Source organism: Sorex fumeus, unplaced genomic scaffold (assembly GCF_029834395.1).
Source record: "Sorex fumeus unplaced genomic scaffold, SorFum_2.1 ptg000063l, whole genome shotgun sequence".
NCBI lineage: Eukaryota > Metazoa > Chordata > Mammalia > Eulipotyphla > Soricidae > Sorex > Sorex fumeus.
In genome coordinates this window covers 72314533-72597108 of record NW_026606120.1, presented here as the reverse complement: position 1 = coordinate 72597108, position 282576 = coordinate 72314533, and the positions used below count along the sequence as shown (strand labels likewise).

Here is a 282576-nt window from a genome sequence, read left to right as displayed (position 1 = left end):
CTTGTCCATTCTTTCACTGACTCTTGTCAAGCTCTCATACAGGTACTCCGCCTGTGGTTTCAGTTGGCCAAGGCATGTAATTGTGACATGAATGTCAGTTGATGTTTTCCTCAAAGCCTGGCAAGCTACCCATGACATATTCAATATACCAAACACAGTAGCAACAAGTCTCACAATGGAGACGTTACTGGGCCCGCTCGAACAAATCGATGAACAACGGGAGGACAGTGCTACAGTGCTACAGTTTTCCTCTATCAATATAAAAGGAAAGCAGATAAACGAAGACAGTCATTTATTTCTAATTTATTTTTGATTTGGGAACCACAACCAGCGGTGCACAGGTGCTGCTCCTAGCTTGGTGCTCTGTAATCATTCATTCCTAGGTATAAGGGAGATCAATGTGATGCAAGGGGTCAAACCTGGGCCTCCTTTGTGCAAAGCAGGCCCTGAGCTCATTGAGCTCTTTTTCTCTCTATTGAGCTCTTTTCTCTCTCTCTCTCTCTCTCTCTCTCTCTCTCTCTCTCTCTGGAGAGGATCAGCTCCAGATGTGCTGAGTACTTACTCTGGCTTTGTGCTCACGGCCAATCTGGTATTGTTTAGGGGACCATATGGGGTGCCAGGGAACAAATCTGGGTTTACCGTGTGCAAGGCAAGTGCCTTACCTGCTGTAGTGCCTTATCTGCTGTACTATCTTTACATCTCCACTTTTTCAGTTTTTTGTGCTATTAATGATGTAATGACTATATACAATATACTCATCTGTTTTTATTTTACTTAGCTTTTGTCTCCAGGGGCTGGGGGGGGGGGGGGTTGGAGGAGTAGGGTGTTAGTGTGGTGCTTGGGATCAAACTCAGGTTTGAGTTTGCAAGACCTGTGCTCTAGCACTGGGCAACATCCCTAGCCCAAAAACATTACATTTAATCTTAATTATTATCTTTTTCTCCATCACTTTCTTAGATCTAGGTTATCACCAAAACAACAAAGCCCTAAGTTGTATCATTTTCCTATAATTATGCTGTAAATATATCCACTGTGGTTGATTTCAGGTTACCTAGTTAATTACAATGAGCATTTAGGAAGAGATTAGTGTCAGATACTATTGTGGATTTTCATCATGCAGCTAGAATAACAACTTAAGGAATACAGGCTGGAGTGATAGTATGTCAGGTTAAGATGCTTGCCCCACATGTGACCAACCTGGGTTTGATCCCAGGCATCAGTTATAGTTCCCCTGAACATGGCCAGGAGTAATTCCTGAGTGCAGAGCCAGGAGTAACCCCTGAGTATTACCAGGTGTAGCCTCAAAACAAATTAAATGGCACAGATATGGGGCTGGAGCAATAGCACAGTGGGTAGGGTGTTTGCCTTGCACTCGGCCAACCCTGGTTCGATTCCCAGCATCCCATATGGTCTCCTGAGCACCGCGAGGGATAATTCCTGAGTGCAGAGCCAGGAGTAACCCCTGTGCATTGCCAGGTGTGACCCAAAAAAAAAAAATGGCACAGATAGGCTCCATAGCTCAGGGGTTAGAGCTCTGGTGTTTTAAAGAACATAGGTAAAAGTAAAATAAATTGATGAGAAAAATTCGCTATCTTTGTTTTTAATATACTTATTTCAATGATTACTTCTTTGTAGAATGGTGAGATCCTGGTAGTGAATCCGTAATACAGTTCACGGAGGATCTTGATGTATTGAACTTGAATGCCCTGATTGGCTAGGGCTTCAATGACCTCTTCCATCTCAACAGAATCAAAGGCCTTCTTTGAATCAATGAACGTTAGACAGAGCGGCATTTTGAACTCCTGAGAAACCTCAATGAGCTTGGTTATTGTGTGGATATGGTCGATGGTGCTGAATCCTTTGCGGAACCCGGCTTGTTTGCATGGTTGTCCTTCATCTAGTGTTCTGCCAATCCTATTTAGGATGACTCGAGTGAACAACTTGTAGATGACAGACAATAGGCAGATCGGGCGATAGTTGCCAATGTCATGGATGTCTCCCTTCTTGAATAGTAGTACAGTCCTGCTGGTTTTCCATTGGGACGAAAACTTGCATTCAGACAGGTACCGTGTGAAGAGCCGAGCCAGCCGAACCACCATCCCATTCCAGTCATCGCATGATGTTCTCGAGGGTGGCACTGAAGAGTTTCAGTGAAATGGTATCACCCTGCCGAACCCCATCAATTTCCTCAAGTAGGTGCCAGTAACGTCTCCATTCGTCCCTGTCACATGCTAGTGTAGCCCAACGGCATCTGCTCGCTCCAGGAACATGAAGAGCCTCAAACTGATCATCCAGGGTCTTGATGAAAAAGTCTGACCATCTCGTAGGTGGGTGGCCACATGATCTTTTGACATCCCGTGGAATCCAGTCGGTAATGGCTCTAGTCTAGCGGTCGTCTCCAAATCGCATTACGTGTCCAGCCCATCTGATTTTCATTGCCTTGGCAAATGAGACAGTGTTCCTGATTCTTGATCGTCGACGGAGGTCAGAACTCCTGATTCTTTCTCTCACTTGAGTGATGCATGATACTCCAAGCATAGCTCTTTCGATTTCTCTTTGGAGACTTGAATAGCGTTCTCATCCTGTTTTCGTTAGGGCCCAGGTCTCTGAGGTGTATGTTAATGCAGGAAGAACAGTGGAACTGAAGAGATGTGCCCGGAACTGGAGGTTCTTTGTCCTCTTAGCTATTTCTTCGACGCTCTTGAAGGCATTCCAAGTTGCTCTCTTCCTCCTGCGCAACTCAGGTGCCAGGTCATTTGTCATGTTGACTTCTCGACCTAGGTACACATAACTGTTGCATTTGGAGATGTTCGTTCCCTTGAGAGGGAATGGAACGCCAGGAACGAGTCCATTTCTCATAAACATTGTCTTTGTGAGATTCAGCTGCACTCTGACCTTTCCACACTCACGGTCGAAGTAAGCCAGCATTTGTGTCACTTGGCTAATGTTTGGTGTTATTAGAGCAATGTCATCAGCAAAGCGGAGGTGGTGTAGTTGCAGACTATCTATCTTCACTCCCATTCCTTCTCATTCCAGTCATCGCGTGATGTTCTCATTATAGATCACTGTCACTGTCCTCCCATTGTTCATCGATTTGCTTGAGCGGGCATCAATAACGTCTCACAACAAATTGTGAGAATTGTTGTTACTGTGTTTGGCATATCCAATATGTCACAGGGAGCTTGCCAGGCTCTGCCGTGCGGGTGAGATACTCTCGGTAGCTGGCCGGGCTCTCTGAGAGGGGCGGAGGAATCGAACTCGGGTCGGCCATGTTGGCTGTGTACAAGGCAAACACCCTACCTGCTATGCTATCGCTCCAGCCCTTCATTATAGATATACATTATATATTTAATTTGGGGGTTACACCTACCTGTGCTTAGGAATCCTTCTTGGTGGGGCTTAGGGAAGCATATTTAGTATTGGGGATCAAACCTGGGTTGACTGCATGCAAGGCAAATGTCTTCCCCACTGTATCATCTCTCTGGGCCCACAAATTGAGAAGGAATTTACTTCCATTCGTGGAGACTGTTGTGATAACCGGCATGGGTGTGTGCCTGCTGGGTTATGGTGTTCACGGGGGTCCCACATCTGCCTGCAGAGCTCACACACACTTGACCACTATGTGGCCAGAAACTGCTGACACCCACGATCAGCCACAGGCAAGAGAGCCGCGGGCTCTAGCCGCCCAGCTGCCAGACTGTGACTCAACATCACACAGCACCGTGGATGGAACTCGCACCCTCAGTTTTGCAAGGCGGGAGCTCAACCACTGAACGATCTCCTGGCCTTTTCATTTAATTTTTAATAGTCAGTGTTAATTGCAAAATTCCTGAAATGTTCACAGTTGACTTTCACAAGTCTGCATGAGCCAGCAACTCAACCCCGTAGAGCTCCGTTTTCTCATCTGTACAGATAAGAAGTGTTGCTTTGCTTACTCGCAGGAGTGTTGAGAAGATCAAATCAGAGCAAGCTTCTTAGGGCCCGAGGCTCAGTGGCAAAATCACCAGCTGGACAAGCCAGAGTTAGATCCCTGGCACAGTTCCACTAGTGCCTCATAATCTGTTCACACTGCCATCAGCCAAAGAGTGCAACCCTCACGGAGCACCTGTGCAAGTACTGGACCGTCACCTTCACCCCATGAGCACTGCAACAAAATGTGGGTGACACACACACAAAAATGGGGGTGCAGAGAGATAAAATAGCAGGCAGAGATCAGCCAACCCAGGTATAATTACCTGTTACCCCAGATAATACCCATCAAGCCCTGCCAAGAGTCATTCCTGAGCATCAAACCAGGAATAAGTCCTGAGCACAGCTGGATATGGCCCAAAAGTCCGAAAAAAAAAAAAAGAAAAGGAAGGGTGAAAATTTAGTGAGTAAGGCGCTTGCCTTTCATGCACCTTATTTTTATCCCTGGCAATGTATATGGTTCCCAGAGCACCACAGGGTTACTCCCTGAGCACAGAACCAGGAAAAATCCTAGTATAGAGGATGTGAGACTGCAGGCTGAGCCACGAGGGTGAGACCACGGTGTGCTCAGTGAGAGTCAGGGGCACAAGGGCTGGCCCACAGAATGTGGCAGTTTAATACCCAAGAGGACATTGAGGGAAGAGAGTAGAGAGTCTGCTTTGAGTCCTGTAGTCAGACCTTTTTCATGTTTTTTCCTTTTTTTTTTTTTTTTTTGGTTTTGGTGCCACACTCAACAATGCTCAGGGCTTACTCCTGACTCTGTGCTTCGGGATCACTCCTAGTGGTGCTCAGAGGATCACCATACGGGATGCTGAGGATCAAAAATGATTTGACATCCTCACCAAGCTCTAAGCAAAGACCCGTTTGCTTTCCTCCACTGCAGAGGTGCAATCTTTTTCCTTCTTTGTGGGTTACTGGATAAAGTCTGTCTTCCCTACTAAGCTCTAACCTCCATGAGAACAGGGGCACGCTTGATCGTTGCCCATCTTTGCCCACATTTTGTCCAGTGTCAAGGACTGTCCCTGGCACTCAGGTGGCCCTTGTCAAGCATGGAATGGTTTATCCAACCTCAGACCTTTGAAAAGCTGCTGGTACAAGTTCATTTCTTTTTGGAGGGGTCACATCCGTTGATGTTCAGGGGTTACTCATGGCTCTGCACTTAGGAATTACTCTTGGCTTTGCTGAGGGGACTATATGGGATGCTGGGACTCAAACCCAGGTTGGTCACATGCAAGGCAAATACCCTACTCATTGTACTATCACTCTGGCCCCACCAAGTTCAATTCTAATCCTTCATCAAAAAGTCTAGCATCTTGGTCCAGAGAGAGAGAGAGAGAGAGAGAGAGAGAGAGAGAGGTGGGTAAAGCACTTGCCTTGCAATGTAGGCAGTTGGGTTAAATCTCTGCACAGCATATGATCACCCAAGCCCCACCAGGAGCCAGGAGTAAGCCTTGAGCACAGCCAGGTGTGCCCCCCACCCCCCAAAAAACATAGCACTCGCTGAAGCTCAGGGAATTGTTTAGCTAAGGTTACCCCCTTCCTCACGGTGCAGTGGAGGGCAGGGGCAGGGGCTCAGGAGATAGAGCTGCCCCTCCTACCCCTCACCCCTGCCCCAGTACTGCCTACTATACATCCAGCCCCTCAAAAACAGAGTGCAGCAGAATTCAAAATAACCCCTGCCGGACTCCAAAGACTTCCCCTCAGGTTCTGGAAGAAAGAAGATATTTGCTATGAGATCAATGAACTCCTGGAGGCCTAAAAATCCCCCCAAAATCCTGATTTGTCTCTGCAAACTGAACTAGAGCTAATTTCCCAGCAAAGGATCAGTCAGCAGCGTTGCAGCCCTACTGCGCCCTCTGCTGTCCAGCCACTTTCTTGGCACAGCGAGAGACTCCCCCTAACCCCACCCGCTGTACCGGGGTATCTCTACCTGCCCAGTGCACAGGGACAGAGGACAACACAACACACAGGGACAACCTCTGAAGCAGGGTGAGTCATGCAGACTCTCCCTTATTTCTTTGAACAGCCATCCGTGCAGCAGCGACCCTGGAAATAACACTTCGAAAATTAAGCTCCCAATAGCAATACTCCTACATAAAATAATAATAATAATAATAATAATAATAATAATAATAATAATAATAAATTTAAAATAATAATAACAAAAGAAAAGAAAAGAAAATTAAGCTCCCAGCAGAGCTTGGGGGTTTTTTTGGTAGGACTTGGGCCTGTGCATGTAGAGCTGATGACAGGTCTACACGTCCTCTTTCACAGGGGGCTATGAAAGGGGTCCCTCGGGGCAGGACAATGGGTTTAAAGACAGTCCAGAAGTCTAACGCTGTCCAAAGAAATCACTTGGTCTTTCCTCAAAGGGCTGCAGTGATGGAGAGAGGGGCACAGTCCTCCAGTCTGCATGTAAATCCTGTCTCTGGTTGACCAATAAACTTCCCTGAGAGATGATTCTGGGCTTTAGGTGCTTGCCTTGCATGCGACCAACCTGCATTTGATCCCTGGTGCCCCTGAGCACAGCTAGGTGTGGCTCACAAACCAAAAAATGGAAGAGAAACCTTGGTGACCCTGTGTTAACTTTGTAAATATGGGCTCATGGACATATCTGGATCAGTTGGTTGTGGGGATGAGATAAGAGGTTGCATGTCAAAGGGCTTGACCTGATGCTAATGTCAGTGTGAAAAGCTTCTGGGAGTGGGTGCGTCTCCTCCCAGGGTGATCTGCTGGCCCTCAACTCTCAGTAACCAGCAATACTGAGAAAGTGGACTGGTCTACCTGCAGTCCCCGTCCCTCTCTGTCAGTATTTGGGGTCCTAAGACTCAGAGAGTAGGCCATCCATGTACTGAGCCATCCATCACCAGTGACCCCTGTCCTGGCTTTGCAAGCATTCAGGTCATTATTTTTTTATTTTTTAATTTTCCTTCTCTTCGGGAGCAGAGCTGGACTGTGGGCTTTTCTAGATCTGACATCACAGGGACCCTGCTGGGACTTAGCTCCTTTTTCTCCCTCTTTCCCTCCCGTCTGACCCCCATGTACAGATCCGAAGTGGAATGGTTTGCAGAGGGCAGGAAGGCAAGATTTTTTTTTTTTGTCTTTTTGGGTCACACTGGTGATGCTCAGGGGTTACTTCTGGCTCTGCACTCAGGAATTACTCCTGACAGTGCTCAGGGGATAATATGGGATGCCGGGGACTGAACACAGGTCGGCCACGTGCAAGGCAAACGCCCTTCCCGCTGTGCTATTGCTTTAGCCCTGCAAGGTGAAATTTTAACCTGCCCATCCCAGGCCTCCCACATTCACCAAGTGATTTGGGACTCCCAAGATTTCAAAGATGTGGGGTGTCGAGATAGAAAGGGGAAGAAACCAAGAGTACATGCACGTGGGCCCAGATCAAGTATGTGGATGGTCCCCTAGGTCACTCCCATGGGCTCTGTCCTGACATGAGTGGGTTCCACTATCCTGCCCCGGAAAGCGCTGGAGGGCGGTGGGGCTCTGAGAAGAACCCCCTGGACCCCAGACACTGTTCAACCTGGCCCCACTCACAATTCTTATACCCAAGGAGGGAAGGATTTGAGGGATAAGAAAACCAAGAAGAGGGGCTGGAGCGATAATACAGCGGGTAGGGCTTGGCCGATCCGGGTTCGATTCCCAGAATCCCATAAGGTCCCCCCGAGGACCGCCAGAAGTAACCCCTGTGCATTACCGGGTGTGACCCCCCCAAAAAAAACAAAAAGAGGGCTGAAGCTGAAGTTGCCTTGCATGCAGCCAACCTGCGTTTGATCCCCGGTATACCGTATGGTCCCCTGCACCACTAGGAATAATTCCTGAGTGCAGAGCCAGGAGTGCACACCCTGAGCATCACTGGGTGTGGCCCTCAAACCAAAATAAAATTTAAAACTAAATAAAATAAAACAAAGAACAGAATGAGACCCAGGAGACAGGATAGCAGGTAGGACCCTTGCCTTATATGTGACCGACCTGGGCTCCACTCCCAGCACCCCATCTGATTGCCCAAGACCACTGGAAGTGTTCCCTGAGTACAGAGTCAGGAGTAACCCCTGAGTATTACCCTCCCCCCAAAATAAAAAGAACAAAAAATAAAAGTAAATCAAGAAGAGGGCTCCAAGGGCTAGAGTACATGTTGTGCCTGCGGGAGCCCCAGGTGTGACCCCCCCAGACCCCTGTACCACAGGATCTGAGCACTGCTGGGGGCGACCCCTGAAAACACCAAACCTAAAAAGAAGCAGGAAGAACATAAGAGGCAGAAACAGAAGGAGGGGGCTCGGGGCCACAGTGAAGGGGGAGAAACAGAGGCACCGCATCTTCTCTGTGCCTTCTCCCCCAGTGATGCTGGCCCTGTGGAGGACAGTCCCCTGGGCTAGGGTGGCAGGGACTCCTGGGAAGCCTGGTTGGGGGTCTCAGGTGTAGGACAGTCTCTTGTCCCTTGGGGCCTTGATGGACTTGGCTATCCTGAGCCTTTCTCAGGGTCCCTGAGGGGTGACAGGGTGCTGGTAGTGGTTGGCTGGGGCAGAGCAGGGGAGTCTCAACTGTACTGCTCCGTGCTGTGGCTGAGTGCATCTGTGAAATGGGCTCATAGTCCCATTCATGGTGGTGGGGGAAGACTCAAGGGGACAATGCATAGGAAAAGCACAGTCCATGCTGCCGGGATCCGTTCACAGGGAGTCTGGCTCTCTCTGGGTCTCTCTCCCACCCTTCCATTGCTAACCTCAGGTCCCAGCCCGAGAGACCTCCAGGAGGTGGTGTGACCTTTGTCAGCCTTGTGGCAACCACTACCAGGGCGGGGACTGGGGTGGGGAGGTTGCAGAGAGGCGGGCATGAGCTCATATCCAGTTGCCATGGCACCCTGTCTTGGATTTGCCCATCACTCCACATGGAGCAGAGGACAGCCGGTGGGGGTCAGGGGAGGAGGCTGATCCCTTACTCCTCTCTCCATCTCTCTGGAGCAGATGTGGATGGGGGTAGGGCCTCACTGGGCAGAGGGGGGAAGAGGGGAGGGTGGAAGTGGGGGGTTCCCAGGGGGGGCATGTGGGGAGCACACTGAGAGAAGAGGACCAAAGCCAGCTGACGAGGAGAAAAAAGCAGGCGAGAGGATGCCAGAGAGAGAGAGAGAGAGAGAGAGAGAGAGAGAGAGAGAGAGCACACACACACACACACACACACACACACACACACACACTCACACACAGAAGGGAGGGAGGGAGGGGAGCTGTGAAGAGAAGCGGTGGCCCCAGGCTTTAGCCAGCTGCACTCTCCTAAGCCTTCATGTTCCTCAGGCAGCCTGGACTGGACTCCACGATACCTAGAACTGCCCTGGGGATGGGCACCACAGCTGTGGTCTTGCCCGCTCCTGTGTGGGGGCTGCTGAGCTGCTGTTTCCTCTGCAGTTGGGCATGGAGGGGTCCACGGCCGCTGAGCTCTCTGCCTGCTCCGGCCCCCCAAGTCCAGCCAGGATCTGTGCCCAGTTGGGGGGCCCCGGAGAGGGCAGAGGCAGCCCTAGCTTTTCTCTACTCTGGAGATGCCCAGCAGCTGCTGGGGGCTAATTGCAGTCAACGCTATGTCGCCTGGAGGGCAGGAGGGAGTCCAGGGCTCCCCCCACTCCTCCAGAGGGCAGCGGGCATCCTGGCCCAGGCCGCCAATTTCCTCAACATGCTGCTGCAGGCCAACGACATCCGTGAGTCCAGCGTGGAGGAGGACGTGGAATGGTACCAGGCATTGGTCCGAAGCTTGGCCGAGGGAGACCCAAGGACATACCGAGTTCTTCTGACCTTTAACCCTCCTCCAGGGGCCAGCCACCTGACACTGGCCCTGCAGGCCACCCGGAGCGGGGATGAGACCATCCTTGAGGACTTATCTCAGACCAGGATGCAGGAGAGGGTTCCCGCTGGAGCCCCAGACAGCCCTGCCCTTCGGAAGCGGGTTCTCACCAATGACCTGGGGAGTCTGGGCAGTCCCAAGTGGCCCCGGGGGGATGGTTATGTGGGTGACGTGCAGCACGTGAGGCTGACCGCTCCCTTCCTGGAATGCCAGGGGGGCCAGCTCCGTCCTGGCTGGCTGGTCACACTCTCGGCCACCTTCTACGGACTGAAGCCAGACCTCAGCCCGGAGGCGAGGTGAGTGGGTTTGTGTAGAATTGGATGCACTGGGGTGGGGATACATAAGTCCAGCTGGGGGCACATAAGTCCTGCTGGCTGTGCATGGGCCATGAGTGCTGGCTGGGGCGCAGCCACGTGTATTTGCTTACTCCGGGGCTCTGTGACTGTTAACAGATTCAGTGGGGCTGGACACACGTAAAGACTCAATCTGCTTACATGTATGTATATGAACATCTGTGTGTGTGCGGAGGAGCAGGTGCAGGTGAGCGTGGACCTCGGGCTCTAAGACCTGAGATGTGGGTGTCAGGCCGAGAGGGCTGGCAGGGTAAGCGCCAAGCCACCCCTGCCCCAGCGTCTTGGGGAATCGGGGTGGCCACTGCTCTGGGGCACACTGGAGCAGGGATATTCTCGGGTGGGGCATGGCCCACAGCTCTTCTGTGCAGAAGCTGGCTGGAGCCCCCGGTCCTAGTGGCGATATTTCTGCCTCACTCTTGCTCTGTTCTGCTTCTGCAGATGTTGGGACCCTGAGGCACTCCTCAAACTCTCAACAGGTGGGGGAGGGAGGCGGCTGCAGGTTCCAGGCCTGTGAGGCACAAGCAACCTTGTTCCTCAGCAGGTCCCCAAGCATTGTCCCCATGCATTGTCCCCAGAGGCCTCCCCTTCTGCCCCCAGGAAGCTCTGGCTCGGCTCTGTTCCATACCTGCCCTGTGATCATCTCAGATCTGATTTGGGCAGATTGAGGGGGTGGTTAATAGCTGAGCTGCATGTGTGTGTGTGTGTATTTCGGTGCGAATGTGTATGTCCAAGTGTGTGTGAGAGTGTATCTATATGTATGTGTGTAGGTGCAAGTCTGTATATGCATGAGAGTGTGTGATAAATGTGTGTCTGTGTATGTATATGGGTATATGTGTATGTATATGAGTATATGTGTATGTTTATGTGTATGTGTCCATGTGCATCTGTGTGTGTAGGTTCGTGTCTGTGTGTATTTGTGTGAGTGTGTAAATATGGTAAATATGCGTATCTGTGATGAATGTTCATCTATGTGTGTCTGAGGTTGTCTGTGTAGGTGTATGTGTGTGAATGTGTAAGTGTGTCTGTCTGCGTGTATGATTTCCACTGTGTGTGTGTAAGTATGGTTGTGCATGGGTACATGTCTCTGTGTGTATATGTATGAGTGTCTGGGTGCATGTTTCTGTGTACATGTGTATTCTGTGTATATGTGAGTGTCTGTGATGAATGTGTGTCTGTGTGTTAGTGCATGTATGTGAGTGTGTATATGTTGTGTTTATGTGTATGTGTCCGTGTGTGTCTGTGTGTAGGTGTGTGTGCATAGATGTATGTCTGTGTGAGTATGTATACGAGTATATGTGTGTGTGAGTGATAAGTGCATGTCCACATATGTCTGTGTATATGTGTATATGCATGTGTACATGCAATGGGGATGTTTGAAAATTCAGATCATTCATCAGTGCTCTAGTCCCACCAGTCTTGACATGCGCCCTCCCTCTTGCCATGAGCAGAAGCTGGGCAAAGGGAGTTTGAAAATCTCGGGGATGCAGGGGTCGCTGCAGGCGGGGATGTGACTGTGAGGGTCAGTCAGGGTGAAAGTCTGGAGAAACGGAATCTCCTACCTTCTCTCCAGCCACAGGGCAGTGGGCAAAGCCTGTGTTGCCCCATGGTATGGGGCCCATGGACACACGTCCCCTTCACAGTGCCTCTCACTGCTGATTGCTTAGGGGGCAGGTGCAGATGGACCTAGACCTCCAGAGCGTGGACATCAATCAGTGCTCCCGCGGCCCAGGCTGGTTCTCTGACACACACCTGTGTGATCTCAATAGCACGCAGGTGAGGAGACAGCGCAGGCCCAAGGCTTCTGCTCCTTCCCCCTCTCCTGTCCCTCTCGGGGTTGGGGGGGTGGGTGGGGCTGAGATATGATGAGGATGTGATACTAGCCTTTGGTTTGTCAGTTTGTTTGGCTTTGTGCCACATCTGGCAGTGTTCGGGGATTACTCCTGGCAGGGCTCAGAGTGCCAGGGATCAAATCCAGGCCAGCCGCACCAAGGCAAGTGCTGTACCCACTCTGGACTGGGTCTCCTGTTGGGCAAACATCAAGGAGCAAAGGTAGAATTAAGAGCTGACCTTGATGGGGCTGGAACAGCTGGGAAGGAGCTTGCCTTACATGCGACTGACCCTGGTTTGATCCCTGGTACCCCAAATGGCCTCTTGAGCACCTCCAGAAGCGATTCCTGAGCACAGAGCCAGGAGTAACCCCTGGAGCATTGCTGGGTGTGGCCCCCAAACCAAAACAAAGACCTGGCCTTGACACCCCACCAGCCTGGTCTTAGCCTGGCCTTAGCATGGGTGATGCAGCCCTATGCCAAAGCCAGATGGTCCCTGAGGTGACTGGCAGCTGCTCCCCCATGGGGGCCTATTCAACCCATCTGTGTGTGGAAGACAGAGGCTGATGGGGCCTCGTGAAGGAGGATGGAGGTGCCCAGGTGTGATTGGTCTCCCTCCCACCCCCTGGATCCCCGCTCCAGTGACACCTGGATCCTGGGACCCCTGAACTGCTGGGCACTGGCCATGAGTATGATGGAGTCTCCCACAGGGCCTGGGGTGTTTGAGCAGGGGGGCAGTGGTGGTGTGTAGGGCAGGGTTTCCACATCTCTCAGTACCAGTGGGAGCGTCTGGGGAGGCTCCTGAGGGTGGACCTGGAGCCATGACAGGAATGCAGATCCCTCCCCTACCCCTCGCCCACATGATCTCTCCCTGCATGTCGTCCACAGTGCGTCCCCCTCAAGATGCAGGGCTTCGTCCTCAGCCGCTACCTCTGCCGCTGCCGACCTGGCTTCTATGGGGTGAATCTCTCTGCGGGTATGTGATCAGCGATTGGGAGGGCGAAGGGTGGGCTGGGCTGACCGTGGGGAAAGGAGGGAAGCACCTGGGGAGGAAAAGCTAATTGGGGGGAGACCCAGAGAGGAAACTTCTGGGGGTAAGGAGAGATGTTGAGAGAATGGCAGAGTTCACTTTGGGGGTGACTGTGCGTGCTGAGGACAAACCCCGGCCCTGACTCTGCTGAGCTGATGAGAGTGGATGCCTGGGAGCCCTGAAAGGGTCTCACCTCCTCTTACTTTCCCCTGGGGGTACCCGCTTCCTCCTCCCTCCCTGCCCCCCTCCACTGACCTGTCATGTCACATCAAAGCAGGTGGGAGAGGATGTAGGGACCCTGGGGATGGGGACAGTACTCTGGGACTGATCCCAGGATGCCCAGCCACACCCTCTCCCACCCCCATCTCATTCCCTACAGGCCTAGAGGAACCTGTTGTGCAGGTCGCATCCCCCCCAGACAACTCCGGGCAGCTGCTGCGGTGTCTGCCGTGTGCCCAGGACTGTGCCAGCTGCCTGGATGCTGCCCCGTGCCTGGAGGAGGAGGCCTCAGCACTGCGGGCTGCCGTACTGGCCTGCCAGGCCTGCTGCATGCTGGCTGTCTTTCTGGGCATGGTGGTATCCTACCGTGGCCGCCGGAGCAAGGCAAGGCAGGCCCCCTCAGGGCCCCGCTTCAACTGGAGACCACAAAGGATCTCAGACTAGAACTGGGGAGAGGGCTGGAGCAGTAGCAGAGTGGGTAGGGCATTTGCCTTGCATGCGGCTGACCCAGGCTCAATTCCCAGCATCCCATATGGTCCGCTGAGCACCGCCAGGAGTAATTCCTGAGTGAAGAGCCAGGAGTAACCCCTGTGCATCACCAGGTGTGACCCCCCCCCCAAAAAAAACAGTAGAACTGGGGAGAAATGGTTTGGATCTTGGTTCTGATGCTGATGCATGGTGGGGTCTCAGGCAAGTGGCCTGATGACCTTAGAACGGTCTTCTTGTCTGTAAGATGAAGGCTGTGGACTTAACCCCCTGCCTGTGGCCCGGGGGAGATGGCTCAGTGGAAGAGGGATGCAGGATCTGCTGGGAGGGGTTTGAATCTGGGCACATGGTCTCGTCCTGGCAAAACTGGCTCTGGTGGTCCCTGGCACCACAAGGCCTGAGCAGCCCTACATCCTCACATTGAACTTCCCAGCCTGGTTGGTCAGAGACCACTAGGAGTCACCTCAAGCCCCTTCCCACTACTGGCAAGCACAAACCCCCAAACCAAAGCAAAACAGACACTGCATAGACACCAGGGCCGTGACCTGGGCCTCAGGAAGCTCCTAATCCAGCAGGGGCAAGGACGGAGGGTACCAGAGGCTGTGACGGCCAGAGAAGGCTCAGGGACAGCTCTGCAGCAGGTGTCTGAGCTAGCAGGGTGCTATTGGGCAGGGACGTGCTGGGGGCTGGCAGACTCAGAGTGTGGAGCAGTGATTGAATAGATTCTCTTTTTGCTCTGGTGACCTGCTCTGGGCTCAGGTCCCCTACAAGGCCCAGGTGGGGACTGGAAGGGGCAGGCAGCCAGCTGGCAAGGGATCACGAGAAACCAAGCTGAGCGTCAGTGGAGCGTGGAGGGGGGCAGACTGTGGACAGAGATGGGGTGCTGACTTCAGAGGCTGAAGCCTTAGGCCAAGCTGCTGGGTGATCCCGAGCACAAACTTCAGAGCCCAGCCCAGGCCCTGTTCCCCACCCACCCCACCCCACCCACACGCCTCTCTTTGCAGAAGGTCCGTGCAGCTGGGCTGGTCCTGCTGGAAGCTGTTCTTTTCGGATCCTTACTGCTCTATTTCCCTGTGAGTCAGTGACCAGAGGTGGACCTACCCGCCAGGATCCCCCTGCCACCCCACCCGGACACCCTTCCGAGCCCCAGACCCCTGCTCTGCCCTCTTGGTGGGGAGAAACCCCAGGCTCCCCGTCTTGAAAGCCAGGCTCCAGCCCAATAGTCCCGGCCTCTGAGCTGCGCGGATGCCCCACTGCATCCCAGAGCCGTGGGCAGCCCTCTGTGCCTTCCACAGGTTTTCATCCTGTACTTCCGGCCCAGCGTGTTCCGCTGCATCGCCCTCCGCTGGGTGCGGCTGCTCGGCTTCGTCACCGTCTACGGCTCCATCACACTCCGGCTTCACAGGTCGGGTGCACGGTGCTTCCCTGCCCTCGCCCAGGGCCCCCCCATCCCCGGCTCGTGGAGGGGACGGTTTGGCTCAGAGCCAGCTCCACGCCCCAGGGCCCCTCCAGTCTTGCCCCATCACTACGGTCCTCCATACCATCGCCACACTGGGCGATGTTCCTGCGGCAGGGTCAGGCGGGAGTAGCTCTGCCCCCCTCGGCGCCCCCACACTCCTCACTGTACCCCTCGTAGAGTGCTCCAGCTGTTTCTGTCTCCAACGGCCCAGCGGGGCCCCGTCCTGAGCCGCGGACGGCTGGTTTGGCGCCTGGCGCTGCTGCTGCTGGTGGCACTGACCTTCCTGGCGGTGTGGACAGCGGGGGTCCTGGAGCCAGGCAGCCAGCACACGGCCCTGATCACCCGAGGCCACACGCCTGCTGGCCGCCACTTCTATCTCTGTCACCACGACCGCTGGGACTACATCATGGTGGTGGGTGAGTGAAGTCCAGGGCTCAGGGCTTGTCCTCCTGCGGTCAGGGGTGGTGCCCCCGCAGGGTACGGCGTGGGCAGCTGAGCTGCTTCCTGCTGCCCCTCTCGCCCTGCAGCTGAGGTTTTGCTCCTGTGCTGGGGCAGCTTCCTCTGCTACGCCACCCGGGCGGTGCCCTCGGCTTTCCACGAGCCGCGCTACCTGGGCATTGCCCTTCACAATGAGCTGCTGCTCTCCACTGCCTTCCACGCCACCAGGTGAGCCCAGACGCCTAGCACGGGACACGCACCCCAACTCCCGCCATGAGCCTCTTTAATGCCCCACTGGGCCTCTGCCCGCTGAGGAAGGTCCCCCCAGCTTTCCCCCAGCAGGGCACCCCTTCTGTATGGAACAAGCCCTGTGCTCACTCTGTTCCCCTCCCTAGCACCCCGTCAGGCTCCTGAGCACACATGCTCTGCTCTCCCTGTCTTCTTCCTGCGCTCACCTCAGCTGGCCCAGAGGCGCTGAGGATAGAGCCTCCAGTGGGGCCAGAATCAATCCGGACAAAACAGGAATCCGGATTGATTGTAGGAAGTCAATGGAGGCAGAGTCCAGGAGGGCTTCCCATAGGTGGAGGTTCGCATGTCCTTGGAGTGGGACCTGCATCCTCGAGCAAGCAGGTAGAAGGAAAGGGGCCTTCCTCCCTGCAGCCAGCACCCCCAACTCCATAGAAATCAGAGCAGGGGGGCCACCCATGGCTCCAGAGCTGCCCGGCTGCCCCCAGGTTTGTGCTGGGTCCCTCTCTGCATCCGGACTGGACGCTGCTTCTCTTCTTCCTGCACACCCATGGCACAGTCACTGCCACGCTGGCCCTGATCTTCATCCCCAAGGTGCGTGAGGGCCCCCCCAGCCCGTGGCTGACCCACACAGGCTCTAGGTGGGCATGAAGGTGGGAGCATTGGCAGGGGAGGCTGAGCGAGCACCTTCTCAGGGTAACGCTCCAGGGAGGACTCTAAGAGGCAGCCTGCAGTGTTTCTTTGTTTTGTTTTTATTTTTGTTTTTATTTATTTATTTTGACAGGGGGGCACTCTTGGCAGTTCTCAGGACAGTGTTAGCTCTAGGAATAGATCCAGGGGCCAAAGTCCATATTTTTTGCGGGGGGGAGTTGGGTTTTTTTTTTTTTTTACTTTTTGGCTTTTTGGGTCACACCAGGCAATGCTCAGGGGTTACTCCTGGTTCCACACTCAGGAATTACTCCTGGAGATGTTACTCCTTGGGGGATCATGTGGGATGCTGGGAATGGAACCCAGGTTGGTCTCATACAAGGCGAACACTCAACCCGCTGTACTATCACTTTGGCCATCTACCTGACTTTTTGCATTGCTGCTGGGGCTCGAACCCAGGCTCACTGGTGAAGGGTGACCTGCTCTGAACATAGGCTCAGACAGTTACCAAGGTAGGTGGGGGAGCTGCAGGATGCAGTTAGGAATTGTGAGGCCTGCTAGTTGTGACTGTCTGAACTAGAGAAGATGAAAGGGAGTTCTCTGGAGCCCCCAAATTCCAAATTGGACAGAGGGGTGGAGAACCCCCAGGCTGACCCCACAGAGAGGACACCGGGGGCCAAGGCAGGTCTCTCTCCAGCTCCGAAGGCCTGGCGCCCCTTCCCGAGAGGAGATGGTGGACGAAGAGTTGGAGGATGAACTGGACCTGCAGCACTCAGGCTCCTACCTGGACAGCAGCCTCGCCTCGGCCTGGAGTGAGCGCAGCCTGGACCCCGGGGATATCCGGGTATGTGGGGGCAGGGATTTCCGCCCCTGGCTCCTCCACTGGCTCTCTACACTGCCTCCCCTCATTGTTCCAAGGAGGCCCCACCCCACTCCACTCCCCGCAAGTGGAAAGACCAACCCCTCAGACCACTGAACCCAGATCCCAGAGACCTAAGCCATGAGCCACAGTTGCCGTGCTAATCCTGGTGGCTGCCACTTCCACTCAGGGCCGGCAGGAATTCTCTGCCCGCTCCCCCAACATACATACACCGGGCAGTGGCAGAGGGACACTACTGTCTGTTGGACCTGCAGTTCAGGTTGTGAGGGAATGCCAGGGATTTCCACCCCAGAGTTCCTTCTCTGGCACCTGGTAGATCTTGGAGGAAGGAACTTTTCCTGAGTGTCTTCTGGAACCTTCCTTACTCATTTTCTGCCAGGGGTCAGATCACAGTCAACGAGGGTCCCTTACAGACAAGGGGGTGCTCAGGGTAGGAACTATGGGTGTTTTATGTTCTAAGACTGTCATTTGGAGTAACCGGAGGTTTCAGGGCCATCCATGTCTCTCCCGGGTCCCAACTCCCTCTTCGTCCCACCCGCCTCTGCCTTCCCCTCTTCTCTGCTGACCCTCACTGCTTGTGGCCAGCCAGGCCCACCTGGAGGAGACTCTTGGGCAGACAAAGGAGCCAGAGGAGAAAGAGTGCAGAGAGGACCTGGAAATTCCCTCCATCCTCGGAATTCTCAGACACTGGGCTGGCGGGTCAACACAAGGCCCAGAATACTGTGCTGTGTGTGTGTGTGTGTGTGTGCGTGTGTGTGTGTGGTGAGGGGATACAGTGCTGGAGACTTGCAGGGCCACCCCAGTAGTGCTCGGGGGATCATATGCAGCACAAGGGATTAAACCCAGCAAAGGCCCTACCCGCTGTATTCTCTCTCTGGCCCCTGATTCTTTTAGAGGGCCCCAGTGGTGCTTGGGAAGGGAACAGGCAGTGCTAGGGATACTGGACAAAGGAAATGGTTTGCAGGAGCTGGAGCAATAGAACAGCGGGTTGGCCTTGCACCTGGCCAATCTGGGTTTGATCCCCAGCATCCCGTATGGTCCCAAGCACTGCCAGGTGTGATCCCTGAGTACAGAGCCAGGAGTAACTGCTGAGCACTACTGGGTGTTGTCCCAAGATAATATATATATATATATATATGTATGTATATTAAATGGTTTACAGGGCTGGAGCAACAGCACAGCGGGTAGGGCATTTGCCTTGCACGCGGCTGACCCGTGTTCGATTCCCAGCATCCCATATGGTCCACTGAGCACCACCAGGGGTAATTCCTGAGTGCAAAGCCAGGAGTAACCCCTGTGCATTGCCGGGTGTGATCCAAAAAGCAAAAAAAAAAAAGGTTTACAAAGGGCTGGAGGGAGGTGTGCGACCCGGGATGGAGCGAACACTGCCCCACCCTGCCACAGCTCTGCTTCCCTCATTCTCACCCCCTCCAGGACGAGCTGAAGAAGCTCTATGCACAGCTAGAGGTGCACAAGACCAAGGAGATGGCCACCAACAACCCTCACCTGCCCAAGACGCGGGACAGCTCTCGCCAGGGCCTGGGCCGCTCCTTCATGCGGTGCCTGGCCGAGTTCCCTGAGGTCCTGGCCCGGCAGCACTCACGGTCCTCAGGCCGCGGCAGCCTGCCCAACTCGTCCCGCCGCCGCCTCCTCAGTGAGGGCCTCCAGGAGACTCAGGGCTCCCCGGCCTTGCGCAGGTCCCGTGGCACCCACGAGCAGGAGCCGGGCGGGGAGCAGGGGCCGCCTCTGCTGGATTCGCTGCTGCGGAGGAAGCTGGCCATGAAGGACTCGAGACGGAGCAGGGCGTCGGCAGAGGGACCCCCAGCACTGGGCTTCCGGTCAGCCAGTGCCCACAACCTGACAGTGAGCGAGAGGTCCCCCAGGGCCCGGCCCGCGTCCCTGCAGAAGTCGCTCAGCGTGGTGACGGGAACTCAGGAGAAGGAGCTGCTGGTGGCCAGCCAGGCCCAGCTGGAGGAAATGTACCAGCAGGCAAAGGAGCAGGAGGAGCGGAGGAGGGCAGAGGGGGCCGGGGCCAGCCCAGCACGGAGGCCATCGACAAGGAGGCCGGAACCAGCTCGAAGGGCTCCCCTTTCTGCCCCGCCGACCCCTGCCAAGAACTGGAGTGTGGACTGTCTGCAGGGGACATGTCGAGAGGACCCTGGGAAAAGGCCTCCTCACCCCCTCATCCGGCCCCAGGTATCCATGCCCAGCCGAGGAGAGCCACAGTGGCTGTCCCCCACGGCCACTTGGGCACCCGCTCCCATGCTGGCCCCCGGGCCCCCCGAGAGCCCCAGCTTACTCACCTACATCTGTCCCTGGGAGAACGCAGAGCTGCCGATTAAGAAAGAGAAGACATCCCCAGAAGACCCCCTTGAAGTGGCCCGACACACCCTGTCCCCTGCCCCGGCCCGCGCCCGGCTCTGGCGGGCACTCTCTGTGGCTGCAGAGAGAAAGGCAGCCGCCGAGAGCAGGCCAAACCCCGAGGATGGGCTGCTCCAGGGGGATAGCGAGGACGGGGACGAGGAAAGACCCAAGATCTTCTCGAAGTCCCACAGCCTCAGGAGTCCCGCTCAGCCGGGCTCTGTGCGGGGCCTGGGCCTGGCCCTCAGAGTGCTGACCCGGTCCCGGAGCACATACCGAGAGAAGGAGAGTGGGCCCGAGAGGCCTGAGCAGGAGGAGGGGGTCAGAGCCTCGGGAGAGGGGGCGCGGGCAGGGCCCAGGTCTCCCAGGCAGGGTCGGCCCAAAGCCGTGAGCAAGCAGGCGGCTGTGGTCCCCACCGATGAGGAATCCCTGCAGAACCAGCAGAATGCTCACACCAGCCGGCGGCTCCGGCAGTACCAGCGGGCCAGTGGGGACCGGGATGGAGGCGGGGGCCCGGGCCAAGGTGTCTGGAGAGGGGTCATCACGGGGCCTGCAGGCTCCAGTCTTGAACGAGCAGCAGGCCCTGGAGGGTGGCAGGAAGTGCCTAGGGCTGGCCTCCAGCCCCAGGGCAGTGCCCAGCACAGCCTGGCAGAGGTCTGTCCCTGGGAAGTTCCGGAGGTGGCAGAGCCGAGGCAGCCCCAGGGTGAGAGCAGGGCTGATATCTGCCCCTGGGAGGGGCAGGAAGGGGGCCCAGAGGGGGACCCGGGCAGTCAAGCTTGGAAAGATGCTCAGGAGGCAGAAGAAGGGGCCTCAGGAAAGCCAGAACCCCACCGTGATGTGGGTGCCCCTGCACCAAAGGGGCTCATGGGACAGGGGACAGTGTGTCCCTGGGACCACGTGGATCCTGGGGGCCTGTCCCCCCGGTTCGCCCCCGACAGAAGCCAGGGTCGGTGTGTGGCGGTGGGCAGAGGGGAGACCAGGCAAGCGGGGAGGGGCGGGCGTGAAGCTTGGATCCCTGATCTCCCTGTAGCAGAGCACTGGGTCTGGGGGGCCGGAACAGGAGAAGAGGGGGGCCGGTCGCCCCAGGAAGGTGTGAAAGAGCTTTCCCAGGAGAAGCAGGAACCTTCCCAGTCAGTGTCCTCCTGGAAAGGGCGGAGTCAGCGGGGAGACACAGAGCCCCCTTATCCACAGGAGACGACAGACTTCCGGGGTCCATCTGCAGTATCCCCCGGCGGGTGCTCGGGGAGCCCGGCTGTGGGCGCCTCCGAGCTGTGCCCCTGGGAGCTGACAGACAAGGTAGTGGCGAGGGGAAGGCCAAGTCGGGGGGCAGGGGGAGGCTGTATTCTGGAGACAGAGGGCTTTGGTGAGATGGGGTTGCAAGTTGGGGAGCCAGCGCAGGAACCACTTCTACAGCAGGAGTCGGGGTGTCCCCGGGAGACCACAGTCCCGGGGAGTGCCGGTCCACGTCTAGACAGTGCCTGGTCCAAAGCGGAGGCCTTTGGGAAGTTGACCGGCGAGACGGCCCAGGTGGCCGCGTCCATGCCTGGCGAGGCAGAGGCGGCCATGGGGGCTGTTCCCGAGAAGCCGGGCGAAGGAGGACCAAAAGCTCATTTGGGGGAGCTGGATCATGAGGGCTGCAGGCCCGCTGGGATGTGTCCCTGGGCAGAGGGGGACGCACCTACTGGTGGGAACGCCCAGCTCTGTCCCTGGGAGCTGGCTGAGAGCATCCCTGGGAAGGGTGGGCCCAGGGAAGGTGGAAACTGGGAATCGGGGAAAGCACCAGAAGAGCCAGAGCCCAGAGTTCAGGAGGAGCCAGAGAGGGTGGTGCGGGAGCAGGAGGCCATGGGGGCCCGAAAGAGTCAGGACTGGGGGCGTCTGTCCCCCCCCACAGCACTCACATATGCTTCTGAGGCTGTAGGCAGTGTGGGGGCCTGCACGGCACGAGCGTGCCCCTGGGAAGCAGAAGGGGTCCCCTTCGCCAAGAAGGCAGAAGTGGGACCTCAGGAGGGGAGGGGAGGAGCAGAGAGTGGCAGGATGGAAGAAGAGGGAGGCACAGCGTCCCCAGGAGGGACATCCCTGTACAAGGTGGCAGCAACTGCAGAGGCTGGAGAACACTTCGCAGAAGCAGCAGCGAAACCCAGCGGAGGGCAGCAGGCTGCCTACCCCTGGGAAGGCGCAGGTTTCAGGGGACCCTTGCAGGAGCCAGATGCTCAGGGCACTGACCAACAGGAAGTCGGCCCTTACAGAGCCAGGGGCCTGGGGAGCAAGATGGCAGAGCTGTGTCGATGGGAGATCACTGACCCAGAAGGAAACTCAGTAAGGGGCAGCATGGTAGACATCTGTTTTTGGGAAGGAGCTGGACCCTCCCAGGAGGAACCTGACCTCCTGGCCTCTGCAGCAAGTCAGACAGAAATATTGCCCCTGCCGGCCTCTGAAAAACCACTCTGCCTCCTGGCCCACCGGCCTCCAGCCAGTGCTTTTCCAGAAAGCAAGAGCTCCTTCCCTGCAGTGAGCAAGCCAGCCAGTCCCATGACTGTGCAAGTTGAGAGGGAACACCCAGGCCCTCCAGAACTGGAGCCAAAGACCAGCTTAGCCCCCCAGCTAACTCTCCAAGACGCTCAGGCTCGCCAGGCTCCACCCTTACCTGAAGACCAAGGACAAGTGGCTTCTAAATCTCAACACAAAGAATCCGAGTCTCCTTGTGAGTGACAGCTCCATCAGTGGAGGGGGACAGAGTCAATGTCCCAGGTGTTCCCACGAGCTGGGTAAAGGACACATGACCACTTCCTGTTCCCAGGAAGGGAACTCACCCAAAGAAAAATTGTATGAATATTAGATAGCACAGTGGGTAGGGCGTTTGCCTTGCATGCAGCTGACCCGGGTTCGATTCCTCCGTCCCTCTCGGAGAGCCCGGCAAGCTACCGAGAGTATCTCGCCCGCACGGCAGAGCCTGGCAAGTTACCCATGGCGTATTCAATATGCCAAAAACAGTAACAACAAGTCTCACAATTTGTTGTGAGACATTACTGGTGCCCACTTGAGCAAATTGATGAACAACGGGAGGACAGTGCTACAGTGCTACAATATAATGTTTAAAAACTGTATCTGCAAGACTACCGAATATTTGGGGTTCAAAGTGATAGTACAGTGTGTAGGGCATTTGCCTTGCACGTGGCCAATCCAAGCTCGATCCCCGGGATCACAACTTTTTTGGGTCACACCCGGCGGTGCAAAGGGGTGCAAAGGGGTTACTCCTGGCTCTGCGCTCAGGAATTACCCCTGGCGGTGCTCAGGGGACCATATGGGATGCTGGGAATTGAACCCAGGTCGACCGCGTGCAAGGCAAATGCCCTACCCGCTGTGCTATTGCTCCAGCCCTACACGTACTTATCTTTAACTTTCCCAAGACAACTTTCCTGATATCCTCCTATACTACATGGGACCAAAACCCAAATAAACATGCAGAACAATGCCTGAATCTTGTTGCTTTTGATTTTGGGCCGCACCTGAGGGTGCTCAGAACTTACTCTTGGCTCTGTGCTCAGGGAATGTTTGTTCCTGGTAGGGCTTGGAGGAACGACTATATGTGGTGTTGGACATTAAATGTATTCTGTCGTGTGCAAGGTGAATGTCTTAACCTCTGTATTATCCAACACTGAACCCCCTGGTTTAATTTCTGGCAGTGCACAGGCCTTTGTGAGGGTGCCCCCACCCTCTGAAAAAAAGAAAGACTAAACCACACAAGGCGTTGGTAATAAAGGAATTGAGAATTACAGAAGACTGGAAAAATCTCCAAGGAAACTGAAGAAGCAGAGCTGGGGGGCTGGAGGAATAGCATAGTGGGTAGGGCATTTGCCTTGCACGTGGCTGACCCGGGTTCGATTCCCAGCGTCCCATATGGTCCCCTGAGCACTGCCAGGAGTAATTCCTGAGTGCAGAGCCAGGAGTAACCCCTGTGCATCGCTGGGTGTGACCCAAAAAGGGAAAAAAAATAAAGCAGAACTGGGGCTGGAGCAAAAACACAGCAGGCAGGGCACTTGCTCCCAATAAAAACACAAAACAAACAACAAAAAGTGCAGGACCTAGGGCTTAAATGGCTCAAAGAAGAGCCTAAGATGCCTTTACGACTGGCATTTTGACTTTTTCTTTTTTGGCTGGGGGGGTGGGGGCTGGCTCATCCTCAGGGATCCTAGGGAACATGTAACAGACAGGGTAGATCCTGGGCTCTGGCACGCACAGCCTGTGCTTGGGTTCTGAGTGCCGTCTCCCATTGGCCAGTGTCCTCCTCCTTCCTGGAATCTATTCCATGACCCTATTACCTTCGGTAGATGCTGAGCTCATCTGAGTGAGTAGCCACAGCTGAGAATGAGCAGAAACTCCGGAAGGAAAAAGCCTTTGCATTTCCACCCTCACCTTCCCTGGCCCTCTCACCTGCCCATGGCACTGTTTCTGGAGTCAGGTTTTGGGCAGGTGTTCTTGGTCTTCTCTGGAAGAAGGAACCGCTGTGGCCTCTGGTCACTGAGTAAGTGACCTGGAGATTCCTCTGGTTCTAGGGGTGTTGGCCATGAAGGGGATTCCCTTTGGTGACAGCACTGCAGGGTGGGGAGGGGAATAAGCCAAGGAGATGAGCTATGGAGAGTGGAAAACAGATGGGCCCGGAGGGGCCAGAGAGAGAGAGTCCAGTGGCTATGGCGCTCGCCCAGCATGTGGCCACCCCAGGTTTGTTTCCCCGCACTCTGTATGGTTCCGAGCACTTCTAGGAGTGATCTCCCCCCCTGCTGTCTCGGAGGTGGTACCGGGGCTGGGATGTGGGCTGGGAGGTGAGTGACCTGGACTGCTCCAGCTGAGCACTCAGGTGGACAGGTGTGAAGATCAGTCAAACAGGGGCGGTTGGTCGGGGGGCGGGGGGCAGACTCAGGGCAGGAGCAGGGAGAGCTGGCAGGCTGACGTGGAGAGGTGGGCAGGGTCTGGAGGAGGCCAGAAGTTGACCGTCGTGGGCACTTGCCTGGCATGATGCCCATCCAGGTTCGGTCTCTGGCTCTTATATGGCCCCTTGAGCCCACCAGGAGTGATCTCTGATCACCACCTGGTGTGCCTCCCACCCCACCTCCACCTCCCCTGAAAAAACAAAAGCCAATCCTGAAGGATATGGATACTGATACATCCCCAGGGGGGAAATAAATGCACAGTGTGTGTGTGGGGGGGGAAGGGGGAGGGCGGAGATGAGCCTGCTTGTGTATATTCAGAGCAACTAAAGAACTTCACTGGAAAATAGCAAGTGCTCCAAATTCCAGAGAACAGTGGACCCCACCCTTGCAGAGGCCTGCATCTTGATGCCCCACTTAGGCCGTCCCGGGTGTGGCTTCTGGAGGTCACCGCCCAGGGCCTCCAGAGCAGTGACAGAAGCATCTCTGTTCTGGGCTTTGCCTGGTGAACCCACCGCTTCTGACCCACTGCAAATCACCTTGCACGTGCTGCTGGCTCGGTGCCGCCATCTGTTCTGGTGGGCACAGAGAAAGCTCCATGTACCCACCGCTGCGAAACAGGTCTTGGGAGAAGTTGACCACTGCAGTTGGTTGTGGCTTATCCGGGTGGTGACTTCTTTTTCTACCTTGTGGTTGGGCGACGCCTGGCAGTGCTCAGGCTTCCTTCTGGCTCTGCACTTGGGGATCACTCTTGGCGGGCTTGGGGGGATCACAGGCGGTGATGGAGACTGAACCAGGGTCAGCTGCATACAAAGCACAAAGCAAGTTCCTTCCCTGCCGCGTTTTCTCTCACTGGCCCTGGTGAGGTCATTGCATCTTTTTTTTTTTTTTGGAGGGGGGGCGCATCGTGTTTGGGAGGTGTATCCATTGGTGCTCAGGGCTAGTCCTAGGTCTGTGCTCAGTGGCTACTTCCAGTGGTACTGAAGTATGAACCGGGGTTGGCTGCATCCAAGACAAGTGCTTTCACCCCTGGACTATCTCAGGTCCCCTTTTAGCAACTTTCTTTGGGGGAACAATGGCTACTCCACAGGGCAGCTGTCAGGATGCAGATGGCCTGGCCGACCTGGAGAGTGCCTCTGCAGGACCTGCTAGGGGCTCCTCCACATCTGGGCCACTCGCACGGCAGGACTTGATCCCCCAGAGGAATGGAAATCGCGCTGATCCCCTGAGCTATTGCTTAGCTGCTATTTAGGATTATCCTGAGACAGATGGTGGTTGGGTGGGGGTGGAGGGCATGGAGTGAAACAGCTTTGTCTAAAGTCCTGCTTTTCTATATTCAGAGAAATGAATGTCTTGTCAACCCAGCAAATGTGCTTTTTTGGGGGTGTGGGGAGGTGGCTGTTTCTCCCTGGGTTGCCTCCCTGTACTCCTTCCAGCTGTGGATCCAGCACCAAGCCCTCCCCTTCTCATTTTGCCTTAATCAGGGCTTAGGCAAACAGGATATTACCAAGCTTCACTCGGGCAGTACTGCTCCATTTTCAGCCAAAGGGTGGATGCTGAGTGGCATGAGGAGAATTTGACCCGCTGGTGCTGTCCCCTCCCACACATGCGTCCGGTTCCTGTCTTCTGTGCTCGGTGGCTGTTTTGAAAACATGACCTTTCTCCAGCAAGGCCCGCTCCGACCGCAGCTTTGCTGTGATGGTAGTTTTAATTACTTTGGTTTTGGGGTGGTGCTCAGGGCGTACTCCGGTTCTGCACCCAGAAATCATTCCCAGTGGTGCTTGGGGTGGGAGGATTGTGGGGGGACCATATGAAATGCCGGGGACGGAACCCGGTCAGCTGCGTGCAAGGCATGTGACGTACTCGCTATGCTATCACTCCGGCCCCTGTGATGGTCATTTCAGAGATGCTCAGGAGTGAGGCTTTCCTCACCTGGTTTAGTTTCTTTGGATTTCACTGTCCTCAGAGGACAACGTCAGAGTAGATCATTCCTCACCTTAAGTGACAGATTATTACTGAAGAAAATTCTGTGGCGAGAGAGGTAGTCCAGGATGTAAGGCACTTACTTTGCACAGAGACAACCCAGGTCCTAATCCTGGCACCACATGTAACACCCCCAGCACTACCAGAGATCACTCCTGAGCACAGTTAGAAGTAACGGAGCACGCTGGGTGTAGCCCAGACTAAAAAATAAACGAAAGAAAATTCTAGGGGCTGCTGGAGCAATAGCACAGTGGGTAGGGTGTTTGGGTTGCACCTGCCCACTGGGTTCAATTCCCAGCATCCCATATGGTATACCCCCGAGCACCGCCAGGACTAATTCCTGAGTGCATGAGCCAGGAGTAACCCCGGTGCATCACTGGGTGTGACCCAAAAAGAAAAAAAAAATTTCTAGGCTTGAAAGCAGCAAACATGAGAATTAAGGCCTTGTTTTTCTTTTCTCCTTTGGTTATGCCAGGGACTGAACCCAGAGTCTCACACACCAAGTCAAGTGCTGTACTGCTAAGCAGCAAACCCCACCCAAAGTGCAGTTTTTTGTTTTTTTTTTTTTCCCCGCTGTTGGTTTGTTTTTGTGTCCAGGTCACACCCAGGGGGGCTCAGGGATTACTCCCAGCTCCGTGCTCCTGGTGGTCACTCTTGCTGGTGCTCAGAGAACCATGTGGTACAGGGGCTAGAACCTGGACCTCCTACATGCACAGGTCACACTCCAGCCCACCGAACTCAGGCCCAGAGTCATGCCCACACTGGGTTCTTGGAGCTAAGACGCTATATGCCCTAATGCTGCTGGTACAGCAACTTCCCACATCCCCCCGCCCCCACTTCCCCTAGAGCCCTATCCTCCTCCTGGCAGCCTAGGTGGCACTCTACAGGGAGGGCTCTCAGTCCATGCAGTTCATATGCTCACTGCAGTGCAAGGCCGAGAAGAAAACCAACTCGTCAAAAGGTGCCAGAAACCAGGGAACCAAGCCGTATAGATGAGGGCCAGGGAGAGAGTTTAGTGGGCAGGGTTCTTGCCTTGCCCACAACCGACCCAGGTTTGATCCCTGGCATCACAAGGCCAGCCAGGAGTGATCCCTAAGCACAGCCAGGAGAGAGCCCAAGCACCACTAAGTGTTGCCCACAAAACAAAATAATAAAAAATGAAAAAAACAAAACAAAAATTTACAAATGAATTTTCTAAATGTATCCATGACTGTTTTCTCTTGTGGATGCTTCCTGGGATCACAACAGAATGCAGCTACTAAACACACAACCTGGGCTGGAATGACAGCACAGAAACTTGCCTGGCACACGGCTGACCCACGTCTGATCCCTGGAACCACATCTGGTCCCTGAGCCCCACCAGAAATAATCCCTTCTAGTGAACATCATTGGATGTTTCCCAAAACACAAACAACAGAAAGCCCCAGAACACGTACACAAAAAGACCAAGGAGACAGGTCAAAGAGCGGGAGCACATGCTTTGCATGCCAGAGCCCCAGATTTGATCCTAGCACCACATGGTCCCCTGAGCTCTGCTATATGTGGCCCCAAACCAAAAGCAAAACCACAATCCAAATACTTACAGATAAATGGTTTATTTGGATTGCCTTCTTCTACAAAAAGCAAATGTTGTGTAAGAAAATTCTAAAATGGAGTATATATGTGTGTGTGTGTGTGTGTGTGTATACCCCTCCCATTTGTTTGTTTTTGGGTCAAACACACCTGGTTACGTTGTTCGGGGCTTACCCTGGGAGTTGGCTGCTGTTCGGGACTTACCCTGGGAGTTGGCTGTGTGCAGGGCAAGCGCCCTCCCAGCTGTACTGTCTCTCCTGCCACACCCTAGCCCCACCGTAGCATATTCTAACATAACTTTCCCTTTCGATTTCCTGAAAGTCACATTCCCTCATAATTAGACTTACTTCTCCACTGCTGCCCTATGAAGACTGATAGACTTTCCATTTCCATTCCAAATCACGAGAAACCTGCACAAGCCACCACAAAGGGCCTCATCCTGACAGTATTTTATTTCAAACTCAGATCCCTGCCTGCCCTTGGATTAGAAAGAAAATTCCCTTGGCTCCTGAGGCAGGGATCAGTTGTTCTCTGAAACAGTCTGGAGTTAAAGGTGCTGGATGGAAACCAGACATGGGGGGCGGGGGACCCGTAGCTGCTCTGGCAGGCCCTACCCGCTCTCAGCTGCTGCAAAGGCCCAGGTGAGTGGGGAAGAATAGGGGGTGGCATGGGGCAGGCTGGAGCACAGGCTCTGTGCACACGAGGGCCCATCCCTTCCCCTGCACCCCTGGGTGCAACCCCGAGCACCATCAGGTGTAGCCCAAAATTTTAGAAAGGAAAAAGGAGGAAGGAGAAGGGGCAGGGTGGACGCTGCTCTCCAGCTGGGTGGAGACGTCTGCAGGTACCCCATCAGCCAAGTGCCAGATCAGGCGTCAATTTTGCCGTCTGCTGAGGCGCACTGGCCTCTCCCTGGGGCTCCTCATAGTCTTCCGAGGGCTTCAGCTGGGGGCCAGGGATCATCACCGTCTGAAAGAATGGGAACCTGCGTTACCCACCACCAGGCTGACCCGGGAGAGTGGCCACTCACCTCCAGCCCCACCAGAGCCCCCTTCCGGCATGGGGGAGCTGCATTACCCCCTTTGTCCACTAAGTGGAGCCAGAGTGAAGCGGTTGCTCAGCCTTACCTTGATGATGGGCTGCTTTGGGGGTGCCCAGGCGGGGATAATCTTGCCGTGCATCCTCCAGTTCCCGTAGGGGTTTGTCAGGTGCTTTTCAAACACGATATACTCCAGGACATCCTTGGGCACATCCTCCTGCCCATACATCAGCCGGCCAAACCGGTCATAGATGGCCAGAGTCTGTGGGGAAGACAGCAAATCAGGCCTGGGGGACCCCTGAAGCCCTTTGGGAATGGGTTCCACCATCGTGTGTTAAGTGAACGCCAACAATTCATGGGAGGAAAGAGATTCTAGAAATAAATTTGAAACTCCACAAACCGACACATCAGCGGTGAACAGGGTATGAAAGGAGGGAGGAGCCGAGACAGAAAACCCTTAGGCTGGAGTTGGGAGACAGCCTGGAAAAGCGCACTCGGGCGCGTGCCCAGGCCTGCCAGGCCTACCTGTCGGGTGTGCATGCGGACGGTGACTTGGCCAAACTGGTTGCCCTGGTGCAGCAGATGCGAGGTGCGGACCTGAACCACTTGGGGGGGCTCGAGAGATTCCACGAAGCTCCAGCGAACAGTCTTATATTTGAGGTCCCACACCATGTCCTGTGGGCAGAGGAGACCAGCTCAGCTGGCCCGAGCCACTTCTGGGGGGAAGGGGGTGCTTCCCTGTCACTTCTCACAAAGTCCCAGACCCACAGGCCTCTGCCCTCACCCCACCTTGCATCCCCTCAGGCCCCTCTCTCTCACCCACGCTCAAACTCACCTCAGAGTTCCCCCTTCCTTGAAATCATAACTAAGACCCACCGGATCTCCTGAGGAACCTTCTCCAGATCAATCACTTTCCCAAGGGCAGGTTCCCCCAACGTGCGGCCATCCCTCCCTTCTTGGTGCTATTCTGGAGGGAGGCAAGGCCATTTCGTGGCCAAGCACCTGCCGTTCAGCTGGGAAGGGAACGGTGCTCCAAGGGTGCTAAGGGTGAAGCTGTCCGGCCAAGGTTAGCCAAGAATGTCCATGGAGAGGCAGACGAGCTGGAGCTGCCCCGAAATTGGAGTTCCTATCCCTGACCCTGTCACTGGCCACAGAACGCCCAGCAGGCTGGGGGCCACGACACCTGTGCCTCAGGAAAGATATTAAGTCCTCTGTAAGGGGGGTGGAGGGGCACATGTGTGTGGCCTATTGGGGCCCACAGCCAGGCCTCAGCGTCCGTCCACTGCTTACTGAGGGACTGTTGCTTTTCTCCTCAGTTTAACCCTGGATAGTGTCTACACCGTGATGACTGTTCAGCAAAAATGATGGAGCTTTAGCTTATGCCTTATACTTCCCTGGGTCGTCCCTGAGTGCCAGAAATGCTGCTTAGAACCCACCACCCGCTCGGGCATCCTCCCTGCTTGTGAGGAAGATAAGAACCTACCGGGAAACAGTTTTCAGTTGCCAACGTGTGAAGTCGGTCATGGTCTGAGCTAGACAAACACAAAAGAAACAAACACCGTTATTCTGCCGATTGCTGCTTTTGTGACACCTGCACAGAGTGGGAAATGACCCTGTTGGGCTGGGGTGCGGCCTGTGGGAAAGCACTTCCTTAGCCGACACCACAGGACCCCCAAGCGTGGCTGGAAGTGGCTCCCACCTACTACATGGCCAGAGAAATGGTCAAACAATTTGTTGACTTCTGAAACACCACAACAAGCCAGGCAATGTGTTGAGACACAAGGATGATCAGTAATACGATTTACAGAAACCCCTGAGTTGCATCTTGCAAAGTTAGGCTTGAACCTTAGAAGCTGAAATAAATTCTGCTCTGATGAGGCCAGAGCAATAGTACGAGGGTACAATGCTTGCTGTGCACATAGCCAACACGGATTCAATCCCCAGCACCCATATGATCCTTCAAACCCGTCCAGGAGTAATCCCTGAGCACCAGTGGGTATGGCAGAAAGGAAGGGAGGGGGGGAAGGAAGGCATGAAGGAGGGAGGTGGGCGGGCAGGCTGGAGGCCCCTGAAACTACTACACACCTCTCTGTGAGAGGGGAGAGACGCCCACTGGGACAAGGGGCCCAGTTTCGCTCTACCTTAGTTGCTGGCCAGAGAGAAAATACAGTGGGTAGGGCACTTGCCCTGCATGCGGCCAATCCCCAAGCACCACCAGGAGTCATTCCTGAGTGCAGAGTCAGGAGTCTGGTCACCGCTGGGTATGGCTCCAAAACCAAAACCAAAAATCTAAGCTACTATGGGGAACAAAATCCAACACAAATAAAATAAAAGCTCTTATCTTCCCTTCCTGCAGACTTGCCTATAGGAGACTGACTGTGTACAGACAGGCTCATCTGTGAACCTCATTAACCTCACTAAAAGAGCATGATCTGACTTTTTTGGAACTTTCCCCGTGCCTATGTTTTTTTTTTTTCCCCTTTTTTGGTCACACCTGGAAATGCTCAGGGGTTACTCCTGGCTCTACACTCAGGAATTACCCCTGGCGGTGCTCAGGGAACCATACAGGATGCTGGGAATCGAACCCAGGTTGGCCGTGTGCAAGGCAAATGCCCTACACGCTGTGCTATTGCTCTAGCCGCCCCCCCCCCCCCCCATGTTTCTATGGCTGCCAGAGTGATATAGTCAGGCTGACTCTCCAGCGACAGTAAAAAAAGAGGGAGCAAGGGCCGGAGAGATAGTACGTCGGGTAAAGCTCTTGCCTCACACGCAAATTGACTCAGGTTTGATCCCCAGCATTCTATATGGTCCCCCGAGCCTGCCAGGAGTGATCCCTGAGCAATGCCAGGTGTGGCCCCCAAACAAACCAAACAAACAAAATTTAATTTATTTTAAATACACATCCTTATCTTTCCCCCAGCTTAATACTGTGCACAGCTTATGTCCTTGTCCCTATGAAAAAAATCTTGTCTTGAATCCCTGAGAGGGTAAGGGAGTAATTCTAGCTGCTTCATGAACCTCAGATTTCAAGTTGTTTCCTCTACAGTAGCCCTGGGTGACAGCTACTGGACACCATGTGGCACTTTGGCAAAATGCTTCCTCCTCGCTACCCTGGCCTAGAAATTGTCAATAGAAATACATTCTCTTTTCTATGTGTTCACTTGCTATTGTGCAATGGAACTCACACTGAAAAGCAAAAGGAAAACATCTGTTTCTACTTCACGGTGGGCTGAGCTAATGACAAACTGCTACAACAGACATTTAGAAATCTGGAGGAAATATAATAGATACAGACACAATTTTTAAAAATTCCTCCCTGTATTATTCTCACTAGGAGGTTCTTCATCTTCTTCTATTTTTATTTTTCCTTTTTTGTTTTTTTAGATAGGGTTGGAGTGATAGCACAGTGGGTAGGGTGTTTGCCTTGCACATGGCTGACATGGCTGACCCGAGTTCGTTTCCTCTGCCCCTCTCGGAGAGCCTGGCAAGCTACCAAGAGTATCTCGCCCACACGGCAAGCCTGGCAAGCTCCCTGTGACGTATTCAATATGCCAAACACAGTAACAATTCTCACAATGTTACTAGGTCTGAGCAAATCGATGAACAATGGGAGGGCAGTGACAGTGACAGCAGTTTTTAGGTAGGTCACATTTGGTGATGCACAAGGGTTACTAATGGCTCATGAACTCAAGAATTACTCCTGGTGGTACCATATGGGATGCTGGGGATCTAACCTGGTTGGCTGTGTGCAAGGCAAACGTCCTACCTCTCCAGCCCCTAGATTCTTTTGTTTAAGACATAAAATTTTACCTAAAATATATAATTTAAAAAACAAATCTAGAAATGTTACAAATGGGGTAAATTTTATATCAAAAATACTGACGGGGGGGCTGGAGCAATAGCACAGCGGGTAGGGTGTTTGCCTTGCATGCGGCTGACCCGGGTTCAATTCCCAGCATCCCATATGGTCCCCCAAGCACCGCCACAGCTGAGCATCGCCGGGTGTGACCCAAAAAGCAAAAACAAAAAAACAAAACAAAACAAACCAATTTACTGACAGAGGATCAATGTATAAGGAGGAATAACAAGACTGATTACTTTTAATCAAGAAAGGGTTTTTGTTTTGGGATTTTTTTTTTCTTTTTTGAGGACTGGGCCATACTCAGTGGTGCTGAGAGCATTGGGGCTCCCAGCGGTGTTGGGGGATCATGCGGTACCGGAGAGCAAACCCAGCGTCCAGCACACAAACCATGTATTCCAGCCTACTGAGCTGTCTTTTCAGCCAAAAATATTTTTTAAAAAACCTAAATTAGTGTACAGGCCAGAGCAATAGTATAGTGGGGAGTGCAATGGCCTTGCACACAGCTGACCTTCAATACCCTGCATACCACATGGTCCCTTAAACCCTGTCAGGAGTGATCCCTGAAAGAAGAGCTAGAAGGAATCCCTGAGAACCTCTGGGTATGACCCCCAAACCAAAACCAACCAAACAAACAAAAAATCAAAATTAGGGTCAGAGAGATAGTACAGTAGGGAGGGGGCTTGCCTTACATGCAGTTAACCTGGGTTTGATTCCTGGTATCGCATATGGAGTTCCCCCATACCAACCAGAAGTGATTCCTGAGCACAGAGTCAGGAGTAAGCCCTGAGCACAGCCAGGTGTGGCCCCCAAGCAATAAATAACATAAAATAATGGGATGCACAGGGGCTGGAGTGATAGCACAGCGATTAGGGCATTTGCATTGCATGTGGCTCACCCAGGTTCAATGTCCAGCATCCCATATGGTCCCCTGAGCACTGCCAGGGGTAATTTCTGAGTGCATGAGCCAGGAGTAACCCCTGTGCATTGCTGGGTGTGACCCCCCCCGCAAAAAAAAATAAAGGATATAGATAGGCGGTGTGGGCTGAAGGGTGTAAAATAAAATGGGGTTGGGGGCCACACAAAAACTCTGAATACTCATTCCCCAAAGGAGGCACACAAATGACCAACAGGTACATGAGGAGATGCTCAGCATCACTAATCACAAGTGAACTACAAATTAAAACTGTTAGATTATTATCTCATAACTGCCAGAATAGCTATTATCAAAAAGGTAAGAATAAACAAGGACTCGGGAGGGTGTGGTGACAAGGGATCCCCTTGCACCAAGGGCAGAAATGCAGATTGGAGCAGCCCCTGTGAAAAACTGTATGGAAGTTCCACAGGAAATGAAAATTAGAGGGGCTGGAGTTATAGGACAGCAGTAAGGGCACTTGCCTTGCACACGGCCAACCTGAGTTGATCCCTGGTACCACATATGGTCCCCTGAGCCCTGCCAGAAGTGATCCCTGAGCAAAGAGTCAAGAGTAAGCCCTGAGGGGCCGGAGCAATAGTACAGCGGAGAGGGCATTTGCCCTGCATGGGGCTGACCTGGGTTCGATGCCCAGCATCCTATATGGCCCCCTGAGCACCACCAGGAATAATTCCTGAGTGCAGAGTCAGGAGTAACCCCTGAGCATCGCTGGGTATGACCCAAAAAGAAAAAAAAAAAGAGTAAGCTTTGAGTACTGCTGGGTGTGACCCAAAAACCAAAACGCCCTACCCATTGTGCTATCACTCCAGCTCCTTAGAAACTTTTTTTTTTCTTTTTGGGTCACACCTGGCAATGCACAGGGGTTACTCCTGGCTCTGCACTCAGGAGTTACTCCTGGCGGTGCTCAGGGGACCATATTTGGGTCAAACCTGGTGATGCACAGGGGTTACTCCTGGCTCTGCACTCAGGAGTTACTCCTGGCGGTGCTCACGGGACCATATGGGATGCTGGGAATCGAACCCGGGTCAACCGCGTGCAAGGTAAATGACCTACCCACTGTGCTATCTCTCCAGTCCCCCCCCCTTAGAAACTTTTTAAAAGAAACTTATTCTACTAAGGAAAGGGAACTCGACAAACGCACAAAAGGCTCGGGATGAATTAGGAAATAAGGGGGTAAAGATGGCCACCGTTCTGGAGAAAGTCCCAGCACTGGGTGACGCTGAGTCGGAACAGAAGGGAGAAGAGAGGGCATCAGCTCAGATGCCAAGAGTTTCTCACCTGTGAAGCTGCCTCACTCTAGCACTGGTACTTGAAAAGATCCCTGTCTGGAGTTACAGCTTTTGTTATTCTATCCTGAGAACATGGGACAGTAAGAGAGGGGTTCACAGAAGAGCCAGCTCAAAGGGTTAGTGGCATGCTTTGCACACAGCAGGCCCAGGCCCGACCCCCTGCACTGCATGGTCCTCAGAGCACTTGGCACCTAGAGTGGCCCCCCAAGTCCTGATTCTCTCTCTCTCTCTCTCTCTCTCTCTCTCTCTCTCTCTCTCTCTCGGGAATTACTTACTTGTTTAGACAAAGGTGAGCTTCAATGAAGATATCCATAGCTTTTTCAGGAAAGTCCTTTATCTTAAAACCAGCTTCATGTTCTTTTATCTTCTGGATTCTATAAAATTAAGCATGGTAGAAGACTTTTCATTTGCTTTAGTTTTGGGGCCACAGATGACATTGCTTGGGGGCTACTCCCAACCCTGGTGGGAGGGGGGTCACCCCTGATAGTGCTCAGGGAACTAGGCAAATCCATGTCTCCTGCATGACATGTATACGTGCCTCTGAGCTATCTCTCCAGCTTGACTAGTTGTTTTTTCTTTGTCTTTTTATTTATTGCTTCTTTAAGATAGTTAATTCCTGGGACCAGACAGAGAATACAGCAGGTTGGATGCTTGCTTCATACACAGCTGATCTAAATTCAATCCCGGCATCACAATGGTCCCCTGAGACCAACCAGGAGCAGATCCCTGAGTGCAGAGTCAGGAGTAAGTTCTAAGCACCCAGGTGTGGCCCCCAAACAAACAAAACAACAACAAACTTTAACTCCTAGGACTGGGAAATTCCAAAGAAGGGAGCAAATGCTTGATACATGGGAATCTCAGTTTTGATTCCACGCACTACTCAGTCCCTGAGGGCCACTGCGAACAACTCCTGACCCCAGAGCCAGAGTTAGCCCTTGAGCATCACCAGGTGTGGCCCAACCCCTGCCCTCCCCCACAAAAAATTATGCAGGAACATACTGGAATTAAGCAGAAATATACTGGATGACTCAGTTGTCAACAGCATTTCCACAGTTATAAGAATATGAATATAGGGGGTCCTCTGAGCACCGCCAAGAGTAACTCCTGAGTGCAGAGCCAGGAGTAATCCCTGTGCATCGCCAGGTGTGACCCAAAAAGCAAAAAAAAAAAAAAAAAAGAATATGAATATAATAGGAAAGCAGGAAATTCTGGTTTACTTTACTTATTAATATAAAGACATTAAAAGGATGTGGGACACCATAATGGCATTCATCCCAGGAATGCAAGGTTGGTTTAACATTCAAAATCAACTAACACAATATGCAGTTATCAACAGACTAAAACAACAAATAAAGTAAGTAAAGTAAAGTAAAGGCCCTCCCGTTGATCGTCGATTTGCTCGAGCGGGCCCAGTAACGTCTCCATTGGAGACTTTGTTGTTACTGTGTCTGGCATATCGAATACTCTCGGTAGCTTGCCGGGCTCTCCGAGAGGGGCGGAGGAATCGAACTCGGGTCGGCCATGTTGGCCGCTTGTAAGGCGAACGCCCTACCCGCTGTGCTATCGCTCCAGCCCTGTAAAGGCCCTCCTGTTGATTGTCGATTTGCTCGAGCAGGCCCAGTAACGTCTCCATTTGGAGACTTTTGTTGTTACTGTGTCTGGCATATCGAATACTCTCGGTAGCTTGCCGGGCTCTCCAAGAGGGGTGGAGGAATCGAACTCGGGTCGGCCATGTTGGCCACTTGTAAGGCGAACGCCCTACCTGCTGTGCTATCGAATAGCGCATGATAAACACAGAAAAAGCATATGAAAAAAATCCAAGACTCTCTTCATTTTTTTTTTGCAGTGCTGGGGACTGAATTTGGGTCTCACACATAGAACAAAGTACTCTAGCACTGAGTTACATCCCCTACACGGAGCTTCATTTTCTTTGCACTTCACAACCTATTAAACTATTTGTGGGAGGACGGAGGTTGGGAAAGAGGGCTGACTCCTGGCTCTGTGCTCAGGGATCACTCCTGGCAGTGCTTGGGGGACCATGTGCAGTGCCAGGGATTGAATTGGGGTCAGCCACATGCAAAACAAAGAACTTACTCCCTTATCTTATCTCCAGCCCATGCTTAAATTATTTTGTCTCCCTACAAAGATAGTCTTCATTAAACTTCTCTACTCAACTAAACTTCAGGTTCTTATCTGGAATGTCATTTCCTCAGGGAAGACTTCCCTAAACTACCAGACCAAGTTATCTTTCTCAGTCATAAGTTCCCAGAGCACTAATTCTTCATCATAGCTATAATTACTTAATTGTGTGCAATCAGGATTTAATAACTATTTCCCTCCCCTTGATGATAACTCCATGATAAATCCACGTGTTTCTTTGCTCACCACCTTCATGAGCCCTGCCATCAAAAAGCTCAAAGTCCAGGATATACATAAAAGAAAATCACTGCAATAAAGAGTTAGCAGAAGTAATATGCCAAAGTGTATCGCAGTTAGAGTGAACACAATCTCAAATGAATCAGGGAGACTGAACACTGGCTCAATGGGTTCTTGCGGAATGAGCTGGAAATACCAGACAAAGGAGAGGGGAAAAGACATTTTTGGATAATAGAAAGAATGTGCAAAGACAAAGCAACAGCAGCACAATAACTGTCAAGGAATTAAAAATTAGCTTGAATGGGGGGAGAGCGCTGCTAGTACAGCAGTAGTGTATTTGCCTTGCACACGGCTGACCTGAGTTCAATTCCCAGCACATTTGATGCCCCAAGTCCTTCAGGAGTCATCCTATAGCACAGAGCCAGGAGTAAAACCCTGAGTACCATCGGGTGTGGCCCCAAAACAAAGACAAAAACAACTTGGAAAGGCTGAAATTAAAAATGAGCAAATGGTAAAAAAATAAATAAAAAATAAAAATGAGCAAATGGGGGGAAAAAAAAGAGCAAATGGGCCAAGGAGATGTGGAGAGGAAGGCAAAAGTCAAACTATAAAAAGCACTACCACACACTAAAGAAATTATAGGGGTGTCTTTTCCCCTCTTCTTTACCTGGTATTTCCAGTTCATTCCTCAATTATAAAGAAATCTGACAGATAGTAAAACTGGTAAGGCTCTAGCCTTGTACACAGCTGACCCAGGTTTGATTCTATATGGTCCCCAGAGTCCCACCAGGAGTGATCCCTGAGCCCAGAGCCAGGAGTAAGCACTGAGTACCACTGGGTGTGCCCCACCCGTCTCTAAAAAAAAGAAAAAAAAATCTAGATTTTGGGCTTCAGGTTCTAGGCAGTCACAAAAATAAATTTGGTTTACTTTTTTTTTTTTTTTTTTGGCTTTTGGATCACACCAGCATACTCAAAGCTTACTCCTGGCTCTGAGCTCAAGGTAGGCCATATGAGCTACCAGGTTGGGCATGTTCAAAGCAAGCACCAGGGGAGCCACAAGTGCTCAAGAGACCATATAGTGTGCTGGGGATTGGCTGTCTATAAGGTAAGTGTTTTACCTGCTGTATTACCTCTGCTGGAGCTATAGCACAGCGGTAGGGCGTTTGCCTTGCACGCAGCCAACATGGCTGACCCGAGTTCGATTCTTCTGCCCCTCTCCGAGAGCCCGGCAAGCTACCAAGAGTATCTCACCCGCACGGCAGAGCCTGGCAAGCTACCCGTGATGTATTTGATATGCCAAACACAGTAACAACAAAGTCTCCAATGGAGACGTTACTGGGCCTGCTCGGGCAAATCGATGAACAACAGGAGGACAGTGACAGTGATTACCTCTCCAGCCACCAGTGAGAAAAGTTTTAAGATGAAAAGATGATACATTAAGATCTATAGAGAAATACTGTGGCCACACGAAGAACTGACACTCTCTTAAAGAACTTGTGCACATAAATCTATATGTGACCCTAAAGAACCTACCTTTCAGGGCTGGAGAGACGGTACAAGGTGTAAAGGACTTGCCTTGTAAACAGCTAACCTGGGTCCAATCCCTTGCACCCCATATGATCCCCAGAGCCTGCCAATGATCCTTCAGGGGCCAGAGTGATAGTGTAGTGGGTAGGGTGTTTCCCTTGCACTTGACCAAACTGACTTTGATCCTTGGCATCTCACATGGTTCCTAGATCCAAGCTAGGAGTGATCCCTGAGTACAGAGGAAGGAGGAAGCCCTGAGCACTGCTGGGTGTGCCTTCCCCCCAAAAAAATCAAATGTAGACCAAAAAAAAAAAAATTCTAGACAACAAAAAAGAAAAAAAATCAAGACTGTTCATATTATTGTACATTAATTACAAACTCTATTACAGAGAGAAATAAAATGCTAAATTATCAAAGAATTATAGGCAAGCCTTAAAAGAAGCCTAGATGATCTCTGAATAAAGTAACAACAAATGATTCTATTCAACATTAGGCTAAACACATTAGACACTTACGATAATTTTGATGCCACATTCTTCTTCAATCGCTCAGTTCTTTGTGCCAGCCCTTCTTTTGAAAGAGATGATACTCGAGCATCACCCTCAGGAGGAACATAAGCATCAAAGATACCAGCTGCAATAGCAAGCAGAAAACTTAAAAAGTCACCCCGAGGTCACATAAAGTTGGGAGGGTTCCTAAATGTAAAACAGATGAATGAAATAGATTTAAGTAGAGGAAGTCAGGTTTCATTAGAAAAAAGTTAGGGGCTTCCTAGAGAAATACTATAGCAGGTAGGGTACTGGCCTTGCACATGGCCACCCAGGGTTTGATCCCTGACACTCCATATACTCCCTGAGCACTGCCAGGAGTGATCCCTGAGTACAGCACCAGGACTGAGCACCGCCAGGTGTGGCCCCAAACAAGCAAAAGCATAAACAGAGCGAAAAAATTCGATAAGTTGATTTTTGTCTTCTTTCAGAAGCTGTTTCTTCTTGTGCAAAATGGAAGAATCTAGGGGCTGGAGAGAAAGTACAGCGGCTGACCCGGGTTTGATCCCCAGCATCCCATATGGTCCCCGAGCAACAGGAGGAGTGATTCCTGAGTGCAGAGCCAGGAGAAAGACCTGAGCATCTCAGTGTATGACCCAAAATGCCAAAGGAAAAAAAAAAAAAGGGATGGAGTAAGCCCTGAGCACTGCTGATGTGACTCTAAAACAAAAACAAAAGGAAAAAGTCCAATCCTTGCCTTGTAGAGGAAAACAAGAAAGACAAAGATGACTCCATAAAACATAATGTACATGAAGTAAATCGTTATTGAGTCTGAATTGATTTTGTGGCTAAGTGTTGCCAACCACAATACAAATTATTCCACTTTCCAGATGTCTGGTAGAAGGGCCTCACCTGTGCAGGCTAGATGGATGGGACGTTCCAAACGTTCAGGAGGAATGACCAGTCCTGCTTTCCGGGCATATTCTAAAAACTCTTTTTCTGATTTGTATTTTGGTTCATAAGTAGGAGGTGTGAAACGTTTTTTAGTTCTTACTGGAACTACAGTTGTGGTCTGAGTCACCAGGACAGACTGGAAGGAAGAAAAAGGTTGGGTAACATGAAAAAACAAAAACAAACCTGTACTATCTTTAATAAACACTAAATAAAGATGGAAAGAATACAGCTCAAGGATGACTTAGGGACCATTACAAAGCCACCTATTTAAATGGTTGAATAAATAGCAATACTCCTACATTAAAAGAAAAAAAAGCTACCTCTCCAGAGGTTTGAGGGATGCATTATATTGAAATTTACAGGATCAGTAAACAACCTTTACAAACACCCCTCAACATTTACTAGAGGTTTCCTTTAGAACTTTATGTGGTAGAGGAATTATTCAGGACTTATGCCAACTTCTCAGGAAGCACGGCTGATTGATTAAAGCAAGGTTTCTCCTTTCACAAGACCTTCAGTCTGATGAGGAACTTACAAACCAGCAGGAAAATGAATGAAGTGAAATGCTACCAGAAAAGCGTAAGTCTTCTTCAATCTGCTTATTCTATGTGGAGCTTTATTGTAAACTTTATTTTGTCGTCCTAGCTCCCAACTGAACAAAAGTCTCACTAAAGACCAGTTCTCTCTCCAGTTGACCCAGAGTTTGGTTCAAGTCTGCAGACTGTCTGCTTGTCAGTAACTTTCCATCTACCGTTCAATTCAGGACATGCTAGCATCAAAAGGATGCCACACAATTTCCCAAACTTTCTCCCTCTCCGAGCACCTCCCCGTCGGGGATCAAACTGAAAAAAATCATAGGGATCTTGCTCCCCCGTCAACCCTACTCAGGTGCTTCCTATTCTGCAGCTTAGCGCAGGAGCTGGGTTCTGTCCACCTTAAACTCTTCCCTAACCTAGTTTTGACTTGCATCCGCCCAGGACGACAGTGAAGCGTGTATTTCCTTCCTCCTCCAGCTCCTCGATTCGCCCCGTCCTTACCCACCTGCCGAGACCACCATCCTACTGTCCTGTACAAGTGAGACAAGCCCCGCGACATGGGGGCCGCCATTTTGTTCTCGCAAAGGCCGCTGGGACGCGGACGAGGCGTGCGAGAGAGCCGGGGGCAGAGGAGAGACGCAGAGGGCGGAGCTAGTCGGGGTGTGGAATTTTCCAGGGCGCGCGCTCTCCGCCGAAGTGTGAGCGGCGCGAACGCGCACGTGCGCGTGGGCGGGGCCAGGGGCGGAGCCTGGGCCGCGCGTGCGCAGGGAGCCCGCCGCGGGCTAGGGTGGAATGCACGGCTGTCACGCGCCCCGCGGAGCGAGCAGCCGCGTGAGCCGCGCCTGCGCAGCGGGCGTCCAGCCGGCTAGGTGTTGCTGCATTCTTTGGAACCCCCGGACCTTGCGACACCTTATTTCCAATCCCGTCAAATATGAAAGGTTCACTTAAGGAGCAAGTGTTCTTCAGCGGCTACTTGGATGCCGGAAAGAACTGTAATGAGTCGTTTGGAGACTGTAGCTGGCCATATAATCTTGAACCTGAGTCCTTATCTGGACACTGTGTAGCAAATTCTTTCCTACCGCCAAATGAAGGGAATTAAAGACTATTCTGGGGGCTGGAGAGATAGCATAGCACATCACATATGGTTCCCTGAGCACTGCCAGGAGTAACTCCTGGGTGCAGAGCCAGGAGTGGCCCCTGTGCATCGCCAGGTGTGACCCAAAAAGCAAAAAATAAAATAAAATAAAAAAAGACTATTCCGTGTTCTTGATAGTACAGAGGTTAAGGCATTTGCTTGCCTTGCACGAGACCGACCCAATTAGATCCCCAGCACCACAAAACACCCTCCATCATCACAGAACCAGGAATAAAGCCTGAACACCGCCAAAACCAAAAATTAATAAAATATCGGGGACATTTAAATATTTATGTTATTTTAAGGTTCACACAGATGGCAACTGGTAGTATTGAATTCATATCCAAGCAGTCTATTCCGGAACCCGTGCACTTACTGCTATATTGCTTCACATTCCATTGGTAAGGGGTCGTCCTGAAAAAATCCAATGCTATATCTTTTTTTCTTTTGGGGGAGGGGCGGGGAACCTACTGGGATAAGGAGTGGGAGACTGAAAAGATTGTGACCACTTGACAGGCAAGTGGTCGCATGCCTGTCAAGTGATCTACCTCTGAGCAAAATGCCCAGCCCCAAATCGAGGGCTATATGTTATTGCTGAATGGCAGTCATTTTCACTTATCCACAGGTTAATATCTCTGTGGTTATTCTGTTAGTTTTTTGGTTTGGGGACCACACTCTCAGGGTTTACTCCTGACTCGGGTCAGTGATCCCTACTGGTGGGACACCAGAAACCATCTACCATCTGGCATTTGGGGTGCCAGGGTTCAAATCTGCGGTTACTCTATGCAGGCAAGTGCGTTACCCTCTTATTATCTCTCCAGCCCCTTCTCAGTTTGTTTGTTTGTTTTGTATTTTTTTTTTTTTGGTGGGGGAGCTACAACCTGCAGTGCTCAGGGACTATTCCGGGCTCTGCACTTGGGCATCATTCCTGACAGGTTCAGGGGACCATATAGGATGTTGGAGATCAAACCTGGATTGGCCATATGCAAGGCAAACACCTTACCCACTGTACTATCACTCCAGCCTACCGACTCAGTCTTAACTTCAATATTTTGCTGCGAGAGAGGTTGTGCCACGCTACAGGAGTTAAAAGACTGTAAGAAAATATAGTCTTAGGTTCAGATGGACTACAAAGGTTCAGATAATGCTAGGGACTGGCAAAGGAAAGAGAAATTACTTCAAAGTTAGGAATCACATGTATAGTCTTGAATCTTGCCTGTAAATACATATTATAAATACTTTAAGGATATAAATTCCCCAGTAAATACTAGCCACACTAATAAATAGTATATATTGATCCTTGCTATGCACCTCACCCTGACAGTGATGTGAAATTAGGTGCTGTGTGTATGCATTAATGACATATACTATTGGGCAACAGAGATAGTACAGGCAAACATTCTACTACTGAGGCACGTCCCCAGCCACCAGCGGTATCTTAACAATATGGTCTGTGTCCCAGAAAATAAAAATATAAGTTCATTTTAAAAATATAATTCCGGGGGCTGGAGTGATAGCACAGCGGGTAGGGCGTTTGCCTTGCACGCAGCCAACATGACTGACACAGGTTCGATTCCCAGCACCCCATATGGTCCCCTGAGCACCGCCAGGAGCAATTCCTGAGTGCACGAGCCAGGAGTAACCCCTGAGCATCGCCAGGTGTGACCCAAAAAGCAAAAAAAAAAAAAAAAAAAAAAAAAAGTAAAAATATAATTCCATTTTGGGGCTGGAGCGATAGCACAACTGGTCAGGCGTTTGCCTTGCACACGGCTGACCCGGGTGCGATTCCCAGCATCCCATATGGTCCCCTGAGCATCGCCAGGAGTAATTCCTGAGTGTAGAGCCAGGAGTAACCCCTGTGCATCGCTGGGTCTGACCCAAAAAGCAAAAAAAAAGTCCATTTTATTGGTCTCCCCACCCAAGTGAAGAACCCCCACTTCATTCTGAGTGGTTATTGATTAATATAGAACATTCGTATAGTCTGTCTGGGATTATCTGCTCACTGTTGAATTTTACTGGCCTCTTTTTACATTAGCTAATATCCCAGGTCATTTCTGCCTGCTTCTGATCAGCATCTTAAGGAATGCAAATGTGGTCCATATCAGCCTGGATGAAGTAATTAAAGAAGTCACTTGAATTTTATTTTATTTTTTATTTTTTTTGGGCCACACCTAGCGGTGCTCAGGGATCTCTCCTGGCAATGCTCAGGGAACCATATATTGTGTTAGGGGATCAAACCCAGGTTGACTACTTGCAAGGCAAACGCCCAACCCACTGTACTATCTGTCTGGTCCACCGTTGTAACTTATTATGAGATGAGTTATAAATGGACATTTAAAATAATTTTCTCCTTTGGAAAATTCTTTTTATTGTCCTAACTTTTTAACTCCAGGGAAAAATGGGAGCTGTTTGCTGGACAAGTAATTCCCAAAGGATACATCTATATCTATATCTATATCTATATCTATATCTATATCTACATCTATATATTTTTTGAGGGGGTTGGCACACCTGGCTATTCCTGTTTCTGTGCTTGGGGTTCACTCCTAGCAGTGCTTAGGGACCCATGCTGTGCCAAGGTCCAAATGCATGCCTCCCACACATTGGCTCAAGTTGATCGCTTGACCCAGTAAGCAATCTCCGATCTCCCAAAAGGATATTTCTTTACTCTTACAACTCTATGAGTTCACAAAAGCAAAACAAGAGCAAGAGAAGAAACTCTTCATGCAATTAGAGAAAGGAATAAGTAATTAGGGATTCAGTTTTGGGAAGAACAGTCATGCACATAGTAAGCACCCAGATATTTATTAAATAAGCACATAGCAGGACCCCATAGAGTGAGACAGAGGGACAAAGTTGATTACTGGTCTTTCCAAACACTCAAGGTCCCAGAAGCCCTTGTTATCCTTTTGAACTTGCTAGAGTCAAAGAGAATGGCATGTCCTGTGAGCAGGGACCATGGGCTTGCCTTTCCCTCCACTCCCAGAGTCAGATGATATCAAAGATTGGAACTTCTGAAATTTTGCCTAGTAATCTAGGTGAAGTGCTATTGATTGGAACAAGGAGTCCTTTTGGAGAACGGAAAGAATGGGTTTACAATCTATTTATAGATTACAATAAACAATATGATACTTGGATTGAAGTAATGGTAGGCTTGTCACATGGTTATATTGCCCCTCCCTCCCCTGGGGTGAGAACATAAAGAGCAAAAGAAGTGGTTTGTCCAAGATAAGATGACCTAGAAGATGGGGACGCAGCGATAGTATAGCAGGTAGTTAGGACATGTGTCTTGCATGTGGCTGACCTAGATTCATTTCCCGGCAACTCATATAGCCTCCATGCTCCACCAGCAATAATTCCTGAGTGCAGATCCAGGAGTAATCCCTGAGCACTGCCCCCAAAACAAAAACAAATTAAAAAAGATGACATAGAGGAAACCAATAATTCTGCCTTTCTAAGAAATGTTTTCAACTTGTCTTGAGGTAGCAATGCTAACAGTCTCTTTGCCACTCCAAGAGTTGATTGTCTGTCTCCCACTTAGTGCCCTAGTGCCATTTGAAAGGGTGGTAATGAAGTACCTAACTCACAGAATTGTTTTTAACTCCTAATTTTATTTTTTGAAGAGTGGGCCATAACTGGAAGTGCTCAGGGCTAACTCCTGGCAGTGTTGGGAGACTATATATGATCTGAGATGGAACTGCATCCAGCTGTATGCAGGCAAGCGTCTTAACCCTCTGTACTATCTCCCTGGCCCAGTTCAATCAATTACTACATAGATTCCCACTGTGTCTCAGAATAACCCTGTGAGGCATAACAAGACACTACCAGATTTGTGATCAGTGCAACCCTTTGTGCTGGACACAGATTGTATCCTGATCTCAGGGTACCCCCTACCAGAATGTTTGTAAGATAAGAGACCAGGGGGATGGAGTGATAGAACAGTGGGTAGGGAGCTTACCTAGCATGCAGCTGACCCCTGGCATCCCACATTGTCCCTCAAACCCTGCCAAGAGTAATCCCTGAGCATAGAGCCAGGAGTAAGCACTTAGCACAGCAAGGTATGCCCCCTTAAAAAAAAAGTCTTTTCCCTGAGCACAGAAAAGAAACCTCTCTCCTGAACATGAACTGTAAATCCTCGGGAAGTCTTTTGCAGCTTTCTTCCCTAGAGAGCAGTTCTTTCTGCTGCAGTAGCTGTGGTCCTTACTCCTATGGCACAGATTCCTTCTCTTTTTTTCTTTTCTTTTCTTTTCTTTTTTTATAGTGAGGTGGGGGCACATGATATTCAGGGGTTACTCCTGGCTCTGAGCTCATAAATTACTCCTGACAGGCTTTGGGACCATTTGGGGTGCTGGGGGTTGAACCTGGGTTGGCCACATGCAAGGCAAGTGCTTATACCTGCTGTACTCTCTTTTCAGCCCCTTTTCTCTCCAAACTGCTTTTCTTTATCATTTGTTCCTTTGGTCATCTCTGCTGCTGACAACAAAGGCATTTGCCTCTACCTCTCACCTTCTGCCTCAACTTTTTTCTTTTTCTTTCTTCCTTATCTCTCTCTCCTCTATTTCTCTTTCTCTCTATATATATATGTGTGTGTGTGTGTGTGTGTGTATATATATATATATGTTCACACCTGTTGATGCTCAAGGGTTTACTCCTGGATCTGAACTCAGGAATTACTCTTGGAGGTGGTCAGGGGACCATATTGAATGACGGGGATTGAACCACATGGTTGGTCACCTGCAAGGCAAACAAACACCCTATCCACTTTACTGTTGCTCTGGTTCCCTTTATTTATTTATTTATAATTAATTAATTTTTTTTCTGGCCCCCTTTAAATATATTTTGGTTCTTTGGCCACACTTAGCAGTACTGAGGGCTTACTTCTAGCTCTTTGCTCAGAGATATATATGTGTGCTGGGTATCTAACCTGGGCTGACTGTGTGCAAGGCAAGTGTCTCATCCACTCTGCTATCTCTCTAACCCATCAATCTCTTTATTTCTCAGGGTGCCTCGGGAGATCTATCGCTTGTTCTGGCTCATTCAGAAAAGAAGCCCAAGCAGCCCACTGTTGAAGTTAGGTTGAGAATTAATCCCTCCTCTCTCCTTCCACTTTCACGCCCAGATGTCTACCCCAGGCAGTAATCTGAAAAGGGAATGTCAGGCTATTTGTGACTACCCCTGTCCTGTCCCCACCCCAGCTGCTTTTAGGAAGGAGAGAGCAAAGCCCCTGGATCAGAGTAATCTGTGTCTAACCCACTTTCGTTCCCAGGGATTAATGCTGCAGGAGGAGCGAGACAGAAGGAAACTCTGGTGCTGGCAATGGGGAAGGATGCAGGAGCAGCCAAGAGCACAGAGGGTCCTGCTCCCTCTCCAGCACTGTACATGGTCCCACGAGCACTCCCAGGAGTAATCAATGAGCAGAGCCAGGAGTTAACCCTGAGCACTGCTGGGTGTGGTTCAAAACTGGAAAACAAAACCAAAAATAAAGTCTGTTCTCATATTCTGGGATATATAAGGGTCTGTAAACTTGTAGAGCAGGGAGCAGTAGGAAGTCAATAAATGCCTGCAATAAAGAGTTTATGGATGTAGACAGATGAAGGGAAATTGTCTGATTATACCTACAACCTTGTGTCTTCATATGCAGATAAACTTTTGGTGGAAATGAATCAGCCCACAGATAGGGAAGTGTGACACACAGGGAAGTGGCAGAAGCTGTTGATTGGAAGGCAGGAGACGGGGGTCCAGTCCCACTACTGTTGACACTGACTTACTCTGGGATTTTAGGCAAGACATTTCTCATTTTCTATCAGTAATTTTTTTTCTACAAAAAAGAAAGTCACCCTCTAGGGGGCTGAAGAGATAGTACAATGGGTAAGGCCCTTGCCTTATATATGACTGACTTGGGTTCGACCTCTGGCATCCCATATGGTCCCCCTGAACTCTCCAGGAATGATTCCTGAGTACAGAGCCAGAAGTAATCCCCGAGCATCACCAAGTGTGGCCTCAAAACAAACAAAATAGTTATACTCTAAAGAGAATACCCAATATCTACTGTTCTATGTGACATATGCTGAGATTTTAATTTTTTTATTTTTTGCTTTTTGGGTCACACCCGACAATGCACAGGGATTACTCCTGGCTCATGCACTCAGGAATTACTCCTGGCGGTGCTTGGGGAACCATACGGGATGCTGGGAATTGAACCCGTTTTGGCCACGTGCAAGGCAAACTCCCTACCAGCTGTGCCATTGCTTCAGCCTCTGAGATTTTTATTAATAAGACACAAAGTCCTGGGCCCCTGGAGGGCTTCTTGTGAGTCAGTGCTTATTACACCTACTCTCTTGTCTATAGTCCTTTTCCCCCTCTGAACCCTAGCATAAAAACAGTTATTTCCCAGCTGAACCCCTCCCTCCCTCCCTCCCTCCCTCCCTTCCTTCCTTCCTTCCTTCCTTCCTTCCTTCCTTCCTCCCTCCCTCCCTCCCTTCCTCCCTCTCTCCCTCCTTCCCTCCCTCCCTCCCTCTCTCCTTCCTTCCTTCCTTCCTTCCTTCCTTCCTTCCTTCCTTCCTTCCTCCCTCCCTTCCTCCCTCTCTCCCTCCTTCCTTCCCTCCCTCCCTCCCTCCCTCCCTCTCTCCTTCCTTCCTTCCTTCCTTCCTTCCTTCCTTCCTTCCTTCCTTCCTCCTTCCCTCTCTCCCTCCCTCCCCCCTCTCCTTCCTTCCTTCCTTCCTTCCTTCCTTCCTTCCTCCCTCCCTCCCTTCCTCCCTCTCTCCCTCCTTCTCTCCCTCCCTCCCTCTCTCCTTCCCTCCTTCCTTCCTTCCTTCCTTCCTTCCTTCCTTCCTCCCTCCCTCCCTCCCTCTCTCCCTCCCTCCCCCCTCTCCTTCCTTCCTTCCTTCCTTCCTTCCTTCCTTCCTTCCTTCCTTCCTTCCTTCCTCCTGCCTTCCTGCCTTCCTTCTTCCTTCTTTCCTTCTTTTCTTTCTTCCTTCCTTCTTTCCTTCTTTCTTGTGCAGAGGTTTGAGCCCAGGGCTTCCCACATACAAGGCATGTGCCTTAGCACTGAGCCACATCCCTGGCCCCTAGCCAATTGTCTTTTGAGATGCTCTCTAGTGGCTCAGTGCATCTTCCCTCCCAGCTCTTTGGGGTTGAAACTGTGTGCATGCAGAAAACTTCCACTAGAGGGTACCAAGGCTGCACTAGCATCTGAGACTGGAGGTTTCTGCAAACCCAACAATTCCTGAATTTTAAAGTTTCTACATTCAGAGATTTAGAGCTCTCCATTCATTGTTCCTTCACTGGTCTGCTCCTTCCTGTACTTTGAGAAGGTTAAGTACTTGACATCATTTTATTTTATTTGACTTCAAATGAAAGGCAGTTTAGGAAAGGGGGTATGGCTCAGAGATAGCACACAAGCTTTGCACGTAGGAGACCAGACTTGTAGCAACCACTTCCTACCCCAGAAAAAAAAAAAAACAACCAAACAACCAAACAACCAACCAACTGAAGCAGTTTGATAGGGTAGAACCTATGAGCTCTGATATTTGGACCTAACTCCACTAGTTCCAATGGACAAATTGCTTCAATCCTCTGAATTTCAATGTGCCCATCTGTGAAATGGGGATAAAGTTTACCTGTTGTTGTAGCCTTTACTATGAAGTCATATATAGAAACCTGTGACAGAAGGTGCCTTAACAGGGCTTAGCAGTGGAGGAAGTTCTAAGAATTGCCACACATAGGGCCTGGTGTTGAAGAAAGAGCTGGATTGACTAACGCTGAAAAGTCAGCTGGATAGATAGCAGAGTAGGTCCAAACTTTCCTTGCACGTGGCTGACACAGTTCGATTCCCAGAGCCCCATATACCCCTGAGTTTGCTAGGAGAGATCCTAAGAACAGAGCCAGGAGGAAGTCCTGAGCACAGCCAGGTGAAACCCCCAACACAAAAAGAAAAAAAGAATTGTGACTCTTTTGAAAGTGGGAGGTGTGGATTTCCAAGCAATGCTCAGGAGACTCAGCACTACTCCCAGTGATATTTGGTCAACCAGACTGAACAGACCCATACTCTGGCCCTGCCATGGGTGCTGGGGTCCACCCGGGCCACCCTGGAAGTGCTCAGGGGATCCTGTTGTGTCAGGGTTCAAATCTGGTTTGCAGTGAATGTATTTGTCATTTTGTCCTGGAGCATTGCGGGTTTCTTAGCTCTCTGAGGTGCTCCTCAGCTTAGCCCTCAGTCTTGCCCTCATGCCCTCAGCCCAGCCATACCCTCTCTTCCTTTTCTTTTTCCGTTCGTGCCAGGATCGAACCCAGGGCCTCACACCTGAAGTGCACACACATCCACCTCTGCTCTTTTCTTATCTTGGTTTCCTTGGAGCTGAGTTTCGTTTATGCTTCCTACTCACCTCCCTAGACAAAAGGTCCCTTGTCCTTTGCTCCTATTTTCTCTAGTGTCGCCACCGCGCCGCCACCTGGGTGTCCCCTTCCCGTCCCCTCTCAGCTCTCCATGCACTTCTGGGGTGGAATGTGCTCTCTGCTTCTGAGACAGGGCTGAGGTTGGGGAGAGGGGGAGGGCAAGCATGTTGGGGCCTGTGTGTCAGCAGACACGTTACAGCTGCAGGGCAAACCAGGGTGAAACCGCAGCCAGAGGCCCCAGGGCAGGCGGTGTGAGGCCTCCCCACCCCTCTGCGCCTCTCTCATCTCTGTGTCACCCCAGAGGTTTCCAGGCAGGAGTGGGAGAGGTTGGTATCGAGTCCTTGAGCCTGACTCATTCCCCTGACCTAGTTGGGTGTTACCCAGTTATCACCCAAATATCCCTCCAGAGGCTTTTGTTAGCAGCACACAGTGTCATCCCAGAAAACAGAAGAGGATCAGAACAGAGACTACCAATTTATGCCATTCCCCGCCTTGGAGCTCCCCCCTCACCCCCACCCTGCAGTGTCCCACCCAAACCAAAGTTGACAGTCTTGGTCACGCTAGTTATGACCTGAACCAAATCATCTCATATTGCGACCCTAAGAGATGGTCTCTTTCCAGCTGGCCTTTTAGACACTGTGGTGACTGATTCTCAGGAAAGAATCAGACCTTGAATGGATTAGATTTATGCAAAGGAAGGGGCTGGGGAGAGAAGGCTGGAGGCTGGGACCGGGAGCCAGGAAGTGCCCGGCCATTATCCCAGGGTGAGTCAGGGCCCTATCGTGGCAGAAGTCAGGTTTCCTCGCCCCACCCCAGATTCCATTACCCTCAGCCCAGTTATTTATGGACAGTACTTGCAGTCTGGGTTTTCTGGACTCGAACCAACTTCTTCTAGTCCCATATTCCTGAGGGTACTGCAGGAAATGGACAGTATTATCCTTTTGGGCTTATATATGTCCTTCTTATACATGTCCTTCTCACTATTTTTGGCTTTTTTTGAGGGGGCAATACCCAGCGATACTCAGGGGTTATTTATGTATCTGCATTTCAGAATTACTCCTGGTGGTGCATGGGGGATCATATGGATGCTGAGGATGGAACCCAGGTCGATTGCGAGCAAGGAAAGCATCCTACCCACTGCACTCTCTCCAGCTGCTCATTTTTTATCCTGTGGAAATGTGGGCTATATGTTTCCACAGGAAATTGTTAAAAACCCTAGAGTCACATAGATTCAAAGAAGACCAATAAAGGAGTCCATGATCCTGAGTTTGGGTCTAACTTAAACACAGATTCCATTTTCATTTTTATTTATTTATTTGCTTATTTAAAGCCACACCCAGGGCTGGAGCAATAGCACAGCGGGTAGGGCATTTGCCTTGCACAGCCAACCCGGGTTTGATTCCTAGCATCCCATATGGTCCCCTGAGCACCGCCAGGAGTGATTCCTGAGTGCAGAGCCAGAAGTAACCCCTGAGCACCGTCGGGTTGTGACCCAAAAAGCCAAAAAAAAAAAAAGCCCCAGCAGTGCTCAGGGCTTGCTCCTGATTGTGCTCAGGGATCTCTCCTGGCAGTGCTTAAGGAACCATATGAGGTACCATAGATTAAATGGAACCACACGTAAGGCAAATATCTTAGCCCTTTTACTATCTCTAAGGCCCCAGTATTTGTTATTTATTTATTTATTTATCTATTCATTTATTTTTGGTTTTGTGCCAGTGGTGCTCAGGACTTAATTCTGGCTTTTCACTCAGAAATTACTCCTGGTGTGCTCAGGGAGACTATATGGGACGCTGAGGATTGAACCTGGGTTCCCTGCATGCAAGGCAAATGTCCTACCCGTTGTACTATTGCTTTGGCTTGTATTTATTTTTAAAATGAAGCAAAATAGTTTTTCTCTCTGTTTTTTTTTTTTAATTTTTGGGTCACAACTGGCAATGCTCAGTTCCTGGCTCTGCACTTAGGAATTGCTGCTGTTCTTGCTTGGGATAAAATATGGAATGCCAGGAACTGAACCTGGGTTGGCCGAGTGCAAAGCAAGTGCCTTACCCACAATACTCTCTCCAGCTGCCTGCACCCAGCACCCCCCCAAAAGACTGACTGAAAGAAATTTAAAAAGATGTGAGGGAAGAGAAAAAGAGAGAGATATGTGTTTGAGAGAGAACAAGGGTTTCTTCAGAGTGGAAAAAGCCGAAAAGAGAAAGCAAGAAATACATGTTCAAGAGAGAACACATACTTTTCCAGAGTGGAAAAAGCCTGGCTTCCTATTTTATTTTATTTTCACTCTTTTGGTTTCAGGGCCATGTGTGTCTGTGCTCGGTGGCTACTCCTAACTCAGTACTCACTGGACCACGCAGTGCCAGCAATCAAACCCAGGACAAGCGCACAAAAAACAGAAGCCCTTGGCCCTTGAGCGAGGTCCCCTACCCCAAAATTTTATTTTTAAGTTATCTGCTGATATTTAGGCCCACGTACCCTTGTGAGTCACTGTACCGGTGAATGCTGAAGACTATTTTCTTAACCCCCTTCCTTGATTCAAAGGTCCAAATCTCTCCCTAATTCGGGTCGGGCTTCCTGAAGACATTAACTGGTTTCCAACAAAGCAGAATGGAGCTTTATCCCTTGGAAAGGAGAATGGAGTCACTGCACACAAACCAGAACATTCCTTCTGCCAGCGCTCCCCATCTGGAAGAAAAGAAACAAGTTTCAGAGTTTCCATAAGGGCTGCTTAAAGGGAGGGAAAAAGAGTGGGCCTGTCAGGGGTGGGGACAGAGAGGAGACAGTTACATGGCTGGAACCCCAAGTTCTGAAGTTGAGAGAGGATCGAATGAAGAAGCCTGGCCCAGCCTCCTAATGCACTGCCAGGATTGATTTTGGGCCCCAGCTCTTTCCAAGTGTGTGTGTGTGTGTGTGTGTGTGTGTGTGTGTGTGTGTATAGGCATCTCTCTTGCCTGTCACAACCAGAATTCTCACTCTCTGCTCTGTATGTGCCTCCCTTCCAATTGTGAGCTCTTCCTCTGTTAGATGACACTTGGATACTCCTAGATGACTTTTCTTGTTCTTTTTTTTTTTCAGTGTCAGAGACTGAACTCAGATCTCCTGTATGCAAAAAAAAAAAAAGTGTCTTTATTACTATTTGTTTTGTTCTGTTTGGTGCTACACCAGACAGTGCTTGGAGTACCACACAGCGCTGAGGGGGAATTGAACTGCCCAAGGCAAGTGGATGCTATAGTCCATAAGCTATGTCCCTGGTCCTTGGTGGGCAGGCAGTTAGAAAAAAACTCTTCCTCCCACCACAACCCTCCGCCCTACACACATACATCCAGCAGTGCTCAGGGCCTATTCCTGGCTCTGTACTCAGGGGACCCTATGGGGTGCCAGGGATTGAACCAAGGCTAGCTGCATGCAACTCACGTGCTTAACTCGCTATATTTGGTCCCCTAGAAGGAACTCTCTTATACCTATGCTGTACAGAAAGACTTAGTGAGTCCAGAGAGCCTCTAGAATTTAATGTCAATTTAGGACATAACCTTTGTAGCATATTTGTAGCTTCTATCAGCTTCTTTCTTGTCTTTTCACTTATTTTCTTTCCTGTTTTGAGGAGGGACACACCCAGCTTTGCTCAGGGGTTACTCCTGATTGCATTCTGCATTAAAGGATCACTATTTTTTTTTAGCTTTTTGAGTCACACCTGGCAATGCTCAGGGGTTACTCCTGGCTCTGCACTCAGGAATTACTCCTGGTGGTGCTCGGGGGACCATATGGGATGTTGGGAATTGAACCCGGGTCTGCCACTTGCAAGGCAAGCACCCTACCCACTGTGCTATCACTCTAGCCCCTAGGGATCACTTCTGATGGGGCTCAGGGGACCATGTGGGATGTCAGAGATCGAATCTGGGTCAGATACATGCAAGAATCCTAACTGCTGTACTATTACTCCTGGCCCTTGCCTTGCCTTGCCTTCCCTTCCCTTCCCTTCCCTTCCCTTCCCTTTTCTTATTTTTGGATCATACCCATACTCAGTGGTGCTCAGGGGCTATCTGGCTCGATACTTGGGAAAATCTTTCAGCAATTCAGGGTTGGGGCTGGAGTGATAGTACAGCGTGAGTAAGGTGCTTGCCTTATATGCAGGTGACTAGGTTCAATCCGCAGCACCTCATATATATGGTCCTCCAACCACCGCCAGGAGTAAGTCCTGAGTGCAGAGTCAGGAATGGGCCCTGAGCACAGCTGGGAGTGCCCCCTCCCCACACACAACACACACACACACACACAACCCCAGCAATTCAGGGGCCATCCATGTTGGAGATTGAATCTAGCTCTCCCACATGCAGAGCATACATTCAGCCCATTGCCCTATCTCTCCAGTCCTATAATAACGTAAAAATTTTACATGTCTCTTCAAAGCATCCAACCTCATTGATTTAATAAATATTTATTGAGCATTTACAGGCATTGCTTTAATCACTGGGATCTAAGGATGAAAGAGATGTGTTTCTTTCTGGTTCGCAAGCAGCTCATAAGTACATCCAAAAATATTGCAAAAGGATAATAAATGACTCTGTAGAAGTACGACTATGGAGGAAAGTGGAGAGGTCAGTGTGGCAGCCACTTGGGCTGAGTCTGGGGAGATGAGCGGGAATTTGCAGGGTACAGAGTCAAGAGTTGTGGAAACCCCCGACAAGAGGGTTAACTTGCACAGACACCTGTAAAAATAGTACGGAAAAATAGTACGGGGAGGCGGCCACTGGCTACACTCAGTGTACCCAGGAGTAATCGTGGGTACTGCATAGGGCCCCCTGAGTACTGCCAGGGGTCACTCCTAGGCACAGAGTCAGAAATAGCCCCTGAAACCCACCTGGGGAAGACATCAAACAAAAAAAGAAAGAAAACAGATAGGAAACACTGGCTGGCTGGACATTCATGATGGTGCGTCAGGCTGTCCCTTGAAGGCAGAGCTTGGTTGGCAAAGTTGGAAACGTAGGGTGGATCTCAGGGAGTCTGCCACTGAAAGTACAAAGTTTTGAATATTCCCATCACTGTCAGCCAATGCTGCCTGGGCTCTTCTACACATAGGATATATAGAACTGGTCTGCTCAGAACAGTGAAGCTATAATCTCTGGATCTAACATCGTGTACTTTATGAAACTGCGGCAGCCTTGGGTTTGATGAGCCCTAAGCCATTTTCACATAAAATGCTGTCAAACCAGTCTTACTCTTCCCCGTACAATTATTTTTTAATTTATTTTTACTTAAACATAGGTATTCACCACATCCCTGTCAAATTTGGACACTGTGAATGGTTGGCACAGAGCAATAGTAGGGCGTTTGCCTTGCATGCAGCTGAACCAGATTCAGACCCCTGCATTCTGTATGGTCCTCTGAATATCACCAGGAGAAATTCTTGAACTTAGAAACAGGAGCAAACTCTGAGCTTCGCTGGGTGTAGCCCCAAAACAAAACAAACAGAAAAATGATTTTTAATGGGATTCAGGGACAACTCAGTTTTGTTTCGTCTTATTTTTTTTTTTTTTTAACTTTTAGGCCACTTTTAGGCCATTTTTTAACCCCTGCCTGTGTTCAGAGGTTACTCCTGGATCTGTGCTCAGAAATTACTCTCGGTAAGCTTGGAAGACCCTATCAAGTGATGGGACTAGAACCAAGGTCAGCTGAGTGCACTATCACTCCAACCCTGAAGCTTTGAGTTTAGTCCTTAGAATCATCACACATGCCCTAAGCACAATCTTAGCCACACTGTGATTTGGGATCCTCACCTGGCACCATAACAAAGTGTGAAAACCACAACTATAGTGTGGAACCCCTACAGTACATCATAACTGAAGTATGTGATCACCTTAATCTAATATGTGTAGATCCACTCCATCACCAAAGCAGCATAAAAAGAGAGAGTTTTTAAAAAAATCTTTGGGCTATACTTAATGATGCTCACAGCTTATCCTGGCTCTGCTCTCAGGAATCACTCCTGATGGGGCTTGGGGACCTTATGGGGTCTTGGGGATTGAACCCAGGTTGGTAACGTGCAAGGCAAGTCCCCTACCTGCTGTACCATCACTCCAGTCCTGGGAAGTAAAATTAAAAGAATTAAAAAAAATCATATTTCTATCATCTAATCCATTAATTAGCTTTCCCAGATAGACCATCATCTAAGCTACTGTGTTTGTTTGTTTGGTTGGTTTGGCAAAAAGCAGTACCTAGGGGTGGCTTCCACCTGTGCTCAGGGAACTAGGTGGTTCTGGGGGTTGAACCAGGGACTCCACAACATTCACACACGCTTCAATTCTTTGAGTTGTCTCTCCAGCCCTATGCTACTGATTTTTAAAAAATGACGCTACTTCATTGGAATAATTTTTTTTTTTTTTTTTTTTTGGTTTCCTGCCTCTGTGTCCAGGGATTGCTCCTGGCGGTGCTCAGGGCATCAGGTGCCTAAGATAAAATCTGAGGCTGGGGTTAGGTTTTTTTTTTTTGGGGGCCACTCCTGGCTGTGCTCAGGGCTTACTCTTGAATTTGTACTCAGGAATCATTCTTGGAGGGCCTCTGGGGGCCATATGTGGTTCCAGGGATTGAATCCGGATCAGCTGTATGCAAAGCAAGTGACCTACCCACTATACTATCTCTTCAGTTCCTGATACAGTTCCTTTATCAATATCATTTGAGTTTAGTGGAAAAGCTAGTTTAAATATACATAGCTGGGCTGAGAGATTTGGGACCTAATGTAAATCAGTCCATAAATTCTTTCAACAGCCTTATGACATAGGTAACATTATCCCTACTCCCTGGGTCAAGAAAGTTGAGAGAAGAGGGATTTTAGTAATTTGTCCAAGGTCAGGCAGTTTAAAAATTGTACAAGGAGCTAGAGAGATAGTTCAGAGGGAAGAGCACTTGCCTTACATGCGGCCCACCCAGTTCTGGTTCCCAGCATCCAATATGGTCCCCCGACCACCCCCAGGAGTAATTCCTGAGTGTAGGGCCAGGAGTAACCCTACACTCAGGAATTACTGAGCATAACCAGGTGTGGTCCCAAAACACACACATACAATTTGGGGGGTGGGGAGGAGGGTTGGCTCACAGCCAACAGTGTTCAGGGGCTACTCCTGTGCATGCAAGGCAAGTACTCTACCTGCTGTATTATCTTTTTGGCCAGCAGGTAAGATAGAGCAAAAACGAACCCACTATACTATCTCTCTGGCCCCCATAAACAAAATTTAATAAATAAATAAAATAGGAATCACACAAATACTATTTGAACCTCTTAGCCTCTCCTAGCCAGACACTTCTTTGGGGAGGTTACTATATTTAGGTGTCAATCAAATGCTAATCTAAGTCTTTTAGGGATTCTGAAGAATACAGTTCAGACACTGTTCTCTATCCTTATTCGTAACCAGTCCAAAGCCCATTCTTTTAGGCACTCTGCCCACGAAAGTGTCTTTTGGGAGAAAGTTTTATGATTGCCTTAACAAGAAGCAGAAGACAAAGAATGGGGCAAGATTGCAGGGGGGTGTGGGGGAGTTGCTGTGAGCCAAGCCTTCCCCCTGCAGAGGCGTGGCCTCCGCCTCCGGGTCTCTGGGTGGGTTTCCGCACACAGGAAGGCCACTGTGGGCTTAGTCAGCCTCGTTTTCCCCTGGAACCCAGAATACTGTGAAACTGAGGAGGTGCTGAGGCCAGTGGAGGCTCATTAAGTCTCAACAATGGGCCTGGCAGTGCGCTAGGTTAGTCACATAGTTTAGAAACGAAGATAAGCCCTCCCATTGCCTGCTATTGACATCGGGATTAGGGCCACCCTAGCTAGAGATCTGAGTGTCTGGAGTAAGAGAGGACAAGAGGAGGGAGGGGAAAAGAGAAAGGAAGGATGATAAGGTGCTTAAGGGGGAGGCATAGATTTGAAGGAACAGATCCAGGTTCGGGAAAGAAAGGATAACTTCAGTTAGTACTTTTGGCTGAAGTGTGATCCCTGAAGTCCCAGTGTTCTTCAGTTGCCATGAGGTCAAATACCTTGCTTGTTTATCTAGAATGGGGGTGGGTGGAGGTGGGGGGATGGGGTTAGGGAGGCCTGAGGACAAGAGCAGTCAGGAAAAGTTCCAAAATCCATAAATGTGTGATGGGGTTGTCTGTGAAATTCCTGCTCTGCTTTGGCATCTTTTCTGGAAATTGTGATGACAGCTGATGGGAGAAGAGACGGAAGCCTCAGTGGCGCCTCATTGCCAGCCCCACTGTGCCAGTCCCAGTGGTGGCCACTCTGGTATCCTCTGCTATTGCTTCTCTCTCTCTCTCTCTCTTAATTTTATTTTGTTTTTGGATCACATCCTGTGGTATTCATTGCTTGCTCCCGGCTCTGCACTGAGGAATCACTCCTGGCAGTGCTTAGGGGACCATATGGGATGTCAGGGATTGAACCCAGGTCGGCTGCATGAAAAGCAAGCACCCTACCCACTGTACTATCCCTCCAGCCCTTGCTGCTTTTCTTCTTGCTCATGGTATTACTATTTTTTCTTTGGTTTTTATTTTAGTTTTTGGAGGTGGAAGGTGGAGACAAAGGCAGAGAGAGGTTCACTTTCCAAGAACAATGAATATAAGTAAGCTGTATCCTCTGCATTTTTGTCCCGAGCACAGCCAGGTGTGGCCCCCAAACAAAACAAAAACAACCCCCAAACAAAACTCTGGCTGAGACACTCCGCAGAGAAATCCAGTTTCTGATTTCTGATCTGATCTAACTTCTTGTGAGCTTTGGAAATTCACAATCTCCCTCTATACCCACTTTTTTATTGTGCTGTGGGAATAAAAAAAAAATCTTGTGTCTCAATGTTGCTGTGAAAAAAGAAAAGTCATACTTCTCTTTTTTTTTTTGTTTTGTTTTGTTTTGTCTTGTTTTGGGGCCACACTTCGGTAGTCAGGCTCTCAAACATTTTTTGTTATTGGGCCACACTCCATGGTTTGCTAAGGGCTTACTCTTGGCTCTATGCTCAGCTGTTGCTCCTGGCAGAACTCAGGGGACCACGTGGGGTGTCAGGGACTATAATCTGGGTTGGTTGCATGCAAGGCAAGTACCCTACCCGCTGTACTATTGTTCTGACCCCTCAAACATTTTAAGACCTCAAGAAGGACTGGGAGATGGTTCAAAGTGCGGAATGCCTGACTCGCATGAATGAGACCCCAAGTTTGATCCCAGAACCGGGTGATCTCCCAGATATTGCCAGGTGTGACCTTGGTAACTGGAAAAACAACACTGTCAGGAATTGAGGTCCAGTACCACCAAGAGTCATCCCCAGGTTGCCAACACTGGAGAGCAATCCCAGATCCCAGAGCCAAGAGTAGCACCCAGCACTTCCAGGTGTGGCCTTTCCCCAAAAACGAAAAAAAAAACAAATAAAAAGAATAAATGTTCACAGAAATTTAATTAAGCAGTATACCAACCTGGGGCTGGAGCAATAGTACAGGGAGTAGGAGGCTCTTGCCTTACGCACAGCCAACCTGGATTCGATCTCCATCACCCCATATGAATCCCCAAACCCCTTAGGAGTGACCCCTGGACACAGCCAGGAGTAAGCCCTGAGCACTGCTGGATGTGGTCCCCAAACAAAAACAAAAGCAAAAACAAAGAAACTTAAATGTGTTCATTCTTTTGATTAAGGGTTTTACTTCTATATATTTAGACAAAGGAAATAAGGAAATGAGAGAGAGAGAGAGAGAGAGAGAGAGAGAGAGAGAGAGAGCATGTCTGTGTGACCATCTCTAAGTTTGTTCATATAGATTCATTATATGAAGAGTAAAAACAGTAAACAGGAATTTTCTCAATCTTACTCTCCCCAGGTGACAAAAGCAGTACTTTGCTGCTTGATAGTAAAATGAGAGAATTGGGTTCTGGGGGGGAAAAAGTAAGGTATTTAAGGGATTTATTGAATAAATTTATTCAATAAATAATTTATTGACTCGCCATGATATACAATTACAAAGCTTTTATGTTTGAGATTCAGCCATAAAATTATCAAACACCCTTCCCCCACCAGTGCACATTTTCTACCATTAATGTACCCAGTATCTCCCCCATCCCAGTCCTCCCCCTGCCTCTATGACAAACAATTTCCCCAATACTCTATCTCTACTACTTTTGGGCATTATGTTTTACCCAAATTTTCCACCACCATTCAAACCTGCCTGCCTGAGGCAGACGCTAGATAATTTATTTTCCATTGCTCATTTTGGATATCATGAGAGTTCGCGCAGCTGCTTTGCGGCCATGCGCTTCTGGGATCCTAGATTGTAGATGGTTGGGTTCCAGAGACATCTCTCTAAGGCACTAATCCATTTTGGTATTCAATTAGGAGCCTCTGGACCAGGGTTGTTTGTGCATCAAGATGGCGCCCAGTGGAAGCTTGTGGGAGTGACAGCTAGGCCACAGAGTGGGTGGAGAGCTGAGTCTGTGTCTCCGCTTTCACGCGGCCTGGAGATTTAGTCCTGGTACCAGCGTACCTGGGCCTTGCTCCCGGACACCGGGAATCCATCTGGATACTGCACCTGCTCCATCTGGGGTGCCCTAGCAAAACTGGCTCAGTATGGGGTCAGGAGGGATCGCCGGTGCTGTGGTGCCACCCGGGACTGGTCACTGTGTCTACAAAACTCAAATTACCAAGCAAGAGGGTTCAAGATGGGGAAGAAAAAGATGGAGTAGAGACAGATCACAGCATATTGGTGGTGATGAGGGGTGGTAACTGTATTGCAAAACGTAAGTGTTGACACTATTGTAAATATGTTACTTAAGCTATAGCAATATTTTTTTTTAAAGATTCAGCTGTCCATTTTCTGCATAGTTGAATTTTTAATATGGCATTGCAAACACAAGCCACTAAGAACATACCTGCACTTAATTAACATTGATAATAATCTAAAATATTAGTACAACATAAAAATAAAAATACATTTTTTTTTGTTTTGCTTTTTGGATCACATCAGGGAATACTCCTTGTACTGTACTCTGGAATTACACCTGGCAGTGCTCAGAAGACCATACGGGATGCCAGGGATCAAACCTGGTTCAGCTGTGTGCAAGGCAAACACCCTACCCACTCTACTATCTCTCTGGCCCCCATAAACAAATATTTGACAATCTAATATTTTCAGATAAAATGAAGAATAATTGAAACACATAAGATTTCAAAAAAATTTCACCTTGGGGTGGAGTCACAGACAGTTATGGTAAAGGACCCAGGATGTATCCCATTGGTTGTACAAGCCAATAAAAATGAATGAGCTTTATCTAACATAGGGCTGGAGTGATAGCACAGCGATAGCACATTTGCCTTGCACATGGCTTACCCGGCGGACCCATTTCGATTCCTCTGCCCTTCTCAGAGAGCCTGGCAAGCTACCGAGAGTATCTTGCCTGCATGGCAAAGCCTACCCATGACGTATTCGATATGCCAAACATAGTAACAACAAGTCTCACAATGGAGACGTTACTGGGCCTGCTCGAGCAAATCGATGAACAATGGGAGGACAGTGCTATAGTGCTATTTAAGGGAAAGAGAAAAAAGACACATTCTTTTTGTTCTATTTTTGTTTTGGGGTTCATACCTGTCAATGCTCAGGGCTTACTCCTGGCTCTGCCCTCAAGAATCACACATATATGATGCTGGGGATCAAACCTGACTCAGCCTCATGAAAGACATATGCCTTATCTGCTGTACTATCTCTCTGCCTCCATGAGATGCATTCTTTCTTTCTTTTTTGTTTATTTATTTTTCATTTATTAATTTTCATTTTTGGGCCACACCTGGCAGTGCTCAGGGTTTGCTCCTGTATGAAAGGCTGGGGATCGGACCCAGGTCAGTTGCTTGCAAGGCAAGGCCTTTTCTACTGTGCTATCTCTCCATTCCAAAGAGAGATATAGTGGCTGGCGTGATTGCACAGCGAGTAGGGCGGTTTGTCTTGTACGCGGCCAACCCGGGTTTGATTCCCAGCATCCCATATGGTGCCCTGAGCACCACTGGGAGTAATTCCTGAGTGCATGAGCCAGGAGTAACCCCTGAGCATTGCAAAAAAATTCAAAGAGAGATACATTCTATGGGGGTAGAGCTGGGGGAGAAGATAGGGGGATCAGACAAGAGGTTAGCTGGGAGAAACGTTTCAAAACATTGTCCTACGTAGGGTAGGTGGATAGCTGGAAGGGCTGGCAGTCGTGCTTTGCATGCAGGAACCCTAAGTCTGATGTCCCGCACCACTGGGAAGAAGCCCCTGAGCACTGATCCTTGAGTAGCCCCTGAGCACTGCAGGTGTGGCCCCCAAATCCACTCCTCCCTCCCCAAAAGACCTAATTATGAAGTACTAGAGAGAAAAGAAAAGGGATGAGGTCAATAAGATTTACTCTATATTTTGTTAATGTTAGCTCCTTTGGTTTTTATCTTAGGAGACTTAATCCAAGATTTTTTTTTTCTTTTTGGATCATACCTTGCAATGCTTAGGGAATACTGCACTCAGGAATCACTCCTGGTGGTACTCAGGGGACCATATGGGATGCTGGAGATCAAACCTGGGTTGGCTGCGTGCAAGGCAAATGCCCTCACCACTGTACTATTGCGCTGGCCCCAAGATTTTATCTTTGGTTTTTGGGGTCATACCCAGAAGTTCTCAGGTCTCACTCCTAGCTCAGAAATCACTCTTTGCAAGGGCCTTGGGGGACCCAACAGGGTGCTGTGGATTGAACCCAGGCAAGCATCCTACCTGTTCTACTAGCTCTCCAGGTCCAATATTTAATTTTGGGGATACAGGCTGTGCCTGTGGGCTGCTATGACTCCTGTTCAGGATGACCGTGAGGGTCCCAGCCCAGGAAGCTCCAGGACACACACAGGTGAAGCAAGTGCTTTGCTACTTACTGAGCCATGCTCTGCTCTTGAAGAGTAAAAGTTTCTTCATTTTATCTTTCTCTTCCATACTTTTTTTTCTTCTGTTAATATTTGCCTCCTCTCCTCCCAGTAGGGGGAGGGGCCCACACCCAGCAATGCTCAGGATTTACTTGTCACTCAGGGCTTAGGGATCACTTCTGGTTGGATTACAGCAACCACAGGTGTGGCGAGGGATCAAACCCGGGTCAGTTCTGTGCAAGGTAAGCACCCTGTCTGCTGGACTTCTTGTACTATCTTTTTCCACCCCACTTCTTTTTTCTCAAATATTGGACTTTTTTTTGTTTGTTTGTTTTTGGGTCACACTGGCAACACTCAGGGATTACTCCTGACTCGATGCTCAGGAATCCTGGCATTGCTCAGGGAACTATATGGGATACCAGGGATTAAACCTTGTTCGGCAGTGTGCAGGCAAATGCCTTCCCTGCTGTACTATTGCTCTGGCCCCTGACCTATCCATCAGTTTGTTCTATGTGCATTATATTTAAAATAGCAAAAATAACTAGAAGCATTCTAGTTAAGTAGGAAATTGGTAAGTAAGTTAGTTTGTAAGTTAACTAAGGTAATATTCATTTAAGATATTAAACCGTACTGCAGAATATGTAATGACAAGAAGACTTGAATAATGTATTATGCAAGAGAATATACTTACAACAGGGTGTGTGTGTGTGTGTATGTGTGTGAGTGTGTCTGCCTAGAGAAAAAGACAGGAAGGAAGAATACCAAATGGAAATAGGGATATTTCTGGAATAAGTGAGTATTCTAGGTTTCTTCTTGTCCTTCCTTCCCCTCTCTTCTTCCCTTCATTGCTGGCGGTGTTGTGATGGCCAGGAATTGCACCTGTCTGGCAGTGGTGCTCACATTGAACTGTGGTACTTGCTGGGGTCGCTCTGCCTCAGGTAGCAGTGCTGGTACATATGACCAAGGGGGTGTTCTCTCCTGGAGGAACTCAGGCGCTAGTTGAGGTGGTCCCTGGAGATCACTGAGGTGCTCACACTTGTGTTTACCAGACACCTTCCTTCTTCCCTCCCTTCCCTTCCTCTTTCCCTTCCCCTCCTCCTTCCCCTCCCTTCCTTCCTTCCTTCCTTCCTTCCTTCCTTCCTTCCTTCCTTCCTTCCTTCCCTCCGACTCCCTCCCTCCCTCCCTCCCTTCCTTCCTTCCTTCCTTCCTTCCTTCCTTCCTTTCTTCCTTTTCCTTCCTTTTTTCCTTCCCCCTCCCTTTCTCTATGCTAGGAATCGAACTCAGATCTCAGACATGCAAGGTAAATACCATTGAGTTGTGTCCCAGTCCCTTTAATCTTTTTGTTTGTTTGTTTGTTGTTTGTTTTGTTTTCGGGCCACACTGAGGGGTGCTCCTAGCTCTGCACGCAGGGATTACTACTAGAGGAGCTTGGGGAACCATACGGGATGCTGAGGATCCAACCTGGGTCAGCCATGTGCAAGGCGGATGCCCTACCTGCTGTATCATTGCTCTGGTAATTTTTTATTTGTTTGTTTGGTTTTGGTTTTTGACCCAGATCCAGCAATGCTCAAGGCTTATCCTGGATCTGTGCTCAGGAATCACTCCTAGCAGTGCTCAAGGAACAATATGTGATGCTGCAGTTTGAACCCATGTTGGCTGCATGCAAGGCAAGTGCCCTACCCATTGTACTATCACTCTGGCCCCTTTTGTTTATTTTAATGCTCATCTAAATGTTTTGGATTCCCTACATTGAATAAAAACAGAAACTTCACAATAAACTTACTTTAGGCCCAGAGAGAGAGTAGAGGGAGATGCTTTGGCTGACCCCACTTCAATCCCCAACATGTATATGGTACCCTGAGCATCACCAAGGGTCCCAGCCCAGGGAGCGCCAGGACACACACAAGTGAGGCAAGTGCTCTGCTACTTACTGAGCCTGTGCTCTGTTCCTGGAGAGTAAAGATTTCTTCATTTTGTCTTCCTCTTCCATTCTCTTCTTTCATTAACATTTACTTCCTCCTCTCCCATTGGGGGTTGGGGTAGCGGCCCACACAGGCATGCACGTGGTGCAACCTCTGAGCACAAAGCTTAGAGTAGCCCTTGACCACTGTCACCAGGTGTCCCCCCAAACACCAAAATCCAAAACATCATGTAGTCTCAAATAATCTCCCCAGCCACACACACACACACACACACACACACACACACACACGCTGAATGACTCCATTGTTATGAGATAAGAGGACGAACAAATCTATAGAAATCAGAAAGTAATTGCTTGGGCGAAGTGGAGCATGGTGGAGATTGACTGAAAACCTCCTTCCTCCCCTACCCCCTCTCCTTCCCCTGTCCCTCCCTCCCTCCCTCCCTCCCTTCCTTCCTTCTTTCCTTCCTTTTTCTTTTTGGGCCCCACAACGCAGTGCTCAGGCTTACTCCTAGTTCTGTGCTCAAGGATTACTCCTAGCGGGATCATGAGACCATATGGCGTCCTGGGGATCAAACCCAGCCCATGCCCATGCAAAGCAAAGGCCTTACCCACTATACTATCGCTCCATCTCCCATCACCAGCCTCTTTTGAGCATGAGAATTTAATCTCAGAAAAAAAAATTTAAGGTATTTGAAGTAGTTGAAGAGAAAGTTGAAGGTCTGGAGACATAGTACAGATAGTGCTAAGTACAGAGCCGGGGTAAGCTCTGAGCACCACCTGGTGTGGCCCGAAAAGAACAAGACAAAGGAAGTTGATTTCATGGAACTGATTAATATGAGCCTATCAGCTATTTTCTACTAAGGTTAAGACCCTGAGATATACAAAAATTGGGAGAGGGACCAGAGAGATAGAGAATGCAAGGCAAGTACAGGAGTTAAGGTACTTGTCTTGGGGCCAGAGCGATAGTGCAGCAGGGAGGGTGTTTGCCTTGCACGCAGCCAACCCACGTTCGGGTCTTGGCATCCCATATGGTCACTCAAGCAGTGCCAGGAGTGATTCCTGAGTGCAGAGCCAGGAGTAACCCCCTGAACATCACTGGGTGTAACCCAAAAAGACAAAAAAAAACCCCAAAAACCAAAACACAAAACGGTACTTGCATGCATATGGTATCCTGACATGCTCAAGTACCCCCAGGAGTGATCCCTGAATGAGAGCTAGGAGTAGTAGCCAAGCAGCAGGCCGTGAAACAGCCCTACCCATGCCCCTCCCCCTCAAAGAAATTAGTAGAGTCAGAGAATCCTTCTAGAGGTTTCATTACTAAAACACTAAACATGACATAATCCTAACCGCCACTCAAGGCAAAGATTTTTTGCAAACATACAAAAACTATTTTAAGATTCCCTTTTATAGCAGTATCAATTCAAAGACCATTTTCTGTCATCTTCGCACTGGTAGGCTTGCCAGATTTAGAAAATAAAAACACAGGACATTCAGTTAAGTTTGCGTCTCAGATAAACAATGGGTAGTTTCTAGTATAAATAGTTTTCCCCAAATATTGCATATTTTTAGCATGAGCATGCCCCATGAAATATTCGAGGCATACTTATACTAAAAACAATTGTTTATTTGAATATCAAATTTAACTGCACGTCCTGTACTTTGTCTGGCAAGCCTGGGACTGGGAAGAGTTCCTTGGCTTGCTCTGCAGAATAAGGGGCCCCACCTGGTGATGAGAATGTGCCTGAAGGGTTATTTCACAGAGCTGCCAGGTTAACAATGGTCGTGGGAAAAGGAGAAGAATTAAACCTTTCTTCTGCTCTGTGGCTTTCTGCTCTTACTTTTGCCCTGGAAAAGACTGTGAAAAGCACTGAAGTGCACTTGCAATTATTTAGAGTGGCCTTGGATTAGTTGTACTAAGCAAAGACTCTACATCACTTGGCTCTCCAGGGTTTGTTTGTATTGGGGCTAAGAAACTGGGATTAACCATACGGATTTAAGAACCTAGAGAACTTGTTTTCCTTTTTGCAAGGTTTGCTATTCCCAGGAGGAATGTACAGACCTGGTTTTGGACAGCAGTTGCGGACTTCAAAAATGTCGTATGATGGGCTGGGGAGAGGCTCCCCCGTGCTGAGCGTGCGCTTTGCATGCAGGGAGCCCTGGGTTAGATCTTGGCACTGCGTAGTCCCCAAGCACTACAAGGAGTGATCCCAGAGCACCACTGGGTGTACCCTCAAAATTAAAACAAAAACTCAAAATCCAAAAATGTTGCATGAAAATGTGTTTTTCCCACTGAAAATTATCCTGCCTCCTTTCACTAAAGCAACACTCCCATTGTTCTTTCTTTTCTTTTTTCTCCTTTCCTCCTTCCTTTCCTCCTTTCTTTTTCTTTCTCCCTCTCTCTTTCTCCCTCTTTTCCTTTCTTTCTTTTTGTTTGCTTTTTAGGTTATACCAATCGGTGCTCAGCGATTACTCCTGGCTTTGCAACTCAGGAATTACTCCGGGTGGTGCTCAGGGGACTATATAAGATGGTCCAGGAATTGGGTCGGACACTTGCAAGGCAAACACTCTACCTGCTCTACTATTGGTATGGCCCCCTGCTTGATCACTTTCTTTCTTCCCTTCTTCCTTTCTTTCTTTCTTTCTTTCTTTCTTTCTTTCTTTCTTTCTTTCTTCCCTCCCTCCCTCCCTCTCTTCTTTTCTCGTTCTTTTTCTTTCTTCCTTTCTTTCTTCCTCATTTTCTTGCTCTCTCTCTCTTTCTTTTGTTTATTAGGTCATACCTGGAGGTTCTCAGTGCTTGCTCCTGACTCTGCTCAGGGATCATATACAGTGTAAGGGATTTGAACCAGGACCAACCCCAATGCAAGACAAGTGCCTTAATCCCTGTACTTGCTCTCTGACACTCCCCTTGTTCTTCTTACAGGACTTGTGCTGAATCAGTTCTCCTGACGCTATGGGAGGCTGGAGACCAGATCAGTCCTGCAGAGGTGGGATGAAAGTAGACGGTTGCTCTGAGTTGTTTTCAGGCTCTCATGGAGAGGCATTTTTTCAGCATCAGCTGATCGCTGCAGCCGGGATTCGATTACCCTCACTTGAGCTGCCTGGTTATTCTCACAATCAGATTTTTCTGTCTCCTTCCTGTTGCCTGCCTTGGCACCAGCTATCCTGTACCCTCGATGCCTTGTCTCCCAGGCAGTCATTCTTCTTTCATTTTCTTTAAGCTCAAATGTCAGAATATTGGAGTTTTGAGGCCATTAGTCTATGACAACAGTGAATTCAGGACTGTCTTGTAAAATCTCGGTCACATGGTTCCCCTAATATTTCGACACTGTTCACTAACAGTTAACCTACAACAGTAAGACTATTTGGAAAGGAGGCAGGGCTAGGAGTCAGAAATTCTCATCAGGGCTACGGTCACTCTGTGGTTACTGCTTTGCAGTTAGCTCTGGGAACATTATTCTACTGATCCCTGTCACTTTCTGACTCCATCTTGGCTGAATTCCTCTATCTCAATAATGATAATAAAAAGACAATAGAAACATCTTGCACCTTGATATTTTCACTTTAGGGGCCAGAAAGATGATTCAATGGGTTGAGCACAGGCTGTATGTGCAACACTGTGAAAGGAGTCCCCTGGATACAAAAACCCATGCAAGGCACAACACTGACAATAGCAAAAGATGTTGCTTTTTTATTTTAGCATTTTTGTCCAGTCTGAGAAGTGCTTGGAAACTGTTCCCAGCTCTGGGTTCAGGGGTCAATCCTGCCAGTGTGGGCAGGAACCATTCGGTGTTGGGGACCCAGTGAGGGTCAGCCACACTCAAGCAAGTGTCTTTGACCCTATACTATCTTTCTGTCCCACTCCCAGCCCGTAGCCATTTTAATTTCTTCCTTATGAGGATAAGACATTTCAACTTTTAGGACTGTGATTTGTAAAATTCTAGTCTGAACCCAAACATGCATAAAACAATAGTGTCCTAATATCTGGAAACAATAAAAGAGGCTTGTGAACCAAAGTCTAACCCCTACACAGGAAGAATAGTGCTTTCTAGGGGCAGGAAAGATGGCTTAAAGACCTGGAGCACGTGGTTTGCACGCAGAAGGTCCAAGTTCAGGCCCCCAGGAGTGACCTCTAAGGCTGTAACCCCTGAGTACCACTGGGTAAGGCCAAAAATTTAAAACAAAACAGAACAAAACAGAAAAACCAAGCATAGCACTTTCTACTATGTTTTATCCTTCTCCCTCCTCAGTCCTATGGTTCTGTCCCCTGCCCACCACATTCTGATATCCTCACTCCTTGAGATAGGACAGTAACTTACTCTGTGAGCAAACGTACATAAGACACAAGGAAAATGCTATATTTTGGCATCTTTGGGTGTTCTCACTACATAGATTACACCTGTGCAACACATCAGGGTTTCCTGAGACAAATGTGGCTTCAGTTCATAGTTGATATCTGTTTGGACCACAAGAAAATATACTGGGGATAGGAGAGATAGTTCAATGGGTAAGGCACGCAGCCGACCCAGTTTTGGTCCCCAGCACACCATATAGTCCCCTTGAGCCCCACTAGGAGTGATCCTCAAGCACAGCCCCAAACCAAACGATGACAAATACAAGTATCTATATCTCTCTATGCATGTATATGTAAATTTCTTTTGCTCTTTTGAATGTTTGAATTATACCTTTTTGGCTAAAAAATTTTGGTTTTTTTGGCCTGCCCTATTTCCTGATGTCAGGTCCCTAGGAAACCCGCCCTGACTATTTCTCAGTGAATGTATATTTTCTACAGTGTGATTGCACTTTGAACTAAAATAGACCATATCTAGAAATTTGTTGGGGGCAGCTTCCTGGGATGAAAAGTTTAGAGTGGTTTAAATTGCTTCTGTCTTTTGGATTTCTCCTTCCTTTTTAATTTTTGGACCACACCCATTTATGCTCAAGGCTTACTCCTGACTCTGACTCAGGGATCGCTCTGCTGGTTCTGGTTCTGGAGACCACACGTGGTACTAGGGATTGAATCTGGCTTTGCCATATGCAAAGCAAGGACCTTACCAGCTGTACTATCTCTCCAGCCCTTTTGGGTTTCTTAAGTCAATTCGCCATATGGAGATGTTACCATCTCTGTTTTTTTGTTTTGTTTTGCTTTTGGGCCACACTCGGCTGTGCTCAGGACTTACTCCTGGTTCTGTGATTATTCCTCAAAGTATAAAGTGCTGCCTTATAAGGTGTTGAGGATTGAACCTAGGTTGGCCGTTTGCAAGGCAAGTTCCCTCCCACCTGTACTATCACTCTGACCCCTACCATCTCTGTTAAATTTGAAAAAAGAGACAGAGAAAATGAAAAGGCACCAGATTGGGACCGGAGCAATAGTACAGTAGGTAAGGTGTTTGCCTTTCATGTGGCCAACCCAAGTTCGATCCCCAGCATTCCATATGGTCCCTTGAGCACTGCCAGGAGTAATTCCTGAGTGCAGAGCCAGGAGTAACCCCTGAGCATCGCCAGTTGTGACCCAAAAAGCCAAAAAAAAAAAAGGCACCAAATCTCAAAGGTTTACCTCCATTAAGAGACAATTTTCCTAGAAAATTTGGAAGTGGGACGGTCTAGGATATTTCACTTATGGTCACTCTACTGCTCCTACATTATTTGTTTATTGGGGGCAAGATGACTTTCACTTCAATCCTGTGAATAAGCAAGTCATAAGTCAATTTCTTACATTTTGTAAGTGTTTATTGATCTTGGCTTCTATGCAAATTCTGCAGGGAGATGGCAGTTGCAGAATTTTCATCCTCAGTTATTTCAGATACATGGTGAAAGCACCCAAGCAAATTGCTTTCACCAGATATGATTCTATTAGGTTGGCAGACAAACTTCATGCCTTTTGTCTGGCTTTTTAAAAAATTTTATTTATTTATTTATTTATTTGGTGATGCTCAGGGTTTATTCCTGGCTCTGCACTCAGGAATACTCCTGGTGGTGCTGGGGGACCATATGGGATATTAGGGATGGAAACTGGGTTGGTTCTGCACGTGGCAAACACCCAACCTGCTGTACTATCGCTCCGCCCCCTGGTCTCTTTTCTTGATCTCACCTTTTGTGTTTTATTTGTTCTCTTTTTGGTCACACCCAGCAGTGCTCTGAGGCAGTTTGTGGTTCAGTGCTTGGGGACAACTCTGTGTTTCGAAGACCATTTGGTATTAGGAATCAAACCCAGAACTGCATGCAAAGCAGGTGCTCCAGCCCTTTGAGCTACCTCCCTGATCCTCTTCGCCCCCTACCCCTCCATTGGCTGGAGCGATAGCACAGCGGGTAGGGCATTTGCCTTGCATGCAGCTGACCTGAGTTCTATTCCTCCGCCCCTCTCGGAGAGCCCAGCAAGCTACCGAAGAGTATCTTGCCCGAACGGCAAAGCCTGGCAAGCTCCCCATGACATATTCGATATGCCAAACACAGTAACAAGTCTCACAATGTTACTGGGTTCACTCGAGGAAATCGATGAACAATGGGAGGACAGGACAGTGACAGTGACAGTGATGGTCCTCGACCCCACTTTGAACACTAGGGTTGAAAAGAGGTCAAGATTATGCTCTTTGCAAGCCATGGAATCAGCTATTAAATAAGGACTAATTTGCATGAAAATTGTTCTTGTTCGGGATTTAAAAAGTAAACAAGAAATAGAGCCAAGTTTGGGGAAACAGAGGTTCTGGCTGTTGTAAAGTAGCTGAGACCTCTAATCCTCTGGGCTACTTTACCAGTCTGGTGGAACCCCAGCCCGCACTTAGTTTTTCTGGAGCTGCAATCAAGGCAAAGTGTTATGGCTGAGTTCATTTTGGCGTGCCAGCTCCAGAACACTGCCAGTTTTAAGGACTTGGGGTTCTATGAGAAGTACTGATGACACATTCCAGAGACCCACACCTTAGCACCAGACACAGACCTTGTCTGCAGCTGGGCACTGACACTCACTCCGTGGGCTGGCCCATCCTCGAGGACATGGGCAGATACACTCCTGCCAACCTGGAGATTACTAACAAAAGGCTTGGGTTTAGTCATGTAGCTGCCCATCACTCAGGATTGACAAATAATCCTGGAGTAATCGTTGTGAAAAAGGAAGCAGAAGTAGTGAGAAAAAAAAATGAAAAGAGGAGGAAGGTCTGGAAAGGAAGTAAGACAGGTGGAAACTTGACTTTTTCAACTTCCTGGTGGAAAGATACCAAGAGAAAATAAATAACACTTCAAGTTCTGAGGTACATTTTGGACATGTTTGTATATATGTATATATTGTCACAGTGCCCCTCTCACACATTTATATATATATTATATATACACACAATTTATTTATTTATTTTTTTATTTTTGGGTCACACCCAGCGATGCAAAGGGGTTACTCCTGGCTCATGCACTCAGGAATTACTCCTGGCGGTGCTCGGGGGACCATATGGGATGCTGGGAATCGAACCCGGGTCGGCCGCGTACAAGGCCAACGCCCTACCCACTGCGCTATAGCTCCAGACTCACAAAATATATTTAAACATACATACATACATGCACATATGTATTATTAACTGTTATATCAAGTACAGTTGTTAGCCATTGATACTGTGTGTGTGTGTGTGTGTGTGTGTGTGTGTGTTTTCAAATTGAGGCCATTCCAACAGTTTTGGAGGGGTGGGTGAATGGGAGACCTTGGGTACTGGGAATTGAACTCAGGAATTCAAACATACTAAGCATGTGCTCTGACATCATTTCCTTGGCCAGAGTATGCATTTCAAAGCCTGTGAAATTGCTGGGATGTAGCTCATGGTAGAGCTAATGCTTTGCATATATGAGGTTCCAGAACCAAACCAAACCAAACCAAAATAAAATAAAGTAAAATGAAAAATAAAAACAAACCAGAGCCTGTGAAATGGACCCAATGCCCTTCTTGATGTTTGTCCTTTCTGTACAGAGTACAGAGCAGGAAGGTAACATTCTATCTGCTCCCCACATTCCCAACCGACACTCCAACAGTCATTTTAAGTTCCCAAAGATTCAAGGCTGGGATCTCATGGCAGTACTCCCTATGGATTGCTCTCCAAGTTTTTGTACCCCATCTTTTTGGAATCCCTTGATCATCTTTCACAGGTAAGATTCATTTTTGTGGAAGAGAGTTCTAATTTCAGCGCTCGACATTGAAGGCTATCATTTCTGGGTCATGGAGGACAAATGGTCAGCGCTAGGTCTTGTTTGGTACCTTTGGGATGGGTTTTTTACCCATATCTTCCTCTTCCCCTTTCAAAGCTCTCTAGCCAGTGCTGTTCTCTCTTCTGCATGAATATTTTGGTCCCTTGATATTCTCTTTGCTTTGATACATTTCTTGCAATGACATATTTGCTCTTCATCTCTCACTTTTGCTACGAAGACCATTCTGATATTAAGAACATGACAGACGTTTTGTTTGTTCGTTTGTTTTGTATTCAGTGCTTGCTCCTGGCTCTGGCTCTGTGTTCAGGCAGGGTTGGGGGGACCATATGGGTTGCTGGGAATTGAATTTAGGTTGGCTATGTTCAAGGCAAGTACCCTACCCATGCTCTACTCACTGTACTATAGGTGTGGTCTGACATTTGAATTTTTTTTTTTTTAGAAATTTCCAAGTCAAAATTAAAATAAGAATTTTCTAAGGCTGTAGAGATAGTACAGTGGGCAGGGCAGCTTCAGTAAACAGAGCCATGAGCAAGCCCTGAGCACTGCTGGGTGTGGCCGAACTCTCCCATCCCCACCAAAACAAAAAAAAATTGAAAATTAATAAAGATAGCTAAGCCCAGAGAGATATAGTTTAGTAAGCTAAATACATGCTTTGCATGCAGGAGGCCTGAGTTGATCTGCATTTTTTTTTCTAGCTTTTGGGGTCACACTCGGCAATACTGTATGGTGCTCCAAGCACTGCTGGAAGCAACTCCTACACACCCCTGAATATAACACTAAAACTAAAAATAAACAATAAACTAATTAAGATAATTTTCATCATAGACACTTTGTTTTTAGTTTTCAACTCTAGATAGTCTGAGGATGTAGAAACAGTCCCACTTTTTATAACTAACAGTATCTGTGACGTAGAACAAGACTTACAATTTCCTTGATTTAATTTCCTCGGTTGTAGATACATGAATTATGAATTACAGTACAGAGGGTTGGGTGCTTGCCTTGCACACCCTGACCCAAGTTTGATCCCTGGCATTTCATATGGTCCCCTGAGCACCTCTAGGAGTAATTCCTGAATGCAGAGACAGGAGTGACCACTGTGCATTGCCTAGTGTGACCCAACAACTAAAAAAATGTTTTTTTTTTCCTTTGGGGCAGGGCTATAGCACAGTCAGTCAGTAACAATTGAGGTGTACCTTGTGAAGGCCTCAGTGATTGCAGTTATAAAAAATTTAGAAGTCAAGCTCTTGCTAGTAGTGTATCTTGCAAAAACATCCATATAAACAAACTGAAAAACAGAATTATAGAACAATAGAAAAAGTCCTTGGGAGTTAATGGAAAAGGGGCTGGGGTTAGGTGAAGCCAGTCAATGATGACTTTCTAGAAGAGTTGAATTTTCAGGAAAGGGAGGGTGGGGCATGGGTTTGCCAATAAGGATGAGCTCTTTCCAGCAATAATGTATGAGCAATAGCCAAAAAAAAAAAAAATAGGGCAAGTTGCTAAAGGTCAAATAGTAAACATGTTTGCTAGAAATGGAGAATCTATTTTAAAGAACAAGATGAAACAAGTCTGTGAAAATGGTATGGGCATTCAAGGAGGGTCTTAAATGGTTTTATGGGTTCTTGTATAACACAAGTAACTTTTTTTTTTTGAGGTGGGGCGGGGGGTGTTGAGTCATACCTGGCGATGCTCAGGGATTACTCCTGGCTCTGCACTCAGGAATTACTCCTGGTGGTGCTAAGGGTACCATATGGGATGCCAGGGATCGAACCCGGGTCAGCTGTGTGCAAGGCAAATGCCCTACTTGCTGTACTATCGCTCCAGTCCCACACAAGTAACTTTTTAAATGATGAGGCAGATGGGGCTGGAGTGATTGTATAGCATGCTTGCTTGCCTTCAGGAGTGATCCCTGAATGCAGTCAGGAGTAAGCCCAGAGTACCACTGGTGTGGCCCCCCCCAAACAAAAACAAACTAAAAAAGATGAAGCAGAGATGATTAGAATGATTAGAATAAAACAAAAGAGGGGCCAGAGAGAGAGAGAGAAAGAGAGAGAGAGAGAGAGAGAGAGAGAGAGAGAACAGGGGTTAAGGTGTTTGGCTTTCACGCAGCTGACCCTAGTTCTCTGCATTGCATATGGTACCCCACCAGGAGTGATCCTGAGCACAGAGCCAGGAGCAGACTCTGAGCACTGTTGTACATGGTCTCAAGAACTCAACGCCCCAGAAAAGAATCAGAAAAATATGAGCTGAAAAGATGGTACAGGAGTTAAAACACTTGCCTTGCATGAAGTTGACCCCGATTCAATCCCTGGCACCACAGATGGTCCCCTGAGAAACTCTCAGAAGTGACCCTTGAGCATAGAGCAAAATGTAGTCCTTGAGCATCACCAGGTTAGGCCCTAATTATACTACCCCTCCCCCCCCACGGAAATATAGGAATGTCACTGCAAAATTTTCCAGGAGAAAAAATATCTGGGTCCTAATGCCAGCTCTGCTGTCGATTCATTGTGTGACCTTGGGCAAGTGACTGAATCTCTGTGTCCGCTTCCTCACTTGTAAAATAGGAATGACTAGTCCTCTCACAGACGTGACAGAATTGAGTGAAGTAATAATGCTAGAAAAAGTTTAGTGAGAACTTATTGCATGATTATTTGATTAATGTGTTCTCATTTCTATGACCAAAAGATGTCATAAATTGTATTGATGTAACAAAGGACCTCACCATATATCTTAGAAAAGATCGGGCTGGAGAGAGAGTTCAATAGGCTGAGTGTATGATTGCAGATGGGAGGCCCACAATTGATTCCTGGTATCCCATGGTTCCCCAAGCACTAGCCTCTGTGCACCACTGGGTATGGCCCCAAGACCAAAAAAAAAAAAAAAAAAGATACAACTTTTGCTTTGGGGCCACAGTTGGACTTACGACTTACTTACTTATTCCTGGCTCTGTGCTCAGGAATTACTACTGATGGGGCTTGGGGCTTAGGGAACCATCAGACCATCAAAGCTAGGGACTGTGTGCAAGCAAGTACCTTCTCCACTGTATTACCTCTCCAGCCCCAAAGATTGTAGCCTTCCAGTCTGTCCTTCGCGGTCTATAGGATTCATAGGCAACGAGGGCAGACCCAGTGTCCAAGACCATGTGGTGGTTTGACAGAAGGCCTCTTGCCACATCAGGGGCTACAGGGCCTCTGAAATAGGCCTGGGGAGAACAGAGATCTGCTGTACCTATAAAATACACATTAAGGGGCTGAAGCAAGAGCACAGTGGGTAAGGTGTTTGCCCTGTACGCGACCAACCTGGGTTTGATCCCGGCATCTCTTATGGTCCCCCAAGCACCGCCAGGAATAATTCCTGAGTACAGAGGCAGGAGTAACCCCAGAGCATCACTGGGTGTGACCCAAAAAGCAAAAAAAAAAAAAATACACATTAAGTCTTTGAAACCTGTCAAATCTCAATATTTTTATATTGCATGTTGAAATGATAATGTTTGCAAATGCTGAGTAAAGAAAATGCCACATTTCACCTGTTTCTTTTTTTTTTTTTGCGGGGAGGGGGGCAACACCCAACAATGCTCAGGGTGTACTTCTGGCTCTGCACTCTTGGCAGTTCTTGGGGCAACAGTTGGGGTGCTGGAGATTAACCACATACCAAAAAGGCATCTTACCTGCTGTACTCTCTCTCAAGTGCCACCCCCACAGGTGCCTTTTTAATATTTATTTATTTATTTATCTTGGAAGGGTACTAGAAGATTTAAAGCGACTCAGTTGGCTTGCATTATATTTCTATTGGGCAGTGCTGCTCATGTACAAGATTCAACATAGACTTTTAGAAATTAAGGAGCGCTACATGAGACAGTTCAATAAGGGAATATGGGGATATGGAGATTAGGGACAAATCTGCTTGTTCTTGAGAATATATAAATACATACATACATACATATATATCTCCATGTATATAGACAGAACTCGTAACTACGGGGAATCACAGCTAAGTTTACCATTACTGAGGCCACAGTTGGCAAAGGGACTTTTAGTCAAGAAAAGCAGAAACACGAAAAGGTGGGGGGTGGGGAGGTGGAGGAGACGTGGGGGGAGGGAGCGCGATGAAATACATCTTTCCAACATTAAGTCACGGAAACAGAAACTTAACTTTAAAAATCACTCCCTCCTTGGCTCAAATAACATTGGTTTAAATAACCTAGATTATGAAAGGTTTCTGACAAAACTTTTCTAATCACCCGTGGAACGTGCTCCTTGAATAATTATGGCCCAGAACTCCCTCAGGTCAGGAATTTCCCGCTGATGTGCAGGTTAAAACAAAACAAAAAAAAACCCACTGGTGGTGCTGGTGGGAGGTGGTGGGGGTGGGGTGGGGGAGTTGGCCCGGATGGGTATTTCTTTCCTCACTCGCAGCCCAGACTCGACCGACCCACGCGCAGGCATCAGGGAGCGCAGAGGGCAGGGGGGCCCTCTCACGCCCCGGCCCCCAAAGCGAGCTCCCGCTCGGGCCCGCCCCGACCCGCCGCCGCGCCGCCCTCCGACAGGTGCAGCGCCGCCCCGCGCCGCCCGCGCCCCCGCGCCCCGCGGGGCCGGCCGCGCCCTCGCCGCGCCGCGCCCGCCCCGCCGCCCGGGCGCGCGCGCGCGCTCCCCCTCCCGGCGGGGCCGCGCACGCAGCCGCCGCCGCCCGCCTCCCTCCGCCCCTCCCTCGCGGCCGGCCCTCCTCCCTCCCCTCCCCTCCGCCCCCTTCCCCGTAGGCAGCTCGCCCGCCGCCCGCCGCCCGCACAGCCGCCCGCCGGCCCCTGGCGCTCGCGCGGGGTCTCGCCCCCTCCTCCCCCGGCGCCCCCGGAGGCTCCCGCGGCGCTCGGAGGCCCGCGCGCTCGGTGGATGTGGCTGGCCGCCGCCGCCCCCTCCCTCGCTCGCCGCCTGCTCGCCCTCGGCCCTCCGCCTCCTCCCCTCCTCCTTCTCCTCCTCAGCCTCTCCGCTCGCCGCCGCCGCCGCCTGCACAGCCTGGGCCGCGCCGAGATGCCGGAGAAGAGGCCCTTCGAGCGGCTGCCCGCCGACGTGTCCCCCATCAACTACAGCCTCTGCCTCAAGCCCGACCTGCTGGACTTCACCTTCGAGGGCAAGCTGGAGGCCGCCGCCCAGGTACGGCCACCCGGGGCGCCGGGGGCAGGCTGCGGGGGCCCGCGGTTAGGCCGCGCCCGCGGGCAGGGCGGGCGGAGGGCCCCGGGCTGCGGGGTGCGGGGCGGGGAGGCCGGCTCGCGGGGCGCGGCGTGCGCCCCTGGGCGGGCGGGGGAGGGGCGCCGGCGCGGAGTGCGGGGCTGCGGGGCGGGGCGGGGGCCCCCCGCACCCCCCGCTCCGCTCGGCGGGAGCCGGCGGACCCGGGCCGGCCGCCGCGCACACCTGTGTCGGGGGGCTGCGCCCCGCTCCCCGGCCCCTTCCGGGCGGAGTGCGAGACGCGGGGGGTGGGGAGCCAGCGGGGGGGCGGTCACGGGAGTCCACGCTCGCTCTGCACCTCGGGACTCGCCTCTTCGCTCGGCTTCTGGCTCTCGGGCCGCAGAGGACACTTGGGATGGGGTGGGTCATCGGGGACTCCGGGCGCCGCGCTCCCGCGAGGAGGGGCGCGTGTGCGGGGGGCGGGGGCAGAGGGGCCGACGGGGAATGTTAATCCCGGGCCGCCTCGCCGAGTTCTCCCCGCCTGCTCCGGCCCAGGGGCTGGGTTTCCGCGGCGGTCCGCCCCCTCCCCCTTCCCTTTCCCCTCGAGTGACTGTGCCGCGGTGACTTTGTTCTCTCCTAACCTCTAGAGGAGCTGAAGGAGGACCCCCCCGCCCCCCTCCCCCGTCCCCGCGTCTCCTCCTTTGCAGCTTTGCAGCCTTTGAAGCAGGTGGATTTATTGCTACAGCGATGGTTGCTTAGCACTGCCCTCCTCTGAAAGAAGCTGTTGGTTTTAGCATGCCACTGGTGAAAATATTCCATTGCTCTTCAGGGCGGTTTTTGGCGAATCATGCCGCTCCCCCTCCCCCTCCCAGCGTTATTCGAAGTATTATTTGATTTGGGGGACCCTCCGTGAGAGAGCCCCGGCCAAGATCCCGAACAATAGACATTTACCGATACTCTTCAATGTCATGCATTCGATGAAGTCCGCGATGAAAATTGAGAAGTGTTTAGTTGTTTCAAAAGAATGCTGGTCGATATATTTCTCATTTCTCTTCTGGCCGCGGTGGGGGCAGGGATCGACCCAGGGGCACTCAGTCAGGCCTCGATATTTAAAAAAACCCGGGGTGTAGGTTGTAAGGAAGCTTGTGATGAAAGAAATGTGGACTCTTTGAGTGAATTAGAAGTTGGAAGTCGACTTCGAAAGCCAGGAATACATGGAGTGCGAATATGTACGAAAAGTGTAGAATTTAAAAGTGTGCGTTGGATGAGGGGTGCTTGTACCAGAAAGCATGGGAACCGTGGGTCAGGCAGCATCCAAAAGCAGAACTTCTCTCGCATCAGAGCGAGTGCATCCTGGGTTTAACTTAGAATTTGAGAGGGTAATTTGGGAGGCTGTGTGTAAGCCAAGTGACTGAGTGTTTGATATATATTGGCAGGGGCAGATGGGAGGGATTGTAAACAGTAGAGTGTCTTGTGACTTGGCAAACCTCCGGGAAGAAGCAGCTAGCAATGAATGAGTTCGCATTATATGAGAAGACTTTTAAAAAATCTTTTGTTTCTGTACCCCATTAGTTGCCATAATGGGTTCATCATTTTGAGAGGTGTGATTACTTGGGGGAAGTTTTCCAGAAGAAAATTGTTATAAGGGTTTTTAGATGATTATTAAGAAGTGACAGTTACACTTAAGTGTGAGGCTAGAACAACAGGCAGTGACATGCTTCTCTACTTTTCTCAAGAGAACTTTGTGAAAGAAAGAGAGAGAGAACTTTGTGGAACACTGTTTTGGCCATTCAGGGAGTACATGGTAATGTACTAGATATATACAGGGACTTGTTAATTCGATACAAGGAAATAATCTTCTACAGTACAGTAACATGAACTGTTCAAAGCATTTCGTTCTAGGCTAGCTGGCAGCATTCATGGCCAGTGGCCTGATGCTGAAATTTGGGGGGTGGATTGGGCCATACCCAGTGGTGGTCAGGTCATTCCTGATGGTGTTTGGGGGACCGTATATGGTGCTGGGGATCTAACCCAGTCAGCCTTACACAAGGCACGCTCGTTAAACTGCGCTATCTCTCTGGTTCCATGATAGTGATTTGTAACGCATTTTGAAAGAGGTTTAATTGTGGCCAGTCTTCTTGTGAAAACCTAAAGATGTGGGCTAATCTTATCTCTAGAAATCTAGATTTATAGCTTCTTTTGGGTCAGATTCCTAAGAGTTGGAATCACATTACAAAGTATGCAAGTTGCTTGGTTGCTTTAGTTGCAAAATTTTATGATAAGCCCAGAGTATTTGTACAGGTTACATATTAGAAACTTAGTGGATTTTTAACCACTCTGGGTGTGGGCTCCTCGAGAAGGTGATGAAATTAGTCGGACTGCACTGATTCAAAAAGTACTTGTCTTTACATAAGTGAATGTGTTCTGATTTGGCAGGTTTAAAAAGTGTTCTATCATGTGCCAAGAGAAATGGGGACATTCCCTTTCTTTTCTCACCTTACATTAGGATATTTGAGAGTGAATGACTTTTGGTGCTATTTCAGATTCCAGTGCACTTGCTTTATGGATATTTAAAAAATAGATGGCAAGTCTGTATGAATGACTAATTCCTTATTCTGAGTGTACACTGGTTTATAAGGTGATTGGACTTTCTCTTATGGAAGTATTCTTATCTGTGCCAAAGAAATTAACTTCATCCTTCAAGGTCAGAAGTCAGGTTATCCTAGACAATCCCTGGCCTTCACCAACAATATACTCAAATTGGTGATGACTAAATTGGCACTAAGAAGAGAGTTACAGATAGAGTAGTTTGGCAGGCTCAAAACTTGGCACCTGGGTGGATATTACTGTCAAAACCCGTGTTCGGAATTTTCTGCTGAAATTTTGCATATTTTCTGTCTAGTCATCTGGTGGTTTCTAAAATACTCTAAAGATGATGAAATTAATAACTTCCTAGTGTTGTGCTAGATCATTACATGGTTTTTGGAAATTAAGTGGGAAAGATGTATGATAAGGAATAGAGTTGGTTTAGGTTTTCTGTTATTTCATAAGACATATTAACTAGGAAATGCCTAAGTATAAAAATTTTCATATATGAAACCTGACCTAATAAAAATGCAGTAACAGTTCCAGGTAAATGAAATTTGTGCTTTGAGGCATTTACACTTTATTCTTTTCCTTTTTTGTTGTTTTTGAGCACACTCAGCAGTGCTCAGTGCTAACTTCTGGCTCTAGGCTTAAGGGTCACTTCCTGGCAGGGCTTGGGGGACCATATGGATGCTGGGGATCAAACCCAGGTTAGCCAGGTGCAAGGCAAGTGCTGTCTCTCTGGCCCTGACACTTAACTTTTTAAACAGGCTTACTCTGCTTGGGATAGAAATACTCTTAAAACGCATTTTTAAAAAAAATTTGAATTCCTTTTAATATATTTTTTTTCTCTTCCCCCCATTTAAAAGATTACTAAAAAAATTTTGGAGGGCCTCCTCAGTGGTGCTAGGGGCCAGCAGGCCACACCCAGCCCCAGCCTGCTGTGCTGGGCCCCGGGCAAGCTGAGGCCCCGCACATACCAGGCTGCTCTCCAGCCCTTGAGCTGTCTCCAGGCCCTTTCTACAAATACTGGCCATTATTCTGAATACCTATCATTGGTATTTATAACCCTAGATTACCCAAAACTGTATGTTGTACTTTAGTACTTTCATGTTTGTTCTTTAAAGTTTTTGTTTGTTTTCCTTACTTTCAGATTATTACTTCTTGCTTCCCACTGTGTCTTGTTGCTGCTTATTGTGCAATTTCTTCCCTGTTCAGTTTTATTGAACTTGATCTGAAGAGGTCTTGGTGATGAGATATACACAACTTGTTTGAGGGTTTTTTTTTTTTTCTTGATAGGCCAGGAGGGAAATGAATAGAGAAATATCTTCTACCCAATCTTCTCTCCTAGCCTGTGTCCTTAATGCCCCAAAGTTTAATTACCAGAACAGGGAAGCAGCCCAGAACTAGGCTCAACACTTTGGTTGTTTGAGTTTATTTTTACTTATTTTGATATTTAAAATTTTATTTTAGGCATCATGATTTACAATACTGTTAATGGTATGATCTCTTGCGTAAAGCATTCCAGCACTATGCCACTCCACCAGAGTCTACTGTCCTTCACCATTATCCTGGTATTTATTTATTTTTATTTTTTGGCTCACACCTGGTGCTGCCTAAGGCTTTTCTTGGCTTGGTGCTTAGGGGTTGCTCCCAGAGGTGCTTATGGGACCATGAAGCATGGGGGAATCATCTCAAGCCTCCTACAATATGAAGCGTGTGTTCAGCCTGTTGAGCTATCTCTTTGGAACTTGGGGGGGAGGGGAGAGAGAGAGGGTGGGGAGAGAGAGAGGGAGGAGAGAGAGAGAGAGAGAGAGAGAGAGAGAGAGAGAGAGAGAGAGAACTTCCTACCTTGTGGTGTTTAGGCCTAGTCTTAGGCCTGCCAGTGATGCTCAGTGGATCATGCTATCCCAAAGCTTGTGCTTCAGTCCTTTGAGCTGTCTCTCTCTGTCCTTCCCCGGCCCCAGCCCCTCAACATTTCTAAGTTGGGATTTGATGGATTCTCATGACCTATACCTGATGTTGTTCAGGGCTTACTCCTGACTCTATAGTCAAAATTATTTCTGGCAGGGCTTGGAGGACTATATGGGGTGCCAGGAATCAAACCCAGGTCAGCCATGTGACAGGCAGATGCCCTACCCACTGTACTATCTCTTCAGCTCCTTTGATGGATTCTCTTTTTCATGAAGGGTTTGAGCTTTAGTGTATGGACTTTGTGTCATCTATTCTGGCTTTTTGTATTTTTTTTTTTTTGGTAACTTCCTGGTTCTGCATAATTAATATTGTCTAATACAATCTGGATAAATGTGGTCTCAAGTAGTAAATTATCTATGAAAGTTCTCTGAACTTTGCTACATAAATGAGCTTGTTCTTATTGTAAAGTAAATCTTACTCTAATCTGTGAGTCAGTGCAAAGGACTGAGTCTTCTGATAGTTGTTTTGTTCTCTAGATCTTAGGGATGCCATTTTCTTTCTTTCTTTTTTTTTTGGGGGGGGGTCGGGAAATGCCGTTTTCAATACCATGCAAATATACTTGGCCATTTTAATAACTTTAAAATGGCATTTTAATGGGGCTGGAGCAATAGCACAGCGGGTAGGGCGTTTGCCTTGCAGCGGCCAACCCGGGTTCAATTCCCAGCATCCCATATGGTCCCCTGAGCACTGCCAGGGGTGATTCCTGAGCACAGAGCCAGGAGTAACCCCTGTGCATTGCCAGGTGTGACCCAAAAAGCAAAATAAATAAATAAATAAAAGAAAAGAAACAATTCATTTAAAAAATAAAAATAAAATGTCGTTTTAAATTAGATTTTAAATTCCATATTATAGAAATATGGAAAAGTAACCCACCATTCAAATTTAGCAGATAGTAATATCTGCTCCATTTGCCACAGACTGCCAGTGCTCAGGGCTACTGGCTCTGTACTCAGGGGACCTTATTTGGTTCAGTGGATCAAACTTGGGTCAGGTACATGCAAGGCAAGGGCCCTAATTGCCATGCAGTCTCTTCCAGCCACCAGCATAATTTATTTTCATGAAATAAAAGGTCTTGGATATTGCCAAAGTCTATTTCCATTTCTTCCCACCTCCATACCCTAGAAGTTACTCAAAGGTAGTCTGGTTGATGAGTGCTATTCTTATAGTTTTTAAAGTTTTACTGCATGTTTAAGTGATTTCTGGGCAGTCAGTGTTCAGGCTTAGTCCTGGCTCTGTGCCCAGGGATCAATCCTGGCAGTGTTCAGGGACCATATGGGGTGCTGGGGCTCAAACCTGGGTAGGGTATATTCAAGGCAAGTACCTTAACCTTTTTTCAATACCATGCACATATACTTGGCCACTTTAAATAACCTTAAAGTCTTATTTTAATTAGGAAATATTATAGAAATATGGAAAAATAACCCACCATTCAAATTTAGCAGATAGTAATATCTGCTGCATTTGCCACAACCTGCTAGTGCTGTATCTCTCTGGTCCCCCATCAGACCTTTAATGATACTTAATGTTTGACTTTCTATAATTTGCCCTTTTCAGTGTCTCTTTTGTTAGAAAACTTGGCTCGTTTTATATTTACTAATTATTGTTCCTTATTGTCTTTAGAAATTATAGCCCTTTCCACAAAGTCAACAATTATTACAAAATTTAAACGATGGACTTGCTTGTTAGGCAAAGTGACTCAGGCCTCAAAGATCGACTGGAATTTGCAATTGTCACACTGGAGATTTCCTTTCAGTAAAATCTCAGAACTTTGGCAATCAAAAAAAAAATCCTTTCAAGCCTCACTGTAATACATTTAAGGTGTATTTTCTGAATGACTCTACTAAGGACTCACTGAAGGGGAAAAAAAAGGACTCAGACAGCTGCCTTCCTAGTTCATAGGAAACTTCCATTCTAAAATTACTGATTGCCTGCCTGCCTGCCTCTTCAGTTGAGCTGTTCCTGAGAGTTTGACTTGATTCTGTTAGAACTCCCAGAAAGAAGCCTTAACCCTGGGTTTGAAACAAATAAAGGATACACTAACATTCCGTTCTCTAATGGCATCAAATGGAAAAGTTGAAAATGAACTTATTGTCAGCACAATTTATATGCCAACTTTAACGTTTTGCTTCTATTTTAAGCTTGGAAACTGAAATTTTATTTTGTTTTCTCTGGCCACACCCGGAAGTGCTTAGGGAACTACTCCCGGTGTGGTGCTCAGGACTGTGTGGTTCTGGGGACCAAATCCCGGCCTCTGGCATGTAAAGCATGTGCACTAGCCCATTGAGTTATTTCCTAGGTCATAGATGATCTTGATGCTGACATTTCTTTCAGTTGTTGCCTGTATAAATACATCTCTAGCATACTATGTCTGTCTGTGTTTTGGGGGCCATGTCCAGCAGTTGTCAGGGGCTACTTCCTGGTGCTTGAGGGCCCTTCCTGGCAGTGCTTAGGGGACCATGTAGTGCTGGGGATTGACTCCAGGCCTCCTTGGTGTAAAGCATGTACTCTTGCCGGCTGTGTTCTCATCTCTGGTCTTTTATTTATTTCATTTTGGTTTTGTGGTCATAGCTGGCTGTGTCCAGGGCTTACGCCTGACTGTGCTCAGGGATCACTCCCAGTGGCATGGGGGTGTGGGGTTATATGTGGTATTGGGATTGAACCTGGACTGGCTGAGTGCAAGGCAAGTGCTTAAATTACTTAACCTCTTGGCTCCTGGTTACCTGTATTTTGTTTTGTTTTGGGGTCGTACTTGGCAGTGCTCAAGGCTTACTACTAGCTGTGTATTGGGGGGTCACTCCTGGTGGACTTGGGAGGACCATATAGGGTTCCAGGGATTGAACCTGGGGCTGTTGTGTGCAAAACAGGTGCCTTACCCGCTATACTCTCTGGTCCTGTAGTTACCTTTATTTTTGATGGTAAAATAGAGGTAGTATTTAAATAACATGATGGTGTTAATATGTGAGAAATGACATGACTGAAACATCAGCTCAGTACTATTGTTGGGTGCATGGTTTGCATGCTACAACTCTGGGTTTGATCCCCAATACCTCTTGGTCCACAAGTGTTGCTGAGTGTGGACCTGTACCCTCCACCTCTTTCCTCCCCCTTTCCCCCCGAAAAAAAGCAGTGTAATATTGTAGGGACACACATATATTGTAGGGATCATGTGGATATTTTAGTTTTAGCCTTTTTAATTGTTAAATTTTGCACTGGATGCTCCTAGGGTGGCCCCTGATACTGCTCAGTGTGTGCCACGTGGTGCTGGGAATCGAACTGGGGCCTCCACCCCATTGTGCTCTTTGGCTCTTATGGTGTTTTATTTATTTTATTTTGATAAAGTTGTTCAGAATTATTTATTACATTCAATATTCCAACCAACACACCACCCTTATACTTTCCCACCACCTCTTATGGTAATTTTTTTTTTTCCCTTTTTGGATCACACCTGACGGTGCACAGGGGTTACTCCTGGCTTTGCACTCAGGAATTACTCCTGGCGGTGCTTGGTGGACTATATGGGATGCTGGGAATCGAACTGGGTCGGCCGCATGCAAGGCAAACACCCTACCCACTGTACTATTGCTCCAGCCCCTTTTTATGGTATTTTTATTTGTTTTGTTTTATTTTTTAAAAATTTTTATTAGTGAGACACCATGAGATACAGTTGTACACTTACAAATTTTGTGCTTGGGTTTCAATTATACAATGATCAAATACCCATCCTTCCACCAGTGCCCATTTCCCACCACCACAGATCCCAGTATCCCTCCCATCCCCCATCCCCCCCATCCCACCCTGCCTCTGTGGCAGGGCATTCCCCTCTGTTCTGTCTCTCCTTTCGGGTGTTGTGGTTTGCAAAAGAGGCATTGAGTGGCAATCATGTTTGGTCTGTAGTCTACTTTCAGCATGCTTCTCCCATCCTGGGAGGATCCTTCCAACATCTTATGGTATTTTAAATTGCCTTCCCTGGGTAGCATATGTGTGCTAATATCCAAAAATCCCCAGCAATGCTCAGGGCCTCTTCCTGGTCTGTGCTTGGTAGTTGCTCCTGTGGTACTTGGAGGAATAAAGCATTTTGGGGATGGAACTAGACCTCCTGCATGAAACGCATGCACTTGGCCCATGGAGTTCTCACACCTGCTCAATTTTATGCCATCGGATAGATACTTGATAAATGGTTAGGGTAAAAGCAGCATAGTATCTTTATGATTAGAGCATGTTTTAGCTTGTTCTCCATTGCATATGTCTTAATACTAGCAGCATCTTTAAGTGATAAACATTTTTTTGGTGGCTTATCCTACTATTTATTTATTTTTGGTTTTGGGGGCCAAACTTATCAATGCTCAGGGGTTACTCCTGGCTCTCTGCTCAGGAATCACTCCTGACAGTGCTTGGGGCGGCTGTGTGGAGTACTGGGGATTGAACCTGGTCAGCCACGTGCAAGACAAGCGACTTTCCCACTGTACTATCTCTCAGCCCCTATCCTACTGTTTAAAGTTCACCCATATCCTTAGAGCTAGAGAGATAGGCCAATGAGCTGAGCACATGTTTTTGCGTGCTTTGAGGCCCAGGTTTGATCCTTGTCATCTCATGGTCCCCTGAGCACCTTCAGGTATAGCCCCAAACCAAAAACAACAAAGATGTCATCTCTCATATGAGACAGAGTATGTTGCCTGACTTTTGAAATTTGAGCGGGGCTCTGTTATTAAGTAGTTTGCTCTTTGGTACCTTACCCACACTTCCAGCAATGGCAGGATGCTGAAACAAACAAAAAGCCCCGAAAGTGTAACTGTGGGGAAAAAAGCAGCTTATTTAATTAGCAGAACCAGGTTTATTTTCCTTAACTCAGGAGGAACTGTCATGTATGCGTAACTTGGTGTTGTGCACTTTGCCTTCCAAAATATAGAAACATTTCCCTAAGAAATGTTAGAATAGCAGTGGAAAAAAAGTGTCATTTGGACAGATTGTGTTGTACAGGTCTCTTTGGTAAATTAACTGCTTGGCTACCATTAAATTCAGTGTAGGTGTTGATGGATGAAAATATGTTTCCGTAGATAAAGATTAGATCTGTAACTAAACCATGATTATTATTCATTTGGCAAAAACATCAATCTCTGGGAGATTTTCATTCACTCTCCCTTTTGGGGCACATCCTGGTTTTCTGGTTGTTGTTTCTTTCCCTTTTCTGTTTTAAAGATTTTGGGGCCACACCCAGTGGTGATAAGGGGCTACTCCCCATCCTGCGTGAGGGAACTTATGGTTCCAGGGATTGAACCTGGGCTTGAATTTACATGCAAAGTATATGTGCTCTGACCTGTTAAACTCTCTCCATCTCCCATTTATGTTTTGTAAAGTCATTTTATCAATAGGCAAAGTATTATTTTTTTTTTAAAAAACTGTAGTGCTTTAAATGGGATATAAAGGTTTTTAGTTCTTTTTGGTTGTTTGGATGAAATAGTTTGATGGAAAAATGCCACTTAAAAAATAGAATAACTCAATTGTGTGTGTGTGTGTGTGTGTGTGTGTGGTGCTCTGGGGCTACTTCTGGCTTGGTGATCAGGGGTCATTCCTGATAGTGTTCAGGAAATTATGTGGTGCCAAGAATTGAACCAAGGCCTCCCATATACAAAGCATGCACTCAGCCTGTTGTGCTCTTTTTCTTCCTGCCCTTTGATTTTGGTGGGGTAAAGGATCCCCTCTCTTCTTTTTTTTTTTTTTTTTTTTTTGCTTTTTTGGGTCACACCCGGCAATGCACAGGGGGTTACTCCTGGCTCTGCGCTCAGGAATTACCCCTGGCAGTGCTCAGGGGACCAGATGGGATGCTGGGAATCGAACCCGGGTCGTCCGCATGCAAAGCAAACACCCTACCCGCTGTGCTATCGCTCCAGCCCCGCCTCTCTTCTATTTTTGGTATTTGGGCCATGCCCAGTGTATCAGGGACCATATGTGGTGTCAGGGATTGAACCAGGTTATCCCATAGAAGGCAGGCACTTCTTTTTTTTTTTTTTTAAAGTTAGAATTTTTGTTTGGCCACACCTGGCATAATCCTGTCTCTGCACTCAGAAATTAGTCCTGTCAGTTTTTAAGGGACCATATAGGATGCTGAGGATCAAACCTGGGTCAGCTACATGCTCACACATACCTGGTTGTGGTGCATATACTGTAGTGGCCATGCTCATGCACACTTGGTCATGGTGCATACACTGTAGTGGCTGTGCTCATGCACACTTGGTTGTGGTGCACGTATGCTGTAGTGGCTGTGCTCACACACACGTGGTTGTGGTGCATACTCTGTAGTGACTATGCTCATGCACACTTGGTTGTGGTGCATGTATGTTGTAGTGGCTGTGCTCACATACACTTGGTTGCAACCTACCAGAGACTGCAAACTTTGTAGATTTATTGTAGGTTTATAGGTTTATTGTTGTTGTTGTTATTAGTTTGGGGCCACACCTGGCTCTGAACTGAATGATTACTCCTGGTGGCGCTCAGGGGATCATATTGAGTGCTGTGGATTGAACCCATGTCAGCCACATGCAAGGCAAACACCCTACCCACTGTATTATTCATCTTGCTCCAATCAGTCTTTTTTTTAAAAAAATTGTATTTTCAACACCAAGATTGTTTTTCAGTATACAAATAATTTGTGTCTCCAAGAAATGGCTGCTTCTCCCTTCTTCTATGGTTTGAAGGAAGGCCTACCCAGCCTGCTCACCTGCTTGGCTAATCTCAATACTCATTTGTTATTACGGGGTGTGTGTGTGTGTGTGTGTGTGTGTGTGTGTGTGTGTGTGTGTGAGAGAGAGAGAGAGAAAGAGAGAGAGAGAGAGAGAGAAAGAGAGAGAGAGGGAGAGGGAGAGAGACTAGATTATTGTATGTTTGTTATTTAATTTCTTTTGTGTTTTGAATTGAACTGGGACCTTAGCACATACAAGGCATACTCTTTACAACTGAGCCACATGCCTTATCAGGCATTCCTATTTTTGTTATTTTAATTTTAAGGCTATTTCAAAGATCTGAAGACAAAATCAGAGGTTTTATTTGCAGCAACAAAATATAGAAACAAAATTACAATCAAATTGGAAATAAAAGGACAAATGTCATGAACAAGCAATTTGCAAAAGAAAAACTTAATGACAAAAGAGGAAAAAATGATACTAAGTAGCCAGCATGTTGTTACTGGGAAATTCTAAGTAAAACCATCATGGAGGTCCGGTAGATAGTGTCAAAGGGCTAGGGCGTATGCTCTGCATGCTGGAACCCTTATGCTTGATCTCTAGGACCAATTGCTCCACCTTGGTCCCCACTCCTCCTACCCAATTGCTGCCAGAGTGATAGCACCATGGCAGACCTTACCTTCTGTACTGTCTCTCCAGCCCCCAGAATGCTCTTTAATAGTCAATTTATCTTCAACAGTTTTTAGTTTCCTTTGTTTGGGGGCCACATCCAGCGATGCTCAGGGCATATTTCTGGCTCTGTGCCCAGGGAACACTCCTGGCTCGGTTTGAGGGGGATCATGTGGGGTTCTGGGAGTCAAAACTGGACTAGCTGCATGCAAGGCAAGTATCCTACCTTCTGCACCATCACTCCGCTCCCAAGTTTTAGTTTGTTTGGGAGGATACTTGCTCACTGGATTGTCAACTGAAACTATTTTAGAGAGTAATTTGGTGATTATTGAGCAGGAATAGGATCAAGATGTTTATTTTTATTTGTTTGTTTTTGGGCAAATCCCAGCAGTGCTTCGGGGCTTCTCCCTGCTTGTTGCTCAGGGGTTACTTCTTGTGATGTGCAGAAGGCCATGTGGTGCCAGGGATCGAACCCAGGCTTTGAGAATGCACAGCATGTATCCCAACCCTTTCTGCCATCATCCCAACCCGGTATGCTTAATTTATTTGCTTTGGTTTTTGGGCCACGCCTGGCTGTGCTTAAGACTTGCTCCTGCCATGGTGCTTAGGGGTCATTTCTGATGGTACTCAGGACCGTAGGCACCAGGGATTGAACCTGTGTTGGGTTTGTGCGGGGCTTGTTCCTTACTTGGTATACTATCTCTCCACCCCTATGTTTATTTTGTATTTTAAAATTTTTCTTTTCTTTTTCTTTTTCTTTTTTGGTCTTTGGGGGCATACCCAGTGGTGCACAGGGCTTATTCCTGGCTCTGTGCTCAAGGATCATTCCTGTGGGGCTGGGAGTAGGTGCCAGGGATTAAACCTGGGTCAGCAATGTTCAAGTCAACTGTCTGTCTCTCTGGCTCCCCATATTCTCTGCCCCTAACTTCTTTTTTTTTTGTTTTTGGGCCATGCTCAGTGGTACTTAGGATTTTGCCTGGTTCTGTGCTCTGGATCATGTATGCAGTGCTGGGGTCTAATCCGGAGTTGACTGCATGCAAAGCTAACACCTTAACCCCTCTACTATCTAGTACTCTTAAGTTGTTTTAGGTCAAGGTTTAAGTGGGAAAAATAGCTTTTAATTGGTTAGATGTTTAAATTCTGTGAAATGATTTAATTTAGAAAATGTGAATTGCTTTGGAGTACAAAACTACTCATTTTGGGGGACTCCATTGGTGCATTATGCTCAGTCTAGGAGTTTAGTGACTTCTGGATTCTAAGAAATTGCATATGACAATTGCCCAGACCTAATATTAGGGTCAGATGAGAATGTACATATATTTATCTGTGCTGTTTCTGACACTGCAGGGTTTTTTTTTTCCCCCTCCTTAGGTGAGGCAAGCAACTAATCAGATTGTGATGAATTGTGCAGATATTGACATTATAACAGCTTCATATGCACCAGAGGGAGATGAAGGTAAGCCCTGCTTTTTCTGTGTTAATTTGTGGACTCTGTGTGTAATAGCATTTTCAGTGGAAGTTTAGTGTTATTTTAGAAATAGGAAAAATCTTTAAATGTCTAAGGAAAGTATTCAAAGTATGATCTGACTTCTGTGAAATAAAGGAGATATCATTGTAATATTCCTTCAAATATTAACTTGTTTTATGACCTTGGATTCCATGGAATTTAGCCACGTATATAAAGCTGAAGAGTTATTTTAAAGAGTTGTTGTATGTACTTTGAACATGGAAAGTTCGTCAAGAGAGTTTAGTGCATATGAGTTTGTTTTTTGTTTTATTTTTAGGGCTGGGAGGAGAGTTTTGGGCCATTTCCAGCAGAGCTCAGAGACTGTTCCTGGCTCTCTGGGGGTCACTCCCAACAGTGCTAGAGATCCTCCAGAGTGCCAGGGATTGAATCTGGGCCTCTAGATTTGGCTTAAGCTTTGGTTTAGCCTTTTGGGCTATCTCTTCAGCCCCTCTATGGTTGTTCTCCCTACTCTCCCCCCTCTTGAACTGCAGGTTAAAATTAGATAATAATGGTAAAGAGCAAATGGGGAAGTGGTTGCTTTATGAAACTGGATATGGTTATTAAGCTGTATTATGGAATTCGTTACATGGAAAGAGTATGTCAAAAAGGAACAAAATATACAATATACGAAAACTCACTGTCTTTAAAATGAGAACTCTTTTAGGTACCAGAATAGTTTAGGGGTTAAGGCACTTTCCTTGCACCCCAATGATTTCTGTTTGGAACCCTGGCACCACTTACCTGAGCACTGCCAGTCATCAGTCTTGAGTGTAGAGTCAGGAGTAGCCCCTGAGCACAGCTGGGTGTGGCCTAGAAGTACCTCCATCACCCTCCCTCCCCCTGCCATAAAAAGAGCTATTTTAGGCCCTATAATTATAAAGATGATTAAAATGAGTAATCAGTTTGGGTCTTAAATCTCCTTAAGTCATAAACTTTTATTTGACTTTATCCCCAGTACACACCATGTGTGGTATTAGGGATTGAGCCTATGGCCTCACACATGTAATTCTCGCCTTTGAGCCAACCTTTTCAAGGACATTTCATTTTTTGGTTTTGTTTTGGGCTATATCCTATAGAGCTAAGGGGCTGCTCCCAGTTTAGTGCCAGGGGGATCAATCATTGCCAGGGATCTTACCCCAGCCTTCTGCATGCAAAGGATGCACTTAACTCACTGAGTACTTAGCACTCCAGCCCTGATATACAGTATGTTTAAAGTTAAGAAATTTGGGACCGGAGAGATAGTATAGTGGGTAGGGTGGCTGCCTTGCTCATGGCTGACCTAGATTGGATCCCTGGCACCCCATATGGCCTTTGAGCACCGCCAGCTATGCCCCCTCCCCTCCAAAAAGTAAAAAATTTAGACATACCCAATGGGTCTCAGGACTTACCCCTGGCTCTGTGCTCAGGGATCGCTCATAAGTATATTAGAATTGAGTCTAAAACACTTTTTTTTTTCTTTTTGGGTCACACCTGGCCATTGCACAGGGGTTACTCCTGGCTCATGTACTCAGGAATTACTTCTGGTGGTGCTCTGGTTGGGATGCTGGGAATCAAACCCAGGTCAGCTGTGTGCAAGGCAAACGCCCTACCCATTATGCTATTGCTCCAGTCCCTTAAAATACTTTTTATTTTCACTTAACTTTGGTATTCTTTCTCAGAATTACTTACTGGTTGGAGATTTAGATGGTTGTAAGTCAAATGAGAAAGTTTCATTCTAACAAGGTATGTTAGAAATTTGAATTTTCATCAATGCATTTCGTAACTCCCTTATTTTGCCTATACTCTGGAGGTACTTTAAACTGTGTGTTTGGGGGGTCACTCCTGGTGTTGTTCTGAAATGGATCCTCTGCCTTCTGATTGCTGACCATGTGCTTAAACCCATTGAACTATGTCTCTAGTTCCTTTGTTCTGAAAAGAAATCTACAGGTAACTTTTGTTTATTTTTTAAATTTTGACTCACTCCCAGTGATGCTTCGAGGTTATTTTGCCTTGGTGCCCAGGAATTACTCCTGGCGAGCTCAGGGAATCATATGGGATGCGGTGGATCAAACCGGGGTTGGCCATGTGCAAGGCAAATGCCCTACTCACTGTACTATTATTCTGGTCCTTGTTTGATTGATTTGAGGTCAAACCTGGCAGTGCTTAGGTGCTGGGTACTAGATTGAACCCAGAGTTCCCCCATGTAAAATATGCACTCCAGCTCTTTGAGCTATCTTGTCATACTTATAAATAATATTTTAAGACTTGACAATATTTATTTCCATGAGTTTTCTTAAGTTATTTGTTTTTAGAAAAAAGTTTTCTTGCTTATTACTTATTCTTATTCTATAATTACTTGTTCTTAGAAGAAAATAAGTAGTGAAGAGTGTTACCTAGAACTACTTACATTAAAATCTTCCTCTACTAAAATGTCAGAAGAGAGATCAGGGAACTTGATATTTCAAATGTGCATTAATTAAATGGTGCTAAATTTCGTGTGTGTGTTGGGGGGGGGTTGTTTTGGGGCTATTCTCCACTTTGCATGCTCCGCTATCTCTAAAACCTCTTAGTAATCTGTATTTTTATTTAAAAAAAAATTTTTTTTGGTCACACCCAAATGTGCTCAAAGTTTGGGGAACCATATGTGGTGCCAGAGATTGAACCTGGGTCCACTGCAACAAAGCAAGTGCCTTACCTGCTGTACTGTATCTCTGGTTCCTGATCTGTATCTCAGGGGAAAGAAAGAGGATTGGGAGAGAAATTAAAAGCAGAAAGTAAGGAGGGTCTAAGAGAATTCTCGATAAGATGTTAATTCTTTTTGGGAGCTGCCCAGTTCGTGCTCAGGGGGCCTTGAGACCACTCCTGCTGACTCACAGACAACCAGACCAGATGGTTGAGTGCTTGGGCACAAGGTTGTGGTGCTGCTCAGGCCCTAGAGTCCTAGGGGCCACCAGGGCCACATCCAGTGGTGCTCAGGGACTTTAGGACTCTCTCTAGCAATGCTCAGGGTGGCCAAATGGTGCTGGGAATCAAATTGGGGGCCCGTGCATGCCTTGCATTGGCTCCCTGATTCCTGGGCTCTCTCCCTGGCCTTAAGTTGTTTTAGGCCCATGAAGTTGTTCCTTTAGAACTAGCTAAGATACATTTCTCAGCTCTTTGCTACAGCAGCAGGAACAACCTGGAGTTCTGTGTAAGCCGATTTAATTTTAGAGTTTAAGAGAATGAGAAGTTGCATTAAATTGACCTTTTTTTTTTTTTTTTTTTTTGCTTTTTGGGTTACACCTGGCGATGCACAGGGGTTACTCTTGGCTCTGCACTCAGGAGTTACTCCTGGCAGTGCTCAGGGAACCATATGGGATGCTGGGAATCGAACCTGGGTTGGCCGCGTGCAAGGCAAACGCCCTACCCGCTGTGCTATCTCTCCAGCCCCTAAATTGACTTTTAGAGATTTGGTCATCAATAGGGATGGATTTGGCCTTCTGAATATAAACGTAGCTTTATGGATGAATAAAGTTTTGTGCTTGCATACTTGAGTTATTTATTTTTGTGTTGGGGCCATACCTGGTTGTGCTCAGGGCATACTCCTGGTTCTGCGCAGGGAAGCATATGTGGTGCCAGCTCTCAAACCCAAATCAGACACATACAAGAGCAACGGCCGTAACCACTGTAAAATCTCTCCACTCCTAATTCTTGCTTTATGGGAGAATGTAACATATTTCTTTCTCTTTTTTTTTCCTTTTTTTTGGGCAGGGGTGGAGGGTTATACCCACCTGTGCTCTCAGGGATCACTCTGGCAGGACCATATGAGGTGCCAGGGATCAAATGGGCTAGCCACATGCAAGCAAGTGCCCTTCACGCTGTACTTTTTTTTTTTTTTTAAAGGAAGCAGTAGTGAATTTTACTGCCAGCTCCTTCTAGGGTTATATGCTGCGCCAGGGAAATAGGTATCAGCTCTACTAGTACTTTGTGTGTGTGTGTGTATTGCTACTATGTGTTTGGGAGGTCACACAGTGCCCAGGATTGAACTGAGGCTCCTGCATGCAAATCAAATCCAGGGCCTCACAAGGAAGACAGATTGCATACTGCTGAGCTACATCCCCTTAAGGGGAGATAGCTTTGTTTCCATTCATTCACTCTTCCCTCCCTTCCTCCCTTCCCCTGCCCCTGTCCCTCCCTCTCCCTTCTCCCCCTTTCTCTCTCTATATTTGCTGGGTATAGGAAATGCCATTTATTTGTAAACCTAGACAATACTATCTAGTGCCTATAATACATATGATTGCTTTCAGCAAGACTGATTTATGTTTTAATTGCCACTGAATCTTGGTGTTTTCAGGTAAATCAGAAAATTATTGGAAGATGTGAAATTGTTGTTACTTTGTGTCTGTTTGGGGAAAAGGTGTCTTGTCCTGTTGGCCTGTGTCTCTTTAAATTAAGGTGCTGTCTTTTCATCAGAGAATTTATTGAAAAGTCCATTTGAGACCCTCTAATACTAATAAATGGAGAATTAGTAAGAAAAGCAGCTGAGGACTTTTTTTTCTTTTTTCCCTTAATTGTTCCGCATTTCAAGGGTTGGTGAAATTACGAGCATTTAAGCCAGTGCAAGGAATGCATCTCCCTACATAGTGCAGGGATTAACATTGTTGTCAGCCTCTGCAGGAGAAATGTGGAAAGTCTCAGGTTCTGACAGGTAAAGAGTATTTATCGTTACTAGTTGGTGTGGCCATAACCACATAGAAAATGAAAATTAATAATTTTATTTGGTGGGCCACACTCAGAAGAGTTGAGGGGCCTCTTCCTGATTATGTGCTTGGAAGTGACCCTTGCCACTGTTTGAGGAATCCTATGTAGAACCCTGGATTTGGCATTCAAACCAGGGCTCCTGAGATCAGATGCCTTAAGCACTGTATTATCTCTCCTGCCTTGCAGTGAAAGTCTTTTGTTTGTTTGCTTGTTTTGTTTTGGGGTTACACCTGGCAGTACTCAGGGCTTATTTCTGGCTCTGTGCTTAGGGTTCACTCCTAGAGGTGCTCAAGGGACCACATGCAGTTCCCGTGATTGAACCAGACTCAGCCATGTGTAAGACAAGCTCCTAAACTCCTATATTGTCTTTCTGGCCTGAGGATGAAAGTTTCTTACCCACTCTTCCCTAAATATATCCTGCCAGATTTAGCAGTGTGAGAAGCAGTTTTTCCCATTGGTGGCATCTTAATATTTTATACAAAGTTTGGAAATACAGATTCAGATCTGCTAGCACCTCTTTGGTTTATCCACATAAGGCTTGTAAGTTTTAACATGTTAATTCTTGAAGTAGGATTTTTGGTTTCTGGGCCATACTCACCTTGCTCCTGGCTCTGCACTTCGATCACTCCTGGTGGTGCTCAGAGAACTCAGGATTGAACCTGGGTCAGCCTCATGCAAAGCAAGCTCCTTACCCATTGTAGTATATATCCAGCCCTGTATGTGTGCTTAATGAAGATGATATGGCCTCAAGAAACACCACCAAATAGTAAATTTGGAGCAAAGCTCTTTACTTGAAAAAGAACATTTTCTTATGCTTAATTACAAAACTTTAACTGTTACTCTATCACAGTTATGTACAGGAGCAATATTAAACATTACTAAGTTCTCTGTAATAGAGTTGTCAATCTTTCTGAAAATATATATATACAGAATTAAGTCCTAGTCTTCTAACAGAAAGGTGTTTTATATAATGTAGAATTTTATAAAGAAAAAATTCAAATGACAGGACTCCAAGAATAGTTTTAGTTACACAAATGACACTTTATGATAAGGGACTCAACAAGTTACTGCTGGAGTTAAGCAAATAAACAATAATGAAATGATCTAGTTATAGGAGAATAAGTATAATATGGTAGGCCAGATTAAATAGAAAAATATGTGTCACATAAGTATCTTCAGGTGTTTTTTGTTTTTTGCCTCACAGTGCTCAGGGCTTAATCCTGGCTTTGCACTAGAAAATCATCTGCCAGCAGACTTAGGGAACTATATGGGATGCTGGGGATTGAACCCAGATCATTCACGAGCAAGGCAAGCATCCGACCTGCTGTACTGTCTCTCCACACTCCAAGTATTCAGATTTTAAAGAAAGTTTTCTGGCCAAACAGTAGTTTCATGTGCACCATACTGAGTTCTGTTGAATTTGCACCCTCTGAAGAGATACTCCAGGGTACTGTGGTTTGTTAGGAATACTCTCTATCATATGGACATGACGATAAGACAAGCATAGTTATCACATTGAGAAGAGGAAAGGGGGGCTGCAGATATATCTCAGTGGGCCAGAGCACATGCTTTTCGTGTAGGAGGTCCATTTTGATCCCCGGCACTGCATGGTTCACGGTACTAAACCGAAGGGGGTTGGGAGAGGATAGACGAGCATTGTGGGTATAGCTTAAAAACGACAACAGAACTAATATAGAGGAAATGGCTCGAGAAAAACCTCTGTGGGCTGAGAGCATGTCCAGGAGCCAAAAGAGGGGGTGGGGGAAGAACAGAAAAACCAGGGCCAAGGACATGCCTTGCGTGAGGCTCTGAATTTGATCTCTGATGCTGGAAAGAGAAAGAGGGAAAGTCCACATGAGATTCTTACCATTGTTCTTCTTTTCTTTTCAAGTTTGTTGTTGTTGTTGTTTGGGGGCCACAGCCAGTGATGCTCAAAGCTTGTTCCAGGCTCTGTGCTCAGGGATCACTCCTGGTGGGGGCTCATGGATCCATGGGATGCTGGGGATTGAACCCGGGTTGGCCATGTGCGAGGGCACTGTACTGTGCCCTACCCACTGTACTGTCTTTCCAGCCCTGTCTTAACCATTTCTTTATTAAAACTGATAACAGTGTATTATCTATCATATTGCTATATTAAATAGCTTAAAATTTGCTCGATGTGTTCTTGTGGGGTGTGTAAGCATGTGTGTATTATCTTTTTTGGTGCTAGAAATAGGGCTGGAGCGATAGCACAGTGGTAGGGTGTTTGCCTTGTGCACAGCCAACTTGGCTGAGCCAGGTTCGATTCCTCCGCCCCTCTTGGAGAACTCGGCAAGCTACCGAGAGTATCTTGCCCACACGGCAAAGCCAGGCAACCTACCTGTTACATACTCAATATGCCAAACACAGTAACAACAAGTCTCAAAATGGAGACATTACTGAGCCTGCTTGAGCAAATCGATGAACAACGGGAGGACAGGTGCTAGGAATAGATCCCAAGGCCTCATACGTGCAAAAGCATGCATACATGTCACAGATGTGTATCTGACCCATTCACATTTGTTTGCAGGGTGGGTGTTACTGAGAGCTACTACCTGGTGACTGTGTATGCTCCCGTTTGGTGCTCCCAGGAGGCTGCATGGCAGGCTCAGTGTTCTTTCTTCTCCAGGCTTGCACATGTGCTGGCAGGTGTCCCTGTCCTTAGCGGGGGGTCTCACACACATTCTTGTTGTAGTGCTCACTGGGCATTGCCCACCGGGAGTCATACTCTCTGGCCATCGTGTTTGCATATTGTGCTCATTGCGTGGTCACACTCTCATTGTACTTACACACTGGTCTCTGGTACAGTTAGAAATTGCAGCTGAGATCACAGACAGCAGAGGCATCAGGCTCAGACAATAAAGTTGCCAAGATCACACTTGGTACGTGTGTGGCTCTAAATTTCCCCCCCTTCTCCCAAATGGGAGTAGCACTGCACCGTAGCACTGTCCTCCCATTGTTCATCTATTTGCTCGAGCGGGCACCAGTAACATCTCCATTGTGAGACTTGTTACTGTTTTTGACATATCAAATACGCCACGGGGAGCTTGCCAGGCTCTGCCGTGCGGGCGGGATACTCTCTGTAGCTTGCTGGGCTCTCTGAGAGGGACGGAGGAATCGAACCCAGGTTGGCCGCATGTAAGTAAGGCAAATGCCCTACCCTCTGTACTATCGCTCCAGCCCCCCAAATGGGTATACTCAATAAAAATCAAGAAGATACAAAGTGTTTCAGGTGCTAGAGCATATGCTGAGGTTCTTAGTTTAGTACAATCTGCAGGGTTCCATGTCTCTTCCAGCACTGCCAGGTGTGGGCTTGGTGGTCTACTCCTGGCCCTGAGCACCACCAGGGTTGGACCCCTCCACCCCCACCTCCTTTTTTATTTCTAAACTTGTAAGAGTCTGGAGGGATAATACAGGGGTTAAGACACTTGCATTGCTGTCCTTGTTTCAATCTCACTCCCCACTTATGGTTCTCCAAGCCACCACCTGGCATGGTCCTTGAGCACAGAGCCAGGAATAAGCCACGAGTACTGTCAGGGATGGCCCCCAAGCCAAAACAATAGTAATAGTAATAAAAATAAAGACAGTCTCAAAGATTTCAGTGTTTAAATTGATGATTTGCTTTTCAGTGCCAGGTATTACTGTTAGAAAACTTTTTCGAGTATTTGCAGTATAAACAGAGGGTCAGAGAGATGGCTTGGTGGGCTGGAGTGTAGTCTTTGCATGCAGGAGGCCCACGTTTCATCCTGGGCACTGCTCGGTCTTCTAGGCACTGCCAGGATTGATCCCCGAGCACAGAGCCTGGACTAGCCCCAGAGCACCATCCAGTAGGGCAAAAATAAGGGTTAAGTGGAGTGAAGAAGATGCTGTTGTTCTAAATTTAAGACTTCGGGGGGCTGGAGAGATAGTAGAGTGGGTGAGGTGGTTGGCCTGCGTGTGGTTGATCTGGGTTTGATCCCCAGCACTCTATGTGATTCCCACCCCCCTGCCCCAAAGCCCCCCTCCCCCAGGCCCTTCAAGGAGGAATTCCTAAGTGCAGAGCCAGGAGTGAACCCTGAGCACTGTCAGATGTGGCCCCAAAATAAAAACCAAAAAAACCTTCTGCCAAATTATCCTCTTATATATCAGATTTAATTGTAAACTTCCTTTGACTCTAAATGTAGCATCTTCTGAAATGCTGTTCTGTACTTTGCTTATCTTGTAGCATGTTATAAATCAGTATATAAAGAGCCTCTTCATTTTTTTTATGGTTAAATAGCATTTCCTGGAATACATTTATCATAAATCATTGAAGTCAGCACTTTACCGAAGAACGCTTTACCGAAGGACACTTATTTATTTTTATTCTTTTGTGGTGCTGGGTCTCATACTTGTGAAGCAATTGTTTTTGGTTTCCCTAAGATTTTGTAGCCTATTTTATTGAGTTACTTCTAGTTTTTAATAATTTCTTCATTGGTTCTCTTAGATTTTCCTGATACACAGACTCATCACTTGCAAACGCGGACCTTTCATCAGTACTATTGAGAGTTTCTGTCCAGAGTGATGAGCTTGCATGGTCTCTTCGGAGCTCTGGATCTAATTGTTTTTGTTTCAGTTAGTTTCACTGACTTGGCCTGTTTTCCAGTGCACTGTAAGAAATATTTGGGGACTGGGATAAAAGATACCCACCCATTTTACTATGACTCCTTGCTCCTTAAATCTTTGGACCTTTTCACTGTGCAAACTCTGTACACAGAAAAGCACAGCTAGCAAGTGTGACTTGGTGCTGCAGCCTGCTCCCACACACCCTTTCTGCTCACATTCCTTCCCTGCCTGAGAGATGCTGTGCATAGCTGGGAGTTGTTCTTTTAGTGTGTTTGATGCTAGGGATGGAATCCAAGGCCTCCCGCTTGTGAAGCATTCCCCTTGCCACAGAGCCACATCCTCATCCCTCACATGTTTTTGCACTGTTCTTTATTCTCCTGTAGATATATATCCAAATGGATGGACCTCTGGAGTTTTATCAGTCTGGGACTCTTATGAATAGCACTACATACTCAGATGTTCATCCTGGTGCACATAAATCATTTTTCCATGTGATATGTGCATAGGAGTAGAGTAACTACTGAAGAAAACTTTTTAAAAATTTTAATAAAAGAGATTTTAGGCGCTGGAGCAATAGAACAGTGTGTAGGGTGCTTGCCTTGCCCACAGCTTACTTGGGTTTGATTCCCAGCATCCATATGATTTCTGAGCAAAGCCAGATGTGGCCCCAAACCAAAAAATTAATTTTTATGAATATTAATATTTAAACTTGAGAAAAGTGATATTCCTTGATTTTTAGTATACTATGTTCTCTGCTTCTGTTGTTAATGTTAGAGATCAGAGAATCAGACCTTCAAGGTAGACATTTGTTTGGGAAGGAGCCTGTTGTTTTTGTTTATATTTATTGATTCGTGTTGACAGTACTGATTCAGTAAGATTAAACTGATAAAATTGAGAGCACTGGTGGATATATATGGCCCATTTTCATTGAGGAGAAATTGATCTAGATTTTAGTAACGGAAGCGGGGCTAACTTTGTAATTACTGACTGTGTTACTCATTGATAATACAAATCAGTTTAGCAGTTGGCTCCCACATGGTAGTATGTACTTACTAAAGAAAAGGCCTGGAGTCCATTCAAGGCTTGTTATGGCAAGAGAGCCAGAATTAACTGATTAAATGACAAAGTAGTAAAGGGCAGCAGCGAGGGTGATGATTAATGTGAGCTAAGTGAATTATATCCATGAATGGGCCATAGAATCTGTTTCCTGAGGATCTGGTAGTCTTTGTGGAAATGAGGAGGGTAATTTAAAGGAAACCTGCTGGACCAAATAGCCTAGTGCATGAATGTTGAGCACAGCATTAACCATGTGAATGTAAATTATTGCAGCCTCCTTGGAAAATGGTATGGAAATTACTTATAAATATCCACATAGGGGCCGGAGCAATAGTACATCAGGTGAGGCACTTGCCCTGCATGTTGCTGACCTGGGTTCAACCCCCCAGCATGCCATGTGGTCCCCTGAGCAACACCAGGAATGATCCCTGAGCTCAGGATTAAGCCCCTGAGCACAGCTGGTTGTAGCCCAACGTGCTCCCACTCCCGTATTCGATATGCCAGACACAGTAACAACAAAGTCTCCAATGGAGACGTTACTGGGCCCGCTCGAGCAAATCGATGATCAACGGGAGGGCCAGTATGTGTATATATATATATATATTTTAATAGATATATTTAAAAAGAGATAGTATAACAATACAGCAGGCTGGCTGCTTGTTTTGCATTTGGCCAATCCCCATTCCCAGAATCCCATGGTGCCTGAGCACTCCTAGGGTGAACCAAAAACCAAAAAAAGAGGGGAGAGGGAAGCTGGGGCAGTGTTGCTGGGTGTGCCCAAACGCTGGAGTGCCCAACACTACTGGGATGGTCCGGGTAACTCTGGCACAGCATGCCCAGGCCCTTGCCAGAAGCACCAGCCTGGTCAGCTGAGAATTGCTGTGGGGACCTCAGGTTCCTGAATATCATCTGGAATTCCTAAAAAAATATATAAAAGCAAATGAATTTTCATAAAACACATCTGGGCATATCTAGAACAGTAGCACTGTAGCACTGTCCTCCCGTAGTTCATTGATTTGCTCGAGCGGGCACCAGTAACGTCTCACAACAAATTGTGAGACTTGTTGTTACTGTTTTTGCCATATTGAATACATCACGAGGAGCTTGCCAGGCTTTGCCGTGCGGGCGAGATACTCTCGGTACCTTGCTGGGCTCTCTGAGAAGGGTGGAGGAATAAAACCCAGGTTAGCCTCATGCAAGGCAAACGCCTTACCCACTGTGCTATCGCTCCAGCCCGGACATATCTAAAAAAAAAAAAAAAAAGAAAAACTCCCATATGACCCATTGATACCAGCTTCTTGGCATCTGTTCCCAAAATATAGAAAGGATCTATGCGTATCTGTTTATTGCAGTACTTAGTATAGCACTGTATAGTGCTGTCTTCCCGTTGTTCATCTCTTTGCTTGAGTGGGTTCAGTAACATCTCCATTGTGAGACTTGTTGTTACTGTGATTGACATATTGAATACGTCACGAGCAGCTACCCAGGCTTTGTCGTGTGGGTGAGATACTCTCAGTAGCTTGCCGGGCTCTCTGAGAGGGGCGGAGGAATCAAACCCGGGTAGGCCATGCCGGCCGCGCGCAAGGCAAATGCCCTACCGCTGTGCTATCACTCCAGCCCTTAGTATAGTAGCCACAATATGGGAACAACACAGTTGCCCAGCTCTGGATGAAGGGATCAAAAGTTGTGGGATAGGTCCGATAGTATAGTGGGTAGGCACTTGGCTTTCATGTGGCCAACCTAGGTTTGATGCCCAGTTACCATATGGTCCCATGAGCCTGATGGGAATGATTCCTGAGATTCCTGAGTGTAGAGACAGGTGTAAGCCCTGAGTGCTGCTGGGTGTGACCCGCCCTCAACAAGAAAAGAAAAGAAGTTGTGGTGTGTATGTATAGGCTGGAGAGATAGAATAGTAGGAAGGGTGGCTAACCTGGGTTTGATCCCCTCGCGTTGCATCATAGATTCTCCTGAGCATTTCCAGGAGTGATTTCTGAGTGCAGAGCCAGGAGTAAACTCTGAGCACAGCCAGGTGTGGCTCCAAAACAAAACCAGCCAACCAAAGAAGTTGTACGTGTGTGTGTGTTGTGTATAAATATATCACATATGTGAGATACATATATAAATATATACACATATTCCACTTATATCTCTCATATGTGGGACTTTAAGATACACAGCAAGACAGCGCCAAAGTGCCAAAGGCAACGCAACAAAAGAACTGATCCACACAACTGAGTTGGTGGGAGGAGTTGTAAAGAGAGGGGCATTGTGGTGCTTGGGGAAGGAGGTGAGGACATTGGGAAGGTCGTGGTGTTGGAACTATGTGCAGAGGAACCATCACTAGAAGTATTGTAAATCATAGAATCTTAATTTTAAAATGTCATTTTATAAAAGAAATTAAAAATCATGGACTGGAGTGGCAGTGCAGTGGGTAAGATGATTGCCTTGCAGATGACCAACCTGGTTCAGTCCCTGGCACCCCATATGATGTTTCTCCTAGCTCTGCCAGGAGGGATCCCTGAGCACAGAGCTCTTGAGCGTAACTGGATATGGCCCCCAAAAAACAAAATGAAAGAATAAGAAGCTACCGAGAGTATCTTGCCCACATGGCAAAGCCTGGCAAGCTAGCCGTGACGTATTCAATAACAGCAAGTCTCATAATGGAGATGTTACTGGGCCCGCTCGAGCGAATCGATGAACAACGGCAGCACAATGCTACAGTGCTACAGATAAGTGTTTAATGACAAAATAAAATGCTAGAGAATAGTGCAGCAGGTAGGATGCTTTGCATTTATACTGCTGACCTGAGTTTTTACATATAGTCTCCTGAGCACCCCCCAGGAGTGATTCTTGAGCACAGAGCCAGGACTAACCCCTGAGCATCACTGGGGTGGCCCAAAAAAACGAAACAAAAAAATGAGCTTGAGAAAAGTTTTTTTTTTTTTTTTTTGCTTTTCTTGGGGATCACACCCAGCGATGCACAGGAGTCACTCCTGGTTCATGCACTCAGGAATTACTCCTGGCGGTGCTCGGGGGACCATATGGGATGTTGGGAATCGAACCTAGGTCGGCTGCATGCAAGGCAAACACCCTACCCTTTGTGCCATTGCTCCAGCCCCAAGAAAAGTTTTTTTTTAAAAGGCATTTTGGGGGCTGGAGAGATTACAGTGGGCAGGGCACTTTCCTTGCATGCAGTTGACCTGGATTCTATCCCCAATACAACATATGGTCCCTCAAGCCTGCCAGGAATGATCCCTAAGCACAGAGCAAGGAATAAGTCCTGAGCACCACTGGTTGTGGCCCAAAAACAAAAACAAAAGGAATTTTTGTATGATCTAGTAGAATTAGTCAAAATTAATTAAAAGACTATTTACACCTTTGTTTCACATTAGCCAACACAACGTGAAAAATAATTATTGGATGTTTTCATCCACGTGGAATATGAATTACTAAGGCACATGTATTGGCAAGAAAAAGCAAAATTAACTCTGAGACTCCGTGAAAACTCTGGTGGCTACTAGAGGGAAAGGGTGATGGAAAGAATGAGCAAAGGCGGCCAGAGACGATCTGTGAGCTGAGCTCATACTCTGCAGTGGGAGGCCCAGGTTCAATCCCGGACACCACATGGTCTCCCAACCACAGAACTGGGAGTAGCCCCTGAGTACTGTGGTGTGCTCCTCTCACCCTGCCACCCCCTGAAAGAATTTAGTAGAGAGGAATTTTTGGTGTTGGGATGGCACTGGGATGTTGGTGGTAAGAGTGGTGACATACACATATAGAAGCATTAAACTAAACTCTTAAAATTTCATAATATTATGAACCAACAATAAATCAGTGGAAAAAAGTTTTATTTTGGGGTCACAGTGGTGCTTAGGGGGATTCTAGCTCTGCACTCAGTACTCCTGGGTGGGCTCAGGAGATCATATGCAATGCTGGGGATTGAACCTGGGCCAGCTGCATGTAAGGCAAGCCCCCTATCCTCTGTACTATCTCTCAGGGCCCTCCAAAAAAATATATATATATATATATTTTTTCGCTTTTTGGGTCACACCCAGCGACGCACAGGGGTTACTCCTGGCTCTGCACTCAGGAGTCACCCCTGGCGGTGCTCGGGGGACCATATGGGATGCTGGGAATCGAACCCGGGTCGGGCGCATGCAAGGCAAATGCCCTACCCGCTGTGCTATCGCTCCAGTCCCTCCAAAAATATTTTTAAGGAAAAAAAATTGGTCAGAGAGAAAATACTGGGGCTAAGGCGCTTGCCTTGCACGCGGCCAACCCTGGTTTGATCCCTGGCACTACCTATGTTTCCTCTGAGCTACATCAGGAATGATTTCTGAGCACAAAATCAGGAGTAGGCCCTGAGCACCGCCGGGTGTGGTCTAAAAAGAGGAAAAGAAACATATTATGAAAGAGTTAATACAAGTGAGATCCTGAGATTTTTGGCAGATTAAGCAGAACAGTGAATGGAAGCTTGTCTTCTTTTAGTTATATTAGCGCCTTCTGCATGTGGAGGGCTGCTGGCCTTCTGGAAAGACTGTGCTGCACCCCAGCTGGGCCACTTGCCCTCTGTTCTCTAAGGATAGGATGCTTTCTAATTTATGGTTGAATCGAATCTTAAAGACATAGGCAAGGAGTGCTTCCTTATGAATAGGCCATAATTGGAAAACCCAGAACGGAACACAGATTCAGTGATTTGCTTGCTAAATGGTCCTGCTACAAAAACTTGATCAGGGTGCTAGGGATGTGGTCTGAATGCCCATTGCCCTGCATTTGGTTCCTGGCACCACTAAACTAAAGAAATAAAATGAACTTAAACACGTCAAATTTTTCTTATAGCTACTATGTATACTTGATCCCAGAAGGCATAAATGGTATAAAATACAGCATAAACCTTACTTTCCCTACCTTTCTTCCCAGGCTCCATGGAGACAAAGTTACCATTTTGTACCTGGCCTCCTCCTTGCTGCTTTCCAGTTCAGACACATATGTGCTCATGTGCTTGCTCGCAGGCATCCATCCATCTTTTCTTCTGGAAATGGTTTTCTGCTCTCTGAATAATCTTCACAAGTTCAGAGCAGATATTTTTCTCCTTAAATACTTGAAATAGATTTGAAATAGATATTTGAAATAGCAGTGTTTTTGAGTCCATGTATTTTGTTGTAACTGGAACATTTTAATCCCTAGTTATCCATTTCCATTTATATAACATTAGCCAAAAGATGATGTCATTAATAAATCTAGTATTGAAGATATCCATGACATAATCTCTTGATCTACTGATTTTTATTTATTTATTTATTTATTTATTTTGCTTTTTGGGTCGCACCCGGCGATGCTCAGGGGTTAACTCCTGGCTTTGAACTCAGGAATCACTCCTGGTGGTGCTCGGGGGACCATATGGGATGCTAGGAATCAAACTCAGGTCAGCCGCATGCAAGGCAAATGCCTTACCCGCTGTGCTATTGCTCCAGCCCCCTGTTTTTTTTTTTTTTTAGAGGGGGCTCATACCCAGCAGTGCTCAAGGCTTACTCCTGGCAGCGTGCTCAGGAATCACTCCTGTCAGTGCTCAAGGGACCATGTACAGTACCTGGGATTGACCTTGGCTTGGCCATGTGCAAGGCAAGTTCCTTACCCACTGTACTATCTCTCTAGCCCTTGATCTATTGATTTTTTTTTTTTTTTGGCTTTTTTGAGTCACACCTGGCCATGCACAGGAGTTACTCCTGCTTCATGCACTCAGGAATCACTCCTGGCGGTGCTCGGGGGACCATATGAGAATCGAACCTGGGTCGGCCGCGTGCAAGGCAAATGCCCTACCCGCTGTGCTTTTGCTCCAGCTCCGATCTATTGATTTTTGAAGTGATTAATTCATTCTGTTAATATTTATTGAACCCAAGGTATGCCAGGAACTCTTAAAGCACTGGAGCAGTGTTTAAAATCAAGAATCAACATTCCAGATACATTGATTTGATTTAGAAATGTAACAAATGAAAAAGCAAAATTTATATAGAGATAAACTCTCAACAACCACAGTAAGGTCATGTAGAAAAGAAGGATTGTTCTTTGATTTTGTTTTGTATTTGGGCCACCCCTGACAGCTCAGGGATCACTCCTGGCCTGACTATATGTGGTGCAGAGGATTCAGATTGGTGCCAAGTACAAGCAAGACATGTGTCTTAACCTCTATACTCTCTTTGGACTTAGACTTATTCTTTGAAATGAATAAATAAATGACTTGATCAGTGACCCAAATGATAGAAAATTTGTAGATAGTTGTAGAAACTATTTCCAGCTGCAGAAACTCTGAAGTTGAAAAATGCTTGCAGTCTTGAGGAATAATAAAGAGGCAACAATAGCAGCATTTAAATTATTGCCCTTCATACTCAACATGTTTATGACCAGTATTGTGTATTTCACCTTTCCCCTGGGTATGTAGTAACATGTCATTGCGGGTTTTAATTTGCATTTCTCTAATGAAGTGGGTTTTTGAGGGGGGAGGTTTGGGCCACACCCAGCAGTGCTCATTATAGATTACTCAGCATAGTTACTCCTGGCTCTATGCTCAGAGATCACTTCTGAGGGGGCTGGAACAATAGCACAGGGGGTAGGGCATTTGTCTTGCACGCGGCCGACCAGGGTTCGATTCTCAGCATCCCATATGGTCCCCTGAGTACCGCCTGGGATAATTCCTGAGTGCAGAGCCAGGAGTAACCCCTGTGCATCGCCGGGTGTGACCCTTAAAGCAAAAAGCAAAAAACAAAACACAAAAAAATCACACCTGTGTGGGCTTGGGGGACCATATGGGGTTCTGGGGATCAAACCGGATCTGCCATGTGAAAGGCAAATGTCCTACCTTTTATACTATCACTTTGGCCCCGAATGAAGTATTGAATATTGCCCTTTCTGTTCCAGCACTGGGGGTTCCAGCTCTGCTCCCACTGAGAAGAGCTGCTGGACCCATATTGTCAGATATGGTCGGAACTGATGCTCAAACACATGGCTGCATGCTTGCAAAGCAGGTTTCCCTCGTCACCCCAACTTCTGCCCATTTCAAAAATTGAATTGTCTTTTTGTCATTGAGCTCCAGAAGTCTATATGTGTATTTTGTTATTTAAGTTCTTTTTCATGTTTATACACACATACATATGCACAGGCACATACACAATTTTTCCTGGTCTGTGAATTGGCTACTCATTTTCTGTGTCTTTTGATAATCTATTTTAAATATTGATGAAATTTGACCTATTAGTTTCTTCCCTTTTATGGTTCGTGTTAATTTTGTCTTCTCTAAGAAATATTTGCATACTTCAAACAGACTTAACTTTCATTCCGAACATTTTGGGACTCCAGGCTTTGATTTCACTGATCAGCCAGGCTCCCTGTGAATAGTCTGTAGGACAGTAAGTGGAAAAATTTTCAGTCAAGAGGTTGCTTTGCTTATCTACCAGAGCAATAATGGTGCATTGGATGGATTGTAGTGGTGGAAGCATTGAAAAGTCTGGGATTAAAGGTGTGCATGTGATTGAATTTGCTTATTGTTGTATGATTTAAGAGACAAGACAGATGGGCCAGAGAAATAGTACAGGATCTTGCGTGTGGCCAAACCCCACACGTAAGTTTGATCCCGGGCAGGGTATGCTCCCCTGACACATACCCTTCCACCTTCCACCTACCCCCTCTGACTCCTCCAAGAACGACAGAGGGCTGAGGATGGCTCAGAGGACTGGAGTTCATGCTTTGATTCCCAGCACCAAGTACTTGAGCACTGTGCTGGTGTGGCCCCAAACAAAAAATGGAGTGAGGAGGGACAGACAAACGGATGTGGTGAAGACTATTACGATGATGCCATATTTTTATCTTGAGCCTTGGATAAATGTTGATACTGTTTACAGATTATCCAAAGTGACAACTGATCATGGTTGTCTTAGGCTTTAACATGTTTGCCATGCGGCATGTTGTTTAATAGAAAGTTTTTAGAAGAGTTCCCATAATGTAAGAAACTTTAAAGAATTCAAATATGGCTGGACTGGAATGATAGTACAGCCTGTAGGATGTTTGCCTTGCATGCAGCCAACCTGAGTTCAATCTCTGGCATTCTATATGGTTCCCCAAGCACCACTGGGAGTAGTTCCTGAGCACAGAGCCGGGAGTACTCCCTGAGCATCGCCAGGTATGATCCAACCCCCTCTCCCTAAGTGAATTTAAATATGGCTGTTTCTTTTTTTCCCTTCTGTTTGGCTCATACCTGAGAATGCTTGGGGCTACCTCCAGATCTGTGCTGAGAGAGGAGAGAGGCCGTTCGTGGTGTGCTCTGGGGACCATGTGTTGCTGGGACCCAGAACAGACTTCCTGCATGCAAAGTATATGTCCAGTCTGTTGAACTATCTCTCTGGCTCCTATTTCCTCTTATCTAAGAGATATTTTTGGACACTTTTGTTCTTTTTTATACATATCTAATAGAATTGATAAGTGTATTATTTGGAATCATATATTTGCAGAATGAATGTAGCAGTATTGGTTCATTCAGTCTTAAAACTTTAGTTTTGCCATCATAATTTCTTACATTAGAATCATATATATTTTAACATACATATGTATATATTATATATTTATAGAATATATATATATATATAAAAGAGCTTGGCTTTAGAGACTGGGGCTGTGGCTCAGGTGGAAGAGCACTTAACATGCCTTGTCGTGGTCTGAATCTCAGCACATCCTAGACCCTAGAACACTGCTGGGTGTGACTCTGAGCATCCCCCTCTATCACTTCTGGGCATGGCTCTGGGCCACCCTCCACCCCAGCACTGCCAGGAGCATCCTCCAAAACAATAGGGAGACACGCACAGCTTCGACTCTAATAGAGGTGGTTTTTCCACAGTTCTGTTTTATATCTTAGGCAAGCATTGAGGTGATTCTTGCCATCACTATTGGGTATGATTCTATTCTTGGGAATATGTGAGAGTAAATCTCAAGTTCTTGCCAGGAAAAACATTGTTTTAGTGAAGATTTCATCAGTGCTGTGTAGAGGCCAAGTCTTTCTGTTCAGATATAGGAGCTAACTCATGAGAGAAAAAGAAGCTAGTCAGCTGTGGGTAGGAGTTTAGGAGTCTAGTGTAGCTATTTGACCATTAATTCTGTGTACCCCATTTTCTTCATGTATAGTATGAGGGAGGACTGAAGCAGTTTTTTAAAAATTAATGCAAAATTACACTTTTTAGTGGTTTTATGAAGACATGTTTAAACCATAATGAGATTGGAAGCTTTGGAGACTTGCTCGGTGGTGATTCATTAGGAATGAATGCACTGCGGGCATCTTGCTATTAAAGCTGAGTAACTCTTACCCATATCAAACTTAAGCCTGTGACTGACAAGGTTACTTCACCTGTAAAGTGTGCAGTTCTGGGTTTCAGCATTTTGCAGAGTTGTACAGACATCAACAGAATCAATCCTAGAACATTTTCATCATCCCCAAGAGAAAGGTCCCAGGAGCAGTGACTTTCCACATCCCTATCACTTTCCAGCCCCAGGCAACCATTGTTTGGCTTTCTGTCTCTGTAGATTGGCCTGTTCTGGTCATATCCTGTAAATAAGTGACCTTTTGTGTCTGGTTCCCCAAGTCTTAATGTTTTCAAGGTTTATCCATTCTGTATTGTATATCAGCACTTCATTTCTTTTTGTTGTCAGATATTTCATTATATCCACCACATTTTAGCAGTTCTTCAGTTTATGGACATGCATCTGGGTTGTTTCCACTTTGGGGCTATTAATAACAATGCTGCTGTAATCACTTGAGTGTAAGTTTTTGTATGGACATGTTTTATTTCTCTTGGATATATACCTAGAAGTAGGATTACAGGGTCATATGTTAACTCTATGTTTAATCTTTTGAACTGCCAGACTGCTTTCCAAAGCAGCTGCAATATTTTGCATTCCTACCAGTAAAGTAAGAGGGTTCTAATTTCTCCACATTCTTCCTTATACTTATTATCATCAGTCTTTTTAATTATAGTCATCCTAGTGGGTGTGAGGTGGTGCCTCATTGTGGTTTTGATCTGTATTCCCTGATGATTGATGATGCAGAGCATCTTTCCATGTGCTTATTATGACTATCTCTTTTTGACTGACCCAGCTTCATTTGGGACGGGGATGTGATGTGGTTGCAATTTGATCTACTTAGTTCTTTTCTTAAAGTGTCAATTAAGTATTCTAAAGTATCTGTCAAATAAGCAGTCTAGTCTCACTCCTGGTGGAGAGTTAATTGAAGCCTTAATTGATTCAACTGTTTCACATTCTTTATTTCTGTAAAATGCAACAACAAAGAGTTTTACTGTAAGTAAGTATAATTTTTTAAAAATTTTGGTTGGTATTGTTATCTTTAGGTGAGTTTGTGGAACTTTTATTGATCTATGTCTATACCAAAAAGTTTTGAGAAAATATTTACTCAGTCTTTCAAAAGGTTTTGAGTAAGACTGCAACATAGAAAGCAGTATCATGATCACATAGTGACAAGAATGAGCAAGGCTTGGAATTTGGTAGAAAACCTTCATATTTATATAGTAAAAGTTCTGTGAATTAGCATAAATGTAATTGTTTTTAGAAACATACTGAACTTAGGTCATGTATGTAGCATAAAATAGGTGGGTTTGTTTTGTTAATTTATTAAGAAAGTTGGGGCTGTAGAGACAGCTCCAAGGGCTGAGTGTTTGGCTTTGAATGAGAAGGTCTGGGGTTGGATTACCAGCAACTCATGGTCCCCTGAGCATCCCAATGAGCCAGCCAAAATAATAGAACTGAAATAGTCCGCAAACTCTGTCAGGCATGGTCCAAACAACAAAAATAAGCAAACAAAACAGTGTTTTGTGTTTTAAGAAGAACATTTGTTTGGCACACCACATCTCAACACAGGATGCATGGTTTTTTTCCTCTATGGGGTCCTCTGTTCTCTTCACTCCTCTCTCAGATTTCCTACATAAATTTTATTTTGCTTCACTGTCAGAGAAAGACCAGTCTTAGTAAAACTTTACCCTTGAAAATATTAGTTGCTGCAGCCTGGATATAGTTTTATCAGTCCAGTTAGATTTATGAAGTAATGTTTTTTTCCGTTCCAGAAATACATGCTACAGGATTTAACTATCAGAACGAAGATGAAAAAGTCACCTTGTCTTTTCCTAGTACTCTCCAAACAGGTAAGAGATCTGGCTTTTGAATTTGTAAAATTCTATGTTGATTACTGATATCTTACTCCAAAGAAATTTGTTGTATGTTGCCCCCTAGTTTTATAGAAAGTAAGACAGCTTTTGAAAGAGTTCAACTTTTGGCCACCAAGGGGGGGAAAATGACCAAAAATGATTAATCATTCTATCCTAGAACATTGTTTTTAATCTTGTCACATTCAGGGATTTTTGTTTTGTGTTCTGTGGGGACCGCACTTAGCAGTACTCAGGGGCTACTCATGGCTAGGTTCTTGGTGCTTGTTCCCTGTCTGGGTCTCCTGCATGCAGAGCATGTATCCCGAGCCTTTAAGCCATCTCCCTTATTAACAACACATATACAGAACCGGAAGATAGTAGAGCGGTTAAGGTCCTTGCATCCCGCTGACTCCAGGTAGAATCCCCAGCATCACGTGTGATCCCCTGAGCACAGAGCCAGGAATAGCTCCTGAACCCCACAGGGGATGGCTCAAAAGCCAAACTACACATACCTAGCTCCATTTTATACTAAGTGCATCCAGATAGCTCAGATTAATGTCCCAGAGATGATTTTGCTGTACAGCCACAAGCTAGGTATTTATTTATTCATGCCTGATAGGGCACGGAAGGAAAGATTAGTTTTTTATGTTGCTACTACTATTAGGTGGGCTGGAGCATAGTACAGCGGCTAGGGTGTTTGCCTTGTATGCGGCTGACCCGGGTTCAGCCCTCTGTCCCTCTCAGAGAGCCCAGCAAGCTACTGAGAGTATCCCGCCTGCACGGCAGAGCCTGGCAAGCTCCCCGTGGTGTATTTGATATGCCAAAAAACAGTAACAAGTCTCACAATGGAGATGTTACTGGTGCCCGCTCAAGCAAATCAGTGAACAACAGGAGGATAGTGCTACAGTGTTACTATTATTAGGTATAAGAGCACAACGAGTAGAAACCTTTCTGAGTAAAATATGTGGAAGAAACTATGAATTGTTAAAGCATTAAGATTTTAATAAGCAAATAAAAGGTAATAAGTAATTTATATTAAAGAAAATGTGGGGGCTTAGGGATCGATAATGTGCTTGCCTTGCATATAGCTGATCCTGGTACTGCAGATGTTCCCGAAAGCTGCCAGGAGTGATCCCTGAGCACAGCCAGGAATAGTTAATGAGCACTGCTGAGTGTGTTTCAAGCCCCTCACCTTCACCCCCCCCAAAAAAAGTGAATTCTTGATAAATAAAACAAAAATATGCTGCCTCCTGGTAATGGGAAAAACTGAAATAGCAGTTCCTGATACACCAGTTTATACTTGCCGTGTAGTTTTATATTTTAAAGATTCTGGTTATGACTACCTTAACTTTACTGTTGAGAATGTAAATCTAAGTCGTTAATTTGAGAGCAGTATGGCATTCTAGAGCCTAAACATGTTTATGTCTTTTGACCCAATAATTCCGATAATAGATTCATATCCTAGAGAAAAGTGATAAGTATAGATAATGCTTTATACCTAGAAATGTCTGTTAAGACATTAAACTTGGGACTGGGAACACAGCTCAGTGTTAAAATACATGCCTTACATGCATGAGACCTGGGCACACAAAGAAAAAGGAAAAAACAAAAAGGAAAAACAGAAGGTAATATTAAAATAGTTAAAAACTAAGAATGACTAGATTTGTCCAACACTAAACATTATCATGACATATTTGTATGATGAAAAATATATAGCAATTAAAAGTGAAGTTTTGATCACAGGGCTAGTACGCTTTTTAAGGCACTTGCCTTATATATTGCCCACCCTGGTTCAATCCCCAGCATGGCAAGGGTTCCCCAAGCAGCTCAGGCATCACTCCAGAGCACAGAGCCAGGAATAACCCTTGAGCACAGCCAGGTATTGCACAAAAGACCAAATTTTTTATTTTTAAATTAAAATAAAAAGCACAGCCGGAGCGATTGTACAGTAGATAGGGTGTTTGCCTTGCATGCAGCCAACCTGGGTTCGATCTCGGCATCCCATATGGTCCCTTAGCACCACCAGGAATAATTCCTGAGTACAGAGCCAGGAGTAATCCCTGGGCATCGCCAGGTGTGACCCAAAAAGACAAAAAAAAAATAAATAAAAACTAGATTTATGAGTCCTTAATTCTGTATAGAACCTATTATGAAAATTGAAAGGCAGAATATAGAATACAAGATTACAGACATAGAGTCCCCAGACCCTTATTAACAGCTTTGTAAATCACAGTGACTTAAAAAAAAATTACAGATGCAGGGTAATGAATCATGACTGGAAAACAGTTTCCCCAAATACTGTCAGGTATTGACATAATGATTTTCATTATTTTTGTTTGTCTTGGGACCACACCTCCAGATTTATTCCTATCTCTGAACTCCAGGATTACTCCTGGCAGCCTTGGGGGACTGTATGGGGTGCCGGGATCAAACCTGGGTTGACCAGGTGCAAGGCAAAAACCCTATCCACTATACTATCATTCTGGCCCATGATTTTTATTCTTATTTGGCTTTTCTCTGGTTTCCAGAATTTTTTAAAGAAACATTTATGTCTTAATATGAAAAAGTATGTATTTTGAGAAAAAAATGAAATAGGGGAACGATTGTCTTTTATTTGATGTTCTTTTGGGGAGGGTAGCTACACCTGACGATGCTCAGGGGTAACTTCTTGCTCTGCATTTAAGAATTACTCCTGATGATGCTCAGAGGACTACGTGGGATACTGGGGATTGAACCCAGGTCAGCCATGTGCAAGGCAAGTGCCTTACCCACTGTACTATCTCTCCAGACCCTTATTTTGGTGCCCAGAGGGAGAAATCTTTAAATTTCCTTTTTCTGACTAGGGTTTGTTTTTTTTTTTTTTTGCTTGAATTATTATCAAAAGAAATTATTATAAAAGTTATTTTTTACCATGAGTCACTGTCACTGTCACTGTCCTCCCGTTCATCGATTTGCTCGAGCGGGCCCAGTAACGTCTCCATTGGAGACTTTGTTGTTACTGTGTTTACCATGAGTAGAAATACATATATATGTATGTGGATTTTTCCCCCCTTTCTTTCTTTCTTTTTGGTTTTGGGGCCACACCTGGCAATGCTCAGGGGTTACTCCTGGCTCTGCACTCAGGATTCACTCTTGGAAAAGTGCCCAGGGGACCATTTGGGATGCCAAGGATTGAACCAAGCTGGCCACATTTAAGGCAGGCACAGTACCCGCTGCTCTATTGCTCCAGTCTCTGTATGCATTTTAACCCACAAAAGGGAACACAAATCTGAGTGACTCAGTAATAATTCTTGCTTGCATGTGACACTAAGGACTTCTGGCCATTTCCCGTCATCTCACCAATCATTCGACTCCACTCAGCTCACTGCTCTCCCATCTGTTAGACAGCACCTCTGTTTGTAGCATGCTGTTCTCTCTCAGGGTGCAGGGCAGAAACCCAGGGGCTGAGGTAGAACAAGCCATAGTCTGAGACACACTCTATATAGATGAACAAATTTTCATTTCGTTGACTACAGCAAATGGAATGGCAAAGTTCAAAGTCATTTGGGTAACAGTTACCAGATTGTTGACGAAACTTCAAATGTAAACAAGCAAAGAGCAAAGCAGGTAGTTTAATAGAAATATGGAAACTTGGAAAAAGTGAAGATGAATCTAAAGTCTGTGTCAGCATAGACCATTAATGATATATTCATTAAAGGAAAAAAACACCATATAGAAAAAAGTGTTAGAAATTATAATACAGTAGAAAATTTAAAAAACCACTGAAAGTTTTAGAAGATAAAATATAGGAATCTTTAAAACAGTAGGAAGACTTGAGGACCAGCTTAGCTGACGTAGAATCTATCTAGAGAGGACAGAGAGGGGATGGAGAGATAGCATAGCAGTTATTACAGGGTTTACATATGGCCAACCAGTTTGACCCCCAGCACTGCGTAAAGTGCCCTGAACACTGACAAGTGTAGAATCCCCAAACACAAAAAAGTAACAGAAAAGTTGATTTCGTTTTTCATCATTTTATTTCGGTTGTTCTTGATGTGTATAATGAAGGCCCTATTTCACTGGGTAGGACTTTCAGTAGGAAACTGAGACCCTTACACTGCAAGGATATGGAAGAAAACAGGTGTCCTTGCCTTGTTAGTGGGAAAACACTGAGCATGACAATAGCTCTAAGGTTGATTTTGGATTTTGGAAGGAGTCTACCAAGCAGTTCTCAGGGGGTCAGAGATTGTTCTCTCAGTGATTCACTGCAAGGATGCAGTGGTGCTTGGGCCTGCAGTGTGAGAAATTATTTGGACGATTCTCAGGTCACCACACAATGTCAGGATTGAACTTGAGTCATCTGCATGCAAGGCAGACATCTTAATTTTTTTTTTCCATTTTGGTTTTGGGGACCCCCCCCATGATGCTCAGGTTTTACTCCTGGCTCTGTGCTCAAGGATCACTCTTGGTAGGGCTCAAAGAACCATATGAGGTGCCGGGATCAAACTTGCATGCAAGGCAAGTGCCCTGCCCGCTATACTATCTCTTCAGTTCCAAGCTATGTTTTTAATGACTATTAAATTATTCCATAGAAATACTGATTTAAAAGTCATCTTCCAGAGATTCTAATGGGCTTGCAGAGTTTTTTTAAATTTGTTTTTGGGCCATGCCAAAAACAAAACAGTGGTGCTTTGGGAGCTACTCCCAGTGAGTTGGTCCTGGCAGTGCTTGAAGAACCACGCGGTACCAGGGACCAAACTTAGCCTCCTCCTGTGTTCCAAGCATGTGCCATAGGCCTTTGAGCTCTCTCTCCTGCCCCATCTCTAGTTCAGAGTTAACTCAGTTTTTCTTTGCTTTAAGCATAAATCCTTATCTTTCTAAACTTGAATAGATTCTGCAAATGGTTTGTCAGTTTATCATCATAATGGGATAAATATTTCGAGCACACCATCATAACTTTTCTATTTTACTTCATCAACTGAATAGTCACGCAAACTAGCTATCATATAGCTAAGTAAACATCTTTACTGAAATTGACACTATTCTAGGATCAGTGTAAAGCCTAACAACTTCAGTCAGTGGTTTAGGATCCTGCAGCATAACTATTATTTAGAATTTAGAGAAATACTAGAAAATACTAGTATTTTGAAGCATGAAAAATAGGAACATAAGAAACTGTGCTACAAAAGAAGGACATTTAGTCCCTTTTTATGTAAGTTAATCTGTCTTTTATGTGTAGCATTTTATGAACTCATTAAAAAAATTTTAGAGTATTTTAAGATCTACTTCAGATTTGAAAAGTGTCCTCTCCTTTAGGCAGTAAGACTTTTGGTGGCAATTCCAATTTTTCATCCATTAAATTTGTAAATGAGCTTTGTGTACATTTTTCAAGATTTAATATCCCTAGAAAATAAATATTGTATATTAAAGTATGATATCTGATTTGAGGAAGCAATTTAAATTGTGGGAAAAAGGGGACAAAAATAGGCAGCCTTATAATCTGTTCTTTAATGTGGTATAAATTTGATAAGTGAAATTTATTAAATCCATTTTGTCTTGTTCTTTCCCTAAATTTTATTATATTAATAGTAAATATTTTGTAATGAATATGTGACAAATTTATTAATGATTTTTTAAAAAATACTTTAACTTGTGTTTTGTTTGAATTTCAGGTAATAACCCTTCCCAATACTTTGTATTTTGTTTAGTATGCCACTTTTGGAAGTGGCCACTATCAATATCTTGTTATGGTTTGATGGCCTTGGAGATTTAAAACCAAGTAAAAGTGTAAGCAGCCTTTCTTATTTAGTTATGAGTTTTAAATCCACTTTATTCCAAATAGGAAAAGTCAAAAGTAGATTTTCCATGAAGTATGAACTACATAAAAACATCTTAACAATTGACTTAGTGCAAATAGACTGGCCAGTTCCATTCAAGAATTGTAACAAAATCTCACCTAACAGTTGTCTTTAAAGGTAGTTGATTTTTATAATCTCTGAGCTAGTCATTGTAACTTTATTATACGAATACGTCTTTTTTTGGGGAGTGTTTGGGGGCCACACCCTGTGTTTCTTGGGAAGCCAGTGTGGTGCCAGGGATAGAACCTGGGCCTACTGCATGTAAAGCATGTGCCCTTGAGTCATCTACCCACCACACACATCTGATGCTTTTTAAATACCAGGAAATTCCAAAAGAAAGCAAAACTAAAATTATATGTAGTTATATTCCTTAATGTCAATAATTGAGTTATTTTAGACTTTTTATTGTATTCACATTTACTATTCCAGAAATCTTTCTCTAAAAAATTTAAAAAAGAGGGGGAGTTTTGTTTTGTTTTGGTACCACACCTGGTGGTACTCAGGGCTTACTCTTGGCTCTGTGCTCAGAGAACCATGCAGGGTGCCAGGGATCAGACTTATGTTGGCCGCATGCAAGGCAAATGGCCTACCTGCTATACTACCTGCTCCAGCCCCCAGAATTTCTGACTTTTTAAGTTTTGTTTTGGTTTGGTTTTTGTGCCACACCTAGCAGTGATCAGGCATTACTCCTGACTGTGTTTGGTGGATAAAATAGAATGCCAGGATTAAACCCAGGTACAAGACAAGTGCCCTACCTGCTGTACTATCACTTTGGCTGAGAATTTCTGACTTTGTGAAAATACAATCTCAAACATCTATTGAACTTTCGTTTTTTGCTCTAACCATGGTGATTTAAGAATGTAATTCTTAAGGACCCGAGATGTAGTATAGCAGGTTCAGTGCTTGCCTTGCTGCCACTCACTGGGGTTTCATCCTCCATGCTCCCTATGAACTCCTGAACACTACTGCCAGGTATGGCACTAAATAAAAAAGACCTTCAATGATGACTTTGCTCTAATAGTCCAAAATTTTCATTTATTTTAAGAACCAATTTGAAGCTCATCAGAAAATTAGTTTTAATTATTTCATATATTATAGTGCTTTATCTAGAAACAATTTCCATTTGTTTTTCTGTAGGCTTGATCTCTGACTTATTATTTATTTGTTGCTTTTTGGGTCACACCCGGCGATGCACAGGGGTTACTCCTGGCTCTGCACTCAGGTATTACTCCTGGCGGGGCTCAGGGGACCATATGGGATGCTGGGAATCAAATGTGGGTCAACTGCGTACAAGGCAAACGCCCTACCCACTGTGCTATCACTCCAGCCCCTGAACTCTGACTTTGAGACCTTTGCAAAGAGCAAGTTCAGTTTTGAAAATTGAAGATCTAAATATGAGAACATTTTAAAGGAGATGTCAGTGAGTTGAGAATATTTTACGTATCGTCATTATCTTTGCAGCATACCAAAACGACACTTTAAAATATTAAGAATATAAAAGTTTTTGTATGATTGGCTACTTTATAGCATTGCCATATTTTTGATTTGTTAGACTTACATGCTTTGCATCCTGTTATAAACAGGCATTTTCAAAGTCAACATTTTTCTGGGAATTTTTAATGACTTGATTTATAAAATACAGAATAGGTTATTGTTTTCTCATACATCTGAGTTTAGTGGTTTTAGGAGATAATAATTATAGCCTCTTTTCTGTGTTACAAATGTTTAATATATGTATACTCACAAGAGCTTCCATTTTTGAAAAGGCAGATAGACAACTCAAAGGACAGGAGCTCTTGCTTTGCATGTGGGAGACCTGGGTTTGATCTCTATGCTTTAAGCTTCCCCAGGCATCTCCAGGAGCTACCATTGAGTACAGAGCAGAGAGTAGCCCTCTGAACATTGCTGTGTGTGGCCTCCCAAACCAACCAACCAACCAACCAACCAACCAACCAACCAAAAAATCTTCAATTTACCTAGGTTGGTTTTGTTCTTTTCCAACAATAAAGTATGTATTCAGCTTGCATTTTTATTTGAATTTAATAATTCCTAAATGTTTTCATGTTATCAAATTTGAAATGATTAGTGGCTGTAAGAGTTTGTTTTATGCCCTTTTGCTCACCAGATCATTGGTCTTATCTAATTCCTTACTAAAGTATGGAATTTGTGTTCTTTTGGATTAAACACCTAAGTGACAATGATTTTCTTTATTTCTCTTTCTGGGCATGAAATAAATGGTCTCAGAGGACCAGTGTACATGTCTTACTTGGGAGGAAGATTGGAATTTAAATTAAACAGCTTGAAATGTTTATCCCATTCTTGCTACTTATTAGCTGTGTGAACTTGGAGAAGTTAATTTAACTTTATGGTCTTAGTTTCCTCATCTAAAAAAAAATGGGAGTGATGCCTTCTTAATATTTTTGAAGTATTGTGTACAATAGCAAGTACCAATAAATAGATGATTGTTTTTCTTACTTATAATCGTTCTGTATTGGTAATTTGAGAATAAGGTAATGAAATTTTAAAGAACTTTTTAAAAGTAGCCTCCCGCCAAATGACTTTAAGGTTTTGGGTGGGAGATGCTCTAAGGGCAGGAGGGCTTGCCTACATCCACAGAGCCCTCAGTTCCATCCTCTGGCTCTGTCCTGAGCACTGCCAGGGGCAGGCCTGGAGGACTCCAGGGGTTCTGAGGAGGCCCCCACAGCAAACAAATATGACTTTGAATTTTACTTTAGGATTAGTTTGCCATACTTTAGTAAATGCTGTATTCTCTCCATTGCCAGGAGGAGTATTTGAGAGAGGAAGGAATGCTTTGAATATTGTAAACAGCCAGCAGAAATTACTGTCTTAAAGACATATTTGTGATAAACAGGATCTTCATAAAAGTGGTTTTCATTGATCTTCTGTCACAGGTACTGGAACCTTAAAGATAGATTTTGTTGGAGAGCTGAATGACAAAATGAAAGGTTTCTATAGAAGTAAATACACCACCCCTTCTGGAGAGGTGCGCTATGCTGCTGTCACACAGTTTGAGGTATGGGTCCTTTTGTCTCCAATACTCCGGTCGGGGCAGGCTGTAGGACAGCAGTGTGGGTGTATGATTTGTATGTGCCAGACCAGGTTTGATCCCACATGATACCCCAAGTGTGTCTCAATGCAATCCTGAAGACCCGTTCCCCTCACCACGGGATGGTGTGGCTATTCCTGGCACCACAGTGCCTGAGTGGCACCACATCCTTGGGCCCTTGCATTGAGCCACAGGTCCCTTTGGCTCAGAATTGCTGGTGGGGGTCCCAGTCCTCCTAAAGCATAATTGTCAAGGGCCAAAAAAAATTTTTTTAATTGCTGTGATCATGGACTAGACATTCTGACAAAGTCTGAATTAATGGCATGGTTATTTCAGTGGCATGATTATTTGTGAGTAGATGCCTTTAGCCATAATTATGTTAATTAACTTGGAACTCTGTATTTTATAGTTGGGTAGTTACCTCTATCATAGAAAGGAGGCAATTAGGATTGTAGACTGGGAAATGATTATGTATATTTGTACATAAAATTTTGTTGTCTTGTGTATTGTATATAGATTAAATCTACAAAACATACAAATAACAAAATTTCAATAACTATATTGTTATTTAAATGATTCTTCTAGGACCACCTTTGCTTTTCTTACTAAGTTGTAAAGTAATATTATTGTGCAACATTTTTTGGATCCTTTGGCATATTCCTTAGTTATCTTACATGTTTTATTTGAATTTTACCATGTTTACAAGTGACATAGCTAGTTTTGAATCAGCTAGTGGTGTTTTTAAATGTTAAGTCTAAATTTTTGCTATAAATTTTAGTATAAACAATGAAAGAACTGGTTATATCTATTTGTAATGTTCTATCCATACATCTATAGGTTTTGTTTTGCCTAATTAAAGTTTAAGGTTCAGTTTTCTACTGATTTACCTGGTATATCTTTTCTTTCAAGAATTGCTGCCTTTTTAGACATTTGTCATAACATTTGTCACAGCTATTTAGACTTGCTTCTTTGTTTCAATTCCAATGCTTGTCTTTAGTTCTTTTGAGCATTTCATCCTAGAAATAAAGGCTCTGGAGTATGTCTCCAAGAAATTTCTCTAAGGTAGGGAATGTGGGTGGTATACTTCCCAACCTTTCGTTTCTGAGAACCTTTTATGTGCCATGAGCAGTTTCGTTGAGTGTGTTAGAGCTGTTGGTGGGGGAGTAGGAAGGAAGAAAGGTAAGTCAGAGACATTGCTCAGCGGCAAAATATGCATTGCATACAGGAGATCCGGGTTCATTCTACATGTAAGGCAATTTCCTTAGAGTTTCCTCAGTATAATTTCCTCTAAGCACAGGTGAAAAGGGCACTGTACTGTCACAAATTAGCAACTCTTGGGGGCCAAAGAGATAGTATAGCTGGTAGGGCACTTGCCTTGCATGTGGCTGACCCGTGTTCAAATCCTGGCACCCAGTTTCCCAAGCCTGCCAGGAGTGATCCCTGAGCACCATTGGGTTTAACCTACCCCTCAACCCCCACAAATTAGCAACTCTTTCCTTCCTGGCTAAAATAAATCAATACTTGTTTGTTTTTTCTGTCAGTTACAGTTATGAGGGCTGGAGCAATAGCACAGCGGGTAGGGCGTTTACCTTGCATGCGGCTGACCCGGTCGGCCCAGGTTCGATTCCTCCGCCCCTCTCTGAGAGCCCGGCAAGCTACCGAGAGTATCTCGTCCGCACAGCAAAGCCTGGCAAGCTCCCCATGACATATTCGATATGCCAAACACAGTAACAAGAAGTCTCACAATGGAGACGTTCGTTACTGGGCCCGCTCGAGAGATCAATGAACAACGGGAGGACAGTACTATACAGTACTATACACTTATGAGAATGTTCTACTTGGCCCTCTCCATAGATAGATTTATTGGGATACCAACTCATAGAATGCACCCCAATCTTCTTTCATAGGCCCTCTCTTAAATTACCTAGTCAAATCTCAAATCATTTAGTGGATTCTTAATATTCTTCCTGAGAAGGCTTGTGGTTCTTTTTGGTGTGAGTTTTCCCTTGCCACAATGTATAGTAATGACTTAGCTTTTTCAACTATAAGATAGGGTGTAATGGGTTTATAGTTCTCCCCCTTCAGAAGTGTCTAAACTCCAGCCTTTAACATCTCATTTTGTCTAGGAAGGATTCATAGACTAGAATGTTTCTTTTCCCTTTGTTCAGTAACATTTTGCTTTGCTTTCTTCCTGGTTGTTGGGTAAATTATTTCTTTATCCATGAAAATTAAAAAAATTCAACTGATGTTCACTTTTCATGAACTTTCTCCATCAGATTTGATAAACACTATTGGTGGTTAGATTCAGATCTTTCCTTAGGCTAATCTTATATTAAGTTTTTATTATGATTTCTGTTCTGATCTCTTCTTTGGGAACAGCAGCTAGTTTGGGGGGTATATCCTTCAGATTTCTTTGGATATTTGTTATATATGGGGGGGTTGGGAGGGGCATACCCGGACATACCCAGTGCCTGGCCTATTCTGGCTCAGTGCCCATGGGTCACACCTGGTGATACTTGGATGACTTACGTGCATTGCCAAGAGATTGAAACAGAGTTAGCTGAGTGCAAGGCAAGCACCTTAACACCTGTACTAGAGTCCAAAATATTTTTTGTTTTTACCTGGTGGGAGGATTTGGCCATGCCCAGTGGTGCTTAGAGTTACTCCAGGCTCAGTACTCAGGGATTTTTCCGTAAGAAAGATTGAAGTGGGGTCAGAGCAATAGTAATAGTGTGTTGGGTGTTTGCCTTGGATGCGGGCAACCTGGGTTCAATCCCAGCACCCCATATGGTCACCTGAGTACTGCCAGGAGTGATCAGGAGTGATTCCTTATGCAGAGTGAGGAATAACCTCTGAGCATGCTGGGTGTGGCCCAAAAACAAAACTGGAAAAAAAGAAAGAAGTCTCTGAGTTGGTCAAGTATTAAAATTTGTATGTGTAGGTTATAAAAATATCATTAAAGATCTGATTTGGATTTGGTTGTTTTTTGGTGGGTTTTTTGTTGTTGTTTGATTTTTGGCAGGGCCAGGAATCAAACTCAGTCCTCTTCCTCAAGGCATTCTCTTTACCACTGAGCCACATCCCTAACCTCACCACCACCCCCCATTCCTTTTGAGCCATACCTGACAGTGCTTGGCCCGGCCAGAGCCATAGTACAGTGTTTGCCCTGCACATGGCCGACCTGGGTTCGATTCTTCTACCCCTCTCGTAGTGCCCGGCAAACTACCAAGAGTATCCCGCCCACACAGCAAAGCCTGGCAAACGCCCCGTAACGTATTCAATATGCCAAAAACAGTAACAAGAAGCCTCACAATGAAGACGTTACTGGTGCCCGCTCGAGCAAATCATGAACAGTGGGAGGACAGTGCTAAATGCTATAGTGCTACCTGACAGTGCTCTTTGCTTACTTCTGACCATGTGCTTGAAATCCCTCCTCTGGGGGATCAGTTGGGACTGGCAGTGTACTAGTGAGTTCCTTACTCCCTATACTATCATCTCAAGAACTCTAAACAAAAAACTTATTTTGACTCGATAAAGCACCTGCCTTTATTCCTATTGCTACCATTCCAAGATAGAGTACGTCAAAAATTCTGAAGGGATTTTTTTATTTGTACTAAAAAAACAAAAACCAAAGAGTCAACTTAATTTATTTTTTATTTTCTGAATCCTTATGTGTATACTGCTGCTCTTTACTGATACATCAGTGTACTGTTCACATCATCAGTGAAAAATTGGCATTAAATTTGAAATGTTTTTATTAAAAACAAAATATGGGGCTGGTGAAATAGTATAGGAGATTAAAGACTTGCAGGAGGCCAACTCTAGTTCAGTCCCTTGCACCATATATTCTTCACATCTCTGCTAGGAGTAACTCCTGAGCACAGAGCCAGGAGTAAAGCCTTAAGCACTTCTGAATGTGAGCCCCTCCACCCCCCAAAGCCAAACAAAAATGTGGTTGTATATCAGTCTAATATTATAAACATAAATTTTTACTATCTGTAGCAGACTAGATCCTGCATGAATTAGTGATAGTAATTATACTGGTGGTAATAACCCTGAGTGCCTAAACTGTTGCCTGGCGTTGAGTAAAAGCAAATATTTGCACATGTGAATTATGAATGATGGAAAAGAAGCAGGTGGCAGTTACCTCATGAAATAGTCTGCTAGGCTGATATTTGTATTTCATATTTTCTCAAGGCTACTGATGCCCGGCGGGCTTTTCCTTGCTGGGATGAACCTGCTATCAAAGCAACTTTTGATATCTCGTTGGTTGTTCCTAAAGACAGAGTAGCTTTATCAAACATGGTATGTATGTGTTTGTAAGTATATTTTAAATCTTGAATAAGTCTTCAGCAGAGTTAGTCTTGTTGATCAGATGAAGTGGCATGAGAGCACCTAGCACGGTGCTTTATGTGTCATCATAGGAACACAAATGATAGTTTTTGTTATTTCCAATAAGCCTCTTTATCATTTTTCCTTTTTCCCCTCTTTTTCTTAATTGCCTTATTTGGAGAGTTTCACCCCTCATGGGTGGGTGGGGAGGGGGGGTGGAAATTCCTTGTAAACTGCATTAACCAGAATATTTGCTACTGCTAATTTGGAAACCAAAATGAATTAGAAAAATATTACCCAAGAGAAAAAGGTACTTCCTTGTTAAAGGACCAAAACAGTATAGCAACTTAAGGAAATGTGTATACCAAGGGTTTGGGCTTATTATATTCTTGAAAAAAAACTTTCTTCCCTGGCGACACTGGTCTCATTCATGAGAGTGAGTCTATCCCCTCAAAGGCTCTGTCTGGGGCTGCTTAGTTTAAGATACCTCCAAGTTACAGCCTATGAGACTAATCTTGGTACCTTGAGAAGACTCTTGCTCCTGGGAAGTAATGAATTTTTCATCTCCTTTATTAGTGGAGAACAATTCCATGGATAGAATGCCATTCTCTTACTAAATAACCCTGGAGAGGAGGCTGTACGTTAAACTCAACTAATTTTTTACAGTTTAGTGTGACTGAATCTATCAGATTTGTTCTTGATTAAATCTTCTTGGAAATAAACATGAAGGATCTAAGCTTGAGTAGGAAAAGAAGGAAGAAGTCCAAAGTTAGAGAGGAGCTTTCTTTGCAAAATTTTCCAGGAGCCCATCTTGGTACAGAATGCTTTAAATTTTAATGATATTTGACCTTCATTAATAATGGAATAATTATGTCTCATCCTTATTTCACCTGAAAAGTGTTTCAGTTAACCAGGATATTCACTTAAAATATCCTAGTGCCTGGCATAAAATAGGTATTAAAGATATTCTTCTTTTCTCACAAAAGTTATTGTTAACTTATCACCTTAGTCACCAGTGTTGTAATATAAATGATTTTATCTGTGCTTTCCTTCTTACTCGAAAATATCTTGACAGCATAAAGCACTGGAAAATTGGGATGGATCAGCACTGCCAAGGGGGGACGAAGTGACAATAAAGCCTACAGGTTTTTTGCTAATGTTTTCTCTACAGTATTTCATGTAAATCTGTTTAAATTTTTCTTTTCCCTTTTTTTAAAGAATGTAATTGATCGGAAACCATACCCTGATGATGAAAATGTAGTGGAAGTGAAGTTTGCCCGCACACCTGTCATGTCTACGTATCTCGTGGCATTTGTTGTGGGTGAATATGACTTTGTAGAAACAAGGTCAAAAGATGGTGTATGTGTTCGTGTTTACACCCCTGTTGGCAAAGCAGAGCAAGGGAAATTTGCGTTAGAGGTAAATGTACTTGAAGAGGATTGTTCCAACAGTCCATAACTCCAGGTTGGGGAATTTACATTTCTGATCAATTATTCATACATTTATTTATAACTTAACCTGAAATGTGTTGTGCTACTTTGCTTTTAATTTTAAAAGAATTTTGAAGCTGCCAGCTATGGTGTTGCATTAACATATTACAAGATAAATGATTAAGAAAATATTAGAGTGGGATTTATTTGTCCAGAGACTGGGTGGGAAAATATGTAACTATTTTTCATACTGAACTATAAATTGATTTAATTTTGACCAACATATACAAAGCCTGGGGCTAAGACTATCTTTGAAGATGGGCTCCCCAGGGTTGGTTTCTTGTAACTTGAGATATTTTGACTTGCAACAGGATTCCTTTGTGGATTTCCGTATGAATCACGATAAAATATTTATCAGATGGTTCTTTTGTTTATACTTTTATAGGTTGCTGCTAAAACCCTGCCTTTTTATAAGGACTACTTCAATGTTCCTTATCCTCTACCTAAAATTGATCTCATTGCTATTGCAGACTTTGCAGCTGGTAAAGTAAATTTCATTTTATTGCTGAGCTTTTAAATAACTTTTGAATTTTATGATTTTGAGGAAGAAATATGTATATATATCAATAAATGTTTATATTTATTTTATGAAGGTGCCATGGAGAACTGGGGCCTTGTTACTTATAGGTATGTTAATGATGTATTACCCTGCCTTATTTTTCCGATCACTGATTGCATAACAGCTTCACGTCTAATCACAGTTGAGTAACATCTGCTTTATAACCTGCAGTAAATTTTCTTACCTTCCCCCCCTCCTCTGAGTGCATCTCAAGAATGCAGATGAACACCCTCTAGTGCTCCTATCTCAAAGGGAAAGATTTTAAGTGAGCATCTGGCATTAGTAGTATTTGGAGATATATTTTTGGCTGAGTTTCTCGTTTTGGTGCCTTCTCTTTCTCTAATCATTTCTCACTAAACCCGGATTGGAGAACCTTCATGATTTAACACCTTCTAGCCAAGTTTTTACACATCTGTCACCACAATGTAAACATGTGGGTTGTGTAATTTTTAAAGTATGGTTTGTAAACAAGTTTTTGTTGCCTTCTTTCAGTAGCCTTCTTGGATGAGCTAAATTTTGGACAACCTGCTCAGTGTTCTCTTAGGGGCTCTGGAATGCATCTTTCCGCCTGCCACGTGCAGCTCCACTTCTTTTAATGGAAAGACTGTCTTCTTTATGTAGATAGTATAATAATCCCTAATCCCTCAAGCCAAGCTTTTCTAAGATTTCAGACGGCTGTCTTCTCAACGAGCTGTTGATTAATTGTACCACATCTTTGATTTTCTGTTGCATTAAAAGCTGTGTTAGCAGTCTTTATTCTTCCTGGAACTTTTTCTGACCTGTGTACTCGGAGAAAATGCTTTCTTGGCATCTCTGAATCCTAACTTGGCCATCTTAAATATTGTTGAATCTCCCTCCCCCACTTTTGCATACCTGCTTTTATTATAATGCTTTCGTTATTTTTAAAAAAACCTTCTTTTTTTTAAATACAGGGAGACTGCATTGCTTATTGATCCAAAAAACTCCTGTTCTTCATCCCGCCAGTGGGTTGCTCTGGTTGTGGGACATGAACTCGCCCATCAATGGTTTGGAAATCTTGTTACTATGGTATTTAATATTTTTAAGTGCTCAAATATATTTATCTCCATCCTGCTACACATTATTTTGGCTACATAGTACTTCAGGTTTGGCTGAAGCATTGTGCAAAAAATGAGTTGAATGATAGACTTTTAAAAGTTCTACCTTGGGTCTGGAGAGATACTAAAGGGGTTAAGACAGTTGCCTTCCAATGTGGCTGACCTATAGTTTGAACTCAATGCACCTATGGCCCCTGGAGTCCTGCTGGGAGGGACCTCTGAGCACAGAGCTAGAAGTAGCTCCTAAGTGTGTTCTAGTCCCCTTCCATGCATAAAAGAAAGGTCTGCCTTAAAAAGTGTTTATCTGAGGCCAGAGAAATAGCACGGTAGGTTGGGCACTTGCCTTTCATACTGTCACCGAGAGTGGTCCCTGAGTGTAGCGCCAGGAGTCAGCCCCAAGTACTGTGGTGTAGGGAGTGCGGGAAGGAGGGAGGAAAGGAGGGAAGGGAATGGGGGAAGGAGGGAGGGAGGGAGCCAGTCACCATTGATCTGGAATTTGCCTGCAAACAGGGGAAATCACAGTGCTCATTTGGATGACAAAATATTTAGAGATATTATGCAGTGTGTTTCCAGAATGCTTATAGTTTCTTGAGTCATATTTTATAGTTCATATTGTGTAGTTCAGTAATGGAAAAGTACCTTACAAGGGACAGGGGCGAGAGTTCAAAGGGTTGAAGTACTTATCCTGCATGGGCCAGACCCCAATATTGACCCCCAGCACTGCATCCCTCCACCCTATCACCACTGGTGTGGTCCTGCTGGGCTCCGGCACTGCCAAACTGGAGCACCTAACTATCGACCAAGTGTCACTGGGAGTGTGTCCAAGTGATTCCTTGGGAAACACTCCCATCTACGCTGTAAGCACCTCCCCAAAAGTAAAAAAGAAAGTAAAAATGTTGACAAATAGCAAACTGATCTTTGAATAGGTTGAAATATTTTCAGGAGGCAGTTCTTTCTCCCCCTTCCCTCTCCCTTTCCCTCCCCTCCTTCCCTCTGCCTCCTCTGACCCTCCTCAGAGGTGCTCAGGGCTTACTCCTGGCTCTATGCTCAGGGGTCACTTCTGGCATAGCTCAGGGCACCATATATGGTGCCTGCGTGCAAGGCAAGTGCCCGACCCCCCTGCTATTTCTCCAGCCTCAGATAAACACTTTTTAAACACAGACCCAGGTTGCCACATGCAAGGCAGGTGCCCCATGTATCTGCTGGACTGTCTTTCCAGCCCCACTTATTTTCATTTTTCTCAGTTATTAAATTGAAATTTGAGAGAAATGAAGCAAAGAAACTACAAGATGACTGAAGGGCTATGTAAATTTCCAGCTATACCATTGAAATTATTATCATGACGTTTGTTGTGAATGATCTTTGGCCTTTGGCCTTGATCTTTTCCTTGTACTCTATGGTAGCCAATTGTGTTTGAAATTGGGTTTACTAAGTGGGCTAGAAAATGCTTCTGTGAAGAAGAACTAGAGATTCTAGAGTCAACCTAATTCCCTGATGGCATTTTAGGTTACCAGAGAAGAGAACCTGACCTAGATATTAGTTGAGTCCGTATGTGAGAAATAAGCAAGAGAAAAAGACAGTTAAGAACAATCACATGAATTTTTGAGAGATTTCATAAAGACAGCCTTGAAAGTAACTCCCCCCCCTTTTTTTTCAAAGCTTTTTAGTGTTTAAAATTTTATTTTGGGGTAAGGAAAAAAATTTTATATAATTGTATATGGAATTAAGTATGCTAATTCACATGGGCACTAAGGACCGGGGAGATAGCTCAGAGTACTGGAACACTGGAACACATGCTTTGTAAATAGGAGACCTGTGTTTGATCCCTGCACTGCAAGGCCCTCCAGCATCACTGGGAGCTGGCCCCTAAACAACACTGGTTGTGGCCCTAAAACAAATAACAGGTGCTACAGAGATAGAAAAGCAGGTAGGGTGCTTATATTGTATGCAGCACCCCATATGGTCCCCTCAGATCACCAGGAGTAATTCCTGGGCACAGAGCCAGGAGTGACCCTGAGCATCACTGGAAACTTTAAGAAAACCTTAAAGTTAAAAAAATTTTGAAAAAAAGAAAACAAGAAGAAAAAAACATATGTATATAGATGTTATTTTTAGAAATATAGCAAGTTTGCGGGACTGAAGTTTGATCCTGTACAGTGGGGAGGATTTGATCCCCAACATCCCCATATGGCATCCCAAGTCTTCCTGGGATGCAGTCAGGAATACACTCTGAGCGCTGCTCGGTGGGGCCCCAAAAATAATTTTTAAAAAATATGTAGCAGATTTACTGCTACTAAATGATTTTTTTAGGGGTTGCTTCACTTTGCTCAAGATAATTGACTTTATCATAAGGTGGACTTTATTAACTATTTTTTTCTGATTTTATTTTGAAATTTTTCTAAATAAAATAAAAGTGTTTTTTAATAGGGGGAAACCTGCATTTCATCTTGCTTTTAAGCATCTATTGGATTTGAGTAACGATTCTATATTTGTTAGACGTTGCTTGCTCCAGTAACTGAAATTCAAAGACATAGAGATAACTTGGAGAATAACTTTATGTTTCTACCAACTTATCTTCACACTAATAACACTGGACCAATAGTTGTTTTGTTGTGTTATTTTTGGGTCATACCCAGCAGAGCTCTGGGTGTGTGGATCACTCCGAATGGAACTCAGGGGAATGTATGCAGTGCTGGGGTCTGACCCCAGGTCAGCCATATGCATGGCAAGGGCCTTCACCCTGTACTCTCTCTCCAGCCCCAAGGCCAGAAGTTGTTCATCAGTCAGTTTTAAATATTTTATCTTTCTAGAATTGAAAAATGCTTTTTTGGTTTTTTTTGGTTGCAATGGTCCTTAGCACCTCTTTCGGATTCATACATCCCTTGCTTTCTTTTTAGATAAGATCAAATCTGTCTAGATTTCTTTATAGATCAGATCAAATCAGTTTTGGGGCCGGAGTAATAGTGCAGTGGGGAGGGCATTTATCTTGCACATGGCCAATCCCAGGCATCCCATATGGTCTCCCAAGTACTACCAGGAATAATTCCTGAGTGCAGAGCCAGAAGTAACCCCTGAGCATTGCCAGGTGTGACCCAAAAAGCAAAAAAAAAAAAATTTTTTTTTGATATATTTTAAAAAGTTGACACTTGGGGAACTGGGGAGATAGTATTAAGGGTTAAAGTTTATGCCTTGAATGCCTCCAACCTGAGTTTCATCCCTGGTACTACATTGCCTCCTGAGGACCTCTGCTGTAGCTCTGGAGGCTTCAGACCATCATCATAGCCCTGGTTGTCCCCAGTACCATAGGGACAGAACCACATTGCACCCCTATTCCCCAACATTGAGGCACTGGCCCGGGGGAACCAGTATCACTGGGAATAACCCTGGGCTCCCTAGAGTACTGTTTGGGGAAGCCAAGTTGTAGTATTTTGTATATTTTTGTTTTTATTGGGATCACTTCTGGCAGTCCTCAGGGATCACTCCTCAGGAAACCATATGGGGTGCCAGGGATTGAACCCAGGTTAGTCACATGCAGGGCAAACATCCTACCCACTGTACCATTTCTCTAGCACCCCTCAGATTTTGTTTGTTTTGTTAGAGACCTTCTACGCAGTGCTTTGAGTGTGGGGCCATTCCCAGTAACACACTAAAAACCAGGCCGGCCATACCAGTCTAATGCTCAGGCCCCACATGGGGCCCCTGCAGTGAAAATGATGCAGCTGGGGCTTGAGCATGCAGGGCGTGTGCTGTGATCTTTGAGTTGTTGCCCTGGCCAGAAAAATTGGTGGTGGTTGTTTTGGGAGCTTGGGGGTTTTGGTGTCCCCCCCACCCCCACCCCCACCCCCCAATGAAGAAAGATTGTTTTATTGAATGAAATTTACTTAGATGTGAGGGAAGTGAAAGAAAGAACTCCAGAGTGGAAAAAACAAACAAGCAAAGATATGATACACAGGCTTGGGAGGGCAAGCCAGAGTTTTTTTGTGTTTTTTTTTTTTAAACATTGACCTTATTTTTTAACCCATTATATTCTTTGTTTACGCCACTATTTTTATTAACAGGTGATAAACAATTATTGACTTACTATATGAATTTTCACATGACACTATGTAAATAGTATCACTTTACTTTTTTACCTAGAAAGTTGTCAGCATTAGTGAGTCGTCGTCGTGGTGTCCCCCCACCCCCCCCACCCCCCGCCTCAATAATCATCATGTAAACAGTTTGTAGTTTTCCTTATTTGGTCCTGATAGCCTTTTGGGTTTTTTCCTTTGCTTATTTTAAGGGTCCTCTGCCAGGAACTGAACCCAGGGCTTCCCACATGCAAAGCAAATATTCTGTCCCAGAACTACTTCCCCAGCCGTTTCCTGTTTGGTTTTGGGGCAATTTCCATCAGCGCTCAGGACCTACTCCTGGCTCTGTGGTGTTCATGGATCATCCTATTGAGGCTTGGAGTTCCATAAGTAGTGCCTGGGTTGAACCCAGGTTAGGTGCATGCAAGGCAAACACCTTACCTGCTATACTAGCTCTCCAGCCTCTTGTTTTATTTTTTAAGCAAAACCAAAGTTGTATGTGATAGTTCTTTCTTTTTTTTTTTCATTTCTTGAAGTAAAATAGTTGGGAGTTTTTTTGGTTTTGTTTGTTTTTATTTTGGGGCCACTCCCAGCAGTGCTTAGGGCTCACTCCTGGCTCTGCGCTGAGGGATCACTCCTGGTGGGCTCAGGGGGACCACGTGAGGTGCAGGGAATCAAACCCAGGTCAGCCTCGTGCAAGGAAAATGCCCTACCCACTATACTATGGTGCCAGCCCCTAAAATAGTTTCATTTAGAGAACTAGGAAGTGGAGTGGCAGGGAGGCGGAGGGTGGGGAGATGTGTTTATTTAGAGAAATATTTAAGGGGACAGAGGGAACAAAGGCATATCCAGAGCAGTAAAAGCTGAGAGTCCACACATCTCATGTTGAGATGTGGGCAACCCTCAAGAGAGAATGAATGTACTTGTGTTTTGTTTGTTTCTAAAAACCAAATTATCGGTAACAGTACATTTATCTGCTCTCTTGGGCCATAGAGAGGTAGTTGAGGGAGTAAGGTGCTGCCCTTGCACGCGTTGACCTGGCTTGATCCCTGACACCGTATAGGGTCCCCCAGCTCCTCCTGGAGTGACCCCTGAGCACAGAGCTAGTGTCAGAAATAAACCCTGAGCACCACAAGATATGACCGAAACAGACAAAAAGCACTTATCCCCTCTCCTCCCCATGTCTTTATTGTTCCCCCTTCTACCCTTCTTCCTGCTTTTCTACCTTGTTGTAAAAGGTAACTTAGCATAAGCTGTCCCTCAGGGGGTCAGAAAAGATAGTTCAGTGGGTAGGGTGCTTGCCATGTACACAACTGACCATGGGTTCAATCTCCAGCACCCCATATGAGGTCTTGCGCCTGTCAGGAGTGATCTTCGAGTGCAGAGCCAGGAGTAATGCATGAGCACGGCCAGGTGTGGTCCTGATCGCCCCACACCCCTCACTGTTCCTCAGACATAACCTAATAACGCCAGTTGCCTTTTTCTACTAGGGGTGTGGGTGTGGGTGGGAGTGGGAGGCAATATCCCTTTTTTTGTGGTACAGGGAACCAGCCCAGGGCCTCACACACACAAGACAAATGCTTTCCCAGTGGGCTGCATCCTGATGCCTCCTGGTGCTGGGAGGCTGCTCCTGGCTGGATGCTTAGGGATCCCTCTCAGAGGTGCCTAGGTGAGCTTGTGGTGATGGGGATACAACAGGGCTCCTGTGGCAAAGCATGTGCTCCGCACACCTCCTTGAATCACCACACCTGGCCAGTTGCCTTTTTAAACATCTGCTTTAGGCATTTCATTGGTTCAAGAGATGTGAGTTATTTACGAAATGTTTTGGATTAAATTTTAGTTTCTCAGGTTGGAAGTGGAAGCAAGTGTGGTGGAAGGCATCCCTGAGTTTTCAAATTGTAGAATAACTATTGCCTTTTCTTCTTTCTGTTTCCTTACATGTTGTTATCTGTTGTTTTTAGGAATGGTGGACTCACCTTTGGTTAAATGAAGGCTTTGCATCATGGATTGAGTATCTGTGTGTAGACCATTGCTTCCCAGAGTATGATATCTGGACTCAATTTGTTTCTGCGGACTACACCCGTGCGCAGGAGCTTGACGCCTTAGATAACAGCCATCCTATTGAGGTGAACATTGCTCGCCATTGACCTTTGATCTTGTTTTCAATGAAATAAGTCATATGTTGTACTTTGGACTCTGAAAAGAAGAATGTATGGATAATTTTACTGGCTTTTACGGTTTTTATTTCCAGTTTGAAAATTTAACAAAATTAGTTCTAATTATGTTTAATAGTTTGGTAGAACAATACCTCTTGGTCAGTATACTTAGAGAGGGAAGATTACGTTTCCATTGTTTCCCCCCCAAAAATTCTGAACGTGTTCTTTTATTGTTATTGTCTGGTTTTGTTTTTATTTTCTCTTGACTTTTCTTGTCCTTATTTCATTTGGATTTTTGTTTGCTTTGGGGGGCTACACCCAGCAGTGCTCAGGGGTTACTCCTGGCTTTTCACTCAGGGATCATTCCTGCCAGTGCTCCAGGGATCACACCCCGGTCACCCATGTGCAAGACAGGATCCTTACCTGTTCTGTTATCTCTCTGGTCCCTTATTTAATTTTGTTTTGGGGGGTCACACCCAGTGGTGCTCTCAGAGTTTACTCCTCACTCTGCCTGGACTCAGGGAGCACTCCTGGCAGGCTTGCGGAATCACATAGGGTGCTGGGGACCAAATCCTGGTCGGCTCTGTGCAAGAATCTCCCTACTGCTGTATTATTGCTCTCATTTTGTTTTTATGTATATGTTTTGCCACCAAAGAGCTAAACTTCTAGTCTACTTTGATATATTTAACCTCTACTTTGCAAAATTGGAAATAGTTAAAATTAATGCAGGAAATTTAGTGTCTTTCATCTCTCCATCACCACCACTTTCCAAACACCTCCATAGCAATCAAGTCTGGAACCCATAGCGTAAGATCTGAAGGGCATGTTATGTGTTCCAGATTTTTAGAATTTGTTGCTATCCTTCTTTGGAAACATGTCATTTTATTATGAGTGAATGAGCTAAAGACAGAGAAAAACTCAAAAAAAAATCAGTTTATGAGTGAGATGGGTGTTCTAGAGAGCTTTTTAAGTAATTCAGTATTCCAGTCTCTCTGCTTCCCACCATAACCCTGACTCGCACTGTCTGCCAGGTGAATGTGGGGCATCCTTCTGAAGTGGACGAGATATTTGACGCTATATCATACAGCAAAGGTGCCTCTGTCATCCGAATGCTACACGACTACATTGGGGATAAGGTAAAAGATGAAAAAATGATTTTATAAATCTGTATTTCTTTATAGTATCATGGAGTTTAATATGGGGAACATGCTTGAGTTTACTTAGAGTAAGTTCCTATGTAATTTTTCTAGAATCTAGACATCTTGATTTCACTTTTTTTATTGATTCTTTTGGTCTCTTTGATGAATGATGAAGGGTGGATGAGAGACTGATATAAATTAAAAATGAATAGAATAAAAATAGAAGGCAAAAAATTGTTACTTTCGGGGGGTGGGGGTACAGTGTCATACCTGGCTGTGTTCAGGGCTTACTCCTGACTCTGCTCAGGGATCACACTCCTGGTACTCTTAGAGGACTATATGGGATGCTAGGGGTTGAACCTGGGTCAGCCACATGCTAAGCAAGTGCCTTATATCTCTGGCCACATGCTCAGCTACTATATCTCTGGCCCCTGGTCCCCAAAAAGGCAGTAGGTGTGTGTGTGTGTGTGTGTGTGTGTGTGTGTGTGTGTGTGAAAAAGGCAGTAGGTGGTGTGGTTTTTCAGTATTTTGGAGGAAGGGTCACTCCCATCGTGTGTGTGTGTGTGTGTGTGTGTGTGTGTGTGTGTGTGTGAAAAAGGCAGTAGGTGGTGTGGTTTTTCAGTATTTTGGAGGAAGGGTCACTCCCATCGTGTGTGTGTGTGTGTGTGTGTGTGTGTGTGTGTGTGTGTGTGTGTGAAAAAGGCAGTAGGTGGTGTGGTTTTTCAGTATTTTGGAGGAAGGGTCACTCCCATCGTGTGTGTGTGTGTGTGTGTGTGTGTGTGTGTGTGTGTGTGTGAAAAAGGCAGTAGGTGGTGTGGTTTTTCAGTATTTTGGAGGAAGGGTCACTCCCATCGTGTGTGTGTGTGTGTGTGTGTGTGTGTGTGAAAAAGGCAGTAGGTGGTGTGGTTTTTCAGTATTTTGGAGGAAGGGTCACTCCCATCGTGTGTGTGTGTGTGTGTGTGTGTGTGTGTGTGTGTGTGTGTGTGTGAAAAAGGCAGTAGGTGGTGTGGTTTTTCAGTATTTTGGAGGAAGGGTCACTCCCATCAGAGAGCTGGGGGCTCCCACGGGAGTTCTTAGGGGACTGTGCATCTGCATATGTGCTGCTGCTCTTGCATATGCAGTCTGCTTCTGCCCGAGTTGTCTCCCTGGCTTCATATATTGATTATTGGTTATATATTGGTTATATTGGTTATTTAGTACTATACTATAAAATCTGAGTTCTGACTCCCAGATTTTAAAAGTTGTTTTTCCTCTCACTAGGACTTTAAGAAAGGAATGAACATGTATCTAACCAAGTTCCAGCAGAAGAATGCTGCCACAGGTAATCACTAGTTTCGTTTTGCGATTCTGGGATAGAACCAAAGACCTCACATGTGCAAGGCAAGCACTCCTCCACTGGGCTTCCGGGCCCTGCCTCAGGTCGCCTTTTCCAGCTTAGCTAGAAATGGAGAGTCTTGCACGTGCTGAGTGGCCTCTCCAATAGGGTGGGCAAGTCTGATTGACTGGGAAGAGAGGGGTCACTAAGTTTTGCATATCATTAGTGTCTAATAGAATGACGAAGAGCCATCTGATCCTGGGCTCTTCCGGTTGTGGGGTTGTGGGGTGGGGAGGGGCAGATATGCAGAGGCGGGATTGCTTTGCATATCTGAAGCCCTGGGTTCAGTCCCCCATCTCCAGCAAAAAATAAAAAAACAATATTTTTGTGTTTAAGACTTTTATGACATGGTATAATCTTGTCTTCCCTTCCCCACCATGTACATTTCCACTGTAGTTTATAAAATGGAGAGGCATTGTGTTCTAAAGCTACTGAAAAATAGGCAAGATTTTTTCTTTTTTAAATTTTTTTGTTTGTTTGAGCCACAGGCATCCATGCTCAGGGCTTACTCTTGGCATTGCTGCTCAGGGATTGATCCGGCAGGGCTAAGAGACCTAGAGAACCGGATGTTGTAGTGGGAATTATACTTTACCCACTGTCCCCAGAATATGCAAGTTTCTAGTCTTTGGCATGCACATATTATTATATGTAAACAAAGAACTTTATACTTCCTAAATTGTAATGTAAATGCAGTTGCCTGGAATCTTTTTAAAATTTCTAATGAAGTAGGGCTGGGGGAAGCCTGAGACTTCCCCCAGCCTGAGAAATAAAGCATTTCTATTGTTTTATTTGTTTTGGGGCCACACCCTGCAGTGTTTGTGGATCTCTCTTGGCTGTGCCTGGGGAACCATATGTGGTGCTGGGGATTGAACCTGGATCCACCTCTCTAGGCAAGTGTCCTGCCTGCTGGCCCAAGAGAGTCTGCATTTGTAATCAGATAGCCAGTACTATCAGTTCCCAGACCACTCTTTGAATGACAAGGCCCAAACCCATGTAACTGTTTTGGTTTGTTTTTATTCCTTCTGAAAGGCAGTTGGCAGTTTAAGTACTTTTCCATTGCCATCCATCCCTTTCCCTTAACCACAGGTTGGCACCCTCTGTCTGTCCTGCTGCTCTTTTCCTCCTGCCTTCCTGATCTCTGCAAGGCTTGTGCGGTTGTCTGCTAATTAGCTGCATCTTGCCGTTCTCCAGCTCCTTCCATAGCCTAGCTAGGGTTATCGGTCTAAAGTGATAATCTGTTTGGATCATCCTTTTGACCACTGGATGCAGTCCAAGAACAAATCTAAAACAAAAAACCTTGACATGTCACATTCCCTTCACAATAAGGTCTGGAAATGTGATCTGTGTAATCTTAAACTGTTCAGCCTCTGATACGTTTAATCTTAGCTTCTGTTGGTTACGTGTGCCCTGTATGCTCAGTTTATTGAATATATTGCTGTTGTTGGTATTTTTTTGTCCTTATGCTTTTCTTTCAGTACATAGATTATTCTGTCTTCCTAGAAATGCCTTTCTTTCCCATTTGTCTAATCAACAACTCCTCTTAAAGCTGCAAAACAAGTAATTTCTCGTGGAGCCTTTATTCTCTCTGCATTTTTCTCTAAGTGCTTTCCCTTGGTCCATGCCCCAGTTTAGTATCTATCACATTATATTGCTATATGCATTACCCTGCCACTAATGCTGTTTGACTCTATGAATTTTCCTTCAGCCTGTTCAGCATTAAGTATTTATTGGCTTCCCTTGATTGAGTGTAATAGCTTTAAGTTTGTGAATGATTGCTCTGTAGCAATTTTGAATATTTTTTTTCTTTTTTCTTTTTGTTTTTGGACCATGCCTGGCTGTGTTCAGGGCTTACTCCTGACTCAGTGCTCAGGGATCCCTTGTGGCGGGTTCAGGGGATCATCTGGGATGCTGGGGACCAAATCCCAGTGAGCATATACAAGGCAAGTGCCCTCCCTGCTGCACTGTCTCTGGCTCCTCTGTTGGTTCATGTTTGGACTTTTGTCTTTTGTTTGTCTCAATTTTTAGGGTCTTTTTGTTTTGTTTTTTAAATTAATTGCAACAATCAAGAACATCTTAGAGTACAAAATCAGTTTTTGTGATAGAACTTAATGGAGGTACGGGCCTGAGAATATTAATTTGACCCACTCTCTGCCCCCTGAACCCAAAAGACCAAAACATCAGTTAGCAGCTCAGTGTCAAGAGTTATATAAAATTTCTGGTTTCTTTAGAGAAATAGAGATGTAGACGTTTTAGCTTTTTGTTGTATTTATCTTCTAGAGGATCTCTGGGAAAGTTTAGAAAATGCTAGTGGTAAACCAATAGCAGCCGTGATGAATACCTGGACGAAGCAAATGGGCTTCCCCCTCATTTATGTGGAAGCGGAACAGGTAAGCTGGTTCTTAAGAAGAAGACCATCCATTTGCTCTGCTTTTTAAATTTGCTTTTTTATATTTAAGTATTTTAAATCAGTTCCTTTTCTTTCCTGGGTGCTTTAGTATCTGTGTTAATGTCTCGGTGATAAACGGTGTGCACGGTGTGCTCTCCTATTGTTCAAACTACACATTCTTACTGTAGGAATACAAAATGTTGCCTATTTTTTACTCTCTCCAAGGAAAACGCTGTAAATTTGTTGGGATAATTCTAAAACCACTAAGTAAGGACCAGACTGGTAACACAGCGGATAATGGGGTTGCCCTGCAGGCAGTCCATTTGTTTGATCCCCAGCTCTCCCATGTGATCTCCTGAGCCCCTTTGTGGGTAAATACATACCGTGACTGCGTTTGACCAAAAGACACACAAAAGAACCCACTGAATTGAGATTTATTCCAGGAATGTAAACTTGATTAAACATTTTAAACATTTAAAAAGTAGGGACCAGGGAGATGACCCAGAGGACTGGAGCACATTCTTTGCATGTGTAAAAGCCCCAGATTTGATCCCCAGCACTTCACGGTTGACACCCTGAGCACTACTGGGAGTGAGCCCGCCCCAAGCACTGAGCCAGAACCAATAAGAGCCAGAGCCCTAAGCACTGCTGAGTATGGCTGAAAAAGCCAAATCAAAAAAATGCAATCAGTATGGTGGTTCATAATCAGTACATCACAGTCAGGTGTTGTTTGGTGGTGGTAATGGTGCTGGTTGTGTGTGTGTGTGTGCGTGCGTGTTCATGCGCGCATGGCACATGCATGCATTCTGGCTCTTTATTTAGGGGTTACTTGTGGTTGGACCATATGCATGTAATGCAGGGATCAAACTTGGGTTGGCTGTGTGCAAGGCAAAAGTGCCCTGCCCACTGTACTGTCTCTCTGATCCCCACAGTCAATTTGGAGGAACAGAATTGTCTCAGAAGTGGAAAAAGCGTTTGGAAAAATTCAACACCTTTTTTTGGGGGGTCACACCCAGCGATGCACAGGGGTTACTCCTGGTTCATGCACTCAGGAATTACTCCTGGCCGTGCTTGGGGGACCATATGGGATGCTGGGAATCGAACCCGGGTCGACCGCGTGCAAGGCAAACGCCCTACCTGCTGTGCTATCACTCCAGCCCCTCAACACCTATTTTTAAAAAGACATTTTGTTGTTGTTATGGTTTGGTTCGGACCATCCCTAGTAGTGCTCAGAAGTCACTCCTAGAGGTACTCAGCATACCATGTAATGCCAGGCATTGATCCTGGGCCTCCCACTTGCAAAACAGTATCTCCAGCCTACTGAACTCTCTGGCCTCAGTATAATTCTTCAGAGTTAATTTTTAATGTTGGATGGGTGACACAGTTATTTGGATTACAACTTTTGTACTTTTCGTGCAAGAAGTTTTGCCCTCATTAGTTCATTAGTAGTCCTTTGGTTGACACCATACCTAACGGTGCTTATTCAGCCGTGCAGTGCCAGTTACTCACCCTGGGGCTGCCTCATACAAAGCATATGCTCTAGCCCTTTGAGCTGTCTCCTTAACCTGGCATTAGCAGGTTTCTTGCATGAAGGTAACCATTGCTTCCTTCATTCCAAAACTAAAGAATGTTGTTTTAGTTTTTCATTCTGTTCCTTACAGATAGTTTATACTGGACTCAGTTGGCAAATTATGTTATTTTAGCTGTTCTGGGCATATCTCTTTTTAAGAAAAATTGGTTTTGGTTTGGGGTTTTGCTTTTTGGCCTACTCCATAATTTTGTTGATATATGTAATTCTGTAATTTTGCTCAGAGTCTGAGGGCTAGAGTAATAGTATAGGAGGTAGGGCATTTGCCTTGTACCTAGCTGACCCTGGTTTGATCCCTGGCCTCCGATATAGTTCCCTAGGCCCCACCGGGAGTGATCCCTGAGCACAAAGCCAGGAGTAGGTCCTGAGCACTGCTGTGGTGACCCCCCCCCCCATATTAATATTAATTTTATGTTAATACTGTGGGCTGGAGTGATAGCACAGCGGTAGGGCGTTTGCCTTGCACGCAGCCAACATTGCCGACCCGAGTTCGATTCCTCCGCCCCTCTTGGAGAGCCCGGCAAGCTACCGAGAGTATTCGAAATGCCAAACACAGTAACAACAAAGTCTCCAATGGAGACGTTACTGGGCCCGCTCAAGCAAATCGACAAACAACGGGAGGGCCTTTACTTTACATTACTGCTTGGGGGACCATGTTAGAGATTGAACCTGGGCCTCCTGCATTTACCATTCCTTATCCAGCTACTGAGCAGTCTCTCCAGCCCCTGCCCTCCTCTTTTCCTATGACTTGTGCCCCACTCTTTTGGTTTTTTCATTGAAGAAAATCTCATCCTTTAAAGCCACGTGTGTTTCTCTTTCATATTTATCAGTTGCTGAATTTTGAATGCCAAGGTAATGGTGCTACTTTCTAGAAACAGAAAAGGATTCAAGACTTGACCTCCATCCCCCCACCCCACCCCCTACCACCACCAGAAAGACAGTACATGAGATAAGGCACTTACTTGCTTGTGGCTACCCCTGTTTGATCCCTAGGAGCAACTCCTGAGCACCACTGGGTGTGTTCCCCACCAAAAACAGTTGCCTTCTAGAAAGATTAAAATTATTTGTAGTAGAAGTATTTATTGGTAGTGTCCTTTGAGATTAGTGATAGTTTAAAGTTTTCATTGAGATACATGTCTTTTAGGGGCTGTATTATGTAGCTCTACCCGCGATATTATGACTCCAGCCCCAGGAACCTGAACTTTTATTTAAAGTATTGTTATTTTGAGGCCCAAATGATAGTGACCTTTCTTGCATTCTTTACTTTCATCATCTTTACCATTATGCATTTTTGCAGAATGGTATTTGTACTCAAAAAATTTGCAGATTCACCATTTACTTTGCCACAGAAATATTGTCTTTTCTTTCCCACCCCTTGGCCACGTCCCTCCCCCCCAAAAAAATGTTGCTGCTACTCTAGCTTTTGTTTTGCTTCTTAGGTGGAAGATGATCGGTTATTGAGGTTGTCCCAGAAGAAGTTCTGTGCCAGTGGACCATATATGGGTAAGCAAAGAGCTCAAAGTGGGATCTGTCGGTGATTTAGGTTACCATACCTATGGCGTTCCAACTAATAGGAAAAAATGACCCACTTAAAAATATTTCTAATAGAATTGAATAAAAGTAAGTAAATGGTAATAGAATTCAAACCAAATGGAGCAATAGGACAGTGGGTAGGGCATTTGCCTTGCATGCGGCTGACCCGGGTTCGATCCCTAGTATCCCCTGAGCACTGCCAGGAGTAATTTCTGAATGCAGAACCAGGAGTAACCCCTGTGCATTGCCAGAATTGACCCAAAAAGGCAAAAGAAAAAAATGTAGAAAATTATAAGAAATTTATAGTATTTTTAGTGTCACAATCTCAGAGTTTTAAAACTTTTTATATTTCTCTGTATTGTTGTAAACTAATAAATAAAGAAAGATAGGAGCTCCCAAGAAGTACTATATCTACTTAATTCTTAGAGAAGAAAAGCTGTTATGTATTATGTGGGTGACTTCTTAAAAAAATCTTATGCATTGTAAGTACAGAAAGTTCAGTGATTTTAATTCAAGTGCCAATCATTTGCTATCTTCCATAAGTGACCCCTGTCTCATATTCTCAGCAACCCTATTTATGTAGCTAGTTTTATTTCCACTTTATAAATGAGGAGCTGAGATTCGTTAAATTGCCTAAGACCACCTTTCTAATAAGTGAAAGACTTGGGAATTCAAGTAAAAGACTAGTATTCTGAGATCCTCAACTTTGCATTATTAGATATTTTTACATGTCATCAGACTCTTGTTCTTCTTGTTGTTGTTGTTTGGGCGAGACCTAGTGGTGCTCAGGGCTTACTCCTGACAGTGCTCAGGGGAACATACAGGAAGCCAAGGGTAGAACATGGGTAGCCACATGCACGGCAACTGCCAGACCCACAGTACTGTCTCTCTGGCCCGTCAGACTCTTTTAACCCAGAAAACTAAGTGTTAGTTGAAAAAAGTAAAGTTTCTTTCTGCACCTTTTTTTTTTTTCACTTCTTTAAAACAGTAGTCCAAGGACTGGAGCTATAGTACAGCTGGTAGGGCATTTACCTTGCACATGGTCGGCCCGGGTCCAATTCCTGGTATCCCATTGCCCCCCCTCTCCCCCAAGCACTGCTAGAAGTAATTCCTACAGAGCCAGGAGTAACCCCTGAGCATTGCTGGATATAACCTAAAAGTTAAATAAATGAATAATAAAACAGTAGTCCTCAAAGAGGAAGATACATACAGTGTCTGCCCACTGAAAAGCCAGTGCAGCCTGCCAGGGTTAAGTATAGAGCCAAGAGTAAGCCCTGAGTGCTGGTTGATGTGCAAAAAACACAGACAATGAGAGAGTGGCGAGGGGAGGTCAGTGGGGGGAGGAAAAGAGGGAGGAGAGAGGAGTGAGATACTGCTTTGGGGGCCAGGGACATAAGGCATTTCCCTGGCATGTTGCTGACCCTGATTCGATCCCCAACATCCCATATAGTTCCCTCAGCACCGCTCGGTGGTATTCCAAATCCCTGCCATTACCACCACCACCACCACCACCACCACCCCTTCCCACTCCTATCTCCCCCACCAAAAAAAAAAAAAAAACCCTGAACAGGTTTTGGTTATTGAGATAGCTTAAGGGCATTTCCTCGTCCTTGGTATCACGTGGTCCCTTGAGCACCAGAGTCTTCCAACCTTAAACTTCTTAGCACGTAGGTTACTCAGTATGTCTGAAAGGTCAGATGAGAGGCTAATTGTACAATTGTACAGGCAGGTCCTCGAGAGTCACAGTCAACCTTTTCTGCTTCATGGCTATAGTCTGCTCTATAGGATTGACCAAGAATTACCTGGATGGTGACTCTCTTTTGTTCAGCATCTTAATGCGAAGTGTGTTTTGCTTTCTGAGAGCTAAGAGAATATATGTATCAACCCTATAAAAGCTTTGACATCTCAGATATGATTTCTCAGTTCCCAGGAACTGTTGATCCTATCTATCACAGTAGTAAAAATAGTGCTTCGGCAGTGTACATACCGGTTAGTAACTGACAATCCGTTTTAAATACCTTGTGAGAACTTTCATCTACTTGAGGTGAATTTTAAGTAAAATCATTGCCGAGTCTGTCGCTCTGAGGAGGGACAAAAAATTCATTAATCTCGTATTTGTTTCTACATGTGAGTAAAGTTTTACTATGTGATTTCGTTGATAAATACCTTTATATCTGCCCTATTATTCAGCTTATCTGGAAGAAGGAGCAGCCATTGAAAATCAGCTCTTAGCTTCACACTTAGACCCAGACTTGTGTATAGATGGTTACGGGTCCTTCCTTTCCACCTAAGCTTCTGTTTCTTCAACTGAGATGATATTTCCAAGTTTTTCTTTTTTGCTTTTCTCTTGCTTAAGGAGAAGACTGTCCCCAGTGGATGGTTCCCATCACAATCTCTACAAGTGAAGATCCCAGCCAGGCCAAACTGAAAGTTCTAATGGACAAGCCGGAGATGACTGTGACTTTGAAAAATGTCAAACCAGACCAGTGGGTGAAGGTGAGTCCAGAAAGTTTACCTAAGCTGAATTATTTCTCTCACTTTCTCTGTGTATTTTATGCCTGGCTCTAGATTTTATCACTTGAGTTTAGACCAGGAGTTGCAAAGATAGGATAATTTCTAAACTTTTTTGTTTGAAATTTAATGTTGTATACATCTTTCCCTTATGTTAGGAAAGGAGTCATAAATAAACAGATAAGGGATACAGTCTCATTAACCAAAGCCTTTGTAGTCTTGAGCTTCAAACTGCTCTGTCACCATAATGACATGCTAATGCTTATGTGTATGTCTATAATCAAGGGGGATCAGACATATAATAATTGGTTTGTATCACTGAGACGGCACATTCCTTTAGCTGGTACTTAAAATCATTTCACAAAAAAATAGCAACTGGTAAATCTGGTTTTGGGTTTTTTGTTGTTGTTGTGTTGTTGTTTTCTTTTTGTTTGTTTTGGCCATACCCAGCGATGCTCAGGGGTTACTTATGGCGATGCTCAGGGGACTATATGGGATGCCAGGGATAAAACCTGCATTAGTCACATATAAGGCAAATGTTCTACTTGTTGTCCTATTCCTCAGACCCCACAGCTGATAAATCTTAGTCATTATTCTGGGTTTGTTTTTTTTTAAATTTTTTATTTTTGTGGTTACTTCTGCTTCATGCACTCAGGAGTTACTCCTGGCAGTGCACTGGGGGATGCTGGCAACCGCGTGCAAGGCAAGCACCCTACCTCCTGTGCTATTGCTCCAGATCTTTAATCATTATTCTGTACTTTGTGACCAGTGTTAATATAAGTATTTACTAACTTTTCTGCCAATTATACATTTTTAATAGGAATTTTACATTGCTTTAGACTGTTGGGTTTTTCTTGGGGGGGGGCATTCCTTCCCTGTTTTAATTTTTAAATATATTTTCTCAGTATACTTAGGAGGCCAGAGAAGTAGTACAAGGGGTAAGGTGCTTGCCTTCTATGCAGCCAATGCCAGTTTGATCCCCAGCACTACATATGGTTCCCCAAGCAGAGCACGACCAGTTGTGGCCCCCAGAAACAAAGGAGCACTGTAGCACTGTCCTCCCGTTGTTCATCAATTTGCTCAAGTGGGCCCAGTAACGTCTCCATTGTCAGACTTGTTACTGCTTCGCAGCACATAGACTAAATTGGAACGATACAGAGAAGATTAGCATGGCCAGAAACGATTACCATCACGATCACGATCATCCTGTTGTTCATCGATTTCCTCAAGCAGGCACCAGTTAACGTCTCCTTCGTCCTAGCCCTGAGATTTTAGAAAGTGCCATGTTCAAGGCTCTTTCAGGGTCAGGAGAATGAGACCCATCATTGTTACTGGTTTTTGGCATATTGAGTATGCCACGGGGAGTTTGCCAGACTCTGCCGTGTGGGCAGGATACTTTTGGTAGCCTGCTGGGTTCTCCAGAGTAAGAACTAGATAATAAGATTCGCGGCTGCACGCTTCCAGGAGCTAGGTTTTATAGTCTCTGGGTGTTGGACGTTGATGGGATTACACGGCGCCAGGGGCAGTTGGTGGGTGTGACACCTCCCTACTGGAAGATGGGGGATCTGGGTGGAGGAGGCCCAGTTCCGATCCGAGCAGGCTTGGAGATCTCAGCCCCGGGACCTGCATGCCTGGGTTCCTCTGCCGGTTCCTTCATGCGTGAGGCTTATCCGAACATGGAGAGTGATCTCAGCATGGCTGTGGCTGGTTCCGGAGGTCTTTGACTGCTGGGGCTCTGCTCGGGGTGGGGGGTGGGGGGGAACTCAACTCGCCCCCTTCCAAGGGACCCGGTGAGGACAGCCAGGCATGGGGGCAGGAGACAAAGTAAATAAATCAATTTTAAATACACACCACACACCACACACACATACACACACACTTGTTTTGGGTTTGGGACCACACTCAGAGGAGTGGGGTGCAGATTAGGGATAGAGATTGGGGTGGAGAGTGTTTTTCCAGCAGTGATGAGTTGCTTGGGTTTTATCCTACATGTTGCCAGAAATCAAATCCAAGACTTCCCACATACCAAATATGCACTCTAGCTCTCTGAGCCATCTCCCCGGCCCCTGTTTAGTTTAATGTTACATTAACATCAGAAATTACAGTCTGGAAGCTTATTCAGTTATATGGAAACATTCTTATCAATGGGGAAAAAGTTTTGTGTATACTGTAGTTGTAATAAAGTCCAGGTATTGTACCTAATGTAAAAGATTAGAAAATTAACAGTTTTTATTTAAATGGTGTGATTTATAAGTACATATTTACTGTGTGTATGTATTTATCAGAATATTTATATAGCTTTTTTTTTTACTGTTGGTAAATACACCCATAAAGAATAATGATGATGGTTACTCATTTAAAAACCATATGAAAAAAGTTGCTGGGGATCAAACCTGGGTCAGCTGCATGCAAGGCATACATTCTACCCACTATACTATTGCTCCAATCCCGAAGGTTCTGCTTTCTTTGTGCTTCTGTATCACTAACAAATTACGTCTTTATGTCTTGTTTCATTTCAGATTCTGTTAGATTAGCATAGAATTGTTTTCATTCAGATATAGTAAAACTAGAATTCCTTTCACACCTATAAAAAGATTGCTCTTCTAAGTAAGTCAAGAGCACCTGAAGCCTTGACTTTGAGCTGTGCACCAAGCAAGCAGTTTAATAATGCCTGTTGGATATCTTTTCAGTTAAATCTTGGAACGGTTGGGTTCTATCGGACCCAGTACAGCTCTGCGATGCTGGAAAGTTTATTACCGGGCATCCGCGATCTTTCTCTGCCCCCTGTGGATCGTCTGGGATTACAGAATGACCTCTTCTCTTTGGTGAGTGTCTCTCATTCACATAGTAGGGTGAGTCTAGCTTTTTGTGGATTGTTTGAAACATAATTGAAAGGACATCCTTCTTGAAGGTTAAGTTGTCATTGGACTAGAACAAATGAATTATTAATATGGCAAGGCTAATTATATTACTTACTAGAAATAAACCCCATTTCAGTACTCTTAAGCCAGCTTTTTGCAACTATACTTAAATTCTCCTTTGTTTTTCAGTAGAAATAGGAGGCTTGAAGAAATTTTCCTGCCTCAGAGTGTCCTATTTTTCTAAAATAGTAATTGGACTTTATTGGAAAAGTCTAATTTTTTTTTTTGTAATTTGTGTTGCTACTCAGAATTTGGTAGCCATTAGCTTTAGAGTTAATTTATATTTGACTTGATTTCAGGAAGAATTTGAGATACCTCTATGGCTACAGCATAGGTTAGAGGATTTGTAAATATCTTTGTGACAGAACTGTCAGATTTCTCCTACTATGCCTTTAAATTCGACTTGAAAATTTCCCTCCCTGATGCAGTAACTGGTTTTGGATTCCTCTTTCGCATCAGCACAGATCAGCATTGATGCCCCAGCCCTCCCATCTGCTGGTCTCCGTGCTGAGAGCGACAGTCCCAGGCGATGGGGTCTGTGTACTTGGCTGCTGGAACAGAAGTTCTTTTTCCCAGCTCTGTTAGCCCATTTTGAAAAGGCTCTGAATTTGTAGTGCCTACCAGTTTGCATTCTTTTAGAAATGAGGAAAGAACAGGCTGAAGCTGACACAGTTTACAGGTCCAGTTTTGAAAGAGACTCTGTCAAAAACTGAAGCCCGAACTGTTTTTGTAGCTTTTCTGAAAGTATGAAAAAAATCTCAAAAGAAAAATAAAATCCCAGAAGCCAGATAGAAATAGGAAGTTAATTGGTTTCCCTTTTTTTATCCTTTTTTTTCCAAATTAACTTTAGCATTTTTTAAAAAAAGAGGGCTCTTTCATAAACAGCAAAATAGTAACCAAAGAATATTGTTGTCCGAGGATTTTTATCCTGTTTCTGTCCTCTTGTCTTTGGTGAAAGCTGACTGTGGTGATCAGGCAGGAATGCATGCTTGTGTTTGTCTTATTTTTTCTTGAAGACTGGATTGAATGATGTTTTTTCCTATCCCAGGCTCGAGCTGGAATCATTAGCACTGTAGAGGTTCTAAAAGTCATGGAGGCTTTTGTGAATGAGCCCAATTACACTGTGTGGAGCGACCTGAGCTGTAACCTGGGGATCCTCTCAACTCTCTTGTCCCACACAGACTTCTATGAGGAGATCCAGGAGTTTGTGAAAGATGTCTTTTCACCCATTGGGGAGAGACTGGGATGGGACCCCAAACCTGGAGAAGGTAATGGATGAGCTGCGTGGGAAAAGACTTGATCCAAATTTCACCTTTATCTTACTCAGCTGTGGTTAACGGTGTCCATGCTGTCAGCTTTTAATCTGCTGGATGTTATTGTGTCTTCAGCTTGCCAGAAATTCACACCTGCAACTTTTTCAGCTACTAAAGTTTAACTGTAATCTTTTTAACATCTATTTTGTTTGTTTTGGGGCCATACCTGGTAGTGTGCTGGGAGCACTGGGGCAGAAGGGGGAGGGGTTACTCCTGGCAGTGCTTGTGCCAGAGATCAAACCCAGGGTTCCCCCTATGTGTGCTGCAGTCCTTTGTCTATTTGGGGTTTTGTTTTTGTTTTTGTTTTTGCTTTTTGGGTCACACCTGACGGTGCTCAGGGGACCATATGGGATGCTGGGAATCGAACCCGGGTTGGCCACATGCAAGGCAAACGCCCTACCCACTGTGCTATCACTCCAGCCCCCTGTCTCGTCTTTTTAAACCAGTGAAATTACATGGGTCACCAACATAGAATAGTCGTGATTATGTGTGTATTTGTTCCTAAGTAATATCTGTGTACATAGCACTGTCACTGTCACTGTCCTCCCAGTGTTCATCGATTTGCTCAAGCGGGTTCAGTAATGTCTCCATTGTGACAATTGTTACTGTGTTTGGCATATCGAATACGCCATGGGTAGCTTGCCAGGCTTTGCCTTGCGGGTGAGATACTCTTGGTAGCTTGCCAGGCTCTCCGAGAGGGGCCGAGGACTTGAACTCAGGTCAGCCATATTGGCTGCATGCAAGGCAAACACCCTCCCCCCCGCTGTGCTATTGCTCCAGCCCATGAATACTGCTATTTGCATATAAGTTTTTGTGTCTATATATATACTTGTAATTGACCTATTATATATAACTGTGTTTTTTGTTTTTTAAAAATAATTTGCAAATGTTTTGTTTTTGTTTTTTGTGGTGCCAGGGACCAAATTTAGCTTCTCACACATGTCAGGCTTGTACTCTGCCACTGAGCTACATTCCTAGTTCTTGCCATAGATTTTTCCAAATATTTCTAAGTCTTTTACATATCCACATTATTTTTATTCCCACCAGCACTGTGTGAGGGGTCTAGTTTTTCCACCTCTGCCAATACTTGTTTTCATCTGCTATTTAAAAAAAATTTTGACCACACTCGGCAGTGCTCAGGAACCATGCAATGCTAGAGAGTAAAGCAGGCCTCCCACATACTAAGGATGCACTCCAGCCCGTTGAGCCATCTCCCAGCTGCTAGCACCCATCAATGGCTTAGAACAGAGATAAATTCAATGTTTTTCTTTTCAAGGTAAGGGCCAGGGCGCACGCTCTGGGCGCTTACTCAGGGCTTACTCCTGGTTTTGCTTTTTTTTTTTGGGGGGGGGAGTGTCTCCTAAGCATTGCTAATGGGAGTGTCAGGATCTATCCTGGCAAGCTCTGGGGACCATATGGGGTGCCAGGGATTGAACCAGGGCTGGCCATGTGCAAATAAGCGTTTCACCCTCTGTGCTATTGCTTTAGCCCTCTGGGATCACTTTTTTTTTTTTCTTTTTGGGTCACACTTGGCGATGCACAGGGGTTAATCCTGCCTCTGCACTCAGGAATTACTCCTGGCAGTGGTCAGGGAACCATATGGGCTGCTGGGAATCAAACCCAGGTCGGCCGCGTGCGAGGCATACGGCCTACCCGCTGTGCTATCGCTCCAGCCCCTGGAATCACTCTTGACAGTGCTTGAGGGACCATATGTAGTGCTGTGGATCGAACATGGGTCAGTTGCATACAAGGCAAAACCCTGTGTTGCCTCTCTGGCCCAATTCAGTAGGTTTATTTGCTTGTCTACTCTGTTTAGCACTTTACATTCTAATAATCTGATAAAGTTAAATCACATTCTGTCAAGTGCTGAAGTAAATGATTGTTATCTGTTGAAGATAGTACATGGTATAATACAACTGCAGGTTACCATGTAGTGTATTTATAAAAACAGGCTTTGACGTATCGTGTGTCTCTTCTCAATCAGGTCATTTAGATGCACTGCTGAGAGGCTTGGTTCTGGGGAAGCTAGGAAAAGCAGGACATAAAGCAACACTAGAGGAAGCCCGTCGTCGGTTTAAGGACCATGTGGAAGGGAAACAGATTCTCTCTGCTGATCTGAGGAGTCCTGTAAGTTTTCATAATAAAGTGCCTTGATTTCTAGGTAACAGCATCATTCTGTGTGGCAAGGAGCATGTTTAACAGTCACCAGAACTGCCCTCAGTGTTGCCTGACAGATTGTGGCTAGCCCTGTTTTACCATGTGCTTTGGAGGAGGCTGCCGGCTCCTTGTTTGTCAGAGTTGCTCGGTTCTCAGCCTGTGCTGAGAGGTGATGGTCAGTGCACAGCCCAGAGAACGAGCCACGTCACTCACCCTCCTGGTGGTTGGGGTGGGCCCTTCACTGCATGCCATGTTTCTCTATAACTTTTGCACACTGCTATTTGCAATTTCTTGTAGTCTTTAAGACTATTTAGAACAAGGGCTGGAGCGATAGCACAGTGGGTAGGGTGTTTGCTTCGCATGCGGCCGACCCGGGTTCGGTTCCCAGCATCCCATATGGTCTGCTGAGTACCGCCAGGATTAATTCCTGAGTGCAGAGCCAGGAGTGACCCCTGTGCATCGCCAGGTGTGAACCCCCCCCCAAAAAAAGCACTATTTAGAACAAGACACTCATAATCCAGCTGTTTTCAGTTTTCCTTCCTCTATTCTCTTGTAGGTCTACCTGACTGTTTTGAAGCATGGTGATGGCACTACTTTAGATATTATGCTAAAGGTGAGTATGTTTGGGAAGCACACTCATTTCCTACTTTTGAACACGGGTTAGCACATGAGTAGGAGCTTTAAATGGTTAAAGGAGGGCCCAGTGGGTTGGGCACTTGCCTTGCAGGGACTGACCCGGGTCCAGTGTCTTGCATCCCCTATGATCCCTTGAGCCTTCCAGGGGTAATCCCTGACCACAGCCAGGAGTAACTCCTGAGCACTGCTGGGTATGACCCAATAAACAAACAGTTAAAGGAAAACATCCTGACAAGAAACATGCAGACATAATAGAAGGGAACTGTGGGAGAAATACATGTATATAATACCCGTTTATACATACTACTAATACTGTGTTGGAAGTTATTTTTCACTCATCTCAGTTACTGGTAGGTTTATGCATCTTAACATTATTTGGGGATTTTCTTGGGGGGTGGGGTGGGATGGGATTTTGGGGCCACACCTTGTAGTTCTCAGGGCTCACTCCTGGTTTTGCTCAAGGATCACTCCTGGAGGCTCAGGGAACCATATGGAGTGCCAGGGATCTTCCAGCTCAGCTGCGTATAAAGCAAACAAATGCCTTACCTGCTATACTATCACTCCAGCCCAGCACTGGATCCTTGGGCCCTTGTGTTTGACAATCTAGCCCTGTTGTCTAAGAATTGATGGGAGTAGCCCTCCTAATCAGTGCTTGGGAGGTCCTCCAAAACAAAACAGCCTGAAGCTTAATATTGAAATATGCATTTTGATTAGTTCTGTAAATGGCCTCTTCAGAGCAAAATGGCTGGATGGGCTGGAACACATGCTTTGTATGAAGGAGGAGCCCTGAGTTGGGTGCCTAGCACCACATGATCCCCAACTACCAGGTGTGAAAATTTAAAAAGGAAATAAGGGACTGGAGAGATAGTACAGTGGGAAAGATGCTTCCCGGCACTACATACGGTACCCAGAGTCCAAGCAGGAGTAAGCCCTTAGCACATCAGTTGTAGCCCCCAAATCAGAAGAGAACAAAACAAGTCATCCTCAGGGGCTGAGAGGATTGGGAACAGGATTTAGAGTGAATTTCAGATTGACTGTCCGATATCATACAGTTTGCTGAGCATTGCTGGGAGTGACCTCCCCTCCCCCATGTATACACTGCCCAAGGTGGCCCTCAGCACTAAAAAAAAAAAAAAAAAAAAAAAAAAAAAAAACAGTCCTCTTCAGGGGCAATATTATAGAAGAACACTTGCCTTGCATGTGAGAACCTGGGTTTAGTATGCCACACTGCCAAAAATAAAATCTCCTTCAGTATAAGTTTAGTTGGGTTTGGCCCCTTTAAAAAAAAGATTTGTTTCTGTGCTTAGACAAGGGATTAATGATCTGGTGTCTCTAGGGTTTGAAATATGCTCGTGTCCCTTCTGGGAACAGGAAATTAATTCACCTGCCTACACAGCCTCTGTGGTTTTCCCAGGGTGGTTGGCATCTAATTAAACTCTGGCTTAGAAAAAATGTGGGTAAAACTTTCCACGTCCTTTTCATCCCAGGTTAGAGATCTGTTTCAAAGTCCTTGTGCTGGAGCCTGAGCAGTGGTATAGTGGGAAGGGCATTTGCCTTACAGATGTCCAAGCATTGGTTTGATCCCCAGCATTCCATATGGTTCCTGACCCCACCAAAAGTGGTTCCTGACTGTAGAGCCAAGAGTAGCCCCTGAGGATCACCAGGTGTGATCCCTCTCTGCCCCCATAAAAAAAATCCTTATGCTGTAAAACTGTTACCATCAAATAAAATGTGGAAAATATACCTAAGTATCCTGGCAGATGTATAAAATTCATTCCTTCGGGTTGGGGAGATAGCTTAAAGAACTAGAATCCTTCTGGGAGCTCAGGTTTGAATCCTGGTACTACATGGTCTCCTGAGCACCACTGGGAGTGACCCTCTGAGCACTGCCAGTTGTGGCACAGAAACAAAAACCATCTGTTCATTAGTGCCTGGGGAGACGGCTCAAAGTGCTTGGAGAACCACTTTGCCTGTGGGATCCTCTGGGCTCCATTCCCCAGCACAGATCCAGGAGTAGCCACTCTGAGCACTGCAGACGTGGCTGTACAAAATCCAAAAATCATGGCGATGATGGTGACAATGAAGAAAAGAGACACACTTAAGGAGTAGAGCAGGATAGGAATGGAATGTGCTTTACTACTTCTACCTTTAATGGGTCAGAGAGCGCTTAAGAAGTACTGCGGGGAGCAGTTCCCTAGCACGGAGCCGCAAGTAGACCCTGAGAACTGCAGGGTATAGTACCCCAAAAACACTCATTTTTATGATCTCAAGTGAATGAGAATTTCAAATTAATTTCTAGCATTTTAAGCAAATTATATGATAAAGATGATTTGAAAAATGATTTGTCGGGGCTGGAGAAATAGAGAGTAGGACATTTGCCTTGCATGCAGATGACCTGGGTTCAATACTCAGCATCCCATATGGTCCTAGTGTACCGCTAGGAGTGATCCAGAGTGTGGAGCCAGAAGTAAGCCCAGAGCGACACCAGGTGTGGACCAAAATAATAATAATAATAATAATAATAATAATATAATAATATGAACTTTAAGAAACTGCATCTTGGGGCCATAGAGAAAGTACAGGGATTAAGTTATCTTTGCCTTGCACAGAGCTGACCCATCTCAGTTTGATGCCAAGTTGCAAATAACATCTGAACACAACTGGGAATGATCCTTGAGCAATGCCAGGTGTGGGTCAAAAAACTTAACAAAAACAAATCTTGGACCAGAGATAAGACAGCTATCTTGCATATGGCTACAGGGTTCTCAACCCTGGTTTGAATCTCCAGCACCACATATGGCTCCTTGGGTACTGCAAGGATTCACCCTTGAACACAGAGTCTCTGGAATAACTCAAGAACTGCCAGATGTGGCCCAAACACACACCCCAACCCCCAAATAAACTGCTCTCAAAATGTTTAAACTGTGCACCTTGTACGCAGGTTTCTTTTTTTTTTTTTTCTTGGCGTTTTGGGTCATACCCAGTGATGCTAAGGGGTTACTCCTGGCTCTTAACTCAGCAATTACTCCTTTCAGTGCTCAGGGGACCATATGGGGTGTTGAGGATGAAACCCGAGTCGGTCACATGCAAGGCAAATGCCCTCCCCACTGTACTATCACTCTGACCACCACAGGTTTCATTTTTAATAAAAAATTATGGGGGGGTGGGGCCAGAGTGATAGTACAGCAGGTCAGGTGCTTGCTTTACATGCAGCTGACCTGGGTTCATTCCCTGGCATCCTATATGGTCCCCTGAGCATGCTAGGAGTGATTCCTGAGTGCAGAACCAGGAGTAACTCCTGAGCACTGCCAGGAGATCTGGCTCCCAAACAGAAACATATATATAAAAATTGTACTTTGGGCCAGGGATATGTAGCTCCATAGCAGAACACTTTCCTTAAATATATGAGGGCCTGGGTTTGATCCCTGGCACTGAAAAAATGAAACACTATACTTTAGATTTACCTTTCAACTAAATGGTGTTAAGTTCCTCTCTCATTCTTAATACTCTCTGAACCTTTGCCCTCTAAGTCATGTTTGGAGTTTGCGGGAGTCTACTCCATAAAGCTGTTATGCAAATAGTGTCCAGTACCTCAGTCTCCAGTGAAGGTACAGATGCTGATGTTTCCCATGCCAGCAGGCTGGCTGCGAATTACTCAGTTCTGGGTAGTGAAGAGACACCTCAATGGGCTGAGCTCTTGCTTTGCTTGCAAGAGGCCCAGTTTTGATCCCCAGCATCACGTGACCCACTGAGCACTGCCAGGAGCATCCCCCAAGCATTGTCAAATCTTCAACCCATCCCACCCCTTCACTTCCACCAGGAAGGAGGGAGGGAGGGAGGGAGGGAGGGAGGGAGGGAGGGGGAAAAAAGTCAGTTCTGAATGTGTTTACCTGGAGACAGTGATGCTAAGGGGTTACTGCAGGAAGAGTCCACTCTCCACTCCAGATGCTTCAGATTCCACACAACCCGCCACCTCACGTTCATGCTGCTAAAAAGACGCAAAGTACTCAGGAAACTCATTTACTCCACATCATCCATTTATTACAAGAATACAAAAACTTATGATGCTACAGCCCGGTGGAAGAAATGCATAGCGCAGGGTATGAGGACAAACCTCCCACCGGGCTCACCATTTTTCCAGGTGGCATTTTCACCAGCCTGGGAATTCTTCCATACCTGTTCTCTTGGCTCTCTCAAGCAGCTGCTTTACAGAGCTCATGCTTTTGAGCTCTGCACCCACTGGCAGTCTCGCTGCACTCTGGTCCCACCCCTCCCCAGACTGAGGGTCGTTTCCCCCTGGCAGCCAGCCCCCTTCCTTAGGTGCTTTCCCAGCTGCCCTCATGAACATAGCGAAAGACATCTCTATCTCTCACAACACTTAGGAAATTCCAAGGACTTTTGGAAGCTGTGAACCAGGAACTATGGATGAAGACCAAATATGTTTGAGAAATACACTTTGGTAGTCTGAATGGCCAAATATATTCCTATAAGTCACAGCATTGCAGGTATGGGACAGAATAGGGTTTCTAAAAAATTTATGATACCTTGACATTTTCACATTATGGCATGCCTCTAAGTATTCTTGTATGTATATTGAACATTAAGAAGTTACATCTGTGTAACACAGGGAGTTCATAGTAATTCAGCTTTGTTATGGGAAAAATCTAATGAAGACAGAATCAGGATACATCAAGAACCTGTTGGTGATAGATGAGGAGGATTGTTTACTGTTTTAAGAATAATGAGACAGGGGCCACAGAGCCGGTACAGCAGGCAGGGCACTTGACTTGCACTAGGCTAAACAGGATACAATTCCTGGCACATTTTGGGCCCCCAAGCCCCAACAGAAGTGATATCTGAGCAGGTGTGGCCCCAAAATAAAACAGAATAATGAGATTCTAAAAACTTGGGGACCATGAGATAGCCCATAAGGATTAGAGTGCATTCTTTGCTTGCAGGAACTCTGGGTGCAGTCCCTGAGCACTGCCAGATATGGCCCCCAAACCAAAAATAAATATCCCTGGTACTACTGCACATGTGTGCACATATATTTGATGTGTGGTGTTAGGTGCCATCTAGTGGACTCAAGTGGAACAGATTGGGGAGGAAAAAAACAAATCCTCCCAAAAGGTCAAATGATCTTATAAATGATCTGCCCAGAACTCACTTTGCAAATGGGGAGATTGACACCCAGAGAGTTTTAACAACTTCATCAATTAGAGATGGGGCTGGTTCTAGAATTCAGGTGGTCTTCTCTGAACATCCTGTTTTGCCACATGGAAATTCAAATACGAGTCCAGAGGAGGGGTTGGAGAGGTGCATGCCTGGTTCTGGGGAGTCTGAATCTGGTCCCTGGCCCCTCCTGGCCTTTTCAACACTATTAGTGTTGCCCTGGTCCACACACTGGACCCATGCAGCTGTGTCCAGCCCACACTGTCAGGCCAAGTATCGTCAGGAGAGCCCGCAGTTTATCCTGAACCCTGGTTTGGGAGCCCCTCTCTCCCAATGAAAATAAGTAGTCCAAAGAGAGACAGGAAATAGCAGTGATGGGATTTGCAGAAACTGGTCAGTTTTAAGTCTTTGGAGAGAGGGGCTGGAGTGGTAGTACAGCGGGTAGGGCCCTTTGCCTTGCACACAGCTGACCCGGGTTCGATTCCCAGCATCTCATATGGTCCCCCAAGCACTGCCAGGAGTAGTTCCTGAGTGCATGAGCCAGGAGTAATTGACGGGAAAAAGCCAAAAAAAAAAAAAAGCTCATCTCTTGATTTTTGTTGTTGTTGTTGTTGCTTTAATGTTTAAAAAATGGCTTTTTTATGCATCTCTGTTTTTCCACATAAATTCAGCTTTGCTACTTTTGTATTAGAAAGCATGATGGGGCTGGGATTAATAGCATAGCTGGTAAGGCGCTTGCCTTGCACACGGCCAACCTGGGTTCGATCCCCAGCATCCCATATGGTCTCCCAAGCCTGACAGTGTGGGCTGGACACAGCTGCATGGGTCCAGTGTGTGGACCAGTGCAACACTAATGGTGTTGCTCACAGTGATCCCTGCACACAGAGCCAGGAGTAATACCTGAGCACAGGCGGGTGTGGCCCAAAGCCCCCCAAAATAAATAATTTAAAAATAAAAAAATAAACAGCATGAAGATGGGGGCTGGAGAGAGAGCCCAGCATCTCTGAGCTCAGCAGATCGAGCACATACTTTGCATACAGAAGCCCAGGTTCCATCCAGAATTCAGACCTTTGATCTTAGCCCTCAAAACCAATGACATTTATTCATGCAGCAGGCATATTTACATCGAGGACATACTGTAATGGCAAGCAACAAATCCACTGCCCAAATCACTGGAAAGTATTCTATTCCGTTCAGCCTCTCCAGCCTCAGCCATTGAGAATGTAGAGTGAAACTTTTACCTTACTGGGGGAGAAGGTCATTATAAGCCTATGTATAATTTGCAGGGAGAGTTAACTATCTCTTTACCTTTTTCACTGTAGCTTCACAAACAAGCAGATATGCAAGAAGAGAAAAACCGAATCGAAAGAGTCCTTGGGGCTACGCTATTGCCTGAATTGATTCAAAAAGTCCTCACATTTGCACTTTCAGTAAGTCACCACAAAAACTCCTTCCGGGGGGGATTGTTATCCGTTGATGGATGGCCCATGCCTAATGTTTCTTACACCATAACGTGATTTCAAGACTGTTTTCCGTTGACCACTGGAAAGAGGAGTCTTTGGTGACCTCTCCGCCTAGTGGCCGGAATAGAATAAGGAGAGAAAGCAGCCTGGAAATCTGAATTAATCTCTGTGCCTACTCTCTGCCTTCTCCTCTCCTTGCCCTCTACGTTTCCAAGCAGGTGTCTGCTTGGTTTCTCTGTCTGTACTTGCCACACTGCCTCATTCTGTTTAGCTGCTTTTTAGGTTAAACGTTCTTCTCTTTGAGCTGGAGGTATAGTACAGTGGGTATGGCATTTGCCTGGCACACAGCCAGCCCAAGTTGGACCCCGGCATCCCATATGGTCCCACGAGCATCACCAGTAGTAATTCCTGAGCACAGAGCCAGAAGTTACCCCTATGCATGTTTGCGTGTGGCAAAGAAAAACACAAACCCCAAAATATTCTTATCTTTGCTGTAAATTTCTGGTACCAGTTATTCACGTAACAGAGAATGAGTGTTTTTGGTGTGATTACTTGGCTACCACAGCAGCAGTTGCCCTTCCCAGCATTAGAAGACGTTTGGGGGGCCGTAGCAATAGCACAGAGGGTAGGGCGTTTGCCTTGCATGATGCCGACCTGGGTTCAATCCCCAGCATCCCATATGGTCCCCCAAGCACCGCCAGGAGTGATTCCTGAGTGCAAAGCCAGAAATAACCCCTGAGCTTCGCTGGGTGTGACCCAAAAAGCAAAAAAAAAAAAAAGAAAAAAAAAAGAAGATGATGTTTGGGACACAGTAGACTTTTGGTTCTCTTTCCCCTTTTAGGAAGAGGTACGTCCACAGGATACTGTATCGGTAATTGGTGGAGTTGCTGGAGGCAGCAAGCACGGAAGGAAGGCTGCTTGGAAATTCATAAAGGACAATTGGGAAGAACTTTATAATCGATACCAGGGAGGATTCTTAATATCCAGACTAATTAAGGTATGTGGGGATTTTGAGTAGCTTTGTTAGCTGTGATGTTATTGAGAAACATCCAGAGTTCACTAGACCCGTGGATTCTGGTCTTTTCCTGTGAAGGGTTTCTTGAAATAATTCTTATTTTATTAAAGAACATCTCTGTTACCCAGCCTCCACTTTCTGAAATAAACTGAAGTTGGGCGACATGGAATGATTTGTTGTTAGAGTAAATGGAATTTTGTTCTAAGTCACCATTAGCTTCACTTACTATTTAAACCATTATTTTTTCAGCTATCAGTTGAGGGATTTGCACTTGATAAAATGGCTGGAGAGGTTAAGGTAAGGAAAGTACAAATTATTTTTCAACCTGGTAAGTAAAAACACTAACTGAATCATAATCCTAGAGTATTAGGGTAAGGTGCTTTAGTGCCATTGTTTTTATTTAAAGGAAGACAGCTTAAATCATATCTGTAATGTCTGAAGAATTTAGTCTTGGGGGCCAGCACTATAATATAGTGGGTAGGGCAGTTGCCTTGCACTTAGGAGACTGGGGTTTGATTCCCCCTGGTACTCTGTATTGCCCCTCAAGCCCATCAGGTATGATCCTTGAGCATAGATCAGGAGTAAGCCCTGAGCACCACCAGGTGTGACCTAAAAACTAAGAAAATATTTCACGTCAGGAAAAATAATGAGACTTGATCTTCCTACAGTTGACAGTGTGTGCTGCATTGTGTAAATAATCACTTTGCTGTCAAGGTAATAAGTGCTCAAAGGAGGAGCACAGTAGGCCTGGAGGGCAGGCCACCGGGCTCCAAGCTCGATGTGCTCGCTAGAGCCACAAATGGATGAAAGCAAAAGGTGGAAAGTTTTACTGACGTTTTACTCCTTGGGCTGGAGTGATAGCACAGCGGTAGGGTGTTTGCCTTGCTCACAGCCAGCCTGGCCCAACTGGGTTCGATTCCTCCACCCCTCTCGGAGAGCCCAGCAAGCTACCCAGAGTATCTTGTCCGCACGGCAAAGCCTGGCAAGCTACCCGTGACGTATTCAATATGCCAAACACAGTAACACCAAGTCTCATGATGGAGACGTTACTGGGCCCGCTTGAACAAATCCATGAACAGCGGGAGGACAGTGACAGTGTATAAGACCTTAGTAAAATTGCTCTGTAGGGGCACGGGTTGGGGTGGGGGAACGATGACAGAGAGATGTATCTGTACGGGAGGGCAGAGGCTTGCCTTGCATCTTAGGGAACCCCAAGACTGAAACATGTCTCATGCGCAAAACCGAGGGATTTATAAACTATGAGATGATACTGTCTGGTTTGAATTTCCATCTCAGGGCCACAGACATCATACAGTGGGTAAGGTGCTTGCGTTGTGCCCTTCTGAGCCAGATTCAATCCCTAGCACCCTATATTTTAAAGTGTATGATGGCGGGTGCTGAACGGATAGTACAGTGGGTAGGGCGTTTGCCTTGTACGTGACTGGCCCAGGTTTGGTCTCCAGCACCACATATGATCCCCCAACTCCTATTCGGAGGGATCTCCAAGCACCACTAGGTGTGGCTGAAACCTTCCCTCCCTTCCCCCCTGCCCACACACACACAGATAATTTCAATCTGGAGAATAGTTTTAAATGGGGAAGAGAAGATACTGGGGAGATGGTGTTATAAAGAGATAGACCTGATTTTGCTCCTGCAGTTCAATAGATAAATTCCAAGTGTTTTCTCTGTGGTCTGAACACATCTGGGGAGGAAGAGGGAGGAGTCCGAGATCTCTGTATATGAGTGGAGCTAGAGGAGGTCTTGGCACTTACTGGGCCCTAAGAACCCAGGGTAATGAGGAACCCTTGTCCTGTAAATTAGGTTACTGATTTCCAAAAGCTCTAGACTTTAATCTGCCATCTCTTTCACCTGGGATGACTGATTTCCTGGTTGGGATTTAAGATTTCCTTTGTTGGGGCTGGAGTGATAGCACAGCGGGTAGGGCATTTGCCTTGCACGCAGCCAACATGGCCAACACAGGTTCAATTCCCAGCATCCCATATGGTCCCCCGAGCACCGCCAGGAGTAATTCCTGAGTGCATGAGCCAGGAGTAACCCCTGAGCATCGCCGGGTGTGACCCAAAAAGCAAAAAAAATAAATAAATAAATAAGATTTCCTATGTCAAATACACTTCATCAAAAAATGTTTCATTTAACCGGTTTGCTTTTTCTTTTCCTCCATCAGGGAACAGACTCAGGGCCTCACACATCACAAGTCTTTACTACCTTTCAGTTAGCATTAGTAAATTACAGTAAACTCAGATAGTTTTGTTGTATGAACAGCACGAATCCAAGGGGGAGCAGCAGCCGAAGCCTCTCGCACTTACCGTGCTCTCCAAATCAGGCTTTATTTAAAGCAGACCAAAAGTGTTGAGTCTTTAAATACTTTGTGCCTAGTAATATGCTGTTTGTATGGCCACCTCTTTAATCTTCTGGAGATGAAAAAACAGAGTTAAAACAATTACCTTACTGAGTCGTGGGCCAGAACATGTCCAAACCTAGATTCCAGTTCCTAGTCTGATTGCAAAACTGAGGCTTGCCAGTATTTGACGTTAAACCTCCAGAGCGGAGGCTTCAGATTCTCTTTACCATTGGTTAGGTTAGGCTTTACACAGACACAGTAGCCAGGGGAGAAAACCTTATATGCATATCCAGGGAGTTGCTTCCTTACTTTCAGCCTGGCAGTGGCAGTGATAAATTTTTATGGGTGAAGCTTAGGAATCCTTCACAGACCAGGAATCTTTTTTTTTTTTTCTTGCTCCGTGATTGACCATATGCCTCTGTTCTAAAGCGGTTCTGGTTTCTCTTCTCAACTAGGCTTTCTTCGAGAGTCACCCAGCACCCTCCGCGGAGCGGACCATCCAGCAGTGTTGTGAAAATATCCTGCTAAACGCTGCTTGGCTCAAGCGAGACGCCGAGAGCATCCAGCAGTACCTCCTTCAGCGACGGTCCTCGCCACCCACCGCGTGAGCTGGACCGCAGGCCGCCAGCCGGGCGTTGCTGTGCCGCCGCCACGCTGCGGGAATCGGTGGGTCCACCGAACAACTGATCACATGCCAAGAATTTGGAGTCTTTCAAACCAGTGGGGGTTGGACAATGAATGTAGTTAACTGGTTCCTGCTCACACTCCAGAATTAAATTCTATTGAAAAAGGAAAAAATCAGCAATTCAGCAAAAAAATAAAAATAAATACAAATGTAAATATGATAGTAATAAAATAGAGCATAACGAAACTGTGAAACTTCCTGAAGCCTTGTCAGTGGTTAAAAGTATTTAACACTCTCCTGTTAATGACAGATGTTCTGTTTTTATAACCTACCAAATGGAAATGAGAGGCTTCTGGGTGAAGAGGGGTCTGTGAAGTGGGTTCTGCAAGCAGCCTTTAAGCCAAGGGTCGTGTTCAGTTGCTGGGGGTGGTCAGACACGAACGGCCGCTAGTTGGTATCTCATAGTCAGAGTCTCTGCATAGTTCCAAGTGGTGGGGGGGCATGAGGACTCACCAGGAAGATGTCTTTTCCTGCATAACTCAGTCTGAACCGAGGATTGGACTTCTCCTCCTTGCCTTCCCTCTTCCCTGCTGTGTGACCCCTTGGCCAAAAAAAAAAAAAAAGTTTAAAAAATAAAAGTTAAAAAAAAAACAAACCTAACCTAACCTGGTCTGGGTTTTTCCTCCCCTTAGTTCCACCCTTCTTCTCTCCAGGGCCCCTACCCACCCCGGTGTCCTTCTTAGAGATAAATAATAAGGAAACATCTTTTATAGCCACATTAAATAAGAGAAACTAATATACATTTTTTCCCTTTCTTTTTTAAGCCCTGAAGCGCATGAGACTCATAGAGATGAGCAGTTTTTAGCGGGGCCTTTTTGCGGAGCTACTCCGCTGAAACCTGGCTTAGTCATCTGCCAGGCCAGCTCTCGGACCTCTGTAGGACAGTATCGGCTTCTGCTGGCTCGTTGAGGGCACATGGGGCATCTGGGTGCCGCAACCAGGCCGCCTTGCCCAAGGCCGACCAGTCTAACCCCGCAGGCCTCACTCAGTCTCCTCACCTTCCCCAACCCCACCTTCCCTTTTTTTTTTCTTTTAAAAAACATTTTGTGTGTATTAACAGGAATTCATATTTGGTGTGGCTTAACTATTTCAGAAGGTCATCTGATTGTGAGACTGCTTCCTTGAAAACATTTTTGTGCTATTGTTTTAAAAAAATAATAATTCAAAAACAGTTGGCGTTAATAAAAATGTCAATGTGAAATTGATGTCGTGTTTTGTTTTTTAGTTTTGTTTTGTTTTTTCTTTGATATAAAACCAAGACACAGACTGTTATTTAGTAGAATTTTAAGAAGTTATGGGACCGGAGAGCTAATTCAGGGGTTTACATGCTTGCCTTGTATGAGGCCAACACGGTTCAATCCCCGGCACACCTATGGCCCTTTGAACTCTGCCAGGATTAGTAAGGCCTGTGTACCACCAGAGATGCTGGCCCCAACACCAGCACCTTCCCCACCCCCCTAATCCTCGCCAAAAAAAGGTACTTTATAATGACAAATTCTAGGAAAATGTTTTAGTTCATCATGATACAAGTTTGAAGTGAAGGGTTGGTCGTTTGAATGTTATTGGAGGAGAGATTGTGCTGGGTGGCTTCATTTCTCCCAGGCTGCCCTGCGCAGGCACCCCCAGGAGATGTTGGCTCGCTTAGACAAATGCAAGGCAAAGGCCTTAACCCCTGACCCTCTCTCCGACCCCCTACATTCACCAGTGTTGGTTTTGGTTTTTGTTCTTTTAACTCTTCCCATATTATTAAAGCTCTCTATCATGAATGATTTGAGTACTGTAGTCCTGATGTTTTGGGTCTCTGCAGATGTAAATCCAGTCATTTCCGTGTCAGATGTTTTGTCTTGCAAACAGCTAGCTCCTTTATCAAAGCTAGTAATACACTCATTTTATAAAGGGAGGAAAGCAAACTCAAAAAGGTAGGCAGTATACAGTAAGTAATTTTCAGAAGTAATCATCTTGTATGTTCACCTACAAGTCTGTATTCTTCTTGATAATTGGTATGTGGCCATAATTAGATCAGACTGTCAGAATGGACCATTTTAAAAATTGGCTGGAGAGACTGGAGCAATAGCCAACAGCTGGTGGGGCATTTGCCTTGCACGCGGCCGACCCAGGTTCGATTCCCAGCATCTCATATGGTCTCCGGAGCACCACCAGGGGTAATTCCTGAGTGCAGAGCCAGGAGTAACCCCTGTGCATCACCAGGTGTGACCCAAAAAGCAAAAAAAAAAAAAAAAAATTGGAGCAATAGCACAGCGAGTAGGGCGATTCCCGGCATCTCATATGGTCCTCCGAGCACCACCAGGACTAATTCCTGAGTGCAAAGCCAGGAGTAACTCCTAGGCATCACGGGTGTGATCCTAAAAATAAAAATTTTTATTTTTATTTATTTTGCTTTTTGGGTCACACCTGGCAATACACAGGGGTTACTCCTGGCTCTGCACTCAGGAATTACTCCTGGCGGTGCTCAGGGGACCATATGGATTGCTGGGAATCGAACCCAGGTCGGCCACGTGCAAGGCAAACGCTCTTCCCGCTGTGCTATCTCCAGCCCCCAAAATAAAATTTTTTAATCATTTTCCTAGTCTTTAATACTTCCTGCCGGAAACTTTAGAAGCCAGAAGGTTGGAAATAAGGACAAGAATACTTGTACAGAAAATTGTGTGTATATATGTATATATATGTATATATATATATATTATTCATGGGGAGGAGGAACAGTATGGAATGGAGCTTGGATTCTCAACATGCATTTTCTAAGGATGGATTTCAGGAAGCAAGGAACTTCGTGAAATTTGTAAAAGGAGATAGAGAAGTAGCTTACTGGGCTGAGAGTTGTGCTTTGTATGCTGGAGTTCAGTCCCTGGCACTGTGAGCCCCTGAGAATGACTAAGGTGTAGCCCAAAAACGACCTACAAAAGGGGCTGGGTGATGACTCAAATGGTAGAGCACATGCCTAGCATGCAGAAGGCCCAAAATCTAATTCCTAGTACAGCGGGGGCAGGGGGAGAATCTAAAATGGGCTGGGAGACAGCTCAAAGGGCTGGAACACATGTATGTATTCATATGCAGGAGCTTCAAGTTCTATTCCCAAGACTGCATGACCCCATCAGCACCCTGAGTACCTCACTGGGAGCGCTCAAGCACCACCAGGTGTGACTCAGACATACTTTTGTTTTGTTCTTGACCCATGCCCAGCGATGCTCAGGGGTTATTCCTGGCTCTGCACTTGATGGTGCTGAGAAGACCACATGGGATGCCAGGGATCAAAGTCAAGTCAGTTGCACGTAAGACAAGCCGCCTACCCTATACTCCAGCCTGCAAAGTAATTATTTGTAAAGACTATCTCTAAGTTCAGAGAGAGATTACAGAGGGGGCTGGAGAGATGGTACAATGGGGAGGGCACTTGCATGCTGCCAACTGCGAATCTATTCCTGCACCAATATGGTCCCCAGAGCCTTGCCAGGCATGATCCCTGGGTACTGCAGAATGGGCTCCCCCACCAAAGTCAGAAAATAAGTTACAATGCATATGGATACACACAAGATGACACACTTTTTGTTGGGTTTTCAACCACACCTGGCAGTGCTCAAACTCCTCCTCAGGGGACCATGTGGTGCTAAGAATCAATCCTGCATGGGAAGTAGGCACTACGCCCACTCTCAGCCTTCCCCCCACCACCTCCACATGACACTTAGCTAAAAATTGTAATTCTGTAACATCGGATTTAATAAATGCTATCTACATTGATTTTTATTTCTGTCTTAGCTTTCAGTCAGGCCACAAATTATTTCTCCTATAGAAGACTCTCGGACCCAACAGGATTTCTTTCAGAGCTCTTTTTTTTTTTAACTCTTCCCATATTATTAAAGCACTCTATTAAAACTTCCGCAAGGTTTCCACTTTAAATGTGTTCTCTATTTTGGGCTACTATCATGGATTATTTGAGTACTCTAGTCCACTTTAGGGGTGTGTGTGTGTGTGTGTGTGTGTGTGTGTGTGTGTGTGTGTGTGTGTTACGCAGTCTACCCCAAAATGGACAAACAAATCTTTTTGTACCAATTCTGGTACATGCAAAGTAGTAACGGTTTTGGGTTTCAAATCCAAGAGGTAAGACTGGTGTTACAACAGCCAAAGAAATAGTAGAGCAAGAAGGGCACTTTTCTTACATGTGGCCAACCTGGGTTCAATCCCTGACACCCCTTATCAGCCTCTGAGCCAGGAGTGATCCCTAAGCACACGTTAAACCCTACCCAAGCATCTAAGCACTGCAGGTATGGGCTGAAAAACCAAAACAAACCAAAAAAAAAAAAAGATTGCTTCAGTGTGTTTGATGGCAAATAAAACCAATGGCAGTGTCAGAGAAATAACATTTGGCAACGGGAGGAAGGATCACACCTAGTGGTGCTCAGTGGATACTCCTGGCTCTGTGCTCAAGTAGTCCAGGCAATGCCATATCCCACTGAACTATCTCCTGCCCAGAGGAAGGAAACTCAGTTGTACTAATGACCATTTGTGAAAATTTTCCATTGTATTATGGAGGTATATTACAGGGTGTGAGAGCACCTTCCCTGCAAATAAATATATGGTCACTGAGTCAAATCCCCAGTACCCATATGTGGAGGCACAGTGCCGGTAACCGCAGTCTGTAGTTGCCCAGCACCACTAGCACCAAAGCCCTAGGCCCTCCAGGAGCAAGGACCAAGTTCTAGGCAGGGCAGGGGTTAGTGGGGGGCGCAGCATGCTCTGCTGACACAGTGGCTCCACAAATACTAGTCATGGCCAAGCATTTAATTATTTTATTTAACTTAAGACACCAGACTGGAGCGAAAGCACAGTGAGTAGGGCATTTGACTTGCACATGGCCAACCTGGGTTCAATTCCTCCATCCCTCTCGGAGAGCCCAGCAAGCTACCAAGAGTATCCCGCCTGCATGGCAGAGCCTGGCAAGCTCTCCGTGGCTATTCAATATGCCAAAAACAGTAACAAGTCGTCTCACAATGAAGATGTTACTGGTGCCCACTCAAGCAAATCAATGAACAGGAGGATGGTGCTACAGTGCTAACTGAAGGCAAAATGTCTACAAAACTGTTTTAACGGTTTCATATGTGAAACATTCCAACACCACATATACTCACACGAGTGTCTCCTCCCCTCCCACCTTTGTCCCAGTGTCTTCCTGTGCCTTCTCTCATTGTCCATCCCTGCCCACTTAACTTTCCGACTGGAAGCCAGTTCTCAGTTTGTTGCTTTTGAGCATTTGTTATTCCCTGACTATGATTCTTTATATTTCTCATGAGAGAAGTCATTCAGCACAGCCAAGAATTTAATCAGTCTACAAAGGTTGTGGTATTTGTTTGTGTGTGGTGCAGGCAATGGAACCCAGGGCCTCACAGATGCAAGGCAAGAATTCTACAGCTGAACCTCCGCCCTGAGCACCACTGGGTGTGGTCCAACCCACTTCCCATCAATTGGTTTTGATTTGCTTAATCTGGAGTATCTCTATAATGAATATATTCTCTGCCATCACCAGAAGTTTCTGTTTTCCTCTCAGTTGCATTTTATTTCACTGAGCTCGGTCACTAAAGATGCTACCTGTTCGGTCACTAAAGATGCTACCAAGCCCTGGGGTTCCTTCCATCACACTGTTGGGGACTCTCCTCCTCTCTCACCTATGCTGAATATCCTGCTGCCAGGATCACATGACTTCCGTTTTTCTGGATGATTCTCTCATTTTGGTATACCACATCCTCTAGTAGTTTCCTGAGAAAGGGTGCCTGGATAGGAAGCAGCGTATTCTAAGATCGCAGGCCTGGAGAGATGGCTTGGAGGGTTGGAGTACAGGCTTTTGCACACAGCAGTTCTGGGTTTGACCCCAAGCACGGCTTACAGTGACCCAGGAGTAGTTCCAGAGCCCCCTTAGGTATGATCCAAAAACAGAATAAAAACATTTCACATCTCTTTTAACTGCACTTACTTATTCTACTGAATTCACAAAATTTGACTGATTTATAAAAGATAATATTTTGGCATTGAGCCACACACCTAGCAATTCTCAGGGGTTATGGTGTTTGGGAACCACACAGAATTCCTGGAAATGAACCAGGTCAGCTGCATAGTGCCCTTCCTGCTATACTATGGTTCCAGCCCCAGGTCAAGATGATTTGAAAGCTCTCCCCTCCCCACCCCTCTATGTCCCTGCAGGCTGGAACATGATGCTCTCCCATGACTGCTCCTTTGCCTACAATCTACTTTTTTTTCCCCTCTGGAAGGTAGATGAATCTTCCTCCACTTACTGTCATCTAATACTACACTTGTTTCTACTATATTGGGTATAGGCAGGCTTCTGCTGAACCTGTTACTATTTAGTTGAGATGATTTCTTGAATTACTCCTTTGATGGCTGCTTTCCCTCCATTTTTATTTCTCTTGTAACTCTTCTTATTTGAATTGTTAGTCTTCTTTTGTTTGTGCTGCTAGGGACTAAATCAGGGACCTTATACATGCAAGGCATGAGCTTCACCACTGAACTACATCCCTGGCCTCTATTGTAAGTCTTTCTGGGTTATGGTGTCTAGCGTTTAAAAAATCTCTTGGGGCAGGGCTCGTGCTAAAGATCCTTTTAAAAAATATAATTGGGGGAGCTGGAGTGATAGTTCAGTGGGTAGGGCATTTGCCTTGCATGTGGCCGACCCAGGTTTGATTCCCAGCATCCCATATGGTTCCTTGAGCACCGCCAGGAGTGATTCCTGAGTGCAGAGCCAGGAATAATCCCTGAGCATCGCCAGGTGTGACCCAAAAAGAAAAAAAAAAAATATATATATATAGCACAGTGGTAGGGTGTTTGCCTTGCATGCAGCCAGCCTGGCAGAGCTGGGTTCGATTCTTCCGCCCCTCTTGGAGAGCCTGGCAAGCTACCGAGAGTATCTTTCCCACACAGCAAAGCTTGGAAAACTCCTCGTGACATATTCGATATGCCACACACAATAACAAGTCTCACAATGGAAACATTACTGGGCCCGCTCAAGCAAATCGATGAACAACGGGAGGACTCTATCTCTCTATCTCTATACACACATAATTGGGGGGGGAGGTGAGAGCGATAGTACAGTTCACCAACATCCCAAAAGGTTGTCTGAGCACCACCAAGAGTTATTCCTGAGCATGAGCATCGCTTGGTATGACCCAGCTCCCCACCCCCCAAAAAAAAATTGGCGGGGGGTAGGGAAGTTGGGCCATGCCCAGCCACGCTCAGGGGTAATCCGAGTTACCCTTAAGACCACCACCCTGAGAGCTGCCATGCGAGCGGCAATCACTATACTTCACACCCCTTGTACTACTGCTCCTTTCCCACCCCCACTGGCCTTCTTATTTTTATTTTTTTATTTTATAAAGTAGTTAACAATATTTGATTACATTTAATATTCAAACACCAATTCCAACACCATTATACCTTCCCACCACATTTCAGATGTTCCCATCCCGAAACCCGATCCCTGCCCCAAAACAGAACCAAACTGATAGATTTTGTATTGTTATGAAAAACCGCTGAAAATACTACAAAAAAAAGTATCCTTAGAGAAAAGAGTGTGAAGGTTGTTGTATTTCACCCAGGGGCCATTAAGCTCTGCTATAAGAGATGACTAACATGTTAAAGATTGAGCCTTGTGTGCTTTATATATCTGTAAAAAAAAATAAAAAATAAAAATATTTTCTGTATCTGTAAAAAGGATTGGTTGCCTCATACTTTGAACCCCATCAAATGTGATGTGGTACTCTTGGAGTATGGGTAGGGTGCGCGGTATTAAGTGTCCAGTCCAGGAATAGGTTCACTTGTGGGTGAGGCTCGGCCAGAGCATGTGGAGAGCAGCCATTAGCAATGGCTGCTGGGGCTGGGTCCCTTGGGGCAGGGAGGAGTCTCATCTGTCCCCCTCTGGGGCGCCCTGAGTGAAACAGCAGGAAACAGGGGATACAAGCGGAGGATCTCAGTTCCCAGTCTCAGTTACAAAGTCCCGAATATCTGGGTTTCCTGGGGATTCCCTCATGAGTGAGGCTCAGCGCAAGCATGTGGAGAGCGGCCATGAGCATGGCAGCAGCTGAGTTCTGGAGGTTTTCGGCTGCAGGGGCTGGGTCCCCAGAGGGGTCTCACCTGCCCCCCTCCAGGGTGCCCTGAGTGAAGCAGCCTGGCGCAGGGTCTGGTGGCATGGTTATGGCGAGTATCATGTTATGCTCCATTTCGGGAGAGAAGGACCCCACTGGCTATTTTTAAAAAATTATTTTTTCTTCTTCTGGAAAAGCAGGAGATAGAAAAATTGTTCCAAGCCCTAAATCAGCAGTTGGATTGCAGGAATTAGGAATAAAATCCCAGGTGTGATTTTCCAGGTTTGAGCAACTAGTTTAATCTCTTCGGCCTTTAGTCTTTTGACTAATAAAGAACATAATAAAAGATTGCATCAGAATTAACAGGTTTGTGTCAATAGAGAGCTCAAGAACTGAGCATATGCTTTGCATGCAGGAGACCTGGGTTGGAGTCCTGGCATTGCATGGTCCTCTGAGCACTGCCAGGAGTAAGGTGGCAGTAGCACCAGGTGTGGCCCAAAAACAAATAAAGAAAAAAAAAAGAAAATCCAAATTTGAACCAAAATAAAACAAAAAGAACAAGAACTAAGGTTAAAAATGAAGGAGACAGGGCTGGAGTGATAGCACAGCAGGTAGGGCGTTTGCCTTGCACGCAGCCCAACCCAGGTTCGATTCCCAGCATCCCATATGTTCCCCTGAGCACCGCCAGGAGTAATTCCTGAGTGCATGAACCAGGAGTAACCCTTGTGCATCGCCGGGTGTGACCCAAAAAGCAAAAAAAAAAAAAAAAGAGAGAGACAATTACTGAGGGCATATGGTCCATATGTCCATATCACGCTCTCTGGTGGGGCAGTATCAACAGTAATTGTTTGCTCCTCTTTCCTTCTGTTTCTCAGTCTTGAATCTACTTCTAGGATGATAGGAGAGATTTTTTTCATTTGGGGACCACACCCAGCAATGCTCAGGGTTTTCTCCTGGCTGTATGCTCAGGAATCATTTAGGCAGAGTTCGGGGGCGCTAGGGGGTACCAGGAATTGAACCCACGTCAGTCTCAAGCAGTGTGAGTACCCTATCCTCTGCACTATCTCTCTAGTCCCTGGAAAAAGAGATTTTAAAAAATTTGCTAAATCAGGGCTTGAAAAGAAAGTGCTGATGCTTGCTGCCTAAGCACTCCCAGGAAAAACCCCTGAGCAACTTGCCATGCTCAGGAGTAGCCCCTGTGCCAAGGCCAGGTGTGGGAGGACTCCAAACTAAAATCTTGTGTAATCTGACCAATTTGAGACAGTCATTAACACTAAGTTTGTATTTTCCTAGTGTTTTTCCAATTTATGGACACATGCTTCTCTTTGAATAAAATGGGGTATCAAGGGCTAGAGAGGCTGAACAGGGGTTAAAGCACTTGCTCTGAGCCTGGTTCAATACCCAGCACCACATATGGTCCCCTGAGCACTGCCAGTAATGATTCCTAACCATGGAGTCAGGATTAAGCATCAACATTGCTGGGTATAGCCCCCAAAACAATAAGCACACCCTGACCCACCCCCCTCAGGACATCTACATGCAATCTGCAAGGCCTTTTGATTGACATATAACTACAGTCAAATGTTTGCAAGTGAAAAGTTTGTTTCTGGATCACTAGAGCTTAATGATAGAAGAAAAAAAAAACAGGCTTCCCAACTCAGTGAGGTTGCATGTTCATGACTTATTATTTATGCTCTTTACTGAAAAGAGACTATAGTAAGAATGCAGTTGCATTAAAACACAGTCACAAGCACACGCTTAGAAACTATATGGATGTGATTTCAGAAAACTTGTATGAGGTTGTTTGAATATTGATTGGATTTTCATGCTGATAAATTTTTGAATGAGCCTAATAAACAAGAGTACTGTGAAAATTTTAATTGCGTATTGCTCTTGTTGGAACACAGAAAACTGCCCTCTTTAATAACACTGACCATATTTCCTTCCCTAATTGCTATTACAAGAACAAAGAAGGATTTAAAATTGAATCCCAGTCTACAAAATCTATGAGTCAAACAGTGGTGCTTCATGTGCATTTTTTTTCTATTATATATTCCAAACACAGATATTTGAGAAATGCAAATTTTTCTGGGCAAAAACCTTTAGTCTTGGGGGCCAGAGCAATAGGACAGCTGGTAAGACATTTTCCTTGCTATGGCTGATCTAGGTTGACTGACAATCACCCCAACTCCATATGGCCCCCTGAACACTGACAGGAGTGATCCCTGATTGCAGAGCCAGGAATAAGCACTGAGCACTGCTGGGTGTGGCCCAAAAGACAGAAAAAAAAAAAAGCATGTTTTTTTTTCAGTATTTTATTTTATTAATTTTTTTCTTAAATTTTTATTAGTGAAACACCATAAGGTACAGTTGTAGACTTACAAATTTTTGTGCTTGGGTTTCAGTTATACAACGATCGAATACCCATCCCTCCACCAGTGCCCATTCTCCACCACCACCAGTCCCAGTATCCCTCCCACTCCCCTTCCCCCCATTCCACCCTACCTCTGTGGCAGGGCATTCCCTTTTGTTATCTCTCCCCTTGAGTGCTATGGTTTGCAAAAGAGACATTGAGTGGCAATCTTGTTCGGACTATAGTCTACTTTCATTATGCATCTCCCATCCTGAGAGGAACCTCCCAACACCCTTTATTTGGTGCTCCCTTCTCTATCTGAGCTGCCAAAAGAGCATGTTTTAAGTGTACAGCCTGATGAAATTTTTTGGTTTTTGGGCCACACCCGGTAGTGCTAAGGGAACTATATTGGGTACTGGGATCCTGCCCTGGTCAGTCACATGCAAGGCAAGCACCCTACCCGCTGTACTATCTCTCCAGCCCCTGGTGAATCATTTTTTTTCAGGAGGGGGTAGAGGTAGTCCCTAGGGCTACAAGAGTGGTGCTAGTGCTGTCACACAGGTACTCAAGCCCTTTGAACTATCTTCCTGGCCAAACTTTTTGGAGGAATAGAGGAGATTTGGGGGTTAAACAAGTTGGTACTCAGGGGTTACTCCCAATTCTATGTTCAGGGGTTGCTTCCACTGGTGCTGGGGGCGGGAACCATATAATGCTAGAGTTCAAACTGGGATTGGCTGCATGCAAGGCAAGCTGCCTTAAACCTTGTATTCTCTTTCTGGTCTCCAAGCCTGGTAATTAATGTAAATTCCTACAATACTATAACTTGCTTCTTGTCCTAGGCAATCTATTAACCAACACATCCTTGCTGTTTCAGTTGTTTCTAATTTTTAATTACTGCATTAATTTCTTATTACTACTGCAACAAATTACTCAAAGCATAGTGGCTTAAAGCAGCACATTTCTCTTCCAAGTATTCCAGACTCTAAAATGGGCAGTAGAATTTTGTTCCTACCGGAGGTTCTAGGAAAGAATCTCTTCCTTGCCTCTTCCAGCCACCAGAGGCTGCTACAATTTCTTGTTTGACCAGGACCTCACAGCACCCCAGCCTCTGCTTGTTTCATCCTTCCATTGTTCATCCTCCTGCTCCTTCATATAAAGACTTTTTTAATTACATTGGGCCTATCTCAACAGTTCAGTAAAATCTTCTCCCCCCATCAAAATACTTTTGCGCCACACCCAGTTGTGCTCAGGGATCACTCCTGGTGGGCTCAGTTGACCATATGGATTGCTGGGTATTAAACCCAGGGAGGGCATGTGAAAGGTAAGCGCCTTACTACCTGTTCCCCACTTGCACACACACGTATGCGTGCACACACACATATAGTCCTATCTACAGTTCCCTTTCTTAAGATTCTGGAAACCCACACGCAGTCATCTTTGAGAGACCATTATTCAGTACACAACTACACACCATCCACTTTCCCCTTCCTACCTCGGCTGTTTCTTTTCTTCTCCCACTTATCTTACTTGGCTGGCTACTCCATTTGCAGTTTTAAAATGTTTTTGTCTTTACAGAACACTAGAACCATCTTTCAGGGGGTCTTATGCTGCATGTTGGGTTATATATGCTTTGTCCATGCAACAAATATTTGAACACCTAGTATAGATGAGGCCAACTTTTCAGCAGCAAACAAGATAATTGCTCTCATGGAACTTACATTCCCAGTGGGGTGGGGGTGGAGGAGACCTTCAGGAACCTAAAGGTTTCTGAAGACAATCAACTAGGGTCTGTTTCAAGAGTATCTGTGGGATGGCCTCTCAGTATTTGTATTGCAAACCATAATGCCCAAAACGAGAGAGAGAGAGAGAGAGAGAGAGAGAGAGAGAGAGAGAGAGAGAGAGAAGGCAGGGGGGGGGGGAGAGGGGGAGTGAGGGAGAAAGGGGGGGGGAGAGACAGAAGAAAAGTGCCTGCCATGGAGGCAGTCTGGAGGTGGGGAGGTGACAGAAGGGCTATGGGGGATGGTGGTGGTGGCAACTGTACACTCATGTAGGGATGGGTGTTGAGCATCAAGAAAGCTTTGTAACTATCTCATGGTGATCCAATTAAAAAAAGAAAAAAAAAGTATCTGTGGGAACTCCCATACAGTGATCAACAAAGGCCTCTCAGAAGTGATAACAGCAAAGAAAGGAACGACTGAAGAGGCGTTCCAGGTGGGACAAACGCTAATGTTAAGGTTCTGACACTCACAAATCATACACAAGGAAGATAGGAAAGCTAAAGCCTAGTGAGTCAAACGGACCAGAGAATTATTTTTATGATAATAATTTATCTGTTTCTGGGACTTAGAGATGGCAACGTCTGGAAAAGGGCAATCAAATTTGCCCCATGAGTAAACAGGGAAATTCAGTCCTTCGGATGTCACTCAGCTTAGCTCCTCTCCTGGGTAGCAGCTCTGCCCAGGAGCAAAGCACCAAGCACGCAGCCACAGGCTTCCTTGCAGCAGCCTTCACACACACGTGCTGTGGGGCAGCTGAGTTCATCCATTCAAACTCCACCTGCTTCACACGTATCTGTGGGCATCTCCTGGCAGAAATACCAAGCAACTCTCCAGAGAGGTTCCCCTTTCACAGGTGCCACAGGTTAAATACTTGCTCAGGATCATTCAGCATTTAAGCTACAGGCTAAAACTAACCCAGCTTTTCTCTTAAATTTGAGAATTTGTCCATTTAAGAACATTTTGAACATCACATTCCAAACAGTGCTCAGGGTGGCCCCAGAGCCACTAATGGTGAAACTCAGACTAGTGGCTCAAGTCTCAGGCACAGTGGTACCCAGGGGCCATGAGGATCTGTGCTCCTGATGCTGCTCACTGGTCAGTCCTTTAAAAAAAATGTTTTGGGGTCATACCCCTACTGTGTTCAGGTTTACTCCTAGTTCTGTCACTCCTGGAAATACTTAGGGGACCATACATGGTGCCAGGGATTGAACTAAGGTCAGATGCATACAAGGTAAGCACCTTAACCTCTGTATTATCTCTTCGACCCCCTGTACTTTTTTCTTTTAATTAACAATGCGTTTCTGGGAGCCATAGTGATAGTACCACAGGTAGAGCACTATTCTTTCTTCAAGCAATAATTCTTATCTGGATTATTACAGCCAGTTTCTCTACTCACCATCACTACTCACAATACCAATCAGGACAAATAGACTTTTCCCGTTCTTTAGGGTGGGGCAGATACTTAGGTGAAGTAATCTCAAGAAAGTTACTCAGGTGGAGAAGGGAGGATGAGCACCTCCAAGGGCACTGTGGGAGGGAGCACAGGGATCCTGAGGAATGGCATTAGGACTTAGAGGAACGCTAGTAGCCCCAAAGGCATTGAGACAAAGCTATTGAGATGGAGTGTTTAGCAGGGTAAATACCATGAGACCTCCCTTGCATGCCGCACAAGATGTTATCTATCTCCTAATAGCTAAGAGTTGAGATGTTTCTGGCACTGGCTAATGGGGAGAGCAGACAAGAATGAGAAAGAGTTGAGGCAGGAAGACCTGTTTGGTGGCTAGAAGGCAAGAGAAAGATTAGGACTGAGATAAAACTGAGGCTCTGTTGCACATAGTGTGGCAATCCACACACAATGACCTTCATGGACTCCTAGAAAAGCTGCACTAAAAGGGCAGATGAAGTAAAAGCCTGGGGTCAGTTCCCTAAGTCACAGGAAACCAACTAGTCATAGGAAGAAATGAAGAGTGGTGCCAGCATGCAGACAGCAAAACTACTTGAACAGAGAAAGGCCAGCTCCTCTGTTTGAGGATTAACAGGCAGTAACCAAGAGCTCCTACTTCTCAGGAATGGCATTCTCTCCATCTTGCTGCCTGCCTAGTCACACCAGGCCTTGAAGCCAGTATGACACAGGCCAGCACTTTCTCCTTGGCTTGCCTACAATGATTAGAGTAAGGCCATTTTTCCAGAAGCCCAAGCACATGGTAAAGGAGTTTATAAGCTCCATATGGTGAAAATGTCTACAAGTCATGAAAATTTTCACCTGGAGCCCACGTACTGGAGTTAGAGGAGGCCATGAAATTACATGCAGTTTGTTTTGGGGCCACATTTTGTGATGCTCGGGCTCAAACTCAGGCTGGTAGCATGCAAGACAAACCCCTGCCCTATCTCTCCAGCCCACTATGAGCAGTTTTTTTTCATGCACATTTTCCTAAGGAAAGACTCTCCTGGGGTTTAGAATTTTAAAGGGTCTCCCAAGCCCTGCCACGAGTGATCCCTGAGCCAGAAGCCCTAAGCACCAACCACTGGGTGTGACCCAAACGCCGAAAACAAACCAAAACAGGTATTTTTGGTCTGTTTTCACGTTTTCAAAACTTCACGTTTCCTGTATTTTTTCCTTCCTGTTCTGTTTTGGGCCACTCTCGGTGATGCTCTCAGGAATGAATCCTGGCGATGCTTGGGGAACCTGTATGGGATGCGGGGGACTGAACCCGAGTTGGCCACGTGCAAGGTCAACGCCCTACCACTGTACTACCACTCCAGCCCCTACAACACATTTCCCCGCCCCCCTCCTCCCCACGAGGTTCGCTTGTGCCTTTACAGGGGCGCCTTCCGAAGATGAAACATTCCTAACACTTCAAAGGACTAGGTAGCAACGGGCGGGGTGGGGGTGGGGAATCGAAGAAGCAGCGGAATGCCCACGCTCCGTGAGTTAGACCTGATTCACAGCCCAGGTCTCAGGCTGCCTCATCAGTCCGTGGCGGGGAAGCCGCGCTCGGCGCCGAGGGTGTTCAGGCGCGTCGGAGCCCGGCCCCCGCCGCTCCACGCCTCGGCTGTGGAAACCGAGAACAAGCCGCGTACCCTCTCTGGGCTGGAGTTTCCACACCTGCGAAGCGCAAGTCGAAGCGCGCGGTCTTCAAGGTCCTTCCCGGCCGGGCGCCGGGAGCCTGGGGGCCTAGCCCGTCAAGTAGCTTCCGGTGGGAGCGCTGCGAGGCTTTAACGGTCAGCGCCCGCCCGCCCAGCCGGGGCCCGCGAAACCCTCTCCAACACGCCCCTCGGGCTGACGGCGCTCGCCCCAACCGCAGTCCCGGCGCGGCTCCGCCTCTTCCCGGGGGCGTCCCGTCGTGCCCCGCGCCGGGCTCCTCAGGCGGCGCGGCGCGGCGCCTCCCAACTTTCGGCAGCCCCGACCCCGAACTCCTCTCCCCAGTTCTCTCTCGGGCGTCCCGTCCTATCAACGTCCGGCCTCCCAGCCAATCGCGCGGGCCCCAAGTCGCGCCTCGGTCCACCCTCCTCGGAGCGCCCAGCCGGTCTCCGCTCAAGGCCTTTAGCCGGCGCACTCAATCAGCGGCTCGCTCTCGCCGGCCCCACCTCAAATCTCCCGCCCCCCGGCCAATCCGTGCGCCCCATCCCGCCGCCCGCCCAGCCAACCCGGGGCCGGAAAGCGGCGAGCGAATGGACCGCAGGGCGGCCCTTCAACGCCGGCCGCCCGGCCAATTGGGGATTCCGCGTGGCCCCGGCGGCAGCCAATGGGCGCGGAGCGCGGTGCCGCCGCGGAGAAGTCCGGCCCGAATATCCCTCCGCCTTCCTCCCTCCCTCCCTCTCTCTCCTTCCCTGCGAGCCGCCGTTCACTTACCGCCTCCCTTCCTTCTTTCTCCCTCCGCCACCCGAGCACCAGCCGCGCTCTGAGCTGCCCCCGGGGTCCCTCCCCCGCCGCCAGAGGAGCAGCTGCCGCCGCCGCCAGCAGCAAATTAGGAGGGAGGAAGGAAAGGAGGAAGGGAGGGGAGCCGGAGCGACTATCCAGAGGGAGCTGGTGAATGGGCTTGTGGTGACCCCCGCCCCCCACCCCACCCTCCCTTCCCACCCGACCCCCAACCCCCATCCCCAGTTTAGAGCCGCCGCCCGAGAGTCCGGCCCCGTCGTCTCAGGAGGAGTCGCCGCCACCACCTCCGCCATGGAACTGATCACCATCCTCGAGAAGACCGTGTCTCCGGGTAGGACGCGGGGGTCGGGGGGTCGGGTTGAGGTGATTGGGTGGGGGGAGGGGGAGCCCCGAGCGCCCCCCTCTGACCCCGTTCCCCGGCCACTTTTCCTTGCCCCCAGATCGACTGGAACTGGAAGCAGCACAGAAGTTCCTGGAGCATGCGGCCGTGGAGAACCTGGTGCGTGCCATCCCGCCTTCCCCCCGGCCCGCTGTCTCCCCATCCCCGGCGTGCGGGCCTTCCCGCCCTCCCGGAGGCCCAGGCCTCGGGAACCCACCCCGCCCCATCCCGTCCCCCTCCCCCCCCCACCCTGTCCAACCTAACCCAGCCGTCGGGAAGCCGGTGGGTGTGTCCCGCCCCGGGCCCCGGCAGCTGGCCAATGGCGCGGCGCGCCGGGGTGACTGCCGTCCAATCGCCGCGCGGCCTGAGGGCGGCGGTGCAGCGGGAGGGAGAAAGAGGGAGGGAAGGGAAGTTAGGTTGCGCGGTGCTGCGTGTTCAGCAAGGGTGGGGGTTGGGGAGCCGGGCCTAGGGGCCATGTGGAAGCTCCGAGCCCGGCACTCCGCCCTGGCCTGACCGGGGACGTCTTCTTCCTGTCCCGTGGCCCCAGCGATTTTCTCCACTTACTTCTCAGAGCTCTTGCCTGTCGCTTAGTCTGTCCTCATGTCCAGGCCTGGTATCCGAATGCCTCTTCACCCATTCCGGCTCTATTTGATCCCTTTCCTGCCGGCTTCCTCCTCTCCGCTTTGGGGCTTACTATTTTTCCCTTTTTACTTGGATGAGTGGAGACTTACGATGGTTCAGGCAACAGGCCTGAGACACATCCTTGAGATCGGGCCTGTTTCGCAGGGAAATCACAGAGGAAAGTTCCTCTTTTTTCTCATTTTCATATATAAGGGTGCAGAAAAAAAAATTCAACGGGTCTCCTGGAGACTGGACCCCTGTGTAAAAACTGGGATGGAGTGATAGAAATGGCCTGTGTGCTATTAATGGTCTCTTTGGAATTCCTCTCCTTTTGGGATAGGGAGATAGAAGGAAGGGTTGATGATAAACTTGAGATCTTTTTAAAGTAAGGAGTCTAAATAACAATGGAACCAGATGTGTTCCCTTCTGTTAACTTAGCAAAATAATATAAGGCTCCAAAATGACAAGGCTTATTTTATACCAACTGTCTGGTGTTTATTTTTCCCCTTAGGTATTGTTTTTACTGCTAAGCATTTTTATCCTTACCTTTCCACAGAAAAATTTTTCCACTAGTGTGGACCCATAATTCCATTTGTCATTATCCTGCTTCTGTTTTTTGCTTTTACTGAGTTGCAAAAAGCCGTTAATTTTGTACTCTTATGTAATAACACTTTTGAGAATTATCTTCTACTGTGATTGCAGACTTTAGTGATAAAAACTTTGCTTTTGATATTTCCTAATAACTTCCACTGGGACAGCTTTTTACAGGAGTGTGTGTTAAAAATTTTTAAGCAAATGAAGGAATTTTGGCGATCTGTGTGTCACAGAAGGTTGAGTATGCTTTTCAAGTATCCACTGCTCCTAATATCCTTTCTCTATCTTTTTTTTAACCCTTAAGTTATCCACTGTTGAGTGAATAACTCAAGTCCAAACTGTATACAAAGCTTGATAGTGTGTTAATGGTCATCACTTTTTAAATAAAATTTTCTTTGATACATTTTCCTTGACATTTTATCTTTTTAGTTTCCCCTATTTCTAAATATCTGTTACTAATTTTTTTTTCTTATAAATCTTGTAGCCTCTTGCTGAATACTCAGTGAACTTTTGGAGTGGGGGGTCCACAGCAACTGCTCAGCACTTAACTCCAGGCTTTGGACTCAGGGATCACTCATTGTGTTGGGTTTCTGGGACCTTAGGTGGTGCCGGGGCAAGTACCTTACCACTGTTTTTTGACTTTGGCCCTGTATTTTATGTTCCTAAGTATTTGCTTCTAGAATATAAGGTCACCTGTTTCCACGAGACGCATCTTAAGTACCATTCTTTTTGAACTAATGCTTTTTAAATTTAGAAAACTGTTTTACTTTATACCTTGTCAAAACATTTATTTAGCAAATAGTTACTGAGAGTAGTACTAGATGGTACTACCTAGAAACACAAAAAAGGCTTAGAGTCTTACAGATTTTTCTAGGATGTCATGAACATACTCAGAAATCGCACGTTCCCTAATGATGAAGTTTTTGGAGATTATTTCATTAACAATTGCATTATCTTTTGACAGCCCACTTTCCTTGTGGAACTGTCCAGAGTGCTGGCAAATCCAGGAAACAGTCAGGTTGCCAGAGTTGCAGCTGGTCTACAAATCAAGAATTCTTTGACATCTAAAGATCCAGATATCAAGGCACAGTATCAGCAGAGGTGGCTTGCGATTGATGCTAATGCTCGAAGGGAAGTCAAGAATTATGTAAGTAACTAGTCTGCTTTTGATCATGTAACCTAGGGGTTAAGACAGACTACTGCTTTGGACATTTGCATGGGATTGAGCAGGCTATGTAGTTAGTTTCTGGTACCTAAAGTTTTTATGGAAATGAAAAATGTATTTGCTTGAAATTTTTCTCAGTCTCACTTGCCTGTTCTAATAGATTAGAATTTTTTCAGATAAACTGAGATTGATTACAGCCGTTTAGGAAGCTATAAATGTCAGAATTGGTAGTTTGTGATTCATAACTTGGTGCATTGAAGTAGCATACAAATTACTGATTGCCTAAATTGGACTCTCAGAATTGCTTCGAGAATTTGTTAATAAAACATGTATTTCCAAACTCCCTTCAGAGATTTCTTTTAGGGAATGTGAATGTGAAGTTTCAGGATCTTTTTGTTCATTTACTTGGTTTTGGGCCCACACCTGGCAGTGCTCAAGGGTTGCTCTGCACTCAGAAAACTTTAAACTGTCTTACATGATTCTTCTTTAGTCAACCAGCATCTAGCGCTTGTTGAACATTTGTTATAGATAACTCATTGGCATGGGCATGGCACTATGTGGAGTGAGAAGGAGAATTAAAGATTTCTTGGGCTACAGAGTTTGAAATAAGATAATGACATTAATGGTACTTTTATCTACTTAGCAGATAATGAAGAATTTTGTTAAGAAGCATCTGGCTTTTTGAGTGGGCCGATGAATTTTGAGGAATCTTGCTTTGCATCATAGAATTTTTGTGACTATCAAATTAGAAGCCCATAATTCTAGTTGTAGCAAGAATTTCAAATAGATCTTCATATGTGCTTGCTTAAATAAAAATTCTTGAGTGACCTATCACAGATGGATATGGCACACAGAGGAGTTAGTCAACCACCTCTGCAGCAATCAGTTGAACATTAGGTTTGAGTATTAGGGGTGAATTCATGAGGATTCTTTTGTGTGTATACTTACTCACACAAAAGGATGTTCACATCACAACTATTATTTACTAGTTCTAGGTGTCAGCATTACGTAAACCAGTGTGTTTGTTTGTTTGTTTGTTTGTTTGTTTTGGGGCCACACCCAGCAATACCCAGGGGTTCAGCCATGTGCGGAGCAAGCTGTACTATCTCTCAGGCCCCAGTGTCTTTCTTGTTTTATTTTTGTGGCCACACTCAGTGGTGTTCAGAGCTTATTCCTGGCTCTGAGCCTAGGGATCACTTCTGGTGAGCTTGAGGGACATGTGGGGTGCCAAGGATCAAACACAGGTAGACACGTGCAAGGCAAATGCTTCACCCACTGTACTGTTGCTCCAGCCCTTAAACCAGTACCTCTAAACACAGCCACTTGTCTTTCTTTGGTCCTGCAAGTCATCTTCAGGAATCTGTGGGACTGCATCCACAATGTGTCTGCCTGTGAGAAGACATTTAAAACCTCCACCTCCAGTTACTTAAATTTATAAAGGAAGTGTATTCGTCAATCACTGGGACTCTTAAAGGATCCCACCTGGTGGTGCTCAAAGGTTATTCCTCCTTCAGAGAATTATGTACTTGACTGGAACTTTTCATGCTTGTGATGCCTATTCAATTTCTCATCTTCCTCACATTCCTTAGGAAGATAAAACATGATTAGAACTATAATTGATTTACTTTTGTCCCTTTATTTAAAAAAAAAAGATTTCCCCCTCCCCAAAGCAGTGCTTTTGATCATCCTTTCCAGGTACTGCAGTTCTGACAGTGCTTGGGCCTAATTATGCTGTGTGGCCCTTCACTGCTAACATTTAAGAATTACAAAAATTCGGGGTTAGAGCAGTAGTACAGCAGGTAGAGCTTTTGCCTTGCACGTGGCCAACCTGGGTTCAATTCCCAGCGTCCCATATGGTCCCCCAAGCACCGTCAGGAGTAATTCCTGAGTGCATGAGCCAGGAGAAGCTCTCCTGTGCATCTCCGGGTGTGACTCAAAAGGCAAAAAAAGAAAAAAGATAAAAATTCATGGGTCTGGAGAGATAGTACATTCAGCCATCCTTGGTTTGATCTCTGGCACTACATGTGGTCTGCCAAGCACTGCCAGGGGTACACTCCTGAGCACAGGATCCTGAGTAAGCCTTTGAGCATGCTGGGTGTGGTCCCCAAACCAAAGACAATCGTATAGGTGGCCCAAGGATGTAGCACCTTGGTAGAATACATGTGTTAAGTCCTGGGTTTAATTCCTAACAACAGAAAGGAAACAATTTTATAGGCGTTGTTGAGTTCTTGACAGTTGTTTTTGTCTTTTTTTATAACATATCTGGCAATTAAACTTTCTTAATGTTGGTGATCTTTATTTCTTTTTTTAATCTGGTCTTGGACATAATTAAGAGTATTGTCATTAGAGTCCCGCTTAGGGTTTGTTTTGGGTTGGGTTCCCGCCCCCCACCCTAGGTTTTAAAACTGTTAACTTCAGTGGTCAGGAGACGGGCATATTCTAAAAGCAAGTCAAAGAAGAAAAAGTAAAGGTAGACAATTCATATTCCATAAACATAACTAGGAGATGAAGTGTAAAGACTCTCTGAACTGCATATTAATCAGATTGAGATAATATTGTTTAGCTCTTTTTTTTTTTTGACACTTCATGTCATACTTTCCTTCCTTTCCCATGTCTTGACACTCAAGATTTTGATAGTCCTAGAAAGCAAAACCTTAATTTTGAATCAATCAAAACTATTAATTAGATAGAGCTGTTCAGATGGGGGTGAATGAGGATCATATTCTGCCAAATAAAGGGAGTGATGGGGATTCAGTATTAGTTACAAAGTAAGATACTAAAATGACCTGATCCCCTAATCAGAACTGACCTGAATATCTGTAGCTACTCTTTGGCCTGTATTCTTGTCAGGAACAGTTAACTGTTTGCCTTTTGAGTGAACTGGTAATTCTCAGTGAGTTCATTGACTGAATTAGTTGAACGTGGTAATGATTAACCTTGAATCAATTGTAGCGTCATCCTGTACCGGTACCTGTGCCTGTACCCTTTACATAAATGCTTGTACGATGACCATTTCAAATAATACTTGTTTAATTAGTTTATTTGACTAGTTCTTGGTATGTATTGATGTCTGGAGAGAAGAGTTCTTTGATTCTTAGGAGGGAAAAACATGAAGGTATCCTTTAAGATGGGAAATTATGGAAGGATTAGCCCTTAGATGTTGGCATCATGAGGAATTTTGTTCTGTGCTGGTAATGTTATTTGACCGAGGCTTTAATATGAAAAATCACTTTGGACGCTGAGTTGTCCATGACCAAAGGAAGATTATTTTTCACTTGTGGGAAGAATATATCTTTATTAAGTTAGGCTGGATAATGGTTCTTTGGGAATCAGACCCACTTGAATGCCCTAAACTTAGCCTTACTCTAAAGCCCCAACATACCAAAGCTGTAAGCATCTTTCTTCATACCACCATCAAAAAACTTAAGAAGGTGTGAGAGTGAGTTCAAAGGAAAGGACCACATGCTTGCTTTTTGTGGGAGGCTCATGCTCAGCACTGGGAGTAGCCTAAGAATCCAAATAAACCATCCCAAAAAGTGGGTTTTGTTAGTGTTCTTCTCCCACCCACCTTCCATTGCTCTCTTCCAGCTGAGACTTTGCTACCGTGTGTGGAACATTAGCATTGAGGTATTTACCTTTGGAGAACGACAGGTGGAAACAGGGAGTGGTGATTTGTTTCTTGGCTCTGGGGCATTGTTGATTGTGCTTATGAATAGTAAGGCTGACCTTTTTTTTCTAACAGTTGACTGTTACATATATGCCTTTTCTGTGTGTTATAGAAAAATTGGATTGATATACAAGGGGCACTTGTACTGTGTGTGCATTGTATTAGAAACTGATCAATTTTGTCTTGTTTTATGTATGCAGGTTTTGCAGACTTTGGGCACTGAAACTTACCGGCCTAGTTCTGCCTCCCAGTGTGTGGCTGGTATTGCTTGTGCAGAGATCCCAGTAAACCAGTGGCCGGAACTTATTCCTCAGTTGGTGGCCAATGTGACAAACCCCAACAGCACAGAGCACATGAAAGAGTCGACATTGGAAGCTATTGGTTATATTTGCCAAGATATAGTAAGTGCGCCTGGCATATCAAATACAGTTTCTGAATTACTCTAGTTGTGGTGCATATTAATTTATTGTCTGTAGAAGACCAAGCTATTGCAGTGTTTTGGGAGTACAACTGTTAATTTATGTCTATCTTCGTGTAATTTGCCACATTGCTAGTCATTTAAAGTTAAAAGACTTGAGAATCACAAACTAAAGATGTAAATGTGTACTAAGTTAGAAGAGACTTAGATTATAGAATAACACTTTTTTCCTTAAATTTTATTTAGGCACCCTGACTGATGTGTAATACTGTTTAATAAAGTTCCAAGCATACAGTACTCCAACACCTCATCCACCACCAATGTCAAGATCCCTTCCCAGCCTACCACCTTAACCCTCCTGGCAAAACCAGAATAACTTAATTTTATTCTTATTATTTATTTTTAATTTTATTTTAGAACACGTTTTAAATAAGGGAAATACTCAATCCTGATTTGATTCCTTTCTGGGATCACTCATATTCAAGGTTTCCTAGATGCCTTTTTGCGTACTAATTTTTGTTGTTATTTTTGTTTTGAGGCTACACCCACCTGAAGGTGCCCAGGGCTTACTCTTGGCTCTGAGCTCAGATCACTCTGGGGCCTCTGGACCATAGAGGATGCCAGGGATCAAATCCTGGTCATTTGTGTGCAAGGAAAGCATGCTACCTCACTGTGTTGTTTTATAGAAACAACTTGGCCCCTCTTGGTGTCATTAGTTTCTAGTTAACAGATCCACGCACAGTACATTAGGTGCAGCTCCTCTAAGACTTGCTGCAGCTGAGGTTACCACTCTTCTATTTTTATATGTTGCAAAGATAAAGCACTTGACCAGGATTTACAGTGTCTGTTGTGCCCAGGTGATTTTTGGCCTACACATGTTTTGAAGATTCATTTGGTAAAGATGGCTTGCAAAAAAAAAAAAACCCACCAGCATGCCATCTACTTATGTGCAAGACGGGGGAAAGCTAACATTGCCTCATGCCCAAGAGTCAATCAAAGTCTTAGTCTTTGATAAATTGAACTTTCTGAAGTTGATAAATTGAACTTTTTTCAGTTGAGGTTTGGACTTCTGGTACTAACCAGGGATGTTTTTTACAGATGGTTTGTCCCTAAATTGAAATTTGAGAAGAGCTTCAACAAAGTCATGTCATGATACTCGGGTAGATTTTATAGGTGAAAGGGCTTTTGAAGACCAGGCATATATAACTGTGGCTAAGCATGTGCTTCTCATGTATGAGACCTTAGGTTGAGGATTCTGTGCTCCTCTCCCCCCCTCAAAAAAAGACCGCTTAATCATGAGCTCCTTATAACATTCATTGCCCTTCTCTGCTTGTTGCAGGACCCAGAGCAGCTTCAGGATAAATCCAATGAGATCCTGACTGCCATAATCCAGGGGATGAGGAAAGAAGAGCCTAGTAATAATGTGAAGCTAGCTGCTACAAATGCACTCCTGAACTCCCTGGAGTTCACCAAAGCAAACTTTGACAAAGAGGTAAGTTTCTTTTGACAAAAAAATAACAAAAGATAGAGATCCGGAGAGTGAGAAGTGAAAGTTAAATGAAAAAATTGTTGGAACTAGAAAGGTAGTACAGTGGGTAGGGTGCTTGCATTGCATACTGCCAACTGAACATTGCTGGATATGAACCAAAAAACACCAACACCATCCCCAAAAAAATAAAAGATACTTGTTGCCATTGTAGTTAAGATTTGTGTTGGGAGAGAAGTGAATGAGGCTCAGTGCTAAAGTGTATGCTTTTCATGCTTGAGACCTGGGTTTGATTTCTGGCCAAAAAAATGGATTTATGTTGTGTGAAATAGTCAAAATAATTATTTATTATTTCTAATTAAGCATTTGGTAATGTTAAAGCTTAGGCTTTCCTTTGTAATCCAAACTGTTGGTCAAATCATAAAGTATTTCTACTTTGTGATTTTTTTTTTTTTCCGTTTAGCATAATGTCTTTAAAGTGTGTGCTTGTTGGGATTTGGAGGGATTGTACAGCAGGTAAGGTGCATACTTTGCACATACGTGGCTGACCCAGGTTTGGTCCCTGACACCCAGTGTGGTTGGTCCCCTGTGCACCACCTGGAGTAAGCCCTGAGCACTGCTGCTTGTGGCAGGAAAAAAACAAATATGCTATTGTGACTTGTATGAGAATTTCCTTTCTTTTTTAGACCTCTCGGAGAGCCTGGCAAGCTACCGAGAGTATCTCGCCTGCACGGCAGAGCCTGGCAAGCTACCCGTGACGTATTCAATATGCCAAACACAGTAACAACAAGTCTCACAATGGAGATGTTACTGGGCCCGCTCAAGCCAATGAATGAACAACGGGAGGACAGTGCCCCTTTGACTTTAGTTTTAATATATATAACAAATGGGGCATGGGGGGATGCAAAGGAACTTTTTTTTTTTTTGCTTCTTGGGTCACACCTGGCAATGCACAGGGGTTACTCCTGGCTCATGCACTCAGGAATTACTCCTGGCGGTGCTCAGGGGACGATATGGGATGCTGGAAATCGAACCTGGGGTTGGCCACTTGCAAGGCAAATGCCCTACCCGCTGTGCTATCGCTCCAGCCCCCAAAGGAACCTTTTGGTTTGGTTTTTGGGTGACAACCAGTGATGTTCAGTGGTCACTTCTGGCTCTCCACACAGGGATCATTCCTGGCAGTGCTTGGGGGAACCATTTGGGATGCTGGGGATTGAAATTGGGTTGGCTGAGCGCAAAGCAAATTTCTTAGCCACTGTACTGTTATTCCAGCCGCAAGCTTCATTTATTTTCTCCTGTTAAGTTCACACAGTAAACTTTTTAAAATATTAATGTACCTACCCTTTTAAAAGCACTCAGTGGGCCTTTCACTAGTGACCCACTGAGCCGTCAAGAAAGGGCAGAGTAAAGACATCGCTTTTGGGTGAAGCGGCAACATGTCGTGTTGTTTGGCTTCAATCGGCGGTGTGACAAGAAGATATATGTCGTGGCACCATGATTTATGTAGTTTTTACAGTTGAGTTTCAGGCATACAGTATTTCAAGACCAAGCCCACCACTGGAATCAACTTCTCTTCACCCATGTCCCCAGCTTCCCTCACACCTCCCTAACTGGCACTTTTTTGTTTGTTTTTGGGTTTTGGGCTACACCCAGTGCTGCTTAGGGCTTACTCCTGGCCTGGCTCAGGGATCACTCGTGAAGAGCATTAGGGGACAGGGACCATGTGGTGCTAGGGATCAAACCCAGGCCAGCTGTGTGCAAGGCAAGCATCTTACCTGCTCTACTATCTCTCCAGCCCTGACAAGCACAGTTTTCAGTTTGGTTGTTATAGTTTGGATCTCATGCTTTACAATATTGTTGGCTCTGTAGCTTAGATCTATACATATACCGCATCTCTGTATCTGTTACCAGTGCCTCTGTTATTTCCCTTCCTTCTGTCCCCACCCCCCTCATTTCAATATTTTTTCTTCTCTGTCCTTATTTTCATACATATATTTTGAACCACACCTGACTGAGCGCTTACTCCCAGCTCTGTGCCCAGGCCCCACCCCAGTGATGCTTGAGGGGACAATATGGGGTATTGGGGATTGAACCCAGGTCAGCCTCTTGCAAGGCAATGCCTTTCCCTCTGTACTCTTTCCTGGCCATGACCTTCTTATTTGTTTGCTTGTTTGTTTTGAGGGGGCCACACCCTATGGTGCTCAGGGGTTACTCCTGGCTTTGCACTAGGAATCACTCCTGGCAGGCTTGGGGACCCATATGGGATTCTGGGGATCAAACTCAGGTAGGCCGTGTGCAAGGCAAATGCCTTACCTGTTGTGCTATCGCTCCAGCCCCTGTTCTCCTTATTTCTGTGTTCTGGAGTCAAGGATAATCTAGATATCCCCTCTTTGGTCGTGGCATTCCCTCTGGTTCTTTTTCTGTATAACAGAAATCATCTGCTATTTGTCTTTCCTCTGACTCACTTAACATGATTGAAATCTTCCATTTCCATCCAAGTTGCAACAAATTGCATGGTTTCATTGTTCTTGCCAGCTGCATAGTATTTCATTTTGTTTATATACCACACTTTCATTACCCGTTCATCTGTTGTTGGACCACCTACATTGATGTTAATATTTTTAGTATTCTGCTCAGTGCTGCAATGAAAATGGTGTCCATATGTCCTTTTGAGTGGGTTTTTTGTTGTTCTGGGAGAAAACAAATTTTGTCTCCAAAATCCAGCAGTTGTTATAAAAATTTTTTTTAATATAGGCAAATTGATTTTTCAGCGTAAGTAGTGTTTGTTTTTTAAAATCCTGTGGCCTAAATTTTCTAGTCTACTTCTTTAGTCAGGTCTTGTTAAGGAGGGTTATTTTGGGAAATTAAAAGATTAGGGACTCCAGTGTACAGTGGATCGGGCACTTGACTTACATGCAGCCAACCCGGGTTTGATCCTTAGGGACCCATATGCAGTGCTAAGTGCTTACTCCTGGTTCTGCTCAGAGAATTACTCATGGAGGTGCTGGGGGCCAAATCAGTGTCCTTAAACTGCACTATCTCTGTTCCTGGAGGAAAACTTTCTTTTTCAAATTGGGATTGGGTGGGGCTCTGGGACTACACATGGTGTGCTTAGGAGTTACCTCCTAGCCATCCTCAGATGTATAACTATGTTATATGTGCACTGGAAATGGGATCAGACACATGCAAGACAAGTAAGTGCCTTAAGGTAAAGGTAAAGGTAAAGGTAAAGGCCCTCCCGTTGATCGTCGATTTGCTCGAGCGGGCCCAGTAACGTCTCCATTGGAGGCTTTGTTGTTACTGTGTTTGGCATATCAAATACTCTCAGTAGCTTGCCGGGCTCTCCGAGAGGGGCGGAGGAATCGAACTCGGGTCGGCCACGTTGGCCGCTTGTAAGGCGAACGCCCTACCACTGTGCTATCGCTCCAGCCCCAACGTTACCCTATAATCTCGCCAGCCCTTTTTGTTTGAACCCCGAGGCTAAGCTTAGTGATACACACTCTTGTCCTGCCAGAGCAGTCTGTGGGTGTACTGCAGTGGATAGATAGGATTTAACCGAAGACACATGCTTTGCATTTGCTCTACCATTAGAGGCACATCCCTGTCATTGGGGACAAATGTTCCTCTTGTGCTGTGGAAGAGTTGCTTGATTGGTCCAGGTTCGTGATTTTGGTGTATATGATTTGTTTCTTCTAATGCTTTTTTGTCTTTATTCTCTTGTAGTCTGAAAGGCACTTTATTATGCAGGTGGTCTGCGAAGCCACACAGTGTCCAGATACAAGGGTAAGTATGAGGGTGTAAGAAAAATCTGCTTGATAAAATCTGGCGTCAATAAAGTCTGGCGTAGCAGTTTAAGTACTGTGAATCAGTGACTTTGGGTAGAGTTTGAGAAATATGGTTATTAAGAGATTTTCTCCATGTTGGAGAAGGACAAACCATACTTGAAAATATAACGAATATTGCCATTTTCAAGGTTTTTAGGGTGAAACGGTTTTTGTTCGCCTTGATACTTGATTACTGTGAGGTCTGCAGGTGATTATTGTGTTTTATTTTGACCATTGAAGAAGCATTTTTGTTGCTGAAGCCTATGGGGGTACTGTCTGTTTTGGTGGCATTAATAAGTTTGGTTTTGCGATGTCCATAGGAACCTTAAAAGTAAAGAGAAGGAAGGGAAAATAGCATTGAATAATGAATAAAAGGAGTTTGATTTGCTTTTGGGGGGAGGACTGGCAACATTGTCATTATGTGCCCCTAGTGCCATTTTCCAAAATGGAAACTGACCACGGCCTGGGGCCAGGGTGCTGGAGTGATGGGGCAGGGGCAGCTATGGGTGCAAGAGGGCACTTTCTCTTTGTTTGAACGAGTTCCAGAATGGGAGTGATTTGTTTCTGAGAAGACCTGTTTTATTGTTCTATTAAACTGTTTAACCTGATATTTTTAAAAGGTTCGAGTGGCTGCCTTACAAAATCTGGTGAAGATAATGTCCTTATATTATCAGTATATGGAGACATATATGGGCCCTGCTCTTTTTGCAGTGAGTATTTCTGTCTTGATGTAATTCAGTCCTGTGGCTAATTACAAAATTGTTGGATTCTATTTTGTCATTCTCTGGTTTTAGCATAGTATTATGAAATACAGGAAATTCCTTGAGTGTTGCATTTAAACTTATAAGTAGTGTGCCAAGACCACTTGTGCTGCTAAATAAGACTGTCTTTTAAATGTTTGTTGTTGTTGTTGTTGTTTTGCTTTTTGGGTCACACCCGGCAATGCACAGGGGTTACTCCTGGCTCTGCACTCAGGAGTTACTCAGAGGACCATATGGGATGCTGGGAATCGAACCCGGGTCGGTCGCGTGCAAGGCAAATGCCCTACCCACTGTGCTATCTCTCTAGCCCCTTAATTGTTTTGTTTTTATCTTTCATAAGTTTATTTTACTTGGGGGGGGGGCGCTTTTGGCTTTAGGATCACACTTGGTGATACTCGGGAGCTAACTACTGTTAATCCTGCATCTGCACTCAGGTTTCTCCTGGCAGTGCTCAGGGGACCATATGGGATGCCAGGGATTAAACCTGGGTCAGCCGCTGTGTGCAAAGCAAGCACCCTACTTGCTGTACTATCGCTCTGGCCCAAGTTTACACCTTTGAAACTCGAATATCTGTGGTTAGAAATAGTTACCTGAGCCGGCACTTAATTTGGGATTTGTTCTTTTTTTGTTTGTTTGTTTGTTTGTTTTCCTCTGAAGATTACAATTGAAGCAATGAAAAGTGACATTGATGAGGTGGCCCTACAAGGAATAGAATTTTGGTCCAATGTTTGTGACGAAGAAATGGATTTGGCCATTGAGGCTTCAGAGGTGAGTGTGGGGAGAGGCTCAGTGTGAGAGGAGAGCTGTTACTCTGGCTCTGGCCACATTGACTTTGTAAATATTCCCCTCTAGGACGGTTTTGTTCTGTCTGGGCTTAGAGGTATCTCCATTGTTAAAAAAGAGATTGTATTTTCTCATCAACTCAGACCGCTTTTGGGGAGCTAGAACAGTAAAGAGGCTTTTCATACAGGCATGCTGTTATAAACCTTGGTGTTGGTACTGTGTACACAAGGGGGCAGCAGGCAGGCACATTTTGTTCTAGCTCATCATGAGTTAAATTTCCAAGTCCTGATGCTGGCTTGGGATGCACAATTGATAGTTTGATAATTGGTGAAGGGATTGGATATAGAAAAAGGAGATTTGTGCTTACAGTCTTTAAATGTAAGATTTGCTGCCGGCCTGTGTGCTTCAAAAAACTCTTATTTTTAGCATCCTTATGTAAACTTACTACGTCTTTTGATCCACCAGATCACTTAGATGACAGCATGTTAATGTGAATTGAACTTGTGAAAAAAGAATGTATTTAAAGTTACTTTAGATTTTCAAGGTAGATTATTATATGTATGGCCTAAAAGGTTCAATTGAAGTAGATCAAAAAATGAGCACCTCCAGAGATCACAGCGACTGTTGCCATTGCTCCGTATATTTTTGTACAGACCCCTGGACAGTGCTCATTGTATGCTTTTAGTATCACAGCTTATTTGCTCCTGTCCAAAATTTGTCTAATGTTTCTCCTTAGGCAGCAGAACAAGGACGGCCCCCAGAGCATACCAGCAAGTTTTATGCCAAGGGTGCACTACAGTACCTGGTTCCAATCCTCACACAGACACTAACTAAGCAGGTGAGTTACTTTGCAAAATAGCCACAGAAGCTGAAATCTTGCTAGGGGCATGTGCTGTTGAATAGTTTCCATGCAGAAACTTGACGACCGTTTGATAATATGGATGTAACAGCTGAACTGAAGTGATAAGATTTTTCTGGACTCTGAAAAAAATGAATCTGAACATTTCAATCTCGATCAGAAAAATGCTTCATACATGGCCCTTGTGGTCCATTGTCCAAACAAACAGAACACACATGCAGTATATATACCGCAGCGATGAATGTTGAACAAGTTCTTGTGTTGGAGCCTAATGTCTGTGAGACCCTGGGTTCCATCCCTGGCACTCCGCAAAATAAGGTAAAGCTGGTCAAGTTTGGTATGAGTTACTCAGTTACTGATGAAGGATTCCAACTTGAAAAAGAGTTTCACTGATCTTCATGATCATTAACATCCAATTAATAAGACTTCCTACAACCAATATAACAATCTCATGAAGATGTTTATGTGTCTTCCCCCCACACACACACCTTTTTTTTTTTCCTTTTGGCTTTGTTTTATTTCTGAGTCACACCAGGTAATACTCAAAGGTTACTCCTGGCTTCCTGCTCGGGAATCACTCCTGGCCTAGTGGCGCTTGGGGACTATTACGGGGTGCCAGGGAATCAAACCCACCCAATCGACCACTTGCAAGGCAAGTGCCCTACCCCACTATACTATTACTCTGGCCCAGATATCTTAATGAATAAATATCAGTCTCTTCTCCCTTTGATCATTAGGAGGATTTGGGTTTGTCTGCATACTGGCTTGTGATAGTGCTGTGCGTGGTCACACTTTGATGGCAAATATACACTTGGTTTTGGTATTGTGGATCCCAAACAGTGTTGCATATGAGGTGGTATTGGGACCAAGCCTGTGCCTGAAAGACAAGTGCTGTGTTCCTGAATAGAATCTGTGTCCCTACAAGCTCGGTTTTCTTTTGGGGGAGAGGCATTTTGGGGCCATACCTAGCAATGCTCGGGTTATTCCTGCCTTTGCACTCTGGAATTACTTATGGAGATATTCAAGGATGCCAGGGATCTAACCCAGGTTGGCTGTGTGCAAGGCAATTGCCCTACTCACTTCTCTAGACCCTACAAGTTTTGTTGTTTGGATTTTTGGGTCACACTCGATTGTGCTCAGGGCTTACTCCTGGCTTTGCACTCAAGTTTCATGCCTGGAAGGTATTAGGGAACTATATACAGTGCCAGGAATAGAACCCAGCATGGCCTTGTGCATAGCAAGGACCCTATCCACTCTACTAGTACTCTGTCCCCTTGTTTTTTGTTGTTGGTTTTTTAGGGCCATACCTGGCAATGCTCAGACATACTCCTGGCTCTGAGCTCGGGATCACTCCTGGTGGGGCTGAGGGGACCATGTAGGGTGATGGGGATGGAATTTGGATTGACTGCTAGCAAGGCAAGCGCCCTACCTGCTGTACTATCACTCTGGTCCCCAAATAGCAGGTTTTGCTTCGGGGTTTTTTTTTTTTTTTTTTTTTAAGGGAAGAGGCAGTATAGGGGTTTTTTTGGGGGGAGTGCTGAAGGCTGCATCTCTGGAGAGACTGTGCGTTGTCAGGGATCAGGCCCGGGGCTCCTTGGTTAGTAGGCATGTGCTCCGGCTCCATCTGGGCTTTTTATTTTGATACCATACCCTGCAGTGTTTAGTTGCTACCTACAGTTCAGTGTGGGGACTGCTTCTGGTACATGTGCTCCAGCCCAGTCAGCTCTCTGTGGGCCTCTTTTGGGATATTTTTAGAAGTATTGTTTGTGGGGCTGCAGCGATAGCACAGCGGGTAGGGCGTTTGCCTTGCACGCGGCCGACCTGAGTTCGATTCCCAGCATCCCACATGGTCCCCTGAGCACTGCCAGGAGTAATTCCTGAGTGCATGAGCCCTGAGTAATCCCTGTGCATCGCTGGGTGTGACCCGAAAAGCCAAAAAAAAAAAAGTATTGTTATTCATGTTTAACTATTTTTTATAAGGCATTTTAAGAAAGGTATTTTTTCCCTTCTTTCCCTCTCCTGTTGACTACCAGGTCATACACACTTGGCTGTAGTACTTTGCTGTGAGAGGGAATTGTGTCCATTTGTGGTCCAAGGGGCTCTTCTTTGTATTTGTGCACACATTTCTGCCTGCAGTGCTCATTGGGTTGTGGGGATGTAATCTTTGCTGTGCTTAAATACAACTGTCAGGATTTGCTCAGTGGGTGCAGGTGGCACCAAGGATTGAACTTGTAGCCTCATGCTTGCAAGCCAGGTGCTTTAGTTGGCCATTACCCAACCCCATATATAATATTTTTAATTAGTATAGAGTGGAGAGATTTGTTTCCTCTGCTAGTGCATATGTAATAAACAGCTAAATAGTTGGGAGTGCTCTGAGGAAATAAGCTTTTAACTTTTTTCTTTTTGCTTTTAACTTTTTTTTTTCCTTTTTGCTTTTTTGCTTTTTGGGTCACACCCAGCAATGCTTAGGGGTTGCTCCTGGCTTTGTGCTTAGGAATTACTCCTGGCCGTGCTGGAGGACATATGGGATGCCGGGGAGCGAACCTGTGTTGGCCGCGTCTAAGGCAAATGCCCTACCTGCTGTGCTATCACTCCTGCCTAAGCTTTAACTTTTAGTGCTACAAATTTGCTTTGCATCTAAGAGTATAATTTGACACTTGGTAGGTTGACTTTCAACAAGGCAGCCTAAAAAAATTAAAGAGCTGTGCTTGAAATGGATTGGATTCCTTACATACATTTTCATCACGTCTTTCAAGATTTTGTTTGGTGATACTGGGATTCAAATCCAGGGCATCATGTTCTACTACAGGGCCACATCCCCAGGCCCAAAAGCAAATATTTTATTGCAGTTCTGAAAATTGGACTTCACACTTGCAAGTCAAGCAGTCCACCGCTGAGCTAGATCTGTGACTACATTTTTTTTTCCCTGATTCTGGGGATTGAACCCAAGGCTTCCTACATGCAGAGCACATCGTTTACCGTGCCTCCTCTTTGAATTACACACACAGGTATATGGCAGCACTTGGGGCCAGAGCTATTCAGACTGATTAACTGCTCAGGGCTGTCAGGGTTGGGCCAGCTTGCAGCTGGACTGGGGCATGCTCTGCTTGAGGGTGGATTTAGAGCCACACTACTCGTTAGGCTTTTGCTCACCACTTGCGGCAGCTCTAGTCTCTACAGTTGCTATTTTTTGCTTTTTTATATTTTTGTTGTGCATTTTTTTCATTTGGGAACAAATTATTCTTGAGGTATGTAATTTTCTGAAACTACACAGGCATCCTGCCTCAAGTTATTACATGGTGTGAATGACCATAATAAAGAAGATAGACCTGGAATTCTAATTTAAGAGAAGATCTGGATTCTTGTTTGTTCACTTTTCCCTTTTTTCCCCATGTCAGGATTAAATGTGGGGCTTTACATGTGAGACATACATTTTACCACTGAGCCATATACCTACCACTGTTCTACTTTTTTTACTGAAATTATTACATCTGTTAGCACAGTGGAAACCCTTCTCAAGTTTGCTTCCTAGTTATTAACTCCCTCGCCATTAATTCCGTGGACAAAAGACAGCTTTTTGAACATTATATAACTGGAGTCATATAGAACTCCTGTTCTGGTGTTCTTTTTTGTTGCATGTAGTTATTTGTTTTTCACACAATTCCATGTTTAAGTTACTTAACACAGGGTAGGCTGTGATGAATCTTGGTTGAAGAGATAGCATAAAGGTTTCCAATTTACTTGCCCTGAGTTTATGTTTCACTGACGTTTGAGTTAAAGTGATACTATGATCAAAAACTAAAGTACTTCCACCTTTTCCCACTAGGATGAAAATGATGATGACGACGACTGGAACCCCTGCAAAGCCGCAGGGGTGTGCCTCATGCTCCTGGCCACCTGCTGTGAAGATGACATCGTCCCACATGTCCTCCCCTTCATTAAGGAACACATCAAGAACCCAGATTGGCGATACCGGGATGCGGCAGTGATGGCATTCGGCTGTATCTTAGAAGGCCCAGAGCCCAATCAACTAAAACCACTAGTTATACAGGTGAAGCGGAGGGACTCTTCCCCCCCCCCCAGGAATGTTCATTGAAACACCATGATACACAGGGTTTTTCGGAATAGAGTTGTTTCAGGCATACAATGTTGTAACACCAATCCCACCACCGGTGTCTCATATCTTTTGCTTTAGAGGATGATTTTTTTTTTTTTTTTTTTTTTTTGCTTTTTGCTTTTTGGGTCACACACAGCGATGCTCAGGGGTTATTCCTGGCTCTGCACTCAGGAATTATTCCTGGCGGTGCTTGGGGGACCTTATGGGATGCCAGGGATTGAACCCAGGTCTGCCGCGTGCAAGGCAAACGTCCTACCCGCTGTGCTATCACTCAGGCCCCTAGAGGATGATTATTTGAAAAGGTTACAAGTAGTTAATTACTAAGGCTGTTTCTAGGTGGTTATATGCTGTCAGTGGAAAGTGTACAACTTAGTCTTAGCTTAGAGACAGAACCCAGGTGTCAGGTATATGCACAGCTTAACCTACTGAAACTATCCAGCCCTGGGATGATAATCTTTTATTTTTGTGTTTGGCCCGCACCCAGTGGTGCTCAGAGCTTATTCCTGGCTCTGCACTCAGGAATTACTCCTGGCAGTGATTAGGGGGCCATACGGGATGCCGGGGATCAAACCTATTTTGTTTGTTTGGCCAAGGGCTACACCCAGCGGTTCTCAGATTACTCCTGGCTCTGCTCTCAGAAATCACTCTTGGTAATGCTTGACCATATAAGGTACCTGGGATCGGGGGGTCGAAGCTGGGTTGGCCACATGCAAGGCGAGTATACCTTACCCGCTTATATTATCTCTCTGGCCACAGCCAAGGGTTAACATTCTTAGTTCTTGGGTTGGATCCTTGCAGTTTTTTCTTCTCTGTGTGTGTATGTTTATAAACAAAAGTGTACGTATCTACCATTGAGTCCCAGCCATCACTTTTAATTTTTTTAGCTATCCTTTCCTGTTGATAAGGGCCACATAGTTTTGTGCAGATTGGCCAGAGGATGCTCGAAGGGTTACCAGAGCTGGATATCACCATGTGGTGCTGGAAATTGAACTCAGGACCTTGCATGTGCTGGGCATGTGCTCTGTCACTTGAACCATATCCTCAGTCCACAGACATGTTTTTAAAATAACAGCATGATCTTGATTTTTGGAGTTAAAAATCCAGCTATCAGTGTTGTAGATTCTGAGGGGTCAGCATGAATGTAAATCGTTGTTCAACTTTGCTAACAACTCTTTTGTTTTCAGGCTATGCCCACCCTAATAGAATTAATGAAAGATCCCAGTGTTGTTGTTCGGGATACAGCTGCATGGACTGTAGGCAGAATTTGTGAGCTGCTCCCTGAAGCCGCCATCAATGATGTCTACTTGACTCCGCTGCTGCAGTGTCTGATTGAAGGCCTCAGTGCTGAACCCAGAGTGGCTTCAAATGTGTGCTGGGTAAGAAATTTTCTTCCTGGTGAGATAAGGAGCTTGGTTGAGCTGATGACGAGTAGGAGGCGTAGGAGAGAAAATGGGTTTACCCCATTGGAAGGCTTTTTCTGAATAGCATCTCTTTTCTAATTTCTTCAATTAAAGTGTGGGAGAGATGGTAACTGCATGAGCCAGTGGGAGCTGTTGACTCATGGTGACTGGCTCCCAAACCATTTAGAGCAGTCATGCCTAACCTAGCAGGAAAACTCCTCATTTTCTCTTTCTTCGCTTGCTTAGGGACAAGAAATTTTAATTGAGCTAGAGAGTTGCAGGCAACAAAAAGTACCATTGCTTGAGAAAGTGGCAAGAGGGAAGAAAGGTAGGCGTCACAAGTGCTGAGTCAGTATAGGAAGTGTAGTTCTTTAGGGCCTTTGAGGTTTGGGGGAAGGAGTTAAAATAAGGAAGGAGGCAAGAAGTTATGAATGAAAAGAGGATCGAAGTGGCAAGCATTTGTGGTTGGCGGAAGTACTCAGCTACTTTTAAACAAGAAAATATTTAACATTTGTTCTTGTGGTCAGTACCCAGTGGTACTCGGGATCGGTGGTTTAGTGGTTTGGGTTTTGCGCTGCCTGGTTTTGGGGACCGTGGTGGCATCCTGCATGGTCTCCAGTCCAACTTTTCAAATTTTTAAAAGAATACCAATGAAACTTTAAAATTGTCTTTATAAACTTGACGGAGAAGTTGAGGATTCGCTAGCATGACTTACTCTTAGGTAATATTTGGAAAGGAACACATCTCACATTACCTTGAAGGAGTGAGGGTATCCTGGAATGGAGTTCTTTCCAGGACTGATGTTAATTCCATTTGGGTTTTAGGCTTTCTCCAGTCTCTCTGAAGCTGCTTATGAAGCTGCAGATGTAGCTGATGATCAGGAAGAACCAGCTACCTATTGCCTGTCATCTTCTTTTGAACTCATCGTTCAGAAGCTCCTCGAGACCACAGACAGGTAGCTGATACTGCCCAGTAATGGGCGGTGACTTGGTTTCCCAGGCTTTTTGTTTTCTCTGTGGGGACTATTTAACATTGTAGCACTGTAAACGGAGGAATTTTAAAAACACTATTGATTATCGGTTTATGAGAGAAAGAAGATGTAGTCTTACCTACCCTAGAATTGTAAGGTTTGGGGCTGGAGAAATAGTACCGTGGGTAAGGCATTTTCTTCGCACATGACCAACCCGGGTTCAATCCCTGGCCTTCCATATGTTCCCCAAGCCTCACCAGGAGTGATTCCTGAGTGCAGAGCCAGGAACATGATAATTGCCAAGAGTGGCCCCAAAACAAAAAGGATTTTAAAAGTTTATAATTAAAATCTGAAAACATAATCTAAGAAGGTCAATAATGTAATAAAAAATAGGGGCTGGAGAGATAGCACAGCGGGTAGGGCGTTTGCCTTGCATGTGGCCAACCCAGGTTCGATTCCCAGCATCCCATATGGTCCCCTGAGCACCACCAGGAGTAACTCCTGAGTGCAGAGCCAAGAGTAACCCCTGTGCATCGCCAGGTGTGACCCAAAAAGCAAAATAATAATAATAAAGTCACCTTTATGTTACAGTTGACAGGAGTACTTCATTAAAGTGTAAGAGAAATGGTGGCTTGTTCGAATTTAGTTGTCACACCAGATAACGTAACACAGCAGTAAGGCATTTGCCTAGCATGCTGCTGGCCCCGCCAAGCCGGGTTCGATTCCTCCGCCCCTCTTGGAGAGCCCGGCAAGCTACCAAGAGTATCTCACCCGCATGGCAAAGCCTGGCAAGCTACCCGTGACGTATTCAATATGCTAAACACAGTAACAAGAAGTCTCACAACGGAGACGTTACTGGGCCTGCTCAAGCAAATCGATGAACAACGGGAGGACAGTGCTACAGTGCTACCAAATAACATTAATTAACCACCCATTTGTGATATTTCCTAAAGAACATAGCATTTAATAGTTTGTTATTAGTAGACTTTCAAAGTGTAAACTTAAGGGATTAAGAATTAGGGACAGTCCTTAAGTATTTTTAATTGTTTGATCAGGGCTGGTGCCAGAGTACAGTGAGCAGGGCATTTGCCTTGCATGAGGTTGACCTGGGTTCCATCTCGTGTCCCATGTGGTCCCCTCCGAGGTTGCCATGAGTGATCCCTGAACACCTCCAGGTGTGGCCCAAAATTAAGTTTTGTGGGAGCTGTACCAAAATCCATGTTCGACAGAAACATTTAGGAAGCATAGATTGATTTTTGTCTGTATTTAACTGTATTTAATGTATCCCAGCTGGGATAGTACTGCCCCTCTGGGGGGCGTGTTAGATTTTTTTTCTTAATGTAAAGGAATGGACCAAATAAATTTGTGGACTTCTGATATATAATGATATCTTTCACAGAAAAATGGAGAAAGTTGAGATATCTTTCTTTTAGGTCAGATTGGGGGACATATTAGCACACCTGGCAGTGCTCAGAGGATCAGTTACAAGCAAGCTAGGTGCCTTACCCTGTATTCTCTAAAAAGTATATCTAAATAGCCTCTGTGTGTATGTGTCTCTGTGTGTGTGTGTTGGATTTGGGTCATACTCAGTGATGCTCAGGGATTTCTGCACTCAGGAATTACTCCTGGTGGTGCTTGGGAACCAAATGGGGATACGGGTATCGAATGGGATGGCCGCATACTAGACAAACGTTCTATCTGCTGTACTATCTCTATGGCCCCTGATGGTCTCCTTAATTTTCAACATAGATTCTTTAGGGTTTTTTTTTTTTTTTTTATGAGGAAGCAAAGTTTTTACTGAAACTTATTTAGGAAGATGTGAGGAGAGAGATGGGAGCCTGTGTGTGTTTAAGAGAGAACACAGTCTTCTCCAGGGTGGAAGTAGGCAAGCAAAAAAAACATAAGCAAACAAGATATGTGTTCAAGGAAGAACAACGGGATAGAAGAACAAGGTCTTCTGCATTTTAAATAAAATTTTTAAACTGATAATTTTGTTTTGTCTTTGGGCCACACCTGGCAGTGATCATGGATTACTCCTGGCTGTGTTCTGTGATCACTCACTCCTGCTCAGCGGCTCAGTCTGTGCTCAGTCGTTCGAGCAGTGACTATACGCCGTGTGTACGAGGGATGCTATTAACTTAAAGGTTGAAATTTTGTTTCTGGCTCTATCGGGTCAAAATAAAATCAAGTCCACAATCATATCAATTTCTGGGTGAGGCAGGGTCTGTGTTGTAATACTTTTTCTGTTATTTCTCAGTGAGGCTATATATGGGCGGTGTGAGAAAGGTTTAGGCCAAGCCCATCTTATTCCTGGCTCTGCTCAGGGATCACTCCAGGCAGGGCTTGCCAGGGATGCACGCAAAGCAAGTGACTTACCCACTATACTATCTCTTTGGCCCTTGGTGAAACTTTAAGGTTTTCGCTATGTGTTTCTTACAGACCAGATGGACACCAGAACAATCTAAGAAGTTCTGCGTATGAATCTTTGATGGAAATTGTAAAAAACAGTGCCAAGGATTGTTACCCTGCAGTTCAGAAAACTACTCTGGTCATCATGGAACGCCTGCAGCAGGTGCTTCAGATGGAGGTGAGAGTTGGACCCAGCAGCACTGGGCCTCCTGCGTGCAAAACATGTGCACTAGCCCTTGTAGCTGTCTTCCTGGCTCCAAGATTGTTGCTTCCTTTCTGGGGTTTAAATGTATATCGTGCCAGAAACATAAAGGCTTATGCAAAAATATTGCATATTCAGAGCCAGAAGAATAACTGAGTGCTGCAGCACATTCCTGGCTTATGTGAGGCAGTGGATTTGATCCCCAGTACCACGTGGTGCAACACACACACATGCACACGCACACACACCCCTAGCGCTTCAGGGGGGATGTGGGTGAGGGCATCTATTTTCTAAAAATGGTTGCAGCTTACAAATTGCGTTATTGTCCACGTTTTATATGTGCATTACACAGTACACTGTATTTGCTTTCCTGTGTTGGCATCAGTAAAGATTATTTAAGGTTTTCATAAATCAAACCAAAATTAGAAGCATTGAAGAGCTTGGACTATTTAAGAATGTGTTAAGAGTATGACTTTGTTCTCCTTGTAGTCACATATCCAGAGCACGTCGGATAGGATCCAGTTCAATGACCTTCAGTCTTTACTGTGCGCGACTCTTCAGGTATGATGGTGCCAGGATAATTAGTTCATATATGCTCCCGACTTTGAATATGATATAGATGATGCTGATCAATCTGTTATCAAAGAATTTGGTTCAGTGCTAGAGAGAATTCCATTTTCCTTTCTTATCAATCTTCAAAAATATATCTCTAGGGGCTGGAGTGATAGCACAGCGGGTAGGGCGTTTGCCTTGCACGCAGCCAACATGGCCGACACAGGTTCAATTCCCAGCACCCCATATGGTCCCCTGAGCACTGCCAGGAGCAATTCCTGAGTGCATGAGCCAGGAGTAACCCCTGAGCATCGCCAGGTGTGACCCAAAAAGCAAATATATGTATATATATCTCTAGTCCCCTTAACTTTGATTTTGGGATCAGGGGTTTTGAGTCACCAGAAAATGTAGAAATATAGTTACCCCCACCCCAGCCCCCCAGTCAGCACAAATGGTAAGGAGGGAGGTGTGAGAAGTTGAATTGGGTGAAGTCAGTTATCTTCTTTTGTCTGCTTATTTCTTGCCCATCTCTAGTCAATGGATTACTATGTAGAAAAGATTGCTTTCTTTTCTTTTAATGCATAAGAAATCTATAATGGCAAGGCATTTAAAGGTGAACTAATGTTTTGTCTATTAAGAGTACTGATTGGAATTTGTCAGGCAAACACTAATGAAATACAGAGAAATAACTGTTCTGGCAAGTTGTGTTCTGGACTGGGCAGTAGAAGGAATAGTAAAATGTGTGGGATGTTGCATTTGCCTTACAGCAGTATTATTAAAGCTTCGAAGAATAATGTGTATTTGGTTATTGCAAAGATTCTCGCCCCACCCCCAAAGAATTTTAAGTGCTAGTTTAAGGGTGTTTTTCTGTTTGCGGGGGGTGAGGGGGTCCCCCTTGGTGGAGCTCAGGGAGTCTTATATGATTCAGTGCTAGGACCTAAAGATACTTTGGTGTGGGGCTTAGCAGTAGCCCCAGTGCTACTGCTGCTAAAATGATAGACTTGATTGGCACATCTGAACTCTCGTTCATTTCACAGAATGTTCTCCGGAAAGTGCAACATCAAGATGCTTTGCAGATCTCTGATGTGGTCATGGCGTCCCTGTTAAGGATGTTCCAGAGCACAGCTGGATCTGGGGGAGTGCAAGAGGATGCCCTAATGGCAGTCGGCACACTGGTGGAAGGTCAGTGGGTCAAAATTGGGCAGGGAATGTCTTTACAATTGAGTTTCTGAGTTATGATGTACAAAGTTAACTGCCTCACCTCAGCACACCCATGACCCTCCACCACTGTCTTGTGTTTCATAAAGAAATTTTTCATGGCAGAAAGTATAGTCCTGTCTTACATAGAGAGGGCATTAATCAGTTCAAAGCTAACTTGAAAATAAGGGTACATTTGTGTATGTCTGCCCTACCATTCTCCTTACAGTGATTGGGGGCCTATTTGCAACACAGGGGAAGTTGTCTTTAGCATCTATATCATGTATGTCAATTTAATTTTCTCACAAAGTTTACTTGTTCTGTTGAGATTTGACTTCATCATGGCTAGAGGAAGTAAGCAAAGGTCCCTTTTTTTTTTTTTCCTGGTGCTTGGTACCTGCTGGGTTGGTTTGTAATCTTTTGGACTCAGGTTAGCACATCATAGTGCCTGGTGTGGGATGAAACAAAGCAAATTCGATCTGACTAGCACATAGTAGGCTGCCCAGCTGTTCTGGAAGCTTGCCTGCTGCCCTGAGAGTGCAGGGTCGTTGTGCCCTGAGTAGCTGCTGGGTGTAAAGTTCAGTGCCACTGTTCCACTTGTCTTTGTTAAGTCCTGCTGGATTTTCCTTGGGGCTGTGTTCTGAAGCTGGGTTCTAGAAAAGGCATGTTAAAAATCAGATAAGGAGATGGGCAAGAGAGTAGATGTTCTCTTCAGCCAGTTCAGAATTAACCTTGGCATTTCTTGAGGGCCACTTGGTTTTCAGCCAGAGTATAAGTGCATTCAGGAGATTTGGGCATTTTTCTCTGGAGTTCAAGAGTTAGACCCTCTCAGTTGTTATAAATTTGACTTTTCTGAGATAGCTGTAATTCTCACTCCACCCTGTCTGCTGACTGAAGTGAATACATTTTGGGGAGACAGGGATGATTGTATAAAATCCTAACGGTCCTAATAATTTGTTTCTTTATAGTGTTGGGTGGTGAATTCCTAAAGTACATGGAGGCCTTTAAGCCCTTCCTAGGCATTGGATTGAAAAATTATGCTGAGTATCAGGTAGGCTATGCTTTTCAAAATACTTCTACATTCTCATTTCTACTTTATATTCATTGTCTTCAGAGTTGGGTGCTAATAGCCCAGGTAGTTGTTCCCAAGTATTGAGCTGTTTTATTTGTTGCCATGAGTGTCTGAATTAAAAGTAGAGAAAAGCTAGAGCATTAGATAAGAGTATCTTAGGAACTGAGCTTTTTAAAAACCCACCTGCCTCTGCTACCTCGACCTCTGGATCCTTCACCCCAAAGTATCTTTTAGTACTCAGGTAGTGCTGCTTCTCTTCCATGTTGGTTAGCAACATGAACCTACTAAGAAAAGGACAATATATTGCCATTGACTATAGGTCCAAATGATAAAGGATGGTGTAGCCAAATGAAAATGTGGAAGTATAGGGGTTAAGGTGCTAGCTTTACCTACACATGATCAACTCCAGTTTGATATCTGCCACCTGTACAATAACGGTCTGAATGTAGCTTTTTCTGATTGCAAGAACATTTCCTTGGTTCTTCACAGGTGTGTTTGGCAGCTGTAGGCTTAGTGGGAGACTTATGCCGTGCCCTGCAATCTAATATCTTACCTTTCTGTGATGAGGTGATGCAGCTGCTGCTGGAGAATTTAGGGGTGAGTGTTTATGTAAACATCTTCTTTACCACTATTTGAAGGTAGTGGAAAATTGGTTAAAGCATCAAGCCCTGACAGGAAGCTGTTACAGTCCCAGAACATTGGTTACAGGTCTGTGAAAAAGGGAATTGTTCATTTTCCCACAGTGATTGTACATGGAACTGGCGGGAGGAGGAGACAGCAGCAAAACTTTTCCCTTGCCTCCATACCACTCCCCATATATGATCCATCTATTTAGAGATAAACAGCTTTTTTTTTTTCTTTTTTTTTTTACTTTTTGGGTTACACCGGGCATTGCTCAGATGTTACTCCTGGCGGTGCTCAGGGGCCCGTATGGGATGATGGGAATCGAACCTGGGTTGGCCGCATGCAAGGCGAATGCCTTACCTGCTGTGCTATGCTCCAGCCCCGACCATTTATTTTTTTTATGCCCATAAGTTCTATGTGTAGCGTACGAGTAGTTGCTTATATAGAAAAGAACCTTGAATCTTTGGACAAAACAAAATTTTTGTTTTAATTTGCTTTCCCCTTGCCTTGTCAGAATGAGAATGTCCACAGGTCTGTGAAGCCCCAGATTCTGTCAGTATTTGGTGATATTGCTCTTGCAATTGGTGGAGAGTTTAAAAAATATCTAGAGGTTGTATTGAATACCCTTCAGCAGGCTTCCCAAGCCCAGGTGGACAAGGTAAGTATAAAGTAATTAGAGCATAGAGCATTGTTTTCAATTAGAGCAGTGTTCGGTGATCAGGGTGGGGGGTGGCTTCTGTTATAATTAATGGGGGGGTTAAGGGGGGGTTGCATAACTTTTTTGGAAAGCAGGTAATAGTAAATTTGGGGACCTGAATTAGAGGAACAGGACTTGAGAAACATAATTAAACATGCTTAGTTGGTAATGTGTTCTTTGTCTCTTTCAGTCAGATTATGACATGGTGGATTATCTGAATGAGCTAAGGGAAGGGTGCTTGGAAGCCTATACTGGAATCGTTCAGGGATTGAAGGGAGACCAGGAGAACGTACACCGTTGAGTATTCATACCCCGTTCACTTAAACCATGGTGCACTTAACCAGTTTTGCTGTGTCTTTATTCTGTAGCTTATTGGTTACACAGGAAGGGAAGGAAAAACTATTCTGATGAACTATTCTCCTGTTTTTTTTTTCTCATATTTCTTGGGTCGAGAGACACACCTGGCAGCACCGGGGGGCGGGGGGGCGGTGTATTTATTTATTTTTATGTAGGAGTACTGCTATTTATTCAGCCACTGATTAGCTGATTGAATTGGGCATGAACTCCACCCTTTTTTTTTTTTATAATTTTATTTATTGAATCACCGTGAAAGCAAGTTACAAAGCTTTTGGATCTAAGTCTTGGTCATACAATGAACATCCGTACCTTCACCAGTGCCCATTCTCCACCAAAAACCCCAGTATACCCCCATCCCACACCCTCCCCCTACCTGTGGGGCAGATGATTTCCACATTACTCTCTCTCTACTTTGATCACATTCAATATTTCGACACCAGACCCGCCATTATTATTTGAGATTTTACCCCAACACTCAGATCTGCTGAAAAGGCAATAGTAGACAATTTGTGTTCTTTTGCTGGTTATGAATAATATATGATGTCACGTGGCTGTATAGGACCATGTGATTTTGAAATTCCAAAATTTTAACACTTAAATCTGGAGGGATTTCTGCCAAAAGCCACTGGGTTTTGAGATTTGCTCCTGAGTCTCCGGGATCATGGCCATTGAGCAGCTTGATCAGGAGCCAGAAAGGCCGTTCGTGGGTGATGAGTTGGGGTCGGGGGGACAGGCCCGGCTCCACCCCCATCACTGGAGGGGATTTAAACTTGACCTTCCACATGTGCTCAGCTTGTTGGGCTATCCAGCCAACCCTCTTTGCCTCGTGTTACTTGAGCATTGCAAAGATGGGTGGGATCTAGCAAGGCTGTTGGAGAAAGCTACAGTAGAAATATTGGTATTTTTATATATGTCCAGTAACCCTGAATGAGAGCCACTGACTACCACCTACCCCCTGTACCCCAGAACAACTGAATTGAAAGATAGGGGAAGAATATTTACCTTATGTTACTTGAAGAATGATATCTTGACCTGAGGAAAAATAAATATGCAGGGTTTTTTTTTGGGGGGGGTCACACCCAGCGATACTCAAGGGTAACTCCTGGCTCTGCACTCAGGGATTATTCCTGGCAGTGCTCGGGACCATATGGGATGCTGGGGATTGAACCCAGGTCAGCCGCGTGCAAGGCAAACGCCCTACCCACTGTACTATCACTCAGACCTTAAGTATGCAGTATTTAACTGACCAGTGTTTCAAGCCGTACCTACCTGATAGAACTAGAACATTTGGATTTTTGTTTTTTAAATTTTTAACTGAACTACAGTGAGATGGCATTACAAAATTGTTCATGATTGAGTTTCAGTCATACAGTGTTCTAAACACCCATCCCTTCACCAGTATACATTTCCTACCACCGATGTCCCCAGTTTCCTTTCCACCACCCCACGCCACCCCCACCTGCCTCTGTGACAGATACTTTCCCCCACCCCTTCTTCCCTCCTCCCCCTATGCCCCCCCCCAACCTTTTGGGCATTATGGGTTGCAATACAGGTAGCACTTAGAATTTTTGAAATGGTGTAATCATACCAGATGTGCTATTTTATTGTTCACTCCTCCTTTTTCTCTTTACAGCGGATGTGATGCTGGTACAACCCAGAGTAGAATTTATTCTTTCTTTCATTGACCACATTGCTGGAGATGAGGATCATACGGATGGAGTAGTAGCTTGTGCTGCAGGATTAATAGGGTAAGTTATACCCTGCTTCTAATAGGTGACTGGCACTGATGGAAAATGAGAAAATATGTAGCCAAGAATTTGTGAGTAGGGGCTGGAAAGATAGTGATAGTACAACAGGTAGATTGCTTTGCATGTGGCAGACCCAGGTTCAATGCCTGATGCCCTATGTGGTTCCCTGAACACCTCCAGATTTGGGCAAACCCCACCTCCCCCAGTTGAAAAAGGGAATTTGAGAGAAACCTGTATGGCAATATTTCATTGCTTTGGCACTGAGCAGATTTCATTCCTGAATAGAATCCAGTGTCTAAAGTTCTCAGAAATGAAAATTCATTCTATTTCTACTAGATGTAAGAAGTTGGTGAATATTAGAAACCCCAGAGAATGCGGGTTTGAAAGCCCAGGAACTTACTTTTTGGTGTGCTTATTTTGCACAGGGACTTATGTACAGCATTCGGGAAGGATGTACTGAAATTAGTAGAAGCTAGGCCAATGATCCATGAACTGTTAACTGAAGGACGGAGATCGAAGACTAACAAAGCAAAAACCCTTGCTACATGGGCAACAAAAGAACTGAGGAAACTGAAGAATCAAGCTTGGTAAGAGCTTGTTCCCACTCCCTCCCTCTTTCTGTTTTCTTGGGAAAAGAGGTGCTTTTCCTTTAGCCTTTTCGCACAACAGTTGCCTTTCTCTTTGGTGTTTTGTTTTGTGTTCTCATAGAAAAGCTGGTTTAGGCCTTTGTCCCTCAGCCTTGTGCATGTGGAAGGGTTGTGCAACCTTAATCTTCCTTAAACCAAAGACTTGATTACTTTGGTGATGAACAGAACTTACATAACTAGAATTCACTGAATCCCCGAGGCATTTTGGACCCTAATAAAGTCACCAACAATGGCATTACCCCATAATTCTCTTTTCTATTCTATTTTCTTTTTTACTGTCCCCTACCCCCCTTTTTTTTATTGCGGTGCTTTTATAGGGGAGGCGGGTTTTGGGGCCTTGACCCCAGTGGTAGTCAGGGGCTACTCTGGTGCTTGGGACCATATGGTACTGGGTAGAAAACTTAGGTCCTATGCATGCTAGGCATGTGTTCTAGCCCTCCCCATCTCCCCAGTCCCAGCAAAGAGGAGAAAAAATGGGGGTGTGGTGAGGGGGGTACTGGGTATCAGCCCAGGGCTTTATACATAAGGCGAGTGAAGTGCTCTTCTGCTGAACCACATCCCTGGCCCCTAACTCCTTTGAAATGTATAGTTTCATTTTTCTCCCACCTGTTCGGTTTTTACTCTACAGATCTCAATAAAATTGGCTATTTTTGAGTTTTTATCTTTTTAGTTTCTTTTCTACCCTCTGGTATAGATACTACTGATCAGATAGATGGCACCAAAAATTGACCTTTTTTCCATCTGTTTTTAGATCCGTTACCATTGGGATGATAACCTGAGACCCCCACTGGAAATCTCCAATCTTTTGAAAAACCCGGAAGTGAGGAGTGTGCACGGATGCTGAATGTTTGGGAATGAGAGGATGAGTGAGTGAGGCTTGAAAATACACCACATTGAAAATCCTGCCACAGCAGCAGCCGCAGCCGCCAACAGCAGCGCTGTTAGTGAGCTAAGTAAGCACTGACTTCGTAGAATCCATAACATCAGCCATCTCGGAAAAGAGAAAAGCGGTGGATTGACATGCTAAAAAACAAAGAACTCTCTCTTCCCAGGAGAGGCTAGAACTAGCTTTTTCTGTCTTTTGGCTGGTGCTGAGTGGAATGACTGGTTTGGGGAGGAGGAGGGACTGGGTTCAGCTGTGGTGCTTTGTTGAAAAAGGCAGCCTGGCCTTTGCTACTGATAGAAAGATGGGAGCCTGGGTCTCCAGCCCACCTTTGGTGTACCTTTGCCACACGGTACTGTCTGCGTGCCGTCAAAAGGAGGGGGAGGGCTTCTCTACAGTCTGAGAATGAGTGTGTGTACGAGTGAGGCGGTATCCACATTCTCAACTTCAAGTCATTTGCAGTTTCTTTTTCCCAGAAAAAAAAAGGGTTAGACGTTACATTTCATAAAACTAACTGAAGTTCTGTCTACTGATGCAGCACAAGAGATGTATAAAAAAAAGAAAAAAGAAAAAAAGGAAAGACGCTCTTTAGGGTTTGTTTTTTTGTTTTGTTTTGTTTTGTTTTTTAATCTTCTAGGGAAAACACTGACGAATGGCCAGAGCTTCCATTCTGATCTTTTCATCAAGGCGCCTTTCCTAATAACATGGTTCAACTGTGAATGTAGAAGTGGGGGGGAGGGGGGAGAAAAAGAAAACTCTGGAGTTAGAGGATGTAGAAGAAAAATCAAATTGTTGCAAATAAAGAATGCAGACTTCAAAACAAAAAAGCCACAACCCAAACATACCAAAAATTTAAATGCTCAGAATTGGCAGCACAAAAACAAAGTTCTCTCCTAACCTGTATTGTGGCAGTCCGAATGTCCCCAGAAAATTGTGCCAAAGAGTTTAGGAAACAATATACAATAAAAGTAAACACACACACATACACAAACAGCAAACTTCAGGTAACTTTTGGATTGCAAATGAGGATAAATTTAATGTTCAAAAAATCTGATAAAATAACCATTTGGAAACTGCTTGGCCTTCTGTTCTCTTTTATTTGATTGACTGCAATGCGGTATTGGTCTCTTGCTGCACTTCAAAACCGACTAACAACAAAATAAAAGAAAACAAATATATAATTAAAGTGCATATGTGTGTGTGTATATGTATGTGTATATATATATGCACACACACTAGAACTCTTGTGATTAAAATGGCACTTGATAAAAATGGTTATATTTTTCCACTGAAGTTAATTAATAAAATGGTGTCAAACATTCCCCTGGTCACACACTTTAATATTTTTAAGTGTGATGTGCCATGATTAACCACAAATCAGACTTAATGATCATTTTTCTTTTTACAAGGGAACAGGGCACCCTGAATTTTGGTTTTAGGATCTCTCAGCAATAAGGGATTTTGGTGAACTTTGATTTCCCCTTTTGGTTTTGCAGTTATTAGGAATTTTCGCTGGCATTTTGAACATACTGCTTCCAAAATGAATTGCTTCCTGGAATGGGGAGGAATGTAGAATGAGACCTGAAATTTAAATTCCCGGTTTTCCATCTTAACAAAACACAGCTTTATTTTTTTTTCTCTCCCCTTTTCCCCTCCCTGTCTATGCCTTCCATTCATACGTAGGATTGGCTTGGTTTGGGCCATCCATTATGGCAGCATCTCTAAATAGCTCTTGTACAGGGTATCAGATATTGTGCCTTTTGGTGCCAGGTTCAAAGTCAAGTGCCGATCTATGAACCAGTGTACAAAAAAAAAAAAATCCAGGTGTTTGAAGGAGAGACGCTCCATTGTGAATAAATAGCTTGAACCAGCTCCTAAGCCCTGTTAAGAGGCCTGGCCTTCTAATGCCTTGTTTGATTTTAGTTATTTCTTGAGGATAACATATACTAACCATTCCTGGTAGGTAGGAATTGGTCAGGGCTTAAGGAAGGGGCAGGAATATTGGGGAGGGAAAAAAAAAATCTAGATCATTTCTCAGTGCTACCCATTTCTGTCCTGTGTGGGCTGCTTAGCTAGACAGCAGGAGAATAAAGTACACCAAGAACCATAACGAAAACAAAACCTTCCGTGTGTTTTGTCATGTTTTGTTCCAGGGAAGCAGTTGACAAGTGCTGTTATTAATGCTTTCTCCCAGATCCATCCAGTGATGGAGAGGAGGAAAGTGGGCTGGTTGGATTGTCTTGGTGCCTCGCAGTTAACTCTGCACTGGTTATGCATTTAATCTTCTTTTCTAGTTACCTTTGGCTAGTGGGTTTTCCATAGTCTAGGTATTTGTCCTTAGCTGATTATACCACCTAAGGCAACTGGATGCAGGATGCATTCTGTCCTTTCATCGTCTGGGCCTTCCCCACCCTAGTCTTGGCACATTCCTACAAGAATGTAGTTACCGTCTGCTTGGGAAGATGTCAGTGCAAATGTGAAGAAAGTGGGCATCAGACTAGACTTTGGTTTGCCACAAGTGGCAGCTGCCTGTATTGACTTCAACTACATTTATTAATTTGCTTTTCATTTTTCTCATCTCCCCTATGTTGAAATGTTGAATATTGGCTGTCAGAGGCAACTGTAATATTGCCTTAGGGACTTGCAGAGAAAGGGGAATTGCTCAGTGTCGAGTTTTCACTCTTAGAGCCAAGTAATCGAGTCACTATTTAAAAAGTGTGTTAGTTCAACTTTAAGAAAAATCCAAATTCCATCAGCTTTTGATAGCATCTTGGTTTTTGAAACAATTTCAGTCTGTAATTGGCATTCAGAATGCCCTTGGCATGCCAGTCTGTGATGGCATTAAAGACCTGTTTAAAACACTGAGCCCAACTTTATTATTAACCAAAACTGATACCGCCACCTTTATCTTCTAAATAAAGTCCGCTTTATTTTTATTTTCAACATTTTGCCGCTTCATTCTTGGTTCCAGATGTTGCCTCCTTGGAGGTGAGATGAATGGTTGAAAGACACTGGAGCGTGTGGTGGTGATAGATGTGTGTGTGAGTCGGGGAGGAAAAGGACACCTCTCTCAAAAGGGGACTTGATACAGTGTGATGGGGAAAACATTTTCTGGAACAAGGCAGGGTTAGGGTTCTTGGTAGGAAGCAGGTCTGAAACTACTGCAAAGTGTCCTCTATCTTAGTTTTCAGACTAATAATTTGGTCGTTTAATGACTTGTTCGAAGTTCTTGGTTTTTTTTTTAATTTGTTTGCAGTGTGTGTTTAATTTCTACTTTGATTTTTTTCCCCCTCTCCCCGGAACTTGTAGAGGAAAGAACACTATGGGATTTGAGAAACTGGATCCTTTCCTTCACCCTGCTGCTTAATCAGTGTAGTGGTGCCTGCAGGCTACTTTATTAAAGCAGGAACTTAGTATCTGTTGGGCAAGTAAAATGAGGGCTGACTTAATTTTCATACCTTAACCTCTATGTGGCCTTTCACCTTTTCTGATTGCACACCTGTCAAATTTTTGATCATGCAAACCCCTTGTATTGAAAATTATATACTTGTTCTACTGTGCCCATATATTATGTAATTATAAGACACAAATAGATATTAAAAAGCAATTATATGAAAAATATATAAATAGAAGTTCTAATATTTTATTTCTGTGCCCAATTTCAGAACTTACTGGGTTATATAGGGTAACTTGTTCTTTTTAAGACTGCAGTAAATCTTGAGCAGTGGCATTCAACCAAGAACATTCTCCATTGAAGGTGCTTTCAGAGGAAAGAAGAAAGAAGCAATACATTAAGTAGGGAGGGCAAAGAAATGATTTCAGTGTTCTCAGGTAGCTTTCCTTTTTTTCCCGAATGTGTCCCACCCAACAAAAGGTTATAGCTGCTCATAGCTTCATCAATGTACTGGTATGTCCTTCCTATAATGAAAAGTTGGGTTTGTCTTGTGGCAAGGATTGAACCCAAGGCTTCACACTTGGAGGGCATGCATTCTTCCATATCAAGCCATATCTCTGGGTCCAACTCTGAGATAAACTTACACATGTTACATATAATTTTTACAACAGATATTTTGTAACTATTTTGTTGATTGAGGAAAGGGAACAAAAAGTTGATTTAACAGACCAAGGTCAAAATCTCAGCTTTTTTTCCCCCCGTTTGTCTTAAAAGGGGCTGTGAGCATCTTGGGAGTGTAAAATGAGGGTCCGTGTATGCCTCCCATTTCCTTCATAGTACTGCCTAAAAATGTACTTGAAATTTCACTATGATGTTGATTCTAATGCAGTGACATTGGCTGGCTGATTGACTGCTCTGTTCCAGCCTTAGTAGTACCTGTCATAGACCTTAGATAAACAGTTGAACTAATGATATGTCAATGCAGTTCAGGGAGTTCTTTGTTTTTTATGGTACTGTGGATTGAGAGTCCAGGTCTAAAGCATGTTCTTTACAAGCTGTGCCCTTAGTGGGGGAGCTGTTTTTTTTTTTTTCAGGGTGGGGGGAGGGGATAAACAGGTATTTTGGCTTTTTGAGTTATAGCCAGTGATGCTTAATGCTTGGGCTTCTCCTGGCTCTGCATTCAGGAATCACTTATGGTGGTGCGGGGGGGGGGGGGGGGGGACAGGGGTACCATATGGGATGCCGAAGATGGAATCCAGTTCAGCCACATGCAAGGCAAATGCTCTCTCCTGGCCCCAGGAGGAGTTTGGCTACAATATCCCTTCCTCAGCCTTTGAAGGCCAGGGCATTCAGAAAACCAGACCAGATGGGCAGCCTGACTTGAGCTCTAAGCTTCTCTGCTGGATCCCTGGGCTAGCCTCTTCATCTTGGGAATTTAGAGGGATGGGAACAGAGCAATAGGGGCTGGAGAGTGCAGCAGGTGAGGTCTCCAGCGCCACCTTGGCTCCTTTAAGCACTGCTAGGAGTAAGCCTTGAGCACTGCCAGGTAGGGCCCATAAATAGAATTAGGCAATGGGTTCTATATATGATCCCCATTTTATGTGCTTAGCATATGTCAGTCGTAATAAGCATCTTGTAGAGTAATAAAAGGAGTTCCCATCAGCCCTGTTTTTAGATTTGGAACCCTGCCCAAGTCAGACCTGTCAGTAAGCTTCGCTGATTCCACAAGCTGCCTTCCCAGGCCATTGTTTGCCCCATGTAGGGAATAAGCAAATGAACCCTGGCCCCACAGAAGTAACCATTAAACGGTAAGAACTCTGGGTGAAGCGTTTGCCATGAACAACCCATTTTGTCTCTACAACGAAATCTGTTAGCCTTTTGGCAACTGTCAGACAATTAGGCAGATGTAAGATTTTCACCCCTAAAGTCAACCTGCACTCTAAATTAGAATCTTAGGGGTCAGCTCTGGGTACTCAAGATACTGCTCCCCGCTCTAAGGGAACGCGTGTTGGATGAATACTACCTACTGCCCAAAAAAAGAGAAAAAAAACAACAGCTGCAGCACCCTATGTCATCTCCAGCATCAAGCTGAAATCTGGGGAACCAAGCTGAGGGTGGGAAGGACACTGGTCCCCCGTAGTTGGAAAGGCCAGAGCTGCTGAGTAGATGCCGCATCTGAGTTACCCCAGCACCTTCATCTGAGCTGGGGCTGCAGTGTATGGACAGGAGGCCCTTGAAGCCTGAGGTGGCTCCTCTAATCTCTCCGTGTGGCATCCTTGTCTTGAGAAGGACCCGGGTGCTTTATTTTTTAATTTTTTTATTCTTTTTTTGCTTTTTGGGTCACACCACCCGGCGATGCTCAGGGGTTACTCCTGGCTCATGCACTCAGGAATTACTCCTGGCGGTGCTCCGGGGACCATATGGGATGCTGGGAATCGAACCTGGGTCGGCCATGTTGGCTGCGTGCAAGGCAAACGCCCTACCTGCTGTGCTATCGCTCCAGCCCCCATGGACCCGGGTGCTTTAGGTACTCGGCCTGAATCCTGATGCAGAGGGGCAGGCTGTCACTATCCTGAGTGAAAAGGGGAATGAAGAAATGGCTTTATGAATAAGCTCTCCGTGGCAATGAGCAATGCTGCTATTTCCTGAACACTGCCCTTCAAAATATTATTTTAGTTATGACCCTGGGCAAATTCCTCCATTTTTTTTGGTCTTTAGGTTCCTCATCTTTTAGGGATGGCAATGAAACTTGCTGCACACCAAATTGTTAGCACATGGGTTTTTACACATGCATTGCTTAATTGACGGGAAAGTTGTTAAGTGCCAGGCACTGTGTAGAGTACTAGGAATGTGTCGGTGGATGAAGCAAATCGCCCTGTGGCACTCACATTCTAATGAATACATGGTAAGTATTCAGAATTTCAATAAAATTATTTTTTTAGATTCTGTCTGGGAAATAAAAATGAACACGATTATGTAGAGCATAAGGCACAGATAATCATTAAGATGAAAGAAACTTTCCACCTACACCTAATTTGATTAGAGCACGTATGTGCCTTAACTGAAGCACCCACCACTGCCCACATCTGATCCACAGAAGCCAAGAGCGGCCAGTGGAGCCCCAGGATTGGTTCTGCAGCGAACCCTGATGTCAGGTCTGGGAATGGAGAGCTGGGGTGACACCCAGATCCCCCAGTGTCATGTCAGATCAATTTTCCTGCTCGCTTCTATTTGAGTCATCTGAGGTTTATTTTGATTCACTCTTTGCTGACTGCTAATGCCACCTCCTACTCTTTTCATGCAAGACTGGGCCAGGAAAGACGACGTCTCCAGAGCAGGAGTCCTGGGAACAGTCTCCCCCGATGGTTTCCAAGGAGAAGACACGGGGCGCCCAGGGGTGCTGCTTTTCCCCTACCCATTCCCACGGCAGCCTTGACACCATGTAGAAACGTTTCACAGCGCCTGCCTGACAGGCTGGCTGCCACCTTCCCTCTCTCCTCCCGGCTTGGCTCCTACCTCATTTCCCTTTTCACCAGTCCCTTGGTTGTACCTTTTTCTCTGTCACGATGAGCCCAGAGAAAATGATTTCTTAGAAGAAATGCCCATCAATCTCCTGCTGGCTCAGATGAGGAAACAGGTGCAGAGAGGTGAAGTAATGAATGCAGAGTCACACGGCTTCACAAGTCATTCAGTCAGAACACTCAGGACCCGAGAGAGCTCAATAGGCTGGAACACATGTTCTGCATGCAGGAGGCCTGAGTTTGTTCCCTGAGCATCAAGCCAGGAGTAGCTCCTGAGTACCACCAGGTGTGGCCCCAAAACAAGTCCATGGACTAGTTATGTGGCTCATAGAGCATGTGCTCCAGAGGTCTGAAGTTCCCAGTTTGATCTCCAGCACCACAAAACACTCTTAACCTTAAGAATTAGCTTGGGGCTGGAACGATAGTACAGTGGGAAGGGTGTTTGCCTTGAATGCAACTAACGGAATGCAGTTAAATGCAGTTGATTGAATTGAATGAATAGCTAATTGAATGCAGTTCAATCCCGGCGTCCCATATAGTCCCCGAGCACCACCAGAAGTGATTCCTGAGCTCAGAGCCAGGAGTAACCCGAGTATCACTGGGTGTGACCCAAAAAGCCAAAAATAAAAGTGAATTAGCTTGGATTGGAGCAATAGTACAGCTGTAAGGTGCTTGTCTTGCACATGGCCAACCTGGGTTCAATGCTTGGCTCCACATATGGTCTCTCAAGCTATGCCAGGACTGATCCCTAAGCACAGAGCCAGGAGTAAGCCCTGAACACCGCTGGCAGTGGTCCCCCAATAAGTCCCTGCTCAAATTTCAGGCTAACTCTCTGTAGGGAGATGGCTTGGTGGCAAAAAGTGCTAGCCTTAGAAACATGAGGTCACAGATTCAAACCCAGGGCCGCCCACAGTGCTGAGCATGGGCCTAGATGCTCTGCTGTTTGCAACATCCAGTGCCCACAACCAAGTGCAATCTCCAGAGCTCAGCAGCCGGTCGTGCGTGTGAGCACTGCAACCAGAGTGGGCAAGGACTGAGGCCGAGAGTGTGGTGCCAGCAATCGGGGGGTGAGAGCCACAGCAATCCCAGCCAGTACTTCAACCACAGCTCAATGAGTACAACCCCCAGCAAGCACATGTTCTAGCACGTAAAAGGTGTGATTGCAGGGAGCACCACACAAAGCATGTGTGCGACACCCAGTCACTACAATGACAAATGAAGGGAAGGGAATGGTGGGAAGGTTTACCTTGCACATCACCTTATCACATAGCCCTCCTCCTCTTTCTATCAAACCCTGGCTGGAGAGACAGCACAGGAGTTAAGGCACTTGCCTTGAATGTGGCTGAGCCAGGTTGAATCCTCAGCACTGCTTGGTCCCCCAAGCTGCACAGGGAGCAACCCCAACAATAGCTCACAATCTCCCTCAAAATCCAAATTCTCTCTATCTATTGCTGCTACCTTTAAAAAGTGACTTTATTTGATTATGTTGAGGGTTTTTTTTTAGGTGTGTATGTGGGGGTGAGGGAATTGGGCCACACACAGCAGTGCTCAGGAGCAACTCCTGGCTTTGCTGGAGGGCACCATGTGTGTGGTATTCAGGATCAAGCCAGGATTTGCTTATGTGCTGGGCATGCCCTTGTACGCTCTCTGCATCCTGGTTATTTTTTATTTATTTATTTGGGCTGGAGCGATAGCACAGCGGGTAGGGTGTTCGCCTTACAAGCGGCCAACATGGCCGACCTGAGTTCGATTCCTCCGCCCCTCTCGGAGAGCCCGGCAAGCTACCGAGAGTATTCGATATGCCAGACACAGTAACAACAAAGTCTCCAATGGAGACGTTACTGGGCCCGCTCGAGCAAATCGACGATCAATGGGAGGGCCTTTACCTTTACCTTTACCTATTTGCATCCTGATTATTTTAAATTTATTTTTGCTTTGGTTTTTTTGGGGGGGTCACACTTGATGTTTAAGGGCTACTCCTGGCTCTGTGCTCAGTATCAGGGTTGCATCTTTGAAAAAAATTTTTAGCTGTGGGTGGAGTTCACTGAAGGTGAAATGTCACTTTAGAGGGCTTGCAAACTTGACCTTGGTGCTCCCAAGGTGCTTTGTACTCCGTTCGCTGTGCAGGGGGCCAATAAGCTTAGTTTTAGTTGAGGCACACAGTTACAATGATGACATTGTGGAGGGAAGACAGGAGGGGTGTCACTGCTCATACACATGCTCCCCAGAGGTTGCACTTCTTGGCTCTGATGCTTGCACATCCTTTTAGTTCCTCATGACGGCTGACAGGGTTGCACCTGTGTTTGCTTACACCTGGCTGCAGTGCGGCTGGAAATCGTGGTGTCTGGGATTGAAGACAGCAGCTGCCAGCCTTGTGCTTGGTGCATTTGGGACACTAGGGATTTGAACGCTCAATGCCTGGCCATGTGCTCTCAAGGCAGCTCTCTGAGCCACTGCATTTCCCCAGACCCCTTTGCTACTTTATTTTGTCTGACTCATCTAATAGAATGTAAACTCCACGAGGGCCTGAGACAGAGCTGCCTTTTAGAGACACGCTCATTGTGTATTCTCAGTACGTAGCACAAAATGGGGTTAGAGAAATCTTCACTCTTTCAAAAAAAAAAAAGAAAAGGAAAGAAAAAAGAAAAGAAACAAAGAAATCTTTGCTGAATAAATGTAAAGAACAGTTGCCAGCAAGTCACCTGGGGATACTTGTTCTCAGAACAACAGAACCAGAACCCAAGAGGATGTGATCAGGCTCAGATTCGATAAGGGTAGCTGAAATCGGGGGCTAGGGGAGCAGAGACCTAAATCACCACCGAGAAACCAGGATAAGTCCGGGTGACACCCTGATTCAGGCCTGTTCTCTGCAGGGGCTGACAGCCCATGCACTCCTCTATCTCACAGAGTTCCTAGTACTCTAAGGCTGAGAGAGTGTGAGAGAAGGTCTACTGGTCAGCTGACAGCCAAGTCCATGGTTATCAAGGTTCCAGAGACAATTCTACACCTCCCAGCTTAGCCTTCCATCCTTTGTCCACTTCTGCTGTGGAAGAGAACTTGGGCTGGGTGAGGAAAGGTGATGCCTGCTGGACGCTCCCAAGACTAGATATCCCAGCTGTGTAGCTCGAGGGCAGGTGGGTTGTCCCATACTTGCCTCAGAACTATGAAACGGAGCTGGTGCTGGCAGGCAAAGGAAGGGAAGCCGGCAAGAGGATGAAGAAGGAAATTGGTAGAATCCCATCTTGGAAGAGAAATCTACCAGCCCCCCTGTAGGTTTCCCTGGGTGCAGCCAACTCCTCAATCCATTCTTTTCTCTACTGTAGGCAAATGACAGCTGCCTTTGCTTCCCAAAGGTCCCAAGCAGCCAGAACATTTTCTCTCCGTCCCCCTTCCAGAATCACTCCCTCACCTAACCCACAGGAATCAGAAAGGTGAGCTCAGGTTCTGGTATAGTGCCTTGCAAACCCCCCCCCCCCCCCCACACACACACACACACAAGATGGAACACTTCACAGCTAAGTCCCCTCCTGAGTCTCTGCCCTTCCTGGTACAGGACAGTCCCTGCAGGAAGAGCTAGAGGCCTCCACAGCTAGCTGCTCAGCCCCTACCAGCTGTCAGGCTGCCGCTGCCTCTGCCCACGTTTTTTAATCTATCAGGGAATAATCAATATGACTCACGAACACTTCCTGGGGACAGGGACCACCTGCACTTGTGATCCTTAGCCTCCCAGGTTTGGGAATTATCTCCACCTCAACTCCTCCAAGGTCACGTGGTGGGAAAGTGGCAAAAACAAAATAAACCAAAGAAAAACCAACCCCTGACCCCCAACTTGAGTCCCCTGCCTAGCGTTTTGGCAGGTGCTCAAATACGGTTTGTGGGGAAGGGTGAAATCTGTCGTTTCTTCATTCCGCCTGCCTGGCGGGTGCTTCTGAGGGCAGGGGGAAGTGCGAGGTGCAGAAGACAGCTGTCCACCTTCTCAGTGAACCTCTGACCTCCTTGTTCACGCACATTTCTGGAAAAGTTACTGATTTCCCGTGAATCTCGGACTGCGCCCCAAGGCCAGCAACGTCTCGATCATCACACCAGCGCTCCCTGCCCCCAGCGCCAGGAAGAGTCGGTCGAATAATTTTCCTGCTCCAAAGAGTCCAGACCACAAGCACCGAAATAAAAAGCCTCCCCAAATAGACACCCCCCAGGCCCAAAGCACCACCCGAGCAGCGGCACGGTCCACCGGCACCCCCCCACCCCCCGCCGCACGCCGCCACGCCACACTGCGTTAGGGAGGCGGCGGGGAGGGGGCGCGGCGCGCTGCGGGGCGCCGGGGGGCGCCGGGCGCTCGGCCAGGCCGGGCAGCACCGCGGGGGCCCCGCCGCCCCTCGCCACGTGCCGGGGGCGGCCGCGGGGTCCCGGGCGCCTTCCCAGCCGGAGCGAGCAGGAGCAGCCGGGGAGGAGGAGGCGGCGGCGGCGGAGGAGGAGGAGCGGGGCGGGCGGCAGGGAGGGGGGCTGGGGGGAGGGGTGGGGGGTGGGGAGAGACCCGGCGGCGGCGACAGGGCGCGAGCCGAGCGCGGTGCCAGGGGGGTGGGGGCACCGGTGCCCGGCTGGGGAGGGAGCAGGCGGAGGGGGGAAAAGCTGCGATTACAAGCAGGAACCGGCGGCGGCTGTGAGTCCCCGGCGGGGGCTGGGGCGGGGGGCGGGCCGCGGCCCGGGGGTCGCGGGGCGGCCCGGGGCACGGGGCGGGGGGTCGGCCCGCAGTTGGCCCGGGATGGCCGGGAGGGGAAGGGTCCGGCGCCGGCCGACCGCCTTCCCCGCGTTCTCCGTCCTCCGCCGCTCCTCAGGCCGCACCGCCACGGGAGCCCCTTCTTGGGCCTGGAGCCCGCGGGGCTGGGGGCCACCGGGTGGGGGGCTCGGCCAGCCGTGGGGGAGGGGGGCTGCGCGCTCTGCGCCCCCGGAGAGGGGAGGGGCGACAGTTTCTGTCGGCCGAGCCGAAGGGGTTTAAAAGGCTCCTCTTAAAGGGGCCGCCGAAGGCCCCCCCACCTGCCCCCCCACCCGGGCCGCCTGGGCACCCCCTCCTCATCCGCTTTCCCGGCTCTCACTCGCGCTCTGGGCCCGGGAAAGGATGCAGCAGCAGGGAACATTTGTCGGAGCGGCCTAGGGAACAGAACTCGCCCCCCGCCCCCCCACAAGTGGGCTGGTGGGGTCGACGTGGCTGGCAGAGGGTGGTGGGGGGTGCAGTGAGCAGAGTGGCGGGGTGGGGGCTGGCCCGGGGAGGAGGGGGTTAAAGGTGGGGCCGGCCCGACACACCCGCGCGCGCTCCTTCCTCGCTTCCTCGGACCCGGCCCGGCGCCCCGGGCGCTCACGCCTCCCGCCGAGCCCCCTGGCCGCCCCGCGCGCGCGCGCACCCCGCACATTCCCATAGTGCCTCACGTGACTCCGGCCCCGCGTGCCCACCCTCCACTCACGCTCACGCCGGCGTGCACACGCGCGCGCACACGCACTCACACACACATGCACACGCCCGCCACTTCCCAACTCCGGCCCCGCAAAGGCGCTCATTGACTCTGACACACCTACACTCATTCACAGACACACACACTCCCCCCACACACGCCGCCCCAGACACATTCATAAACAGGCCCTGGAGAAGTACACACGCACGCACGCACCCCTCGCCTACTCTTTCGGGAGCCCTGAGTCATTCCTGCCCCCTCCCGGGGCTCCCCCTTTTTCCTGCGGGCAGGCTCTCTCAGGCCGGGCCAGGGAACTCTTTGGCCCCTTGCACGTGAGCGGGGCCGGCTCAGAGCCCCGCTCCGCCCCTCTGTGTTCCCTCTACTGGCGAGGCTTCCTGTGGGTCCCAGGTCAGGGGGGGTGGGGGGGGGGCTGGCGAGGGTGGGGGCGGTGCTTCCTCTTCCTGAGCTCTGGGATCCTGCAGGAGGAAGTTGGGAAGTTGGGCGGGGGCCTCAGGACGTGCTGTGCCCTGCCACCCCGCCGCCGTGCCACCGCGTCGCCCATGGTGGGGCAGAGCCTCCCAGAAGGTCTGAGCTGGGAGGCCAGAGGCCGGGGATGAGGAGCTGGGCCCAGAGGTAACTGGGGGAACAGGGCCTGTGGGGCAAGAATTGAGGGGTGAGCCGGGACAGGCCCTCGTTGTCCTGTGCTGGGAAGGCAGCTCTTCCTGGGCAGGAAGGAGCCTTAGCTGCTGCCAGCCGGGCTCTGTTTGTCCCCACCCTGCCGGTCTTTACTTGGTCTCAGCCTGTACTCCCCAAATTCGCAGGGAACAGAAGCGGGGTGGGGGGCAGGGGGCTTAGTTCGGGAGGGGCTGTGGGAGATGGAAGCTTCTAGACTGGTCACAGTTCCAGGCCACAGGGTGTTAGTGACAAGCTCCAGGCTGCCCTCTCCGTTGCTGCTCTCCCAGGAGCCCCAGGGGGGCCCACGGGCCTGGCCCTTGCCATGGAGTCCATGTTTGAGGATGACATCAGCATCCTGACCCAGGAGGCCCTGGGGCCCGGTGAAGTGTGGCTGGATGCCCCTGAAGACCCCTCGCTGGGTGGGGACATGTGCTCTGCCTCCCACTTTGCCCTCATCACGGCTTACGGGGACATCAAGGAGCGGCTGGGCGGCCTGGAGAGGGAGAATGCCACGCTGCGCCGACGCCTAAAAGTCTACGAGATCAAGGTCAGAGTGCGGCCACTTGAGGGGGTAGGGTGGGGCAGGAACTGGCATCCTGCAGGGCATCCGAGAAGGCTCGGACCCTCGGGAGCTTGAGGGACCCCCATGGGGTGAGGAGGGGGTGAAGCCGGCCTGGAGATCCCAGCTGCCACCCAGAAGGGTCCTGGAGGACTAGCTGGAGCAGTGCCACCTCGGATCTAATGGGCCAGTGGGCAGGAGCCCCGTGTGATTGGGTCCTGCGGATGGGGGTGGCAAGGATTCAGGGGCAGGATGTAGATGGGGCTCAGTGAGACGAAGTCTGGGCTAAGCGCCGGGCACCACCTTCCTGAAGGCCTGTGTTGCCCGCAGTATCCACTGATCAATGACTTTGGAGAGGAGCATAGCTTCTCCCTGTATGAAATCAAGGATGGCTCCCTGCTGGAGGTGGAGAAGGTCAGCCTGCAGCAGCGGCTCAACCAGTTCCAGCAGGAGGTGAGTCCCTGGCAGGCCTTCCAGCCCCCTACCATACTCCTCAAGCCTCTTCAGTGCCTGACGCCCCCACCCTTTCCCACGCTGCCAGGAACAGGGGTCTGGCCTTCAATGCAGTCCTCTTGATCAGAGAAAGCAGGGCAGGGGGCTGGGAGGGAGGGGTCCTTTGACCCAGCTGCCACTCCTCCTGCCCCCCCCCCCGCCCCCGGGTCCTGGGAGTGGTCCAGGAAGCTTCTTGGCCTCCCACTTCAGGATGGGTCTGACTGGGGTCTGCACCCCCCACCCCCCTTGGGTCCCCCTCCAGTTGCAGAAGAATAAGGAGCAGGAGGAGCAGCTCCGGGAGGTGATCCAGGCCTATGAGAAACTGTGTGTGGAGAAGAGTGACCTGGAAACGGAGCTGGGCGAGATGGTGAGGCTCAGGGTTCTGGAGTGCATGGCCTGTGGGTCCCAATGTCCATCTGTCCAGTGGTGTGTGTGTGTGTGTGTGTGTATGTGTGTGTGTGTGTGTTGTTCTGATTGTAAGGGATTCTATAAACCATGGACACACTGTCACCCTATAGGATGTTGTGTCCCTGCATGGGTGTGGATGTCAGCTGGGGTGGCCCTGTAGTATGGTCCCTGGCAGACACAGTGAGTGAGGGCAGAGGGGCTCGGGGGGTGACCAGGTATGATTCTGAGCCCATGGACGCCAGATCTGAACCAGTGCGCAGGGCCAGAAGCCCGAGATGTGGGTCTCTAGCTACTCCTCGCTGTGACCTCAGTCACCTCGCTCTAGCCTCTGAGAAAGAGCGCCAACCCCGCCACCGCTGGGGTGCAAATGCCTTGCTCTTATGCTCAGCGCGCCTGCATGCAGTGGAGCCCTTCTTATCTCTGGAGAGACTCGCTCATTCTCCCAGTGATAACCCCGTCAGATGGGGAGGCGTGGTTTTCCCCATCTGAGAGATGAGGTCTATGATGGCGGGCATGGTTTGCCCTGATGCACAGGAAACCCTCAAGCTCTTTGCGGATGGGTCACGGGGTGGGGGTGGAGGAGGGGGGTGTTCGAATGAGGGACCAGGCGTTCCTGGGGGCCAGGGACGGGGTCTGGCCTGCATTGCAGTGGCGGGGAGCAGACCTCACATGGACACTCAAAGACCGGTTTGGGGGTGGTGGGGTGAGGGGCTGAGGGGAGTGAGGGCTCACCAGGCACAGGACCCCTCACCCCTGGGTCTCCTGCAGCGGGCCCTGGTGGAGACCCACCTACGGCAGATCTGTGGGCTGGAGCAGCAGCTGCGGCAGCAACAAGGCCTGCGGGATGCGCCCTTCGCCAGCCGAAGCCCACCGCCCGCTGCCACCCCGCCCTGCGCAGACCTGGACGTGCATTACCTGGCCTTGAGAGGGGGGTCCAGCCTGAGTCACGGTGAGTTCCCCATTCCCTCTGCCCCAACACACACACGCACACGCTCCAGCTTCCTCTTCCAGAGCACTGGAGCACCATTTCTTTTTTTTTTCTTTTTGGGTCACACCCAGCAATGCTCAGGGGTTACTCCTGGCTCATGCACTCAGGAATTACTCCTGGCAGTGCTCAGGGGACCATATGGGATGCCAGGGATCGAACCCGGGTGGGCCGCGTACAAGGCAAACGCCCTACCCGCTGTGCTATTGCTCCAGCTCCTGGAGCACTATTTTTTCACAGTCAGCTCATGCTTTCTTTTTTTCTTTTTTTATATAAATTGACTCTTCCCTCCCCTCACTCACTAGTACTGGGATAGCTCCCACTCCATCCTTGGGGCTCAATCCTAGGTTACCCCCATGCGATTCCTGTTTCTACCAGAAGAGGGCGCCCCCACCCAGAGTGCGGCATGTCTAAGGCTGTGTGTGATGAGAGGAAGCCCCCGAGGATGTTTGGACACTTGGGTCAGGCCAGCAGAGACCCCCGAGGAAGGTCGGGAAGAGTCCCTGACCTCTCCTTCCCCACTGCCCTCTGGGGGCTGAAATCAGGCTGTGTGGCTCTCGGGTTCTCCCCTGCTTCAGCCTATGCCCTTCTGGGAGTGGGCGGAGGGGGCCCTGAGCAGAACCCAGCCTGACCGCATGCTCTACCCCACCAGCCGGCTGGCCGGGCCCTGCACCCAGTGTGAGTGAGCTGGAGCGGAGGCGGCTGGAGGAGGCTCTGGAGGCTGCCCAGGGAGAGGCCCGGGGAGCTCAGCTGCGCGAGGAACAGCTCCAGGCCGAGTGCGAGCGGCTGCAGGGGGAGCTAAAGCAGCTGCAGGAGACCCGGGCTCAGGTGAGCACTGGCTGGTGGGTCTGGGGGCTCCTGGAGGTCAGACAGGGGGGCCCGGGAAGGCAGGGGGCCTCACCTCCCCAACTTCTCCCTCAGGATCTGGCTTCCAACCAGTCGGAGCGGGACATGGCCTGGGTGAAAAGAGTCGGGGACGATCAGTAAGTCATCCGCTGACCTTGGGGGCCCGCCCCCTCTGCCAGGGCCATTGTGTTTGTCTTGTGAAGCACCATAGGGAGGGGGGGCTCCTTTTTTGGGATATTCCCCCTCCTTTCCTTGGCCCCAAGTCTGTTTTCTTGATGCGTCAGGGCCAGAGAAATGCTTCAGCTGCCGCCTGGCTGCTGTGCTGTGTCCACTGGCCGCTGAGTTGCCCCATTTTCTCTCCCAGCAATAAGGCCTGGCCATTGTTGGGGTTAGCCATGTCCTGGAGACCAACTCTTTGGGGGTGTATTATACCCATCCTCCTATCCAGGAGAGGGAGGTGGGCCTTGAATTCAGGCAGCAGCAGGTGGGGGGTCCCTGTGGAATTCTGCAGAAAGGAAAGGCCCCCGGAAGTGAGGGGTCATTGTCCATGAGGGGCCTGCTGCAGAGGGCCTGTGTGGAGCCCAGGGCCTTTTACATCCGCACCAAGCTCACCCTCTCCCACTTTCTGAGAAATGGGGTGCAAACCTCCTTCCGCTGAAACCCCTGTGAGGTGGCACATGGCATCAGCATCCTCCTTCCACCCAGGGGGCCTGAGCACTCACCTCACAGGGTCCCCCAAACACCTCAGGTATGGCCGGCCCTCCAACAAGTAGGCACCCCCAAGCCAAAAAAAGACCATTCCTCCTGCCTTCCTCAGTGGGGTGGGTTTGAGGGCAGAGACCCACCTTCATGGGGTCACCCGTGGGACAAGGCTCTTCCTCCTGACGCTCTTTTTAGTTTTGAAATGGAAGGAAACCCTTATTCTTTTATTTTTTTAAAAATATTTTCTGGGGGCTGGGGGGGTGCTTTTCCCTGCCAATGCTAGGGGCTGCCAGAGCTACATTCAGTGGTGCTCATATACGAGGGATCCAAGCCTGGACCCTGTGCATGCCAGGCAGGTGCTCCCCGACCCTCCTCCCAGCTGCGGGCTGGTCAGGAATGAGGGAGAGGGACTGGCTGGGAGCTGTGAAAGCAGGAGGAGCTGGAGGCTGAGACCCCTCAGTGAGGCTGCTGAGGAGACTTGGGGGAGCTCCGCAGGGAGGGGTCACTCTGAGCTTGTGGCGGGGGTTCTGACCCCATCCTAGCCCGTGTGCCCAGCAGAGACCCCTCAGCATGCCCTTAGAAGCCACGTCTTCGCGTCCCTCTGGCTCTGAGAAGACTCGTTCTTAGAAGCCCAGCAGTGAAGACTTTTAGAAACCCAGCAGCGATGGGTTTCCCCCAAGGAGTTGTGTACCCCTAAAGGACTTTAGGGAAGTGCTAAAACTCACTCAACTGGGTCTCAAATCCCATCCTGGGAGCCGGTGTCCGGCCTTCTGGCTTCACTTGTCCCGTTCTAGGGTCTTCCTCACACTCCGAGGTCAGTGGTGCTGAGATGTGAGGGGAAGATGTGAGAGAAAGTGGAGGCCACTCAGGCGCAGCGGATTCCAGAGGCCCAGCTAGTAACTGAGAGCGTGAATCCCCTCCCCCTTCAGATGTGTTTTGGGGGCCCTTGGCCTGGCCAGAGCAACCCCTCAGGGGTGCCCGGTGCCTTCTGCCCAGCAGGAGTTGGCCTATGCCTGGACTGCACTGCTCTCTGCCTCGGGCCGCTGGGCCCAGCCAGCCCTGTGGCGAGTCTCCGGACAGCCCCAGGCTGGCAAAGCTCGCTCTCAGAGGAAGTTCTCCCTCCCCCAGAGTTTTATTTTCTCATAAACGTGGCTCCTTTTGGTAACAGGTCGCTCCTGGGTGCTCCCTCCGCGTCCTCCCATCACCTGCTCTCAGATCCCCCAGCCCCTCCTTTCCCTCAGCCTGACCCCCCAAAGCCAATGATAGTTTGCCCCGTGGGCTCTCCCCAGAGTGGAACTCGGGGCCTGGGGGCACCAAAGGTATGCAGTCAGGGTGCGACACTCAGCGTCCAGGGGATGTCCAAGCTGATGGTCTCAGAGGTTCCTGAGTCCAGCCTGCGCCTGTCCCCCACCCAGTGTGGACTGAGTTTACATACCCCCCTTCCCGCCTTTACTAGCCCCCCACTGTGAGCAGCCTTGGCCCCAGCCCAGCCCCTGACCCCCAAACTCCAATCATTAGCATTCCTCTGAAAAGGGGTGTCCATCCGGACCAGACTGTTGCTTCCCCACCTCTGACCTCCGGACTGTTTAGTTACCCCAGCATCTAGTGGCCAGTGTCCAGGGCAGGGGCAACTGTCCAGAGGAAGAGCCACTTGGGGTGACTCAGGAGCCAGAGGCAGGAGGTGGGAGTGGGGACCACCTCCTCGGGAGGCTGCCTGAGCAGGAACCCCCGCAGGACCCGCTGAAGGTGGAGGGGCCGCTGGGGAAGGGGCTCCGAGGGGGGCCTTGGGGACTTGGCATGCAGAACAAGGGGCAGGGGGAACTCTAGGCTTTTCTTCCCCTGCCAAGGTGGGGGGCTCAGTCTTGCAGCCCCAGCTCTTCCGCCCACCCCCACCCCCCTCTCTCCGCCCACAAGCCTCTGCGTGGGCTGCGGTTAGTGGTGGGGGAGAAGTGTGAACTGAGAGAGGATGGAAACTGCACAGAGGTCAAGGGCAGCGTGGGGTGGGTCAGGGCGGAAGTCGGAGACCCCCGTGTACCGGGAGCTTAGCCTCCGAGTCCCCCCCTTCACGCTTCTCACCCTCCCAACTTCCTTTCTTTCACATCTCCAGTCAGGGCAGCTGGGGCTCACAGGGAAGAAGCCCTGAGGGCAGGGGCTCCCTGGGGAGGAGAGCAGGCGTGGTAAGGGGGGCGTTCCCTCCCACCTCCCCCCGTGGTTCTCACCTGCTGTGTGCGGGACGGATGGACTTGGGACAGGTCTCTGGTCCAGCCCCACTGCCCCGCTCTGGCCACCAACCAGCATCTTCCGGTTCCCCCCTGCTCCCGGGCCTCCTCCCTCACCCTCAGTCTGCGCAGACACAAAGGGAGGCAGGATCTCATTGAACTCTCCCAAAACAAAGGAATATCCCCACTTTACTGAGTAGATGGGCAAAGGAATATCCCCTCTTTACTGATCAGATGGGGTTTAGAGGCCTCGCGGCAGCGTCTAGGAAAACCCCCCTGCCCCCTGCCCCTCCCCATGAGGAACATCAGAGGATCTCTTGGCCAGACAGGATCACTTTTGAAAGGGGCACTAATATAATGACACGGGGCAACTGGGGTGCAATGGGACAGCCCCCCTGAGACTTCCCCGCCTGGTATACGCCCTGCTTCCATGCTGTACAGGCCACAGCTTTGGCTGGTGGCCATGGGGAGCTGGTGCTGGGGCCCCGAGAGTTGCAGCGGGGAGGAGCCCAAAGGGGCTCTTGGGGTGCCTGAGAGGAAGTGGTGGAACATGCCGGCGGCTGCGGAGCGACTTCCTCCTCCTCCTCCCCCCCGGCCCACAACCTCAAGTCCGCTCAGCTCCACAGCCCTGGTGCCTGTGGTCCCTCCCCAAGGGTCTGGCGGGAAGACTGAGACTGGGTGTGTCTGCGGGGTGGAAACTTGGGTCCCTAAGTTGCCCCTTGTGGGGTGGCGGGGGAGGGATCTGGGGGTACAGGCCAGGCGGGACCAGGCTAGGAGGTTTGGAACGCTGGGCTGGATATCATCTGTTTCTGCTGAGTCGGATCCTGTCCCGCATCCTAACCCAAACATCACCCATCCCTAACCCGAACCTCATCCCCTGCCCTGATCCCAGCGCCATCCACAGTCCTGACCAAGAAACCAACTCTCAGCCCCAGCCCTGGCCTGACTCCAGCAGCCGACCTCAGGCCTGTGCTCAGTCCTGACCCCGTGTCCTGGGGCTGACCCGCAGCCCCTCCCTGCAGTGTTTTTCCCCAGGGGATTGCTGCTCTCTGAAGCCCGTGTGCTTCCTGGTGGATTGGGGGCTGAAAGAGGGCCGAGTTCTGGGGAGGATATTGGGATCTAACCCTTCTCAGCCCCACACCTCTGTCTGTGTGACGGTGAAGATGATGGTCTCCAGTCTGATGTTTGAGATCCCTGAGCTGTTCGTGGAAAGAATGAGTGAAAGCTGAGCGGATGGAAGAGGGAAAGGTTGGCTGTGGAGGGGCCCGCCTTCCTGCCAGCGCTGCCATTTGCACTCTGGCTCCCCCGGAGGTGCCAGCTCAGCAGGCAGAGGTGCCAAGAGCATCTTTCTCCCTGCTCTCTGCCCCCGCCGTGCTGCGACCTTGAGCCAGCCATGGAGTGAGCAGCCCTGAAGCTGCACACAGGGTTGGCAGTGCCTTTCTGTCCTCTGGCAGGGCTGCTGCCGCTGCCCAGGTCCCAGGTGCCCAGCCTCTTCCTCCTCATCCTCTCCCCCGCCCTTTCCCTGATTCGTCTGGAAGGCACTATTCAGTGCAGCAGTTCACAGCCTGATCGAGGGCATGCAGAGCATGAGAGTGACCACCCATGCAGTGGGAATTCCAGATGGAGGGGACTCCACTTCTGTGCATCTCTGGGGTCCCTCTTCTGAGAAGTGGGGGGAACAGCAGCAGCACTGATGGGGGGACATCAGAGTAGAGAGCCTCCTCCAGGTCACACATACACAGGCACACACATGCACACAGTCACAATCACGTGTCTCACATATGCCCATACAGACACACACACAGTCACACATGCTCATAAACACTCACTTGCTCACACACACACTTGCTCATGCAGGAACACCCACACAGGCACGCATGCTCATAGGTACACATACAGTCACACACACACACACACACACACATATGCTCTCACATGCTCACACAGGCACACTCACAGTCACATACATTCACATAGGCATATTCAGACACATGCTCACACAGGCACACTCACAATCACACGCTCAGACACACATGCTTTCATACGCACTCAGACGGGCAAACTCTGACACAGTCATACATGCTCACACAGGTACACTCACATTCACACGCATGCTCACACATGCACATATGCTCATACATTCTTAAGCTCACATGTACTCACACGTAGCCATATACTCACATTGACACACATGCTAACTCTCACACATGCTTACTCCTACACGTTCACATGCTCACAGTGCTCAAATACATGCTTGACTTGTTTACACGGACACATGTTCGCTCATACATACATACACACAGGTGGTTCACACACGCTCACACTGCCCATATTTTAGACAGTTCAGGGTTTTCTCAGCGTCCCACCAGGTTCTGAGAGACTCCCCCATCACGTAAGCCATCAGGAGGCACCCAAGGGTGTCTGCCGCCCTGCACCTGCCCCTCCTTCCCAGGCTCTTGAGACGGTGGAAAATAGCGCTCAGGTGTGGGCCGGAGGAAGTGCAGCGGCTCTGGGTGCACGTGAGCCGCTCCTGGCTGGGCTGCCAAGTTGAGATTTTTTCCACTGAATTGGCAGTGTGTTTTCTACTCTTGAGTCATTCAGGTCGTGAGCGCATGTAGCAGCCTGGGACCTTCACCCTGGGAGGTGGGGTGGAGGCCTCCCAGCCGCTTCCCTGCCAAGGGGCTCAGGGGGCTCTAGCTGGCCTGGCCCAGGGGCATCTCCCTTCACTTCCTGCTGCCCTGCTTTTGCTTTGAGGACAGTAGTAGGAACAGGGTGGTAGCAACTGAGGTAACTCCTGGCAAGGGAGAGGGAGGGGCGGGGGAACTACTGTGGCAGGTGAGAACTCCCAGCTGGTGTAAAGTGCTCTGGCACCGGAGAGTCCGCACTCAGGGGCCCAGGGAGAAACTGGCTTGGTCAGGGAAGTATGCACCCCAAGCCCCCCAACGCCCTATCACTGAGGGGCGGGGAAGAGCCTCTGCAAGCCCAGCTCAGGGATGGGGACACAGCTCCCCTGGTTGCTGTCCAGGTGAGGGGTGGGAACACTGGACCCCTCCAGCAAACTCAGCGCGGCTCACAGGGGCTCCCTGCTCCTGTCCGTCCTTTTAGAGTGCCGGCCTCCAGCCCCCTGCGTCTGCCTCAGCACTGTGGGAGACACCTGGCCCCTGAGCTTGTAAGAACCGCCAGGGAGGGAGAGAGAGAGGAAGCTCAGGCGCACCCCTCGGGCCCTTCCTGCTCCCCAGAGCCCCAGTTGCTCCTCCACGGTCACTAACGCACTCAAGTGCACATTCACTGATCACACACTGATCACTGTCCTCCTGTTGTTCATCGATTTGCTCGAGCGGGCCCAGTAACGTCTCCATTGGAGACTTTTGTTGTTACTGTGTTTGGCATATCGAATACATCACAGGTAGCTTGCCAGGTTCTGCCATGCGGGCGAAATACTCTCGGTAGCTTGCTGGGCTCTCTGAGAGGGGCGGAGGAATCGAACTCGGGTCAGCCATGTTGGCTGTGTGCAAGGCAAACGCCCTACCGCTGTGCTATTGCTCCAGTCCACATTCACACGTATTACATACCCACATATTACATATTACATATGTAATACCCACATATACCCACATACTACGTATTACATATCCACATTCACACGTATTACATACCCACGCTTACTCACCCAACACATATGCACATGCTCACTCACATACACTTACACACGCATTACATACCCACGCTTACTCACACAACACATACGCACATGCTCACTCACATACACTTACATATCTTCACACACACAACGCATTCATGTACTTATCCACTACTTACACACATACACATGCTCACTCACACCCATATACACGCTCACACACACGCACTTATACACTTACACATGTTCACACACATGATCAGCGTATACTCACACATATACATGCTCACACTCGCATGTTCCCACACATGCTCATACTTACCCTCACGCATGCTCACACAACACACACACATGCTCATATGTAATCATGCTTACATCATACTTCACATGCTCATACACACCCTTACACATGCTCACTCACACGCACTCACTCATGCTCACATCAGTCCTCACACCTTCACTCCTTCCTAGCCGCTGTCTAGCTCCAACTAGTCAGAGAAAAGCAGAGCTGGCATAGCCCCTTCTGGAAACCAGATTCCTGCCTCCCGGGCTCTCCCAGCCAGAATAGAGATGAAGACGGAGAACCCATCCCTGGCGGAGCCTTTAGTGAGCTCAGGAGGAGTTCCTGCAGGGAGGAACCTCCAGTGCTCTGGGGCAGAGACCCCAAGAGAAGGGAAAAGAGGGCAGTTTCTCTGCCCTGCTCAGTCTGCCCTGAGGTGGGCACTAGGAAGAAAGGAAAGTGGATGGCTCGGTTCCATTCATCCTCCCAGTACCAGGGTCCTGACCAGATATAGAGAGCTGTGACCTCCACCATTCAGGACCTTTGCCCCAAGCTCCAGAATTGGGCAGCCTCTGGCGAGCCTGTGAGGGGAGCCCTGGAGGTGCGCGGTGACAGTTCACTGAGTTCTCTGCAGGGGACTCAGGCTGCAGAGAAGCTCAGAGGCTGCTTGGAGGCGGAGGCAAGAGCAGTGGGCTGGAAGTAGGCAGACTTTTAAAAATTATTATTATTGAATCACAGTGAATTACAAAGTTACTCATGATTGTGTTTCGGCCATATGGTGTTCCAACACCCATCCCTCCACCAATGTCTCTTTTAGGCACTGTGGTTTACGATACTGTTACTGACAGGGTATCATGAATGTCACTTTACCTCCCTTCAGTCCCACTCCAGAGGGACCATTCCCTTCTGTCATTGTCCTAGTGGACCCTTCCCTGGCCTATCCCCCACACCACCCAGTAGCAGGCTTTCCACTCGGGACCACTTCTGCTCTTCATTTCTGTTGCCTTTTAGCATTAGTTGTTCCCCGTACTATTCCTGTATATCCTGTATATGAGTGAGATCGTCCTGTCTGACCCTCTCCCTGTGATCCACTTCACTCAGCACGATACTCTCCAGATCCATCCATGTATCAGAAATTTCATGACTTCATATTTTATTTTATTTTATTGCTTTTTTGGTCACACCCAGCGATACTCAGGGGTTACTCCTGGCTCTGCACTCGGGAATTACTCCTGGCTGTGCTCGGGGGACCATATGAGATGCCGGGAATAGAACCTGGGTTGGCCACATACAAGTCAAATACCCTCCCTGCTGTGCTATTGCTGCAGCCCAACTTTGTCTTTTCTTACAGCTGATTAGTCCTCCATGGTGCAGATGTACCATAGTTTCTTTATCCAGTAATCTGTTCTTGGGTACTTGGGTTGTTTCTAGATTTTGTCTATTGTGAATAGTGCTTCAGTGACCAGAGGCATGCAGAGGGCTTTTCTGTATTGTATTTTTGGGTCCTTGGAGTGTATTCCCGGGAGTGGACTAGCTGGGTCATATGGTGGCAGCTCAAATCCTTATGTTTTGAGGAATGCCCGTATTGTCTTCCCAAAAGGCTAGGCCAGGTGACTGGACGTGGCAGACTTGTGTGCCAGTTTATCAGTTGGCACCTCTGCCAAGAAAGAGGCCTTGTCTTCACTTATGGAATGGGCTCTTCATAGGCTATGAGGGGGGTCCCTGATCTTTCCAGAATGAGCACTTTTTCCAGGGCCTGCCCCTGACACATGGATCACACTCTACCTTTCATGCTCTCTGCGAGAAAATTCTCAGCAACTAAAGCTACTGTGAATGTGATGGCACTTTTTTCTTGGCGGTCGGTGGGTGGGTTGCGTCCATATCCGGTGGTGCTCTGGGGTCACTCCTGGCTGTACTTAGGGGGACCATATGTGTGCTTGGAGATAGAACCAGTGTTGGCCGCAGGGCCCTAGCCCCTCCATGCCACCCCTGCAGCGTCGGTATCCACACAGCTTGTGCACCTAGGGAAACACTCTTCAGGTAGGAGAGGTGCTCAGAGGTCCCACCCAGCGCCGCAGGTTGGGACCCCAGAGTCCCGAGGCTCCCCAGCCTCATTCCCCACAGTCAGGGAACCGAGGCCCAAAGAGGCCCAGAGCGCACCACCGTTGAGAGGGGAGAGCTGCTGGGGTGCAGGAGCCGCAGGTCAGGGTCAAGGCCGGCAAGGGGTGCAACCTTGACCCTGGGGGTGTGGGCCGCTGTGCAGGGTGAACCTGGCGCTGGCGTACACGGAGCTCACAGAGGAGCTGGGCCGGCTGCGGGAGCTGAGCGCGCTGCAGGGGAGGATCCTGAGGACGCTGCTGCAGGAGCCGGCGCGGAGTGGCGGTGAGGAGGCGCCGTTCCCGGGAGCAGGGCGGGGGTACCCTCGGGCCCGGCCCGGTCCGCTACACCCCCTCCCCTTTCTCTTCCAGGCCAGAGGCACTCGCCGCTGTCGCAGCGCCACTCGCCCGGCCCCCAGTGCCCCTCGCCGTCCCCTCCGGCCCGAGCGGCGGCCCCGTGTCCCCCGTGCCAGTCCCCCGGGCCCCAGCGCCGCTCCCCCGCGCCCCCGTGCCCCTCGCCCCAGCAGCGCCGCTCGCCGGTGCCGCCGCCCTGCCAGTCCCCCAGCCCGCAGCGCCGCTCGCCCGCGCCCCCGCCGCCCGGCCCGGCCGCGCCGCCCGCCGAGCGGCCCTACGCCAAGCCGCCCAGCCACCACGCCAAGGCCGGCTTCCAGGGCCGCCGCAGCTACTCGGAGCTGGCCGAGGGCGCGGGCTACGCGGGCGCCGCGCCCGCCTGGCTGCAGGCCGAGGCGGCCACGCTGCCCAAGCCGCGGGCCTACGGCGGGGAGCTCTACGGCGCCGGCCGGCCGCTCAGCCCGCGGCGCGCCTTCGACGGCCTCCGCCTGCGCTTCGAGAAGCAGCCGTCGGAGGAGGAGGAGTGGGCCGTGCCCACCGGCCCGCCCAGCCCCGACGTGGGCACCATCCGCTGCGCCTCCTTCTGCGCCGGCTTCCCCATCCCCGAGTCGCCCGCCGCCACCGCCTACGCCCACGCCGAGCACGCGCAGTCCTGGCCGTCCATCAACGTGAGTGGACACTTGCCCCCCCCCAGAAGGTCGCTCAGGGCCTCCCCGCTATCCCCCTGGGCATCGCCGGGCGCCTTCACCTCCCCCCTCCCCCATGTCACGAGTGACAGCGCCCAGTAGGATTCCTGACAACACCACTGAGTGGCTGGTCTCCATGACCCACACGGAGCCAGCTGGGTTTTCACCTGTGAAATGATGGGGTGAGGCTGTCTGGGTGGGTCAGGCAGGGCCACCCAGCGGAGCCTGCCCTCCTACCTCAAGCCCCTGCTTCTTTCTCCCTCACTCCACCATTCCCCAGAATTTCAGAGATTCCTAGGTCAGAGCCACCCTCCCCCACAACCCCCAGGACAGAAACAAGCAGACATGGCAGTGGGGAGGGGGTGGTTGAGATGATCTGGGAGTTGAGATTACTTTGGAGCAGGGTGGAGGCCAGGGGACACTGGCTCTGGCCCTTCCTTGTAGCACCCCGACTCCCCGGGGACCCTTGAGGGGGTCGGGGTCAGGCTGCCCAGGTTTCTTACTCGGGTCCCAGCAGGGGTGACCGGGGCTGTGGGAGCAGGTCAGGGGGCATGTGTAACCCCCACCCCTCTCTCCACAGCTCCTGATGGAGACCGTGGGTTCCGACATCCGCAGCTGTCCCCTCTGCCAGCTGGGTTTCCCCGTTGGATACCCCGACGATGCCCTCATCAAACACATTGACTCCCACCTGGAGAACAGCAAGATCTAGGGCGCGCCCCTGCCCGCGGCCGTCTCTGCCCGTGCCATCGCCCCCAGACACTCACTCACTTTGAATGCTGCATGAATCTCGTGGAGGGGCCCGACCCCTCGCCACCCCAGGTACCCCCACTAGCTACCAAGCCCGCGTGTGTGCCGGCCTCCTGGTTCCCCGGGTCCGAGGCTGAGGTGGGGGTGGGGCGGCTGCGGCGGGCAGAGGAAGGGTGTCCCTCTGCCGGGCTGTTTTCAAGTGGGGTTGGATCCCAGGAGGTGTCTAGTGCTTGGACCTGGGGGGCCGAGAGGGTCTCAGAGGGCTCCGGGAGCGCCCCCTTCCCTCCCCGACACCCCTTTCTCAGGCGGAGTTCTGTCTGGGGCTCCCCTCCCTGGGGGTGCCAGCTCCTCTCCCCCGCTCCCCTGGCAACTCAGGGCTCCTGGCCGGGGGCCCCCCACCCGGGGAAAGAGGCATGTCCTGCCATTCCCTGGGGGCCAGCTCGCCTGGGGAATAGGTGGGTGACAGGAGGGGGCACCCCAGCATCCTGGGAGGATGTGGCCAAAGAGGCTGCCTGGAGGGCGGGGGGCTACAGCCCTCAGGCCAGGGGTTGCTGCCGAAGCCTCGGTGGAGGCCGGTACCCCCTCATCCAGCTGCCGCCTGGGCCCTGGAACCCTGTGGTACCTGCCAGCAGGGCACATCAACCCTGACACCAGGCAGGCACTGAGAAAGGGCCCAGGGTGCTGTGGACCTACTTCAAAAGAGCTATCCCTTCCCACATCCCAGCACCCCCCAATCCCTCCTGTGAAATCTACCTCAGAGTCGTACCCTCAGAAGGACGGGCAAGCAGGAGGCTAGGGGATCCCCAGGGCTGAGGTGGGGAGCTTCCTACGGCAAGAGTCTGCCGCCCCACGATGAATCCACCCCCCTCCACTGCGATCCTCTCTCGGGGCCTCGCGCGGGGCAGGGCCCGCGCATGTACCATCCGGATCCAACACGTCAGCGCCACTTGCCCAGCCCTTCCCTCCTCCTGGGCAGCAGCGAGAAGCGGGCATCAGGCAGGGCAGGGACATGCAGCCTGGCCCCCAGCCCAGGGAGAAGGGGCCAGGCACCGGAGAGGGGATGTGGGGGGAGCCCCCCCACCAAGCGCTCTGAACAAGCTGAAAGTCCAAATAAAACTGACCTGTTCCATCTGCGCCCCGTCTGTGCACTCCATGGCTGGGGGTGTGGGGGGCTGGGGAACGGCGGCGGCTCCAGGGGCACAGACATGGGAGGTGGGCACCTGGGACCCTTGTCTGTCCTGTAGTAAGGCTGCACACCAGCCAGGTAAGTGGTTGCGGGTGCTGATGCTGGGAAGGAGTTTATTAGTGACAAGGCAGCCACTGTGGGTAACTTCCATGGCAAGACGACCCCCCCCCCCGACATACCCACAACCCCCACCCTGAGCCCATGTCAATCTCTCCAGATCCCTTCGTGGTGGCCAGAGTCTTGACACGTGGGATTCAGGGATGGAGGGTTTTCCTGGACTCACAGCTACAGCAAAGGGGGTGTGTCCTCCGGGACCAGTCTGGGCGCCCCCAAGAGGACGGGCAGCCAGGATCTGGGTCCTCCTGGGCTGCACGCAGGGGACAGGCCTGTCTCAGGATCAGCAAGTCCTTTGAAAGTGCCACAGGCTGGGAGGTCACAGGGTGAACCCTAACTGACCTCTGCTCTCCCTGGAGCAGTGCCCTCTGCAGAAAGGCCTGAGCTGCCGGCCCAGTCCCTTGGGTGCCTGTTGTTCCAGGACGCCCCTTTGGGTCAGGGCTTCACCCCAAAGAAGGGGGTCAGAGAGATAGTCCAGCCCGTAAGGTCCAGCCCTTGGATGCGATCAACCTGAATTCCCTATCCAGCACCACGCATGGTCTGGAGTAAGCAGAGTCAGGAGTGAGCCTTGAGCACCTCCAAGTGTGGCATCCAGACAAGCAAACAAGAAGCCCAAGATGGGGACAGTGGCTCAGTGAAGAGGTGAGATTGAGCTCAAAGTGCAGGGCCATCACCCACCCCAGCCCTGAACCCACCTCCACCTCACACTCACCCTCCCCAGCTCCTCACCTAGCCCCCCCACCCCTGCCTCTGAGAGTCACCCCAACCAACCCCGTGCCCAGCTAAGTGCCAGCAGAAGGGAGATGGCTGCTCTGTGGGAGAGGGCTCCGCTGATCATAGGATAGGGTCTTTGGACCCCCTGCCACATGGGTGCCCAGTGTCCCCCGAGCTGTGCCATCTGAATCCACACACAGGTCTCATCAGTGAGTTGGGGCTTTCCCACAGACACAGGCCTCGAAAGAGTGGACAGTGGATGGCTTGGCATGAGCAAAGGCAGGGCCAGGGTCCGGGAGCTACATGTGGTCCTCCACATTTGTAAAGGTGGGGGGAAACCAGGATTTCAGGGTGCCCTGTCACTGGGTGAAGGGGCAGGGGACGTGGGGGACCGACATGGGCAGCCTGATTCCTGGCTTCCAGGCACCTGGTAAGTAAAGTTGCTGGGCCTGGAGGAAAGCAGGAAGGGGAGGCCCAGGCCCTTGCCAGCCGCAGCCTTGGGGCTGGATAGATAGTGCAGGGGAGAGATGCTTGCCTCAGACATGGCCCACCCAGTTTGATTCCAAGAATTGCATAGACCCCTGAACCCAGAGCCAGAATTAGCTTCAAGCTCTGCTGAGTATAAAGCCCAAACTCCAAAACAAAAATTAAGAACCGCAGCCTTGGGGCTGGAGCAATAGTATAGTGGGGAGGGCGTTTGCCTTGCATGTGACCGACCTGAGTTCAATCCCTGGCATTCCACATGGTCCCCCAAGCACCTCCTTGAGTAATTCCTGAGTGCAGAGCCCTGAGCATCGCTGGTTGTGACCCCCCCCCAAAAGAAGAACTGCAGCCTTGGGCCAGAGAGATGTCAATGGGCTGGGGTGACCCCCAGTACCACATGGGTTCTCCGACACCCCAGGAGTAATCTCTGAGCACCAAGACTGGAGGAGCACCCAGACCCTGCCAGATGTACCCCCAAGACCAGAAACAAGAACTGTTGCCTTCCAAGGAGAGGGTATAGAGGTGTGGGGAGCCCTGCCATCCCCCCACCTCCCAAGCAGGGCTGAGATCAGACACAGGCTGCCCAGTCAGGCTGCTCCCCACAGGCTGTGGGGGACCACGGAGGGCAAATCTTGAGGCTTTGGAAGTTGGGAGGGCAACTTTGAAGCAACCAAGTAGAAAGAAGCCCTTTCTGAGGGTGCAGAAGACCTACTCGGGGTCCCATCCACTGTCCCCAGTGCAGACCTGGGGCTGGACATGGGGCAGGGGGACCCCCCTGAGACGCCCACACCCCACCTCTCTCCAGTTCTGGGTCCTCCTCTCTAGGTTTTTCACCCACCTGCTGTCCAGTAGGCCTCCCAGCATCATCTGGGGGAGAACCTGCAGCCCGATCTCTCCCCTGCACTTGCTCCCAGTGAGAGGCCCCCGGTAGTGGAGACCCCCATCCATATCCTGGGTCCCTGAAAGGCCGTGTCGGTGGTCAACTGAGGAGAGCAGCAACTCTTGAGAAGCACGTGTGTGTGTGTACATATGTGTGTGCATGTGCATGTGTGTGTGTGTGTGCATATGCGTGTGTGTGTGCATGTGCGTGTGTGAGAGAGAGGGAGGGAGAGAGGGAAAGAGAAAGAGGGAGAGGGAGAGGAGAGAAGCTGATCGCTAACAAAGGGCGGGGTGGGGGTGTGGGTGAGTCAGCCGTGTTAATGAGAAACACTTCATCCCGCTGATTAGGACTAATAAAAAACAGGGGGTGGTGTGTGTGGGAGTGAGGGCTTCACCCTCTGACTGTCTGTATGGGGAGCTGGCAACAGGACCGGATGGCTCCCCCCGGCCCATTTCTCCACCAGCATGAACTAAGATCGGAACCAGGGTGAGCCCAGGAGGGCAGAGGCTCCTAAGGGGAGCGAGGGAGCATCGGCATCTGGGGACAGGTCACAGGGAGAGTGTGGGTGGCCCCTAGCTTCCTGCCCCTTATTTCTCTGGGTTGATGCCAGAGAAATTCTTCTTGGCACCCATGGGGGATGCTCCCTGCTCACCCTAGCGAGAGTGAATCCCCTCTGCAGAGGCTTGGGGAGCGGCTGCGAAGGCCTGCGTCTGCACGCTCCCTCTGCTGCCCATGCAGTGCCCCGGGCAGCTGGACTGTCCCGGGGAGGCCGGCAGGGAAGGGCCAGGAGGGGCTGGAGTTGCAGGTCCCCTAAGAAGCTGCAGCCTCACGCGCCCTCCATGCCAGTTCAGCCGGGGGCACCTCATCGGTTGCTCTGGTGTGGGCTTGGGGGGAGGGAGGACAGGATGGGTGTCGGCCAGCACCTCCAACACCTCCTAATTTGCATTACCACTGACACCCTTCTTGACCAAGAAAATGGAGCCAGAAATAACAGGGATGGTGGGGGGGGGGGGGGGCGCAAGGCTCCCTGGGGTAGGGGGACTTTGAGGCTCTTCCTTCCACGCTGGGGTCAGGAGGTCAAGCCTTGGCCAGCTCCCCGCAGGGGAAGCACATCCGGGCTACCACCCTCTGTGGATGGGGTGCCCACTTCCCTGGCCTCTCCTGTTCCTCCTCTCTGGAGAGCCCCTCAGCCCCCCTCACTGAGCTGTGCTGAACTGGCTCCCTCACTAGCCCGGGTCACATTGCTGTCCCCAGCGCAGGGCCCCAGCAGCTGCTGCCACCAGCACCTGGGAGGGCCCAGCAGTGGCCGGAAAGTTTGTGTGGTCGGTCTCAAAGGGCATAAGGTGCCTCAGACCCTGTGGGGAAGCCTCGGGGCTCGGGGGCAGGGGAGGGGAGACCATTGCTCTGCACAGAGCCGCCTGTCCCCGTTTCCTTGCAGGTGGGGTCCGGGTGTTGGGGATCTCTGGAGAAGAGATCAGGACTGTCCCCACACTTCCTCAGGGACAAGGGAGATGGCTCCAAGGGCTGAGCTCCCACTGGGCAGCCGCCATCCCGAGCTCCCTATGGGCCTGCTGAGTCCCACCAGGAGTCACCCCCTTCCCTACACCAAGCCAGAAACAGGCCCCTTGTGTGGCTCCAAAATCGCAAAAAGGGGGGGTCACCACCCGTTGTGGTTAGGGTTTTACACACAACAGTGCTGGGGGCCGTGCAGGGCTGGGTGGCCGACCCCTGGCCTTGCCCACCCTGCTCGAGCTGAGTCATCCCCTGGCCCCCACCTGAGTATTTCTATCCTCTGTCCCAGGGGACGGAGACCCCCACAGACATCTGTGCTTCCGTTTCCGTCCACCCATGTGCGCTCTGCTCCAAGAGGACAGGAGTGCCGGGCAGCCCCTCTCGGGGGCGGGGTGGGGAGCAAGGCTGCGTCCTGGCCAGGGACTCTGGACTCCACAGTGTGAGGGCAGAGCGGAGGCAAGGCCGAGCAGAGGGGCCTGGCGGGGAAACCAGGTCGCGAGAGACAGCCGGGAGAGCTGTGAACACACCGTGGAGGGAGCGAACGATGAACCCAGAACTCCCCCCCGCCGGCCCCCCTCCAGAGATGCTATTTTGGAGGGAGAGAAAATATGCAGTGCAGTGAGGGGGGATGCCAGCACCCCCACCGGAGCCAGCGGGACCACCTGCTGCTTCCTTTCTGCAGAACCCACCCTGCCCTCCCAAGAAAACCTCTCTGGAGCCCTGAGAAAACCGGGTGGAGAGCCCCAGAGGAGGCTCGGGGGTCAGGGGTCCCCGCTGAAGGGGCCGCGGGCTCCAGCCCTCAGGAGCTGCTCCCATTTTAGTTACCTCCTTGGAAGGAAAACCAGGGCAGGACACAGCAGGCCCGAGCACTTCTGAGATGAATGAACGAACTTTCATGGGCCCCCCTCCTCAGGTGTTGGTGTCCCAGGGGTGTCCTCAGAGGTGGGTCAGAGCTCAGCGCCCCGGCCGGTGCCACGGATGGCGGTGCTCTGAGGGCCGTGTGGGGCTGGTAACCAAACTCAGGGCTTCCCACCTGCTGGGTGGGGGCTCTGCCACTTGAGCCATCTCCTGGGTCTGGGGGCCCCTCAAAGCAGTGCTGGGGCAATATTTGCACCTGCTCCCACATCCCCAGCCCCCACCCCCCATGTTGAATTCAGGGCTTGTGTGGATGCTTCTTATCCCCACCTTCAGACCGAGGTGCATGGATCTGCCTTTAGCATCAAACTTAGAAAGCAAATTTGCTGTTGGAAGAAATGCTGGCAGCAGGCACTGGGGCTCACCCACAGCAGGTCTGACACCGCTGGACGGGGAGGCTGGTGGGAAGCACATCCTTGATTCAGTATGGACGGGAGCCCTTTCTGGCACGAGGGGGAATTCCTGTACCCCAGCTCCCCCCAGAGGGACACACACCAAGTCCTCAGAACCTGACTCATTTTGGGATGCAGGCTCCAGTGCCCTGTGGGTTTCGGTGGGGCCTGGGGTTCAGAGGCAGGGTGGGGAGAGAGATGCAGCCAGGGGGAGTGAAGACTTTTGTTTTCGTTTTTGGAGCTTGGTTGAGGGGGGGGGTGGATTTAGAATTCAATTTCTTGAGGAAGCAGTGCAGCTGGGACGGGAGAAGGTCAACCTCGGGCCTGGCTGTGGCAGGAAGAACTTGAAGTCCATCTTTCCCGGGAGACTCGAGGGTGCTTTTCCAAGAGGACAGCAGAATTTGGTCTCTGGGAGACCCCTGCCTCCCTCTGAGACTGGGGGGTGAGGCTAGCAGCAGAGGAGGCAGTGCAGTGTGGGGCAGGGTGGGGGAGGGGAGCACTGAGTGAAGAGCCCGCTGGGAGCGGGACTCACACTTTATTTAGTCTTCTTGTTTGTTTGCTTCGGGGCCACACCTGGCAGTGCTCAGGGCTCAGTTGTGGCTCTGTACTCAGGGATCACACCTAGGGTGCTCAGGGGACCATATGTGATGCTGGGGATTGAACCTAGGTCAACTGCATGCAAGGCAAGCGTCTTCTCTGGCCCTGTGTGGCCCTGTATACTCCTTTGTGGCCCCTGCAGGACAATCCCTGGTGGAGGGGAGAGCAGCTCCTTCCTGAGCCAGGACCCAGAGGGCTACCGGCCAGGAGCTGGCGGGCAGGAGCCTGGGCTCCGGCCAGGGGCAGCCAGCGGGGAGGAGGATGGGCCTGAACAACAATCAGGTCCCTCCCCTTCCTGTGGCCCTCGCTTGGCCCTGTGGGTGGTGCTGGTGCTAACTCCCCCTCACCCCAAGAAAGCAAAAGCGAGCTGTGGATGGGTGGTGAGGGGGAGGCTCCAGAGATGGTGTGAAGGAGATAGCTCACCCCAGAGCAGGGGTGAGGGGCGGGAGCGAGCACAGTGCCCCCTGGTGCTGTCTTCCCTGTGGGCCTGCACACACAGACCACGGGCTGCCTGGCTGGCCGGAAGCGGGAGTGGGCAGTACTCGGCACTGCGGGTACAGCCTGCAGCCATCCCTGCAAGTCCTCAGAACCCAGGAATCGCATCTCTGCCCCCACAAAGGGCCCCTCTGCGCCCCACTGCCCTGCAGACTCATCTGTTTTTGCTTGGTCTCATATATGCAAGGTCTGCGCTGTGCTGCTGAGACACATTCTGGGCCCCAGACTCATTTTGTGCTGCTCAGCGCCAGATGCACAGAGTGCCCAGGTGCAGGCACACACACACACACACACACACACACACACACACACTCATCCATTCATACACAGACACACGCACGTATAGACTTACACACATACACATTCATAAGACACCATTCATAGACACACACATTCATGTATGCATACACATATACACAAACTCTTAACAGAATCCATTCATATATACTCACATAATCACACACTCATAACACACATACACATGCATCCATATGTATTCACACATATACACATGCATTCAGATACACACATACTCAGGTACACATTCATAATACACACAGACACTGTTTAGATGCACATACGTACACACTCATACACAGACCCACAGTTCTTAACACATACACACTCATATGCTCGTACACTCAGACACACACATACACATACATACATACATACATACATAAATAATACTCACACATATACACAATCATACATTTACACATTCAGACGCACTCAGACACACATACACACAACATTCATATACATACACATGCACACACTTATAAAACATACACACCAGATGCACTCAGACACACAACATATTTTATGCGCACATACACGCATTCATATACACTCACACACTCAGACACACATAAACACACTCTTCTACACTCACACACCTTACACACTCATACACTCACACACATACACACTCCCACACATACACACTCATATATACACTCACACTCACAACCGCTCTCCTCAGCAGGATCCTGGGGTCACGTAGGCATGTCCTGGGTGCCACAGGGCCCTCGGCATGTCGGCAGTTATGCATGGCCTCTCGAAGATCCTGGAGAGGCTCAATCCCATGACTATTACCCCCCAGGCCTCTGCTGGAGGCTTTGACTCTGCCCCCCCTTTTGCAGTGGCCGGTCAACCCCGAAAACCCAGTTCCAGCAGCCCCCGAGTGGGCCCCACTGTGCTGGGGGACATGCGCCTTGTCCCTGGCTCCCAGTTCCATCTTCCCCACCAGCGCCCCGGATTACTGTTCTCTGTGAAAATAACACACTTTTGGGGGCTGGAGTGATGCATAGCAGGCAGGCCACTTGCCTTGCACCTGCCAACCAGAGTTTGATCTCTGGCATCCTATATAGTCCCCCAAATCTTGCCAGGAGTGATCTCCTGGTGGGAGCCAGGATAAACCCTGAGCATCGCTGAGTGTGGCCCAAAAATGAAAGAGGGAAGAAAAAACCTGCAAATATTTTTTTAAACCTGCAAATTTTATTGTGTTTTATTTTTGTTTTGGGGTCACACCTGGTAGTGCTCAGGGCTTACTCGTGGCTGTCTGCTCAGGCATCACTTCTAGAGGGACTCAGGGTGCCCTCAGGTGGTGTCGGGGATCAAACCTGGGTTAGTCATGTGTGTGTAAGGCAAACAAGTGCCTGATCAGCTGTACTCTTGCTTGGACCCCAGAAATTGCAAACTTTAAACACTGATGGGCATCCCAGGAGGTCTCTACCCAGCAGCTGTGACTCATCAGGGCAACATCTTTGGGGACCTCGCCCCTGGCTTCTCGCACCCCCATGAAGCCTCACTTCCTGCCCCTCCTCCTCCTTCTCCTTCTCCTCCTCCTCCTCCTCCTCCTCCTCCTCCTCCTCCTCCTCCTCCTCCTCCTCCTCCTCTCCTCTTCTCATCCAGCCCCTACCCCTACCCAACCCCCTTTAGGTCAGGAAGCATAGCTGGTCCCCGACTCCCTCCTTTCACTCCTGCCCATAGCCAAGACCACACTGTGGAGCATAACAGGCTCAGTGTTCATTCAGGCATTCAGGTGGACTTCCTGGAGGAAGAGGCCAGGAAATGCCACATGTTCCCAGCAAAGGTTCTCTGTACCCCACTGTGACACTCTGGGTCAGCTTCTTTGAGCCTGGCCTATGCCTGGTTGATTTTTTTCATTTATTTCTGGCCACACCCAGCAGAGCTCAGGGACTTCTCTTGGTTTAGTGCTCAGAACCATAAAGTCAGTGCCTCCTACGTGCAAAGCCTGAACTCAGGGCCCAAGAGATAGTACAGCAGGTAGGCATTTGCCTGGCACTTGACCCCCCAGCCCTTGAATCCCCAACATCCCATATGATCCCTCCAACTTCACCAGGACTTAATTTCGAATGCAGAATCAGGAGTAACCCTTGAGCATCGCTGGGTGTGGCCCCCAAACCAAACAAAATGCCTCCTGAGGCATCTCACAGGGTCCCTGGGCGCCCCCTGCTTCTCCCCCATCATCATCAGGATAAGGAGTTTGGCCGGGGAGCAGTTGGTTGTGGAGCACTGAGTAGCTGCATGCCGGGGAGCAGCCAGGAAAGCAGGGCAAGCTGCTGAGAGTGAGACCTCCGACCGTCACTAGACAGCCGCACCCCTCCCCCAGTTTCCACAGATCAGTTAGAATAAAAAAATAAATAAAAGAAAGGACCAGACTAGGTTCTCTTAACTCCCCTCTGGGCACTGAGGGGTCATCCTAGCCGTCCTAGTCGGAAGTTCTGGAATCTTCAGAGGGGAATGGATTCCTTCCTGCTAATCCTCATCTTTGCCCAGCTCACTAGGACAGTGAGCAGCTGTGGTTTGGAGACTGGGGTGCAGTGGGTGCCCCAGCTGAAGGGGCTAGCATGGACAATGGAAATGGGGGTGGGGGCGAGATGTGACAGGCCGTGGCATTTGGGCCACCTTCCAGCGACTACTCTTTTCCTGTGCTTCTGAGTGATTCCTGCTCTACACACACACACACACACACACACACACACACACACACACACACAGGAGGGCAACGGGAAGGAGAAGGAGGGATGGGGGAGGGAAGAAAACAACGACAGAACAGGAAACAAAAAGGGTCTAGATGATCCTGGGCCAGAGCAAGGCCTGGAGTTCAATGTCCAGCCCAGTGGTCCGCCACCTCCAACCCGACTGTCACTGGAGTGACCCGGAGCCTCTGAGCACAGCTGGGGAGGCCTCCCAGATTACGATCAATTTTATAAGAGGGTGCTCTGGATTGGGGGAGCCGATGGCCAGAGGGTCACAACGAGAAGGGCTCCCTGTTGCAAAGCCCTTATATTGCCGTGAGGCCACCTGGCTGCTGAGTTTGGGCCGAGTCCCATAGGATGCAGCTCAGCACCCCCATCCTGCCCTGTCATGGTGGGAGCCACAGCTGGGGTCATGCCGTCCTCTGCCCAGGGCCTCCTGAATCCACTCCTGAAAATAACTGAAACTATAGAATTGGCTTGTGGTTGGGTAAATATCAGTCACTGCCATTCAGCTCAGCTTCCCAGGATGACTAAGGGGCTTGGAAGCCCCTCCTACTAGCCCCCAAGATTGAGGTCAGGGTAGGAAAGAAGTGTCCTTTAGGTGGGAGCAGTTCTCAGCATGTGTGGGGGCCCAGCTGAAGGTTGCATCCCTGGCATGCCTGCCCCCCAACTGGCAGTATACAGGGGGTCCACTTCAAGCTGCTTCTTCCAGCACCTGTTCTCCTGGGACCTGAACATGGGGAGTCAGGGCGCTGTGGCTGGGGGTACCGGGAGCAGCGTCCTGGGTGTCACCCGGCAGTTCTACCACATCTGCTCTTGGGCCAGAGTCCTGGGTTTGAATTTGCCAGCGCCTGCCTGGGGGCTGTTGACCTGGGGACAGTGGAGTCCCCTCTTGGGGACTGTCTAACTCTGTCCAGTCCTGCTGCTGCTCTCTCACGTGGGTGTGTTCACACGGGCCGAGGCAGTCCCCGTGTCCCCTAAATCAGCACCATCTCGGAATGGGCAATTGCTGTGACTGGTTCCTGACATGGCCTCCCTTGTCCAGCCTCTCCAGAGTCAGAAAGAGAGAAGTCAGGTGACCCCCAGAAAAGGGACTGTGGGGGCAGAACAATTGTACAGTGGGAAGGGCACTTGCATTGCATGTGGCCAAGCCGGCTTTGATCCTCAGCACCCCTTATGGTTCCCTGAGTCCCACCAGGAGTGATCCCCGAGCACAGAGTCAGGAGTCAGCCCTGAGCACTACCAGGTGCGGCCCAAAAACAAAGGATACAAGAAAAGCCTCTTGGCCCATCCCCCACCCCACCCCCACCTCAAGGACAGAGAGGTCCCACAATTCAATCTTCCTTGAAGTGAGCTGGAGCTTCAGTCTTGCTCTTCACCCCCCAACACTGCCTAAATTTTATTTTACTGTCTGTCTATGGCTCTATCACCCTGAACTCACCCACTCTCGTCTAAATTTTATTTTATTGAAGCACCATGATTTACAAGGTTATCTGTACTGGGGTCTTAGATACAATCTTCCAGCACCATCAGCTTCCCCGACCAGTGTTCCAGGTTTCATCTCCTACCCTCCACCCGCAGCTGCCCTCTTAACGGGCACCTTTTTTTATTTGGCTGTTAAAATTTTGTTTCATGGTTGAGTCTCAGTGTTGTTTTAGCTTTTTCTTTTTTTTTCACGTTTTGGGGTCACAGCGGCGATGCTCAGGGGTTACTCCTGGCTCTGCTATCAGGGATTACTCCTGGCAGTGCTCAAGGGTCCATATGGGATGCCGGGTATTGAACCCAAGTCTGCAGCGTGCAAGGCAAACGCCCTACCTGCTGTACCATGGCTCCGGCCCTGGGTCTCAGTGTTGTTGGCTCTGTGGTGTGTGTATTTAGCTCTGTCCTTCCTTAACACCACCAATGCACCCTGACCCTCGCCCCTGTTGCTTCTCATCTGTCTTTTCCCCCTCCACCCCGCCCCCACACACTCAATGTCTTTCCTTCTCCTCCCTGTACTTTGGGCCCAAGGGTGGTCTAGGCATCCCCCACTTTAAACCGTGGCAGTTCCTCACCCAGTTATTCTAAATACCACATATAAATGATATCATTCTGTGTTTATCCTTCTTCCGGCTTATTTCATCGAACATAATATTCCCCCATCCCGTCCGTGCGTCAGGGAGTTGCATGTTCACAGTCTTGCTCTTTAATTCATCTGACATCTCGGAGAAAGAGGTGAACTTGCCCCGCGCCATCTGCCATCCACAGTCTCCGCTTGGGGCAGCTTCACCCCGGGCTGGGGCTGAGCACCCCGCCTGTGCCTGCTGCCTGCCTTCCCTCTGCTCTTGGAGCCTGGCCCTGCCCCCTTTCCCCTTTCAGTGACTAGAAGCCTGTTCTTGCTCTCACTAACCTCAGTTTCCCTTCTTGAGATGAAAGGGCCGACTCTGCGGCTGACCTCCTGGCCTTCTCTCCCTCGCTCTCTTTCTGACTGGCCGTCTCAGTTTCTCTCTCTTCCTCCTGCTTTCATTCCAGCTCTCCAGTTCTCTTTCTATTTCCCCTCTCCTTCACCTCCCCATGAGCCTCCACCCACCCTCAGTAGTAGAGGTGAGTCCCCCCGATTGCTGACTCGGGCCCTTCTCACAGCCCCCCACACCTGGGATTGAGATTCCCAAACCCTCCTGCGTGCACAAGGCCTGGGGGTCAGGTTCTGATAAGGGGATTTTGTCTGTGCCTTGGAGCATGTGGGAAGGTGAGGGATGATCCATCTGTGACCTCCCCCTACCAGGGGGCTTAGGGGGGCCCTGGTGGGGGCACGAGGAGGCAGTTTCATGAGATGGGAAATACGTCCTTCCTCAGGGATTCCTGAATCTTCTCAACTTTGGGAGACCCATAGGAATGTTTTCATTTAAGAGGAGAAGGATTTAATGCCCCAGAACATGGAGTCAGGAGGGGTACCCACTCAACCTGTGTTTCTGGGAGGGGTACAGAGGATATGTGAATACGGAACCTGAGGAAAGTGTGTGGCACCCACAAAAGTGTCAGAAACACCAGAGGTACAACACCCCCATCTCCACCCCACCCTCACTTTAGGGGTTAAGGGCACCCCATAATTCCGACTGGAGACATGTTGAAAGGCTTGCACACTTGGGGCAGTGTGATACTAACAGTAGGCAGGGCACTAGCCTTGCATGCAGCTGACCTGGGTTTATTCCCTGTACCCCACAAACCCCCATCAGGAGGGATCCCTGAGTGCAGACCCCTGAGCACCTCTGGGTGTGGCCTCAAACATCACTGCTCAGGGGCTGAAGCAATAGCACAGTGGGTAGGGCGTTTGCCTTGCACGTGGCCGACCCAGGTTCAATTCCCAGCATCCCATATGGTCCCCCAAGCACCGACAGGAGTAATTCCTGAGTGCAGGGCCAAGAGTAACCTCTGTGCATTGCTGGGTGTGATCCAAAAAGCAAAAAAAAAAAGAAAATCGCTGCCCAAAAAAGACTCACATGCACACTCATATACACACACTCACACAATTCATATATACTCATAACACATATATACACTCACATAGTCACATACTCATACACACACTATTACGCATACTTATATACACTTATATACACTCACAAACATACATGAACTCACACAACTCATGTGCATATACATGCACACTCACACACACTCATACATTCACATGTACTCAAGCACACATATATTTACTCACAACCATAGACACACAGACACACAACTCACAAAGGCACACACAGTACACTAAGACTCCTCACACTCACACATAGACTCATGCACACACATGTACTCATTCACTCACACATATACTCACACACATTTACTCACACGCTCACATACATTCACTCACACATAGACTCATACACACATTTACTTGTGCACTCACAAATAACTCATATACACATTCACTCACACATAAACATTTACTCATCCACTCACACACATTCACTCACATGTAGTCTCATACACACAATTACTCATGCACTCACACATATACACATTCACTCACACATATACTCACACATAAACTCACACATTCGCCCATACCTATATTCACACATAAACTCATAATTCACTCACGCATGTACGTTTACTCACACGCTCACACACATTCACTCACATGTGGACTCACGTTTACTCATGCACTCACACACATACTCGTAGACACATTCACTCACACATATACATTTACTCTTCCGCTCACACTCATCCACTCACACAGACTCACACGTACGCATTTACTTGTTGGCTCACACAGATTCTCTCTCACAGCTACTCTCACACACAGGTGCTCTCCAGCACCCATTCAGTGAGCTAGAAGAGAAGACGGGGAGGAAGGGGGGGGACAGGAAGGCAGGGGAGCCCTTCCCCCATGCCGTGCCCCGTGCCCACCAGCGCCTCCCCGCTGTCTGTCTGTCGCGAGGTCTCAGCCCCCTTGACTTTTCCTAGCTTCAAGGAAATGCCTCTCTTTAGGGGAAAGCGAGATCGCGGAGGGGCAGCTGCAGGGGAAGCACAGTGCGGCGGGGCGTGAGCCTGATTTTCCAGTCTGGGGCGGGGTGCGGGGTGATGGCACGGGGGACGCCCGGCACAGGGCCTGACTCAGAGCCAGACCACAGAGCTTCTCTCCAGTCTATTGTCATCGGGGAACAAGAAGCCACCAGATTTATAAGAAACTGCGATTCATCTCTGCCCCCTCCTACTCCTCCATGAGGGATGGGGATGAGACTCGAAGAATTCACAGCCAAGCCGGGGGAGGACTCTCCAGCCCTCCTTGCTTGGTTCGGAAGGTGGGCAAATCTCAGGGGGTTCAGACCTTCCGAAGACTGGAGATCCCGGCTCTTCCCGTATGTCGCAGAGAAAGCCCCCTCCTCACACCTAGCCCAGAGCTTGAGCTCTTTGGTCCCCTTTGCTGTCCCCTGAGATCAGACTGAGGCTGTAGCCAGGACTTCTGGTGGGGGGGAATGAGGGGGTCCAGAGTCCCAGGCAGGGCAGCAGCTGCAGCCCCCAGCCCCCAGCTGAGAAGTAGGCTGGGGGTAGAGGGTGGGAGGTAGACAGGGAGGCAGACCGGCAGGTACATGGAGCCCCGAGTGGGCTAGTGGCCACAGCAGCCTGGCGGGGACCTGCCCCATTGTGTCCCCTGCCCATTTCTAAGCGCTGCCCAGGCTAAGGAGCCCACTCCGACAGGATCATGAAACAGTATGGCTGCCCTGCCCGAGTCAGGACGCTTATGCCAGGCTTCCCGCTCTGGCCTGTCTGCGTCCTTCCCCTTCCTCCATCCTGCCTCACCACCCCCACCCCCCACTCTGGCTCTGCAGCAGGGTTGGCTAAGGCACAGGGAGTCAGTTCCGCAGGGGCATCAGACTCCAGAAGACATAGGCAATGACTTTTCTGTTGGCCGTGGGTGTTCCCAGGGGACCAGGGGTCGGCTCCAGAGAAAGCAGGCAGGCTTGAGAACCAGAATTAGGTTGGGTGGGCAGTGAGGATAAAATACCCAAGAGGGAAACCGAGTCACACCTCTGTGCACCCACTTCCTCCTCTGGAAGATGGGAAGAATGACTCCCCATGATGAGGATGACTGCGCCCACCCCTTTGTAGGAGCTGGCAGGTTCCACGGCGGGACCCCCACTACATGATGCCCAGAAGGCGCGTAACTTGTCCAGACTTCACCTTCCTTTCCTGTAGAGCAGAGACAATGAGCTCTGGCCGGGGAGCACTGCCGAAGGGCAAAAAGTCAGAGGTCTGAGCTGCCCATGGGGCAAGGGGTGTCCTCTTAGCTCATCTTCCACACCCCACAAGCAACAGGGAAGGATGTGGACGAAGAGGAGGAATTTGAGTTGTTCACTGGGACTCAAGGGAGGGAACAGTGGCCTCAGTAAGGAGGCTAGAGAGCCCTGGAGCTCAGCCTCTTCCAGGGGTGCTGTGCTCGGGTTGTGACCCCGGGTGAGTGTGCATGCGAGTGTGAGGTTTGAGGCCTCTGGACCCTGTGTCTGGGTTCCCTGATCCACTTGCTAAGGATGTGCCTGCCCTTCTTCCTCCTAGCTCCCGTGTCAGTTCAAGGTTAGAAAAACATGGAGAGGGGGGCAGGGGTGGGTATCAGCACCAGTTCCCTGCCCCCTGCAGCTGGAGATGCAGATACAGGAGCTATCGGGGTGCCCTGGGAGGAGAAGGTTGGCACTGAGCGGGGTGGTAAGCCCACAGCAAGCCCCTGTACAGTCTCTGCCCAGTCTCAGAGCGAATCTGGGTCTGGGCTGCTAAGTGGGGTTAAACCCAAGACCAGGCCATGCCAATTCATTTCTGCTTTATTGCAGCCTCTCTGGAACACAGGGGCTTGCTGAGCTGGGGGTTCCTGGCCTGGCAGTTAGGGGCATTAGAGGCTCAGCGTGCCCCTCTGGGTGTGCTAATACCCCGTGGGTTGTAGGGATCTCACTAAAAGAAATGGGGTAACTTTCCAGAAGATATTCCTGGAAGCTTTTAGCCACAGCGATCGTACAGCAAGAAAGGTGCTTGTTTTGTACATGGCTGATCCAGGTTCAATCTATCAGCCTAGATGGACTTCCAGCATTTCCAGGACTGACCCTTGAACACAGAGCCAGGAGTAAGCCCAGAGAACCAATGCGTGTGACCTTCTCCCCCCCCAAAAAAAATTCCTGGGGCTGGTCGCGAAAACTGGAGACATTAGTGGTGGGAGATGTTCACTGGTGAAGAGATGGGTGTTGGAACATCATATGACTGAGATTCAACCATGAACAACTTTATAATTGTGTATCTCATGATGATTCCATTAAAATTTTTAAATTATTTTTTTTTAATTTTGGGGTTATACCCAGAGATGTTCAGGGGTTACTCCTGGCTCTGCAACCCAGGAATTACTCCTGGCGGTGCTTGGGGGACCATATGGGATGCCGGGGATCAAATCTAGGTCGGCTGAGTGCAAGGCAAATGCCCTACCCGCTGTACTATCACTCCAGCCCCTAAAATTTAATTAAATTTTTTGGGGGTCACAGCAGGAATGTTCAGGGGTTACTCCTGGCTTTGCACTCAGGAATTACTCCTGGCGGTGCTTGGGGGGCCATATGGGATGCCGGGGATTGAATCCGGGTCAGAAGCGTGCAAGGCAAATGCCCCACCCACTGTACTATTGCTCTGGCCCCAACTAAATTAATTTTTTTTAATTAATTTTTTAAAATTCCTACACTCTATACATGTTAGGGAAAGAGTATGGAGCGAGAATCAGGCAAGTGTATTCATGTGGCGCCCTGTGCTGGCTGGAGTAGCACCGTGGACACATCAGGTGCAAGAATCCCAGCAGGAAGAGGTGTCACTTGCTACTTGTCTCAAGGTAGAATTTTTAAAAGCAAGTGGGGAGCTGTGGAGAACAGCGGAAAGACCCTCCCCACGCATGTGGCTATCTCTGGATTAAGTGTATGTGGGAGAAGACTGTCCACTGGGGACATGGAGAGATGCCCCCAGGTCTCAGAGTCTGGACAACCACCCCGCTGCTCTGCCCGCACCTGCCAGGGCCGTGGAGAGCACAAGGAGCTGTCTCCTGCGGCTCCTTGTTCTCTGCCTTGTGCCCTCCGGTAGGCTTCATGGCATGAGAAGGACCTGGAGGGAAGGAGGGAGAATGATGCTCTGAAAACAACCGGGGGGGGGGGGCCCAAGTGGCCCCCATACAGGAAGTGGAGCTAGAGGCATTGGGAGTGAATTTTGTGGCCAGGTAAGAACAGGACAGGTGCGCTGGGAGATGCCTGGTCACTCAGGAGGCTGGACTGGACGGCAGTAAGGACCAGAGCTTGGGGCTCTGGGGAAGGGTTAGAATCTAGGGGGACTGGGAGGTCCAGAAGGGAAGGCGGGCAGGAGGGAGGCATCTTGGTTTATTTTTTTGTTTTTGTTTGTTTGTTTGTTTGTTTTTGCATCATACTCGGCAATGCACAGGGGTTCCTCCTGACTCTGCACTCAGGAATTCCTCCTGGCGGTGCTCAGGGGACCATATGGGATGCTGGGAATCAAACTTGGGTTGGCCGTGTGCAAGGCAAACTCCTTATCCGCTGTGCTATCTAGTCACACATCTTGTATTTTTCGAAGAGGACAGGAGGGCAGGACAGGGAGGACAAGCGGAGGGGGGGGGGGCAGAGACCCGAGACCAGCTGCTGGGTCTGCAACCCTCTGCTCCCTCCCCCGCCTCACCTCCAGCTCAGGGGACATGCCTTGGCACCCTCACCACCCCCATCATGGACCTACTGCTAGGTGCTGCTTTTTTCCACTGACCTAATTTTTAATCATTTGGTGGGATCCCCCCACCCCCAAATCAAAGCCCAGGAGGCCCATCAGCCCCGCTTCACGTGTCACAACTGCCCCTGTCACTTTGCGTTGGTTTCTCAGCCCAGCCAGCCTCTTCCCCAGGGCCTGAGAGCAACAACTAATTCCCCAGCTGCTGAGCACCCCACTAGCCCCCCTCAACACAGGACTCAGGACTGTGAGAGGAGAGCCTGGTCCCCCTGAACCATAGGCAGGAAATCCTGGTGTTATTTAACATCCATCCTCACCTCCCTCCTGTATAGCAGAGGAAGGGGCCCAGGGACCCTGGCCTGGCTCAGGACAGCTGGCCAGCACTCCAGCTCTCTAATAATATTCTTGGGGAAGGTCTGACCAATTGTCTCATTTTACAGAGCAGAAAACTGAGGCACAAGCCAGAAGTACGGTGCCCCCAGGTCATGGAGTGAAGATCAACCAGAATCAGGGCTTTTGGGGGAAGAAGGGCTACTTCTGGCTCTGCACTCAGGAATTACTCTTGGCGGTGCTCAGGAGGTCATATGGATGCCAAGGATCAAACCCAGGGCAGCTGCGTGCTAGGCAAGCTCCCTGCCCACTGTGTTATCACTCCCACTGCACTAACAGCTCCCCAGACACTGTTCCCTGTGCTCCAACTGTTTCCGGTTCAGTTCATGCCCCTCAGTGCCGCCCCACCCAGCCTGGCTGGCACCATCTCTGCTTTATCCTGGCGTCTCAGGTCGCCTGCGCACTTGCTTTGGCATCACGTGAGTGTGGGGGTTGCTCCTGGCCTCTGCCCCCATCACCCCTGCCCCCTCCAGCCTGCTGCCCCCCACCTCTGCCTCCTCTTGCCTACACCCCTTAGAGTTAGTGAGCAAAGGGTGAGAACAGCTCGACCCCCAGTAGTCTCACAGTGGGGAGACAGACAGACAGACAGACAGACAGACAGACAGACAGACAGACAGGCACACCATGGGCACACCAAACCCCCAAGACTGATTGGGAAAGACATGGAGACAGACTGTGACCCAGAGACACAGGGCAGGACCAGCAGCTTTCAGACCTCAGAGGGCTGGATGGATAGAAAGAGAGTGGGGGGACCCCCATGCAGAGATCAAGCCTGAGGGTAAGGTCGTGGCAGGGAAAATGGGGGGACAAAGGGCTCTTGGGAAGCCAGAGGCAGGCTGGGACAGAGAGAGTGACTGGGCAGGGGCTGGAGGAGGTGACAGAGGTGGTACTACATGGGAGCCAGGGAGTGGCTGGGCCTGGGACAGGGAGAATCCTTGTTGTGGCCACCAAGCCCTGGGCCTGTGCACCCCCGCCTCCAGCTGTCTTTCCTCCTCCACTTGCTCCTTTACCCAAAGCCCTGGGTGTTCCCCCTGCTGCCCCCACCCCCCACTCCCAGTAACCGGACCCACTTCCTGCCTGAGATTAAGGGCCTGTCTGCTGAGATTCCCCCGGCAGGGGGGGCCTCCCTGCAGCTCGGGCTTGCCCATCTGTCACCTGGTCTGCCCTCGGAGTGGTGGCCCTGGCACTGGTCCTTCCTTCCCATCTCGGTGAACCTTCAGGGGAGCAGCAGCCAGAGGAGGGGTGCTGTGTGGACAGGGGCTGCTGCCAGTCCTCTGTGAAGAGCTGGGACGCACGTGAGTGGAGAGAGAGACCCAGAGAAGAGGTGATTCGAGACGCTCCGAGTGGGCAGAGGGCACCAGATGTGACCCACAGCCAAAGGGCTGAGGGCTGCCGAGTCTTGGGGGGAATATAGCTGGGGAGGGGTGGCCCAACCTGGGGGTGACTACTTTGTATTGGTCTTGGGAGGAGCTCACCCTGAACTCTGGAGCTGGGTGCTGGACAGCTGTCTGTCGGGAGAGGCTGGGGCGCTGCCCCTCCGGCGGCCCCCCTCCCACCTGCTAAGCCGAAGGTTCCGGCCTGGCTCTGCTCTCTGACGAACTGGGCCTCTGGGCAGAGAGGCAGGAGAGGCCGGCAGGTGTCCAAGAAGCTCAGAAGGCTGGATGCGGGACAAGAGGGGACCAGCTGCAAGCCGGGGCTGTGGTGCCCTGAGGGCTGGGTGTGCACTGCCCGCTGTGTCTTAGAGCCATCAAGCCAGGGCAGGGGGCTAAGGTGCCCTATGGAGACAGGGATTGAGCCCACTTGGTATCTGGATGCCCAGGGTCCCTGGGATCTGCCCCCAGCCCTCAGGCCCGAGTCTGCAGGGACTGGCAGAGATGGGGAAAGCCTGGCCTTTGGAAAACCAGGTCTTCCCCAAACAGGCAGGCAGGAGGAGTTCTTTTTGACCCAGGGCCCTGAGTAGTGGCAGTGGTGTGGGGTGTGTGTGTGTGTGTGTGTGTGTGTGTGTGCATGTGTGTGTGTATGTGTGTGTGTGTGTGTGTGCTCGTGCCGTGCTCCTTTGTGGGATGTCAGAGAAGGAAAGGAAGATGAAGGCGACTCAGAGGAGAGAGAGGAGGGGAGGGCTAGTTCTGTTCTTACTTTGGGGCAGAACCCAGGGCCTCTCCACTCCTCACCCCTCCCTGAGGCCCAGGGATGTGTGGTGGGTCCATGAACTCCAAAGGAACCACGAAGGACATGGGAAACTCAGACACTTAGGCTGGCTACACAGTGAGGGTGGGGTTGGGGCTCCAGCCTTCCCTCTGTCCCAGCCTCTAGTACCCATAGGTGTGCCCCTGTCACCCTCTCTTTCACTGACCCATCTCCCTCTTCTCTTTGGTGGCAGGAGCTCATCCCCAGCATTGCAGAGATGAACCCCGGGACTCGGCTGTACCGACCATGTGCAACCAGCCCTTTGAGCATCACCCCTTGTCCTTGGTCCCCTCTGCCAGAGACTTTCTTCCTAAATCAAATTCTGGGAGTGCCTTGGTGTCCCTAACCCTGCCTAAATCTCTCTCTGTACCTGTTCGTTTGTTTTTTGGAGGGGAGTCATACTCAGCAGTGTTAGGGCTTATCCCTCATCCCTGGCTCTGCAGTCAAGGATCACTACTTTTGGGCTCAGGAGACCTTATGGGGGACGGGGGATCAAACCTGGGTCAGCTGCATGTAAGGCAAGTGCCCCACCCGTTGTCCTATCACTCCAGCCCCATCTCTCTTTGTTTTTTCTTTTTCTTTTTGGGCCACACCAGGCTGTGCTCAGGGTTTACTCCTGGCTCTGTGCTCAGGCATCACTCCTGGTGGGGTTCTACCTGCTGTACTATCTCTCTGGCTTCTAAATCTTTCTTCTAAAAATTCGACCCAGGGCTGAGGTGAGAGAGCTCAGATGGCTGGGGTATATGCCTGGCATGCACAGGGCCCCTGTTCCATTCCTGACACTGCAGGGCCTCCCTCGTACCACCAGGTATAGCTCTGGGTACCCCTGAACACCATTGGGAGAGGCACCCCCTGAACAAGCCAACAGATCAGAAATGCAGGTCCCCCTTGGCTCTGTCCCTCATGTGCTGTCAGCCCGGCTTCACCCTGCTGGCTCCTTGCAACTCACAGACTGTGCCAGGCAGGGTGGAGGGCAGAAATTGGGGCCTCCTATGCTCTGAGTCTCCAGCATAGACCCCTCTGCAGTTCCCCCAGTTGCCAGCATCCCTTTACCTGCAGTTCATATACAAAAGGCATTTTTCCAGAATCTACCAGGTCCCTGGAGGAGTTAAGCATTGCACATTTTCATAGGAGGGATCAGGTAACTGTTAGGTTGTGGGATGAGGAGCCCCCAAGCTCTGATAAGATCCTCTCTGTGCAGGAACTGTCCTTCCGAGGACCACCAGGTGTGGTCAGCTCGCACTGGCTCTCACCGGCACTCACCAGCTTTCTCTGGAACCACCGTGACTTGGAGGTGGAGGAGTAAAGTGGATGGATTTTTGGGGGTGACTCTGGGATCTCGGAGGTCTGTGTCACCTAAGTTCCTTAAGTCAGAGGTGACAGGGACTTGCCATGGGTCTGGGAACTCAGTGGAACGAATAGGCAGAGATGGCAGTGAGGTGGTGTTGAGCGTCATTCGTTCTCAGTATTGAAGGAAAGGGCTCAAAAAGCAGCCTTGGATTCAGGAAGAGAGCAGCTTTTTGTTTTGTTTTGCTTTGGGGCCACACCCAGTTGTGTTTGGGAGCTACTTCCGGCTCAGTGCTGGGGGATCAGGTACTGCTGGGAATGGAACCTCGTGCCAAGCTTGTCCTCAACCCTTTGAGCCACCTCACCCCATCCCAGAATTCATGTTTTCCAAATCTTTTCTTTTTCTCTTTCTTTTGGGGGCAGGGAGGGTATTTTCTTTGGGAGTTACACCCAGCAATGCAATGGTTACTCCTGGCTCTGAGCTCAGGAATCACTCTTGGTGATGATCAGGGTTCCATATGGGATATTGGGGATCAAACCCGGGTCAGCTGCATGAGAGGTCAGCGTCCTGCACACTGTCCTATCTCCCTGCCCCCTCCAAACCTGATCCTCAGTTTTCAGACTTTGTTGTTGGTCTCCTTCAAAACAGAAGGTTGGGAGCCAGTGAGATAGTACAGGATAAAGTTAAGGTACCTCCCATACACATGGCTGACCCTGTTAGAGCCCCGGCACCCCATATGGTCCTCTGAGCACCGTCAGGAGTGAGCCCTGAGCACAGAGCCAGGAGTAAACTGGAAGCAGTTACAGCCCCCCACCAAAAAAAAAAAAAATTCTCCTGTGGCGGAGCACTGGGCCAGGAATCAGGAATCCAGCTCAGGCTGTGTGACCACAAACAGCCTTGCACGACCCATATCACCCCCCTGACTGATGCCTGTGAGTGACAGCCCCAATGTAACCAGGGTGAGGTTGGTCCCAGCAGTTGTGTGGTTGGGGTGTGGGAGCGATGGGAAGTGCGGGGATCCCAGGGGGCCTCGTCTCCTGTGCCTCCTTCCACCTCTCCAGCCCTGGGGCCTGGGGAGAGGGTGAGGTGGCAGCAGGAGGAGGATGAGGAGGAGGAGGTGTTACTGCCAGGGTTCTTCTCACCCAAGCTGGCAGAGGGGCGGGACTGGCAGTAATGGCACCAGGGCCACCAGCCCCCGCTTTTCACAAGCACTTTCTTTTTTGGATGGAAGAAATTAAAGGGAGGAAAGGGAGTAGTCTCGGGGTGATGAGCCAGGCAGGGAGACCCAAAGGCAGCTGGCCAGTTCTCCAGTGACTGCCCACAGCCCCCTCGTTTCCTCCAGGGACGTGTGCCCAAGTCCAGCGGATTCTGACAGCCAGGGTGCCCTGCTTAGAAAGCCGGGGAGGGGCTCAGGGCATTGATTCAGAGGCATCGGTGGAGGGTGTTTCACCATTTAACTTGAGGATGAGTGTGGAAAAGGGGGGTGAGGAGAGGGTCTGAGTGCACCACTTTGCAGGAGACAGGCCTGGTCCCGTGAGTCCCCTGACAGTGGCTCTCCAGCACCTCCAGGTATAGCCCCCAAAAGGGACAAAGGGGAGGGAGGGAAGACTCCATTTGACCTTCCACTTCCACACCCTTAGCAGAATGTTCCCCCGAAGCGGAGTCACCATCCAACATGCTCTTGTTTCTGGGAAAATGGATGGGTCTTTCAGGAAGTTTCCTAAATTCTCCTGCTGCCCCCCAAAAGAGCCCCAAGGGCTCCCTCTCTTTGTCAAATGGGGCTGCCCACCAATACACACACACACACACACACACACACACACACACATACACACACAAACTGCCCCTCCTTTAAGTAGAGGTGACATGGGGTGGGGGACTGTGGAGGAAGGAGGCTGCCTCTATGGGGGGCTGTTGTATGTCCATCCTGGTTGGGGTATTGCTCTCATTCCTCTCCCTGTACCCTCGCTGGGTCATGCCCGCCTCCTGGGCTCCCCAGCTTTCCTGGCCCCCTGCCAACCTGCCTCTCAGTTCAGCTCTAGTTGGGAGCAGGGAGTCCCCAGGGGCCCGTAAGGGGGAAGCCCTGATGGGCTGGGACAGACCTGCAGAGCTGGGGCCGGCCCCCCTGGGGGGAGAAGTGAGGAGGGGAGGAGGGGAGAAGTTGGCCTGTAACGCCAGGTAAATGGTATTTTTTTCAAGTCATTCTTGAACAGGTCCAACTTCATCTAAACACTGATATGCAAAATATTCCATGACACCTTGTTGAGTGGAAAAAAAAATACTGCAAAACAACGCATGTGGAGTTTGTTTTAAAATTATGTGTGCGGGTGCGTGCACGTGTGTATGAAAAACCAGAGGTGGGGTGCAGGGAGGCGATGTATGAAGGGGCGCTCCCAAAATGTTACTTCTGGTTGCTTGCCTTAGGGTGGGGAGACCCAAAGGGGGGTTTATTACTTTTTTCTTGTTGTTTTGTTTTGGGGCCACACTCAGCTGTGCTCAGGGCTTACTCCTGGCTCTGGGCTCAGGGGTCACTCCTGGCAGAATTTGGGCATGAGACCATATATGGGTTGCCAGGGATCAAACCCAGGTCAGCACATACAAGGCAGATGCCCTATCCAATCAATGAACTATAGTTGGGGCCCACTTTTTTTTTTTAGTAGTTGAACAATTTCCTTCACTGTTCTGTACTACTTAACATTTTTTTAAACTTTTTTTTTTAAATGAGAGTTATATGTTTTATCTTTACACACAGTAAAACTCCCAATGATGCTACTTTCAATTGACGGGGGAAAAGGATGGTTTTCACCATAAAAGGGATGTGACTACATTAGTCAAGAGAGAAAGAAAAGAGAGAAAGCGGAGGGGTCCAAGGGCGCAGGCGGCCTTTAGGGCCTGTGCTGGGCTCCTTCCTGTGTGCACCAGTGTTCAAAGCTGCTCTTCCATGCAGGCAGGAGGGAGGGAGAGCCCCAGAAAGCCCCAAACAAGATCAGATTATTTCCCCCTCTCTCAGGAGGCGAAGGGGACGGTGGCTCTCATCCACACCAGAGCCAAAAGTGGCCCTGAAACTGATCTGGCGGGTGGGCGCGGGGGTACGGGGCACTCCTTGCGGGGTGCCGCCTCAGGTCAGGGGAGTGTTGTAGGTAGGTCCCGTCAACAGGGGAGGGGGCTGCAGCCCACGTGGAGGAACTCTTCTCCTCCTCTCTAAGTGCCAGATCCGCCCAGGACCTGCTTTGGGCCTGGACAGGAAAGAGAGCAACACTCCCTGAAGCCACTTAACACGGAGCCTGGGCGCAACAGTAGCATCAAGAAGTAACTGTTGAATTGCCCGCGGTGGGAGCGAGCGGCTCTCCTGTGCCGCGCCAGTCTCCTCGGCGGCGCTTGCTTCCACCACCGGAGGCTTCCTGGAAGAGGGGGCATTTGAGCTGCCAGGTCAAGGGCGGCTGGAGATTCCCACGAGGGTCGAGAGTTGTCTGGAGGGTCCAGAGCGGAGAGGCAGGTGGCGGCGGGGATGGCTCTCGCGGAGGCAGTGTCGGAGAGGAAGCCAGCCGGCGCGGGGACCCGTCTCTCCCGTGGGGGGCCCTCCAGTCGTGTCAGCCGCGAGGGGGCGGGGTGAGGCGAGGCGGGGCCGAGGTGGCAGCGGCGGGGGCGGCGGGGGCGGCGGGGCGCTCCCCCCCACCCCCCAGCCCCCCCCCCCCCCGCCCGCGCCAGCGCTTCATAAAGTCACAGCAAAGGCGCCGCGACGCTTAGTGACAGCGGCCCCGCCGGAGCGGGAGCCCGGGAGGGAGCTGCCGCGCGCGCCCACCCGCAGCGCGCGCGGGACCCCGGCGTCGGGCGCACTGCCCAGCCCACCCCCGCAGCCCGTGGGCCGCCCCCGCGCGCAGAGAGGCCGGGCCCCGACGGCGGCTGGAAGGGGCCAGCGCGCCCCGGATGGGCTTCGTGGAGCCGGGCTGCCGAGCCATGCTGACGGGCACCGAGCCGGGGCCGGCGAGCGCCGAGGGCCGCGCGCCCGGGAACGCCGACCCGCACGGCCGCTACTTCTACCCCGAGCCGCTGCCCCCGCCGCCGCCGCCGCCGCCGCCGCCCGGCGCGCAGGACGATCGCCGCGCGCCCTACGCCGGGGGCGCCCTGGTGCCCGCGCCCCCCGGCCGCTTCCTGGGCGCCTACGCCTACCCGCCCCGGCCCCCGGCGCCCGGCTTCCCCGGCGCCGCCGGCGAGCCCTTCCCGCAGACGGCGGGCGCCGACGGCTACGGCGGCGCGGCAGACGCCTATGCGGCCCCCGACCCGCGCGCCGGCCTCTACCCCGGCCCGCGCGACGACTACGCGGTGCCCGCCGGCCTGGAGGTGTCGGGGAAGCTGAGGGTCGCGCTCAACAACCACCTGTTGTGGTCCAAGTTCAACCAGCACCAGACGGAGATGATCATCACTAAGCAGGGCCGGTGAGTGCGCCAGTGCGCCTGGAGGACGGGCCTCGCGTGGCTCGGGAGGGGTGGGGAGCCTGGGGGTGGGGGCCCCTTTGCTGTGCGTGTGCGTGTGCGTGTGCGTGTGCGTGTTCGTGTGTGTGTGTGTGTGTGTTTGCGGGGAGGGGGGCGCAGGGGAGCGCGGACAACTCCCGGGATTTTGCATAGCAGACAGACAACCCTAAAGGACCCTGGAGGAGAGTGGCTACCTCCGGAGGGGATGGGGTCTGCTTGGGGTGGCCCTCAGAAATGGTGGGTGACCCTGGGCGGCCCCGGGCCCGCTTGACAGGGGCCAGAGGCTGGTAGTGAGTCATGGCTGAGACGGGCAGGACACTGCAGACCCCAAAAGTGAGGGGAGAGGAGGGAATCAGAATGTGGGGATCAGAATCCAGCACCCCACCTTCCCTGTCCCACCCCTCCCAGGCCCTCTGAGGCTTTGTGCTCAGGCCAGCTGGGGGGTAAGACTGGGATTTGGTGACACGGAGTAGCTGTTGCCAAGTTTCCTTTCCGGTAATGCTCTGAGATCAGATGTCTGTGCCTGTGTGTGTGTGTGTGTGTGTCGGGGAGGCAGTAGAATTGGGGGGGTACAGAGCTAATCCAGGCACCAGCCCCTGATTTAGGGCCTGAACAAATCACCCAGACTGCACCCCTTTAGAGATTGCCCCCCAAGAGCTTGCCAGCACCCCTGTCCATATATTTCTGGTCCGTTCTGGGGGGAAGAGAGGTGGGACAGACCCAAGTCTTCATGACTCAGGGGTCCCTGAGCATAGGTTTGTGTCTGAGGCTACTGCTTCCGGAGCAAGCGAGTCTTCTTGGTGGGGAAAGAAAGAGAAACTGACTAAGGATGACTGAGGTGTGGGGTTAGCAAGTACTGGGGCCGCCACCTGGGTCTGGGGGGATGGTGGGGATACCCCAGGCAGGGCCCTGTGTGGGGGGGGGGTGGTGAGGAAGGACCTCTGTGGGCAGGGATCCAGGAGGTGTTGAGAGAGGGGAGGAGAGGCGAGGCCATCCTGGGTTCTGGGCTTGGTACCTCATCTGGACAGTGCTGGAACATTCTTCCCTCCTGATCATCTCTGTGCGGTGTCCTGGGCTGAGGGGGCCTCGGTTGGAGCCACCTGACTCCAGAGGCCTGTGCTGTCCTACTTTCCCAGGAGGCTGACCTTTGTCCCTCCAGCCTCTGAGGAGGCTGTACCCCTAACCCCAGCCCCTTCTGGGTGCAGTCAGATATAGGCAGGTTTCGAGTCCTGTCGTGTGTAAACTGAAGGGGACACCTGTGATCTGTGCAGACAGAGAAACAGGCCCAGAGAGACGGCAAGGGACTCTTCTGAGGTCACACAGCGTGCTCAGTGATGGTGGGTACCAGAGCCCAAATGGCACCTTCCTGGGTTTCTTTCTCCAACCCCCCGCGGCCTGGAGTCACAGCAGCCCCAGGTGCTCTCTGTACTTCTGCCTCGACTGTTTCATAGTCTCTAAACAGCCAAGTGGGCCCCCCAGTGTGCAGTGGTGTCACTGAGACCCAGGTCCTTAGAGGATTGCTCCGGTCCCCAGCAGGACTGAATGCAGCCCTCAGCTCGTCATATGCTCAGGAAGCCTTCCCACACACGGGGGCTTGCTGCCAGCCCCTGCCTCCATCTCAACAGAGGAGCTGGTGGGGATTTCCATTCAGCCAAGTCGAGTTTAATCCCCAACTCCCCATATGGTCCCCTGAACACCAGCAGGAGTGGTTCCTGAGTGCAGATTCAGGAGTAATCGCTGAGCCTGTCTAGGTGTGGCCCCGAAAACAAACAAAACCAAACCCAGAGGGACTGGATGAGTGTCACCCAGAATGCAGGGTGCAGCTGGAGGCTGTGAAGCGGCTTCTCGGGGTCTGGGTCTCCCCTTTAGCCGCCTTTCTGTTAAGTCTCTACTGGGTGACTCTCTCTGGGTGGGTTTTCTGGTCTCCTTTTTCAGATCCCTGCAGTTACTTGTTTTGACTCTAAAAAATTCCAGTAAAAGGGCTGGAGCAATAGCACAGAGGCTAGGGTGTTTGCCTGGCACGCAGCCGACCCGGGTTCGATTCCCAGCATCCCATATGGTCCCCCGAGCACCACCAGGAGTAATTTCTGAGTGCATGAGCCAGGAGTAACCCCTGTGCATCGCCAGGTGTGACCCAAAAATAAAATTAATAATTAAAAATTCTAGTAAGGGACCGGAGCAATAGCACAGCGGATAGGGCGTTTGCCTTGCACGCGGCTGACCTGGGTTTGATTTCCAGCATCCTATATGGTCCCCTGAGCACCACCAGTTGTAATTTCTGAGTGCAGAGCCAGGAGTAACTCCTGTGCATCGCTGGGTGTGACCCAAAAAGCAAAACAACAACAAAAAAATTCTAGTAAATACAAAAGCAAAACCAGATAGAATGAGCGTCCGTGGCCCATCCCCCAATTTCAGTCCTTGCCCCCACTGGCCAGTCTTGTTTCTTCTTTCTCCTCACTTGCTCCTATCCCTCTGGTCTGCAAGGATAAAGGGGAAGGAATAATTCGTCCAAACCCCTAGACCCTTCATGATTTCACTCTCAACTGCTTCTCAGCACACCTCCAAAAGTGGTCTTTAAGAATGGAAACACAATACCTTTAGCACAATGAAAAAATTCTTGCATTGAAAAGAGATAGGACAGCGGGTAGGGCGCTTGTCTTACATGTGGCCGACCTGGGTTCTTTGATCTCCGTCACCACATATGGTCCCCAAGCACAACCAGGAGTGGCCCCTGAGCACAGAGCCAGGAGTTAGGCCTGAGAAGTGCTGGGTGTGACCTCAAAACAAACAAATGGAAAGAAAGAGAGAAACAGAAGGAAAGAAAGATAGAAATAATTTTTTTTTCTTTTTGCTTTTTGGGTCACACCCGGCAGTGCGCAGGGTTTACTTCTGGCTTTGCATTTAGGAATTACTCCTGGTGGTGCTCAGGTGACCATATGGGATGCTGGAAATTGAACCCAGGTTGGCCATGTGCAAGGCAAATGTCCTACCCCGCTGTAGTATCACTCCAGCCCAAAAGAAAGACATTCTTAACATCATAGGGCTGGAGTGATAGTACCGCACATAGAGCATTTGCCTTCTATGCAGCTAATTCTGGTTTGATCCCGTACGGTTCCCTGAACACTGCCAGGAGTGATTCCTGAGCACGGATCTAGCTCTGATGGGTGTGGCCCCGAAAGGAACAAAAAAGAAATTCTTAACACATTACTAAGCAGCCCCCTTTTAAGGTGGCTCAGACTCATTCTTGACCCTCACATTCATCCCCAGGGGCCCCTTTGAGTGGCGTGGGACCCTGAGGAAGGGGCTATGGCCCCTCACCTTTTCACCTGCTGCATCAGGCCTCAGGAATCTGGTGCTGGGATGGAGAGGACAGAGCCACTTGCCCCCGACCCCATTCAGTCCTGGTAGACCTGAACCCCCTGGAGCCCAGCTTGACTATCAGTGATCTGTTAAGTTGGCACCCATCATTTTCCTCCACGACTACTTTCTGAAAAGTCAGAGTTGGGGTTCAGAGAACCTGTTCATATCCTGCGTTGGCGGGTGGCCTGTCCCTCTGTGGGCTCCAGTGACCCAACTGTCACCATCATATCACCCACTGCCTTTTTCCTTTCGGAAAGACCCTTCCATGGAGGCCTACCCACAGGCCCACCACTGCGGGTCTCCTTGGGCTGACTCATTGATCCCCCCAGATCCTTCTCCTGCCTCTGGACCTCAACATGGACAGTCACTTTCTCCCCTACGGACAGGAAGTGCAGGAGGTGGGGGGGGGGTGATTTCAGGGTCCTGCGGCTGATCCAGGACATTCAAATGAAGCTAGATGGAACCTTTTTATTGTTGTTGTTGTTTTTGTTGTTGTTGTTAATTTTTTTTGTCACACCCAGCGAAGCTCAGGGGTTACTCCTGGCTCTGCATTCAGGGATCATTCCTGTCCTGGAGGGGCTCAAGGAAACATACGGGGTGCGGTGAATGGAACCCAGGTCTGCTGCGTGCAGGGCAGGCGCCCTACCTGCTGTACTCTCGCTCTGGCCTGAGGAGGCTTTGAGGGTAAAGAGGTGCTTGGGCCACGTGGAGACTTCCGAGATCCAAGCGAACGTGTGAAGGGGTGCTGAGGGTGCCTGCCGTGGGCCTGGGGGCCTGGGTGGCAGTGAGAGTGCCTTGGCTGTGCTGCCAAGCATGTCCTGGAGGGCGGGCATTCTCGGTGTTCTCAGTGGGAGAACTGTGTGGGTGTGTGGGTGTGCACTCATTGCTGGCAATCCCCACTTTTCTGGGTGCGATTAGTTTAGTTGATTATTATAATTAAGATAACTTTCGGGAGCTTTGTTGTTAAATGACTCAATTTGCATTGTGGAGTTGGGGGGAAAACGAAGGACTTCACTCCCACACCTCTATTCTCCAGCACGCCCTTCCAGCCCTGGGCCTCCTTCCTCGTCCCCACACTTACAATCCTCAAGCCTTTGTGTGTGTGTGTGTGTGTGTGTGTGTGTGTGTGTGTGTGTGTGTGTTTTGGTTTGGGTGTTGGGTCACACCAGTAGTGCTCAGGGCTTACTCCTGGCTCTTTGCTCAGGAATCATTGCCGGCAGGAGTTGGGGAACCTTGTGAGGTACCCAGTTTCGAACGTGGGTCAGCCACATGCAAGGCCAGTGCAGGCAAATGCCTTAGCCACTGTATCCCTCCGCTGACCAGAGCTTTTTCGATCTCAACAGAAACACTGGAGCTGTATTGGGGTTGCCAGGCTTCATTTGGCTTGGGTTGGGTGGTGCAGACTTTGCTTTCTGTTTGGCTGTTTAGGATGGTTGGTTTCTGTAAAGTGGACCTGAAGTTGGTGGGAAGTGAAGAATCTTCACACATTTTGCATTTTATTTTATTTAATTTTATTTTTTGTTCTTTTTTTTTTTTTTTTTTACCATACTCAGTGTTTCTCAGAAGTTTCTCCTGGCTGTGCTCGGGACCATATGGGATGCTGGGGATCAAACCCAGGTCGGCCGCATGCAAGGCAAGCGCCCTACTCACTGTACTATAGCTCCATCTCCAACACTTGGCATTTTTTTTTCTTCTCTTTGCAACTTTTATTTTATTTTATTTTATTTTGGCTGCGTGCAAGGCAAACGCCCTACCGCTGTGCTATCGCTCCAGCCCGATAGCACAGCGGTAGGGCGTTTGCCTTGCACGCAGCCAACATGGCCGACCCGAGTTCGATTCCTCTGCCCCTCTCGGAGAGCCCAGCAAGCTACTGAGAGTATCTCGCCCACACAGCAGAGCCTGGCAAGCCACCCGTGATGTATTCGATATGCCAAACACAGTAACAACAAAATCTCCAATGGAGACATTACTGGGCCCGCTCGAGCAAATCGACAAACAACGGGAGGGCCTTTACCTTTTATTTTATTTTAATTGAATCACCCTGAGATGCACAGTTACAAAATTGTTCATGATTGGGTTTCAGTCATGTAATGTTCCAACACCAGCGTACATATTCCATCAACAGTGACCTCAGTACCAGTTTGCATTTTTATACTAGAATGCTTTCTCCCAAAGCTCTGCACAATGTACTCTCCACCAACAGTGAAAGAGAGGCTCCATCTTTCTACAGACTTCTAAGACAGTACCAGACACCCCCTCTCTTCCCTTCCCTTGGAGGTGGTGTTCTTTTTGGGTGTTTTTGTTTGTTTGTTTTATTTGGGGGGGCCATACCCAGTGGTGCTCAGGGAATCCTCCTGGCTCTGTACTCAGGGATTACTCCTGGTGGGTTCCGGGGACCAGATGCAATACTAGGGTTGGCATCCCAGGCAAGTGTGCTATCCTCCAGTCAGCCCCAAATGCTTTACTACTGTTGTGATGACCAGGGTCGCACACACACTTGAATGCAGTGTGACCTGGAGTTGTGCCCTTTCATATTGTGATCACACCCAGTGTGGACGCAGTACTCACCAAGGGCACACTCTTGCAGTGCTCCTACATTGGGTTGTGGGGCCCTCCATGGCACATACGCTTTAGTTGCAGACCTTGCATATGCCCAAGATCGTGTGCCTGAGAAGGGGCGTGCTGCATGAGGGGAGGGGTCGGGGAGGGTGGCACACTTCGTTGTGACAGTGGGAATCCCAAATGGCAGTGCCAGTGCCGGAGAGATAGTACAGCAGGGAGGGTGCTTGCCTTGCATGCAGCTGACCCTGGTTTGATCCCCGTCACCATGTACAGTCCCCACAAATCCACTAGGAGTGGTCCCTGATCGCAGAGCCAGAAGTAAACCATGAGCTCTGCTGAGTGTGGCCCCAAAACCAAAAATAAAACAAACATAATTTTTTTGATCCCCCCAATATATATATATATATATATGTGTGTGTGTATATATATTTTTTTCTTTTTGGGTTACACCCTTTGATACTCAGGGGTTACTCCTTGGCTCTGTACTCAGGAATTACTACTGGTGGTGCTTGGGATGGAATGGAATGCTGGGGATTGAACCTAGGTTGGTTGAATGCAAAGCAAATGCTCTACCCGCTGTATAATCGCTCTGGCCCCCCAAAAATTTTTTTAAGAGGAAAGAAATAAAAGACAAATGTCAAGAGATGACTCAAAGTGCCGGAGCACATACTTTGCACATAGGAGCTCGTGGCTCGACCCTGGTACTGCGTGGTCTCTCAACCATCCTGGGTATAACCCCCAAGCAACCACCTGGGGGTGACCCTCCCATAAAAATTGGGACCTCCATGGGGCTGGAGTGATAGCACAGGGGGTAGGGCATTTGCCTTGCATGCGGCCGACCTGGGTTCGATTCCCAGCATCCTATATGGTCCTCCATGCACAGCCAGGAGTAATTCCTGAGAGCATGAACCGGGAGTAACCCCTGTGCATCGCTGGGTGTGACCCAAAAAAGCAAAAAAAAAAAAAAAATTGGGACCTCCAGAGCCTGGAGAGATAGTACAGCAGGTAGGACACTTGCCTGGCACAAAGCCGACCCAAAGGCTGGAGCAATAGCACAGCGGGTAGGATGCGGTCCACCCGGGTTCGATTCTCAGCATCCCATAGGGTCCCCCAAACAATGTCAGGAGTAATTCCTGAGTGCATGAGCCAGGAATAATCCCTGTGCATCGTTGGCTGTTACCCAAAAAAACAAAGCCAAAAAAAAAAAAAAAAAGCAAAGCCGACCCAGCTTCAATCCCTGGCCCCCTGTACTGTCCCCTGAGCCTGCCAGGAGAGATCCTTGAGCACAGAGCCAGGAGTAACCCCTGAGCACTGCCAGATGTAATCCAAAATCAAAAACAATTGGGACTTTGTCTCTTCCATTTGCCTCCTGTGCGTCTTCTGTTTTCATCATGGTGGCCAAAGCAGGCTGGAGGGATAGTACCCGGGGGTCCGGCTGCCCAGCTGACAGAACTGGCTCTGCTGTCCCACCTTGGAGATGCCTCACGCTGCGCTGAGTTTGTGTCTTCGGGTATAAAAATGGAAATGCTGTAAATGTCAGAGGCTGTGTCTGGTGGACTGAGGGCCACACAGCAGAGCTCGGGAGGCTGTTCCCATCTGCCCCTCCTCCGTTCCCTCGGGGCGCTGTGGCAAGAGCTTGCGGGAGTCCGGGGCCTGCCGCAGAAGCACGTGGTGGGAGAAATGCTGAAAATATTCGGCTCTCGTGGCCTCCCTGGTTTTGCCGGCTCACTGACTTTGCTGAGCCCATTTGCCCCTGTGCTCTGGGTGCTGGACACGGTCCTTCAGCACCGCCAGCACGGAGCCTGGGAAGAGGGGGGCTGAGAGAGGGAGTGAGCTGATTTCCATGTCTGGAACTTTGTGGTGTTTTTTTGTGGGGACAGTGTGGGGGGGATCTAAGCAGCGCTCTGGAGACCCATGCCACTCCCTGGACTGGATGAGTCAGCACCTGTGTTTGTGGGGTGTATGTTGGGGGGCACCAGAGCCACACCCAGCAGTGCTAGGGGTGGGAGGATGGAGTGCTGGGCTCCAGCTCGGATTCTGCCCTCACCCCTGAGCTCTCTTCCTGTCTTTGGGATTTTTTTGTTTGTTTGTTTGTTGATTTGTTTTTGGGGTCACGCCCAATAGTTACTCCTGGCTCTGTGCTTAGGGATCACTCCTGGCGGGCTCAAGATCTTATGGGATGGGGGATAGGACTGGGGTCAGTCGTGGGCAGGGCAGCGTTCTACCCACTGTGCTATCTCTCCTTCTTCAGGATTTTTTGGGCGGTGGGGGCATGCCCAGATCCGCAGTGTGTACGTGATGGTTCATTGCTGGGGGTGATGGTGCAGTGCCCCAGTTGGAACTCAGAGTCCCCACATACTAGGCCTGCAGCCAGCCCCATGAGCACCCTCCCAGCTCTCTGGGGACCGTCGAAGCAGCCCTCCAAGGAAAGATGCGCAGGAGCTACCGTTTCTGCTGGTGAGACAGAAGCTGCCGCTGATTTGGGGATGAGTTTTCCCCAGGTCATCACACCTGTGACTTTCTTACTCAGCACCCCCCGCCCAAGGAATGTGAGGAGATCGCCCGACTTGCCCACAGAAGGGGCTGCTGGGGGCTCTCGGAGCACTTGGAGCCACCCACATGTTCTGGCCCTGAAACTCGCCCTCCGTGGGCCTCTGACTCAGATCCAGGCATCTCGGAGGGAGGACCCTGGGGCTCAGGGAGGGTTCCATGCGGCCGCCGGGGATGCAGGGCCATGTGAGGCTGCTGCAGCTGGTGCTGGTGCAGATGGGGTCGGTGGATGTGGGCTCTGCGGAAGGCGGAATTAGTGGTGGTTAGTGATGGTGGCAGGGGTAGGAGGGTGTGGTTGCAATGACGGTGATGGTGAGAGGATGCTTGTGGCAACGGCACCAGGGATGGCTGGAGCGATGGTGATGGGGGAGGGCATGGAAGAGATGATGGGGGAAGGGGTGTGGATGATGATCAAGAGGAGGTGATGGGGATAGTGATGGGAAAGTGACATGGCCAGTGATGGGGGAGTTGATGGGGGAGGTGATGGTGATGTGGACGGTGATGGGTAGGAGGTGACAGTGATGGGGAAGTAATGTGGATGGTGATGGGGGAGGCGATGGTTATGTGGATGGTGTTGGGGAAGTGATATGAATGGTGATGGGGGAGGTGATGTGGGAGGTGATGGTGATGTGGATGTTGATGGGGGAGGTAATGCTGATGTGGATGGTGATGGGGAAGCGACATGAATGGTGGTGGGGGAGGCGATGGGGGAGGTGATGGTGATGAGGATGGCAATGGGGGAGGTGATGGGGCCGGGAAGTGACAGGGAGGTGATGACTGCAGTGATGGTGAGGATAGTGGAGATGGTTGTGGTGTGTGTGGGTGCAATTTCTCTGAATCCATTTCTCCAGTGCAGTGGGGGGCAGTGTGGCAGCCGAACCCCAGTAGCCTTCACTTCTTCCTGGAGCCAAGACTTGGAGCTTGAGAGTCCTTTCTCGGATGGTTGGCTGGACTGTCCCTACCCACCAGTCCATGGGGCAGGCCGCTGCAGCCATGGGTCAGGATATAGCATGGGAAGGGGAGCACTGGGCGGACACTGGGCTGTGCAAGAACTGCAGGAGCCTCAGTGGAGAAGGGGGCAGGACTGAGCCTGGAGCATCTAGCACCCGGCGGGAAGGGGGCCTGGCTGCAGCTTTGCTTCCCCCTCAGAAGCCGGCTGAGGTGAGAGACAGAGGTGTGCAGCCAAATGTCTAGCAACCAACTCTGAAAGAAAAACACTGGGGAAAAAACCCAGGCCCTGTGAGCTGGGAGCTTCAGCACACCCTCTGTATGCAGGAACCTGGGGGGGTGGGTGGTTCCCCAGCACTGTGTGGTCTCCTGGGAGTGACCGCTCCTCCTAGCACTGCTGGGTGTGGATCAAAAAAAAAAAGAGAGAGTATCAGTAAAGCTGGGATCTGAGAGATAGCAGAGGCTAGGAGCTTGCCTTGCGTGCAGCCAACCAGGCTTCCGTCTCTCGCACCTCACATGGTCCCCTGAACCACCACAGAGGTGATCCCTAAGCACAGAGCCAGGAGTAACCCCGAGCACTGCCAGGTGTGACTCCAAAACAAAAGACAAAGCCAGATAGAATACCAAACCACGGTATTTTTGGTTTGTTTTTGAGCCACACCTACAGGTGCTGGGGGAAGCGGTCGTTCCTGGGACCACACAGTGCTGGGATCCCCTGGGGTGCTCGCACATGCTCGTGCCCCTGGTGTTCTTTTTTTTTTTTTTTTTGCTTTATGGGTCATACCTGGCAATGCACAGGGGTTAATCCTGGATCTGCATTCAGCAATTACTCCTGGTGGTGCTCGGGGGACCATATGAAATGCTGGGAATCGAACCCAGGTCGGCCATGTGCAAGGCAAACACCCTACCCGCCGTACTATTGCTCCAGCCCCTGGTGTTCGTTCTTTTGCAATAAGTAAGCAAGGCCCTATTTGTAGTGTTTCCCATCTCTGCAGTGTGAAACCAAGTGACCCGCAAGTGTGGTGTTGGGAAGAGCCGGTACCCGCCCCCCCACCCACCCCCATCTCCCCATCTTCTAGTATTTCCGCCCTGTGGGCCGGAACAACAGTGACAAATAACCTCAAGATAAGTCACAAGTAGGGGCCGGAGCGACAGCGCAGTGGGTAGGGCACTTGCCTTGCACATGGCAAGTGCCCTGGGTTCAATCCTGGCATCCCATGTGGTCCCCTGAGCTCTGCCAGGAGTGACTCCTGAATGCAAAGCCAGGAGTAATCTCTGAGCATCACCAGGTGTGACTCCAAAACAAATAACATCAAAAAAGATAAGTCATCAGTAGCAAACAAAAATGTTGTGATGATTTTATTGGGGACTTCCAAATGGTGCTCAGGAGTCCAGGGGGGCCACTCCGGTGACTCCCAGCCATCTGGGTTGGTGGGTCAGTGTGAGGGTCCGAGGATGTGGTGCTGCTTGGTCCTGTGGTGCCAGGATTATCCCACCCACCCCAACAGTGCTTGTGTGCCTCCAGGACAATCCCCCGGTGAAGCTCGGTGGACTGCGTGAGACTGGCAAAGCGTGAGATCTGAGCTTTAACTGCTGTGCTATCCTCCACGAGGATTCTGAAAGCGTTTGTAATATGATGCATTTAATTACCAGTTTATCCAATTTAGGATTCAGGGGCAGCTGTGTTTAACAAGAGGCTGGCAAGCTTCCCTACCCCTCGGTTCTCTCATCACTGGGGCTTGTGCACGGGGCGCTGTCCACGGGGCTGGCCGCTGACGCATGCTGCTGGGTCTCTCCTCAGGCGGATGTTCCCGTTCCTGTCATTTACTGTGGCTGGACTGGAGCCCACTAGCCACTACCGGATGTTCGTGGACGTGGTCTTGGTGGACCAGCATCACTGGCGGTATCAGAGTGGCAAGTGGGTGCAGTGTGGAAAGGCAGAGGGCAGCATGCCAGGTACACACGGCCGCCGGGGAGCTGTGGGCATTCTCTTTCTCCAAGAGTGGGCGCCCCCTGGTGGGTCGAGGAGGAACCCCCAGCCCAGGGTTTAACCCAGCTCATCCCACTCCTCCGCCCCGTCCCGCCCCACCCCTCCCTCTCGCCATCCACCCCACCCCCACCTCACTTCCATTTGGTGTGTCATCTCTTTTCCACCTTGCTTTCCTGCCTTCCGCTCAGTCCTCTACCCACGCCTTCCCCTCCCCTGCCGCTCCGCCACATCCTTCTGGCCGCCCGTCCACCACAGGCGAAGGAGCCCCTCGTCGGCAGGGCGCTGCCCCCGGGGCTGTGTGCCAAAGAGGCTCCTCGCCCGCAGGAAACCGCCTGTACGTGCACCCCGACTCCCCCAACACGGGCGCCCACTGGATGCGGCAGGAAGTGTCCTTCGGGAAGCTGAAGCTCACCAACAATAAGGGCGCCTCCAATAACGTGACACAGGTGGGCCGGAGTCACAGGTCACGGGGCTGGGGGGGGGGCACATGGTGGGGGGGCGGGGGTCAGACTTTTTCTGCTTTGTCAGAGTCACTTTTGTTCCTCTCTGACTCCGGTGGTGCTTCTCCACCAGAAGAGGAGGCGGGAGGAAGAGGAGGTGGGAGGAGGAAGGTGAGAGGGAAGGAAGCTGAATGTCAGCGGCAGACAGACAGACAGACAGACGGAGGGTCGGGTCACATCCAGGTCAGCAGGGGCTCTTCCCTGTGGAGAAGGCCTGTTTGCACCGAGACCTGGGTCAGAGGTGTGGGGGCCCAAGGGAGAGGGCTGGGGAGGAGGTGACTGAACCTGGCCCACGACCCGCAGATGATCGTGCTCCAGTCCCTGCACAAGTACCAGCCTCGGCTGCACATCGTGGAGGTGAGCGAGGGCGAGCCCGAGGCCGCGGCCAGCACCCACATCTTCACCTTCCAGGAGACCCAGTTCATCGCCGTGACCGCCTACCAGAACGCTGAGGTGCAGGGGCTGAACCTCGGGGCAGGGGTGGGGTGGTGGGGGGTTGTGGAAATCCAAGCCCTGTGCTCTGGACCCCACTGACTGTTCTCCTCCTCCAGATCACGCAGCTGAAAATCGATAACAACCCTTTTGCCAAAGGCTTCCGGGAGAACTTTGAGTCGTAAGTACCCCTGAGGTCCACTGCCCTCGCGGGGGCCTCCCTGTGGTCCTCGCTGTGATGGGGGTGGGGGGACGCTCAGCAACCAGGGTGGGGGTCTGACTGGCAGGACCTCTGGTAACGCCACCCCCACCACTGCTCTTCCTTCCAGCATGTACACGCCTGTGGACACCAGCGTCCCCTCCCCTCCTGGACCCAACTGCCAGTTCCTCGGGGGCGACCACTACTCCCCTCTGCTTCCCAACCAGTATCCTGTCCCGAGCCGTTTCTACCCCGATCTTCCCGGCCAGGCCAAGGACGTGGTACCCCAGCCGTACTGGCTGGGCACCCCCCGGGACCACAGCTACGAGGCCGAGCTCCGAGCGGTCAGCATGAGGCCAGCGCTTCTGCCCTCGGCCCCTGGGCCCACCACGTCCTATTACCGAGGCCAGGAAGTGCTGGCACCTGCAGCCAGCTGGCCCGTGGCCCCCCAGTATCCCCCGAAGATGGGCCCGACCAGCTGGTTCCGCCCCATGCGGACACTGTCCATGGAACCCGGAGCTTGTGACGGGCGAGGCCCCGAGGACCAGGGCTCCCCAGCGCTGTGGACTGACATCACCCCACTTCGGCCCGAGTCCAGTGACTCAGGACTGGGCGAGGGAGACTGTAAGAGGCGACGCGTGTCCCCCTACCCCTCCAGCGGGGACAGCGCCTCCCCAGTGACGGCCCCCTCTCCCTTTGACAAGGAACCCGAAGGCCAGTTTTATAACTATTTTCCCAACTGAGCAGAGGCTCTGGGGGAAGAAACGGAACCTGCGTTCTTAAGCTTGGAGAGGCCGGGCCAGGCCTCCGGCTGCCCCTGCTCCGTCTGTTGTTGGGGAAAAGGGCAGAGCCGGCACGATTTGGGGGTTCACTCGCTGCTTCCTGGCCCCCGTGGAAGTCTACCCTGGCGTGTCCCCCCACCCCTTCCTCTGCCCGAACTGATCACTTACCTGGTGCTGCTTCTGCGGTGGGGGTCCTGGCTGGAGGAGAGAATGGGGGTGGGGTGGTCACAGCAGGCGCAGGCGCTGCTCCCTCGGGGGAGCAGAGTAGAGGTCAGGTGGGGAAGGCGGGTCCCAGGGGACTTTGTCTCTTCCTCTGTAGGGTAAACTTTCAGCAGTTTCGTTTGTCAGTGTTTCTCCCTGATCTAAAAATAGAGAGGCACAGATTTTCAAAGTCAGCCAGCGGGGGGCAGGGAGAGGACTGGGGGACTGTGGGCAGCTGACCTGGGCCCCACCTGCCTGCCCACTCCCTCAGGGCAGTGGGGTGCAGGCAGGGGGTGGGCCACGCGGGAAGGAGCGGGGTCTGCGGGAGGCGGCGTGTGCACGCTCTTGTCTGGGCACTATTTATTGTGCGGAGAGTGGTGTCGGGCTGTATTACTCTTGTCTTCATCACTTTCTGAAAATAAATGTGAAAATGTCCAATGTGTCCTGCTTTGGGGCTGGGCGGAAGCCAGGCTGGGGAATGGAGTGTGTGTGGGGGGGGTGATAGAGGGGAGCGATTGGAGCTCCCAAGCACTGGCCAGCGGGTGCTGGAGCAGGACTTCCCGAGGACCTAGTGGCTTCCACGGGGGATACACAGCCGCCCGGGGCACTCGGGAAGGAGTGTTCCCTCTGCCAGTGTGCCCCCCCCCCCCCCCGACCCAGGCTGCGACAGAGTCTGAGGGCAGGATCTAAGGACAAGGCTGTGGGTGAGTGCTGGGTGGAGGGACAGACGGGCCGGGCCGGTGGCAGTTCTTTGGGGAGGGACGGTTTGATTTCTCTTTGCATTTCTAGATCACATGGAATTGCTGTTTTTGTAAGTCAAGAACATTCTGTAATGTCAAAAATTCTGTATGGTTCAGCCCAATCTATGGAATAGGTTTAGAAGCATGCTTTCATATGTAACCTATTGTTATTATTCTCTTCCCCTCCCCCCCCCACACACATGAAAATGATTCTTAAAATGATGCTGTAGCACAGCGGATAGGACATTTGCCTTGCATGCGGCCAACCCGGGTTCGATTCCCAGCATCCCATATGGTCCCCTGAGCACCGCCAGAAGGAATTCCTGAGTGCAGAGCCAGGAGTAACCCCTGAGCATCACTGGATGTGACCCAAAAAGAAAAAAAATGATCATTCTTTTTTGAGGGGATGGGTACACCCATCAATGCTCAGGGGTTACTGCTGGCTCTGCACTCAGGAATGACTGTAGGGCACTGCAGTCCCACTCCTGGCATTTCTTGACTAAATGCACCTGTGGTTCAATGCAACGGCCCAAGGATGTAGGTAGAGCTGGGAGTTACCCAGACCACCAAGTTGGTGACCAGGAGCTCCAGGGCCACGCTTGGTCATGCTTTGGGGACTGTGTGGCACCAGCCCTGTGACCTGATCTGCACTGCTCTCTCTCTCTCTCTCCCTCTCTCTCTCTCCCTCTCTCTCTCTTTCTCTCTCTCTCTTTCTCTCTCTCTCTTTCTCTCTCTCTCTTTCTCTCTCTCTTTCTCTCTCTCTCTTTCTCTCTCTCTCTTTCTCTCTCTCTCTTTCTCTCTCTCTCTCTCTCTCTTTCTCTCTCTCTCTTTCTCTCTCTCTCTTTCTCTCTCTTTCTCTCTCTTTCTCTCTCTCTCTCTTTCTCTCTCTCTCTTTCTCTCTTTCTCTCTCTCTTTCTCTCTCTCTCTCTCTTTCTCTCTCTCTCTCTCTCTCTCTGGTCCCTCCCTTTTATTTACTGATTTATTTTATATTTGGGGCTAATCTAACGATGCTTGGGGCTTACTCCCGGCTCTGCACTTAGGGATCACTCCTGGTAGGAAATGGGGTGCTGGGGACTGAACCCAAGTTCAGCTTCATATAAGGCACTCACCTTACCCATTGGATTATCTCTCTGGCCTCCCTCCCCCACTGTTTCTTCTGTTCGCAACGTGAGACTGAAGTACCAGCAGTGTGACCAAGTCATATGTGCCCTCTTTTTCAGACAGCTACCTAAATTTATTTGTTTGATTTGGGGGCTACCCCTCATGGTGCTCAGGGTACCATGCAGTACTGGGGATCAAACCTGCACTCTCAAATGCAAAGCGTGTGCTTCAGTCTTTCAAGCCAGTTTGCCAGCCCCTGACAGCATTGATTTTATTTATTTATTTATTTGGTCATAGCCAGAAATGCACAGGGGTTACTCCTGGCTCTGCACTCAGGAATTACTCCTGTCGGTGCTCAGGGGACCATATGGGATGCTGGGAATTGAACCCAGGTCAGTTGTGTGCAAGGCAAATGCCCTACCCACTGTGCTATCGCTCCAGCACCCAACAGCATTGATTTTAATGATATGTTACGTAACTCATAAAAGTTCAGTGCCATTCTTTGTTCTCTATTTGTATTTGTAAATGCACTTTTTACAAATAAAATCACATCCATATTTTACTAAATAATACAATTTATTTTTATAAGTCTAAGTGGATATAGAAGTCCTATATTATCTGTGATTTTGCTTTTGCTATGTCAGGGACTATCTCAAGGTTAACTGGCTAAGAATACTGAATGCAAGAAGATATTTTGACAGAGGCCATCATATAACTTCTATTTCAGTGATAAATTCTATTTTAAAATTTTCTATTCTATGATTAGTTATTATTCTTGATTTGTTAATAATACCATGCCTATTTCACAATGTGAATGTATTGGAACAAACATTCATGTGTATGGGGCTGGAGCGATAGCACAGCGGGTAGGGCGTTCGCCTTACACGCGGCCAACATGGCCGACCCGAGTTCGATTCCTCCGCCCCTCTCAGAGAGCCCGGCAAGCTACCGAGAGTATTCGATATGCCAGACACAGTAACAACAAAATCTCCAATGGAGAGATTGGAGAGACTGGGCCCGCTCAAGCA

General features: G+C 48.2%; 6 protein-coding genes, 2 non-coding genes and 1 pseudogene across 11 annotated transcripts; 7 read left to right on the top strand and 2 right to left on the bottom strand.

Moving 5' to 3' along the window:
* The first annotated feature begins 9315 nt into the window (after positions 1–9315).
* Positions 9316–22468, top strand: GPR179 (G protein-coupled receptor 179). The gene is made up of 11 exons (XM_056126547.1): positions 9316–10109; positions 11831–11939; positions 12881–12968; positions 13402–13625; positions 14732–14800; positions 15023–15132; positions 15364–15602; positions 15714–15852; positions 16359–16464; positions 17216–17362; positions 18833–22468. The coding sequence occupies exons 1-11, from the start codon at positions 9316–9318 to the stop codon at positions 22466–22468; spliced, it is 5661 nt and encodes a 1886-aa protein (XP_055982522.1).
* A 6203-nt stretch (positions 22469–28671) lies between these two features.
* Positions 28672–41855, bottom strand: MRPL45 (mitochondrial ribosomal protein L45). The gene is made up of 8 exons (XM_056127509.1): positions 41744–41855; positions 40661–40838; positions 39776–39893; positions 35633–35731; positions 30759–30807; positions 29801–29950; positions 29364–29537; positions 28672–29205 (listed from the first exon to the last, which is right to left on the bottom strand). Exons 1-8 carry the CDS (start codon positions 41807–41809, stop codon positions 29089–29091), a joined length of 951 nt encoding a protein of 316 aa, XP_055983484.1. The 5' UTR covers positions 41810–41855; the 3' UTR covers positions 28672–29088.
* Positions 41856–78484: 36629 nt separating this feature from the next.
* On the top strand, positions 78485–165926 carry NPEPPS (aminopeptidase puromycin sensitive). Its single transcript, XM_056127290.1, has 23 exons — positions 78485–78885; positions 92175–92259; positions 113802–113879; positions 122632–122753; positions 126984–127091; positions 128337–128537; positions 128994–129090; positions 129202–129235; positions 130100–130214; positions 136275–136439; positions 137501–137605; positions 138869–138929; positions 141261–141370; positions 144397–144460; positions 146847–146986; positions 149692–149826; positions 150971–151190; positions 153220–153362; positions 153949–154005; positions 160523–160630; positions 161505–161660; positions 161928–161975; positions 164496–165926. Exons 1-23 carry the CDS (start codon positions 78625–78627, stop codon positions 164646–164648), a joined length of 2766 nt encoding a protein of 921 aa, XP_055983265.1. The 5' UTR covers positions 78485–78624; the 3' UTR covers positions 164649–165926.
* On the bottom strand, positions 82775–82909 carry LOC130036335 (small nucleolar RNA SNORA36 family). The gene has a single exon (XR_008794374.1). It is a non-coding gene; the product is annotated as a small nucleolar RNA SNORA36 family (small nucleolar RNA).
* Positions 148120–148218, top strand: LOC130036297 (uncharacterized; annotated as a pseudogene).
* Positions 165927–180759: 14833 nt separating the features above from the next.
* On the top strand, positions 180760–215213 carry KPNB1 (karyopherin subunit beta 1). Its single transcript, XM_056127291.1, has 22 exons — positions 180760–181169; positions 181279–181337; positions 183397–183579; positions 187465–187665; positions 189022–189174; positions 192892–192951; positions 193613–193702; positions 194411–194521; positions 195273–195374; positions 199222–199446; positions 200697–200888; positions 201737–201867; positions 204322–204469; positions 204983–205054; positions 206083–206227; positions 207211–207293; positions 207804–207911; positions 208453–208596; positions 208826–208931; positions 210626–210740; positions 211166–211327; positions 212139–215213. Coding segments are annotated over exons 1-22 (2631 nt in total). The 5' UTR covers positions 180760–181129; the 3' UTR covers positions 212140–215213.
* On the top strand, positions 190508–190643 carry LOC130036343 (small nucleolar RNA SNORA21). Its single transcript, XR_008794379.1, has one exon. It is a non-coding gene; the product is annotated as a small nucleolar RNA SNORA21 (small nucleolar RNA).
* Positions 215214–223706: 8493 nt separating the features above from the next.
* Positions 223707–240452, top strand: TBKBP1 (TBK1 binding protein 1). Of its 4 annotated transcripts, none has more exons than XM_056127295.1 (11): positions 223707–223845; positions 225115–225265; positions 225595–225854; positions 226197–226319; positions 226627–226725; positions 227535–227715; positions 228404–228579; positions 228673–228734; positions 237702–237820; positions 237907–238553; positions 239152–240452. In XM_056127295.1, the coding sequence occupies exons 3-11, from the start codon at positions 225630–225632 to the stop codon at positions 239278–239280; spliced, it is 1761 nt and encodes a 586-aa protein (XP_055983270.1). In that variant the 5' UTR covers positions 223707–223845; positions 225115–225265; positions 225595–225629; the 3' UTR covers positions 239281–240452. The 4 variants fall into 4 exon arrangements, with proteins under 4 accessions (XP_055983270.1, XP_055983267.1, XP_055983269.1 ...); XM_056127292.1 differs by having other exon boundaries at positions 226621–226725; XM_056127294.1 differs by lacking the exon at positions 225115–225265 and having other exon boundaries at positions 223711–223845; positions 226621–226725.
* A 24984-nt stretch (positions 240453–265436) lies between these two features.
* TBX21 (T-box transcription factor 21) lies at positions 265437–279518 on the top strand. The gene is made up of 6 exons (XM_056127296.1): positions 265437–266147; positions 277405–277559; positions 277918–278039; positions 278397–278546; positions 278645–278706; positions 278855–279518. Exons 1-6 carry the CDS (start codon positions 265639–265641, stop codon positions 279465–279467), a joined length of 1611 nt encoding a protein of 536 aa, XP_055983271.1. The 5' UTR covers positions 265437–265638; the 3' UTR covers positions 279468–279518.
* Positions 279519–282576: the final 3058 nt, after the last annotated feature.

Excerpts from the sequence above, each read along its gene's own strand:
- MRPL45 (XM_056127509.1), bottom strand. The coding sequence starts at position 41,809 with ATGGCGGCCCCCATGTCGCGGGGCTTGTCTCACTTGTACAGGACAGTA. Across the intron at positions 30,808-35,632 it reads GCTCACCTTTGTCTAAACAA|CTCAGACCATGACCGACTTC; the intron begins GTAAGTAATTCC and ends GTGTTTGTCTAG. Across the intron at positions 29,538-29,800 it reads TCCGCATGCACACCCGACAG|ACTCTGGCCATCTATGACCG; the intron begins GTAGGCCTGGCA and ends TCTTCCCCACAG.
- KPNB1 (XM_056127291.1), top strand. The coding sequence starts at position 181,130 with ATGGAACTGATCACCATCCTCGAGAAGACCGTGTCTCCGG. Across the intron at positions 187,666-189,021 it reads GTTATATTTGCCAAGATATA|GACCCAGAGCAGCTTCAGGA; the intron begins GTAAGTGCGCCT and ends TGCTTGTTGCAG. Across the intron at positions 200,889-201,736 it reads TGGCTTCAAATGTGTGCTGG|GCTTTCTCCAGTCTCTCTGA; the intron begins GTAAGAAATTTT and ends TTTGGGTTTTAG.
- GPR179 (XM_056126547.1), top strand. The coding sequence starts at position 9,316 with ATGGGCACCACAGCTGTGGTCTTGCCCGCTCCTGTGTGGGGGCTGCTG. Across the intron at positions 10,110-11,830 it reads GACCTCAGCCCGGAGGCGAG|GGGGCAGGTGCAGATGGACC; the intron begins GTGAGTGGGTTT and ends CTGATTGCTTAG. Across the intron at positions 17,363-18,832 it reads TGGACCCCGGGGATATCCGG|GACGAGCTGAAGAAGCTCTA; the intron begins GTATGTGGGGGC and ends CACCCCCTCCAG.
- NPEPPS (XM_056127290.1), top strand. The coding sequence starts at position 78,625 with ATGTGGCTGGCCGCCGCCGCCCCCTCCCTCGCTCGCCGCCTGCTCGCC. Across the intron at positions 149,827-150,970 it reads AGAATGACCTCTTCTCTTTG|GCTCGAGCTGGAATCATTAG; the intron begins GTGAGTGTCTCT and ends TTCCTATCCCAG. Across the intron at positions 161,661-161,927 it reads TAATATCCAGACTAATTAAG|CTATCAGTTGAGGGATTTGC; the intron begins GTATGTGGGGAT and ends TTATTTTTTCAG.
- TBX21 (XM_056127296.1), top strand. The coding sequence starts at position 265,639 with ATGGGCTTCGTGGAGCCGGGCTGCCGAGCCATGCTGACGGGCACCGAG. Across the intron at positions 266,148-277,404 it reads ATCATCACTAAGCAGGGCCG|GCGGATGTTCCCGTTCCTGT; the intron begins GTGAGTGCGCCA and ends GTCTCTCCTCAG. Across the intron at positions 278,547-278,644 it reads CCGCCTACCAGAACGCTGAG|ATCACGCAGCTGAAAATCGA; the intron begins GTGCAGGGGCTG and ends CTCCTCCTCCAG.
- TBKBP1 (XM_056127292.1), top strand. The coding sequence starts at position 225,630 with ATGGAGTCCATGTTTGAGGATGACATCAGCATCCTGACCCAGGAGGCC. Across the intron at positions 226,726-227,534 it reads AAACGGAGCTGGGCGAGATG|CGGGCCCTGGTGGAGACCCA; the intron begins GTGAGGCTCAGG and ends GGTCTCCTGCAG. Across the intron at positions 237,821-237,906 it reads GGAGCCGGCGCGGAGTGGCG|GCCAGAGGCACTCGCCGCTG; the intron begins GTGAGGAGGCGC and ends TTTCTCTTCCAG.